This window comes from Puma concolor, chromosome B3 (genome assembly GCF_028749965.1).
Source record: "Puma concolor isolate L17-30 chromosome B3, mPumCon1.1.hap2, whole genome shotgun sequence".
In the NCBI taxonomy this organism is placed as follows: domain Eukaryota; kingdom Metazoa; phylum Chordata; class Mammalia; order Carnivora; family Felidae; genus Puma; species Puma concolor.
This window is the reverse complement of record NC_141672.1, coordinates 144,626,189-144,906,655: the sequence shown is the minus strand read 5'-3', so window position 1 is coordinate 144,906,655 and position 280,467 is coordinate 144,626,189. Positions and strand designations below refer to the sequence as shown.

At 49.6% G+C, this 280,467-nt stretch overlaps 7 protein-coding genes and 5 long non-coding RNA genes across 30 annotated transcripts in view; 8 read left to right on the top strand and 4 right to left on the bottom strand.

Moving 5' to 3' along the window:
• SLC28A1 (solute carrier family 28 member 1) overlaps positions 1 to 31,378 on the bottom strand; it is a 52,803-nt gene extending 21,425 nt beyond the window's left edge. For 3 of the 5 annotated variants that reach the window (XM_086711649.1, XM_086711652.1, XM_086711653.1), the window contains exons 1-10: positions 31,060 to 31,378; positions 30,622 to 30,737; positions 29,695 to 29,806; positions 28,730 to 28,818; positions 27,453 to 27,544; positions 23,592 to 23,775; positions 14,477 to 14,618; positions 13,717 to 13,830; positions 12,453 to 12,530; positions 122 to 202 (exon numbers count right to left, since the gene is read on the bottom strand). In XM_086711649.1, coding sequence (XP_086567775.1) covers positions 122 to 202; positions 12,453 to 12,530; positions 13,717 to 13,830; positions 14,477 to 14,618; positions 23,592 to 23,775; positions 27,453 to 27,544; positions 28,730 to 28,818; positions 29,695 to 29,790 — 876 coding nt within the window. In that variant the 5' untranslated portion in view covers positions 29,791 to 29,806; positions 30,622 to 30,737; positions 31,060 to 31,378. Of the gene's footprint in view, positions 1 to 121; positions 203 to 12,452; positions 12,531 to 13,716; positions 13,831 to 14,476; positions 14,619 to 23,591; positions 23,776 to 27,452; positions 27,545 to 28,729; positions 28,819 to 29,694; positions 29,807 to 30,621; positions 30,738 to 31,014 lie in introns of all 5 variants that reach the window. The other 2 variants (XM_086711650.1, XM_086711651.1) reach the window with 2 other exon arrangements.
• LOC147580476 (uncharacterized) lies at positions 2,590 to 4,278 on the top strand. Its single transcript, XR_015252962.1, has 2 exons — positions 2,590 to 2,747; positions 3,068 to 4,278. It is a non-coding gene; the product is annotated as an uncharacterized LOC147580476 (long non-coding RNA).
• Positions 6,201 to 8,136, top strand: LOC147580475 (uncharacterized). The gene is made up of 2 exons (XR_015252961.1): positions 6,201 to 6,432; positions 7,981 to 8,136. It is a non-coding gene; the product is annotated as an uncharacterized LOC147580475 (long non-coding RNA).
• Positions 31,379 to 39,198: 7,820 nt separating the features above from the next.
• On the bottom strand, positions 39,199 to 94,863 carry ALPK3 (alpha kinase 3). 3 transcript variants are annotated; one of them, XM_086711647.1, is made up of 14 exons: positions 94,644 to 94,815; positions 89,592 to 89,630; positions 86,079 to 86,200; positions 75,420 to 75,537; positions 73,609 to 74,821; positions 55,250 to 57,269; positions 53,543 to 53,690; positions 53,004 to 53,131; positions 52,843 to 52,878; positions 50,186 to 50,466; positions 49,511 to 49,599; positions 48,487 to 48,722; positions 45,907 to 45,955; positions 39,199 to 45,087 (listed from the first exon to the last, which is right to left on the bottom strand). In XM_086711647.1, the coding sequence occupies exons 1-14, from the start codon at positions 94,784 to 94,786 to the stop codon at positions 44,742 to 44,744; spliced, it is 4,968 nt and encodes a 1,655-aa protein (XP_086567773.1). In that variant the 5' UTR covers positions 94,787 to 94,815; the 3' UTR covers positions 39,199 to 44,741. The 3 variants fall into 3 exon arrangements, with proteins under 3 accessions (XP_086567773.1, XP_086567772.1, XP_086567774.1); XM_086711646.1 differs by lacking the exon at positions 89,592 to 89,630 and having other exon boundaries at positions 94,644 to 94,863; XM_086711648.1 differs by lacking the exons at positions 75,420 to 75,537; positions 86,079 to 86,200; positions 89,592 to 89,630; positions 94,644 to 94,815 and adding an exon at positions 74,988 to 75,293.
• A 1,396-nt stretch (positions 94,864 to 96,259) lies between these two features.
• Positions 96,260 to 155,489, bottom strand: ZNF592 (zinc finger protein 592). 6 transcript variants are annotated; one of them, XM_086711643.1, is made up of 12 exons: positions 155,368 to 155,417; positions 137,769 to 137,852; positions 124,459 to 126,730; positions 117,526 to 117,704; positions 111,827 to 112,003; positions 111,394 to 111,553; positions 110,992 to 111,279; positions 110,648 to 110,760; positions 109,952 to 110,087; positions 108,093 to 108,350; positions 97,485 to 97,581; positions 96,260 to 96,791 (listed from the first exon to the last, which is right to left on the bottom strand). In XM_086711643.1, exons 3-11 carry the CDS (start codon positions 126,709 to 126,711, stop codon positions 97,495 to 97,497), a joined length of 3,651 nt encoding a protein of 1,216 aa, XP_086567769.1. In that variant the 5' UTR covers positions 126,712 to 126,730; positions 137,769 to 137,852; positions 155,368 to 155,417; the 3' UTR covers positions 96,260 to 96,791; positions 97,485 to 97,494. The 6 variants fall into 6 exon arrangements, with proteins under 6 accessions (XP_086567769.1, XP_086567770.1, XP_086567766.1 ...); XM_086711644.1 differs by lacking the exons at positions 96,260 to 96,791; positions 97,485 to 97,581 and adding an exon at positions 104,356 to 105,014; XM_086711640.1 differs by lacking the exons at positions 96,260 to 96,791; positions 97,485 to 97,581 and adding an exon at positions 142,705 to 142,808 and having other exon boundaries at positions 106,920 to 108,350; positions 155,368 to 155,439.
• A 315-nt stretch (positions 155,490 to 155,804) lies between these two features.
• On the top strand, positions 155,805 to 175,519 carry LOC112855249 (uncharacterized). The gene is made up of 4 exons (XR_015252958.1): positions 155,805 to 156,268; positions 159,114 to 159,287; positions 161,710 to 161,850; positions 171,812 to 175,519. It is a non-coding gene; the product is annotated as an uncharacterized LOC112855249 (long non-coding RNA).
• A 6,436-nt stretch (positions 175,520 to 181,955) lies between these two features.
• LOC147580474 (uncharacterized) lies at positions 181,956 to 183,354 on the top strand. The gene is made up of 2 exons (XR_015252959.1): positions 181,956 to 182,043; positions 182,790 to 183,354. It is a non-coding gene; the product is annotated as an uncharacterized LOC147580474 (long non-coding RNA).
• A 1,453-nt stretch (positions 183,355 to 184,807) lies between these two features.
• Positions 184,808 to 226,745, top strand: SEC11A (SEC11 homolog A, signal peptidase complex subunit). Of its 2 annotated transcripts, XM_086711639.1 has the most exons (7): positions 184,808 to 184,994; positions 206,842 to 206,951; positions 212,702 to 212,851; positions 219,379 to 219,498; positions 220,015 to 220,052; positions 225,754 to 225,811; positions 226,221 to 226,745. In XM_086711639.1, exons 1-6 carry the CDS (start codon positions 184,944 to 184,946, stop codon positions 225,777 to 225,779), a joined length of 495 nt encoding a protein of 164 aa, XP_086567765.1. In that variant the 5' UTR covers positions 184,808 to 184,943; the 3' UTR covers positions 225,780 to 225,811; positions 226,221 to 226,745. The 2 variants fall into 2 exon arrangements, with proteins under 2 accessions (XP_086567765.1, XP_025775436.1); XM_025919651.2 differs by lacking the exon at positions 220,015 to 220,052 and having other exon boundaries at positions 184,811 to 184,994.
• On the top strand, positions 207,456 to 209,170 carry LOC147580473 (uncharacterized). Its single transcript, XR_015252957.1, has 2 exons — positions 207,456 to 208,860; positions 209,086 to 209,170. It is a non-coding gene; the product is annotated as an uncharacterized LOC147580473 (long non-coding RNA).
• Positions 226,746 to 235,508: 8,763 nt separating the features above from the next.
• On the top strand, positions 235,509 to 238,387 carry NMB (neuromedin B). Its single transcript, XM_025919662.2, has 3 exons — positions 235,509 to 235,726; positions 236,337 to 236,509; positions 238,115 to 238,387. Exons 1-3 carry the CDS (start codon positions 235,570 to 235,572, stop codon positions 238,277 to 238,279), a joined length of 495 nt encoding a protein of 164 aa, XP_025775447.1. The 5' UTR covers positions 235,509 to 235,569; the 3' UTR covers positions 238,280 to 238,387.
• An 823-nt stretch (positions 238,388 to 239,210) lies between these two features.
• Positions 239,211 to 267,247, top strand: WDR73 (WD repeat domain 73). 5 transcript variants are annotated; one of them, XR_015252953.1, is made up of 9 exons: positions 239,211 to 239,359; positions 239,913 to 239,980; positions 240,299 to 240,387; positions 241,873 to 241,961; positions 242,538 to 242,602; positions 248,765 to 248,929; positions 249,231 to 249,596; positions 251,079 to 251,371; positions 267,050 to 267,247. XR_015252953.1 is itself a non-coding variant. In XM_086711637.1 (8 exons), the coding sequence occupies exons 1-8, from the start codon at positions 239,319 to 239,321 to the stop codon at positions 251,312 to 251,314; spliced, it is 1,119 nt and encodes a 372-aa protein (XP_086567763.1). In that variant the 5' UTR covers positions 239,211 to 239,318; the 3' UTR covers positions 251,315 to 251,533. The 5 variants fall into 5 exon arrangements, 1 of the variants encoding a protein (XP_086567763.1); XR_015252955.1 differs by lacking the exon at positions 267,050 to 267,247 and adding an exon at positions 254,179 to 254,434; XR_015252956.1 differs by lacking the exon at positions 267,050 to 267,247 and adding an exon at positions 253,500 to 253,563.
• Positions 253,480 to 272,824, bottom strand: LOC112855175 (zinc finger and SCAN domain-containing protein 20-like). 3 transcript variants are annotated; one of them, XM_086711633.1, is made up of 8 exons: positions 272,208 to 272,824; positions 271,370 to 271,454; positions 270,738 to 270,814; positions 269,932 to 270,055; positions 268,693 to 269,460; positions 267,841 to 268,293; positions 267,042 to 267,140; positions 253,480 to 254,340 (listed from the first exon to the last, which is right to left on the bottom strand). In XM_086711633.1, the coding sequence occupies exons 1-8, from the start codon at positions 272,604 to 272,606 to the stop codon at positions 253,910 to 253,912; spliced, it is 2,436 nt and encodes an 811-aa protein (XP_086567759.1). In that variant the 5' UTR covers positions 272,607 to 272,824; the 3' UTR covers positions 253,480 to 253,909. The 3 variants fall into 3 exon arrangements, with proteins under 3 accessions (XP_086567759.1, XP_086567758.1, XP_086567760.1); XM_086711632.1 differs by lacking the exon at positions 253,480 to 254,340 and adding an exon at positions 262,778 to 265,492; XM_086711634.1 differs by lacking the exon at positions 253,480 to 254,340 and adding an exon at positions 265,997 to 266,182.
• Between the last annotated feature and the right edge of the window lie 7,643 nt (positions 272,825 to 280,467).

Here is a 280,467-nt window from a genome sequence, read left to right as displayed (position 1 = left end):
CCTCAGAGAAGGGGAGTTGGGGGGTTTGGGGGTTGGGTTTGGAAGCAAGGCATTCCGGGAGAGCATGAGCCCAGTGAGTAGGCAGCCGTGGGAGAGCCCGGCCGTGGCATTGGGAACTCACCTTCTGGATCACCCACTGCATGAGGCCCACATAGTAGAGAACCGACATGACACAGCTGAAGAAGATAACGATGGGCAAAACCTGCCAGACAAGAGCACAGGCCCCAGGGTTAGAGGCAGGTAGACCCCAGACAACCGACTTCGTCCAGGGCTGTGCCGCTCAGGGGCCTGACAGGGTCCGGGAGGAAGCTCTGAATTCACTGCCTGAGGTCACACACGGGGCCTCCTTGGAGGCACTTTGTGTCCTCTCTGTTCCGCTCTGAACATCCCCCCGGCCCCCTCCCCCCCACAGACGAGGCCTGTGCCATGGAGGAGAAGCAGGACTCGAGTTCACCCCTTTTATTACCTCCTCGTCTGTAAGGTGGGGACAAATGCCTGTTTCTCAGGTTCTCGCGAGGGTTAGAGGAGCTGGCTCAGGGCCTAGCACCTTGCACAGCGTGCACCCCCTTCACGAGCGCAGTCCCTGGCCCACGAGGACCCCTCCGGTGCTTTGGGCCCGAGTGACAGGCTCGTCGTCTCTCTGGCACAGCACTTCCACTCAGGACTGACGAGCTCAGAGCCAGACCCACGTGGGCCCGGCAGCCGGTCCCTCACGCTGTCACCACCTCTCTGCCAACTCCAGGCCTCGTCAACTCTTCCTTCGAAACTTCCCTCGCAGTCCTTCCCTCCTCGCCAGGGCCCCGGCCCCCACCCCGGCGCCTCTGCCCTGCGGCCTGATTTATCCCAGCGAGGCCTACGACCACTCAGATGTCTCTCGGTGGAGGACGGGTTTCAGGACCACGGGATGACCACGAAGCAGCACACGGAAAGTCTGGAAACGAGACTGAGGGGCTCTCCGTGGGCAGTTATGGAGTGATTTCCGAGCGAGAAGAGGGAAGGCGTGACCAGGTGTGTGCTGTGCTATCCGGTGTGCAGGGGAGCGTGGGGATGGCATTGTGCGTGGGCCCGTGTGGGCACGGAGTGTCACTAAAAGGGTATGCAAGGGAGGCAGTGGCCTTGGGGCGGGAACTAGGTGACTGTCGGTGTGGAAGGGAGACTTACTTTTTACCGCCTCCCCTTTGTGCTGTTGGGATGTGTTCTCTGTTCCAAACGGTTCTAAAATAGGTTATGCAGAAGGGCGCCTGGGTGGCTCAGTCAGCTGAGTGACTGACTCTTCATTTCGGCTCGGGTCGTGATCTCGTGGTTCGTGAGATCGAGCCCCACGTCTGGCTATGCGCTGACAGCGTGGGGCCTGCTTGGGATTCTCTCTCTCTCCCTCTCTCTCTCTCTCTCTCTCTCTGCCTCCCTCCTGTTGGCACTCTCTCTCAGAATAAATAAATAAGCATTAAAACAATGAGTTACGTAGAATTGGTAATGGTGGGCGCATCCCTACGCCGAAATGTTAGGTGGGGAAGCTAGAACATCGAAAGCGTAGAAAGGCTGGGAGACGGCGTGCCCGAAAAGCTGTTCTGTGTGCTGGGACTGCGGAAGGTTGGGTTCTTCCTTCCGTATTTCCCGTTTCTCTTCTACTCCTGTAATTTTCTGTGATAGGTGGCCTGTTCTCGAGGAGGGGAGCCTGGGCGGAGGGGGGGTCTGGGCCAGCTCAGCAGCGGGGTTTGGGACTTGCTGGGTGTGAGATGCCTATGGGGCAGCCACGGGGTGGGGTGGGGGGACAGCTGGATAAAAGGGTCAGGAGCTCAGGGGGGAAGGTCTGGGCCAGGGATGGATTGGGATGCATCTGCACGGAAGTGTAGGTTGAGGCCACGGGATAGATGCGATTCACCGAGGAAACGTCCCTGAGTGAGGAGAGCAGTGAGGACAGAAGACAGGGCCTGGGGTCAGCATGGGAGGGGGGAAGGGTAAGAGGGGGCGCAGGGAGGGGACCGAGAAGAAACAGAGAGGTTGGAGGACCTCCAGGCGAGGCGTGTGTTGGAAACCGAGGACGGCTGATCAAGAAGGGTGGTCGATCAGCCGTGCCAGACGTGTCAGAGAATTCCAGAAAGGTGAGGCGCGCGACGGACCATTGGCACCTAGCAATTCAGGGGTCGTGGTGGAGATAGTGAGTACAGGCAGCTGTTTCTAGAAGCTTAGCCGTGCCGGAAGGAAAGGTGCCCTCGGGAGAGGTGAGGGTGCAGGGAGAGTTGTTTTTGTTTTTAATACGGAAAGTCTCGTGTGATCACATTCAGGCTCTAGCTCAAAATGAATCAGGAGTGCGGGATGGCCCCCGAAGAAGGCAGAGCCTCCACCCCGAGCAGCCCCCCTAGAGACGAGAACAGGCCCCAAGGTGTCCCCCCTCCCTTCCCAGATGGAGGCTGCGGCTGGATGTGGACCAGCTCCCCTCCGTGGGCCTCACCGCGGTGGGGGCTGTCACCTGACAGGGAACGCAGGCTCTGGAGGTCCTCCTGTCCCGTGACTCGTGCTGACTGCCCGGTGCCGGGCACACCCCCAACACGAGGCTGCTGACGTCATCCGCCCTCCCTCACGGGGAGACACAGAGACAGTCACGTACTGTCTAGACTGCTTGTCCAATTTATCATGAGGGACTGCTCGGCAGCCTGGCAGGGCGGCGGCCGTGGCTCAAACCAGGAAGGACCTGACTGCAGAATTGGGACTTTCTCCGGGCAGCCGCCAAGAGACATTGCCTACCCGTGAGATGCGGGTCTTTGGTGGAAGGGAAGCTGGGTTTTGCATGAGGTAGCGGCTCTCCGGGGAGGGAAGATAAAATAGGAGAGAAGAGAGGTGGCCTCCCAATTTTCTAAGGTGGCGCATTTTGTCCTAAATAAGGTCCCCGGGACCCATCCGATCTCCCAGCCTGGGAGATGACTGTGGGGCCTGTAGCCTGCGAGGAGGGGGAAGGCAGAATGGGCAGCTGAAGACGGCGATGCCGCGGTCGGGTGGAGGCGGGGGGGGGGGGGGGAGTGTCATCGGGTCCTACTACATGTCCACACGCGGTCCTACTCTGCGGCAGGTGCAGTGCCCAGCGCGTGGTGATTCGTCGATCCTCAAACCAACTGAGGTACTTGTAAATCCGCTTCACCAAAGGGGACACCGAGACCGTGAGATGTTGGCAGCCCGCCCAAGGTCACACGCCTGCAAAAACAGCGCTGCCCGGCCGCTGAGCAGGTTGCCAAGGCCCTGCCATGAGCCTGTGGACGTCTGCCCTGTTGCCTATTCTGGAAGCCCCACTTCTCTGTCTCAGGAGAGGCATTCATCTCCGGGAGCGAGGGTGTAGCAGCCATACACATGTCCTCACCGCCACACGGTGGAACCCAGAGCCGGCTGGTCCCTCTAGTGTGACCGCTCACCCATAACCGAAGGAAGAAGGGGCCTCCAGTTTGCCGAGGCCAGTGGTTCTCAAAGTGCGGTCCCTGGACCAGTAGCATCACCCGAGAATTGGCAAGAGATGCAAATTTCGAGCCCCACATCTGGAGTTTCAGTTTCAGCAGGTCGGGGGTGGGCCTGAGAATTTGGGCCTGAGTGTTTCCAGAAGCTGTTGGTGATGGAGGTACCACTCTGAGAACCACTGGTCTAGAGTTTAGACCATAACGCTCGGAGCAAATGTCAACTTGTTATCAGGAAACGGGGTTCGAAGGCAGGACCAGACCCACTGAGGACACGGCCCTGATGCTTCCTCTTCCTGGAGGAAGCTGAGCCAGGCTTTCGATGACTTCCTGATAATGAACCCTCACAGTCCAAGCTCCAAAGGCCTAAGCACTGCAGACAGGGTCCTGTCGCCAACCCCACGAAACCCCACAAAAATCCCGAACCACAAAATCTAAAGTCGGTCAACAATGCATTAAAAGGATCACATACCATCAGGGTGCCTGGGTGGCTCAGTCGGTTGAGTGACTTCAGCTCAGGTCATGATCTTGTGATTCATGAGTTAGAACCCCACATCGGGCTCGCTGCTGTCAGCACAGAGCCCGCTTCAGATCCTCTGTCCTCTCCTCTGCACGCCCCCCGGCCCCCACCTCTCAAAAATAAATGGCTCAGTCAGTTAAGCGTCTGACTTTGGCTCAGGTCATGATCTCACGGCTCGTGGGTTTGAGTCCCTTGTTGGGCTGACAGCTCAGAGCCTGGATTCTGTGTCTCCCTCTCTCTGCTCCTCCCCCAGCTCAGGCTCTGTCTCTCTCTCTCAGGAAATGAATAAAACCATTAAAACAATAAAAAAAAAATAAACATTTTAGAAGGATCATACACCATCATCATTTGGGATTTATTCTAGAGAAGGAAGGATGGTTCAGCATCCACAAGTCCATCAACATGATAATACGCCACATTAACAAGACCAAGGATAAAAATTCCCCGATCATCTCAGTAGGTGCAGGAAAAGCATTTGACAAAATCCAACATCCATTCATGACAAAGCTCTCAGCCAAGTGGATGTAGAAGGAATGTACCTCAACATAATAAAGGCCACATATGACAAACCCACAGTTAACCTCATCCTCAATGGTGAAAGGCTGAAAGCTTTTCCTCTAAGACCAGGAGCAGGATAAGGATGTCCTCTCTTACCACTTCTATTCAACATAGTATTGGAAGTCTTAGCCAGAGCAATGAGTCAAGAAAAAAAGAAATCAAAGTTATCCAAATTGGAAAGGAAGAAGTAAAACTGTCCCTATTTGCAGATGACATGATACTACATATAGAAAAACCCTAAAGGCTCCACCAGACAACCATTAGAAGTGACAAATGAATCAGTAAAGTTGCAAGATACAAAATTAACACACACAAATCAGTTGTGTTTCTGTATACTGATAATGAGCTATCAGCAAGGGGAATTTTTAAAAATCCCATTTACAACTACATCAAAAAGAATAAAATACCTAGGAACAAACTTAACCAAGGAGGTCACCTGTACGATGAAAATTATAAGACGCTGGTGAAAGAAACTAAAGATGACGCAAATAAATGGAAAGATAGTCCATGCACATGGCCTGGAAGAATTGATACTCTTAAAATGTCCATGCTACCCAAAGCAATCTACAAACCCGATGCAGTCTCCACCAAAATACCAGTGGCATTTTTCACAGAACTAGAACAAATCATCCTAAAACTTGTGTAGAACCACAAAAGACCCCGAATAGCCAAAGCAGTCCTGAGAAAGAACAAAGCTGGAGATCACAGGCTCCCTTATTTCAAACTATACTGCAAACCGGAGTAATCCAAACAGTATGGTACAGATGCCCATGCCACCACCGTTACAGAAAGGCAGAGGGGACTTCCTCCAAGGCCACGTAAAGCGGACATGCCTCCTGATTTCCTACTCCCTTGGTCCCTTGCCCAGAGGCCCTCACCACTCTGCCCCTCGTGGTCATGGCCAACTGGCTGTCAAAGTGTCATTCAGAGACCTTTGCAGATACCGGATTCTCCTAAGATCTCTCCTGGTCCCCTCGTCCCATCTCTTTCCTTCTCCCTCCTTCCAGCACCCCGCCCCAGCTTTCACCTACTCACATATTTCCCACTCCCTTTCCTGCTGATCATAATCACTGAGCTCACGAGTGACCCCTTAATTACTAACTCCAATGGCACCTCTCCCTCCTTGTCTTTTTTTTTTTTTTAACGTTTACTTATTTTTGAGAGAGACAGGGCATGAGCGGGGGAAATGCAGAGAAAGAGGGAGACACAGAATTCAAAGCAGGCCCCAGGCTCTGAGCTGTCAGCACAGAGCCCAATGTGGGCCTCGAACCCACGAACCAAGGGATCATGACCTGAGCCACAGTCGGACGCTTAACTGACTGAGCCACCCAGGCGCCCCCGTCCTTTTCTTATTTGATTTTTTGGGGCCAAACTTGGCATTGTTGACCATTGCGGATGGCCGAGGCTGCGTCAGGCAGACACCCCAAAACCTTGGGAGATGGGAGCATTGTCTTTCACCCAGATGTTCCTCAGGGAGAACATGTGAGCAGCACTCCTGGGCGCAGTATGTGGGTGCCCGTTCCAGAGGCCGGAACAGTGGTGAAGGAACAAGTAAACACAAGCTACTGGGTCAGCCAGACCCAGGAAGGATGCAGGAGCCTCAGGGGAGGCGGCTGTGTGGGTGGGATGTTACCAGAAGGGAGGCGGAGCCAAGGCAGAATGACTAATCAAGACGATGCAGCCAAGAGGTGGCTGCCGCGTCCAGTCCATGGCGCTGGACTCCAGGCCAGGGGAGGGGGGCGGCCAAGAAGCCCCAGGCAGAGGCTTGACTTCCTGGACAAGGGACGGGCTGGACCGTGGCCCAGCAGGAAGCAGCTTGGACTCTGAAAATCTGAGTGAGCTCAGAGAAGACTTCCCCGGGGCCAGCATGAACCAAAGGCCTTGGACTAGGTCCACATGATCCAGGGAAAGAAGGTGAGGAAGGCTCCTGCGTCTTCCGCTCGACTTAGCACCAGCAAATCCACCCCACCTTGAGGACCCGTCCTAAGCTTAGGAAGTGCTGTGCTTATGTGTGTGTGTGTACATGTGAGTGTGCATGTGTGTGAGCATGTGTGTGCACATGAGTGTGCGAGTGTGAGTGTGTGCACGAGCTGGTGTGTGTGTGCTTGAGTGGGCTGTGTGCACGTGTGTGCATGTGTGTGCACGTGTGAGTACATGTGAGTGAGCGTGTGTGCATGTGTGAGCATGTGTGCGTGTGTGTGCATAAGTGTGCATGTGTGCATGAGCGTTTGTGGGCATGTGTGTGTGCATGTGACTGTGTATTGTGAGCACATGTGTGCTTGGGAGTGTGAGTACATGAACATTTGTGTGCATGTGTGTGTGTGCGTGTAAGTGTGCATGCGTGTGCATGTATGTGAGCATGCACGTGTGTGCATGTGTGTGTCTAAACATGTGTGTGCATGTGGGTGTGCATGTGTGAATGTGAGCGTGCATGTGTGTAAGCATGTGCATGTGTGTGTGTGCGTGCGCATGATGCAGGGAGGGAGTGGGGAAGCTAAGTAAATTTTGTGACTAATGAATCTTGTGAAGAGGGCAGTTCCATGGCCATGGAGCGTGTAAGTCCTCCCTGATCTGGTCTGTCTTCGCCAAGGAAGCCACTGCCTAATGCACTAACGCTGAGGTTGGCCCGAGGACAGGGCCTCCCAGGGTCCCAACGACGGTTAGCGTGTGACTGGGAAATGCTGGGGCTGCCTACTGATAAACCCACCTCTCTTGTTTTTTCTTTCTTGACGGGATATCCAAACTCAAAGTCTTTAGCAGCCACTTAATGTTTTAAATTTAACATTATCGTTATTAGGGCTCCTTTCTGTATTTGGAAGGGAGACGGGATGTCACTGACTTCAACTTACAGGATGAGGCTGAAAACGCCAGTGTCCAGTCAACCTGTTCCAGCCCCGGCTCTGCCCTTACTCACCGGGTGACTGTGCCCATGTCACTGCTCCTCTCTGGGGTGTGGCCTGACCATCCGTAGGGACCCAAAGTTCAGTCAGCTCCCTTCCAGCCCGACAGTCTACGAAAGCGTGGTTGTAAAGGGTGATGTGGGGAGAGAGACGGGCAGCAGGTGCGCCCACATTCCTCTGGAAAGGGAGAGAAGGTGGAGGACACACAGCCGACTCTGGCGGGAAGACGGGCAGAGCAGCAAGGAAGGTGACCGTTTCGGCGCTAGTCTGCGGGACAGGCAGGGCGGGGACGCCGGCGGACAGCGGCTGTCTGGTCTGCCTCGTGCCCCTTCCTCCGCTCCTTCTGGTGACAAAGATTCAGCATCCCTTTGGGAAACCACCCCCTCCTCCACTCTCCCCCGACGGGCTTCAGGTTTGGCAGATCAAAGCCAATTACTCTCCCTGGTTACAGTTCAGAGATGGCATCTACTCCAAGCCCGGCCAAGAAGGGCCCCCTCGCGGGTTTCCTGCTAGAGCTAGTGGAAATCGGGCTGTCTCTCTCTTTCTCTCTCTCTCTCCTCAGGTTGGTTGGATGTAAGCCACCCCCTCGAGGGAGCCTACCCATGACTAAGACTAACACCAGTACCCAGAACACAGAGCCAGGATACAGGCCAGGTGGATCCCAGCTGATGTTCGGTACCCTGGACTTTTCAGTTACAGAAATTAATCTTGATTTCTGCAGGTTCTGTTTCATTTCCGTGTTGGCTTAAGACAAATTTGAGTTGTGTTTCTGTCACTTACCACTGACTAAGTCAGGAGCTAAGCACCCAGGTCAGGAAGTACAGCCGAGACTCCCAAATGCGGCCCCAGTTATGGCTGGGAGGGACCGTCGATGGAAGGATCTGTGCCATCACTTTTTCTCCTGGGGAGGTATGCCAGCTGTCACCTGGGCCCTGCTCCTCTACCAGACCACAAACGCTCGCTTGGAAAACGACAGCCCCCTGAAAATGTAGCTAATCACAGGGAGCTGCCTGCCTTGTTTGCTATAACGGAGGTTAGCAGAACCACTCTCCTGGGCAATGCCTCTTGGAACGATGGCCTTCTGAGGGTGGCTCGCACTCAATCAGGCCACCTGACCCCCTGGCTGCGGGTGGGAACGCAAGACCCCCGGCGTTCCAATGGCAGGCTCCCATGGCCCGGCCTCGGTGATTGGTCCCAGGATGGTCACATGACTGAGGCTGACCAATCTGAAGACCGCTCCGGGATTTTCTAACTCAGGCTGGCAGAGAAGAGTTCCCTTCACTTGGGGGGGAGGGGGGGCGGGGACCATGCTGTAAGCCTGAGCATCTGTTACTGCTGGGGGCCAGGGGAAGATGGGGTGCTCAAGAGTGAAGCTGACGCCCTGGCGTCTCTGGGGCCCGGGGTCCAGCTTGCACCAGCTCAACCTTGCCTTCTAGTGTGTAAGCCAAGAAACAGCTTCCCTCTCTCCTCCCTTTAAAGCAATATTTTTTTCAAGTTTATTTTGAGAGAGAGAGAGAATACATGCACACACGAGGGAGGGACACAGAGAGAGAGAGGGAGGGAGGGAGGGAGGGAGAAAGAGAGAGAGAGAGAGAGAGAATCCCAAGCAGACTCCTGTCAGCACAGAACCTGATGGGGGGCAGAGGAGGAGGCTAGAACTCACATACCAGTGAGATCATGACCTGAGCCGAGATCAAGAGTCAGACACTGACTAAGGGGGTGTCTGGGTGGCTCAGTTGGCTAAGCATCCGACTCTTGATTTTGGTTCAGGTCATGATCCCACATCAAGCCCCACATCGGGCTCTGCGCTGACAGCATGGAGTCTGCTTGGGATTCTCCCCCTCTCTCTGCCCTTCCCTTGCTTGCACTCTCCCTCTCCCTCTCTTAAAATAAATAAACTTAAAAAAAAATAGACACTCAACCAACTGAGCCACCAGTCACCACCCCCCCCCCCTTTAAAGCAAGTTTTAAATGGGTTTCTGTTACTTGCAACCAAAGAGTCCCAAAGAATACTCTTTTCTTCTAAGCCAGGGGGCAAACAAACATCTAAGGCCCCTTTGTCACCACTGCCTACTAAGGTAAGTGCTCTGATATCAAGGCACAGAAGCCAATAAGCAAGAGCTTCGGTCCTGGGTTCCGGTCTTGATCCCAGCCCTCCCTAGCTTTGACACTTCGCAAGCAACGACCGCTCCGAACCTCAGTGTCCCCATCTGTGAAAAGGGGGTAATGATAGCACTTCCACCACGGGTGGTCGTGAGGGTGAAGCGAGGGCCAGGTACACGTGCTGGCTGCGTACCTAGTGGCCATTATTATGATTTCCTTCTCCCTGCGCTTTTCTTCTCTGTTCCCCCGAGACCTCGGGTCTAGAGGGCAACAAAATGGTTTCCGGTGGCCCTGGGGCTTGCTGCAAAGCTTGTGTGTAGCTCTTGGCTTCCCTCTGGTTGGGAAGGTCCGGGCCCTGCCGGGGAGGTTTGGAGAAAAAGGAGTTCAGCTGTGGTCTCGGGCCACCGGGAAAGCTGCTCAGGACCACGGTCATGGGAACGGTGGCCCAGCCGGGGACAGGGGCCTGGACTTCCCAGCAGGCACAGAGGGACTCCGGAGAGCGGTGTCCGGGCACTGGGCGGGGCTCTGTAGGGCTCAGGGTCAGTTCAGGGACACAGGATGAGTAAGACCCAGGCCTCTCCTCCTGCAGGTCCCCTCAGCCTCCGTTCCCCACGGTGACCTCTCTCCTGCCCTGTGACAGCCTGGTGGCCCCGGGTCATCATGTGGGTATGAGGCAGCCTCCTCAGGTCCTCTATTCCAAGCCTCCTGGCTACAACCCTTCCTACCCACTATTTTCTTTAAAATGTTTATTTACTTGACATAGAGACGGAGAGAGCGTGAGCAGGGAAGCGGCTGAGAGAGAGGGAGACACAGAATCCAAAGCAGCTCCAGGTTCTGAGCTGTCAGCACAGAGCCCGACGCGGGGCTCGAACCCACGAACTGTGAGATGGTGACCGGAGCCGAAGTCGGACGCTCAGCCCACTGAGCCCCCCAGGCGCCCCTCTTCCTGCCCACTATTGGCATGACGACCATCCCAAATCTCCAAAAAATCCCTGCCTGCTCAAAACTCTTTGATAGCTCTGTTTCCTGGGGACCAAACCCCGGTGCCTCCTCCTGGCATTTAGGGCCCTTCAAGCTTCAGCCCCACCATGCTAGCCGTTCGTGCCCCCACCTGTGCCCCCTGCCGGCAAAGGGAGCTTCGCCCTGTAGATGACACGCCCGCACTTTCTCCCCTTGGTGCTCCTCCCAGGGGCTCCTTCTTCTTGCCTATCTGCGCGTCCAAAACTCCCGTCCTGCGTGTCCCGTGGTTCCACATCAAACACCACCTCCCCGGGGGAGTCCTCCTCACTGTCCCTAGTTTAAACAACCCCCCCCACCCCAAATGGACGCTTTCGTTTGTGCCAACTGCACTTGAACCTGGCCGCCCGGGGAGGTCGGACTGCAGAGTGTCGTATGCTTGTCCCTGCAGGGTGACAAGATGCTGGCTGCTGTCTGTCTATCTGGTGAACGTAAGACGTCATGCCGGAGCCAGTCTTCACGACTCCTCCCTGAAACCTGGGAGGCCCCTACTTGGAAATAGGACTGGGAGGGAGCAGCCCTCCCCAGCCCTACAGGATGGTGTCGGGGGCCTCTGGAGGGCCCCCCCACCCCGTCCCCCAGTAAAACTGCTCTCAGAGCAATGTGATGGACAAGTTCGTCCCAGGACACACAAGACTCCCAAGAGGACAGGAACCCGGTCCCCTCGCTCCTTCCTCCCATAACTGACATTATTTGAACCACTTGGATAAAGTGGACGCTTCCCCGAGGGTTGCTGACACCAACGGACACTGTGCGGACCCTCACCACAAGCTGGTGGTGGGGACAGAGGGGCTGGAGACGACTAGACTCACAGCCTGGCCCAACGTCAGCCCAGAAGTGCATCGCCGAGCCCGTGGCTCAGGCTGGAAGCCTCCGGGGGCCCCAACAGCCCCCACAGGGTGGGAATGCTCTGGAAACAATGGTCAGAGGCATGAAAGGCAGAAACCTCCAGGAGCTACACATGGGCCCCTGCACAGCAGCCCTGGGGGCCGGGGCGGGGGGGGGGGGGGGTCGGGGCGGGGGGGGCGGGGCCAGGCAGGGAAGGCGCCCTGGAGGAGGCAGCATGGATTCCCGTGGCAGTGCCGTGGCAACGGTGGCAGGAAATCACCCCCCTCCGCCTAGCACTGGAAGTGGAGCTGAAGCCCAGAGAGGGTCTTTTGACAGCTTGGGCGTGAGGCCAGCAGAGGGGAGCCCCCGAAGGAAGCGCGTGGGTCCCCATTTCCAAACTCAGAATGGTGACGTGGCCACACCACGGCAGACCCGGCACGGGCTGCGCCGTCTAAACTCAGGGTTGGGGCTCTACTGTACACAGTAAGGCCTTTGAGTCTCTAGGTCGGTTTCCTCTGCAGCAGGGATGCAATAAACTGTCCGAGGACGGAAGGAAGGAAAGAGGGAGGGAGGGAGGGGCTGTAGGTCCAGAAAAGTCCAGAGAAGGGAGTCACAGTGTACGGCTGGGCGACAAGGGCCGGCCTCCTGCAGAGGTGACCCTCGAGGGCCTCGATGCAGAAGCAGCCTGAGAGGGTCCTGTGGGCTTAAGAGTTCCCGGGAAGTGTCCCTCAGAGGCCTCGGGGCCTCTGCGGCACGTCGGGGGCTGAGGTGAAGGCAGGCGCCGTCCCCGTGCCCCTGCGCTCTCTTCTTGTCTCACGGCAATTCTATCACTCGGGGATTCGTTTTTAAGGAAAAGAATACAGATACCTCTTACTTGGCAAATGTTACAAAGCACACTGACGACATGCTGGCGGGTGAACGGTGTCGGGGCCCCTCTCGGCACCCCGAGCCCGGAGCTTCGTGGACCTCAAGCACACGGCCCTCCCCCGACCCGGACCCGGCCCACGCAGCTTGCCCAGACGTGCCCCGGCCACAGGTACTGGGCAGCCGCTGCTAAGGCCCTCTCGGGCCAGGAGTTGGGCTGACCTGAAAGGCAAAGACTCCCTTGACCATGGCCTCCCCAAACACGAAGCTGGAGCCCACGTCCGTGTAGCTCAGGAAGATCTGAAAGCAAAAGACAAAACAATGCAAAAACCCGGAGTGAGGCCAGGAGGGGAAGGGGCACAAACAGTGGCCAGAAAGCCAGGCCGGGTGAGCCGGAGGGACGTCGCCTGCCGTGGGCCCATCCAGCAGCCCGTCCAGCAGCCCAGTGTGGGGGAGAGAGGGTCACCGGGCCTCCCGGGCCTTGCGGGGGTCGGGCACCACCCAGCAGTGCACTTCGTGAACACACGTTCACAGGGGTTTGCTCCCCTGAGCACATTCTCCCCGGGAGACACCTTTTCTGTACACTTTAAGGGAGCACCCTCAGGGGCGCCTGGGTGGCTCAGTCGGTTAGGTGTCCGACTTCGGCTCAGCCCATGATCTCATGGTTCGTGAGTTCGAGCCCCGCGTCGGGCTCTGTGCGGACAGCTCAGAACCTGGAGTCTGCTTTGGATTCTGTGTCTCCCTCTCTCTCTCTCTCTCTGCTCGTTCCCGCTCACACTCTCTCTTTCAAAAATAAATAAACATTAAAAAAAATAGGTGCAAATGATCAGTTTTGTGGTATGTGTATTTACTACAACAAACAACGGAATGAGAAAACAACTTCAAGAGGCACCTGGGTGGCTCAGTCGGTTGAGTGACCGACCTCGGCTCAGGTCATGATCTCATGGTCCGTGAGTTCGAGCCGCGCGTCAGGCTCAGAGCCCGGAGCCTGCTTCAGATTCTGTGTTCTCCCTCTCTCTCTGCCCCTCCCCAATCACACTCTGTCTGTCTGTCTCTCTCTCTCTCAAAGATAAACATTAAAAACTTAAAAAAAAAACATAACTTCAAGAAACTGAACATTATTTTTAAATGCACACATACGACAAAGTAAATCAGTTGTAATTTTTTTTAGCACTTTTAACTGTCACGTGTTCCACATCACTCATGACTGCTGAGGGCCACATGCCTTGCGCCCTCAGTACCCAAGAACCCTCCTGTGCTGAGATTCTTTTCCGCATCAGACCAGCCGCTGGAAGGACAGCTGTCTGCAGGTGGCCCCGGGCCTAGGGGAAGGAGTGGCCACACAGCCCAGCCCCTGCTGCTCACGTGGCCTGGGGCCCAGCGCACCCCCACCGTCCCGATCCCAAGCCCCTCCTTACGGTCCCACCCTCCCCTTCCCCCAGTACAGCGGCTTTTCCCTGGCAACCCGGGTTCCCCTTGTACGCACCTGGATCTGGTTGCCCATCCACTGGAATGCAATAAATCCTGGCTCTGTTCTGATGACGAAGAGTCCAAGTGCAAACTGTAGTCCGAGGCCCCAGGACACAGTCCTCCAGGATACCTGGCACCCGAGAGAAAGGTCCTGGTGAGCTCAGCTCCTGGGGGGATCCACGGGGAACGGCAGGCGGAAAGGGCAGAGAGCACAGTTCTGCTGAGGGGCTTGGGAGTCTTGGCCTCGTCTGCAGGATAGGACTGGACCCAGCCACGACCCTGGGCCTGTTGCCGACGGTCCCATCCACCCTGCGGTCAGAATAGGCCACACTCTTGGCAGTAATGGGCCTGGGGCAGTGGGCAGGGGTGGGGCACGGTCTAAGGACCCATTGCAAGACTCGAGCCGCCTCGAGCAGGCCATAGCCCTCGGTCCCGGTCCTCACCGGGCGGCTGTGGCCTCTGATTCCAGTGTCAGTGTAGCCTCTGTCTGCCTGGACCTCCCCCCATCTCTCCTCCCCAGGCAGGGCTCCCAGCTGCCCTGACCCCCCGCGCCCTGGACGCCCCCACCCCCGGCAGAGGACCGCTTCTGCCTCTCCGCATTTAAGGACTCCTCAGCGGTGACCTTCGAATGCAGGTGCGTGAGGATCTCTGGGAGGCCTGGCTGGAGCCTGCGGGGAGATGTCGGCCACACCACGAAGCGGGGAGGGATCCCGGTTTCGGGAGGCAGGGAGGGAAGGGGCTGCGGCGCACTCTGGGCCTGACGACTGAGGACTCACTGTGCGGTGATGCTTTGAGCAGGCGAAGAGGAGGCAGATGAACACGCAGATTCCTGCAAAGGACACTAGCTGCTCGGGTCGCTGGGAGGTGTCCAGAACCAGCCACGAGACCAGGCCCAGGAAAGCAGCGAGGGCCAGAGTCCTGCGGGGGAGAGGCAGAAAGCCATCACCCTCAGCGTCTCCCCCGGCCCTACACAAGGGCACCCAGGGCTCCAGGGGAAGGGTGCTCAGGGCTGGGGGGAGGAGAGAGCTGTGTGGCCTCACACGGACCACCTAGCCTCTCTGGGTCTGGCGTCCTCGTTGGGCAAATGAAGCCGAAGCCCCACGCTTCTCCTGGTTGCCAGGAGGACTAAAGAAGAGAATGTGTGTGCTGAGCTTTGCACGGTGCCGAGCACGTGGCTCCCTCAAGGGCAGGGATTCTCACAGATGCAGCGATGCTCAGCCCAGCCTCTGACCTTGCCAGGGTGAGGTGGGGCCTGTGGGGCCCAGGGCTCTGCTTCCCAGAAGCAGTAATGTCAGTCCGGGCAGGTGAGCCGAGCTCCTGGGACCAAGGCTGGGAAGCGACGATTTGTTTTTTATTTATTTTTTTTAATGTTCATTCATTTTCAAGAGAGAAAGAGACAGCATGAGCGGGGGAGGGGCAGGGAGAGAGGGAGACACAGAATCCGAAACGGGTTCCAGGCCCTGAGCTGTCAGCACCGAGCCTGACGTGGGGCTCAAACCCAGCAACCACGAGATCATGACCTGAGCTGAAATCGGACGCTTAACCGACTGAGCCACCCAGGCACCCCTGGAAGCAACATTTACAGCCCTGCTTCCCTCCCTGGGGCTGGAGTTGGCTCGCCTGGTTGGGGGGAGGGTCTGGGCCTTGGGTGCTCGAGGTCCACCCCCGACCCAGTCACTGACTCACCTGGTCCTACTAATAACCGCGAATGTTCACTGAGCACCTATTATGTGCCAGGAACTACACCCAGTGCTGGGAGACATACCGTCCCTGCCCTCATTGTACACACGAAGAAACTGAGGCACAGCAAGGTGAAATGACTTGCCCACGGCCACCCATCCAACAAGTAGCAGATTTGAGACTTTAAGCCAGGCACCCGGCAGAAGTTTATTCTCTTCACTAGCTCTGTGCACGACCACTGGTGAGGGGTGGACCCAGGACCAGAACTCACACAGGCCAAGCCCAGAGTTCACTGCTCACTTCTGCCCGTGTTTCTAAGCAGCTAACACCACTGGTCCGCTGCACAGTTTCTGCCCGTCTCTGTGCCACTTGCCTTACTTACTTACTATTTCTCTTTATAAAACTTTATAAAACCTTAAGTGCAGGGGCACCTGGCTGGCTCCTTCAGCAGAGCGTGCAGCTCTTCGTCTCAGGGTCGCGAGTTCAAGCCCTACGCTGGGTGTGGAGACTACTTAAAATAAAATAAATTAAATTAAAAAAAAAAGTCAGTGCATGTTTTGGGTTGGGTTTCTGTTGTCATTTCTTTTTTTTTTTTTTTTAAGTTTATTTATTTATCCTGAGAGAGAGAGAAAGCGCAAGTAGGGAAGGGGCATAGAGAGAGAGAGAGAAAGAATCCAAAGCAGGCTCCTCACTGCCAGTGCAAAGCCTGATGCGGGGCTCGATCTCATGAATCATGAGATCATGACCTGAGCCGAAACCAAGAGTTGGACGCTCAACTGACTGAGCCACCCGGGTGCCCCTGTCATTTGTTTCTTAATGCCTTTATAGAGGTACGACTGGCATGTAATAAATAGATGTTGAAAGTGAACAATTTGGTAAGTCTTGATGTATGTATGTACGTACCTTGAGACCGTCACCACAGTTAAGACACCCAAAACATTCTTCGTGCCCCTCTGTAATTCCTGGCCCCCCTCCTCGTCCCCAGGCAACAACTGATCTGTTCTCTGTCGCTAGATTAGTTTGCATTTTCTAGGATTTTATATAAATGGGATCATAGAGCACATATCCTTTTTTTATCTGACTGCTCTCACTCGACATAACTATTTTGAGATTCATCCATATTTTTTCATGTATCAGGAACTGGTCTCTTTTTATTGCTGTGCAGTATTCCAGTGTGTGGATGGACCATGCTTGGCTTATCTGTTCCCCTGCTGATGGACATTTCGGTAGTTTCCAGCCTTTGGCTATGACAGACAAAGCTGCTAAGAACATTCAAATAGTTACGTGCAGGTCTTTGTACAGATTTATGCTTTCATTTTCCTTGGGTCAATACTACTTGGGTGATGCTTTGGTAAGTGGAATGGGTGAATCATATGGTAGGTCTAACTCTTTAGGAGACCGCCAAACTATTTCCCAAAATTATTGCACAATTTTACACATCCCCGAGCAGGATGTTGGAGTTCCGTTTCCTTTACATCTTTGCCAACACTTCGTAACGTCTATCTTCCAAATTCTAGTCATTTCCAACAGACATAGAGCAGTACCTCTTTGTGATTTTAATTTGCAATTCTCTAATAACTGATGTTGAGCATCTTTCCATGTGCTTATTCACCACTTACGTATCTTCTTGAAAGAATTGTCTGCTCACATCTTGAGCCCATTCTTAAATTGGGTTGTTTTTCTTATTATCGAGCTTTGAGAGTGCTTAATATATTCTGGATACAAGTCCTTGGTCAGATGTGTGATTTGTAAAACTTTTCTCGGAGTCGTGCCTTGTCTTTTTTCTTCTCTTAAGCATGTCTTTTGAAGAGAAGTTCTTAATTCTGATGAAATTCACTTTGTCAAAAATTTTAATAGATTGTGATTTTGGTTTTGTTTCTAAGAAATTTACTTAACTCAAGGGTCACAAAGATTTTCTCCTACATCTCCTTATATTCATTTTATAGTTTTAGGCTTTCAATTTAGGTTTATGATTTCCCGTTGTTAGTTAATTTCCCATGTACTGTGAGGCATGGATTATTATGTCATTATTTTGTTTTTCCTCTTCTTCCTTCCGCCTATGAATATACCATGGTTTTAGCATAATTTGTCAGTATGATTATGTCTCCTTTGAATTGCCTTAGCACCCTTGTCATGAGTCAATTGGCCATATACATGTGGATCTATTTCTGGACTGTCTATTCTATTCCTATTTGGTCTCTCTTGTCTGTTTTGATTCAGATACCATATTGTCTTGATTACTGTAGCTTTACAGTAAGTCTTAAAGACACATAGTAGAAATTCATCAAACTTATTCGTCTTTTTTACAGTTGGTTTGGCTATTCTAGGTTCTTTGCATTTCTATATGAATTTTTAAATCACCTTACCAATTTCTACCCCAAAAGCCCATGATAATTTTGATTGGGATATTAATAAGAATTTATAGATTAATTTGAGAAGAACTGATATGCTGACAATACTGAGTCTTTTCATCCATGAACCTGGTATATTGCCCCATTCTTTAAGTTTTCTTTAATTTCTCTCAGCAGTGTTTTGTAGGTTTCAATGTACAAGTCTGCACATCTTTTTCAGATTTTTCCTTAAGTAATTTACGTTTCATGCTATTCTAAACGGCATTTATAATTTAATTCATTATTGTTTATTGTTGGCCCCTCAAAATACGATTTTTTTTGTATGTTGATCTTGTATCCTGCAACCTTGTTAAACTGACCTGTTAGTTCTATTAGCTTTTTTGCTAGATTCCATAGGATTTTCCGTGTAAACGATGTTGTCTGTGAACAAAGACAGATTTACTTCTTCTTTTTCAATCTGTATGTCTTTCATTTCTTTTTCTTACCTTATCACACAGGCTAGAACCTCTAGTACAATGTTGAATAAAAGTGCCAAGAAGGAACATTCTTATATTCTTGATCTCGGTGGAAAATCGTTCAGTCTTTCCCAGTTAAGTATGATGCCAGCTATAGATTTTTGTTATTTTGTTAATCCTACTTTGCTCAGAATTCATATCAGGAATGGACGCTGAATTATGTCAAATGCTTTCTCTGAATCTATTGGCATGATCATATGTTTATTTTCTTTTTAATCTATTAATGTGACCTATGATAATTTTTTAGTGTTAACCCAACCTTGGATTCCTGGGATAAACCCCATTCATTCATGTATTATTCCTTTTATATTTTGTCACACTTGGTTTTACAAAATTTTGTTAATAATTTTTTACCTCTTTATTCATGAGGGATACTGGCCTGTGCATTTACTGCAATTATTGGTTTGGGAGGAAGGTTTCATCTACCATCTTGCTATTTATTTTCTATTTGTGCCATCTGTTCTTTGTCCCCTTTTCCAATTTTTCTACCTCCTTGCAGATTGACTATTTTAAAATGAGTCTCTTTTACCTCTCTCACTCTCTTTTTTACCTTGTTAGCTATAACTCCTTGTCATGTTATTTTAGTGGTTGCTTTAGCATTATAGGATATCTTTAACTTATCACAATCTACCCTTAAGTCATATTACGCTACTTCACGTGCAGTATAAAAACTGCCCAGGGGCGCCTGGGTGGCGCAGTCGGTTAAGCATCCGACTTCAGCCAGGTCACGATCTCGCGGTCCGTGAGTTCAAGCCCCGCGTCAGGCTCTGGGCTGATGGCTCAGAGCCTGGAGCCTGTTTCCGATTCTGTGTCTCCCTCTCTCTCTGCCCCTCCCCCGTTCATGCTCTGTCTCTCTCTGTCCCAAAAAATAAATAAATGTTGAAAAAAAAAATTAAAAACTGCCCAGCAATAGAATTTCACTTCTTCCCTCCTAGCCCTTGTGCTATTGGTGTTTACTTCTACATATCATATAAACTCCACAATACATTATTCTTATTCTTGGTTTATAAGTTGACTACCTTTGAAAGAGATTTAAATAATAATAAAAATAGCCATTATTTTTACCTATGTAGTTGCCATTTCAATGCTCTTCACTCTTTTGCGTCAATCTAGATTTCCCTCTGATATCGTTTTCCTTCTTTTTGAAGAATTTCCTTTAGCATTTCCTGTAGTGCAGGTCTACTTTTTTATGTCTGAAAACTTCTCTCAGCTTTTACATATATAAAAAAAGTCCTATTTCTCCGTTTTTGAATGGTGTTTCACTGGTAAATGATTCTAGATTGACACACATTTGTCATTTGACTGTTTCATTGCTTTTTCATTTGTATTGCTTTCGAGAAGGAATCTGCTGCCATCCACATCTTTGCACATATTTTCTTCTCTAGCTGTTTTTAGAATTTCTTCTTTTATCACCAGTTTTAAGCAATTTGAGAAAAATTTTTTCATGTTTATTTACTTTTGAGAGAGAGAGAAAAAGAGACAGAGCATGAGCAGGGAAGGGGCAGAGAGAGAGAGGGAGACACAGAATCTGAAGCAGGTTCCAGGCTCTGAGCTGTCAGCACAGAGCCTGACGTGGGGCTCGATCTCACGGACCGCAAGATCATGACCTGAGCCGAAGTCGGACGTTAAGCAATTTGATTATGATTTCTTGTTTCATGCACTGAAGATTTGTGCAGCTTCTTGGATCTAAGGGCTTATAATGTTTATCAGATTGGGAATTTTTTGGACATGATTTCTCCGAGTATTTTTTTTCTTCCCTCTTTCTCCTCTGGAGACTTCAATTACATGTTTCCACTTAATGTGGTGCCATGGTTTACTGACATTGTGTTTGACTCTTTCAAGTTTTGTTTTTAAGATTTGTTAGAGAGCCTGAGCAGGGTTTATTCTATGGTTAATTTTTCTGTACTACTGTTCCAAGATCTTTAGTACTGTAAACAATGCCCCGTGAAATTATGAAGTTTCCACTCTGACTGTTGAAAATAAACACTATTTCTGGCCCTGTGTGGTTTCCAGGCATCCTTCCTCTAATCCTTGTGGATGGGTCTTTCCCAGGCCTTGGATAGTTTTCTCATATGCATTCACTGACCGGAACTCAAAGAAATTCTCAGGGAAGACCCTCTGTAGATTTCTGGAGCTTTCTCTCTGTGCCATTGTCTTCACTGGTATTCTGCATTACCAACTCTGACCACCTTCGCTTCCCTGGATTCCCAGCTCTGTATCCTCAACCCAGAACATACGCTAGCCCACCTTCATTTCCTTTCCCTGCACTGTGGCCTGGAAACTCTCTCTGTGCAGTAAGGTGTGGGCTTACTCATAGGGCTCATCTCCTCTGTTCCCTGTTTCTCCAGGATCACTGTCTTCTGGTGCCTGATGTTGAGTTTCTTAAGAGCTATTGTTTCATATATACCTGTCCCAGTTTTTCAGTTGTTTCAAGTGGAAGGATAAACATGGTCTCTGGTATTCCATCTTGACTGGAAGCCAATATCAAATACATGTATTTTTTAAGTTGAAACAAAATTCACATATCACACAATTTGCCCATTTAAAGTACACAGTTTAATGGCCCTCAGTATATTCACAGAGTTGTATGACCATTATAACCATCAACTTTAGAATATTTTCGTCATCCCAGAGAATAACCTGGCACCTCTAGCCATCACCCCCCAATCTTTCCATCCATCCCCCCAACCTTAGTCAAGGTTTAGATTTGTCACTTTGGACATTTCATGTAAATGGAATCCTATGATACGTTGTCCTTTGTGACTGGTTTCTTTCACTTAGTATAATATTTTCAAGCTTCATCATTATTGTAGTATGTAGCTTTCCTTTCTGTGCCAAATAATAATCCATTATATGGATATACATATTTGACTTACCCACTTATCTGTTGATGGACATTTGGGTTGTTTCCACCTTTTGGCTATTATAAACAATGTTACGGGCTGCCTGGGTGGCTCAGTCGGTTGAGCATCCAACTCCAGATTTTGGCTCAGGTCATGATCCCAGGGTCATGGGATTGAGCCCCAATGTCAGGCTCCATGCCTACGATTCTCTCTCTCTCCCCACCCCCCCCCTCCCCTGCTTGCGCTCTCTCTTCCTCTCGCCTCCAAAATAAAATTAAAATAAAAATAGATAAATAAATAATGTTGCCATGAACATTTGTGTACAAGTTTTTGTACAGACATATGTTTTCATTTCTCTTAGGTATATACCTAGGAGTGGAATTGCTGTGGATGCCAACTCCAGTTCCCACATGATAACTGAATGTATAGTATTTTGAGGAACTAATTAATTTCTAACGCAGCAACAGTATTTTACATTTCTATCAGCAGTGGATGAGGGTTCCAAGGCTTCAACATCTGGACCAACACTTGTTATTATCTGTCTTTTTTGTTATCATCCCAGTAAATGTGAAGTGATATCTCATTGCGGTTTTTATTTGCATTTTTATGACGGCTAATGATGTGGAGCATGTTTTCATGTATTTACTGGCTATTTGTATATCTTTGGAGAAATCTCCATTCAAGTCTTTTTCCCAGCCTTCAATTGGGTTATTTGCCTTTTTATCGTTGGGTTGTAATTCTAGATACACATCCCTTATCAGATACATAATTTGCAAATATTTTCCTCTGTACTGTGGGTTGTCTTTTTACTTCCTTGATGGTGTCCTTTGAATCCAAGTTTTTACTTTTCATGAAGTCTAATTAATCTAATTAATTATTGATTAATAAGAATGTGTATTTTAAAATATTTATTTATTTACTTACTTATTTATTTTTAAGTAATCTCTATACCCAACATGGGGCTTGAACTCACAACCCCAAGTAGCATGCTCTACTGACTGAGCCAGCCAGGTACCCCTAAAGGAAATTTTATATCAAAACTTCAAAAGGAAAACCAGTATCAATGATTTGTCACAAATAGATGATTGTAAAAATAAATCCTCTTATAAATCTATTTATAAATTTAATTATTAAAAAGGATAAATTTTTGGGGCGCCTGGGTGGCGCAGTCGGTTAAGCGTCCGACTTCAGCCAGGTCACGATCTCGCGGTCCGTGAGTTCGAGCCCCGCGTCGGGCTCTGGGCTGATGGCTCAGAGCCTGGAGCCTGTTTCCGATTCTGTGTCTCCCTCTCTCTCTGCCCCTCCCCCGTTCATGCTCTGTCTCTCTCTGTCCCAAAAATAAATAAACGTTGAAAAAAAAAAAATTAAAAAAAAAAAGGATAAATTTTTTATTTTATTTTTTTAAGATTTATTTATTTTTGACAGAGAGACTATAACACGGGGAGGGGCAGAGGATCTGAAGCAGGCTCTGTGCTGACAGCAGAGAGCCCAATGAAGGGCTCAAACTCACAAAGCGTGAGATCATGACCTGAGCCCAACTTGGACACTCAACCAACTGAGCCACCCAGGTACCCCAATGATACATTTTAAAAATTTTACTCACATTTTATTTAATTTATTCATCTTTAAATTTTATTTAATTTATTTAAAGTGATACTATTATAAAGAATAATGATTATTTATTACTATATATTTATTGATAAATAAAATGAAAAAATGTGTTCATCCATAGGCTGGCTCAAATCATTAGTCTGTGGTACCTCCATAGCTTAGTCACTGGAGATCTTTGAATACCAGTTTCTTTATCAACAAAACGGAGTCCTGATATAGACTGGGGGGTCTTCAGATTTTTTTTAAGCCATAGAAACATTTTTTTCCAGCTTCCCCCACCCCCCAAACCTTAGTTTATAAAACAGGTGAAATAGGGTTTCCTGGTTGAAATGGGCATTTGGGGAGGGAGGTCTGATATTACCATCTCCAATTTCTCTCTCCTGCCCTACGGCACCTCCCAGGTCTCCAGAACCCTAAGGAACCCAGTTTGAAAATGAGGAGATCCCAAACTGTCCGGGAACATGGCTGGCTACAGGAGAACCCTCTGGGGGCTGCCCAAATTCACTGCCACCCGGCCCCCAATCCTGCCTGCTGAGTCTGACCCCAGGCATGGCCCCAGCAGCTGTCTCACACATGCCCCAAAGCATCTGATAGAGGCCCTGCCTCTCTGGATGGGCTGGAATCCCTGAATTTAGGAAACTGTCGAGTCCTGTTCTCAGTTCTGTCACTGGACAGAGAACCAGGCGGAAATGGCAAACCATCACAGAGAGGGCTGCGGCCGTTGAAGCCACCCAGCCACACCTGCCCGGGCCCCCCCCCCCCCCGGTGGAATGTCCCCCATTGCCCAGGAACTGTCTGGGGCAGATCAGGACTGAGGCCCTGATCACCCAGGCCTGGTGCCGAGCCGGAGCTGACTCAGAGGCGTCAGCCGGCGGCCATGAGCTCACTCACCTCTCAAACCAGACGTTCAGGCGGCAATGCCCCAGAGGCTTGAAACACCTCAGCAGTTTGGGCCCCAGCAGCCTCTTCAGCAGGCTGTGGGCCAGGAAGGCGAGGACCACACCGGTGAGGACGAACAGTGCCAGGGCCCTCTGGAAATCCAGGAGGCCGGCGACCAGCAGGAAGGCAGCGAACGCTGGGTGGGAGTGAAACAGAGAGAGGTCACTGACGACGACGAGGGCCTGCCGCCGTGCCCTCCAGCTCCACCTTGCGCCACCCAGGGCACAGAGGGCAGGGGAGTCGCCCCACCTCTCTGAGTTAGGTTAGGGTTAGGGTTAGGGTGGGCGCGAGACAACGTGCGTCTCTGAGCACCTGCGGAGGGCCTGCTGCGTCCCAGACTACACTCCGTTCCATGGCGGGCAGAGGTGGGCACATCAGTCACTCCAGGAAGGAGTTTGCTCGTGTGTCCAGCATCCTGCTCTGAAAATACGGGCCATTTTCTTCCTAGACTCGCCTTTTCCCTGCCTGCTCCTCGCCTCTTGTGCAGTTAAGCCAGTGTGTGCTCTGCCTCAAGATAAGGGATGTGATCGTGGAGAGCAGAGGGGGAGAGTCTCTCCCCGGCTCATGAATTTCAGAAGCCGGGGCCCTCGAAGAATGGAAAGGACTTAGAGATTTTCCACCGGGTAAAACATGCGAGCTGCAACCTCATGCCTAAGTGTAGGTCCTACGCTGGCCACCCTGCCGCCAGACTGGTTAGAAGACACTGGCTGGAAGACAGACGTTTCGGGGACGGACTAGCTGGAGGACGCTGGCGGACCCAGGGGGAAGGGATCCGGCCTGGGGACAGAGGAGCCCTGCCCCCGGGGGAGGCCGCAAGATTCCAAAGAGGGGGCACCCGGGCAGTGTGTGGGCAGGCAGATCAGAGAAAGCTTCTGAGGTTCTGCACCCCAAGGCAGGTGCCAAGGCCGCGGGAGTCATCTCTGAGTAGCCCGGAAGCAGAGAGGGGAGAGGAGTCCAGGAGAGGCCACCGATGGAGACTGGAGACGGGGACGTCTCCATGGCTACCTGCAAGGACGGAGAACCTGGGAGCAGTTGCAGGAGTGGCAGGTCCGTCCACACCTGAGGACAGACAAGCCCCACTGGGGCCTCCCGGGGAAAAGGCGGAAGGGCTGTTTCACACTGACAGAAGGTAGGTTCATATTGCTCGGTTGGGATGTTGAAATTGGAGCAGAGTTCTGAGAAATGAAGCTACCTTGCTCTCACACAGACGATCGTGGGCTGGGCCTCCGACCTGCACGGGTGTCACTGAGAGGCACGCAGGCGTGGCCCTGCAGGGGTGCCAGGGACGCGTGCATAGGGCCGCGGGAGGCCGAGGCAGGGGCCAGGGGCGCGCACTCGGCCCTTCCTGGGCCTCCCAGGGCTACAGCTCGTAACCACCGACAGCTGGGTCTGCGCTGATCCCATTTAGAGACGGGGCACCCGAGGATTCACACCGGGAGGAAACTGGGCTAAAATTCCTGCCCAGGTCTGTCTGTCTTGGGGTCTGTGATTCGGGGGACTGGCACACTGTGCAGGACAGGAGGCAGTGTAGACGAGTCCCCCAGACAGGGCATGGAGAAACGTGTCTTAGGAGTTGTTTGTATTCTTCTAAGATCTGTTCACCCCTCTGGTGACAGGACTTGTCTGTTCCTTTTGGGCACGTCCCCACTCTAAGCCCATGTTTTCCAGTGGAGTCTGGGCTACATTAGCAGTGGGAGACCAGAACGGGCACAGGACCCCCGCCAGGCCAGGCACCTCTGGCGACTTGGCCGGAAATGTGGGCAAGAGGCACACCATTCTTCCGAGACTGGGAACACCAAGGCCCTCCATGGCGGCCAGCGGCCAGGGCTGTCTGGGCACCTATGGAGAAAGCCCACCTAACATGGGGACACCATAGCTGTGGCCCAGGCCCAGAGCGCTGAGAACGTGGGCTTCCTTTCTCTACCGTACCTACTCTCAGAAGGTGCGTGAAGGGCCCCACTGAAGACATGATACAATAATATTATCAAAGAGCCGGAGGAAATCAAAACCATGCAAACATGGAGGAAATGGAGAGTGGCCATTGTAAAGGATAACTGACCGACTGACAGCCACCACAAAGGCAGAGACAGGATGAGATAAGTGATTTTCATCATCTCCTAGGAGGAGTTCAATCATTTCTACAAACGAAACCAATGTGGGTCTGAGTGAGTGTGGAAGCGAGGGGAACGGAGAAGGCCCAGGCTCAGATCCAGCCAAAGGAAGACTTCACTGTCTCAGACATCTCTAGAAGGAAGCTGCAGGGACCATGAGCCAGCCCATCTCAGCCTACAGCCCTGCTTTCGCTTTCGAACATGAAGACCGGGGCCATTGCCGTCATGGTTCTCGGTGTCCTCTCCCGCCTGGCCCCCTGGATGGGGGGGGGGGGGGGGCTTCTGCAGCTACACCCCACTCCATGTCCCACCTGCAGGAGGACCTGCGGTGACCCTCCTTCCCTGGGCTTAGGGGTCCCCCCCTGCACCTGCCATCTGTCCCCATGTCCTTCCCCTCCTCTACCACCTCCCCACCCCACTCACAAACACAGTCCAAGTGTCTCCTGTCACAAACACACCCCTTCCTCGACACTGTCACACCCTCCCTGTTAATATTCCCACCTGTCCTCATAAAAAATCCTTCCAAAGAGCTGTCTACACTTGCTGTCTACACTGCCTCTCCTCCCATCCATTCCAATCCAGCTTTTCACCCGTGCCCTAAGTTACTAGTGACTTCCTTGGCTCTAAATCCCCCGGGACGCTGCTCAGTCCCTGTTCCGCTGCTCCCCTTACCACAGAGAGGCTGCTGTTCACCTCTCCCTCCTCCTTGAACTGGTGCTCCCTCGTCTCCGCCCCTCCCCCCCATCTCCATGCCCCCTCGGGCTCTCTCTGCCCCTTCCTCTGCCAGCTCCCTTAGTGTGGCTGGTCCCAGGATGCTGTCACTGACCTACTTCTCGATTTATTCTCCAGGCGTCCCTGGAGAGGCCCCTGCCCTTCTCGATGGCCTGACAGACGTACCTCCAGCATCCCGTCCCAGACAACTGGCCATCCCTCTCCCCTCCAAGCCTTCCTCCTCCCGCGCTCCCTAGCCACGGAGGCACCATCATGCACCCCGTTGCCTGAACAGAGCCCCAAGGCACCCCAGATTCCAGGGTGTCCTTCGTCCTGCACACTCGGTCGGCTCCCAAGTTTGGTTGGTGATGCTTCCCGAGGGTCACTCTAAGCCGCTCCTGTCCGTCCCCTACACTTCGCCTTCTCACACATATACTGCCACCCTGCCTGCCTCTTCCAGGCTCCCACAGTGCGAATCTGGCCTCGAGGCTTGCCTGTTAATTCCTTCAATGGCTCTCTCTGGCTTTGAGGGCAAAATTCAAGTCCCTGAGCTGCCTGCCCACACCATGCCGGGTTTCACCTTTGCTCCCGTGGTTCCTACCTAGAAGTGCCTTCTCACTCCGTCCTGTCCTTCGGATCCAGCTGGCTACCTCCTGCTCGACCTGGGAGGCCTGAATGTCACCTCCTCCCGGAAGTCCTCCCTGATCACTTCCATCCCTCCTTGGTGTTCCCAGATGGCTCACTGCCTTACGTGAAAATATCGTTCCCCTCTCCCTTACTGATCAGAGACTGCTTTGAGAAGAAGATCTGGTCTGACTTTATTCTGATGTCCCAGCTTCCTCCATGGAGCTGGCTCTGAGATGACTGTTGGATTATTGGATAAGTGAATGCCCTGGGACATGGATGGCCGGGGCTGAGGTGGCTGAAACCCGGGTGGTGGTAGCTGGGGTGGGAACGGCGGTCTCCCAGTGGGGCTGGGCCCCAGGCTCACCAGTACAGAGCAGGCCCGTGCAGATCCATCGAAACAGCTGTGTGTGCTCCCGGCAGAAGCGTCTGGCCCTCAGAGCAGGCTGCAGGCTCCTCCTGGGGAGAGTGCCAGTGGGGTCCGCGAGTCAACTCCCACCATCAACAGCTCCAGGTAGAAGCTACTCGGGTACCCCCCCCGCCCCAGGGCACTGGCCTCGGCATCACAGGACTAGGGCAACCCCAGCCCAGAACAAACTAAGGGTCGGCTCAGGCCACCCCGCCTTCCAGCATCACCACTGCCCTTGAGTCCATTCTGCCCTTGGGCTTGGGAAGGACTTAACTGAGATGATGAGTAAGAACCCAACCAAATGCAGAAATGCACGAACCATGATGGCTGCCTCCCTCCCCTGTCCCAGTGTCCCCCCTGTCTGTGGGGCCGGATGGAGAGCTCCTAGCTCTGCCTTGTTCCCCGGGGACCCGGAGACTTATCCTCCAAGTCAGCAGCTCCCCCTGCAAGAGAGCCTGTACACAGCCCACCCCCTGCCCGGCGGTCACCACCTGCCCCCCACCTTCCCGCTGGTGCCAATGCCATTCTTGCCTGGTCTTTTGGTCGCTTGTCTATCCCTGGAGAAAAGGCTGGCACTTGGCCTCTGGGGACCCACAGGCCACACTTGTAGGAGCTTCTGTTTCAAGGAATGCCTCTGCCCCTCTCTGGCCCCAACACCTGCCCCCCTAAGGGAGGCTCTTCCCCAATCTCCCATCCAGAGAGACAGATGGACTCCCTCCCCTCCACCACCCCTCCTCTCCTTGCCATCCTCGGCTCAGGATCTGGCCAGCGGGGACCCCCAGTGAGCCTGGGCATCAGCTCTGGGTCACCAGCCTCCCCGTGGGAAACAAGGGGACTGGACCGCTCTAGGGGTTTTCAAACTAAGCCTCGAGGATCCCTGAGGTGCCCCCAGGGACTGACTGGGGTAGAAGGCAGATGGGGAGGTGGAGAGGGGGGGTCAGGCTGGTTCAGGACCCCCTCCATCCAGCTTTAGTCAGAACAGGCCCCCTGTACACATTGGGGCTCCTGATGCGGTTGCCTTCTGGCTGCTTCAGAGCAGGCTGGCCGCCCCTGGCCCGGCTCACCCCGAGGCAGAGGCCAGCAGAGCTCCCTTGTCGGCTAACGCGTTTGTTCCTTTCTTCGACCAAGGTTCCGGGAGCCCCTTCTCTGTTGTCAGGGGCCCAGCTTCCCTGTCCCTGCTCCCCACGGTGGCCTCCTCCCCGGGCCAACGCACGTCCCTCCTGGAGAGCACCTACCGTCCTGACAGGGGCTCCGGGCTGGCCTCGGTCCAGATGTCCCCACCCTCCGCACGGCTTGAGTCGTTGCCAGGGGTCCGGCCTTCCTCCTAGAGCGACCAGAGAGTGACCAGAGGGTGCCTGCGGCCCCAAGTGAGAGCGGAGGGAGACCCTGGCTGCCGCCAGTGTGCCCACGGGCATCTCGGGAGTGGGCTGGGGTGGGAGGGCGGGGCTTTTGCCCAGGAAATAATTAGAGGGCGACTTAGTTAAGTTCCGCAAACCACACACCGAGCACCCACAGTGTGCTGGACTCAGTGCTGGATACGCCCTGCCCTCGGGGTCCTCCTGGCCTGCATTGGGAAGGGAAGGGAAGCCTCAGCTGTGGCTGGTTGGAGAAGGCCCAGGCGGGACCACCTTGTCGCATTTGCCCTCCGTTGGTCTATGCAGTCGTGTTTGGGTGGGCAGGGGGTTATTCTTGCAGATCACAGAGTGAAAGGCGCACCCTGGGGCTGTGCAGTGTGGTGAAGGGGCAGGGGCTTTGTCGGGGGAGGCTGGGCGGGAAAAGGGGGTCACATTAGGCTCCAGAGTTCTGGGTGGAGGGCCTCTCCTTGAGCCGTTCCAGAGCAAGGACAAGAACGCCAGCCCCTTGAAGGCTGAGACCTCACCAGAGATCCAGCCCTCCCCTCCTCCAGTCATGTGGTTCCTCCTTCTTATTTTTTAAGTCGCAGCTCAAACGTCACTTCCGGGTTGAGCCTTTTTTCCCTGACCCCTCAGACTAGTGCGGGCTATGCCGGCACATCACAGGTGTGCACAGCAAACGGTTGCTGAGCCAAATAAAGGGGCTGCTCTGTGTCGAGGAGGCCAACACGTTTAGGAGGGGGGGGTCCCTAATTTTTCAAGCAAAGAGGTAGAGGGGGTGAAGGAAGGAGGCGAACAAAGGGCCCTCCCACCAGGGGGCCAAAATGAGGATGGGGAAGGGGACAGACCAGACTTTCCAAGAGCTCGGCCCCCATGTTCTCCAGACCATTGGCCACAGGTGTGAGAGAGATGAACTCTCTTCCTTTCGGGCTGTTGCCCTCCATGTGCCGGACCCTGCGGCTGAAAGACAAAATCAGGGCCCACAGCTGAAAGCAGAGGCGGCACAGGACCCAGGAGAGGTGCCTGGAGAAGGGGGGAGGATGGGAGAGGGCCGGAAGGGGGGAGCCTGGCCCAGCTTTTCCCATCCCGGAGCTCAACCCTCCTTGAACTCGGCTGCCTCAGAGCAAGGCGCCCCTTCCTGCACTCACCAGTGCTCGGCCTGGTAAGTCTGCGAGGCCCAGGCAGGCACAGGGCAAATTCTGTCCGCCTCGCAGGGAAGGCAAGGCAGGAACTACGTACCACACGTGTAGATACCTGGTCCCGGAGTTTTCCTGAAAAGAGGCCCTAGCTTTTGTCACTCCTACAGCAAATGAAAGCCAGTGCCGTTGACTGATATCTTCGTGGCATTATACTCTCCCACCTCCAAAAGATGGGAAACTAATCTCCTGAAGACTCTTCTAGTCCCTGGATCCACCTGGACCTAAAACCAGTCCTGCCACTGGAGTTTTCAATTCTAAGAGCCAATATAGTCCTTTTTTTTTTTTCTTTCTTTTGCTGAAGTCCATAGGCCTAAGTCCTCTGAATAAGAACCCCATCCCTCCCCACTCCTGTTTCCTGTTTCTTCCCCCGTGGAGCGCCCTAGGGGGGTGCTTTCCAAACCCCGGCCTGATTAAGCTCACGCGTTCAGAGGCACATACACACGTGTGCACACATGAGCGAGGAGACAGGTGGAAACACACACACAGGGGAGGAGGCCGGGAACGCCCGTTACCTGTGCACACACATCCACAGACACGCGGCTGCACGGAGAGAGGCAGGACCCCCTTCCTACTCACATATTTGTGGTCAACAAGTCGCTCTCGAGGGTGGGCAGAGGCACGTATTTCCACAGGGACAAAATGAATTCGACCCGCTTGCCCTTTGGCCAGTCTTCTCCTTTCAGTGCAAATTCCTGGGCAGAGTCCAAGTTGGGATAGGTTGGGCCTCCCACCCAGCTGTGTCCGGCACCCTTGCCAGAGGGCCACGGCCGGGACAGGGACCCCAGCCCCTCTCAGGGAAGAAGGCTCCTGCCTTCTAACTTAATCGGCCTTCCTTGTCTAAGATGCCCTTCTCTCTACTCTCCCCTGCTCCTAGATGAGCCCACCCCTTCCAGGAAGCCTGCCTTTAGTATTCTCACCCCCTCCCCGTCCCCTCCTGTGCCTTCCCTTTCCATCTGCCATCAAGGTTACCCAGTCTCTAGGATCCTGCACATTAGCTTTCGATTTGCATCTTACCGGTCTTCTTCCCTCACGGAATCAGGAGTTATTACAGCAACGTCTCTTCCCGAGTTCGAAGGTTAAGGAAACCAGTACAGCTGTCACACGTGGCCAAGGTGTTTCACGCCTGAGCCTCAGTAGTCAGGACAACAGAGCAAAACCGCAGTTTGTCCCTTTGTTGCTGCTTCTTCTTCTTCTTTTTAACATATAAGTAATTTACCTTTTATTTTTTTCTTTTGTCAAGTTTTTATTTAAATTCCGGTCAGTTTCTTCTTTTTTTTAACCCACACCTGAGCATCGGTGTGCAGAGTCAAGGGACAAACACTTTCGTGTTTCAGTCCTCCAACTAAACATTAAACTACTCTGACAGGGTGGACAACATCTCTTTAATAATTAATAATGTGCACTCCGGACAGGACCCCATATGAAGCATAAACATTTCCTGGTAACACAGGCTGTGGGGTTACCTACACACGCTGGTTGTTCTGGAAGTTTGGAGAGGATGATGGATAGAGGGTGTGGGGCTTCCCTTCTCTTTAAAATCATTTTTTTTTTGTCTGTCAGAATACCAAAGCATTACACATGCTTCATGAAACATTTAAACATTATACAAATAGAACACAGCGAGTTAAAAACCCCTCTAAGCTGAGCCCCCCGGAGACAACCACCACTGACTTTGTGGAATTGTTCTCCAGACTTTGGCTTTTTTTTAAATGTTTATTCATTTTTGAGTTGCGGGGGGGGGGGGGGTGGTGGTGCAGAGAGAGAGGGAGACCCAGAATCCAAAGCAGGCTCCAGGCTCTGAGCCGTCGGCACAGAACCCGACACGGGCCTCGAACCCACAGACCGCGAGATGGTGACCTGAGCCGAAGTTGGACTTTCAACCGACCGAGGCACGCAGGTGCCCCAAGACCTTGCCTTTACGTGATTCCTTTTACAAAGGGGCTCACCCTACACCCGCTCTGCTTTTGCAATTTGGGGCAGAGATCCACACCCTGCCTCACTCACGCCATCGGGGACCCCTGTGCTGCCTTGACTGTAAACTCAATGTCCACGGTGTCACCTGTTTTATCCTGAAAGGACCCCCGCCTCCGTGTGCGGCCCCTACAGGGATGGGCTTGGAGCCACCCTGGCAGAGGACCCGTCAGGCCCCAGTGAGGCCTCCTCCACCTCCCCTCCCTCTCCCCCCTCCCCCTCCCCGCTGCCTGCCCCTTCCCCTTCCCTCCTCCCGTCTCCCCTCCTCCCTCAGTTTCTCCTGGAGCCCAGAGGGAGGCCAGGGGGCATAACACATCCAGTGGCAGCCAGGCGTGTTTCAAAACATTCACTGTGTTCACCTTAAACCCTTGACGGCCTTGTGGGCCCTGATCTAAACCACGGGTTTAATAGGCTGTGTGCCACTGAACCCTGAGCTAGCGCCTAAAGGTCTGAATTTAGTTCTGACTCTGAAAGTTAACTTGTTTCCTTCAAGTTAACCGGGTGGGGGTGGGGGTAACAGTGCCTACCTCGTAAATAAATATCTATGGGGATTAAAGGCGCTAACGCAGGTAAGGCGTTCGGCAGACAGCCGGGCACCATCGGGCTGGCAGGCGTTACCGCTGTCACGAGTTCCAACTCAGGGATGTCTTCATACTGCTCTCCTCCTCCAGGCCGGGAAAGCCTGTGTTCCTCCCCTGCTCCTCCCCTCGGAGTGACCCCGGATCCCCTCAAGTGCTCCTGCACCCCAGGAGCCAAATGCTCTTTTAGGTGGAGTTTGGTTGAGAGCCACAGGCTGGTGGTTGGGAGGCTGGGTGGGTGAGGACGAGCCCCCCCAGGGAAAGGCCCGGAGCTGGGGGACCTCGGGGGTCCTGGCTGTGTGAGCTCAGTTGTCACCCGAGACTCTGTGGCCCGTTTCCTGAGGAGATGGTCTCTGAGGCCTGTCCCACCCACGTGGGGAGCAGGGGGAGGCCCAAGACTGAGCAGGGGGTTTGGGAGGGGCGTGCTGGGCCCAGAGCGGAGGCAAGGACCACATCAATCTCTATCTTATGTCTATATGTCTGTGTCTATATCTATATCTATATAACTATCTGCATCTATAACTATATCTATATCTATAACTATATATCTATGTCTATAAATATATCTATATCTACAACTATATCTATATCTATAACTGTATCTCTATCTATGTCTCTAACTATATCTATATCTATATCTATATCTATATCTATATCTATATCTATATCTATATCTATCTATATCATTTCCCTTCCCTTCAAAACAAAATAGCACCTAGAAGGATTTCTATGCGGAGGCTACCCCTCCCCTCCTACCTATCCCCGTCCCGTTCCTCAGGGGAACCACGCACCTGTTTCTGGCTTCAGGTCTCTGGGGCCACTTCCGGTCTCAGGGGAGTTCTTGGCCGGAGGGAAGAGAATCCCTTCTCCCTGCTGGGCTCTGATGGAAGAAAGAAGACGCTTGTACAGGTGGTGAGCGAACCACTGGGCGCTGCCAGCGGCAGGAATTATCAGAAAGGGTGTTCAACCATCTCTTTATTTTCCTCCCACAATTTTGCCCACACACATTCTCAGCTCTTCGCCGACGAGGCTCTTCCGTGGCGTGGATTCCCGTGTCCGAGCAGCAGACGGAAAGCGAGGCTCTCGCTGTCAGATTCCACAAACAGGAGCCTCGTTCTTCAATCCTAAACCTGCTTCTGTTTCTTAAACGCCGGTCGGTTGGCAGAAAGGGCATCTGACGATCTGATGTGAAGTCTGCTTTCTTACTCGGGGCATTAAAAAAAAGAGGCGCCTCCTACGGTCATGGTAGAAATATTGGAAACGAGACAGCGTAGATAAGTTCTGATGACGGAGAGCAAAATACAAAGGCTGAAGAAAGACTCTGGGCTTTTCCATCCTCTAGTGTAACATTTTCTAAATAGGGGGAATGGACTCTCCCAAGACTTGGATCACGGTGTTCTTCCTAAAACCTGTGTAGCAAGTCCAGGTGCTCCCCAGGGAAGGAAGGAATCCAACGCCGGAAAGACCAAAGCCCCACGTCCCACCACCCTGGCCGGCTTGGCGTGACTCTCCACGTGCCCCCTGATAGAGTCCACCCCTCGCTCTTTGCCATTCATCGGGAACAGACGGACACGTATGGCCACGACCCAGTGGAAAGTGAAAGGTTGGCCCTGGGGCTCATCTACCTCAGCAACAATAAAGGGCTGGTCGGGGCGCCTGGGTGGCTCAGTCGGTTGAGCGTCCGACTTCGGCTCAGGTCATGATCTCATGGTCTGTGAGTTCCAGCTCCGCATCGGGCTCGCTCTGTGCTGATGGCTCAGAGCCTGGAGCCTGTTTCAGATTCTGTGTCTCCCTCTCTCTCTGACCCTCCCCCGTTCATGCTCTGTCTCTCTCTGTCTCAAAAATAAATAAATGTTAAAAAAAAAAAAAGGGGGGGGCTGGTCAAGTATGGACACCTGGTCCCACACCCAGGCGGGGCCAAGGCCACAGGCAGGGGGAGCTTTCCCTAAACAGTTGAGCGATCACTCTCTCCGAATATTTCACCGGTTGCTGCTTTGCGAAGTCTGTCCCCCTCGTTGTTTTACCTTCTACCTCTCTTGCCCTTCCATCTCATATCAGCGTCTTATATAATGAGACGTTGAAACGTTTCCTTTTCAGTTTGACCCGCGTTAAGGTGTTCTACACACCAAGCTAGGTGTCAATTCACGTCATCCTGTTGGGTTCAAGGATGATGCCCCTGGCTTTGGCGGGTTTGATACCAAAGGCGATATCCTTCCTCTGAGGTGTCCCGTCTTCCACCAGCCATCGGCAGGGGCTGTGGGGACCTATTGATTGGGGTCTCCATTCCCTTGGGCCGACACCAATCACAGTTGAGAGGCTGGTTAATCACGGAGGCAAAAAGAAGTCCTTCGCTGTTCCAACCTCTCCCTCTGTCAGAGAAGTGGCCTGGTGTGGCACACACCGAGCCTTAGAGCAGAGCCTGATATTTCCACGGAAGTTTCCATGAAGAAGACTTTATGCCTCGTGGGAGCAGCCAACACAGCGAATCTCCCACAGACCAGTCGCGTCCGTAGGAAAGGTACGGACAAGGGGGGCGTCACAAATGATACGCAGTTGTTAGGAAGAACATAAATGAACGCCGCTGAGCGTCACGTCTGGACGCTGAAACTTTCCAGGCATATCTTGCCTCCCTCCACCCGGATGGAAATCCACCGATAGCGCCGTGCCTGAGAATGAAAGGCATAGCCTCGTCTCTGACTCTCCCCTGACGGCCACCGACCGTTCTTCCCGGGTGGACCTGCCGGTTTTATACACCACGACTCACTCGGAAACATTTCCTTTCCATCTCACTGTGCCCGCAGGAGCAAGTTTCATTATTCCAAAGGCTGCGTCCAATTCGCTTCACTCGGTGGCCGTGCGGTTTTGTGGAGGGCCTGACCCACCCCAGGGGCTAAACATCGGCCAGCTTGTGGGCCGGGAGGCGGTGCTGACTATCTCCCACAGGAGAGTTGGAAAGATGCTCGTAAGGGTGGGGACTTTTGTCAGCCACCCCACCTCGAGGGAAGGGAGAAACACCAGGGTCTCCCACCTCGGAGGAGAAGAGCGGCGAGCGAGCGGACCCAGGGACAGATCCTATAATTCCGAGAGATGGTGACGACAATGGCACCGGCTGAGGGCTTCACGTCCGGGAGCGTGGCATGTGCCAGCCTGTGCTAAGAGTGCTACCTGCGCTGTCTCCGTTAACCCTTACAATAACCCAGCGAGATACTGGTCACCGTTGCCCCCTCCCTGTCCTCCATGGGGTGTGTGAGGAGGGAGCCAGCACCATAAATGGAACAACCATCGAGAAGCTGAATAGCCCGAGGTAGAACCGGGGGCCACTGTGCTACGTGTTCGAATTTGGGAGCTCCGAGCTGGCCCTCGAGGTGCCCACCCGGTGTCTCCACCTCACCGACTGCTTGGCCGACAGGATGGATCAGAGTCTATGCAGCGGGACACCTGAATGCCTTCGGTACATTCCTTAGTTTGAGATGGGGATTCTCGTCTGAGGGAGTTATGAGGGGGAAGGGTGGTCTTGGCAGAGGGGAGGGAGGAAGGGATACAGAATAAGGCAGGGGTGAAAAAGCAAAGAGGGTGGTCTTGACTAGAGTCTGGCTTTAGTTTGATCCCACAGCGAAACTCTGGAACACGAACTTGCCCATAGGTTAGTCACACCTTGAGGCCAGGCCTGGCCAGGCCAGTCAGTCATGGACCAAGGACCGGGGAAGGGATTAGGAGGGATTTTGCCTCCCAGCTGAGGCGACTTCCTTTCGACTCAGAGCACTTCTTCGGACACGGGGCAGCGGTGAGCTAACTAACCCACAGCCCCTGGGAGATAGGTCCCCACAGAAAAGGGGGCCTGGGCAGGGCCCCAGAAGCATCCACTGCAGGTGAGACACGATTGGCCCTGTGGCACCCCTCACGCCCAGGCTGCTGGAAGCAGGGTGCTGGCCGCTGTGGAATGCCCCAGGCATTGGTCCATGCCAAAACGGAGTCTCCTTTCCATAGGTACTCTGCCTGCCTCAGGGGGGGGTCTCAGGACCCTGGGTTTGTCCACAGCCTTGTCACAATGAGAGTTCTCATGGCAGCGGGGCGGGGTTGGTGGGACCAAAGAGGTTTAGTGTGAAACCAGGGTGTTTAACCTGGTCAGAAATGATAGCCAGTTGAATCCTCAGGGATCCATCCCATACTGGACCCGGATGTTCTGCTCAAGTCATTAAACAGCCAGTGGCCAGAGGAGTTGACTAGACCACTGCCTCAGGCCAGGAACACAGACACTCATCTCCTATTGTGACTCTACCATTTGGGCATGCATGGCAAAGGCCAGGAGTGTCCTTCATCTACATGGGTGGCGTCTCCTGAGGCTGAGTGTGTGGTATAGCTACTATTCCTCAAGGAGGGAGCCATTTGTGACCCACATCAGTTCTGAGGTCAGAGGACAGTGCCTCTGGTGTCATTGGGGGCAGGGGGGAGCGCCTCCTACCCTGAGCAACTCCAGCTAGGCAACCACGCCTCCTGCACACAGATCCCCCCGGGGGCTGATTTCCACCAATGTCATGTTTAGCATCGTAATCCAACAGTGGAAATCAAAGTTGCCCGGCTGGATGGGATATGATCCAATTCCTGATAGGCGGTTCCTGAGGCAGAAGGAGTTGGGGTCCCTCTGCAGGCACTTTTGTGTCAGGTAAGAGCCGCATTAATGACCAACAGAGTTCATTTAAAGGAAGGTCACCACCGGACAGTCTCAGGGAGACCAGTGCCACCCCACCCCCACCCCAGACAACTGCAGACAGACCGTCCTTGTCTATTCACATCTGGTAGCAACGTCTACGAATAAAATGGGTGAATGATAGATAAATGAATGGGTAGATGGATAGATAGATGATTGACAGATAAAAGTATATAGATGCTATTTTTTTATTTTCGACTTCAGACAGTCTCTGTTGACTCCGCTATAGAAAACCCAGATTCGGCTCTCCGATGCTTGACGGCTGCGTTACCATTTTGATTCTTCCATTCATGCCGTTGCACTTGGGGTCAATTACTACTGCTTGAGTTAGCAGGGCAGAGAGCTGGAGGAGCCTTGGCTTTGACATCATCCTACAGCTTCCATGCCAGCCCCAGGTGGACCGTGTCCAGATCTCCTAATGCCCACGGCCTTCTTCCTGAGGAAGAAGTTGTCTTGCTTAGGACTGCTGTCACACGAGGCCTTCTCTGTTGTGTCCATAACAGCGGATCCTAACTGATGTACCGCTGCTCTCGGCATCCAGTGCAAATGTCCCTCCCTGGCTTAGCCCTGCCCCTCTCGGAGCCTCATATCGCAATACCACAGTCCTCTTTACCAGGCACTAGCCACATGAGCTTTCACTCCACGCCTCTGATACGCGCCGACGAGGAACTACCAAGCCACTCAGAGTGGCTCCGGAGAGCCCCAGTCTCATTTGGGTCCCACATCCTGCTGGCATTCTCTTCCATTCTTCTGCTTGGTAGTTCTCCACACATATATTCGCCATTATACATTTATTGGTGGGTTTGTTGAAGGTTTGCCTCCCCCACTAGACCGTAAGCTCTCTCGGGGAGGAGTCTAGGTATGTTTTGTTCACTACGATGTACCCAGAACATAGAATTGTCGCATACAATTGGCAGTCTCTAAACACTAGTAAAAGGACTCAAACAACAATGAGGAGCTCAGTTCAGAGAATTTAAGCAAGAACCTCCAACCCCTATGGCTAGGAAAGCTGGATTTGAACTGAACTTTGTCTTACTTGTTTGTTCTAAGCCTGTCAAACAACTTCTGGGAATCTGGTTTCCCTTGAGCGACTTTTCCTTTCAGAAGAAGGGAAGAATTCGCTTTTCAGCTTACCACAAGTGTCCCGTCTCCCGGATGGTTAAATTTCTCATTAAAAATTAGCGAGGGGCACCTGGGTGGCTCAGTTGGTTAAAGTGTCAGGCTCTTGGTTTCAGCTCAGGGCATGATCTCATAGTTCATGCATTTGAGCCCCGCGGGGGACTTTGTGCTGACAGCGGGAGCCTGCTTGGGATTCTCTCTCTCTCCCTCTGTCTGCCCCTCTCCCTGCTCATGCACGCTCTCTCTCAAAAATTAATAAACTTTAAAAAAGTTAGTGAGATGGGTTTTCAGTGTGCAAATCTCCTTTTCCCATAAATGAGACAGCCTCCCTGAGTTTTATCTCAAGTCACTGAGACCCAAACCCTGCCTCACATTACACTGTCGATCTGCCAATAACCAGAATGCACGCTCAACATAGCTTCGGGGACGCGCAGCAGAGTCCGGTCGGGAAAAAGAAGAGATACCCCCAGAAGAAACTGTATGAACTAGCTAATATGTCTTGTCAAGAACCATAGGGAAAATCTATGGGGACTTGTAAAAGGCTTTTGGACCAAGAGGGGTGGAATATAATTGTGGTTCAGGTGATATTTATTGATACATTTGCTCACCGGAGATTCTACATTGCAAGTAGGAGCCCACACAGCTTGATACGGTTTTTATCCTTGGGGGGTGGTGGAGGTGGGGGGTGAATAATCCAAGTCTGGACCAAATGTTGAGCCATGCTGAATTATATTTTTTAAAAGACCAAATATCCGAGAAAGCAGGAAATCACAGATGTCAGGAAACAAGAATGCTTTATTGGGTCCCTTGCATGCGTCCAGCCCATCCACCCTCTCACTGTCCCCTGACAGGCCCCAGAAGATGGTCTCGCTCCTTGCCATGAGAAATACATGTGTGAGGCGCTCCTGGCTTTCCTCTCTAGTCTGGAAGGCTGGTTGGAAGAGATGCTGTGAAAACGAGCTTCCTGATCTCAGCAGCAGAGATAGATACAAGGAACAAAGTAGATGAGTCATCAAAATGGTCATGGGCATGGAAGCCAGACCCCTGGCTGTGGCTAATCGATCACCGGGTCCCAGGAATGAAAAAGACCAGACAGTCCTTGAGATATCACCTAGTTGTTACCGTAACCAAAGACTTCTGGTTGGGCAGACAGGTCTGTCTCAAGCTGCCAAGGTCACGTCAAAACCTCCTACTAATTTCCAGACCTTCAGTGGAGAGCAAGTCAAACATCTTGGAAGGGAAACCTTACTTTGACACTTAGATATATATTGCAAACCTTCTTTGGCCTTCCCCAAAGGGATCTGTGTCCATTTATCTGGGAACTAGGCAAGGAAAGGGAAAATATCCAAACGTGGGGAGAGGGGTTCTGTAAGACACTGGCTCCAAGCCATGGCCATTTTCTGGGGACAACAGAAAAGTACGCAACCTGTCAACCAATGGGGATGATTACTAAACCAAATTTGCACCAGAGTAAACACACTGGAACCTCAAAGGCAACCAAGGATTATTTTGAGTGAAGAGCTGAAATGGATATGTTTTTGAAATAGGCATCGCTCCCACACTGGCGCTCTGATGTGTGGGGTGAGAGCAACAGAATAGGACAGGACAAGTACAAGCCATTGGAATCCCCCTCTCTACCGAAACGGTAAATCGAAAGCAGGACCGCATTCCTAGGGGCAATGTAGAAATTAGTGTAGCTATCAAAACCTTGAGGGGGAAGTCATAGCAATGCCTACCACAGGTCAGCTGGGCCAGTGCAAAACACCGAGAGGTCTCCGGATTGCCTCAAGTTTTAAAAAGTGACGTCTCCAATGGCAGGTGCTGTTCCAGAGACGGTCTTCCTGCTAAAGCAAGTTCATCCAGCACTTGGTATGAATCCTTTGATCTAGTGAATTCATGTTTTTCTTCTACTTTGATGAACAAAGAACGTCAGAAACGATTCATCTTCACTTGGCCTGGGGTATATTGCTCTGCTGTCCTGGCTTAAAGGCACAGAACATCTCAGCCGTCCAGCTCTGTGGCTCAGCCGGCTCACAGGGACGCTGCCCTCACCGCCACCACATTCCCTCACACTGATGGCATCACGCCGATAGAGCCTGGAGGTCAGCAGTGTCCCTACGTGCCTTGAGAAGACATATGTGAGTCACAGGTGGAGACAAATCACGTGAAAAAAAAAAAAAAGGTCTTGATAAAGTTCCTGGGGGTGAAGGGGTCTGATTAGGCCAGAATATTTTCCCCCATAGTGTAGAACAAGTGACTGCGTTTCGAATCCCTTACCACGAAGACCCAATTCCAGGCAAAAATGCCATGTTAGGGCATCTTGCTCCAACCCACGTGCTCACTGACCCAGAAGGCCACCAGCTTTGGGGTGGGCCCCGAGCAGGTTCTCTGGCAGGGAGAGCCTTTAGTACAAATGCTTCTCCTACCAGGCCACGTGACAGGACAAATGTCGTGCCTGAGGTATCTGTCCGTCTGTGGTGTATTGGGGAACCATGTGGGGCCTGTGGCCCAGCACAGCATAATGATGCTTCTGGCAAGTCCTAACAAGCGTGGCAGGGAACCCAGGGTTCAGAACCAAGTGTTGCTCTGGCCAATAAGTAACTCTTATCCTTTTGAGACAGGGTCCTCCGGCTTGCCACCGGGCTGTGGGGCAGCCTAAATGCTCAGCTACAGCATAGCAAGTGGCCTCCCGAACCGGGTTATCCGAAGCACCCAGCCGTAGCGAGCCATGTCCAGAAGCACTCCATCATTAAGGGGATGCTCTGAAGGCACAAGTGTGGCCGCGTGTGTGAGTGCCTCACTCATCCTTCCACGATGCCCCCTCCTGCCCTGCTCCTCAGCCCCCCCCCCCCCCCGGTCTATACCTATCACCTCAAGGGGGCAGGGTTTGTCTTGACCACTATGGGTCCTTCATATCCGGCTTTGCATTGACTTTCCTTCTCCAACATGCCTCTCCCACTGTCATCACCCATGGAATTCTCGAATGCTGTAAACGTCACTGTGGTATCCCCACACAGTGCATTCAACCCAAGGATGCACTTTACAGCAAAAGTAAAGTAATGGGTTGATGCCTGTGGCATTCCCTCATCTTGTCGGGGTCCCCACAGTCCAGAAGCAGTCAGCTTCATGATATGGTGAGATAGTTTGCCGAAAACTCAGTGATGGCCCGGGTTGAGAAACGATACCTTGAAAGGTTGGGCCAGACCCGCAGGATGTCGCATAGGCTCTGAACTGGCAACCGAGTCATGGTATTAGGTCGCTCTCACAGGCTGGGAAGCAGGGTGGAGATGTGCTGTCACCACATCTCATTACTCTTCACATACCTGAGCTTTGGGATGAGGCTTTAGTCTCCAAGGAGACACATCCTCAAAATGTCATAATAATAAGCTGAATTAGAAGCTAAGGCACCTGATCGTTTCAGGCTCCTTAAACCTCTGAGAACACATAACAAGAGGTCGTGGGAGTCGTAAGATGGTTAATGTTATCGAGGGAAAATATTGTCGCTACATAAAAGGAGGCGGGGGCACAGGTGGATGTGGGGTGAGTCCTAGGGTGCCCCCCCCTACTGCCAGGTCCTATGGTAAATAAACGCTCACCACGCAGGCAGGACCACAGAGGAGCTGGACTTCTGAAGTTTTGGGTCACGCCGACGGGCAAAGCATCCCTCGTCATGAACACTAGTTCTCATGACCTATTCTGGAAATGGACTGCAGCCTTTACCCATGCTTCCTTTCTTGCTGGGTCCAAGGACTTGGGTTGAATACAGTTACTTTCACCACTTAATCCACAGGTCGCAGAATTTCAAAATGGAATTATATAAAAGAGAGAAGAGTGTCACTAGTGATGCTGGACTTGGGACAATGGTAGCCCTGGTCACTACCCCTTGGACTTAGTCATCGGATGTGACCTTGAATGGTCTCCCCAAGCAGAGAGGAACTTGTTCTTGGTTGTATGTGAGAGAGTCGTGATACATCGGGTGGGGAAGAACAGTGTGTGTGTGTGTGTGTGTGTGTGTGTGTCTTTGTTGCTGCCACCAAGCCTTTCCTACCGTTCCATTCTCCACCATCCTTCTGGTAAGTATCCCTATGCTTTGGGAAACTGCCGCTGCCCTGCTCCATGATGCCCTGAGCTCTAGGACAGGAATCTGAATCTTGCGTGAAGGGAATCCCATTGGAACCAATGGGTGGTTGGTGAATAGAGTAGCTCTGAAGCTACTCCTCAAAGCCAATCATCAGCTATTCCTTTGGTTCTTGGAGCTGCCCCAACACCTTTCCCACAAACCCCTTCTCCTTGCTTAAGTTGGTCAGAGTCCATTTCTGTGGCGCAAAATCCAAGAAACCTAACGCAAAGAGGCTCCTTTGATACCCCTTCATGTATCTTTGCCTCCAACAGCGGTCAACTCAGGGTTTGGCACAAAGCAGGTGCTCAGTGTACGTCTGTTGAATGAATGGATGAATGAATAATATTCCAACTCTCAGTTCACCAAGGCGGTCTGGATATGCAGACTGGGAGGGTTGGGGGCACACTGGGACAAGAGGAAAAGGTGGGGAGAGTCACCTGAGCACAAGACGAGGTAGAGAGGTCAGAAATGTCAAAACGGAGGGGCACAAATGACAGGCAAGAAAAGGCCTGGGTGGTGGCATGGGGTTGTTTGAGAACAAGAAGTCTCTGCACCTGGGGAAGCAGGAAACGGTCAGCGAGCGGCTGAGAGGCGGATGCTGGTTGTGCCCTGAGCTGGCCTCGTTGCCGTGGAGAGAGCCAGACACACTGGGCATCTCCCCAAGGCCTCCAGCTCTGTTCTTCCTTCCTGGGTTCCTTCCTTTGTGTTCCTCTTCCAAAGGAAGGAACAATTCCAAAGGCCTCAGTCCCCAGGACCCTGTTCAGGGACACAGCCATCAGCCTCGTCGTGCAAGAAGCACAGATTGTCTAGCCGTGGCCACAAAAGGCTGAACGTCAATCCAGGAGCCAAAACCTTGGTTCATCATTCCAGAGGGCCCAGGGGCTGCAGGATCCCCTCAGAGCACCTGCCTGGGGAGAGGGGACCCTGACTCCGTATACCCACAACCACACCAGATAAGGGCAAGCGGGGTACACAGTTGCTGCCTTTATTGCATTCCAAGGGGAGCAGACTAGCACCAGACCCATCCCGCCCCAGGCCTCAAGGAGGGGCCCTCGGGAAGGACCCAGGGTGCTGGGCCGAGCACAGCAGTTCCTCGGGGGCCCCTATGTGAAGCCCAGAGCTGGAGCCCCAGGATCGAGAGCTAATGGCTGGGGGCACACGTCCTGGTTCCCAGGCACAGAGACTCCCCTCCACCCCAGCACGCGGGTGGGCTTCGCCCTTCCTACAACTCCCAAGGGCTTTCCCCCCACCCCACCCCCCGGAGAAGAGCCTAGCCCTCCGGCCCCGGTCTAGAGGGGATGTGAAATTCACTGTGACTGCATCTCCTTTCTGTATGGAGCACAAGGTCCCTCCAAGTCAACACCTTCCCTCTGGCCACAGCCGATGACACAACCCTCATGCCACTTCTCGCCTCACAGGCAAGGGGTCTGGGAGAGGCTGGGGAGGAATCTGGTTGGTGGAGCCCCTGGGCGTGGGGACGCGCAGGGAGGCAGCGGAGGCAGGACGGCGGGCTGTGACAGGGCTCAAAGCTGGGGATGGAGATCGGGGTGCGGGAGCAGAGGATTCAGGGGAGTGAGTGTCTGCGTGCTGGGAGAAGGAAGGGCATGAACACACGTCACCAAAGACCACGGCACAGGAACACGACAGGCTCTGGAAGGGCACTGAGCCCCACGTGGGCTCAGTGACCGGTTAGTTGTAGGACAAGCTGGGAAGAATGAAGCCACGTAGCTGGAAAGAGAGTCACCAGGCCAGACACGGCTGGGGCAGTCTGGAGCCCCGAGGACAGATCGGGGCCAAGCAAAGGAGAAGGGTAAAGGCTGGCCTGCGTGCCCCCAGGGTACAACATTCACCGCAGGGTCCGGCAGGGCGGGGGGGCTGGGTGCGGAGCTCATGCAGAGGACTCGGGAGCCTCCGGCAGTGGCCAGTGTAAACTTCAAGAAGGGCCTGGGCCGCCAGACACTTGGGGCTGCGGTCTGGGAGCCCCGGGTGACGCTGGCACCAGGAGAGGCCACTGGGTGCCACGCACAAAAGCCGTCTGCTGAGGAGCGGATCGAGGAGAGGCTGCCCGGAGAGGCCCCCGAGTGGTGCCTCCCCGGTGCATCTTCCCTGGTTAGTTCCGTATTGGGCAAGTCTCCATCAGTTCAAGCTGCTTCCTTGTTGGTCTGCTGCTGGGCGGAGGCCCCGAGCCTCCCGTGGGGGGCTACCGCATGCCCTGGGCCTTGAGGCCGCCCTCTTGGATGGGAGGCTGTCCCAGTAACTGGGCGGTGAGTGCCTCTGAGGCCTGAGGGGTGGCCTTGGAGCTTGGAGTATTCTTCCGGGTGCCCTGGGGACTGGGGGGGCCTTTCCTCTGGGGCTGAGGACTCAGCTGGGTGCCCTTCCTGCCAGTAGATGGACTCTTGGAGCCTTTGGCCTTGGCTTGAGGGTGGGCGGCCTCGGGGCCCTTGAGGGGTTTTAGCCCCAGCATCTCACAGAAGGTGTTGCACTGGTGGGAAGAGGCAAACTGGTCCAGCAGGGCCGGGAAGCAGCTCTCCTTGAGGCCTTGGTATCTGCAGCCAAACAGGAAGAGCTGAGTGGGAGCTCCCCCCAGAGTGAGAGCCCTTGGGGGGCCTACTCTGGGGTGGCCAGGGCCAGGGTCATGCCCTACCCTTTCAGGGGGGCTGGGAGTCCAGCTGGGCACTACCTCACGGGGCAGCATCCCAAACCTCAATTTTAAACTGAGGCCTCCTTACGCCACGGCACAGGAACTCATCACGTCCATGCTAATCGGTGTGCGGATGACCTACCTTTTCAGTATTAAGTAGAGCAGACTCCACATCACCACTTTCCTCCCAGGGCCCTGCTCATCTGCTCCCCGATGAGCTTTCTCAAGCGAGAAGAAAGAGGAGCCCAGGGCTGCAGGTGAGCAGGTGAGCCTGTGTGCGGGCGTCAATACTGCTGGTCCAGGGGCGCCTGGGGGGCTCAGTCGGTTAAAGTGTCCGACTTCAGCTCAGGTCATGAGCCCCACATCGGGCTCTGTGCTGACAGCTCAGAGCCTGGAGCCTGCTTCTGTCTCCCTTCTCTCTGTCCCCCCCCCCCCACTCATGCTCTATCTCTCTCTCTCTCTCTCTCTCAAAAATAAAATAAACATTAAAAATAAGTTAAAAAAAAATAAATTTAAAAAATGCTTCTGGTCCAGACCTGGGGTCAGGGGCATGGGGGTGGGGGACGGTCAGCAGTCCCTGGGACATTACTATACGGCCGCCAGGGCAGCTAGGACCATTAGGCCACAGGCCCCGTACCTCAGGGATGGAGAACCAGAAGACCTTTGACAATTTCACACCCCGAGAAGATTCTCAGAGGGCCTCCTGTCCTCAAGAACCACTCACCCTCGTAGTTTGGTAGCAATCTGCACATCAGTCATCTTCCAATCAACCCCTGGAAAGAGAGAGAGCTGGGACTTGAGCAGCCCGGGCTGGTTCCAGGGCCCCCACCTCTCCAAGATGGGTATCATTCAGCAGGAACTTGCCAGGGTTCAGGGCACGCCATCACCTCTGACCTGTATCACAGGTGGTGTGGGCAACTCTATGTTGTTAGTGGCAATAATATCCCATTCTCACGGGTGAGGAGATAGGCTCAGAGGTAAGGGACCGAAGCAAGGTCACATTCATTCATTCATTTGATAACTGAGCACTGACCATGGGCCTTGGCCACTGAGTCAAAGTAAAAGTTCAGTTTTTCTTACTCCTAGATCCCAAACTCTTCCAGCTGTTCAATCCTGCCTCTGTTGGATCACACTAGGCCACAAACTGGGCTGGCCTCTGGCTTTGAGCTAACCTTTGCTCCTTCCTCTTACCAGATTAGCCTATCTGGGCAAGAGCGAGGAGGCGGAACATGAAAGTCAGTCAGGCTGGACCAGCAGAAAAGTAACACTGGATGAGACTGGGTTCCACGTACTCACACAGACAGCAGGCGAGCATCCACACAGGACTAGAGGAAGGCAGTGTTGGGAGAACAGACACGGAGGAACGGTCCCCACCCTGGCCAGTCCTCCCAGCATCCCAGCGTCCAACGTTAGAGTAGGAACCTCTCCCCACTTTCCAACTGTCTGGTCACACCCTTGCGGGAACCCGCCTGTCACTAGCAGGGCTCAGTGCTGCATGTGACAGAGGGACACACGCGTGGGCCTGAGAGGCGGGCACACCCAGACTGATTTCAGCCCCATCCCTTCCAAGCTGCGAGAACTACCTCCAACCCTCATCTGTAAGAGTGGGGCAACGCTGCCCACCTCGCTGGGGTATTGAGAGCATCATGGGGTGTGCAGGGCTCTGATTTAATGTCTGAAACACAGAGGTCATACAGGAGGCGTTAATCTGTCTGTCATTTCTCTCTCAGGGCCATCGCCTTGCACTCTGCCCCACACTAGCCATGATCCCTTACGTTGGCACAGAATTTCAGTTTGCAGAAGGTGCCCATGGACACCGCCTCACTCAGGCCTCGCAGCCAGTCTGGGAGGCAAGGAGGATACTGTCACCCCTTGGGGGGGAAAGGGTGGTGAAACTCGGGGAGATTAAGGGGCCCACTCTGTCTGTGCTTTGGCTTTCCCTTGGGTTTACAGAGACCAGCAGAAAAGCCATGAGATGTAGACTAAAGCCTAATTTCTCCGACCCCCAGCTCTTCCTACTACATTGCATGATCATCTCGTACTAGAAACTGGTATACTTATCACAGCTTCCTGAGGACAGTAACGATTCCCCATTCGCCTTTTTAGCTTCCCGATGTTGGGTAGATGTTGGATGGATGGAAGGAAGCATGGATGGAGTCAACAGACAGAATGAATGACAATAGCTTAATGTGCTACCAGTCCCCCCCCCCAATATACAGAATTATATATACCACATTTGCAGTGCAGTTCAATCCCAACGAAAAGCACACTTGAGCCGGTTTTCTGTCTCCGGCCCTTGGTTTTCTCACTAATGCACACTGGGGACTAGATGAGGTCATGTGTGATAGTCCCAGCATCCCTCTCCTCCCACTGTAGAGAAAATCTCTTTTCCTCCCCCCTGCCTGGTTCTGGTTAGAGAGTAAGTAGGCCTGGGAAGGACTGATCAGGAAAAGGAGGAGGATTTGTGCTTTGCTGGCCTTTGTTGGAGGGGGATGTCTGAGTAATGGGAGAGATAGAAATAAAAGGAAGCCAGAGAGACTAAGTTGGTTCACGTAATACAGAGCTAACAAAGTAGAGGAGGAAGAGGAGGAGGAGGAAAGGAAGAGAGAAAGGAGGAGGATAGGATGAGGGGAGGAGGGAGAGGGAAAGGAAGGGGAAGAGAGGAAAGGAAAGAGGAGGGGGAGGAGGAGGGGAAGAGGAGGAGGGGAAGGAGGAGGAAGAGAGAAGAGGAAGAAAGGAGAGGAAGGAGGAGTAGGGGGAGGAGGAGGAGGGGAGGAAGAGGAAGAGGAAGAGGAAGAGGAAGAGGAAGAGGAAGAGAGGAGGGGAAGGAAGAGGAAGAGATGAGAGGGAAGAGGCGGGGGAGGAGGGGGCAAGGGGAGGAGGGGAAGGAAGGAGAGGAGGGAGAAGGGGCAGTAAGCTAGTGAGCGAGGATGGAGGGGAGAGTTTGGGAAGTAGGAAGAGGGGGAAAGTCCAGAGCAAAGCTGGAGGGAAAGGAGGACGGGAGATTCTGAAAAGGTGGTTGTGGCGTTTTAATTAGCCCCCACGTAACGTTCTTTGAAATCCATTCCTTTTTCATTTTAACGGGAGCCTGGAGCCTGCTCCTTTATGCCCCTGCCGTTACAGAGCAGGCTGCGCGAGGCCCACCGGGTGTCAGGGCCGCCCACAACACAACACGGCGCCTGTCGCCTACTCCACGAGGTCGCGGTGAAAAGCAAAGGCGAAGAAATAGGAGAGCGCATGCGCCGGCCCCGCCCCCCTGCCGCCCCCATGCACCCGCGCAGGCACACCCACTACGCTCTCCTACCTGCTAGATCCGTGACGAGGAAGCTGCCGTTCGTCCACAGGTAGAGCCAGTGCTGGAAGGTCTGGCATTTCTGCCTGACCTCAGAGCTGCTAGGTGCCTCCGGAGCCGCGGCCGGAGCCGCGGCGCAGCCCCATTCCCGCGAGCAGTAGGGCTGCAGGGGCTTGCCCAGATCCTCCTCCAGGGTGGCATACGGGATATTGTTTGCGGGCCGGTAGATGAGATACAGTGGGAGGATCCTAAACATAGTTCCACTGTGCTGTGAGCAGGAAGTATGGCCCGAGAGACTCCTCCCTCCATCTCAGCTATCTTTACCCTTGGATCGCAAAGGAGGGCCCTTCTGAGAAGGGAATTCTCAGCCCTGACGCCAAAGGACAGAAAGAGAGCGGAGCTCCGCCGAGTTCAGGAAAGGAAATGGGGGCCGTTGGCTTCAGAGTCCTGTCCGTTCTCCGAGGTCAGTGGGGTTAGAACCCAAAGGTGCCATGGCCCCGGGAGGACGGGCTTGGGTGAGGGACCAAGACCAGTATGTGTCAAACGGAAAGGATCACCTCCAGAGAGGATTCGGCCAGACTGCTCAGCGCCAACCAGACCCCGGTATTCGAGTCAAGAGTTCAGGCCTCAGCATGGAAACGATGACCATTTCTAGCTGACTCCTACGAGGCCCTGCACTGACGCTGTCTGCCCACCCAACGGCCCTGGCCAGGGTGCCTGGAAGTCTGGCCTACCCTCTCCCCTTCAGAGAGTCCCAGAATCTGCTGTGCGGAATTCTGCAACCCAGCCAACACTGAGCTAAGGGGTGGAGAGTTCCGCAGAAGAGCAAGCAGAGGCTTTTCTAAAGTGGGCAGTTAATCTGGAGGTGTTTATTTCTAGATTTCGTGGGACCATTGAGCAGAAAGTGGGGTTAGCTGGGGGCCCATTTGCACAAGCCCCCCCACCCCCACCCCCCAGGGGCTGTGAAGTCACTGTTCTGGGCCGAAGCTCCAGTCAACGGGTCTGAGACTGCATGACCCCCTCTCTGTGCACTTACTCGGGCACCTCCCCAAAGCCGGGTGCTGCCTGGGCTTCGGCCGCAAAGATCTTGCAGTACTCCCGACTCATGTTCTGGATCTTGCATCCCTGTGGGTTGAGGAGAACCAAATCTGGTCAGCAAGGAAGCTCTCCTGTTCTCCATCATGTCCGGCTCTAAGTGGGAGGGCCGCCCACCAGAGGACTGCAGGGAGGATTCCAGGCCTGGGGAGGGGGGTGGTTCATGCCCCCCCTGCTCCCTACTCTGCAGCTCATTGTTCTCATTTGCAAAACAAGAGGCCTCAGTCTTGTTTTCAAAGTGGTTTCCAAACTGCGTTTCCTGGAGCCCCAGCCAAAGGTGGCAGGGCCCCATAGGCCACGCTTTGGGGAGTGAGGGAGACCTAGACTGTCCACCCCACCCGGTCACTCTCCTTTCACCTCACACACAGGCTCCCATGCAAGATATGTGTGAGGGTAACAGGAAAGGTTTCTGCTCCAAAAATATGGTTTGAAAACAATGGCCCCAAACACAGAGCCTGGGCTAAGTCTCAGGCTCTCCTCAAGACCCATCCCAGGAGCCTCGTGAGGTTGACACTGAGATGGTCTGTGCCCCACACTGGGCCTCCCAACAGGACCTGAGCCGGGAGGGGGAGGAGGGGAAAGAGCGGAAGGAGGGAAGGGGGATGGGGTGCAGTACCTGGATGGTGACGTCGTAGTTTCTGCCCAGGAGAGAAGTCTCGCTGCTGGGCCCAAACACAAGCAGGCTGGACACCTTGATGATGCACGTGCGGCCTGACTCGAAGATGGGCTCCAGCCCATAGATGACCTTGGCCTGGGAGGCCTTCCGAAGGCCATACCCGTGTCCACCCCCTCGTAGCTCCTCACTCACCAGGCGCCCAAAGAGTTTGTCCCCCCAGCAGCCCGAGTCAGCCAGACCCTTCGCAAACACCATGGGGGTCATCTCAATCTCCTCTCCAACTGAAGGGGAACAGGAAACGTGGAAAACTGGAAGTTCCTGCCCAACTGAGGTTGCCCTCTTCTGCAGGGCAGGAAGAGGCCAGAACCATCTCCTGCCCACCACGCTGGCGCGCCCACTCTCCATGCATTCCTGCTCTTGGGGTGTATGCACACCATGGGTCCCAAACCGGACCATGAACCCCCGAGGGCAGGACTGTGTCTGACACAACCCCCATTGTGTAACAGTGTGTGAGTGTACCCACACATCACAAGGACTCTGTCAGTGTCTGGAGGGGAGGGGGGGTTCCGTGGACATCACAATTGGTACGCGATACCAGAATTCCTTTATTTTGGAATTAGGTGTTTTGCTCAAATGAAGAAATGTCTCCATCTCAAGCAACATGTTTGACTGGAACAGAAAGTCTGCAGGACCAATCCAGCCCTGGCGCTCAAACTGTGATCCCTAAAAACCATTTCCCTCTAAAAGGAACCAGAGCTCCCTAAAGAAACAGTTGATTCCAGGTCTGTCTGTGGCAGGAAGTATACTCGACGGACCTGACCTACCTTGTCCGACCAGAGAGCAAAGAAGCTACAAAAATGACTGGAGGCCAACCTCCAAGAAGGACACAGGAGCCAACCTCCCAAAGGGGCTTCCATCGGCCCAAATCAGACAATCTTACCAACTAAACACAATGGTTTGTACAATGTGGTGAACGTACCAAATATGTTTTAAAAATATTCATAATTGTAGTTTAAGAAATATTCATTCCTCCCTCAAAAAACCCCTCGATCTCACTGGTGACCTTTGGGGAATGCTAGGACACCGTCTCAGGGCAACCAAATAGCAGAAGAAATCAACTGATGAATGAAGAAGTGACAGAATTAAGATACTCTAGCTGTAAATCCTAATGAAATAATGGATTTAGGTAATAATTGGTAATTGCAAAAACCCCTAGGTAACAAGTATCCGGTACAGTTTTTAAACTCTTCCAAAGGACAGATCAGGCAGAAACAACTGAATGAAGGCAGGAATCAATCTTAATGTTACTAAAGTATGACAAGCTTTCTGTGCCTCCAGAGAGGATGCAAAAAGAAAGACACGGCACGTCTGTGAAGTGTTCTTACCCCCTCTCCCCAAAAGTGCACGTGAATCTGATCAAGCTCTTGCTCTAATTACAAGTTGTTGTTGTTTTTTTTTTAATGTTTATTTTTGAGAGAGAGACAGAGTATGAGGGGGGGAGGGGCAAAGGGAGGAAGACACAGAATCTGAAGCAGCTCCGGGCTCTGAGCTGTTAGCACAGAGCCCGATGCGGGGCTCGAACCCACAAACCAAGAGATCATGACCTGAGCCAAAGTCGGGACGCTTAACCGACTGAGCCATCCAGGCGTCCTGATCTAATTATAAGTTTAAGGGAAGCACATGAGTAGAAGAATGTGTGAAATGGTGTTAAATCAACAAAATCTAGAGCGTAAGCAACTCTACACATCAAGCAACTTCAACAAATAAATGGCAAAAAAAAGGGGAACGATGAAGAACAGTCATATATTAGAGACTTAACATAGATCAGCCCAAAGTGGTGAGTGGTTCCTAATCCAAGTAAACCAACACCTGGGAGACAACTGGGGAAACGCATTCGGATGTTTGAGGACATTAAAGAACTACTATGAAGCTTTTAGGTGTGGGGTTATATTTGGTATCGAATAAACTTGACAACTGAACAGAGGCACTAGTTCAGTCACTGGCTGATCAAATGAGTGAATGAATGAATGAATGAATGAATGCACTCGTTGGCAGTGAAGCTCTAAACATCTACCATCAGCTGCCTTCGCAGTCCTGACCCTTAGTGCGTCTCGGACAGAAGCCTCACAGACTCTTCCCCTCATGTTTGGGGAAATGCCTTATAACTTGGGGACGTCACAATCACCAGAGAGCCTACTGAAAATGCAGTTTTCCTGGGTCCTTCCCTAGACGTTACGATTAAGGGTATCTGCGGCAGGGCCCAAGAAACTGCATTGTTAGCAGCCGTGCAGTGTGCATCTGATGCAGGAACCCACAGAGCACCGTGAGAAGCTCTGGGAAGGGAGCAAGCAGGGTAAAGTGTGTCCTAGCGGCCAGTCCTGCCCTTGATCAAGGGCTCCGACGTGGGCCAAGGGCACAAGGCTGGATTAATTTCCTGTGCAAGGGCCTCTTAGCCACTCCTCCTCCCCACCCCATCTTCCCCAACCCCCCCTCCTGAGCCCTATCCTAAACTAGGAGGCAAAGGGCAGCTGGTGTGGAGGTAAACTTGGCATTTGGAATGGATCCCGTGTCCTTAAAAGAAGGCCCTCCCTGTGGACCGCAGGGGTAGGGGTGAAGGCCCACCCGCTCCTCCCCTGGGGTGGGGGGGGGCACCATACCTTCGCCTTCTTCTCTGGAGACGAATCCTGACAACACTGTGGAGAAAAAGAAGAGGAAGCAGCCACCCTTAGGCTGGCTGCCTGCACCGTCTCTACAGAGATGCCCGTCGCCCTCCCGCAGGGGACGCACCGGGCCGGGAGCCCGGGAGGGGTGCGCTTACCCTCGGGGCTGAGGCAGAAGTCCGTAGAGGCCGAGCCGTGCTCATTGTGGATGGTGCATCGGTACACGCCGCAGTCCACGGGGGACGCCTGCACGATGGCCAAGGCCGCCGGGCCCTCGTCCCCTGCACTGCAGGGAGGGAGACCCTCCCCGTGAGGACCATGGCCACGCGCAGCCCAGGGCCAGACTGTGGTCCCCAGGACCCTCCCACCCTGCCCTCAGACGCTGCCGGGGACCCCGGCACTGAGAGCTCGAGCGGGCAGCCGGACATGCTGCGGTTAAGAGCTGGGCCTGGGTCACACAGGTCTGGTCCGCAGTCCTGATCCTCGCTAGCTGCGTGACTATGGGCAAGTGACTTAATACTTCTGAGCCTCAATTTTCTCCTCTCTGCTAAGGAAATACTAGAAACCACCCCCCCCCCACTGGGTTACTGTGAGCAGAAGATGGGGGTCACAGACCCAAAGTGTGAGGACGATGCCCCACTCTGTTAGCGCCATAACCAGGGAGTTGGTCAGTGGAGGCACTACCCAGCCGGCTCACCTCCTGCCCACCTCGCCCACTGGGCGCTGATCCTTGGCCCAAGTCAAGACGGAGTCACTCAGGATGTTGAAAAACTGACACCAGAGCTTCAGGCTGCCGGAGGCATCAGGAAACTGCTCTACCCGAATCTTCCGGATCACCTGTGGGGCTGAGAGCAGGGGCCCAGTTGAGAGAGACAAGCCACTTCCCCTCGGTCTTGTGCCCTCGCTGGCCCTACGCCAGCTTCCCTGGTTGTTCCTGGTGGGACAGGTGAGGGAAAACAGGATTCAGGCTTCCACACAAACACACTGCTTCCTGGTCCCCAGCTGCGTCCCTCCCCTCCTCCCCCCCCCCCCCCCCGCCCTCATATTGCTCTGACTCCGAATCACACAGCTGAGCTGGAAAGTTCCCACTTCTGTGCTCCTCCCCCAGGCCTGGGGGAGCCTCAGAGCGGAGGACACACACAGCAGTTAGGAGAGGACCCCGCCCTCGTGGGGAGCACAGCATAATGTGCATTCTTGAATCACTGCGTCATATACCTGAAACTCATGTATCGGCGTGTGTCAACTAAAATTACAAAAAAATTTTGTTTAAGTTTATTTATTTTGAGAGAGACAGCGTGAGCTGTAGTGGGGAGGGGCAAGAGAAAGAATTCCAAGCAGGCTCCACGGTGTCAGCGTGCAGCCCGATGTGGGGCTTGAACCCACGAACTGGGAGACGGCGGCCTGAGCCGAAACCACGAGTCGGACACTGAACCAACCGGGCCACCCAGGCGCCCCAGGTGTCAACTAAAATTTTAAAAAATGAAAAAACAGAAAACAAAATCCATGAGAGATTAAACAGATGAATGGAAAGCAGAAACAGAGAACCCAGATTACCAGAATCGGCAACTGTCATACCAGAATCATGTCTGTACAGAGCCATCAGACGGTAAACGTATTGTGGAGGACGCTATGGCAACTGTCTGTCTGACAGGTGAAAAGGGAGAATTCACTGGAGGGACACTAGCTGGGAAAGCCCACTCAAGAAGAAACAGATTTTACACGAATGGCCTTGATATCTCTTAGAGGAACTGAGTTCACTAAAAATAGCAAAGAAACAAAACAAAACACAAAGTTTTTTTCTCAAAAGGCTCTTGTGGCATTAAAAAAAGAGAGAGGGGGGCACCTGGGTGGCTCAGATGGCCCAGCGTCCAACTCCTGATTTCAGCTCAGGTCACGATCTCACGGTTCATGAGTTCGAGCTCCGAGTTGGGCTCCGTGCTGACAGCATGGAGCCTGCTTGGGATTCCCTCTCTCCCTCTCTCTCTCTGCCCCTCCCCCACTTGTGCTCTCTCTCTTAAAATAAATAAACTTTTTTAAAAAGAGAGAGAGAGAGAAGAACTTCAGTGTGGGCTCTAGGCCCGCCTCTGAGTCCCAGCCCCTCCTGTTCAGGACTCATGTGACAATTCTGCACAGAGGGGACGGTGGGGATGTTGGCGCTCCACCTAGAGCACTGTGGGAGCCAGGCCCCATCTGAGGACCTGATTTCTTCTATCCCACTTCCCTCTCGATGGTGCACAGCTGGTGCTATTCCCAATCCCGAGGGGCAGAGCCAGGACAAGAACGAGGCCTCTAGGACTCCACGATGGTGGGGTCATTACAGGAGAATGCCCTCAGTAACCCCTCTCGGGCTCGTGTCCCCCCCCCCGCAGGGCGCTCTCCCCGCATCACCCTCCCCACTGCTCACCTTTTAGCAGCTCTTTGGCTTTCCTGGCTTTGGCCGGGGTGTCCTGCTTGCCTTCCTCCGGGACCAGCTCTGCGTCCAGGCCGCTGGCCTCCTCAGGCCGCGGCACCTCCAGCATGCCTGCCTTCCTGCCCTGGGTAGGGGAGCGTTTCTCCCGCCCGGGAGTCCCCGGGGACCCGGGCGCGAGGCCCTTCCTGAGCCCCCGGGGGGAGACTGTGGGGCTCTCCCTTTCTTCAGGTTTGGCCGCCTCCCCATCTCCTACCGCTCTGACCTTGGGGAGAAATCTCTTCCTCCGGGCCCCCAGAGCTAGTTCCTCGGGTGTGGCTGCAGGGAGACCTGTCAGAGCCTCCCCTGGGGCCTCCTCCTCTCGGAAGGCTTCCTGGGCCCCTCTGTCTGCTGAGAGTGGTCCCTGACCAGAGGCCGCGTGCCCACCTGCCTCCCCCAGCGGCCCCCCCATGCTGCTCTCCTGGGACGTCCCCAGGAGCCCAGGCCCCTCGAGGGAAACCTCTCCCTCGCCCTCACTGGATCCTTCTGAGGCCAGCCCAGGGCCCTCCTCCTCGCCCACCACGATGGCAGGGACGGTGAGGGTGCTGGGCGCAGGGCCCCGGGCTGCGGCCAGGGCCTGGCGGCCGGCCTGCACCTCACGGTCCAGGAGGCTGGTGAGGCGGCGGGAGGTGCAGGGGCTCAGCAGCAGGGTCTGCGCGCTCTGCACGAGATGGTTGTTCTCCACGCGCTCCAGGATGCGCCTGGACGTCCTGGGGCTCAGACCAGCCACTTCCACGTTGGGGACCAGCGTGGGTGAGGGCACCAGAGCCCCGCTGGCAGCCCCCTCCTGGGACTCTGCGCCCCCGTCCCCCGTCTCTGTGCTGGATAGCTTCAGCAGCAGGAGCAAATAGTTTTTCAGGGAGTCTATGAGGCCAGGGTCGCAGCCGCGGGGGCCTGGGGGCCTCCCCTCCACATCTGGCCCCTGGGCGCAGGCCCCCTCGCTGTCGGCTGCCGCGGTTGCTTGTGGGTGACTCTGGGCGGGGGTCCCTGGCCCCAGGTGCAGTGGCGGGGCTGACCTCAGCAAGGCCTGGTCCCCAGAGGGCGGGAAGGCAGTGGCACTTATGTGCTGAGAGGTCGGAGGGCCAGGCCGTGCCTCCTGAGAGCTCTGGGTCAGGCCCGGCCCCGGGAGAGAGGGCAGAGTGGGCGCCTCTGGGCTCCTGCCAGCCGGAGGACAGCCACCCACATCCACTGCCCCCGGCTGCTCCTCCTTGGGGCACGGGATGAGACCATCCTCTGGCTTGCCCTTGACCGGGCCCGACCACTCAGGCCCTTGGCATCTCACCCCTCCCCGCGGCTCCAAACCCCCCTGGGGAGGCTGCTGTGCTGGGAGCTTGGGGCCACCTGCTGGGGCACCCGGCACAGCCATCTCCTCAGATCTGAGCACAAGACCAGGTTCTTCTGGGACAGAGGACCCTTCTGGGGTCTGTTCAAAACACTCAATAATCTGGGGAGACTGCGGACCCTCTGAAGGTGGGCGTTCAGGGGCTCTGGACTGTGGGCTGAGGCTGGTCACGGATCCCTTCTCTGACTGACCTTTTATGGCTGCGGACATGCTCCCCTCTGACCGTGTCCCCTTGTCTTCCTGGATCCTTCTCTTCTCCTGCGTCCTCTCGTCTGCCTGCGTCCTTTCCGCCTGCGTTCCTTCCCTTCCCTGTGCCACCACATCCTCCTGGGAACCCCTGGCTGACGCCGTCCTCTCACTGTCTCGTGGCTCAGTGTCCACCTGTGGCTCCCTATCTGCCTGTGTCCTCTGGGTCGTTTGTGTTCTGTCTCCCTGGGTCCTCCTAGCCACCTGCCTCTTCCCGTCCGCCTCTGTAGTCTTCCTGCCTCCGGCTTGCTGGTCAGCCGAGGTCATCCTCTGATCCGCCCGGGTCTCTGTGTCCATGGGCTCGATGACGCCCTGGCTTCTGGAGGAGACCGTACTGGCGCTGTTACTGGCCAGCACGGTAGGAGCCGGGTTTGCCTGGGATTCCGGGACCTGAGCGACACGGACAAAAGCAAGAACTTGGCTACATGTGCCTTAGGATCCCTTTCACCCTGGCCTCCCAGCCTGCTCTGACCTCATCCAGAAGTGCCCTGACGGGCATCCCGCCACCTGCTTCCTCAGGCCTGCTAAGCACACGTGATCAAAGTCCCAAGCCCGCCCACCCCGATCCCTGACGCCAAGAGTCTGGACCAAGGAGTATCCAGAATCCAGGTGTCGCTCCGGCCCTTCCCACCTCTCCCCAAAGAAACCCTGCCTTTCCCGAAAGACCTTGCTCGTGTGTCATCCCACCCCTCACCCCTGCCATTTGGAGGAGGGGATCCTCTCTCCAGGGCTTCTGAGCAATCGATCTGCCCCTCTTTTTTGGCACTAACGGCCAGCGAATAGAACTATGGGAAAAATGGGAGAGAGCCAAAGGGTCTCCCCATAGTGGCCTCAGTGACAGCATCCACCATTAACGCTGAGCGAGTGACATCCAGACAGAGAAGGTGAAAGTAATTATGAATGCCACCTGTGGCGGAAAAGTCAGTGAAATATTGTGCTATTGCCCTTTTGAACACCCACTATTCGCAAAGCACTCTGCTAGGTCCCTACTTATTATATACATATTGCCTCACTCCTCACAATAGGAAACTGTTGTGAGCATTATTTCCATTTTAGAGATAAGAATACTAATGGCTGAGGGAGAAAGTGATCGTCCACTGTCAGAGAGTGAGCAGGACAGGTTAGCTGAGAAGGCGTGTCTAGCTTCAAATCCCACATTCTCTGCGGCGAGACTAGAATGGTGCCCAAATATAATTGAAGGGTTTCTGGTCTAAACATGGTGGCATCAGACAGTAATTTGCCTCTTTGCCTCCTGATTACGATCAAAATCAACAACGTGAACAAGAAAATAAAAGCAAACTTCATGCTGATTCATAGGGGGCACATGTACCCCAATGTCTCTAGCAGCACTTTCAACAATAGCCAAATTATGGAAAGAGCCTAAATGTCCATCAACTGACGAACGGATAAAGAAGATGTGGTTTATATACACGATGGGATACTACTTGGCAATGAGAAAGAATGAAATCCTGCCATTTGCAACAACGTGGATGGAACTGAAGGATATTATGCTGAGTGAGATAAGTCAGGCAGAGAAGGACAGATATCATATGTTTTCACTCATATGTGGAACTTGAGAAACTTAACAGAAGACCATGGGGGAAGGGACGGGGAAAAAAATAGTTTCAAACAGAGAGGGAGGCAAACCATAAGAGACTCTTAAATACAGAGAACAAACGGAGGGTTTATGGGGGGGCGAGGGAGAGAGGAAAACGGGTCATGGGCATTAAGGAGGGCACTTGTTGGGATGAGCACCGGGTGTTGTATGTAAGCGATGAATCACGAGAATCTACCCCCAAAACCAAGAGCACACTGTATACACAGGGAAAGGAGAGTAGAACACCCCATAGCAGCAATCTCAGACAACACCAGCAAAAACACGCTGCTGAAGCAGAATCCTGAACATCTCTAAGCTCGGAGAATGGCTTTTGCACATACAGGGATTTAAGGAATATCGTTCCCATGAGCCCCGCTGGAGGAAACTACCGGAGAACACACTGCAAACCAAAAGGTGATTAGGGAAAGAACTGGCGGGAAGCATCAAATACTTATTAACCATAGAACCGAGACGAAAACCGGAGGGGCTTAGCGTAACAGAGCAAAATGTGGGTGCTGTATGCCCAGACCCGGCAGAAATTATATAACGAGTACAAAAATGGAAGGAGGAAGAAGGTGAGTGGATAAGCTCCTTGACTGTATCACCTACACAAACCAGGAGCCAAAGGTTTGCTCAGAGCTGAAAAACCAGGTGATAGAAATAGAGGATTTTTAACTAAACAGAGATAATCACCACAATAAAATGTGGGGGCTAATACAAGATAGAAAATGACAGGGGGAAAGGGTAATGGAAACACTTTATCATAGCTCATCATAAAAAAATTAAGACACCGGGGAATGCCTGGGTGGCTCAGTCAGTTAAGCGTCCAACTTGGGCTCAGGTCATGATCTCGTGGTCCATGGGTTTGAGCCCCGCATCGGGCTCTGTGCTGACAGCTCAGAGCCTGGAGCCTGCTTCTGAGTCTGTGTCTCCCTCTTTCTCTGCCCCTCCCCTGCTCACGCTGTCTCTCTCTGTCTCTCAAAAATAAATAAATGTAAAAATAAGAAAGAAAGAAAGAAAGAAAGAAAGAAAGAAAGAAAGAAAGAAAGAAAGAAAGAAAGAAAGAAAGAAAAAGAAAGAAAGGACCTTCAGTTAATTCCTGGTGTTCCAGGAATTAGGAACCACTAACATGAACATGAAAACTATAAAGAAAATGCTAACTTTTCACACAAGACTGATGAGAACAGAGCTTTCATGTTTTTTAGTACAGATTTTATTTTTTGGTAATCTCTACACCCAACATGGGGCCCGAACTCACAACCCCAAGCCCAAAAATCGCACACTCCACCAGCTGAGCCAGCCAGGTACCCCCAGAGGTTTTGATTAAAGTTATCTTCACTCCCCCATCCCCAAGCCTGATCAGTCCCTGAGTCCCAGTGAACCTACTTCCTCGGTGTCTCAATATCCATCACCTTCTCTGTCTCCACTGCTGACTGCCTAAACCATGCTGCCAACAATTCTGTCTTGCCTAGACACCTGCAAAGCCTCCTGACTGGCATTCGTGACCCTCGCCTTTGCCTCTGCTCAACACCTACCCTCAATGCAGCCCAAGTGATCTTACCAAAATACAAATCTGATTGTGACACTCCCCTGCTTAAACACCTCTCAAGGGCTTATCATCATTTACAGGATAAAGCCTAAAAGCCCGAGCCTCAAAGAGCAAAAAGTTTAAGAACATTCTGTTGGCCAGGGTATGGGGAAACAGGTGTCAGCACAGCCTCTATGGACAGTGATTTGGCATCGTCGAATAAAACTAAAAACGCTTATACTCTTTTAAATTGCTTTTTGATCTTTATTTGTTTTTGAGAGAGAGAGACAGAGAGCGAGTGGGGGAAGACATAGAATCTAAAGCAGGCTCCAGGCTCTGAGGTGTCAGCACAGAGCCTGACACGGGGCTTGAACTCACGAACCGTGAGATCATGACCTGAGCTGAAGTCGGATGCTTAACCGACTGAGCCACCCAGGTGCCCCGAAACACTTATACTCTTTGACCCAACAGTTCCATTATGAGGAATTTATCCTATAGCTATACAAGATAGATACATAAATGCAGACGGACTTATATACAAGGATATTCACTGCAGCACAGTTTATAACAGCAAAAGACTAGAAATTACCCAAATTCCATCCACACAGAACAGATCCAGTGAATGATGGTACATCCATATTCCAAATAAATAAATATCCAAGTAGAGGGGTGCCTGGGTGGCTCAGACAGTTGAGTGTCTGACTTCTCGTTTCAGCTCAAGTCATGATCTGGCAGTTCATGAGTTCAAGCCCCACACGGGGCCCTATGCTGTCAGTGCGGAGCCTGCTTTGGACCCTCAGTCCCCCTCTCTCTGCCCCTCCCCTGCTTGTGCCATCTCAAAAATAAATAAACATTTTTTAAAAAACAAAAAAATATGGGCATCTGGATGGCTCAGTCAGTTAAGCATCTGACTCTTGGTTTCAGCTCAGGTCATGATCTCACGGTTTGTGAGTCTGAGTCCCACATTGGGCTCTGTGCTGACAGTGCAGAACTTGCTTGGGATTCTCTCTCTCTGCCCCTTCCCTGCTATGCTCTCTCTCTCTCTCTCTCTCTCTCTCTTTCCCTTTCCCATTCCCTCTCTCTCTCTCTCTCTTTCCCTTTCCCTTTCCCTCTCTCTCTCCCCCTCTCCCTCTCTCGAAATAAACTTAAATAAATAAATATCCAAATAGGAAAGCAAGGTGTGGACAGAAGGTACAATATGCAATCATTTTGCAGCAAATATACAGACACACACATATTTTTAAATGCATAGAAAATAGTTCTGGAAGGATGCCCAAGAAACCAGTTCTGGCAACTAACTTCGGGAAGAGGAACAGGTGGGGGGTGGGGTGGCGAGGCTGGGAATTGAGGAAGACCATATTCTCCATATACCTTTCCTACTTTTAAAATTTTATACCATGTGCACATGACACATATTTCAGCAATTTTCAATTTAAAGCCAAAATAAGTAAATAAAACCTCGCGTGATCAACGATGCCCCTCCTTCCGCAAGGATCCCATCTCTCTCTCTGGGTTCATCTCTTGGGTCTCTCTGCCCAACACCAAGTTACTGTACTGACTACAGGGTGGTTTTGTAACTACTTTGTGTATTTTCTCTCTAGGGGACAGTCTCAGCCTTCTCCTCACTCACCTGAAGGACTTCTCATCCTTGAAGACTGCGCTCAAGTTTCTTCTCTTCTTTGAAGACTGCGAGTTCCCTCCTCCACCTCACCCCACCCTCCAAAAAGTTAGTGGCTTCCTACCCTAAGCACCCATGGCAAATGTACCAGTATGCCCTCATTCTGCGTCGCAGTTATTTGTTTCATGCATGTGTCACCTGCTAATGTGTAAACTCTTCCCCTCTGAAGAGGTGGACCCAGCAGTGTCTCAGAGTTAGAGACTTGGTGCTCAGTAACTATATGATGAATGATCAGTTGGATACTTTCTGGACACTTCTGCAAAAGCTGACCTCTCTAAACACTGTGGGGTGTGTGTGTGTGTGTCTACATTTGAAACTATGTGGAGATACAAGAAGGACTGTTGTGTATTCCTTTGAAATAACCACTGTGTGAGCAGTGGCGAACCCAGCTGGTTCTGTGTGAGCTTCTGCACCACAAAGAACATCCGTAGGTTTAATTTTCCATCCCTACCGTCTTCCTCATAAATTCTCAGAGATTAAGGACTCAGTCTGATTCACCTTTGCATCCTGCACAGACTCAAGCACATTGGAGGATCCAGGAATCAACTACTGACTGAGAAGTACTATAGATTCTAACCCTCAAGAAGGGGCGTGGCCCTGGAGCGATGGTTTGGGGAAGCCAAGGGCGGGGGGGGGGGGGGGGGGGGGGGGGGGAGGCGCAGAGCAAAACCAGAAGGTTAACAGGAATGGTGAGGGCAGTGCCTAGGATTTGGAATCTCCTTCTCCTGAAACCCAGACCCAGAGCTGATACTGAGGTTTCATCATTTTTAAACGTTTGGTAGAATTGCCAGTAAAACTATCTGGCCCTAACAATTTCTTTTTTGGAAGATTTTTGACTACAAATTTTATTTCTGTAACAGTTGTAGGGTTATTCAAGTTGTCTCATTGTTTGCATGAGTTTTGGTAGTTTGTGGTTTTTAAAGAACTGGTCTATTGCATCTAAGTTTTTGAACTATGTGCACAGTTTTTCATAGTAGCCCTTTATTATCTTTTTAATAGCCACAGGGTCTCTCGTGTTACCACCTGTCATTCTTTTATTATTATTATTATTATTATTATTATTATTATTATTATTATCATTATCATTATTAGAGAGAGAGCGAACACAAGCAAGCCCGGGAGAGGTGCAGACGGAAAGAGAGAGAGAACCTCAAGCAGGCTCCAAGCTCAGTATAGAGCATGCCACAGGGCTCAATCCCACATCCCTGGGATCATGACCTGAGCCGAAATCAAGAATCGGACTCTCAACCCGACTGAGCCACCCAGGCATCCTGACCTTTCATTCTTTTTTTTTTTTTTAATCTTTATTGAGGTATTAATTGACAAAAATGCTATAATTTAAGGTGTACAGCTTATTGTTTTGATACACCTACATACAGCGAAAGGATCACCAGTCAATCAAGCCTTTCTTTCATTCTTGGTGCTGGTCATTTGTATCTTCTCCCATTTTTTTTCTTTGTGAGTCTTGCTAGAAGTTTATCAATATTACGTATTTTTTTTTCAAATAACCAGATTTTGGTTTATTGTCTCCACAGCTTTTCTGTTTTCAATGCCATCATTTTTCTGCTCTTTTCTTTATTATCTCTTTCCTTCTTGTTTCGGGTTTACTTTAATCTTCTCTTTCTAGTTTCTCAACATGGGAGTTTAGATTTTGACTTTAGACCTTTCTTCTTTTCTAATATAAATATTTAATGCTATAAATTTTCCTCAAAACACTGATTTAGTGGCATTCAAAATTTTGATGTGTTGTATTTTCATTTTGGTTCAGTTAAAAATATTTTCCAGGGTGCCTGGGTGGCTTAGTCAGTTAAGTTTCCGACTCTGACTCAGGTCATGAGCTCACAGTTTGTGGGTTCAAGCCTTTAATTGGGGTCTGTGCTGACAGCTCAGAGCCTGGAGCCTGCTTTGGATTCTGTGTCTCCCTCTCTCTCTGTCCCTCCCCAGCTCAGGCACATGCTCTCTCTCTCTCTCTCAAAAATAAATAAACATTTAAAAAAATGTTTGATATTTTCCAATTGTCCTTAAGACTTTCCGCTTTGCTGTGAGAGTGTATCGTAAATATTTTAAAGTGTTTGGAGACTTTCCTATTATCTTTCTGTCCTTGACTTGTAACTTAATTCCATTTTGGTCAGAGAACATACTTTGTATGATTTCAATTATTTTATATTTGTTAAGGTTTGTTTATGATCCAGAATATGATCTACTTTGGTAAATGTTTTACATTCACTTGAAAAGCATGAGTATTCTGTTGTCACATGGAGTATTCTAGGAGTCTGTTAAACCCAGTTGGTTGATAACGCTGTTCAGCTTCTTTTTTGTTCTTATTCTTACGGATTTTCTGTCTACTGTGATTACTGAGAGAATGTTTAAGTTTCCAACTGTAATGGCTGATTTGTTTGTTTTTCCTTCCAGTTCTTCATATATTTGGAAGCTCTGTTGTTAGAGGCAAACACATTTTTTTTTAATTATGTTTTCTTGAATGGACCTTTTTCTCATTATGAAATTCACTATTTTGCCCCAGTAATTTTCTTTGCTCTGGAGTCTATTTTGTCTGAAATTAATATGGTCACTCCAGTTTTCAACTGATTACTGTTTGTGTAGTGTATATTTTCTATTATTTTACTTTTGACTTACCTATATCATTATAATTGAAGTCAATTTCTCATAAAAAGCATAGAGCTGGGAATGTTTTCGACCCGTTCTCCCAATGTCTTTGTGTGTTTAGACCACTTATATTTAATATAATTATTTATATGTTTGCATTTAGGTCAACTATGTTATTATTTGTTTTCTATTTGTTTCCTCTGTTCTTTCCTTCCTCTGTTTCCCCCTTCCTATCTTCTTTTAGATTATTTGAACATTTTTAGCATTCCACTTTAATTTATATACTGTGAATTTTTTTTTTTTTTTTTTTTTTTTTTTTAAGTAGGATCCATGCCCAGCATGGAGCCCAATACAGGGCATGAACTCACAACCCTGAGATCAAGACCCGAGCTGAGATCGAGAGTCAGATGCTCAACCAACTGAGCCAGTCAGGCACCTCTATTGTGGTTTTTACTATATTTCTTTGTACAGTACTTTAATTGTTGCCCTAGGGCTAACAATATATATACTTAACTTCTCAGAGGCTAGAGTCAGTATTTTACCTCTTCAAGTGAGATGTAGTGATTTTGCCACCATATAGGTCCCTTACGTCTCCTGTTTCTGTTGTATGTCTACCCAGACATTTAGCATTTCTGTCATTCTTCTTTCCTTCCTGATGATACACGTTCCCTTCTGGTATCATTTCCCTTCCATAAGAAAAATGTACTTTAGCAATTCTTTTAGAACAGGTCTGTCAGTGAGTTAATCTTGTAGCTTTCTCTTATCTGGTACTCTTTACTTCACCTCCAATACTGAAAGACATTTTGACTGAATGGAGACTTATAGAATGAAAGTCTTCTCATTCAGCAGGTCTATTATTCCACTTCCTTTTGACCTCCATGGTTCCTGATGAGAAATCTGTAGTCATTTCAATCATTGTTCCCCTATAAATAATGTGTTTTCATTGATTACTTTCAAGATTTTTGCATTGTCTTCACTTCTCAGCACTCTGATTACTGTTTCTTAGCAGGGAATTCTGTGGGCATATCTTTTTTTTTTAATGTTTATTTATTTTTGAAGGGAAGAGAGACAGAGTGTGAGTGGGGGAGGGGCAGAGAGAGAGGGAGACACATAATCCGAAGCAGGCTCCAGGCTCTGAGCTGTCAGCACAGAGCCCAACATGGGGCTTGAACTCACAAACCACAAGATCATGGTCTGAACCAAAGTTGGACGCTCAACCAACTGAGCCACCCAGGCGCCCCTGCGGGCATACCTTATTTGGGATTAGCTGAACTTCTTGTCTGTAGATTTGTGTCTTTTGCCAAATTTGGGAAGTTCTCAACCATTTTTTTTTTTTTTTTATGTACCACACTTTCTTCTCTCCTTGGTTTCCAATGACACAAACATTAGATGTTTTGATATTGTACCACAGGTCCCTGAAGCTCTATTTATTTCTTTTTCCTATCTTTTCCCCCGCTCTGTTATTCACATTAAATAATTTCTGTTGATGTATCTTCAAGGTCACTAACCTTTTCCTGTCATCTTCACTCTGCTATTATGCCCAGCCAGGAAGTGTCTTCATTTCAGTTATTGCACTTTTCTGCTCTGAAATCAAAATTTGGTTCTTTGTACCCTGTATTTCTTTGCAGAGACTTTCTATGTTTCCGTTTATTTCCAGAGTATTTACCCTTACATTTTGTCACATTTTTTATAGTAGCTGATTTTAAGTCAGATAATTCCAACCGTGCTGCCATCTTGACATTGGCATTCTGTAACTGTCTTTTCCCAGGCAAGGTGAGATTTCCAGGCTTTTCATAGGCCAAGTAATTTTCATTGTATCCTAGACATTTTGAATATCATGAGATGCTGGTTCTTATATAAACCCTATGGATAATGTTAATATTTGTGTCTTATCAGATGATCAATCTACTTGGTTGTGTTCAGGCTGCAAGTTCCATTCAGCCTTTTGAAGTTCTAGCGTCAATGCCAGTTCCATTTATCAAAGCCTTTGCAGGGCTATTCAGATCTATCTGGTGGGTATGCCACCCAGTGGCCAGTCTGGGATTTGAATGATAGTTTTTTAGTTCCACTGTCAAAGTTTTTGATACACGGGCCAAAACTAGATCCATGCATGCACGAATAGCTTGGGAATAAGCCCAGGAACTTATAAACAGCTTAAGAAGTCACTTCCCAAATGCTCCTTCTCCATGATTTCCCCTGTACTTTCTGGGTCCATAGGGCCTCCTTTTTCAGTCTTCTGGCCAGATAGCTAGGGCTTCATTTTCTCCTCTCTGTCACATATTTGCACAAAGGAACCTGTGTCCTAGGCCAGGAAGAGACTCAAAAGAGAGCAAGAGGGAGAGCGAGAGAGAAAGCAACAGAAATTCATCCTACCCTCTTGGGGACCACAGCTTCTCTGAATAAAGGAAAGATTCCCCTCCCTCAAAGTTTGACACCTATGTCCTCTTACTGTCACTACCAGCAGATTCCTTTCCTATTCCTCAAGCCTGATCTAGAGTAGAGGGCTTCTCCTAAAGTAAAGCTGATGCTTACTTCTGAGCTTCTGATTGCATTAAGACCAGGCCAGAGAATAGTCGATTTAAGAAACAAACAATCAAACCAAACAGTAAACACTGCTGGTTCTGGGGTACTTTGAATTCTGGTCTTCTTCCCCAATCTACCTGTTCCTGTTTGCTTATCAAAGTCATCAAATGGTCCCACCATGCATTCTGTCCAAGTTGTTAGCTGTATTCAAGGGGAGACACGGGGTGAGCGTGTTTGCTCCGTCTCATTCAGAACTGGAAGTGCTATACCCATAACAACTAGCTTCATACTAGTCATTGTATTTTTCAGTTCTGGATTTCTAGTTGGTTGGTTTTTAAGTCTATGCCACTTTTTAAAGTTTCCAGTTCTCTGAAATTTTCAATCTTGTTTTTTTTTTTTTTTACCTTCTTTGAATACAGGAAAAAGAGTTTTAGTTTTATAGTTCATGTCTAATAATTCCAAACGTTAGAAAATTTGGAACCCCCATGGACACATTATATTATCTGCTGGTTTTGCTACTTCTTTTTCACATTTTCCTCTCTTGGTGTGCCTGCTTATCTTCATTTGGATGCCAAGTGTTAATTTTTTTTAACATGTATTCATTTTTGAGAGTGAGAGAGACAATGCATGAGCAGGGGAGGGGCAGACAGCAAGGGAGACACAGAATCAGAAACAGGCTCCAGGCTCCGAGCTGTCAGCACAGAGCCCGACGCGGGGCTCGAACTCACAGACCACGAGATCATGGCCTGAGCTGAAGTCGGACTCTTAACCGACTGAGCCACCAGGCACCCCAGATGCCAAATATTATATTTGAAGTGCTTTTTAAAAATAGTTAGAGGCCAGGGGCGCCTGGATGGCTCAGCCAGTTAAGCATCTGACTCTTGATTTTGGCTTAGATCATGCTCTCACAGCTTGTGGGATTGAGCCCCGTGTAGGGCTACACACTGATGGCACAGAGCCTGCTTGGGATTCTCTCTCCTTCTCTCTCTGCCCCTCCCCTGCTTGTGCTCGCTCTCTCTCAAAATAAATAAATGAACTTTAAAAAATAATTTGAGTCTTAAAGTGATACTATCGTCCTCCAGATGATTTTCGCTTCTTCCAGGTGCTTGAAGGCACCAGGTGTCTTGAATCACCTTAACCTAACTTCAGGGATTGGGATATGTGTTTGTCACCTGGGTAACTTAGAGCTAAACCTCAATCCCTGTGTGGGTAATTTACTTCTGGCTCACTATTCCTTCAGGGTCCCAACCCAAAGACCAGGGGGTTGACCAGGGTTACTACTCTTGAGACCACAGATGCCAACCTTTGTGTCCCTAGTCCCATAAGACTGTGTCTAAAACACTTCTGAGTCTCTCTTTCTCCTCTCCTGGAGTGGCAAACAGCTGCTATGACAAACACTGGGTTTGTCACCATTCTGGATTTCCATTTTGTCCCATATCCCGGGCTGCTAACCCTTCACTTTGTCCTTTACTTGCTGTCCTCTGTAGGGAAATTGGTCTGAACTATCTAACCTAGCACTACTGGAAGCTGATAGTCAATAAATGTTAGTTCCCCCTCCTTTCCGTCTCATGCTCGAGCCTAGGTGATGTTACAGTTCATGCTAAACCAACCACAGCAGAATACAAGACATAGAAGAGAAGAAAAAGTGTTGAGACGCTTTGAAAGCATCTGGGCATTAAGACTAGGACAGGCAGGGTTGCATTCCTGGGCTAGCCCACCATCTTACTTTTGCTTCATGCTCCCTGTCCTTCCCAGAATGGCTTCCTTCCTCTCTCCCACCTATCTGAACTCTTTCAACCTGGGGATATCATGGACACTCTTCCAGATCAGAAAAATTCGAGCTGATGCTTTTCTATTACGGTATTTCCAGCAATGAATCCTGTACATGCTGCCAACCAGCCTGGCCACGTCCCAGATGCCTTCCCTGGTCACTGTGGACTACTTCACCCTCGTTCCCTGGAAACCTACTGCAGTAACCATTCACCACACCCTCTGTCCTTGTGGTTTGGTGTAAGTCTAATGCCCTCGATTCACCAGAGAATTCCTTGAGGCAAGGATCATGCCCCTCCTCAAGTCCCCCCTCTCAGAAAATACTTGTATTCACGTATTCTCTGAAAACCAAAGATGCCTGATTATGGGAGGGGAGTTTCCAAATCTCGGTATGATCATCCCCAAGTCTGAGATCGCAAGGCATTCAGCAGCGCTCTCCCATGTCTACACTGTCCCCTCCAAAGACCTGGGAAGATGGGGCATTCCACCATGTCCCCACACTCCAGTACCTCAGCTCCAGAGATCTAAGCCAGTCTCAGAGAAGAGCTCAGGTTAGGGCACTAACAAGCAGCCTTTGAGGATCCTGGAGGCCAGTTCCCACTCATTAAGTACCTTCAGGGAAGATTGCTTCTGCCTGGGGAAAGAGCTGTCTACACAGCATTACTGGGCTTAGGGGCAGGGGAGCATGATGTCTAGACATTCTTAACAACCCAAGAGGCCTCAGTCCCAGCACCTGCTCCTCATCCATATCTAATATGGAAGCCTCATCTAAACCGTCAGAGATGTCCCCTATCTCCAGGAAAGGAAATCAAGACAAAGAAGGGAGCAGCGGCATCAGAGCCCTGAGTCAAGATCCTTCAAGTACTAACCCTAACAAGAGACATGCTGAGCCCGTATGAAGGAAGCATCAGAACTTAAAAAGAGGTATGAAAGAGGCTTGAATAGTGGAAAGGAATACCATGCCGTCAGGTGAGAAAGCTAAATATTAAGACATGGATTTTTCCAAATTAATTCTTATACTTACTGTAATCCCAATCAGAATACCAATGATATAGAGACAGAAAGCACGTTAGTGGTTGCCTGGGTCTGGGGGTGGGGACACGGGTAAGCTGCAAAAAGGAACAGGGATCTTTTTGGGCTGATGGAAATGTTCGAAAATGGGATTGTGGTAATGCCTGCATAACTGTAAGTTGTGTATATTAAATTGCACATTTGAACTAGGTGAATGTTATAGTATATATATGACATCCCAATAATGCAGATTAAAATATATATCTAGCGAGTTTTACTAAAAGATCGTTCCAAATGCAAATTGCACTTGTTTTCCAAGATTTAATAGGCTTTTGATCTTGTTAAAAACAGCTTACCACTTTTTTTTTTTTAATTTTCTTTTTTCAACGTTTTTTTTATTTATTTTTGGGACAGAGAGAGACACAGCATGAACGGAGGAGGGGCAGAGAGAGAGGGAGACACAGAATCGGAAACGGGCTCCAGGCTCTGAGCCATCAGCCCAGAGCCCGATGTGGGGCTCGAACTCACGGACCGCGAGATCGTGACCTGGCTGAAGTCGGACGCTTAACCGACTGCGCCACCCAGGCGCCCCTACTTTTTTAAATGTGATTTAAAAAAAAAAAAAAAGGTAAATATAGAGGTACCAAAAAACTAGTATGTGGGAATTTAAAGAATTTCAAATAGTGATTGTATAGTTTTCCTAGAGGAATAAACAAGAGAGAATAGCTAAGAAAATTTTAAAAGAAGTCTAAGAGGGTTGCTTTGCCAGAAATTAAAGCTACGATCATTCAAACAAGGTCATTCTGTTGTAAGAATCAACAAACACATTAACAGATTAAGATGAGTATATATACAGGAACCAAAATCGGCCTTAATGTGTATAAAAATTAGTATGTCAAGAAAGAATCACAAACATTAATAGCTAAGAATTAAATATTCCACAAATGATACTAGGGGAATTACCTACTTGCTAACTAAAAGTCGAGCTGGAAACTGATGCTATGTTATATACTCAAATCAATTCCGGGTTAATTTAAAAGTCAAATGAAGACATTCAAAAAACAAAAAATTACTTAAAATGTAGACGAATACTTAATGAACCTTAGAACAGGGAAGGAATGCATAACCTATGAAAGAAATTGTTAAAATATCCATATTGTGGCACATTATTGCAACCATTAAAGTTTTCTGGATAATTTTTAGAAACCATGAGAAGATGCTCATGAAATACTGAGAAGTGAAGAAACCAGGTTATAAAACTGACTCAGAAGAACAGCACACATTACATTTTAAAAACAATAAAACTACATATACAGAAAGGTTGGTACATACACCAAGAGGCTTCTGGGTGGTAGAACTATAGGTGAATTGTTACTTTCTCCATCAAACTTGTAGGGCTCCCCCCTCCCCATATTTTTCACCATGACCGTGGGTTTCTTTCATAATCAGAAAAATAAGGGTTTTTTTTTTCAGACTTGGGAGAATAAGAATATGAAAAAACATGGGGCGCCTGGGTGGCTCAGTCGGTTAAGCAACCGACTTTGGCTCAGGTCACGATCTTGCAGTTCATGGATTTGAGCCCCGCATGGGGTTCTGTGCAGACAGCTTGGAGCCTGGAGCCTGCTTGGGATTCTGTGTCTCCCTCTCTCTCTCTCTCTGCCCCTCCCCAGCTCATGCTCTCTCTCTCTCTCAAAAATAAACACACATAAAAACAAACAAAAAGAATATGAAAAAACAATCAAATTTGGCCACTAAAAAGCAGCAGCTTCAACATGCACATAGATGTTAAATGTGTTTCTCACATGTGTGATCTATTTCACAAATTTTTAAAGCACAGAAGAATGAAAGACACACAAGCATTTTGTGGGAACAGTGGGACTGGTGCACCTGTCCCTCCTGAGAGGCAAGGAGGGCCCTGCCAGGAGGTGCAGCCGGCCCGGCTGTGGCGTCCCCACCCCTGTGGGCAGGGAGGCCACCTTCACTCAGACTTGGCTGCGGGCCTGGTCACTTCCCAAATGAGCTCCCTCGGGGCCCATGAGGGCCATCCCTGCGGCAAGGCCCTCCTGTCCAGCCTGAGGACTGTCAGGCACACAGAGTAGCCCTGGCTGGGCCACTAGGAAGTCACCACACCGGCTGCCAACATCTCCAGAGACCAAGCGTGAGGGGTGAGTCATGAACAGACTGAGTCTGGTTTGAGGTTCACTCCACCCCCAAACCCTCTGAACTACTGTCCCCACAGACTCACTCAGCACCACTGGAAGAAAACCAGTTCCCCTGATCACCCTTAAAACTGATCTCTCCCTGGGGTGCCTCGGTGGTTCAGTCTGTTGGGCATCTGACTCTCGATTTCAGCTCAGGTCATGATCTCACGCTTCATGAGTTCGAGCCCGAGTCAGGCTCTGCGCTGACAGCATAGAGCCTGCTTGAGATTCTCTCTCTCCCTCTCTCTCTCTGCCCCTCCCATGCACTCTCTCTCTCTCAAAATAAATAAATAACTTTAAAAAAAACAAACCTGTCTCTCCCTCCTTTCCCGATGGAAGTTCTCTCCATGGGAAAGGCAGCCCCCCCCAACCCCGTTGTCCGTGAAGCACCCCTTCCCTGTGCCCTCCATGAGGTCTGGGGGCAGGTGGCTTGTCCCTTCTGTCGTCTGCCCTGGCTTTTGAAACGCCCTTCCTTTCTGCCACTCAGAAGGAATACTGTCCACTGTAAAACCGCCTGCCGAAACTCCTGTGAAATAGCAACTGCCCTCTGCTCCCAGAAACAAGATTAGCACGGACCAAATGGGAGAGTTTCTTCTGTCGCGCCTCTCAACCCTGTCCCTCCCCGGTCCCCAAACTCCTTAATGTTGTCGCCCCCCTGCCTCTCTCTTTGAAGAGTGGATACCCCCATCCCTACCTCCACACAAAACATCACCTTCCCTCTCTCTGCTGGCTACCCGACCCCTGAAAATGATGGCACTCCTGTTCCCACATGGAAGAGTTAGCATCTATATCCCTCGTAGTAGTTATCTTTTGTCTCCTGCCATTTATTTAGTTCTTAATATGCATCCAGCCCTGTGCTGAGCACAGACTCTCAGTAGCCTTATGAAGCAGGTAGTATTTTTATTCTGATTTTACAACGTGCCCAAATTACAAAATGTTAAGCATATAGTCAGCTTAAACCAGAATTTCCTGGACAGTTGCTATATGTTTTTTAAGTTTATTTACTTATTTTGAGAGACAGCAAGCAGGGGGAGGGGCAGAGAGAGGGAGAGAGAGAATCCCAAGCAGGCTCTGCCCTGTCAGCACAGAGCCCAGTGTGGGGCTTGAACTCACCAACTGTGAGATCGTGACCTGAGCCGAAGTAGGACATTTAACCGACTAAGCCACCCAGGCGCCTCTGATATATATTTTTTTAATGTTTTTTTTTTTAAGTTTATTTATTTATTTTTGAGAGAGACAGATACAGTGCAAGTGGGGGAGGAGCTGAGGGAGAGAGGGGGAGGGAGAGAGAGAAAGAGACAGAGACAGAGACAGAGAGAGAGAATCCCAAGCAGGCTCCGAGCTGCCGGCACCTATGCAGGGCTCGAACCCACCAACAGTTGATATTTTTAAAAATCTTCTGCTAAGCGTCCAGGTCGAGACCCCCTGCACACTACAGTGCGCTCCTGTTCCTCAGTCTCCCCACGAAACGCTGCTGCCTCAGTATAGCCCACGGAAAACTCTCCACAGGCTCTTACCCCACCGAAGAACATCATTTTCCTCTCCCTCCCTCTGGGACACGGTCCCTTGGCCGTGAGCCCCATGCTGTCAGAGGAGGGGGTCAGACTCAAGCTGTGCTGCCCTCAGGCCTGGCATCTGGAGATTGGCTGGAGTGAGGGCCAGGCCTGTGGTCCCCTGCTCCTGGCGGGCACTCCATCACCACCTCACCCCCTTCTATAAATAGCCCACTGCTCGCTGGCCGCCGAGCTGCTGGAGCAGGAGTTTCCATGAGGTCAGCTTCCCAGAGCAGCCTCTAGGCACCCAACACCCACACTTACCTCTCCTGGAGTCCTGTGGCCTCCTTGCCCCTGCAGGGGGCTGTCCCGGGTGCCATGTCTCCGCCGGGCAGGGGGTGTGGGCACTTGGGCAGAGGCCTGAGGTGAGGCCTTGCCTAAGGGTTCTGGAGCCTGGCCCAGCGAAGAATCGGGCATGCTGTCGGTGGCAGGCTCCTCTTTGGGCTTTGGCGGAGCAAATCTCCTCCTGTTGAAAGGCCTATTCGGCCGGGGGGCTGAGGATGGGGGCTGGCCAGGGGCAGCAGGCCCCCTTTCACCCCCGGCCTCGCTGGGTACCTTCCCCGAGGACGTCTCTCCGGGTGCCCGGCCACTTGGGGTCTGGGGCCCCTCCTTCCCCTGAGTGCCCCCCCGGGTGCTCTCCAGATACATGTCCTTCAGGGAGAAATACGCTTCCCGGTCTGCGCCTGGGGTGGGGGCCTTCTGGGCCCGGTCTGGAGTGCCCACAGCCGCGTCTGGCTTCCTGGGGCCATCCACTCCCGAGGACGCAGGCCCCCGTGCAGCCCTGCCTCCGGGCCGGGTCTGAACCTGCTCCACATTCACGGGCCCCTGTGTCCCCGGGGGCTCAGGCTTGTCTGAACTCGGGGCACGGTTTTCAGAAGAACGGTGGCTTCGAGCTGCCCTCTCTAACTCTGGCTTCCGCAGACCTTGCTTAGGTTCCTCGTCTTTCTTTTTCTTCTTGGCCCCAGACTCCTTCTGGGGGGCTCTCTGAGGCGCCAGCTCCATGGCCTCATAGATGTACGTCAACAGGCCGTGCTCCCCATCCTCCCCGTTCTCCGGGACAGCCTCCCCGTTGGTGGTCACCTCTCCGGGCACAAAGCTGTTGATCAGCCCCAAACCGGGGTGCCCACCAGGCTCGGTCTCTTCCACCTGCCACGCCGCCGGGGTCCCGTCCTCAGCCTCCTCGGTCGGGCCCGGGGGCACAGGCACCTCAGCCCCGCTCAGCCGCCGCTTCCGCTGGAAGCGGTCGGGGCTGAGCTTCCGCAGGGTGTCGGCATCTCCCGCCACCTCCTTCCTGGGCTTCCAGCTCTGCTCGATCTCCCGCAACTTTGCCGCAGCCTTGCGCTTCAGCTTGGCGAACCAGCGCTGGTGGATCTTGTACTCGGTCATGGTGCCAACCTCCAGGACCCCCGAGCAGGACACGATGCCCTTGGTGTTCCGGGCAGACGCCTGGTAGATGGCCGCATCTTCTTCTTGACACCTAGACGTAGGAACAGGAGATGCCGACCTGGCCCTCCTGCCAGGCGAGAGGCCCCACGCCCCACAGCCAGCGCCTCCCGGAGCTGAGCACACTGCCCCGCCCCCCACGGGTCCCACCCTGAGCGCCACCCGCCCCCACCCAGACATCACCGTGTCATCCAACGTACAGATGGGGAAACCGAGGCCGGCACCAGGGAGGGAGCTGGCCCAGGTCATGCTGTTCCGGGAGGGGATTAGACTTGGGGCCTAGGAGAGCTCCCTTCAGAAGCAGGTGACCCGCATAGCCCCCTTGTGAAGTAAGGATGACACAGGAGCCTTTTTTTGGCAGCTGACCTCATGGAAAATGTTTCTACGGGGCAGGACCTCCTCTGGTTGTGCTCCACTCTCGGGCTGTCAGAAACGCTCCCACCCCGGCCAGAGGGGATCCCAGGCACCGGCGGGCAGACACGCCTCGCCAGCAGCGGGTTCGACTCCGCAGCAGAAACCACCCCCACCCTCCTCCACCCCTGGACCCCACCTGGGCATCTGCGTCCCGGTGGGCCCACTTCTGACGGGGCCACGGGACCCTCAGGCGACCAGAGAGGCCGCTTTCCCCTCACCTGTAGAGCTGCAGCGTGTGACGGTTGCCCTGATGCATGATCTCGTATTTCGGCAAGCCACAGTAGCGGTCTAGCTGGACATCATCCTTGTACCAGGTCACCTCCGGCTCTGGGTATCCTACGAAGGGGGCAGGAGACCGGGTTGCGGGAAGACCAGCTCCAAAGCAGCGGAAGGGGAGCGCAGAATGCCCCGGCTTCCCCGGACCACCGGAAGCGCCTGGGCTGGCCCGCCTGCCCCACCCGCCGGAAGAGCAGGGCTATCATTTGGCTCAACTCATTTGCAGAAGCCAGGCCACGTCAGGGCTGAAAACTGTGCCCCCTTCAGCAGCTGGAAGGCAGAGAGGGAGGAGAAACTTCCTCGCTTCCTGGTAAGAAGGGAAGCAAGAAGTTTCCAGAAAGCCTTGGCTGGTAGAAATAAGCCTCCTTCCTTCAGCGTCCTGTTCCACATCCTCAACCGTGGTCACAGTTCTATCCTCAGAGACGCCCCCGCCAGTACCCCAACACCAAGAGCCCTCCTACTTCCTGCCCAGGTTGCCGAGCTGCTGGTATTATTTGATGACATGGCTAAAACACACCCATCCACCCATCCATCCACTCATCTATCATCCATCCATCCCTAACTCCCTACCCGCTCCCACTGCCGTGAGGCCGACCAAGGTGTCTCCCCAGCCCCTCTCCCGGGGGGTGCTTCTGGGAGAGCTTCCAACCGTCAGAGTCACGGTCCCTGCCTCCATCCCCACGTGGCTGAGGGGTCCGGTGATGGACACCAATCAGCTAATCCAATCCAGTTACTTGACCTAGGTTTTAGGAATCAAGACCTCGAGACACTCTACCCTTGGGTCTGGAACTGTAACCTCAAAGGAGGGGGCAGCCCTGTTGTCCTCACGGACCAGCCTAGAGCAAGACGGAAAGATGAAGCTCGTATTCAGAACAGAATAAGAGATCAGAGACAGACAGACAGTCTCAACACCCTTCCACATATTGAGCCCACGCCTCGCGTGGACACAGCTGCACTCCTCAGTCCCACAAGAAGCCCATCTAGCCTTCCCGTGAACTCGGCTTCATTTTTTTTTTTTTTTTAATTTTCTTTAAAGAGACAGAGTGTGAGTGGGGAAGGGGCAGAGAGAGAGAGGGAGACACAGAATCTGAAACAGACTCCAGGCTCCAAGCTGTCAGCACAGAGCCTGAGACGGGGCTTGAACCCACGAACCGAGAGATCATGACCTGAGCCAAAGTCAGACGCTTAAAAAACTGAGCCACCAGGCGCCCCGCCTGCTTCATTTCTTAAGCTGACGCCAAGTGATTTCCACTATCTATGAGAACTCAGAGACCCCTAACACACACGCCCTCCAACATATGTATTCTGTGTGTGCTGACTGCCAAGCAAGGATTATAAAGATATAGAACGTCACCACCAGGGTCTCTGCTCTCCGGGAACCCACCGAACAGTAGAAAAGATCACACGGGGCTCCCCTGCTCTGTCTGCCCTGCCGTCTCCGGGTAAACTGCCCACACTCCTACCTCCAGCCGACCCCACTGGATCCCATCTCCTCCTGCCTCGTCAAGGACATCTCTCCAACAGTCGCTCCTGCCCCCTCCCGTGTCATCGAACCATTCCCCTCCACTACATGACTCCCGGAGGCATGCAAGCCTGCTGTATGGGTTTCACAGAAAAGTGCTTCGGAAGTGCCATCCGCACTCTGTCTCCTCTCCCTCCCCACCCAGTTGGGCTTCTGTGCTCCCAGGCAGCAGCAGAACTGTTCCTGTCGAGGTCGCTCACGACTCACACATTGGCCAAATCTACGGGCAATTCTTTTTTTTTTTTTTTTAATGTTTATTTATTTTTGAGAGAGAGAGAGCAGGGGAGGGGTAGAGAGGGAGACACAGAATCCGAAGCAGGGTCCAGGCTCTGAGCTGTCGGCACAGAGCCCAAAGCGGGGCTTGAACTCATGAACCGTGAGATGGCGACCTGAGCCGAAGTCGGACGCTGAACCGACTGAGCCTCCCAGCCGCCCCCAACTGGCAATTCTCGTGCCTCATCTACCGAATCTGTCAGCATTGCACCCCACCCCCCACCCCGCTCCATTTCCTGAAAACTTTTCCTCACTCTTATAGAGTGCTCTTCCTCTTTCCTCGTCTGTCTCTTCTCCTAGACCCATGTCCCATGAGGGCAGGAATCCTATCCTCTTTACTGCTATATCACCGCCACCTAAGATCGTGCCTGGCACGTAGTAGTTACTTAATAAAACCCTGCTGGATGAGTGAGTAAAGGAGTGAGTAAGGACACGAGCAAACAAACAAGCAAGGGACAGATGGGGAGGGTGTGCCTGACGTAGGAACCGTAACAGTACGGTGTGGGGGTGGAAAGCAGAGGACACGCCGGGGAACGTACAGGAACAGGGAGCAAGGGAGGCGAGGCGGCAGCTGAGGCGGCCAGGAACAAACTCTGGGCAACCCTGACTGTAAAGTGAACCCCATGTTTCCACTGTGAGCTAAAGTCCCTGGTTACATCACCGCGTGTGGCCGGGGCCAGCACAGGTGTCCTCACCATCCTGTGTGATGATCTCATCCCTCCGAGAGCCCGGCTCAGAGCCTCCCTGCCCCATGATCTGCCCAGTAGGGCCTCAGAGTCCAGGGCACCTGAGTCCAGTCAAGCTGGGGCAAGGAGGGAGATACTGAATGGGACTCACAGCCCGAAGGCGGAGGCCTCAGCCCCCGTGCCATCCTCGGGGTGCCTCTTCGAAACACGGGGGCCAACCTGACAGCTTAGGGCTCCGTGGCAACAACGGGTTTGGACGGAAAACATCTCCTTGTCCCCTGGATGATACGAACTGTGTTCCAAAACACACAAAGGCAGGAAAGGTCCTTCCTTCCGAGCGGCACACGCGTGTGCCCACGGGCAGGCATGCGCACACGGATACAAGCTGTAGCCAGGGACACGCCCTCCCCACCCCCGCCCCCCTCCCCGTGGTGCTGCAGGCCGGGACCTCTGCCTCACAGCCGGCAGGCCCGAGTCTGGAACACCAGCCCAGGGACTTGCAACCTTGTCCCCACCATCCCCAGTTTGAGAAGCTCAGATTGAAGAGAGAAATAACGACAGATGTCAATGTAGAGTTTTCAAAGAGCTTTCAAATGTAGTTTCGTTTGGCCCTCCCGTGAAAACAACTGCCAAGCATTTATTGAGGACTTTCTCTGTGCCAGCTACTGAGCTGAACGTTCTTCATGCGTCATCTCGTCGGATCCTACACAGATCCTACGGGAACGTACTGTTATTAATCCCAGGTGTAAAAGATGAGGAAATCCAGGCCCACGAAATTAAGGCTTCTGCCCCAAACCATCCAGCTGATACGCAGAAGACCCAAATTCAAATCCCTCTTTTCTACAAAACAGGCAGGTCAGGTGTTTCAACCCCTGTTTTCCACAAGAGGAAGGTGAGGCTCTGGGAAGCAAAGGAACTTAGCCAGGGTCACAAAGTTGGCACATGACAAGGCACATGGCTTTTCCATTTCCTTCTACCAGTGCCCTTTCCAGTGAGGACTGCGGGACCAATATGTAAGTGTTTATCCCCGTTAGTCATTACACCGGACTCATTTCTCTACGAAAGGGCCTTTTTTCAGGAACGTGGTTCTGTCTAAAGGCTCGGTCTTCTTCCTCCTCCTGCCCCAACGTCTGTGCATGCACACACACACACACACACACCAACATAAAATCCACAGAGTCGGGGCGCCTGGGTGGCTCAGTTGGTTAAGCACCTGACTTCGGCTCAGGTCAAGATCTCACGGTCAGTGAGTTCGAGCCCCGTGTGGGGCTCTGTGCTGACAGCTCAGACGACGATGGACAACCTCAAGGACACCAGCATTCTGGCCAGAGGGGTCCTGGGGGAGACAGCAGCCAGAAGGCCGAGTCAAGGTGAGCTAACCCCCCATACGCCCACTCTGAGGGGGAAGAGCCTCAGGGCTGTCCATCCCTTCTCCAGGACCCCGAGGGCTTCCCTCAGAGCTCCACAAGCAGAACAACCGGCACAGACCCCTCTCCCTCGCGTGCTGTTAGGTTCGGACCCACCGGAAAGTATCACCTGTCCCTGGCAGGGCACTGGTGGGACTGACTCATCACCACCTAGCTCAGGGGATGCTAGCAGCAGGCTGGGAGGCAGACAAGCACGTGTGGTCACTCCTTCCCCACACACACCAGCCAGGAGCACCACACGAGTCCCACAGGGAGGCCAGTCTCAACCATAGGTCTATCCACCATCTACCTCTCCAGGTTGGGAGACCCAGCCCCTGTCTCCTTTGTTCTCTGATTTTTCTGCATCCCCCTTTGCCCTCCCCCTTTCTTCCCCATACAGTCCACATTTTCTCCTTGCTCACTGGAAATGGCTTACTTACTACGGTGATCGCAGAGACCCCTTCCCTAATCTGCTACATAAAACTCAGGTGACCTGAGATTGCTTGGGGCGGGGGGGGGGGGGGGGGGGGGAAGGGGCAACAGCGGGGAGGAGGAAGTTAGTTACAATAGAGGACTGAGGCATGGATGTTAGACACAGCTAGAGCCCTGGAAATCCCACAGCCCCAAGTGGGAGTCCTGTAGACCCGAGCATGGCAGGGGCTCCCGAGCAGAAAGGAGACCACGGTCATCTGGTGGTCTCGTGAGACATGGATGTTGTCTCAACTGAGGGGATAAAAGTTTGCTCCTTTGCGTGGGGCTTAAAACAGGGCAAAGCCCCATGATGACATCGGAGGCACTTAATAAAATGCCCCAGGAGTCTGTAAGTCAGGATCCTGTCTGGCTTCTCCACTTTGCTCTCAGAGTCCATGGCTCCGAAGGGCAGAATGGAAGAGGGAGAGGAGGGAGAGCCGTCCCTGGTGCCAGCCCCTCTCCGGTGGCCCAAGGCCCCTGCAGCAGCTGCGGTGCAAAGGAATAGGCATCCGGGCTTGCTCCAGAGAGACCCGGTGTGCTAGCTTTGTGCTCTACCCTCTCAGATCTCACAGGCTTCTTGGAGGGAGAGATGTGCGAGCAGGAAAACAGATATCGCGAGAGCTCTCCGTGGACGTGCTGGAGATGATGTCCTAGAGGATAAGCCTTTTGGGCTGGACTTGGAAAGATGAGAAGGAATTTTCCAGGCAAAGGAGTAGGCTTCTAGGTAAAAAGACAGAGTGAAAACTCTGTCTACAAAACCCACTACAAGTACTCTAAAGAGATTTTGTATTAAAAGATGTGAGACCACAGGGACGGGGAGAACAGGTGAGGCGAGCAGAAGGAGGAACAATAGTTTGAAGGTCGGAAAGCAGATGGACAAGCAGAAACTGACTCCGCAGACCCGGGACAGCTGGCCTCTTAGGCAGCAGCGGGGCAACTGATAGCTACCCTTTGAACACAGGCGCATAAATGCTGGCAACCACTTGCGGGGAAGGGGAAGGAGGAGAAATTATAAGTTGCTTGAAAAGCGATCAGACCTCTGGATCCCCTCACCCCGTCCATACCACCAGGTAATGGCTCCTCCCCCCTATGCATGGCCAAAGGTGAGGTTGATTATCTGGAAAGGTAAAACTTTAGCCTGAGGGTAAGCCAGCACTGCTGAGGCATGACTACTCCAGGGAAAACAGAAAAATGTGATGACTGTGCATAAAATAAATGCTCTCTGGTGAGAGCCCACCCAACCCTCTAATCTGAATCCGCACAGTTCCCGGAACATCTTTACCCTCCGGGCAAGATACGGGAAGAGCATTCACTAGGGACTCTAGCCAGTCCACGATGAAGGAATTAAAGAAACTTACTTTGTCAGTTCCAATGCTGCCAGATCACCCACCCTACAACGAAGCCCCAAGTTTTCAGGCCCCTCCCACTTGCTCAGAACTAGAAGGACCAAAACCATTAAGTTAAATTTTAAAAAAGCAAATTGGAAGAAACCCAAGCTATGCAGGGAGAAGGAAATTTTAGAAAGCCATCATTACTAGTCTCAGAGATCTAAAAGAAGACATTACATTCATAAAGAAAATAGGATACCACAGTAAGAAAATTTTTAAGGAGCTCTTAGAAATTAAAAACCCAGTGAAAGGGGTGCCTGGGTGGCTCAGTCAGTTGACCGTCAACTTTGGCTCAGGTCATGATCTGGTGGTTCTTGAGTTCGAGCCCCACGTCGGGCTCTGTGGTGACAGCTCAGAGACTGGAACCTGCTTCAGACTCTGTGTCTCTCTCTCTCTCTCTGCCCCTCCCCTGTTTGCATTCTTTCTCTCTCTCTCTCTCTCTCTCTCTCTCTCACTCAAAAATAAATTCAAATAAGTAAACATTAAAAAATTGTAAACATTAAAAAAAAAACAGTGGAAAAGTTGAAAGATAACACTGAGGCAATCTGGAAAGTGGAGCAAAAAAGACAAATCAATAAAAGGGGGAAGAAAGAATAAGAAAATAAGAGAATGAGTCTAGGGAAGCAGATATTCACATAACAAGAGTTCCAGAAAGAAAGAACAGAGAAAACAGGAGGAAGAAACCAACATCACAGTAATCTCAAATTTCCCAGAACTAGAGGCCATTGGTTACCAAAATGAAAGTGTCCAAGCACGCTCCAGGATGAAAAGACACCCATATCAAGATACATCATTATGAAATACCAGAACATTCTTACAAGCCTCCAGAGAGGAAAAATAAGTTTCCTGCAAAGAGTGAGGAATAAGAACCGTCTTCCTGCTCTGAATGCTAACACTGGGGGCAAGAAGGCAATGCAGCAATGTCTTCAAAATTCTGAAGGACAATTATTTTCAACTTAGAATCTAGACCCAGCCTGTTAAGTTTCTCAGGACCCATGATGGGGGGTGGGAGGGAGGGGTGGGTGGGTGATGGGCATTGAGGAGGGCACCTGTTGGGATGAGCACTGGGTGTTGTATGGAAACCAATTTGACAATAAATCTCATATATTAAAAAATAATAATAATAAAAATAAATTGAGAGTTTAGACCATAAAAAAAAAAAAGAAAAAAAGAATCTAGACCCAGCCAAACTCCCCATCAAAAGTAAAATAAAAGAGGGGCGCCATGGTGGCTCAGTCAGCTAAGCGTCCGACTTCAGCTCAGGTCATGATCTCATAGTCTGTGAGTTCCAGCCCCACATCAGGCTCTGTGCTGATGGCTCAGAGCCTGGAGCCTGCTTCCGATTCTGTGTCTCCCCCTCTCTCTGCCCCTCCCCCACTCACATTCTGTCTCTCTCTGCCTCTCAAAAAATAAATGTTGAAAAAAATTTTATTTAAAAAGAGTAAAATAGGGGCGCCTGGGTGGCACAGTCGGTTAAGCGTCCGACTTCAGCCAGGTCACGATCTTGCGGTCCGTGAGTTCGAGCCCCGCGTCGGGCTCTGGGCTGATGGCTCAGAGCCTGGAGCCTGTTTCCGATTCTGTGTCTCCCTCTCTCTCTGCCCCTCGCCCGTTCATGCTCTGTCTCTCTCTGTCCCAAAAATAAATAAACGTTGAAAAAAAAAATTAAAAAGAGTAAAATATAAAGAGGGAAAAAAAAAACATCCTCAGACAGAAGTTGTCTAACATTTACTTCCCACATACTCTGCCTAGGAAGCTACCAAAACAAGAATGCAAATCAAGAAAAAGAAAAACATGGAATATAGAAAACGGGAAACCCATCACAGGAGAGAGGTAAAGGGAATGTGTGGGATGATGGTAAAGGGAGATCCCAGGATGCCAACTGCGTCAGACGCCCGGAACAACTGTATCACCCTGGAACAGAATGGCTCAAACGAGAGGCAGGTGGAGGGCTCGCCATCACCATGCCTCCTGCTGTCGTGCCACCTGGGGTAGAATGGCTTTTTCACCTGATGAATCTACTGGAGGATGTAGGTCAGTAAAGCCGGAGAGTAAACCCAGAAAAAAGGATGACATGGGATCCAGGAACCTGACTCAAACCCAGGAGAAAGGCCAAGGGAAACCCCGGGATAACAGCTGGGTATGGGACCCAAAAGGCCGCCAGTTCAGATGGAAGAACGGTGATCTCCAAAAAGGGGTGTCCCCAAGGAAAGCAGCTAACAAGAGTACCGATGGCACTGACCTTGCAGAAAAGTGTTTTGTTTTGTTTTCTTTTTTGGCAGAAAAGTGTTTTAAGAGGTTATCGGATGGGATAAGAAAAAGTAGCAATACACAGCAGAAAACCAATCCGGTGAAAAATTAAAGAAAGTACTAACTTGAGTAAAGACAAAAGAAAGTAACATAGTATACTACAACGTTGGTATGAATAATATCTCATAGAAACAAGATAAACAGTAAATATTCACTCAAACAAAAATCATGATACAACCATACTGAGAAGGTAAGTGAAGAGAAACAGAAGAAATGAAGATGGAGAGAGCCAACTCGCTATCTACCATAACAGGAAGACCAGACAGCAGGAAACTCCGAAGTCCCCGAAGTAAGCCGTGGTCACATACTATTCAGCATCATGGAAATGCAGACACCAGAAGAAACAGCTGAAAGGTGAAAACGGTTGCTTCTGGGAAGACAAGTTAGGGCGGGGGGGTGGGGGGTGGGGGGTGGGATCTTCTGTATTTTGATACGTGCCTTTTAGAATAACGCAAACACTTAAACTATGTGCTTGTATTAATTTGATCAAATAAAAATTAATTTCCTTTGAAAGGAAGGATTAAGGACTTTCTGGAGGGGGAAAACAGCGCATGTAAAAGCACGGATCTGTGAAAGAGTCGGGTTTTTCAGAACACCGTCAGGATCACGGTCACGTAGCAGGCATCAGTCAGATGCCTTAGAGAGCAGTAGTTACCTCCTCCTCGCACGTCACCTAACCTACTTTGGCTTCCTTCTCCGTAAAACTTGACTAATAATAGCACTTACTTCACCAGGTTTTGTCAGAATCCAATGACAATGGAAACAGATGAATGTTGCAAAATGTGTTACGCTGTACAAAGGTAAGGAATAGATGCACACCTCTGTGTCCCCTGGAACAGACAGTGTTCTCAGCCTGGCGCTCGGAGGGTTCTGGGTAAGGGTGGGAACTGCCCAGGAGAAGCCGATCCCAGAGAAGCTGTTTAGCTGCTGGCTGGGCCAGACAGGTGCCCCGGAATCAGGGCACGTCACAGTTGGAAACCACCAATGCCCTTGATTTACTGGAAAAAAAAAAAAATGGGCTCTCGGAGGGAACCTTGACCTGGGCCCGTTGGCAGACGGCTGCACAGCTGGGAGGGGTAGTCCTGCAGGCCCGCCAGCAGGTCAAGGTGGTGCAACAGGAGACCCTGCTGGGAGGTCTGGAGGAGAGGCACTCCTCAGAGCCGGCTTTCCAGTACTATCACTCCACCAGCCTCCTCTTCCAAGGAGTATCACTCTACTCACTGTTCTGCCAAGTCCCACCATGGAGCTCAGAGAAACGCAAATAATAATAGGCTTAATTTCCAACACTTGTATGGTACTAACTGTAGCCAGGCGCCATTCCAAAGATCTCGCAGGTCTTGACGCATCCGGCCCCACAATAACCCTAGGAGGTTCGCGCTGTGGTCATCCCTGCCTCACAGATGAGGCGCTGAGAGGTCACGCAAGGTTAGGCAACCTCTTCGGTATCACATAACTGGAAAGGGGATGAGCCAGCATCCCAGCCAGCCGGTCCCTCTCCAGGGTCTGCAGTCAGTATCATGATACATCACCGTCTCTCAGGCTTGAGATTCACAAGCCTCAGACCACTCAGCTTAAAATGGGGATCTTTGGGAAGATGGCCTCCAAAACCTCTTTCGGGGCATCTGGGTGGCTCCGTCGGTTGAGCGTCCCTCTCTTGATTTTGGCTCAGGTCATGATCTCACAGTTTGTGGGGTCGAGCCTCACATTGGGCTCTGTGTTGGCAGTGCGGAGCCTGCTTGGGATTCTCTCTCTCTCTCTCTCTCTCTCTCTCTCTCTGCCCTCCCCTTCTCTCACTCTCTAAATAAATAAATAAATAAATAACCTCAGGGCACCCTGGTGGCTCAGTTGGTTAAGCATCCCAGTTCGGCTCAGGTCATGATCTTGCAGTTCTTGAGTTCGAGCCCCACATCAGGCTCCCTCGCTCACACACTCACTCACTCTCTCTTTCTCTTAAAAATAAACATTTTTTGGGGCGTCTGGGTGGTTCAGTCGGTTAAGCGACCGACTTCGGTCGAGATCAGGTCATGATCTCATGGTCCATGAGTTCGAGCCCCATGTCGGGCTCTGTGCGGACAGCTCAGAGCCTGGATCCTGTTTCGGATTCTGTGTCTCCCTCTCTCTGACCCTCCCCCGTTCACGCTCTGTCTCTCTCTGTCTCAAAAATAAATAAATGTTAAAAAAAATTTTTTAAAAAAACGAAAAAATAAAAATAAACATTTTTTAAACATTAAAAAAAAAAAAAACTCTTTCAATTGGACAGCTTCTTTCCTTGGAGCTAAGACTCATTAATCGTATGTCTAAGGGTAACGAACTACACTGAAGGTAGGCTTTTGAAGAGAAGCAGGCTGTAGATGTGGCTCCAGAATGGGAGGAAAAAGGGACCCCAGCCCACGCAGGGAGACTAAGCTGGAGAGAAAGCTAAGAAACAAATGTCAACTTGCACAGTTTTGTGCACACAGCCAACCCCCTCCATGCCTGTCCCCACAGCCCCTTTGGACCCTCTTGTGTGCTGTGACCCTGGTGTGGCTCGTACGGATGGCCTCATTACCTGTGACGATGCAGGTGAACCTGACGTCGCTGTCCTCAGACACAGCCCGGGACTTGAGCGTGGTCTCGAACAGCGGCTGGGTCTCCTCTGTTAGCTGCGCGATGATGGAGCAGAAGGTGCTCCTACGAAAGGCAAAGAACGATTCAGAGCGGCTCTCCCCCCGCCAGCATCTCCGCTGGTGTCCAATCTGGACCGGTGTTGTCCAAAGCAGCTTAAATCTTACCACGTCCATCCACCATCCTGTGGCCACGGCCACAGGATGAGCAAGTCTTTCTTCAAGGGAGCCAGATCTCTTGGCCACACTGGGGGCAGGGGTGGTACCAAGGGGCTGAACAGAATCCCGATACAGACCCATTCCAATAGGCAGGCTTCTGACCATGGGCCAGGATCCTAAGCATGCCAAACCACCAGCCCTGCCGTCCCCTTCCCATCCTTATCGGAAGGCCTTGCTTCACCCTCGACCATCTATCTCCAGGAAAGCTCGCACACGGGGGAGGCACACATATGGATAGGTCCGGCCTCAGAGACGGAGACCCCAGCACAGCAGAGCTTCCACTCATGCTAAAGAGGGAAAAGCCAGTCAACTCTCAAGGACACACGGCTCAGGGGCCTCTCCTAAAGGTTGCGCTCAGAAGAAAAGGCCCTGAATTTATCAGCAAAGACCGGAGTAGAGGAAGAAGAAGCCAGCCAATTCCAAGGGTCTAGACCCAAAGGTAGACTCTAATTCACAGGGGTGTCAGGAAAGAGAGTCTGCTCTTGGGGTCCATCCCCGGACACCACGTGCTCAGGTGAATACATGGCGGCCAGCTCCAAGACCGACCAGCACGACCGCCAAACCATCAACAGATCCGTTCCTGCAAAAGCCAGGACTTGTAGTTCCACAGGGACAATCCGCCTCCCAAAATTCAAGGGCATTTGCGGGCTCGCTGAGTCCAGCACAGACTCACCGACGCTGCTCAGCATGTACAGTCCTCTCCTTCCTGGGCACGGGAAGCAAACCACCATGCCAAACCCTTTCACGGGCCAGCAGAGACACAACGCGTCCCAAGGCGTGAAGCGTAACCACACGGCCGGGTTGTGTGATGCACAAGCCGTGCCCAGGCCCCCTCCCCCTCCCCACTCACACACCCCGTGGTGAGCAGCAGTGAGGACCAGGAGGGGAGAAGTGAAGAGAAGCAGGGGGAACTGGAGACAGACAGACAAAACATTCAAAGCTGCCTTTCTCTGTGCCTCGGAGGAGGGGCGGCCACCTGGGCAATGCGTCTGCCCGTGACCTCTCCGCCAGGGGCAGGGGAGTGTCCGTGGGAACACGGCAAAGAGGACTTTTGCGGGGAGGGCGTCCACATTCAACTCATCATTTCTGTGGGTGGCATTCTGGACTAGAGTTTGAGGAGAAAGGTGATATCCCAGGAAGAGCGTCCGGGATCAGGTAAGATTCTGGACCAACAAGGGGTCCAGCCGTGGTGTCTCCAGGGGAATGCAGACACCTGGGCCTCCGGGGAACTGACGGGAGCCCTCGCCCACAAAGACTGCCCAGAAAGGGGACCCTAAGCTCTCACGCACCTGAACGCTTGAACTGGGCGTGCGGTCGGGGTTCCATAACACCCGCTGTGATACTCTCATCTGGACCTCCTCTATCGTGCTCTGCCTTTGCCTTTACCCCACTCAGATACAGAGGGCCCTTCAACTCCCTGACACTCAGGAGACACAACATCTCAACACGTTTCTTGCTGTTCTCATACCGACCGCATATTTCTGGCTGGGGAATACCAAATCGCAACCAACCGTTTCCAGAGGAAAGTGCCGTGCCAAAAGGCATCGGGCTTCCAGGCTTCTGCAGCTAATTCAGAACATCCCTAATTACGTCCTCCCTGCAAAACCAGAATCCTATCTTACTCAGAAGCACGAGCCTGGATCTAATACTCAGCTTAGGCTCTTAAGGATGAAGCTACTTGGGCAAGTCTAAGGAAATAAGCTACTGGAAAGAGAAAAGGAGGAAATTATGCTTCAAGGAAATTTTCTTCGGGTGTTCATGCTAGATATTCAGTAGCAGGTAGTTATTTGATTTCATTACTTCTCTTGAATGGGAAAGTACACTCATCTTCCCAAAGCCACTAGGTTCTAAGTTATATTATAGAAAATGCTTGCATTGGAAACTCATGCATAACTGCCAAAAGGCATGACTAGATGAACACCCTCTGCGGGGTGGGGCTGGGGTGCGTTAGGGCAGGGAGAGCCACTGCATATGCGGTCAAGGTCCACCCGCTTTCTGTCCCCATCCTCCAGACCACTTGAATAGACTCTGAGCAGGGCTGCTTCCAGTCTCCTGGAAAGCCAGAAGTCCACACATCTGGAAACAGTCTGGTCCCACCCTGACACCTCCAAGTCCTTCCAACTCTGTGACTTCATAAGGATAGCACAGCCTAACTAATCGCGTGTTTCTAAAGAACACCAGAACCGTGGGCTTATCACAATGCGCAAAGGACCCTAACTGTGCCCTTAGACTTGGTTCTTTACCTTGCTTTAAAGAAACTTCCAAGATCCTTTCTCTGTTAGCACTCACCGCTCCCCTCTGAGTTGGCTGTGATCCCCTCCCCTCCACCCCCTCCAGATCATCAACCAACCCAGAACAAAGGCTCTTTGATGTTCTCCTATATCAAAGGAAACGTACAGGGTAGGCGCTAATCATGTCAGTAGACATGATTAGCTACTCAGAGACCAGTTGCCTTCTCAGAAACCTTTCTAGGCGACTCTCCCCAGACCTACCAGAGTCTGGGATGGGGCCCAAGGGGTGGGAGATATCCAGGAAATGTTCCGACTTTTATGATAGAAGTCAGTTCAGCCCGCGGGAGAAAGCTGTCCCCAGCTCGGGATGCAAGAGAACAGGCATTCGATGGGCGAACCCCGACTGTGAGCCTGATGCTCAGGTCCTGCCTGGCTCTGGAGCAGATTCCGAGACCATGCGAAGGCAGGCATACGCTAACGTGGTATTCCCGGACCTCAAAGAGTTCATAGTTTCGCAGGGATGGAGAGAGCCCAAAGGGAGGGAAATTGGAGAAAGAGGTGGTAGAAAGAGAAGAGACTGAGAAGGAAACGCTGAAGTCATTAACCTTGCGTCAGAAGATAGACAATGAGGTGTCAAATCTAGACGGGATCACAAACACCGCAGACACCTAGGATGGGTCAGTGGGTCACATGGCTGGTGGCTCTCTGTCCTGGCCCCATGGTGCCTCTCCAGGGGGCACAGACACACAGTAACAGGCATCTGGGGAAGCCTTGCCTATTTCTGGGTCCCAGGAAGCCTTTCAGCGGTCCATGCAGGCGTCAACTCTGGCCCCTGTGAGACCCACGCTCACGTGAGTGCCCTCTCCCACCTCCCCCCCTTCCCGCCCTCCGGCCCTCCCCTCACCCCATGCAGCCCCATTAGTGCACAAGCAGTCACCCGGAGGCCCTTCAGTGCCCAGACCCGAGAGAAAAAGGCAGTCAGAGAAATGTAATGCAATGTGCGTTTACCTTCCAGAGCTGGGGTGAGACAACCGGTTGCTTGATAAGCTAAGCGAAAACAGCAAATGGAATCATTAGGCCAGAAGAGCAAGGAGAGGAGGCAAAACCAACAACAGTTTGCAGGGTATTAATTGGCCACCATCTGGGGCCTGGAGGCCTTTCTATTAAAAGGGACCAGCTGTCTTAGTTGGCCTGCTCCAGTTAGCAAGTGGCCTCACCACCAGGCACACCGGTGTATCTGAAACGGAGAGCTCGTTAAATGCGGCAGAGTCCAGGGGAATGGTTAGGCAGGAAGGAAGGCCCCGTGGGGCTGCGCTTGGAGAAAAATGTGTCCCAGGCCACTTGGGTCACTGCCCCCAAGAGAGGGGCTCACGGCTGCCTGGCGCGTGTCCCCACCCCACAGCACACCAGCCTGGGGGCAGCTCCCACTTTGGCTTTTGGGGGGAGCAGAGCCCCCATTCCTAGAAATCCCCTAACGGGCTAGGAAGCAGACAGGTGGCTTGGAGGACGCCCATTAATAGGTTAAAGTACAGTTAAAGGGGCCACACAAGGCAAACCAGCTGGAAGAGAGAAGAGGAGAAAAACAAAGCGGTTAATTCAGCAGGAGCCAGGAGGCACCCAGCTCGGTCAGACCAGCACAAGGGCCCATTATGTCTAGGGGCCCTGATCACCCCTCCTGCCCCGGGTGGCTGAAGGGGGACACTAGCTGGGGGCTGCGGATCCACCCAGGGAGACCACCCCACCCGCCCCTCCCTCCACCTTTCTTCACACAGACACCTCCAGGCGAGGCCACCCCCTCCACTGTTACTCCCTTCAGCTGCCCCTATGAGGACAGGGATGGTCTGTCCCTTTATAACCCAAAACCCAACCTCAACCTCTACCCCAAAACATGGCTTCCTCTCAGGGGTTCCTGGGTGTGTGGCCACCTCCAGCATCCTCCCAAACGCCAAACCGTAAATGTGCCATTTTGGACCCCTCCCTCTCCTCCAGGTCCCAAATCCAGCCGGTCAACCATTCTCGGCCCTGCTTTCTTCCTTTCGCTCTAGCCCTGCTGTCGTGTTCTGATCAAGACCCCCACGGCTCCAAATCCGATGACCACCTCAGCCCCCTTCTCCTTCGCCCCGCATATCACACCACTTCCCTGAAAAAAATGTGACAGTCCCCGCCCCCCCATTGTACATTACACTGAGTCTCAACTCCTTAACCGGGCGTGCAAGGCCCTCCCTGATCTGCTCACACAACCCCTATGACTATCGTTCTCTCCTTCCCAATACCATGTTCCACTGGAATCAGACCTGTCCCTAACTGCCATGGACATGTCCACGCCCGGCCTCTGAGCCCATCCTTCTGGCCTCCTTGCTTGGAAAGCCCTCCCTCCTTCCTGCTGCCCACCCAGCCTTCAGACCTAGCTCTTTTTGTAGCTTCCATACTCCTAGCACAGTGCTCAGCTGACTGCAGCCATTCAACAGCTGTTTTGTGGAACAGAGTGAGAGAGAGGGAAAGAAGGTGGAGAGAGGGAAGGCAAATGCATCTCTCAAAAAGGAAGGGTGCCGCCCCCCAGAGGGAGCTGCTGCTCCAGAAAAGATGGAAAGAGCGAGAACGCAGCTGCCTCTGCTCAGAGCTTTACAAATCCTCTGGAGGCCGCGTGGGCAGAACCTCTCATGGTTCCCAGACACTGGCCAAGTCCATCCTTTCCTGACCATGAACTTCCTTTGCCTTTCACCTCGTAATTGAGAGATTTGTCCTCTGGTGGGTCTGGATTTCTTCCCTGGGAAGGAGAGGGAGAGAATCAGCTCTCTAACTCCAAGAGGAGAATGACAGGTGCCACCTGCAAGGAGATAAGGGACTGAGCTGCGATGGTGACCCCCTCCCTGGCTCTCTCTAGGGCTGCTCTGTTCCCTGTCCTGCGCTCTCCGGGCTTCACCCCTACACTGTCAGCCAGATCCGGCAGGAGGAATCCTGTGCCACGGAGGCAGCTTATCTTCAGAAAGTGGGAGCGCTGCCCGTGCCCTGCCAACTGGGCCACAGCTAGGCTTAGGGCCCCATCCAGGCAGGAAACTCTCCCTTTACCGCCTGTGAGGAGGTCAGAATCAGGGGCACCAAACGCTGGTGCAGAAAGCCCTGGAACAGTTCTTAGTGCCACCTTCATTTTACAGGATGGGAATTCAGGGCCCAAGAAAGGCCTCTTGGTAAAGAAGGAAAAGTGAGCCTGGAGGGAGCCAGGACTGGCTGTGGAACCCGGGGCCTCCCATTCTTCTTGGCTTTCACATATTCTGGGATGTAAAAGGCCCTTGGAAAGTCCTAGCCTGATGCCTCAGTTTCCCTGAAAGCCTGAGACAACCTGCCTGACCTAAGCGGGACAGAAGAGGTGTTCCAAAGCTGTCTGTAGCAAACACCATAGCTTCTGCTGTTCCTCTGAGCCCCCTTGGGCCAGGGTCTCCAAGAAACGGGGGGACAGAGACTCCTAAAGCTTCCGAGTGTCCCTCGGAAGGTAGTTAGTCATAACTAGACCCACCCGACTATACCTCCTTAACCTGCTCCAGCCTACCCCTGCCCCGTCTTCTACAGGGATGAGGCCCTAGGGGCTGGACGCCCTAGGAGGCTGGGCCTATAGTTTGCTGGGACCGTCCACATGCTGGAACTCTGCCCCCAACGGGTGTTACAAATATCCTTGAGCTGACTACTGACTGGAAACCACTTCAGGGCTGTGGATTCAGGGGAGGGGAGGTATGCACAGGGATCCAGGCTCTAGACCTGGACCAAAGCTTCCCGTGGCCCAGGCCCCAGCCCAGCTGTCCATCGGTCCCCAAGGGGCAGCCCGTCCTCACAAGGGCCCTTGAGAACAACGCCTCGTGAGCTCCATGCATAGAGGGAGACCCAGAAAATGGTGGAGCCAAGAGTGAGTGGAACAGAACTTGCCTCTCAGTCAGGACTCTGGGATAGTCAGGGTTCATCTGGGCTGGAGCCAAGGACAGCTGGCAAAGTCCTCAAGGGACCCTCTTTCTCCTTCATGTCTTGGGCCCTCTTCCCATCCCCACAGGCAGTCAGGCTGTTCTGAGGGACAGAAGACCGCATGGCTGCCTGCTCTAACGCAAGAGTCAGGCCTCGCTAGACAAGTGGGAACTGCCGCCCCTCCTCTCCCCAACACAGCCCCATTCACATCCACACTCTCCCCTCTTTGGCCAGAGGCTTTTCCGGAGGTGAGATCAGTCTGGCCCTCCTTGTCCCTCAGGACCTGTCGGGGTCTGTAGCCAGCTGGCAGGGGCAAAACCGGGTCCACAGGCCCGGACTGGAAAACCCTCTCTCACACTGCCCCAGCCCTGCCTCCTCCAAATGCTTGATGCAAAGAGTATCCTTTTAAGAGCATTCTCATTTAGGTTCAGGGGGCTTGAACCAGTCACTCCCATCCCACCTGCAGTTCTCAGACCGGCCCACTGCTTTGTGCTCATGGGTTAGGCAATTAAAATGTATCTACCATCAAGGTAGGTGTCCACTCTCCAGCTTTTTCTCTAACAGTCCAGATCCACTGTCTTCCCCATTCTGCCTGGTTTTCAGGCCGCCCCTGCTTCCCTCCCTCCATCACTGCCTCTCTTCTATTTGTTCTGCCGTATTGACAAAGGCCAGATGCAGGAGGCACAGCCCAGGCAAGTCACTGTGACAAGTGGGAGACAAGAGTGACGCTCCTACAAGCAAGTCAGCTTCCCCCCACAGGCTGGAGTAAATGTCCCAGGTTCATTCCAGCTTTTCCGTGGAGTCAATGGTTAGGAGGAAGGGGCATTCTTTCCTGGCAGCCAGGGGCCTTGTCCAGTCTGACTCAGTCACCGATGCCAGCCCTCAGCCCTGCCCCAGACATGTGACACCATTTGACGAGTTTTATGCAGAAACCGGTTCCGGTTACATTTGAACTTTTCCAACTCCAAGGTCAACAGAACTCAGCCAATTCACGAGGAAGTGCCTGGGACTTTTCCTGAACGTCCTTGATGCCTGTTTTGGTGCTGTTTTAGGAACGGAGGACAAGAGGTCCCCAGACAGCTTCTCAGAGGAGTGGCTGTTTTCTGCATAACCTACAACAAGCCAAGTTCTGGGGCTGTGACACAGCCACTGTCCCAACAGCCAACCATCACGGTTCGCTTTGGAAAACAGGCTCCAGAGTTAGAGGGAAACTGACCTGCCCAGAGGGGGCAGGAAATGTCCCTCTCCACGGCAGTACATGTGTCCCTGGGTGTCCACCTGCCATGTAGTGTTCGTATGCCTCTCTACTGACCGACCGTGTGTCTTTGTCTGTGGGTAGTCTAGCTCCTAAAACAAAGAGAGCAGCCACACCTCTCACTCTTGACAGAGGAGCAAAGGGCTCATGGCCGGACCCCTCCCTTGGCATCCCGCTCCCCCAACCTGGGCAGGGCAACTGGCTCCCCTGGGAACCCCAAGCTCTGACTCTTCAGACAGGGCCAACCTCACCCCACCTCATCCCCCCGCCCCCCTTCACCTCACCAGCCCCACAGAGATCCTGGGGAAGACCACAGCCCCGGGCCCAGAGGAAGAACCCATCTGCCCAGAAAGAAGAACCTTAATTTTTTCCTGGTGAACACCACCCCCAACACCACCACCCCGAGCTAAGTATCCCCCACTGCGGGGGTCCCCCTAGCGCCCCCCTCCCATCTCTCCGGTCCCCCCACCCCCTGAATACTCTCCCCTCCCTTCTAGCCAGGGAGGAATTTCAGCCACTCCGGTCCCTTATCCCCTTATCGCTCACTGTGGAATCCGAGGCCAGGGAGGAGCCGCTGCGGGGTGAGGGTGCGGTGGGATCGTGGGCCCCGAGGGAGGAAGGGAGGGGACAGAAGGGAGGCCTTCAGGGCCCCGCGAGACCTCCCCCTGAGTGGGGCCCTGCTCCTCTCTCTGCCCGAGGCCCGTGGGCCCTGAGGGGTCAGGACAAGAGGAGCCGCGAGGGGCCTCAGGGCCACTGCGCCTGGACCCGAGAGGCGGGCGCCCGGGTGCCATCGAGGGTCCCGCCGCCGGCCCCCCACCAACCACCCCACCCCCACCCCCCGGCGCGCCGCTCACCTGGTCTCGGGCCTCACGCTGAGTAGGTAGCTGCGGCTGGCCGGGCTGGGGATCCACACCGGCCCGTCGTCTTCGCCGTCGCCGCCCGCCCCGGAGCGCCAGCCCGCGCCCCAGCCGTGGCCGGGGTCCCTGCGCGACCCCATCTCGCCGCCGGCCCCTGCCGCGCCCCGCTCGCCAGGCCCCTGCCCCGCCGGCCGCCGCTCCCGCCCGCGGCTGACGCGCGCCCCTATTTATAGCCCCGCGGCCCGGCCGTCGTCACCTGCTGCTGTCCCTCCCCCGGCCCCGGGCCGGCGAGCACGGCCTCCGAGGCGCAGGGGGGCGCCGGGCCTCGCCCGAGGGCCCGACGCCTCCCCGCCCGTCCGCTCCCCGGGCCCCGGCCCCGCGCGCGCCCCCGAGCCGCCCCGGTGTCGTCGGGGCCCGGCCCCGGGAGGCCTCCCGCTGTGCCCCCGCTCCCACGCCCCGGGACCCCGGCTTCCCGCCAACCTTCCTTCCCCGCCCCCCCACCCCTTCGCAACCCTGCAAGCGCGGGCTCCGCCGAAGGTGCGGACGCCCCCGGGGAGCTGCGGGCCCCCCCCCCCCCCGGGGAGCTGCGGGCCCGGCAAGCGGCGTGGGCGCCCAGGGGGTCCGGGACCGGCCCCCTTCTCCTTGCTGACAGCCCGGCTGCCCCTCGCCTCGCCGGGGACTGCAGTCCCCCCCCCCCCTTAGGCAGACCCACCTGTCTCCGTCGTCGAGTAACCCCGGGAGGTCAGAGCTCCCCCGGGTGCGTCTTGTGTTCCCGTCCATTATCCAGCATGGACGAAGGGCTCAAAACCCACTGGCAGAATAATTGCAGCTCCTTCTCCACCCAGCCTCGGTTTCCCAGCCCCCGTGGGGGGAATGGCTGCGTCCTGACGCCCAGAACACAATTCAACCGGGCGGCGATTCCCAGAGCAAGGTTGTAAGCACTGCCTAAATCTGGTTCTAAATGTTGGGAGTGACCAACATTTATCCATCCTTCTTTCTCCTTTTTCCATGAAAGCACTTTATGGAGGAAGTGCCTGGAGCTGGATGGCTACGGTCATTAGGAACTTAGAGCAAAGGAGGGGGGCCCCTGGGTGGCTCATTCTGTCAAGCGTCAGGCTTCCGCTCAGGTCATGACCTGATGGTTCATACTTCAGCTCAGGTCATGACCTGACCGTTCATACTTCAGTTCAGGTCATGACCTCACTGAGTTCGAGCCCCACGTAGGGCTCTGTGCTGATAGCTCAGAGCCTGGAGCCTGCTTTGATTTCTGTGTCTCCCTCTCTCTCTCTACCCCTCCCCTCCCCCAGTTGTGCGCACGCTCTCTCTCTCTCTCTCTCTCTCTGTCTCTCAAAAATAAACACTTAAAAAATTAAAATAAATTTTAAAAAGAAGTTTGGAACAAAGGAGTACAACCCCTCTGTCCTAGAAGCTGCATCCATGTATCTTCCCAGTCCTTTTGGAAATGGCCCTTCCCCCACTCTCACTGTGTGATTCCGAGGTGAACCCATCCCTGGCCTCAATCGGCTGACTCAAGCCACCCTATTCATGGTACTATCTATCTCCCTGACCACAAAGGGAAGCATCACACCCAAGCCAAGTCAAGCCAATCAGAGTTCTTCACGAAAATGTTTTTAACTGGAATTGGGAGAGAAAAGCAGTCTCTCTGTGCTGGAAAGCTGGGAGCTGGGAGGTCTCTGACAGAGAGAAGCAAAGCAAGGGGCTCAGAGTCCTGGCGACTTCCAGGTACGTTGTGTTTCTGAGATCCGGCTTTGTCTCTGACCTTCTTGTGGGTTGGCAGTTCAAACATTTCACGGAATCGGGGTACCCAGAAAGTTCTTCCTTTGCTCACGCCCCTTCAAATGAGGCTTCTGTTGGTGGAATGTGAGTCCTGACCAATACTAAGGCAGTTTCTCCTCGTGAGCCCAAATCCACCTCCCAGCCACATGTCCCCATTTATCCTTGTTGTTGGCTCTCTCTGCAGGTGCACATATCAGAATCTCTTCAGGCAGCTACGGGACGCTCCTCCAAGTCTTTGGAAGCTTGCTGGAAGTTTTGGGTCATTTGTTTAAGCTGTGTGAACACCCATGGATCAGGCTAGGGCAGTGTGATGCAGGCAGAAGCCACAGGATCCGTGATTCCAGGAACCTTTTGTCAAATAGGAAAGACTGGCATATGAACAAAATGCGGTGAAGGTGAAATGCACAATTATAAAGCTAGGTAGAGGGGGAGCATAAAAATATAGAGCAAAGGATGGGCTGCCAGGGGTTTTGGTTGGGACAGTTTACGAGGCAGTAAGCTTGAGGCTTTTGAAAACTGCATCGGTGCTCACCAAGTCAACTGGAGGACGGGAAAAGGATAGACAGACTAGTCCAGATGGAGGGACTAGTGTGGACAAAGATAGGGAGGTGCACAATAACCCGGTGGGCATGTTGCTCAAGTGTAAAGGAGATGGGGGAAATGGACAATTAGGCAGGGCCAGTTCCAGAAGGTTTCGTCTGGTACACTGAGGAACCTAGACTTCCCTTCGAGCCCATCTCTCACAGGACCACGGATGTGGTCCCACTAGTCACCCTAGTGGCCCTCCAATTTATCAATTTCCTTTTGAAGATGTGACCCACACAGAGGTCACCCCGCAGCAGCCTAGAATTGAATTAGCACCTCTCTGGGTGTGTGCCCCACGCCCTAGCAACGGCTTTGCCGCAGCCAAATGATTTCATTGATCCTGAGCCCGTGCATGTTCAGCGTGAACCACCGCTCACCTAAGTCCTTCCCATTCCTGCTTGTAAAGTCTTTTTTACCCTAAGGGCAAACTTGTACCTTTTTCCAGTTAAAGCTCACCTTCTTATTCTTAATCTCGCACTCCCTCTCCTCCTTGTCTGAACCGTTTCGGGTTCTGTTCCTGCCATCTGGTGTCCTTCCAGCTTCTTGTGGCTGTCTGCCAATTTAATAAGCAAGACTTTCATGAGGATGGGGGCAGAGCCGAGGAAGGGGCGCTGAGACACCCAGGGATGGAGGGGTCAGAAAGGCACAACCTCTTTCCTCTCTAAGCTTACAGTCTAGCCGGAGAGAGAAAGGGCACGTCGAGCGGTGTCAACCAAGTCCGAGGCTGGGAGTCCAGCCTCTCTCTAGCCGGGAGGCTGGAGACTCAGGTTCTGATTCTCCTCTGCCGCTGAGTGTGAACTTGGGCAATGGCTCCCCATCCCTGAGTGTGAGCTTGTGAGCTTTCCCCTTTGGAAAGAGGAGTGAGGCGTTCCCTTTATGATCCTGGAGGTCGTAGGTGTTCATTCAGCAAGTGTTCGCTAAGTACATGCTGACTCCTGCACTCCAGGCATCGTGCCAGGCGCTGAGGGTACAGGGATGAATGTTCTAGTCTGGACCCTGGAGAACCTCTCCAGCGGAAGAAAGATAGAACCTCTGATAGAAGTTTGCACTTGGTGCTGAAAGAGCACAGAGAAGCTCATGCCGTGGTTTTGCATTTGGAAATAACTGTCATCCAAGGTTTGCTATTGGATGCGCCCTGATGAAGTGTTGTAGGAATCTGTTAGTGGTGCCAGGATCCTCTCACCCGGTTGTTTTGAACTTCCCGGGGCCCTAGAGTAACCGGGTGCTTACAGTAGGAAAATCTTGGGCTACTGCTTTTTTTGTTTGTTTTTTTAAAGTTTTGTTTTTGTTTTTTTTGTTTTTTTTTTTTCATTTTGAGAAAGAGAGAATGCAAGTGAGGAAGAGGCAGAGAGAGAGGGAGAGAGAATCCCGAGCAAGCTCCACAGTGACAGCGCAGAGCCCGACGCGGGGCTTGATCTCACAAGCCACGAGATCATAACCTGAGCCGAAGTCGAGAGTCGGGTGCTTAACCGACTGAGCCACCCAGGCGCCCCTTGGGCTACTGATAATTAACGTATTTAGCTCAGCAATGACGGGGGAAGTTGTTCCCTGTCCAAGAATGGCAGGGTCTCCCAGGACACTCTGACCCAATTACATTAGCCCCTCTCATCGAGGCGTAGAAGAGTTTGAACACACCTTTTGTTCCGACTTAGTTCCACTTCTTCCCCTTCTTACTCAGCTCTCTTTCTTCCAACACTGACAAAAGTCAGAGAGAACGATCCACTCTCCTTTGAAGCACTGGCCAAAAGCACACATCACCCAACATTTATTAGCTATCAGGACACCATTCCACACTCCTCACCATCTTCCCCCTGAACTTACTGAGCTCGGGCCACCGCACGTTGAGCGTCACTGTGTACCAGGCTCCGGTCCCCTGCCATCATCCCTGCCTTTCTAATAACTCAGCCAACACACTGGCAGCAGGTCTGCCTAGCTCATCCCCTCAGAGACCTTCACCCTCACTTCCTGTAGCAACCCAATCAAATGCCATCCCTTGAACCCAGTCAGAGGAATTTCTCCAGCTCTAAAATGCCATTTTGTTAGCATCTTTCCACCTACGAAGCCTGCCCTCTGCCTTAGGGCGACTCCAGACTCCCAGCCCCCCCGACTTCTCCACTCATGAGTTTCTTCTTGGCTTCTTTATCCTCCTCACCCCATCCCCGTCGACACACAGGCACAGCGTGGGGTAGACAATAACTTCAACTACAACCACACTCTCCTCAGGGATCCCCTTTCCCTTGCCCCTTGACCTTCTACTCACTCTCCCTTGCTGGTTCCTAACCTGGGATCTGGCCGCGGCTTCTTGCTCCCAGTCTGGCCAAACTTTCTGGTTTCCAACCTGAGTCTGATCTCAGACAACTTGGCAATCCCTTCCCAATTCCCCAAGCTGACCTTCTGCTTTCCCCACAGCCACGGTTCCAAACAAGCTCCAACCTCCCCATCCCCCTCCTCGCTTGCAATGGTCAGCAGGGAAAAGTGGGAGCAATGGACAAGAACTTCAGCTTTGAAGGAGGACAGGCTACCTCCATCATCTCTGAGTCATACTAACCTCTGCCTCAAAACGTCTATTGTTCTTTCCAGGGCTCTCGAACTTCTGCTCCGTCAGCTCTCCCTGCCCTCCCCCTGCCCGGCCTCCTTCCTCACCACCCACGAGGGCGACAAAATGTTTGCTTTTCCTGGACATGTTCACCCCAACTCTCCCTTCCCTCCCTGCCTCCGCATCTCAAAAGAGCTCGAAGGAAATCAGGCGCATCATCAAGCAGTAATGAGTTGCCAGAATTGGGTTAGAAAGTGCAAGCTTTGGCCTTCTGGAGCGGACACAGACCAATGGCCGGAGCCAGGCCCGCCCAGCAAGAGTGGCCAGATGCCAGTCCCTGAGTGCGACAGTGGTGCTCCTGGGGGCCAGAGCCGGCTCCCTGGCCTGGAGCAGGGACACGTCTGAGTGGCAGAACATGTGGCCCCAGCCATGTGGAGGGGAGGAAACGAGGGAGTGGGGGCAGGGGGTGGGGCGGGGATTACCCAGAGTCGGCAGGAAGGGGACCGGGTCATCCTATAGTAACCCCTCCACCTCTCACTGGGAATAAATACGCTACTTCCCAGGCAGCCCGTTTCATTTTCAAGAGGATTTTCCTTTTATCGAGTCTAATTCTGTTCTGCCCTCTGAGGCCACACAGAGGAAGTGTGACTGGTCACGGAACACTTCTTTTCTTGACGAGATTTCGAGTTCCTTCAATAGCTCCTTGAATGAGATGGCACCGAGGGCCCTACACCAGACTGGATGCTCCACGCTGCGAACACGTCCGCTTTGCCAGTGTCCGCCTTAAGCTACTGTGCCGTTAACCTTACGCCGCACACGTGAGCTCTTCAGGGCTCCGTACCACCATCACCAATGTCATTCTGCTCCATAGACTGTCAAGATCTTATTTTGCTGTGTGGACTCAGGCTGAAGTAGCCTTTTCCACAAGCCATGGCACAGGGATTGAGTTCAGAGGTCAGTGAGACCTTCCTTATGAAGCCACGTCAGCTTCCACACCGTGCTTCTGAGCCCCCCCAGGCCTGTGGCCCCTCTTCAGGGCAAGTCGTTAATAGCACGGTAAGTTAATCGAACACATGTCCACCCCTCCAGTTTCTTCTTTCTGTTTTTCCTTCCTTTGATTCCATTCATTTTAAAGGTCTTAGCCCTGAGCTCAACAAAGCCCTGGATTGTGGCTGGTCCTGCCCTCCCATGAGGCCCTACCGCTGAAGCTGTCCTTCCGGCAAGCCAATCTGCAGTGCTCTGGATGGCTTGTCTGGCCTTCCCCCAAGGGCCCTCAGAGCTCCCATCTCAGGCAGCTGAGCCTCTGACCCTGGAGGGTGGAGATCCTGGGCCCTCCCTTCCTGGGTGAGCTGGCCACTCTGGCTGGCACTCCAGGGACTAGAGAAGTGGCCACATCTGCGCTGGAGTAAGTGGACACCAATTAGAGGATTACTGGCTACAAGAAGCCACTCCTGATTCTGGTTTGATTGGAAGGGGAATTTGGGACCTGGGTAGAGCTGCCCCAGCTGGGTGCCCTCCCCAATGCACCTACTCCCATTCCACAGCAGCTCTGTCCAGGATAAGGCAATCACGAGATGAGAGGGTGACTCTGTGGTCAGGGGGCAGGTCACTCAGGCCCAGGACACAAATGCCGCACCCTCAGAGAGACCAGGAGAGCCACCGCGTTTCCCCCCCCCCCCCCCCCACCTCCAGCCCAGGCCTGTCCTGGTCTTCTTACAGCAGGAGCAGGTAGGTCCTTCTCCTCCCCTTCAAGTCTTTCTCTAAGGAACCTCGTGTGTCTCAGCCAGCCCTCCATTCCACAGCAGCCACATCTCACCGTCCATTCACAACTCTCAGCAACAGCAGCCGCCAGGACCGCTCACCCACGGGACACCACCGATCATTTTTAAGATCATTTTCCAGCTTGCTGGCACCCACCATGTTTGCCTGTAATGGACCACTCCTAGTGTGTGAGCCCATCACCACCACCACCCTTGCCCACCCGCAAAGTCAAGTGCCATCTCCAGGCTCTAAACCCTCCAGCTGCCCAAACTCTCCTGCCTGACCTCCACAACTTTCTGCCCTTTCCTTGCCAGCCCCTCCCCCTTCCCCTCCTCAGCTGCCACTCCCCACCCCTACTAACCCCACTTGGAAATCATATTCAAAGCCCTCTTCCATAGACAATAGAGCTTCTCAGGAAGCAAAATCTACCCTCCTCCTCAGATACAAAAAATATTCAGCCCTGTCTATGCACCATGGGTCCTAGGGAGAAATTCCAAGCAAATTGGTCTAAGGACCAGAAAGTCCCAGAGGAAAATGGGAATTGTATACACAGTGTGCCGTGGGCTATAACTGAAAGAGGGGGGCTGAGAAACAGTGGAGCTTCTCAGTTTCATAAATGAATGTCCCATCAAGGAGCAGCTGAACCACTCTGCAAGCATCAAAGGCATGAACTATCCCCATCTTCACAGAAAATAGAGGCAAAAGACACACACACACACACGTGTATATATGTACATAAACACACATATATACACTACACACATACACACGTGTGTATATACATACACACGCGTGTATATGAATACATATATACACACACGCATACACACATGTATATATACACACGCATACACGTGTGTATATGTACATATTCACACGTGCGTATGAATACATATATACACATGTGTATATGAATACATATATACACACGTGTATATACACGCATGCATGCACACACGTATACATATACACGCGCGCACACGTGTATATATACACGTGTATACACATACATATATACACACACGTGTATATACGTACGTATACACACACGTGTGTGTGTATATATGTATACACACACAAATACCACGCCCACCTATGAAACGATGGTGCTGCCGGACCTCTGTCATGTGAGCACATGCCAGGATGGGGGCTTTTCCCAATCAGAACTAACCTAAATGGCTTTATCATCCCTTTGCCCCATTCTCCATACAATCAGTCATATAGATATTGACTTTTTTAGTATTCATGCACTAAAAACTCAATTTCAATTTGCAATAATAAATATAAAAATAAGAGCATTTTCAAAGGCCAATGCACTATACAATGAACTAGCTCAAGAACTCATCTGCACCTAGGTCCCTAATGAAAAGACACCTAGGGAACAGAGGGATCTGAAGATGCTTCTGAATTATCACGTGAATGGTTCAAACTTGGAAAGGCCTGACAAAAGCCCAAAGAAAGATACTTAGAGAAGAGCCAGACTCTGTCTGAAAAAGCATAAATCTGATGGAAATGATAATCGAAACAAATGCAAACAAGTGATACTGCCTTTGAGGGGAGGGGGTGGAGAGGGATCATTTCCATTTTTTGTGTGTGACTAAGGACCAAAAGTCAATAAATAAATAAAACAATTGAAAAGGAGAAGAAATGCAGTTAAGAGTTCTTGCCTTTAGGGAGGTCTCCTCTCTTTGATATAAACCTATAAGGAACAAGAAGGTAAAATCTAGCCCAGCTCAGGATCCTCAGAGATTTAAGCCACCACACCCCCACCCCGACCCCGGCATTTGACAGATGGGAGTATTGAGGCCAAGAAAGATCAAACAACTTAGTTATAGAGCTTCTGGTTTCTAGTCACTGGCTTTCTTCATTCTAGCACATTGCCAGGGGGTTCAGTCAAGGAAGTAGGGGTAACCCCCTGAGGAAATAATTCTGCAGAAGCAAAAGTCTGTATGCCCGGGACTCTTCCTTGCACTGACGAAGAGGGAGATTTATTAAATGTTAAACAGGAAACGGGTTAAGTAAATTATGTTGATTTGAAAATGATTACAATGATTGAAAATGAGGATTTAAGGGCTATGTAGAAACACGGAAAATGCCCAGATACAATGTTAAGTAGAAAAAAGTAGGGTACAGAATCAGAGGCAATGTGGTGCTCCTCGCACCTGAGTGAATCCCAGCATTGCCCGCAACGAGCTCTGTGGCCTTAGGGAAATTACTCAACCATTCTGAACCTCCAAAGAATCCTAGTGTTTTGAGTTTTGAGCCTACATAAGAGAATGAATGGAAGAATAACGTCTGTCATATGGAAATTTTCAATTTCCGGTTGTGACCATAATCATATCATATTCAGCTATGAGCTGAACAAGAGTCCGTTGGAAAAGCGGTTGGAAAGAACTGGAAACTGATAAGGCAGTAGTAAAAACAAATGCAAAAGTAAGATGGGATTATAAATACACATGTTTTTTATTTTCTCTAACAATGTGATGTCATTTTCCAATAAGAAAAATGCATTTAAAAAAAAGAAATAAAGAAAAGATAAAAGCATTTTAAATAGGGACCTCAAAAAAAAAAAAAAAATCCTATTCTTGGGACCTGGCTCCTGGTTTGCTCCTTCCTCCAGAGGGGCCCAAGGTTCCCAGCACCTGGTTCCTAAAGCTGCTGTGGCATCTGTTCATGGAAAAGGTCAAGAATGGCCTGGATCCCTTGGAAAACACGGCCGGGGAAGGGGGGCGGGTAATTGAAGGGGTGATGACACGGCACATCCTAGAATCTAGAACATTCTGTCTTGCTCAGAGTAGACCCTGAGACAACTCTGTAGCGACCAGTTGAATCAGACTCTTTCATTCCCACGTGCATACGTGCGTGCACTCACTCACTCACTCACTCGAACACTCTTGGGACCGCTACGGTTTGCAAGGAACCGTGTGAGGAGCTTTCAAAGAATTAGACTGACCCACTGGATGAATTTGAAACAATCTCCATTGCGGAAGTGGAAAAAAAAAAAAAAAAAGCAAGCTTCAGAACACTGCATAGAATGCTACCATTTGTATTAAAAATAGATATATAAATATACATATTTATAAACTGGTAAATGCATAGAATTGCTCAGAAAGGGTACACAGGATCTAGGTAACAGTGATTAGTTCTGGAGGCGGGCTGGGGAACTGAAGGCTGACCTCCGATAGGAAGCTTACTTTCCATTGTATACTCACTCTTTTGTATCGTTTGGATGTCTTACCGTGTAAATGTATTAATTTTTCAAAACAACAACAAAAAATTTAAAAACGAGTTAAAGAAAGTGCGCCCAGAGCGGAATATACAGTGGTGAACAGGGCAAGCAGGGGTTCCTCTGTCTCAGGGAAGGCAGAGTGTGTCGAGAACTCGCTAAGCCACAACTGTGAAGTTTTCAAAACCAGACTGTTTACATAAGTTAAGGGAACAGTTCTTTCTACACCAATTATAGTAATTCAGCACATCATTTTACAGAGATAAAGCAGTTGGAAAATAAATACGAGTCATTTGTCAAGCCTTAGAGTGTATTAAGTTGTAGTTTCTACAAGGGTGGGGATCTTATCTGTTTAACTTGATCAGCAGAGTGTTCACTCCGGCTAATGTGCAGATAAGTGCTTGTTACAGCAAGCGTTTTCTGATGATAACAAACGATATGATAGCACACCCATTAAAAACATCTGAAAAAAAGAAAAGATCGGAAGATATTGGACCCTGAGGGAACCATGTTTTCTGGGATGGTCCCCCCCGCCCCCGCCCCGAAAAACAGTCTTCAAATGCAAGATATACCCCAATGTGAATGGAAGGTCAGGGAAACACTGCCCGGGCTGCAGAGCGTCACGCACGGAAGTTTCGCGCAGGGCTCTCCTTGGGGTGACTTGGCACAGACTGACTGCAAAGAGAACCTGGCGCTCCGTGGGCTACCCGACCACAGGGGAGGTAGGAAGGCAGGTGTGTGGGTGGCTGCGGAGTGCCACTGAGCTGGTGGCCAGCCAAAGCAGCCGGGGCACTGAGGAGGCACAGGGATTGACACCGTGGACTTGAGGATCCCGCGGGCTTGACTCGGCACCAGCACTTACAGGCGGCCCAGCGGGTTATTTGACCTCTCGGAGCCTCGGTTTTCTTTCTGTGAGATCCTCGTGAGGACTAAATGGAAACCACCGGAAAGTATTTGGCAAGATGCGGGGCGCGCTAGCAGGGTCTGAAGTGCCATCGCCGTCACCGTTGCTACATGATGGATACGTGTCCCGCGCAAGTTATCGCTGACCGTCCGCATCCAAGCCTGAACAGCAGGTGGGGTGCGCCCCACCCTCCATGCCCTAAAGGCAAGAATCCCTTACGTTCATATAGTGTTTCACAAACTTAGAAAAGGTCCCACACTCCTCATCCCACAAAGGCCTGTGAAGCGAGATGGAGGGGAGTCACCAGGACTATTTGGAAGGGGGGTGGGTTTGCTAAGAGCCGATTAGGGGCGGAACCCAGGCTGTGGCCCAGGCTTCCCGGCGAGGAGGTCGGTCTTTTCACCCCACACCGCTCCCGGGAAAGAGAGCTGGATGTGGGTCAGGACAGGTGGTCGTCGAGGCTGCGAGGTCACTACCCCCTCCCCCACTCCACCCACCGCTATTTCTGAGCGGGAAGAGAGGCAACAATCCATGTCAAACCCTTCTCAGGGCCTCCTCTGTGATCCGTCCCTGCGAATGGACCATGGGGGGCAGGGCGGGCCCCGCAGCGGAACCAGGAAAGGGATGACAGCCCACGTGGGGTGGCCTCAGCGTCTGCAGGTGGCCGGATCGGGCCCAGCTTGCCTCACTGCCTGCCTGGGAAGCAGGGACGGCAGGGTCTGAAACGGAGGCGGGCTCTTAGCGGTGCCCCGTGCCGTTCGCATTTCCACTGGGATCTGACAGAAAATGTACTTTTTTTCAATTGTGAAAAGGTCAGGCGTATTTATCCGACAACTGATAGTGCCTCCCTTGAAAGAGCACCTGTAAGAACTCAGCCAGCACCCGCCTCCCTCTGCTGCAATGGACGCCGCCGGACCAGCCCCACACCCCGGCCATGCAGGGCTGCAGCCATGGGATGGGTGAGAGCTCAGAGGTCACCTCCACAGGGCCCCGACTCTGCCAGCAGTGAAGACGGCCCAGCCTCCCGTCTGATCCCAAATCTCCACACCAGAGAGGTCCCTGTGGCAGCAGCAACAGCAAGGCCTCCCGAACACAAGATAACTACAGAACATCTCCCCCCCCCACCCCGCCCCGCCCCACAGCCACCGGTTTGTAGGAAAGAGAGAGGCGCCCAGAACATTTCAGTGGGCCCTAATGCCAAGGCTGCTGACCCCGGGGAGGCCTTGCAGGTGACGCTTGACCAGTACAAAGACCCTCCCCTCACGCCCTTGCAAGGTTTCTAGAGGACCAAGTTCCGAGCCGCTGCTTTCCTAACCACGGCTCCAAGAATCTGGGGAGGACCTTCCTGGGACGGCAGGACACTGCTCTCCCCTAGAGATGGGACAGTGACAGAAGTGTGGGAGAGACTCTTACACGCAGCAGGGTAGGGCCAGGCTCACCTGAAGAGGAATACAAGAGCCCACCTGCATGGTAAGAAGAGTTTTTATTTGAAATATAGTCTGAGCAACATGAGTATAGCCAGGAGGAGGAGGGGCCGGCCTGCCCGGAGCGGCGGCCTCTCTAATGGCACAGGAGCGAGAGTACAAAGATCCCAGTGTCCGTGTGCCCCCAAGCCCACTTGTCAGGAAAGGCGGAACAGCAGCAGAACAGGGGCACACGGCTCCTTCTGAAGGGGGTGTGCCTCTCGGTGCCTGCCTGCCTGGACCGCGGCGCCTGCCCTCCCGGGATCCAAACACCAGTGTGCTGCACAACCTTCTCCCACCCGCACAGACAGGAGGGGCCCGGGTGACAATTCTCCAGGACCGTTTTTGGGGGAAAAGAATCCGAGAAGACAGGAAGGAAGGGCAGGGTGATTGAGGGCCCTCCGCAGGCCAGCCCGGGCGGAGCTCCCCAGGAAGGACCGCGCCGGCAGCCTCACCCCCTTCTCCGGCTCCGCTGGCAGGAAGCAGAGCGGCCCGTCTGCAGCCCGCGAGAGCTCCCAGGAGAGCCCTGGCTGCAGGCAGCGGGCGGGGACCTCCCGGAAGAGCACAGCGCCCAGGGGTTTCAGGCCAAGACGACGGCGCTGGGGCCGGGCCACGTACGCGGCCTGGGGTTGGAAGGACACAGACAAGAGCTGGGGTACCAAGAAGCAGCACAAAGCCATAAATAACAGAAGCAAATTCAGAGCTGTCAGGGTCCCGGGTGACCGCACACTGCCCGGGGCTGGGGGACACCCAGACCCCACAGCTCAGGGCGGGCACTGCTCCAGGGCACACCGGGGCAGAGCCTCGTATCTCCCACCGTCCCCATGGCACACGGAGGACGCCCGGGGCACCCCTCCGGCCACGCACGCTGCCACACCTCCGGTCACACCTGAGGGGACGGAGCGTGGCTGTCCTGGTCCTGAGAGGCCTGTGGTTGACTCTGAGCGTCCTGGGCTCCGTCCTCCTCAGAAGCCGGGCCTGGCGACCTCGCCTCTGTGTCGCCCAACAAAGGCTCTCCGGCACCTTCTTCCAGTCCGTTCTCCCTGGTCTCCATGGACACTTCCTCCCCGGAGCCCTCCTCTGGCTCCGCGGCCTCCGCAGCCTCCGCCACCGCCTCCACGTCGTCGTCGTCGTCCTCCTCCTCCTCCTCCTCCTCCTCCTCCTGGTCTCTCACCTTGTGGACGATGTAGAGGTGGCGGCTGAGGGAGCTGGCAGAGGTGTAGCACAGGCCGCAGAGAAGACACTGGGCCGTGGAGCTGTCCGCCTGGTGCTGAGGTATGTGGCTCTGAAACTCGAGCCCCGAGTCTGTGGCAAAGCTACATTTCGCACACTGGAACAGGGACTTGTGCCTTTTGGTGGAAGAGACGGCCGCGCCATTGCTGGTGCCCGGAGCGTCCCCGGCTCCGCTGCCCGGTCTTTTCAGATGGCTCACCTGGAGGGGGAGGCAGGGTGAGTGGGGTCCCAGCCCAGCCCGGGCCCCAGAGCTGAGCCGCACACCTGAACGGCTCAGCCCCCGCACTCGCAGAATCACCCCGCGCCCCCCCAACACGTCCCCCCCCAGGCCAGGCTCGCCCTGGCCCCGAACCGGGTTTAGATCTGGTTTCTTTCAGGTTTTTCTGTTGGCTGGTGCTTTGTCTAATGTAACGTATGTGTGCGGCCCCACATTCCAAAGACACGGGAGGGGCATGTTCTCTGCTCTCCACAGAACACCCTGCCACCTGGCTTCTGAGGCCCCTCTAAGAGAGAGTCTCTGTGTGCACAAAGATAAAACTGTCATCTTTGGGGCACCTGGGTGGCTCAGTCAGCTAAGCATCAACTCTTGGTTTCTGCTCAGGCCATGATCTAAAGATTCATGAGATGGAGCCCCACGTCGATCTCTCCCTCTCTGTCCCCTCCCCCCCCCCACGTGCTCTCTGTCTCTCTCTCTCTCTCCCTCTCTTTCAAAACAAATGAACATTACAAAAAGTTTTTTAAAAAAAACTGTTGTTTTCTACAAAATGATAGCACTACATGCACACTCTTCCTCCCCCTTTTTCTACTTAATCACATGCGTTGGCCATCATCTGCATGAGGGCATACACAGAGGCTTCCTTCCTCTAACACTGGCAATGACAAAGCGTCCCCGCTGGCAGACATTCGGTTGTGTCCCGTCATTATCACTGCACACAGCCCCGCAGCGAATATCCTTGCACACACCTCCTCAGGCACGAGGCCGAAGCTACAGGGCGGACAAACCCTAGGGACGGAATGATGGCTCCAAGGGCACGTGCATTTGGAGGGGGGTGTGCGTTTTAATCACAGGCAGATGTTGCCAGAATGTCAACTGACACCCCACCTGCTCTGTGCGGAAGGGCCTGCCGACCAACGCCCTCCCTGAGTGGCCGAGAAGGAACGCCCTGGAAGTCCAGGCGGCTCTCAAATTCCCCCCGACATGCCTGACCCTCTGAGAAGCAGCCCTCCCCACCATGGAGCAGGAAGGGCCTACAGTGGAGGGGAACCAAGCGGTTCTAGAAGTTCAGAAGAAATAATGGGAATAGGGCACGAAATGGGGGCAAGGTCACGGGACGAGGGCCCAGGCTAGCAGGGGTCTGCACCCAGCCCCTCCCACAACGACTGTGTGTGTGTGTGTGTGTGTGTGTGTGTGTGTGTGTGTGTGTGTGTAAGAGAGACACTCACTGCCATCCTCGCCTGACAGGCAGCCCTGCCCTTCCCCCTGACCCAGGACTAGTGGGGCAGAAACAGGACAGTGAGTGTGAACGCACTCCAGTGTCCACACAACATGACACACAGCTGAGGAAAGCATCCCAGTGACAGGGAAACCACGGGAACAAAAGGCTGATGGGCGGTCTCACAGATCTTTGTCCCTGTCCTTTACCTGCATGCAGTCCCCAGGTGGGTCACGCATGACTAGAGAATGGCCTACATTGAGGGAAGCTGTGGCTGCTGGTTGCTCCCCGGAGCCCTCCTGCTGGCCCTGCAGCTCAGGGGGCTCACTGAGCAGGCGCCTCCAGGGGCAGGGGCCCCCGCACTCACCTGAGGGGAATGTCCACCCGGAGGTCTGACTTTGGACGTCTGGCTCAAATCAGGGTTTCTGATACCATGCATAAGGCTGATGTGGCTCTCCAGAAGGGAGGGCCGAGGAAAGCTGGGGCTGTCCTCTGTGCAGTACCTGCAGCCGAAGAGACTGTGTAAGAGGACAGGCTCCGAGCACCCCTGGCAGGAGCTGAAGCTGCTCCTGGCTCCAGGGGACAGTCTGGAGCAGGCAGAGAGCTGGCTGGGTGGTCATCGGGCTGGCTGGGCGGTGCTGGGCTCCCAGAGAAGGTCAGCTGACGAGCCGGCCAAGGTGGCAGACAACAACAGCAGGTCTCACAATATATGTGCTGGCCCTAAGCCAGGTCAGCAAGGAAGAGGCCAGGCTATGTCCCGAAGCACAGACACGATGCGGAAGCCTCTCGGCCAGACGGGGCACAGTGACACCACCAGCCCTCCGTCAGAGCAGCGGGCAGTGCAGCCCAGGGTCAGGGAGGTACGAAGGGGGAGGGCTCAGGGGCCAGTAGGTTCTAGAAGCTGGTTCCCTACCAGCCCTGCCTTCTAACTTAGCCACAGCGTTTTCCCATTAGAAACCCGCTCGTATCATCTTGCTTCCGACCCCTGATCTCACAGCAGAGAAAAGCCCTGGACAGACTTTTTGAATTTCGGGCCTCCCGGCTCCCACCTCCAGGGACTCACCCGCAAGTGTAGACTTTCTTCACGGTGTCGTGGTTGTTGCGGATGTGTTTGCGCAGGCTGTTGGGGGTGTGGAAGGACTGCTCACACTGCCGACACGGGTACCGCTTCAACGTCTACGGGAGATGACGGGATGCAAAGCATCAGAACCGTAAGACGGTTTTGGGTATATCTTTCTACTCGGGTGATGCAGGCAGAAAGGGGGTGCCCCAAAGACCTCGGGATCTGTGGTACCCACCCTGCCCCAAGCACCAGGAACCCTAAGGGGTCAGCCACACAAGGGGGCTCTGAGCCCACAGACGTCCAGAGAGTCTGGCACTGCATTGTGACGATGTGACGACACTGACCCGACCGTGGCTCTTCTTCATGTGGGACACGTAGTTCTCCCGATCAGGAACCCACTCCTGACACTCCTGGCAGGTCCAGCCAGTGTTCCTCAGCCGGGGCCTGGCCTCGGTCCTGCGATGGGCCTCGGGCCTGCCCCAGCGGCCGGAGGGCAGGGAGCTGCCCCGAGCGGCCACGCTGGCGGCCGGGGGCTCGGTGGGAACTCGAGAGCCAGGCCGGCTCGAAGCCGTGTCCGATGAAGACTGGAGGCTGGACAGCTCGTCCACGTTTCGGGGAACACCGTGGGTGCTCTGGGGATGGGGAGAGCGATTACTAACTGGGCGAGGGGAAAGGTGCACAGAATCAGACCCCCCGGCCTGAGGCGCGCGTCCTCCTCCCCAGCCTCCTTCCCTAGGGCACCCCACCTTGACGTGCTGCATCAACTCCGGCTTCTGCAGGAACAGCAGTGGGCACTCAGGGCACTTGAAGACGCCCACCTGCGTCTTGCTGGCATTCTGATAAAAATGCTGCTGAATGTGTCTCTTCTTGTTGAAGACCATTTCACAGGAGCACTTATAAATGAGCCTGACGAGACAAGCCCCGGGGCGTGAGGTGGCCAGGCTCTTGTGGACACAACCTCCACCCCCACTGTGCTCTCTCTGAAATGGGGTCCACTCCGGGGAAACACTACTCTGAGCCGATGTGGATACTCCCCTGCCTCAGGATGTCTTCAGTGACCTCCAGGCGCCTCTCCCGCCAGCCCCGGCTCCCTGGTCCGTCCCGGAACCTCCCCCCGCCGTAGCACCTAGGCCACTGAGCTCCACCCCACGGGCCTGCTGACCCTGGAGCTGCACTCACTGGGAGGGTCTGTGGGGCTGGGTGGGGTGCTGAGAGGCGCTGTGGTCCGCGGTGCTGCTGGCAGTCTTGAAGGCCATGGGGCAGAATGCACATTTGTGGAAAACCTGGCAGTGTCGCTCCTGGATGTGGCTTTTCAGCAAGGCCAAGGTCAGGTGGACGACCCCGCAGTGGATGCACCTGGATGACAGGAGGGGGCGGGGGTGTCAGACCCAGAAGCAGCGCTGGTAAGGGAGGGATGGAGAGCAGGGACAGAGCCATCTCCGGGACTCTCTGTGTCCCCCTCCCTTGGGCACTGTCTTCCATCCTCCACACCTATGTCCTGAGAGCCTGCCTGCTGCCATGTGGCACAGTGCGGTCACCCAGGACACCCAAGCCCAAGGCTATGCCTGGTAGAGAAGGGGGGAGAAACCCGCCCCTCCCCTCACTGGCCACAGGCTATGCTTCTGCAAACCAAACATCTGAGCCCAGCTGAGAGAAGCTGGCGGGAACGGAGAGGGAGAGGAATGGTTCCAAAATGACATAAACAGCATCCTTTGAAGTGTGACACGACGGCAGGGGTCCAAGGGAAACTTCGGGAGGAGGCTACAGGAAGCCTGTGCCTTCCCACAGGCTGGTACCCAACGTGCAGGGACGGCCACTTAATAAAAAGTGCAGCTAGAAATGCGGCGCTCAGCATGGCAACAAGCACATTCAAACACACAGCCCTCAAAGCCCAGGACAGAACCCTCCAGAGCCTGTCCGGGGAGCTTCAGTGGCGGCGGGAACGCTCTACGCTGTACTGGCCACATGGCAAGCGGATCTAAATAAAATAAAATAAGACACAGTGGCCAATCACGCTGGCCACACGTCAAGGGCTCCACAGCCAGATGTAGCTGGTACCATTCTGCACTGTGGGACTCATGACTGTCACAGTGTCTCCTGGGTGGCACAGTGGATAACTTTTTACTTCTTCTCCCAGGCTGTATTTCCTGAGCTTTGTTGGGTGAATATATCACTTTTATAATGTATGAACAGTCTTAGGCCATTTTTTCTGAAATGGAGGCTTTCTGAAACTTCCAACTTCAGAACCTCTCTCTATAAACACCGCCTTTTCTTTTCTCGGGATCACGGGACCATGTGACCTCCATGGCATCCTGCATTCATTCCAGTCCCTAGACACACACCCAGGTCTCCCCTCCATGAGAAAACATCTTCCCTGCTCCTAGCCACTCCTCTCAAGGTAACTTCTTTCCTCCTTTCGTTGCAGTATTACCTGACCCCATAACCCTGACATCCCAGTAAGCACTAGAAGAGAGGCTATTGCTTTACTGAAAAAAAGGACATGGCTTCACTTAAAAATTCTTTGGCTCCCAAATATAACCCCTCAATCCAGTACGTGAGCCCATTTTCACAGTCCACATAAATCATCACAGAATCCTTTTGTGTGCGTTTAGGGGGGTGGGCGGGAGATGGGACCACCTTTGCGAGCTTAATCAGTTACGAGAAGCAACCCAAAGAACCAGAAAGCTGTTGGCAGTGATCTCTGAGGTGCACTCACTAGTAAATCTGTACATTCTTTAAATTAAGTGTTTCTAATGCAAACTACTTAATTATATTTTCTTTTCTCTCCTGCTAAACAAAATAGTGACCAACTTCTAGCACACAGAAGTACTTCCATACCATAAGGCATCATAAGGAGGAAAAAAGTCCACACATTTCCAAATTCATCCAAAGTGGCCGAGTATACCTGACATGTGGAAAGAATCTTAAGTAACCATATTTGTGCAGTTTGACCAAACTTCAGCAGGGGGAATATACTCTTCAAAAATGCAAGGGAAAATCCATTCTATTTACCTTACAGACATTCTTCAAAGAAACCTCAATGAAAGTAAAAACATGAAGGTTTAAAGGGACATACATCAGCTTCAGTGAAAGACTGAATCAAGTAGGGTTTACAAATTGATGAAAAAGCACTCAGAAGACAAATCTGACCCCACAACACAGCTCTTCACCAATTTTTTAAGAGAACATAGATAATTATGGAATCATATGTTGCGAAATATGTAAAATTTTAGAAAAAACAAAGAGTAGTAAAATACTTAATTGTCCTAATAATCACAAATAAGAAAATGACATATCATTAAGAACAATCTAAATTTGCTCCTTTATGACATCATTGGTCGCTCTCCAAATTTTCAACAAAGAGCAGAATAATTTATATAATTCTAAAATATGTATATAATGTATATATCCCTTTTACATAAAATACATACACATAAAACACATACAAAATGTACAGGACTTTGACAATGTCTTCAAGAAAAAGCAAAAATAATACAAAACAAAGTAATATTGTAAAACCCAATGAAATGGAACATAGGTACGTTTTCAGAATTTACTAAAAAATATAATACCCACACGATGGGAGAAAATATTTGCAAATCATGTATCTGACAAGGGACTTTTACCCAGAGTATACAAAGAACTCTTATAACTCAACAGTAAGACAATTAATAATCCAATTTAAAAATGTGAAAAACAACATTTCTCCAAAGAAGATACACAAATACCAAACAGAAAAGATGCTCAACACCACGAGCCATTAGGAAAATGCAAGTCAAAACCATAACGAGACACCACTTTATACCCACAGGGATGGCCATCAGAAGTCAGACCATAACAAATGCTGGTGAGGATGCAGAGAAACCAAAAATCTCCTACCCTGCTGGCAGGAAGATAAAAATGGTGCAACCATTTTTTAAAACAGTCTGGCAGCTCCTCAAAAAGTTAAACGTAGAGTTAGCAGTTGACCCAAGTATTCTAGTCCTAGGTATATACCCAAAAGAACTGAAAACATATGTCCACACAATAACTTACAAGTGAATGTTCATCAGCGGCATTATTCGTAACAGCCAAAAGGTGGAAACCCAAGTACCCATCAACTGGTAAACGGATGAACAAACTGTGGTGTATATACATATACAATGGAACACCATTCAGCCACAAAAAAAGAATGAAATGCTGATATATTACAATATGCATGAATCTTGGCTAAGACTTCATATTATATGATTCCATTTCTATGAAATGTCCCAAAGAAGCAAATATAGGAGGCAGAAAATAAAGTAGTGTTAGGGGTGGGGGAATGGAAGGGTTATGAATATAGAGTTTCTTTTTGGATGATAAAAATGTTCTAAAATCTGTGGTGGTGACTATACAGCTCTGTAAATATACTAAAAACCATTGAGTTGCACCCTTTAAAATGGGTGAATTGTATGGTGTGTGAATTATGTCTAAATAAAGATAATACAAAAAATATATGTGAATAGTTGAAGATCTTAAGTGCCACGAATACTATGTTAGCATACACATCTTCTGAGTTCAACCACGGATCACCGAAGATTTTACTGTCAAAACCGTCAGTAAGCCCTGGCTGAATCGCATTACATTTGTGTCTGATGTTCCTTACAAGAAGGCTTGATAAACTGAATTGCTTTTGAGATACTATGTTTCCTTTTAGTCTTACAGAAGAAAGTAAAACAAAACATTGAATTAAGAGACAAAAAAAAAAAAAAAAAAGCCATGAATCCATATGCTATTAGAAATGCCTTGGATTTAAGATTCAAGGACAAAAACCCAAGCATTGCTTGCATTTTTATTGGGCTGGATTTGATCTTGGAGCAAGCAGCACACGCTTAAGTCAAAGTTGGAAAGGTGTTTTCAAATGTTACACCACACTGTAAAAACACACATTCAGGTGTTTAGTTTAACAATGTGGCCCGGGGGGCGCCTGCCTGGCTGGCTCATTGTGTGGAGCACACAACTCTTGATCTTGGGGTCGCGAGTTGGAGCCCCACTTTGGGAGCAGAGATTACTTATAAGAACAAAAATGGGCTGGGAGCTGCCGAGCACTGCTCCTCTGCAGCATGGTGGTGAGGGCTGTGTGACCCCCTGCTCTGTCTGCTCCGGCACAGCAGCTTCTCCACTTCCCTAACGTGCACGAGAAACTAGTCCACATTTCAACATGCTTCCACCAAGACAGAAGCCTGAGAGTCGCCACTCGCCCCTCCCCACTCTCAGCCCGGTCTACCAGCTCCCATCAAGCTCTAATGCTTTACTCCCTAAAGCCTTCCCAGACCCATCTTCTCTCTGTCCCCACAGCCGGAGTGCTCGGTGCTTCATCTGGACTATCACACTCGCCCCTCAGCCAGCCTCCGGGCTCTCCCCTCTCGAGCACACACGTCAGCTCCCCAGAGTGATCTTCCTGAAGCACAGGCCTGCAGGGACCACCGCCCTGCTACAAATCTATCTGTAGCCCCTCACTGTCCCCTGGAGAAAGTCTAAACGTCTGCCAAGGAATACAAGGTCTTGCCTGGGCCTGGCCCTTCCAATGCCCTAGTCTCTTTTCTCTCCCCCTCCCCCGCCCAGTTCATCTCCACCGCCCCCCCCTACAGAAATGCCCTCTACAGGGCACATGGTCCCTGTAACCTTCTCTGTGCTGGATAACACACGGAGACACTCTCCCCTTTTCTTTGGCCTGAAAACCTCCTAATATCTCCACTCTGAGGCTGTCCTGACCGCTCCTCTCCTGGGGCACTTCCCGTTCTGAGTTATAGTCACCTGGGCAGCTTTGTGACCCATCAGACAGAAGCCCCTGGGTCCTGAGTGTCTGGCATGCTAGTAAAGGCAATAATAAGTACTCAGAAAGAAAGTTACTAAATTAACTAAATCAATATTTTTTTACTACCAAAGAGAAGAAAACCTTGCTAAATTGGTGCCGAATTAACTTTCAGATGTGAAAGTTATTAAGTAAACACATCAGAAGATGTAGAAACTCTCAAATGCAATAAATCAGTAAAGGGGGCCCGACTGAGCTGATGTAGAAGTTACAGACCGATGAGTCTGGGAGGGAGTGTTCTTCCCCATTTTGATCTTTTTCCTGAAAATGACTTCTTGCCTACATTTATTTGACACATGGCGGGGAGATTCAGTTTAAAATAGAGTTTTCTTGGTTTTACTTTGAGACTGATCACTTTTTCCATCATCAGGTTTTGCTGGTTTCTAACAAACTGACAAAAACTAGTCAACATAAAGACACCAGAGCTCTTTGGGTTTGGTGTCTTGCAGTTCCATTTGGTAATGGAAACTGAGAACATCTGAAGTACGACAATTAGAAAATGTATTATCATGATGGTACTGTAAATTTAATATGCCAAACACAGAAGCTTTATCAGCAAATCAACTTTATATACTTTTAAAAAGCAAACGAGGGGCGCCTGGGTGGCTCAGTCAGTTGGGCGTCCAACTTCCGCTCAGGTCATGATCTCGCGGTTCTTGAGTTCGAGCCCCGTGTCGGGCTCTGTGCTGACAGCTCGGAGCCTGGAGCCTGCTTCGGATTCTGGGTGTCCCTCTCTCTCTCTGCCCCTCCCCTGCTCACTCTCTCTCTCTCTCTCTCCCTCGAAAAATAAACATTAAAAAATAAATAAAAGTGAAACTAATCTCGCCAAAACTTCTCCTTTAAAGCTACATTTTAATGTTTAATTTTAGCTCTTTATTCTTGTCCCCCTTTCTCTTCTTGTTCTCTACCACATGAAAATGCCTGTCTCTATTCCAATCAACATCACTGTCTGATGAGGTGGGATCCCAGGCCCCTGAAGACCGAAGGTCATGCTGGAGCACGCTCTGGCCCAGGAGCAGGAGCAGCGCGGGGCAGCACCCACCTGTAGCCCACCTTGCGGGCGTAGTGCAAGCAGTTCTCCTTCACGTGGGTCTGGAAGTAGGCCGAGCGACAGAGGGCCCCGCACTCCGGGCAGCAGTAGGGGGACTTGTGGGCGTGGATCCGCTGGTGGGCACAGAAGCTGCACTGGTTGGGCAGCAGCATCTGGCACACCTGGCAAGTCTAAGAGAAAACACCAAGAAAGCCGTTCACGCAGGTGCCGCAGGCTCACGGCTCTCCAAGCACCGCGGTCTGGCTCCCCTGCAGCGTGGGTCAGAACAGCCCCCTCCTCCCTCCAGGCTCTCCTCCCACCCTCCTAGGACACTCGGGGCCCCTGGGCCTCGTGACAGGTGTCGACCTGTCGCCCAAGCAAGCTTCGCCTCTCACCTTATTCGTCAGAGACAGGACTGACGCTACATTCCCACAGACCAGTCCCGCTTCTAGGACTGCGAGTGTTTCTTCCCTCAGGCTGAGCAGAAGACCAGCTTTTCCCCTCCAGAGGCCAAAGGCGCTTCCCAAAGCCTCAGACCCCACTACGCTCCCAGAAACGCCAGGGCCTCCGCCCTTGCTCAGCAGAGGCAGTTCCTGCGTGACACCGCTAGCCCATTCAGGGACTTCCAGAGCAGACCTGATTGGCTCTCGGAAGCCCCCGGGCCAGGCGGCCGAGTGGCCTTGCCAGCGCCCACTCCCTCGGTCGGGTTTGCCCGCTCAGGGGTGTCCTGAGCCACAGCCGACCACACACACCTGCAGGAAAGGGCAGGACGGGCGACGGCTCCTTTGCTCCCAGACTCGGGAGAGAACCTGGGGGGAGAAAAGTCCTGCGGCCGCCCCCTGACGCCCTCGTGGGCACAGCCCCTCTAGTGGGCACAGCCCGGGGGAAGCAGCAGACTGAGCTGGCGCCCGAGGCAGGGGCCCTTCTGGGTCGGAAGGAAGGCGCAGCACTCGCTCCTTGCTGAGGCGGCCACTGACCTGGGCCCAGAGCTGTTCAGAGGGCCAGGTCGTTGGGGAAGACAGGAAAAGCAAAATCCAGAATGTGGAGCCTCGAAAGGACATACCACCCAGTTTTTTCAACAAATAGATTTCAAGGGAAAAACAGAGAGAGAAAGGGAAGTTACAGATTAAAAGAAGTTTAAGAGAAATTTTCAAATCGCAATGTAGAGCACTTATTTGGATCCTGATTCAAGCAAGCCAACTGTAAAAGAAATGAGACAATCAGAGATACTTGAACACTAACTCGGTGATAATATTGGGAAGTTTGACATTTAATATTAAAGTCTGATAATAAGAAGAAATTATCATTATGATTAATTTTGAGATGTGATGATATCATGTCTATGGTTTGGGGGGAGGAACCTCATATTTTATAGATACATACTGAACTATTATAGATATGGTGATGCTGGCATTTGTTTAAAAATAATCCGGGGGGGGGGGGGGTTAGAAAATACATAAAACAAGATGGACCAGGAATTGATAATTGTTAATACAGGGTTCGTTATGCCATTCTGTCCACTTTTATATGTGTTTGGGACATTCCATAATAAAAAGGCTTTAAAAAATTTTTTTAAGTATTACTTTAGATGTAGAACAGTAAATAAGTAAGCTGCACCCTTCTGTGTAAGAGACGGAGGAAGATGACCTCCCACACACACACACACACGCACGCACGCACATGCACACGCACAGACCTACTGATATGTATTTGTAAAACAGAGCCATGGAGAGATAAACCAAAAGTGAACAGAAATGGTTACATATGGGGCAGGAGGGAACAGAGTGAAAGGGACAGAGACAGAAGCAAGACTTCAGGGTGGACTCTGTCATACAGTTTTTAAGTTTGGAATCACAAAAATGTTTTACATAGTTTTAAAATAATAAAAAATTAAACTAAGTAAACAAAAGCATTCCCTAAAAATTGAAAATCAGAAACTAAATAATCTAACAATGTATCAAGCTGGTGACATAACCACATAGAAAAAAATAACTGTTCCCAGTGTGACCTTTAAAACACAGCATTGGGGCGCTTGGGTGGCTCAGTGGGGTAAGCATCCAACTTCGGCTCAGGCCGTGATCTCACAGTTCGTGAGTCTGAGCCCCGCGTCAGGCTCTGCACTGATAGTTCGGAGCCTGGAGCCCGCTTCAGATTCTGTGTCTCCCGCTCTCTCTGCCCCTCCCCCCCCCCAAAAACAAACGTCCAAAAAATTTTAAACACAGCATATTGACTTATACATCTTAATGTGATCTAAGAGCAAAAAGAACTGGAAACACATCTTCAATTTTATTCAGTTGTTCTGACATTAGAAATAATATTGGTATTGATATTTTGAAATTTATGTGTATGTGTGTGTAGTAGGAAAATCAGAGGAATCAAGATTTTCCGTATAAAATCAGTTACGTAAAAACTCTAATTTGGGGCACCTGGCCAGCTCAGTTGGTAGAGCACACGACTCAATCTCGGGGTCATGACTTCAAGTCCCACGTGGAGTGTAGAGACTACTTAAAGAAATAAAACTTTAAAAATACATACATACTAACAACCATACAATAAAAAAAACATACACTTCTTAGCTCAGGCCACAGCAAAAGCCTAGTAGCAGATGTACCCAGCGAGCACCTCTGGCGTCCAGAAGGGGACTCCTAAGCACCATTCCTCACTTCAAGAACCCTGGTTCCTCAGAAGGATGGCCGACTCCTAGTTTAGCACAAGAAACGTGCCCAGTACATCTTTTGGGGGCTGAAAGTAAGGAAACTTCTCAGGCTTTACGAGTTCACGTCCAGAGGGTGCAGGAACCAGCCTGACGGGGCCCCACAACCAAAGACGTGGAAAAGTGACTGACCCCAACATACCAAACATGTGAAAACCACTGCTTCCATGACAACAGCAGGGGAGGCCACCTCACACCCACTAGGATGCCTCCCGTCAAAGGCAAAGAGACACACAAACAAAACAGAAAAAGGTGTTGGTGAGGATGTGGAGAAACTGGAACCCTCGTGCTCTGTTGACGGGAACGTGAAATGATGCAGCCGCCATGGAAAATGGCATTGGGGGGGGGAGGGGGCGGGGATCCGTAAAAATTCTGAAAGAGGGTTTGCCCCTGGTCTAGCCATTCTACTTGTTTTTTTTTTATTTTTATTTTTAATGTTTATTTTTGAGAGACAGAGAGAGACAGAGAATGAGTGAGGGAGGAGTAGAGAGAGAGGGAGACAAAGAATCTGAAGCAGGCTCCAGGCTGGAGCTGTCAGCATACAGCCTGATGTGGGGCTTGAACTCATGAGCTGTGAGATCACAACCTGAGCCGAGGTCGGATGTCCAACTGACTGAGCCACCCAGGTGCCCCCTAGCCATTCTACTTCTGTGTACACACCCAAAAGAACGGAAAGCAAGACCCCCGAAAGATGTGTGTGCACCATGTTCACGGCCGCGTTCTTGCCGATAGCCAAGAGGTGGAAGCGGCCCAAGCGGCCGTCAGGGGATGAACGGAGAGACAGAGGTGGTCTAAACACACAGTGGAGGGCCAGGCAGCCTCAAAAAGGAAGGAAACGCAGTCACGTGCTACAATACAGCCAAGCCTTGAGGACACCATGCTAAGCGCAGTAAGTCAGTTGGGTAACTGACAAAACCAGTACTGTGTGATTCCATTTGTACGAGGGACAGAGTAGTTGAATTCATAGAAACAGAAAATAGAAGGGTGGTTGCAAGGGGCAGGTGGGAGGGGGGAAGGTGGAGTTGTTTCATGGGTATAGAGTTTCAGTTTTGCAAGATGAAAAAAGTTCTGGAAATTGATTGCACAACAGTGTGAATGTACTTAATGCTACGGAACTGCACACTTAGAAAAGGGTGAAGATGGTAAACTTTAGGCTATGTGTGTTTTACCACAATTTTTTAAAATAACAGAAAATCGTGGGGCGCCTGGGTGGCTCAGTAGGCTGAGCATCTGACTTCAGCTCAAGTCATCATCTCACGGTTTGTGAGTTTGAGCCCCGTGTCGGGTTCTGTGCTGACAGCTCAGAGCCCGGAGCCTGCTTCACGTTCTGTGTCTCCCCCAACCTCTCTCCCTCTCTCTCTCTGCCCTTCCCCCGCTCACACTGTCTCTCCCCCCCCACTCAAAAATAAACAAACATTAAAAAAATAAAAAACAGAAAATCTTAACACACTACTTGAGATTGTTTGGGCAACAACTCACTACTGCAAATACTGTTAACTAAGGGAAACAAATTAAGTATATATCCCATTTTCCAACATAAACTATATTTCAAGGTAACCAAATAGCCCTCATCAAAGAGGAAAAGATACTTTACACAGAACTCCAGCTAACAACTGAGAAAGAAATAATAAAATTACAAAAACATCCTTACGCAACTCCTAATAAAATGACTGACTCAAGGAGCAGTTATTAATGGATACTAAAATAATTACACGAAGTATAGGGAACGTTACAACGAAGGGATCAGAACAGCACCACCTGGACTCACTGGTCATACTGAGCATCGTCAAAACAGAGACAGGCAAGGACTCTGTGCCTCCCTGAAGTCAAGAAGTACAAAAGGCGCGGCAGTCCCCCTCCTCAAAACTGCCAATTTCTAGTCTACCCCATAAGACACGGCATATTGAAGAACAAATTAATTGTATGAGGAAGCACCGGTCAAAGCCAGAATTGTCCTGGAAAATTCCCAGGGCCCAGGGACCTGTTTCTTCAGGAAATCAGGGACATGAAAAGTAAGTGGGGGAGGGGGTCTGGTGGGGTGGAGTGGGAAACGGTGCTGTTCTAGAGTGAGAAATGTAAAAGACATAAACGAATGTTAACACGTGGGTCCACGTTTGGATCCCCATTCAAAACGAGCCCGACTATAAAAAGATAGTTTTCGATACAAAAGGAAAATTCGCATATGGACTTGTATTAGACAACATGAAAGAACTGTCATTCATTTTGTTAGAGGTGACAATGATACCATAGCTGCATAAAAGCTTAAGACCAAGAAAAAATAGTCTGTCTGTGCTGACATCCTGCCCAACAAGGCCACGTGGAACACCAGAAGCCCTCTGGCCCCTGCAGAGGCCGGCACACCCAGGGAGAGCTCGCAAGGCCCTCCTGCTGCTCCTGCCCCAGAGTGAAGCCCGTCTCCCCCCTCCCCGCATGTGGCCGGAAGCCTGGCTACTGTCTCGGGAGACTCAAGTCCCCCAGCCAACAAGGCTAGGTTTGGATCCCAGACCTCAAACCTTACCCTTTGCCTAAGACTCGGAGACCACACTTAACGGCGGGACTCCCCGTGAGGGATTTGAGCTGGGCTGAGAGAAGCCCGACAGCCTTCCTGGGTACCCTCTCCCTTCTTTTCCGGGGGACCTCTGGTCCAGCTCCCACCAGAGGAGAGCGACACACAGAAGAAGCAGGATGGGAAGGGTGTCAGCCGGGGATCCTATACCCTGACGTCTTCCTGCACGGATTTTAGAAGGCGGGTGAAGAACAGTGTGGAAAAACACCAAGCATCAGAACTCTGCGGAAAATGGTTCTGATCACACGACCTAGAAGAAGAGGTCCTGGCCCGAGTCAGCCATGTGGGGACAGCCAGAAGACCAAAGCCCCAGGGGAAAGGGGCCGGGGTCGCCCCACTCCATCGGACTCACCAGAAGCAGAATGCAAACTGAGGGGAAAAGGCGCAGAGGAGAGACAACAGCCACCCCACAGCACCTCGCTGGCCCCGCCCCGGGCGCTGCAGAAGGTCCACAGGTCACCAAACTCCACCACTCCTCTCCTCCGGCCCCTGAGCTGAGCGCACTTTGCACTTTCCCGCACCTTTGTTCCCGGTACTCGGAACACCCCGGCCCCTCCCCCTCCTCCAGACTCTTCTCCAGGGTCCAACTCAATCATCCTGTCACTCCCCACGGCCCCCGCCCTCTGCCTGGCGCCTCCTCGCCGCGTCAGTCCCTCTCAGGCACTCTGTGCAACCTCGTCTACAAGCCTGTCAGCCCCAACCTCCGTCTGCCTCGGCCTCACATCGTAGCAGCGGTGAGCCCTGCCCCCGCTGAGCCGCGGGAAGCCCTGGAGGAGGGGTGTGACTCCCTCCCCACCCCCCACAGCACCCCTGTGCTCCGCGGGGGGCGGGGCGCACAGTGCGCACTGGGAACGCCCGTGGAGAGCTCGTGGGCCACCAAACAGGTGTGCGGCCCCTGCTGGGCTGAAGTAGAAAGAGCTGCTTTTTCTCCTCCCAGGCCTCGGTGGCCCTGGCTCAGGGAGGCTGGGTGAGGGGCTGGGCTTGGCTAGGTCGTGAAGGGAGTCACCTGGAGGAGGAAGGAGAGAGCCTTCTGGAGGCACGTCTGGAGGCCTGCTTTCACAGGGCCTCGTGAACACAGACAGCCACCGACACAGCCCAGACAAACACCACTCTCGTCAAGAGCTGGAACACGCACGTATGCGGGGCTGCTCTCCTGGACTGGGAGGACACAGAAGCGAGAGGCCCCAGGAGCTTCTGCCACGGCCTGCGTTCCGGGCCACTCTCCTTCCTCAGCCCGACCCTGGGGAACAGCTCAGGGGTGACGTGGGTCCGAGAGCACGGGCGTGGTACCGGGCGGCGAGGCCCCCCACTCGCGTCCCCAAGCCCTCCGGGCACGTGAGAACACTGTGTGGACCCCTCCCAGGGACCTGGGGGCCGCCAGCAGAGACCCACCCAGCGGAGGGGGGGGCTGAGTGGCCACAGATACAGCGGGCAAACCTTCAGAGTCTCCCCGGGGTGGGTGGGTGGGGGAGGGGGAGGACCCTTCCCCCAAGAAACACCAAGCACTATGCATTCAGGAGGGTCACTAACCATCAGGCCAGACGTCCTCTTCTAAGACTCCTAAGATGCCACCAGTGCCCCCGCATCAATGAGCTTTCCTCCATGCCCAATCATGGAGCTCGTGTAAACCAGGGGCCGACGGCCAGCGCAGGAAGGGTCTGCTTACCAGCCCCTCGGTCTCCTCCGTCGTTCTCTGGAAATGCGCAGCCATGGCCATGTAGTCGCGTATCTGCCTGTGACACTCGAGACACTTGATCCCGTGCCGGATGAGCCTCACGGGGTCCGGGTAGAGCGGCAGAGCCGGAAGGGCCGGGCCCGCACCGCCCGGAGCCGGGCCGTGTTTGGGGGAAGCGGGGGCGGCGGGGGCGGCGGGGGCGGCCGGGGCCGGGGAGTTCGCGGGGGCGGCCGCGAACATCTGGTCCACAGAGATGGGCTTCACGAGCAGCTGGGAGCACTGCATGACGAGCCCCTTGCTCTTGTGGTCGCGGGCGTGCCGGAGCAGGCTGCACTTGTTGAAGAAGAGAAGCGTCTGGGAGCACAGCGTGCACAGCACCTCGATGTGGACGCTCCGCCGGCCGTAGTGCTGGCTCAGGCTCTTCTCTAAGGCAAACGCGTCCCCACACTCCAGGCAGCAGTACCCGCTGGCCGGCACGTGGATCCTGCTGTCCGCGGGCGGGCTGAGATTGGGCGCGTAGAGGGGCACGGGGTTGGAGCTGTGGAGGACCTTGTTGAAGACCTCCACGGCCAGCGGGGCGGCCTTCTTCACCTGGTGGACCAGGGGCACGGACATCTGGGTGAGCTGCGGCTGGCTCCGCCGCTGCGCGGAGGACTTGGCCGTGACTGACGCGGCGACGCTGTGGGGGACCAGGTTCAGGTTGGCCAGGTGCACGGCCTTGGGCAGGAGGCTGGCGGGGGCCGGCGCGGACGCCTGAGGCGCCGCGCTCTGCTGCTGCTTCCTGCCCGTCTGCGGGCCGGGGGCAGCCCCCTTTGGGGCCCGAGACCCGGAGCTGCAGCAGGAAGACGAAGATTCGCTGGCCTTCGGCGCGCTCTCGTCCCCCTTCTTGTCACCCTGGGGGCTCCCAGCGTTTGCGCCCGCCTCAGGAGAGCGCTCCACCGCGGGCAAGGCCGTGACCTCATCCTCTGGCGCCTCGCTCGGGGCCTCGGCAACGGCACTCCCTAGAGGGGACCCAACGGGGGACTTACTGGGATCGTCAGGGTCCGGCAGGATCCTCGTGACGGTCCGTTTGATTTCCCCCGATGACGTCTTAATGGTTTTGATCCTGACTTTGGGAATTGCTGGTGGGGAGCTGGCAGCCACCGAAGGGGAGCCTTTGCTGCTGCTGTCACTGCAGATGCTCCGAGGGCTGTCCGAGGGCTTGATACTCTTTCTAGTGGCCTCCAGGGGGCTCCGGGGACTCTTTGGTGACTTGGGCATTTTGGGGCTGCCTTTGGAGCCCTCTTTAGTGGGCCCTGAGGGTTCCTTTGTGTGGCCAGGCTGATCCTCCTTGGTGACACTGGCCACTCTTTTGGCCTGCAGGGCCACCAAGGCTGCGACACAAGAGGACAGCTTGGAATGAGCTGGCTTCAGACGCTGCCTAGGGGGGACTGACGAGCAGGTGCCGAGCTCCAGGGCAAGCCCCTTAGGCTCTCCAATACTGTTGCTGGGGTGGCTGTTGAATTCCAAAGCTTCCCCAAAGAATCGACTGGCATCCAGCTCCTTGTGAGGCTCCCCCACCTTCTGCCCACCTCGCTCGTGTTCCTGCTGACTCCCCAAGGGCAGAGGTTCTGGCTTGGGCTCTTTCTTACAAAAGTGATCAAACATATGCAGCTCTGGGACCGGAAACTTTGCCAGAGCCTCCAGGACTGGGCCCCCCACAGGCCCACACCCAGGAGGGGGTGGAAAATAACCGTCAGAGTGCTTGGGCTTCATTCCAAACCCATTATCTTTGATGGCATCCTCAGGTTCTGGGCTGGAGATTGGACTGAACTGGTTAAAGGTCGGTAATGGCTCTGACTTGGAAGGTTCTAGCTTGCCGGGGAAACTCCTGGCACTGTCTCCATTCATGAAAGTTGAATCAAATTTCCCACAGTTGTGACCCAGGTTGTGGGGATCTGGAGGCAGGTCTGAGCCCCGGAATCCATTGTGGAGGAGGCTGGGAGCGATGTGGTCCTTCTCCGCTTCGAACGACTCCTGGCGGCTGGTGTTCTTGACGATGACACTCACGGCCGGCACATCTGAGGCAGATCCTGAGTGAGACAAGGACACGCTCTCATCCATACACATGCCTGCGGGTTTGAGAGGACTCTCATTGTCCTCACTGGGGGTCTGGATGGCCTCCTTGGCATCAAGGCTGGTGGGGTCTGGGATGTCAAAGGCAGCCAGAAGGTCATCAAAATCTGGAGTTTTCATATCCCCCATGGCTGGATGCTGGCAGGGGCTACAACAGAAGCAGAACAGGATCAGTGATCCCCGGGGTCCCCCTGGACTCTGTTCGGCATCATCTTCATCACACGCCCATCACACTAACACACACGCACACAGCCGGGGTGCACGCTCGTGAACCTCAGGCTGAGTTTTACCCCAACAGGTTTCCAAAATGCTGGGGACATTGGGGGACGGATGGAAAGAGAAGTTTACACGCAGTGACAAGGCCACCTGGCCGGCCCTAAACATCAATACCTGGAAATTCCTAGCTGGTTGCATAGCCAAAAGGAGAAAGCACTCGTATCGCGCCCCCTCAATTTCTCAGGGACCAGCATGACTCCCTAAGCACGTGCGCTAGTAAAAACCCAATCACCGAGACCTAAAAACAAACTAAAACAAAAAACAAGAAAACAAAGGTATGGCTCAGCGCCTCCTTTCTTCAGAAATCTTCCGATTCATATATGAGACTTGGCAAGGACTTCTGCTAATTTGCCTCCTACTATTTAATCATGAATTTTGTATAGCTTTGTGTTTTTTGTTGCACGAATTCAGTCAAATCTAAGATGATTTGCTACTGCCAGGATGTATGCTGTCTCATAAATAAACTCCAGCAAATTGTATCACCTCTCAGGCCCTTTTTTCTCTAGTTAGTGTCTGCTTGCCGTAATTTTCACCTAAAACTGTTATTGGCTGGTAAGTGGACCACTAAATGTGAGGTGCAGGATGACTCTCAAAACAGCAACCACATGGTCATCAGATGAGCTGGAGAACGGTCTTGGGGAAGCCCCAAATTTCATTTTAACTTAATACTCAAAGACAAGAAGATCCACCTGTCTCCTTCATGCTCTGGAAAAGGAGAACTATGGCACTGCTGTGACAGGAAACCCGGGGCCCTAGGAAAGAGGCCCTCTGTCAGGACATCACTGTGACACTCACACTCAGATGAAACAGAAGCTAGCTGGTTCCCACCTGCTGGAAAGAGGAAGGAAAACCCCACCGTCTCCCTTGTTCAGCCCACAACTCCCGCGTCTGCTTCGGCATCCCAGAGCCTCGCTTGCCTGCACATTTCTTACACGTTTATACTGAAAACCTGTCTGGATGAAGAAAGACATGACTCTTAGCAAGCAGGAGAGTAGCTGCACAGAACCAGTTACGTGACAAATCCTCGGGTCCAGGGACCCCAAGGCCCATGTTCTTATCCTAACAACAAAAATTCCCAAAAGCTGTATATGGAAATATGCAGTATGATTAAAACAACACAAAAGGGACAAACACGCACACAAGAATCTAAATGTCCGAGAACAGAGAATGATTAAATCATTGACAGACTACTATGGCAGCCAATAAAAATCCTAATTATGAAATTCATATAGGGGCCCCTGGGTGGCGCAGTCGGTTAAGCGTCCGACTTCAGCCAGGTCACGATCTCGCGGTCCGTGAGTTCGAGCCCCGCGTCGGGCTCTGGGCTGATGGCTCGGAGCCTGGAGCCTGTTTCCGATTCTGTGTCTCCCTCTCTCTCTGCCCCTCCCCCGTTCATGCTCTGTCTCTCTCTGTCCCAAAAATAAATAAATGTTGAAAAAAAAAATTAAAAAAAAAAAAAGAAATTCATATAGCAACATGGAAAACTAGTAATAGTGTTGGAGCCCCTGTCTGGCTCAGTCAGTGGAGAGTGCAACTCTTGATCTCAGAGTTGTGAGTTCAAGCTCCATGGTGGGTGTAGAGATTACTTAAAAAGAAAAAATCTTAAAAAAAATTACTTGGGGCGCCTGGGTGGCGCAGTCGGTTAAGCGTCCGACTTCAGCCAGGTCACAATCTCGCGGTCCGTGAGTTCGAGCCCCGCGTCAGGCTCTGGGCTGATGGCTCAGAGCCTGGAGCCTGTTTCCGATTCTGTGTCTCCCTCTCTCTCTGCTCCTCCCCCGTTCATGCTCTGTCTCTCTCTGTCCCAAAAATAAATAAACGTTGAAAAAAAAAAATTAAAAAAAAAAAAAAAATTACTTGGGGCACCTAGGTGGCTCGGTCAGTTCTAAGTGTCCAGCTCTTGATTTTGGCTCAGATCATGATCTCGCAGTTCATGAGTTCAAGCCCCACAATGGGCTCTGCGCTCACAGCAAGGAGCCTGCTTGGAATTCTCTCTCTCCCCTCTCTCTGCCTCTCTCTCCCTCCCTCCCTCCCCCAACTCTCTCTCAAAATAGATAAATATACTTTTAAAAAATTACTTACAGTGTTGTTAAAAAATTAATAGAAAATGCTATTAATACAAATTTAAAGTTAAGCTAAAAACTTAATACAAAAGTGCTGCTAGACTATAGCCATGTAAAACTAAGTATGCAGTTGAGCCAAGATTAAAAGAAAGAGAAAAATAATTTGTAGGGTGGTGGGATTACTGGCGGGTTATTTTTTCAAAACTCTTTTTTGTGCTGATAGATTGCTTTTATAATTTTAAAAGTGGGATATAAACAGGGCAGCGGGTGACGGGGGGGGGGGGGAGAATACTTAGAACCATGAGGGAGCAGGTGGCATAGCACAGGTGTATCTGTTCCCACCTCCTGGGACCCACAGGTTCGCAGCTTTGGTCTCTTGCCCCTCCCCCAACCCCCAACAAAACATATCTGCCTACTTGAGAGTTCTTGCAGAAAATGAAAAATACCTTCCGCTCTGGGAATATATCTAATTATGGTAGATAATAATAAAGTGAAATACCAATTATCTACACTAAATATGGGTTGGCAGAATATCTCTTTGAAATGTGATATAAAGTTCCTGGACACAAACGACTGTCTCCTGGAAATAGGAGCCCATAAGCAAGGGGAACGGACTGGGTACTGTGCAAAGCACTGGCACCCCAATACCAAGTCACCCACTATGCAGGATGGTGCTAACTGTAAGGAAACACCTCTGTGATGTCTGTGTGCGTTTATTTCCTTCCCCCTCCCCCTCCCACCCCCACTTTTTACAGTCTAGAGGGGGAAAAAAAAAAAAAAAAAGAGATGGAAGGAGAAGGGCAGAATAGACCAGTCTTTTTACGGAGCTGAGACCAGCACATGAGGGAGGAAAGGAAGTGGTTGGTGGTGTGTGTGAGGATAACGTGAGGTCACAGGAGCTTAAAGCAGAGAGAGATTACATCAGAAGAAAGCCAGGTCCTCCACATCGGGGAATCTCAGAGACAGGCTGAGATCGGTCAGGGGGAAGGTGAGGTAACTTTTGCAGGGAAATGGGGTGGCTGCTCGACAGTAGAAGCAGGAAAAACCTTTATAACCTCTGGACCTTAAACACCAAAGCTGACACTTTTAAAAGCCAAAGATCAAGTCCTGTTTTCTATTTACTTGTAGTAGGGAAACCAAAACCAGCAGCAATCAGTAACGGTGAATAAGGGTTACCTGTTTCCACTTCTCTAAACCTTGCTCTAAAGTAAGCATCACATTGCTTATAAGTAGAATATAGAAACTAATCAAAATGTAACCTATTATAAAAGCAAAGGAAGAAAAAGACTACCAACAAAAAGTTCTACTCGTCAAAAACCTGCCAGCACAAGGTTCAAAGACAAACAACAAACCAGCAGGAATATGTGCAACACAACAGTTACCATCATTAATGTCTTTACTACCGAAAAGGCTCTTACGAAGCAGTAAGAGATAAGCAGCCCACTTAGAAAATGAGCAAAGGTGGCGAGCACATAATGAAGAAAAACACAAGTGGACAGCTATTCCATAAAAAAAAGCTGCTACCTCCCAAGAAATTAGAGGAATACAAATTAAAATAATGAGAAGCCATTTTGGCTTACCAAATTGACCCAAGTTTTAAAAAATAATAATTCCCAATATTGGCAGAGATGTAGCAAAAGAGGCATTTTGAAGGAAGTATAAATTGATACAATTTGTCTTAGCAGCAAGTTAGCGATGCCTACATACGGCTCAATAGTTCCACTCCCAGGGGCGCCTGGGTGGCTCAGATGAGTGTCCGACTTCGGCTCAGGTCATTATCTCGCGGTTTGTGAGTTCGAGCCCCGCGTCGGGCCTGGAGCCTGGAGCCTGCTTCAGATTCTGTGTCTCCCTCTCTCTGCCCCTCCCCTGCTCATGCTCTGTCTCTCTCTCTCTCTCTCTGTCAAAAATAAATATTTTTAAAAATTAAAAAAAAAATAGTTCTACTCCCAGAAATGTGACATTTGCATGTCGCAAAGATAATCATTGCAGAATTTTTTATAACAAAAGTATTTCTTTTTTTTTAAATTTTTTTTTTCCAACGTTTTTATTTATTTTTGGGACAGAGAGAGACAGAGCATGAACAGGGGAGGGGCAGAGAGAGAGGGAGACACAGAATCGGAAACAGGCTCCAGGCTCCGAGCCATCGGCCCAGAGCCTGACGCGGGGCTCGAACTCACGGACTGCGAGATCGTGACCTGGCTGAAGCCGGACGCTTAACCGACTGCGCCACCCAGGCGCCCCATGACAAATGTATTTCATGACAAAAAATGAGACACAACCAAAGTTCCAACAATAGAAAGCTGGTTCAATAAATTATGGTATATTAACACAATTAAATACTAGACATCATAAGACAATATTTATGTCTATTAGAAATGCTCCTGATACAACGTGGAGGCAGGAGGACGCTGTAGTGTATACATGGTACAATCTCTACTTAAAACAAAAAATTTTAACGTACAGTTTTTATGAAAAGGGCTAGAGAAACACTCTAAAATCTTAAAAGTATCTCAATAGATGATGAGATTCTTTTCTTTCGTTTATCTGCATTTTCAAATTATTTATTCAAACTATTTCATGTTGTACTGCTTATGTAGTTTCATTAAATTATATTTTTTAATATAAAAAGAAGAAAAGGGACACCTGGGTGGCTCAGTAGGCTGACCGCCCAGCTCTTGACTTCGTCTCAGGTCATGATCCCAGGGTCGTGGGACTGAGCCCCGTGTGGGGCTCTGCGCTGAGTGTGGGGCCTGTTTGAGATTCCCTCTCCCTCCCTCTCCCCACTCACACATGCACTCTAAGCAAAAATAAAAAATAGGGGCGCCTGGGTGGCTCAGTCAGTTGAACGTCTGACTTCGGCTCAGGTCATGATCTCGCAGTTTGTGAGCTCGAGCCCCGCGTTGGGCTCTGTGCTGACAGCTCAGAGCCTGGAGCCTGCTTTAGGTTCTGTGTTCCCCTCTCTCTCTTCCCCTCCCTCGCTCATGCTCTGTCTCCCTCTGTCTCAAAAATAAGTAAACATTAAAAAAATTTTAAAGGAAAGATAAAAAATAAAGAAGAAGAAATTAGGGAGGCCAAAACACTTGAGAAGCTTCTTACAGAGGACTCCAAAAATCACTAATATAAAATTCTCGAAGCACATCTGGCATGACTCAGCAGGGGACTGCCAGCTAGAAAATTGGTGAAACAACTTAATTAAAATAAAAAGCGCGGTCAAGATGTAAAGCATCAGCGTGCTGGCGTCTGCAGCCCATCGCGGGCTGGGAGGCGCAAACCTCAGACCTGCTCTGCCGGGGGACAGCCTTTGGGACCGGAGCCTGGTTATGGCCTCTGCCCCGTGTCCACCAACACCAGCCCAGACACCTGGCGCAGCCCAGAGAGCACCGGCTGGGCTCACTGCGCAGCATCTGGACGGGCTAACGCCAGGCGTGGTGAGCCCACCAGTTCTCTGTGGCCTAGGCTAACCGTGCGACATTATGTGCAATCCCGTGCGGGTAAAGAGCAAGTCCAGGACTGTCAGACTGACACTATGTCCTCTCTAAAGAACTTTCTCCTCAGGAAAGTAAATATAAATCCCCATTTTTTTTTTTATTATAGGGTCTACTACTTGACCAAGAAATTTCATCAAACACTTAAATATGTCGGTGGATGACAGGGGGAACACCTTAACTCTGGAAGGGCCTCAGGAGGCCTGATCAGCCTATTAGAATTCTTTGAGGGGATGTAAACAATATGATTATGGCAGAACTAGTAGGCAGAACCCCTATAGACTTTAAACGCCATATTTCACCAAAAACAATTTTAGAAACTGAATGCCATAGAACTTGGGTGAATGAATGTTGTATGCGTGTGTGCTGTGTTTGTGATTGTCATTTATGAGGAACCATGAACAGTGGAGTTTCTAACCCACTGACCAGTTCAAGACAAGCTTAACGCTTTCATAAATTACCTAGAATGGTAGATCCCAACCCATAGGTAGTCCCAATGACCACCCATTAAAAACACCACTACGGATCGCCTGGGTGGCTCAGTCTGTTAAGCATCCAACTTCAGCTCAAATCATGATCTTGTGGTTCATGGGTTTGAGCCTCACATTAAGCTCTGTGCTGACAGCTCAGAGCCTGGAGTCTGCTTCAGATTCCGTGCCTCCCTCTCTCTCTCTGCCCTCCCCCGCTCACACTCTGTCTCTCTCTCTCTTTCTCAAAAATAAACATAAAAAAATAAAATAAAATAAAATAAAATAAAATAAAATAAAATAAACACCACTACTGAATGAGGGTCTGTAAAAAATTAATTTTTTTTAACTTCATTTATTTATTTTGAGAGAGAGAGAGAGAGAGAGAGAGAGAGAGAGAATCCCAAGCAGGCTCCACACTATCAGCACAGAGCTCAACATGGGCCTTGATCTCATGAACCATGAGCCAAAATCAAGAATCAGATGCTGAATTAAGCCACCAAGGAGCCCTGAAAAAATTAATTTAAAAAGGAGGTCTCAAATTAAAAATAGACCTACCCTATGACCCAGCAGTAGCACTGCTAGGAATTTACCCAAGGGATACAGGAGTGCTGATGCACAGGGGCACTTGTACCCTAGTGTTTATAGCAGCACTTTCAACAATAGCCAAATTACAGAAGGATCCTAGATGTCCATCAACTGACGAGTGGATAAAGAAATTGTGGTTTATATACACAATGGAATACTATGTGGCAATGAGAAAGAAATGAAATCTGGCTATTTGCAGCAATGTGGATGGAACTGGAAGGTATTATGCTGAGTGAAATAAGTCAGGCAGAGAAAGACAGACACCATATGTTTTCACTCATACGTGGATTCTGAAAAACTCAGCAGAGGACCAGCGGGGAGGGGAAGGGGGAAAGAAAAAGTTACAGAGAGGGAAGGAGGCAAACCATAAGAGACTCTTAAAAACTGAGAATAAACTGAGGGTCGGTAGGGGGTGGGAGGGAGGGGAAAGTGGGTGATGGCCATTGAGGAAGGTACCTGTTGGGATGAGCACTGGGTGTTGTATGGGAACCAATTTGACAATAAATTTCATGAAAAAAAGAAGAAGAAAAAGAAAAAGGACATCTCAGTGCAGCGCCTGGGGAGCTCAGTCAGTTAAGCATGCAACTCTTGATTCCAGTTCAGGTCATGAGCTCACAGTTCATGGGATCGAGCCCTCCATCAGGCTCTGCGCTGATAGCAAAGTGTGCTTGGGATTCTCTCTCTCTCTCCTTTCCCTCTGACCCTCCCCTGCTCATGCCCGCTCCCCCCCCCCACTCTCACTCTCTCTCTCTCTCTCTCAAAATAAATAAATAAATAAACATTTTTAAAAATTTCTAAACGAGGTCTTAGGGCACCTGGATGGCTCAGTTAAGCATCCAAGTCTTGATTTCAGCTCAGATCATGATCTCACAGTTTGTGAGTTCAAGCCCCAGCATCAGGCTCTGTACTGATGGTGTGGAGCCTGCTTAGGATTCTCTCTCTCCCTGTGCTCTGTCTCTCTCCCTCTCTCAAAATAAATAAATAAACTTAAAAGAAATAAAAAGGAGGTCTCATATTCAAAATGCTTTGGGAACCAATGATCTAGCAGAATATTAGGCTATAAGCTTCAGGAGGGAAGAGGCCTGTCTCATTAATCACTGCATTCTCCATTAGGTACTCAATAAATATATTGTGAAGCAATAAAGTGAAACCTTCAAGATTGTAAATAGCCTTAAAACTGTTCCAGAAATCAAAATCAAAATTAAAAGACAACAAGTTCTCAGGAGGCTGTATGAATGGGTGAAATTATGGCAAAGGAGCATCACTGGAGGCCAATTTGGTGAAGGGACATTTAGGAAAATGCAACCTTAATGACACTTTTAGAATAATGGGTTCTAAGCTAAGCAGTTCAATAAAGAGGCTTGGCCATCAGCTCAGACTATTCCCTGAAGACACCACGTTGCATGTTTTCTCACCAAATGCCCAGAAAACATGGGGCTTTATTAGAAAGAATACTGGGAACAACACACAACTTGTGATCTTGCACTTTTTCAGAACCGCCCGGTGTCCACAGCTACATGTGCTGTTCAGTTGTGGTTCCCTTTCTTAAGAAAGGCATACCAGAGTCGGAAAAGGTCCTAATAAACAAGAACGAAGTTATCAAGTAGATAGAAGAGCCTTCTAGTAAGAGCTTACAGATAGAACTCTTTAATTCTGGAGAGACAAAGGTTTGGGGGAAGGGGGAGGAGAAGTCACATACAGATTTGTTCATCAAACCTTAAGATACTACAGAGGAGAGGGGCACCTGGGTGGCTCAGTCAGTTAAGCATCTTTTTTCCGCTCAGGTCATGATCTCACAGTTCATGAGTTCGAGCCCCACTTCGGGGGAGCCCCACTTCTCTCTCTCTCTCTCTCTCTGCCCTTCACTCACTTGTGCCCTCTCTCTCTTTCACAAATAAAATACTAGAGAGAAGAGAGAAGCATTCTGAAGTTTGAAATAAAAGATATAGACAGACAAGAAATAACTTTGCCCACTAGTCAGAAACATACTGAAGTTGTTATAGGTAAAATATATAAATGTAGTAACATCCATACTTATTTGGATCTAGAAATTAAAAAAGAAAAGGCTCTGAGGAACTAAGAAGAAGGGATTGTCACTAAACCTATGAGCTTCCTTTCCCTCAGCACCAACACTTTTGAATTTCAAATTAACATTAAACTTGGTCATCTGTTTCTTTTAACAACACTAAGTTCAGTAATGGTAGATTAATAAAAGTTCAGAAACAGGACACCCAGGGGGCAGAGGCACTCCAAAAGCATTACGAAAAATTGGATCTCGGGACACCTGTGTGGCTCAGTCGGTTGGGCCTCCAACTCTTGGTTTCGGCTCAGATCATGATCTCACACTTCGTGAGATCTGTGCTGACAGAGAGGAGCCCTGCATGGGATTCTCTCTCTCCCTCTCTCTCTGCCCCTCCCCTACTGACACACACACACACACACACACACACACACACACTCTCTCTCTCTCTCTCTCTCTCTCTCTCTCTTTCTCTGTCTCTCTCAAAATAAACAAACTTAAAAAAAAAAAAGAAAAGAAAAATTGGATCTCTAGTCAGTATATTGTTTAATGAGCCAAGGAAGCAAATAACATGTTCCAGATTTATACAATGAAAGTTAAAGGCAGCAAGATTCAAGGAACATTGGACTGGGAACCACAAATTCCGTTTCCTCGAATTTGCCACCGCTTGTCGGATGATGTCTAGAGGGACGGATGTGTGTATGTTTCCCAACCTGTGGGTAAACTCTTTATCCTGCTCCCACATGACTGAATGTGGCTTACACGCTGATATAATTTGTGTTCAATCACTGTTATAATGGTTTAGAGTTTACAAAGGGGTAAGTGGAAGTTACCCTCAGCTTTCTACTTCAGAAGGAGTATTCCAGAGGAAACGGAGCAGAGACTAATCCAAGCTGTCTGATGCACAGAGAAAGTGCGTGCGCCCACGCTTACTCAGGACAGGCTGAGACCAGGAGGTACCTGAGCTGGTTGCCAGACGGGGGAAGTTCTGTCGCAGGAAAGGAAGCTGGGCAAGGGGAAAGAGAACGAGGGAGCGAGCGAGCGAGCAAGCTGCCGCTCCTGGGGTTGTCAGAAGCTTTAGTCTGGACTCAGGTGAAACGGTGATGAGAGAAAGACACTGAGCCCATGGGAGGTAGAGAAGGGAACTCAGTGAAATCTAATGAGCTGGGAAAGGTCCCACGTTCCTGGACCCAGAATGAAGCCCCAGGCCAGGAACAGGAGAGCTAAAAGAGGAACAAACTGGGAAGCATGAGAAGGGCTTTCACCCCTATCCCGTCACAGTCACCCAGGAGGAGATCTCAGGCAGGCTTCAGTTTATGATGTAAAATAAACTAACTCGAAGGATCTCTGAGTCCCCTACAACTATTGGATTTCTACACAAAACTTAGCTCCTAAAGTGGACCAGTGACTCTCTACCATAGACCTGTCACTGCCCTCCCGAACAGGGGTCTCAGCGATCCCAAGGCACAGATGTTCTGAGTCAGTCAGCAGCCAGTGTCTCATTTCACGAGACACCTGGTATTTGAATCATCGGCAAAGCACAGCCCAAAGAGATGCTCAGCAGTAAAAGAAAGCAGGTGCCAGCGGACGGTGGACCCAGGCGAAATGGCAAAGCTTTTCACTTGTCTTCTTCTTCATCTGGTCTTAGTCCCCTTCAATGCACACTCCACCACAGCGGTTGCTGTGAAACATCTATCTGATCACAGAGACGTCCTGCTCACAGTGCCGGTCACCTGCAGGAGAGAGCTCCAAGCCTCCGCCCAGAGGGAGAGCCCACTCCCATCCAGTCTGCGCCCACCTCTCCAGCCACTTCCCAGGGTGGTTCTCGCAGACTCCCTCCCGACGATAGAATACCTGATGGCCCACCGCACTGGCCCCAGACAGTGCCTGAGCACTACTCTGCCCCAGGAGCCCCTCCTCTGCCCGCCTCCTCTGAGAGCTGTGACTCCAGGCCTCTGCCCTCCTCCTCCTCCTCCTCCACCCCCCTTCCACCATGGCGGCACTTCCCGCAGCGGTATGGGGTCCTGGGTTTACTCATCAGTCTGTAAGCCTCTCCAGAGCTAGGGTCATGTCCTTCACCTCTATTTCTGAGACCCCAACGCAGCTGGTCCGCAGGGACAAGCAAGCTGTCACTGCTCACTCCGGCCCAGGACAGGTCCTCAGTGCCTCCCCAAACCCCACTGGCCCTGCCCCGAGGCAGCTTCCCCTCCCCCTCCAGGCCCTTCCGCCCAAGCAAAACTCCCACTTCCCAGGGAGAGAGTCATATCGCAAACATTCTAACAGGACTCACAGGATGTTAGAGCTGAAGGGGACCTCAGAAATGATCTGGTCCAGTGGCTTCCAAATACACGTCTGCAGATTGCTCCTGGACTGACTGCAAAAGAATAACATGGGGAGTGACTTTAACACAGAGTCCCAGGCTCCCACTAGGAGACTGCGACTCAGCAAGTCTGGGAGGGATCCCCGCGTGTTTGTGAAGCCTCCCGGTTGACTCCAGCGCCCTGGCCTCGTCCACCCTCTTCATCTTTACGTGGACAACCTGGGCTCCGAAAGGAAAAGCTCAGGGCGCCCAGCTGGCTCAGTGGAGCAGGCGACTCTCCACCTCAGGTCTGTGAGCTGAGCCCCAGGTTGGGTGTACGGATTGCTTAAAAATAAAATCTGAAGGAAGGAAGGAAGGAAGGAAGGAAGGAAGGAAGGAAGGAAGGAAGGAAGGAAGGAAGGAAGGGAGGGAGGGAGGGAGGGAGGGAGGGAGGGAGGGAGGGAGGGAGGGAGGGAGGGGAGAGAAAGAGAGGGAGGGAGGGAGGGAGGGAGGGAGGAGAGAAGGAGAAGTTCACGCACCAAACATTGACCCAATGCCAGGAATGGTGCCTGGCACTGAGGACACAAAGGGAAAGCCCAGACCCTGCTCTTGAGTGCCCCCACACACGACCCACTGGAAAGCCCGGCCGCCACGAAACTGGGGGTGCCACGGAAGGCCAACAAGGGCACTGCTTTCCCACAGGCAAGGAAGGGAGAGGGACTTTGAGTGGGGTCACCTCAGTGAGCTCCCCTGGGCTCCCTTCTGTGTCCCTTACTCCTTTGAGGGCACAATTTACTTTTGCTGTAGTTATTTCAGTAAATATTCCCTCTTCCGCTGTCTTATAAGCCCCCCAACAGGCACTCACTAAATTATTAAACCAATATCCCCTCAATTCAAGGTTTGGGTTTCTCCTTGGATAGGCATGTCAAAGATAATATGTCCAGAGTCTAACTCTCAATTTCCCGTGGCTTAGGCTGGGCATCCGTGAGTCCTCTCACCACCAGACCCTGCAACCAATCCAAGAGCAAATCCCGTCAAGTGTTCCTTCAAAACATCTCCAAATGCAACCGTTTCCTGCCTCCAGCCGTCACCACCTCTCCCTCCTGGGTCCCCGCAAAAGTCTGCTACCCTCGCCTCCAGTGCTCATTCCCAACACAGCAGCCAGATTGCTGCTCTAGAGACACCCACCAGGGGCGCCTGGGTGGCTCAGTCAGTGAAGCATCTGACTTCAGCTCAGGTCATGATCTCAGGGTTCATGAGTTCGAACCCCACATCAGGCTCACTGCTGTCAGCACAGAGCCCGCTTCAGATCCTCTGTCTCCCTCTCTCTCTGCCCCTCCCCTGCTGGCGCATGCACTCTCTCTCAAAAATAAACATCAAAAAAAAAAAAAACAAACAAACCACCCATCAGATCACACTCCTCCTGTCCTTGAACCCCTTCAACATGGTCCCATTTCACACAGAGCAAGCTCTGGCCATCACCGCAGCCTCCGTGGCCAGGAAGGTCTAAGTGCCCCATCTCCCACACCTGTCTCTGTCACCCAGTTGGCTCGGGCGCACACAGGCCTCTGCCCTGTTCCTCAAACACACCCCTGCTCAGAGCCTTTTAGTCTACTGTTCCCTCTGCTAGGACTGCCCTTCCCCTCAGATCTTGAGGGGCTCACTGCTCACTTCCATCCAGTCTTCACTCAAATGTCCTTTTGTCAGAAGCCTCCTGTGACCAGTGTATGTAACATCCCAGTCCCCACCCTCACGGTCACACCATCAATCTCTGTCCTTTACTTGTTTTTTCTTCAAAGCCCTTCCCACCACCTGACACATTGCATAATTGCTCATGTCTTCATTGTCTCTTTTTAAGCTCCAGTGTGTTTACTGGAAGGTAATCCACCATTAGAAAGGGGGAATGATTTGACAGGGTCATCCATCCAGAACTCAGATTGCTCAAGGACAGCCATGGAATCCTAAGCAGGTTTATTACTAGTCAAGCAGCTGGCAAGTTTGCAACGTTATTTGTGTTTCACTTTTTAAAATTCCTTCATAAACAGACAGACCTTGAGTGGTCGGTGGGGCCTTGCCAGTGGGAAGGGGTCTGCCCAGAGTAGCACGTGGCCATGAATCCTGGGCTCCTACATGGCTGATTAAGTGAAAATGCTGGATCGGTGGAAGGGGTCTACAGGCCAACATCCCAACAATAAGGTCACTCATCTTGAGGATGGAAACAGTGTGACATCAGTAGAAACGGAGGGCTACCTCTGAGCAGGGCACAGGGTAGACTTAAGTCTTAAGAAAAGGAGATACAGCTCTGTGAATATACTAAAAATCATTCAGTTGTGTGCTTTAAATGGGTGAATTGCATGCGGCGACTGGGTGGCTCAGTCAGTTGAGCATCCGACTTCGGCTCAGGTCATGATCTCGCGGTGTGTGAGTTCGAGCCCCGCGTCGGGCTCTGTGCTGACAGCTCGGAGCCTGGAGCCGGTTTCAGATTCTGTGTCTCCCTCTCTCTCTGCCCCTCCCCTGCTCATGCTCTGTCTCTGTCTCAAAAATAAATAGAAACATTAAAAAAAAATTTTTTAATACATAAATAAATAAATGGGTGAATTGCATGGCATATGAATCTTATCTCAAAAAAACTGTGTTTTGTTTTTGTTTTTTTTTTAAGATAAAAAGAGAGGATAAAACTGGAAGGAGTTGGGATTAGGCAGCACCCGACAGCTCACTGAGATGATAGAAATGGAAACTAGGTATAGACAAAAACAAAGTTTAAACGGAGCTGAGAACTGAGACAAAAACTGATACTCTGTAACCTGCACCCCCTTTCCCTTTCATTACTTGCAAACAGATCTCAGCACTAACTGGGCACTGCATTTTGTTAGAAAGGAACAGAACAGAGACTAAGAAGCAAGAGGGACAGGACTCTTCCTTGATCACACGGCCTCCTCCTCAAGGAGTCCCTCCCACTGAGTTTTGTAAAAGCATCATCTCCTAGTAGTAGGGACGCCCAAAATTAAACAAAGAGCTGGTAGCCTCAGACCTGTTGGGAACCAAGCCTCCACTCCCTGAACAAAAGGGCCCAGCCAAGAAAACGTGGCCATTCCGCAGAATTACTTTTTCCTCATTTCTGGCACCCTCGTGTTTGGGGGCTCTGTGTATATTCTGGGTCTCATCTACCACAAGCAAAGTGAGGTCCCAGAGATTCCAAAACCAAAAGGTTTTTGGGGGGAGCAGGGGTGAGGAGGTGGGAGCAAGGAACATGCTATTACTCTTGGGGTATCTCTGTGGTTCCCTTCTCTCTCTCTCTCTCTCTCTCTCACACACACACACACACACACACACACACACACACACACCCTTCTTCCTCCCTCTTCTCTCCTTCCCCTCTCAACAGAGACCAGGTGGGGGCGCCTGGGTGGCTCAGTCGGTTAAGCGGCCGACTTCGGCCCAGGTCATGATCTCACAGTTCATGGGTTCCAGCCCCGCATCGGGCTCTGTGCTGACAGCTCAGAGCCTGGAGCCTGCTCCAGATGCTGTGTCTCCCCCTCTCTCCCCCTTCTCTCTCCCCTCCCCTGCTCATTCTCTCTCTCAAAAATAAATAAAAACATTAATAAATAAACAAACAGAGACCGGGTGGGCTCTTTCACCATGGCTCCTCAGACCAAGGGCAGTCAGCCTTCTTCAGGAAAGCGAGGCACCAGCCAAGGCAGCTTTTTACCAACAAGGCAATATGGCAACAGATCCGACATCTGGGTGCCCAACGGTGTGCCTGCTGTATGTGCCCCTGACATTCCAAAGGGACAGGTATCTAAAGAAACACCTCTGTGTGCCTTTCTACCACCAGACAAAATGGAATATTAAAATTCCTTATCTTTTTAAGACACGTAATAAAATATTTACAGACAGAATGATGTGATATCTGGGATTTGTCTCGAAATGACACAGAGCAGGAGGAAAGGGCAGGGAGGGTTTTTATGAATGAAACAAGAGTTGCCACAAACAACTCCTGGACGTGGGCGAGGAGCACGTGGACGTTTATCCGTTATTGTCTCTATGTGTGTATACTTTTGCCCTCTCAGGACCAGACCCTTGCCTAGTGGACCCTGTGAGTCCAGCTAGATAACCACCAATGTCACACCCACTAGGATGGCCATTATTTTAAAAAAGAAGGAAAGAACACGGGTCGGCGAGGGCGTGGAGAAGTTAGAACCCTTGTGCGTTGCCGGTAGGAACAAAAAAAGGTGCAGCCACTATGGAAAACGATATGGTGGTTCCTAATGAAAATTAAACATAGAATTACCATGCGATTTATCAACTCCACCTCTGGGTATATACCCAAAAGAACTGAACGCAGGGTCTCAAGGAGTAATCTTTATACCCACGTTCACAGCAGCATTGTTCACAATACCCAGAAAATGAAAGCAACCGTGTCCATCAATAGATGAATGGATAAACCAAATGTGATATAAACAGGCAATGGAATATTATTCAGCCTTAAAAAGGCTTAAAGTTCTGACACATGCTACAGCATGGATGAACCCTGAGGACATCATGCTAAGTGAAAACAGCCAGGCGTAAAAGGACAAATAGTGTATGATTTTGCCTAGGAATCCAGGCTCCCTGGAGTAGTCAAGGTCATGAAGGCAGAAAGTACGCCAGTGCGTACCAGGGGTTGAGGGGAGAGAGGACAGGGAGTTAGTGTTTCATGGGTACAGGGTTTCATTCTGGGATGATGAAAGATTCTGGAGGGTGGTGATGGCTGTACCATCGTGAACGTACTGGAGGCTACCGAACAGTGCACTGAAAAATGGTTAAAATGGTCAGTGTCTTTACGTATATCTGGCCACAGTTTAAAAAGCAAAACACGACACCGAGGAACATAAAGACGTCACTTGTCTCTCTTCAAGGCCAGCTCAGGTCAGCCTAGACATCATACCTCAGAGAGGTTCTCAAAACAAGGGTGTGGTGAGCGTTGCTAGGAGTGTGGAGCTATGGAGAAAGGCATAACATCTGCCTAGGCACATGGTTTCCAAACACTACCTAAGGAAAGAAACAAAAGAAGATGTTTTTTAATAGGCCTGATGGCAATCGTCTAAGTTAAGGTACTAATCGCAATAATAAAAGTCTAGGTCAGACCCTGAGAAAACTCTCCAAACGTAAACTCAAAGCCCCATACTCAAAGATAAAGCTTCTGCGGGCCCCAGACCATCTGCCCTCCCCGGCCATGATGTGGTGGTTCAGAGCACAGACTCTGCCCGGGTTCCAACCTCAGCCACGCTCACTAGCCATTTGACCTACGGAGGTTTGCTCACATCTGTGTCTCAGTTTCCCCATATGTAAAACGGGAAACTGTTGTAGGGACTCAGTGAGTTAACATCTGTAAAGTTCTTACAACACTGCCTTCAACACAGCAAATGCATGTGTTTGTTAAGTATTATGCCACAACGTCAGAGTGCCCCAGCAGGCTGCTGGATCCCCAAATGTCAGGCTGCTTGGAAGCACACACAGGGGACAGAGACAAGGGAAGGGAAGGCCGGCTACCCCTCCACACAGCTCAGGAGGCCTGCTGGAGCGGAGGAAGAGGGCCCAGGAGTGGGCAGAGGGACCGCAGCAGATACGGGGGGGGGGGGGGGGGGGAGGGGGGGGCAGTCACAGGTGGGGAGGAGCAGGAAGGGCAAGCACTGGGCAGGGGGAAAGAATGACAGAAGATACCAAAAAGCTGGCAGAACCCATTCTTTTAAAACTCGGTGATCACGGTCACCGAGCATCAGAACCACCTCAGAACTTTAGAAACTCCTTCACGCTCGGCCACAACACCCTGAAACGTGGGTTTAATCGGCCAGTGGGGAGAAACTGGTACTGGCCCCTCGGCTCTGTGAGCCCACAAACGACAGAACGCAAAGTCACATTTCAAATTCTGCTCACGTGCACTCTTAATTCTGCATTCCCTCGCTTGACTTCATTTCTGTCTTAACTTTGAAAGGCTAGCATTTACTTGGGATTCTAAAGAGAGATAGAGACAATATTAATGGAAAAATTTAGAAGGGAAAGGAGGGAAACGCATGGTCTCAATTCTACAGAAGGGAAACAACTTTTTTCCCCCCTGAACTTTCTTTTTCTTATTGGAACATCACAGTTCAAAACGTAAACTGAGAAGCAAACACTGTGCTACCCCAATGAGGACAAAGGTCAGAGACCGGGGCGCCCCCGTCAACGTGCCCGGTCATTCACTCCAGGTTAACCTTAGCCTGCAGCCACTGGGTTCTGTCAGGTTACTCAAACTGTCCCCTGTAGCCAGGAACACAGTTGGCTACAGAGAGAGGCCAGCAAACCTCAGCATCAGGCTTCACTGATCCAGGCTGGCTGCCCCCTCCGCCCCACCCCAGTCACCCTACAACCCTTGGATTTACAGAAGCTTTACAGTTTATAAACCATGATTCCCACTTCACAAGGAACCCACCAGTGAGTGGCAGAGCCAAGAAAAACGCTCAGGCTCCCGTCCGCCCCCCAAGGACCAAGCTGTCCTTCCACCAGGAACTCTGAACTGGGAGGTCAGACTTCACATTTAAATTTTCCATCACCCGGGGCGCCTGGGTGGCGCAGTCGGTTAAGCGTCCGACTTCAGCCAGGTCACGGTCTCGCGGTCCGTGAGTTCGAGCCCCGCGTCAGGCTCTGGGCTGATGGCTCCGAGCCTGGAGCCTGTTTCCGATTCTGTGTCTCCCTCTCTCTCTGCCCCTCCCCCGTTCATGCTCTGTCTCTCTCTGTCCCAAAAATAAATAAACGTTGAAAAAAAAAATTTTTAATAAATAAATAAATAAATAAATAAATTTTCCATCACCCTCTCTTCCCAGGGTGCCACTGGAGATGGCGCACGTCTCCCTTCAATCTGCCATCGAGACATTCGCTACGACCCTTGCCGTAATTATGGCGCACCTGAGGGTGTTGTAAGACCCGGAACAGAAAACAGTGTCCTAGAACATCGTTCTCATTAGAGGGTCGTCCAACACCTGAAAGATTAGGAACTGCCAGAGCCAGAGAGACTCCAGAAAACCATTAAATTTAAGCCACTGACTCTACAAGCAAGGAAACCGAGGCCAGAGAGGTAAGGTAATGAAATGAGATAAAGTACATAAACCGAGGAGTTTTTATTACTGTGAAAGATTTTTGTTGTTCCTGGCAAGGGGACCGGCCCTCCGTCCTAGAGGGGCTCGAGTCTCTCACTCACAGTTACCCGTTCCAATGTCTCCATCAAGTGCCAGGGACAAGGCTTATTTAAATATCCTTAAAGGAGTGATTCTGGGCCTGGATGCACATTGGGCGCACTGCTAATACTAAAGCCCACATCAGGCCAATTCAATCAGAAGCTTTAGGGACGGGGCCAGGCATTTTTTAAAACAACCACAGGGTGACAGGTGTTTCTGGGGCTGAGAACCATGGTCTGTGGACCAAAGCATGGTCCAGACTTCTGGGCCTACCTGGAAATGGACTACTAGCAGTGGAGTGAGCCCAGGAACCTGAAGCTGTGACAGTTACCTGGTGGTTACAGAACAATGGCATCGGCCTCACATGAGTCCTAGAAATGGCACATGTGCTCCAGGTGACCCCAGAGTCCTAGATGGACTAGAAGCTGGCCCGAGAGAGGCTTCCAGATGATTCAGACCCCCAACACCCACTCTTAGCCACGAGCCACTGCAGAAGCCCCCCGGCCTCAATACTGGCAGCGAGGGTGACGCTTCCAGAAAGAAGGGGGAGTCCACCGTGGCTCTGCACAGCTACTCCAGGCCTCCCATCTCATTCGGGTCACCAGTAGGATTTACAAGCCCAGTAGGACCACTCAGGCCTCCTCTCCCATACTTTCCCCACCTCACTCCGGCCCCAGCCACCCTGCCCTCCTTGCTACGCATCCTGAAACCCCTCAAGCTTTCTGGGGCTTCAAGGACTTTGTCTCTTGTTCTTCTCTCTACCCTGCTTGCTCTTCCCTCAGATATCTCTGCATGGTCCTCTCTCCCACTCCTGCAGATCTCTAGTCAGGTGTCTTTTTATCAGTGAGACGTCCCTGACTTCTGTATTTAAAACAGAAAATCTGCCTCCACACCTAAACCGCCATCCCTGCTTTGTTTTTCTCCATAAGACTTTTCACCCTCTCTCATACTTTATTTTTACTTGTTATCTTTATTTTTACTTGCTACTTGTTTACACACACTAGAATATGAGCCCCATGAAGGTAAGATTTTTGTTTGTTTCCCAGGGCCTAAGATAGAGCCTGGCACATAGCAGGCACACTCAAATACTTATTCTAGGAATGAACACATCAGAAACGCCAATCTCAAAACATAACTTGTACCAAAAGATCACAGAGAAGCTGATGATACCAAAATCACTTCTCCACTGATCTCATCTTGGCAAAAGCCTTTTTAAAAACAGGCTGGAGGCCTAATGAAACAGAAACCATTTAGAAATAAGTATTTCCAGTCAATTAATTCAATCCAAATGGGTTTGTGAGTCAAAGACAATTTGTTTTGAGAAACAGATAAAACTATGGAGACAGAAAATGAACTTGAAAGAAGGTGATCGAACAAATGGATTTCAGATACTCCTCTGGTATGTGTGTAGTTTCGGAAGAAAAGCCAGGAGTACGGACAGCCGCTCTCAGACAGCAGAGCAGGAAGAGAAGAAAGGCTCCAGTCCCGGGTCACAGCCTCTGAGCGCAGGCCCGGTGCAGGATACGACCTCACACCACCAGGCCCATCGACCTCCTGAACCTAAGGAGGTCCCTTCCCTTCCCCTTTCTCCTACTTACACCCATCTGCTTCCAAAACTCATCTGAAGCCACGGACAATACTTTGAGCTCTACCAAGTCGGGAGTGCTGGACGCCCTTGTCAGGGCAGCCACACAGAAGCTGGGGAGCATCCTGCCATGGCCACGTCTCCCTGAGGTCATCTGCTCCACATCCTTACCCTTACACTTGTCGCCTCTTTCCTCACCCCCTCAGACTCTCCCAACGGTCGTCCCGCGTGTCTCCCGAAGACCAGTCTTCCCCAAACACCACTTTCCTCAGGTCACTCACTTTTCTCAACAGCCTCACGTGGTTTCCTCTAGCCTACCACAGCTCCAGCCTCGGGCCAGGCTTTTGACAACGTTCACATGCTAGGCCGAGGCCAAGTCGACTGACTTTATATTTCACCAGGTGCTTCTGCACCTGCCTCAAACCACCAAATCACGGCCTTCCCCTTCAACGCAGCAGTAAGAGAGAAGATTACAGAGACCAATCAACCTGAATCAAGTCTCTAATCAACGTCCCCGCCGAGAGCATCCCCACTCTCCACACCATCCACGCCCGTCCTTTCCCGCTCCATTTCCACAACACACACACACAACACACACACACACACACACACACACACACACACACTGGGCTCACGCATGCACATGTACTCATTCCGTAACAGTAACTGTGCACCTGCGATGTGCCAGGTCCCTGCCCATGAGGTGCTGACATTCCACAGGATGGAGACACACAGACACTGACAGGCAGATGCATGATGTCAAGGAGTCCTACAACCTTCCTCAACAGGAGCTCCTCAACTGAAATCAGAAATCGGAGTAACTGCTTTTTCAATTCTGAAAAAAGTGAGAGAGCAAGCCAGGTGAACAGTGGGGAGAAGAGGTTTGGGGCAGACAGAAGAGCAGGTGGAAAGGCCCTGAAGCAGGAAAGTGTCTGGCGCAGGCAAGGAGCCCACACCAGAGTAGAGGGAGCCAGAGGAGACGGGGGAGGAGGCAGACCACGGAGGGCCCACGGCAAGGGCTGACTCTTGCGCTTAGAAGGAAGGTTTCGGGAGGACGTGGGAAGAGGAAACACACTCTGACTTACACTGGAAAAGAATTACCCCCCCCCTCCCCGGCTACCTCTCATTTCAGCCATCTATCACGAGGAATGAAATTATGGCAGATTTGTTCTCCCCTTGAACGTTCCAAAATTTTCCAGTGAGTATTGTATTATTTTTTAAATGAAGGAAAAAACAATCTTCCCAACCCTTTAAGACTCGGCCCAAAGTCCACATCTGCCTCAAGGCCCCCCTGGCCCAGGGCTAGGACTGTGCCCATGCTGCCCCCTCGGCCCCAGGCAGCAGGACGACCGGGGTGACCCCATAGTTAGCGGGACCTGCGCGCGGCAACTCATGTGCATGGAAGTTTCCGGTGCTGCCCTCGCTGCTCTCCTGCCATGTGGGAGTCTGTCCCTTCGGACACTCTTGCCCCCAAGTGCCTGCCTGGGTCCCAGTCTTTCTCTCAGTTGACTTAATTAATTCTTGGTAATTAAAGCTACTATTTGGTGATGAACTGCTAAGAGTCTGACCTCTCCCAGGGGGGTGTAAATATTTTAAAAGGGGAGTCCAAGTGGAAATGCAAAAGCCTTAGACTCGGAGGCCTGGGGCTGTAATGATGGGACGACAGCACTGGGTGCATATTTTGTGGGTAGCTGGCTACCTTCTCCTGAAGGGTTCAGGTGCTTGGAGAAGCAGCAAAGGGAGACAAGGGAAGAAATGAAAGATGAGACTACATCATCGCCGCCACCTCCCTCCTCCCAGAGGGCCATCCAATCCATTTTGGGTGCCAGAGAATGTTCCCCAGAGGTAACCCCAGCCATCTCAGAGGGGTGGCCTGTGTGAAAGTAACCACCACCCTCAGAAAGAAAAGCCCCCTTAAGACACGTCTGGTCTGGAAGCAAAGTGTTCTCTAATTGCTTTCAGTGGGGGAACTCCTTGAGGGCAAAGTTCATCTCACATGAGTCTTTTATGTGCCACAGGGCGCCCAGCTCCGGGTTGGACCCAGGGTAGGCCTTTCATAAGCAACTGGAGATTACTGATCGATGATGGCCCAGTTGCAGAAAGACTCCACAGGATTTTAAATACAAGTAAACATTCTAATTAAGAATAATGGTAGAATTAATCACACATCTAATATTTTTAAGGGCCTGAAGATTTATAGCCTTAATGAAGTCTCAGACAGTGAAGTGGTTTTTACAACTCGGCCGGTTCAGCTCAGGTCTGCAGAGTCTGTGTAACAAGGCAGAGAGCAGCCCCTGCCCATGCAGACGAGAGCCTCGACTGGGCCAAGCCCCAGAAGCATCTGAACAGCTGCTCACTGCCCACCCCTGGGCTCCCGTCTCCTCTGAAAATGCCAAACCTCTGCCTCAGACGTGTTCTCAGGCCCTGGAATAACCCTGAGAGGCCTGCAGTTACAATGGACACCTGCCTTCAAAACCTCTCTCGGGTCTCACTCTGCCCTTTGGCTTGCTAAGAAACAACTTCAACTTTAGCAGGTGAATTGGCAGGGAGCAGGAGAACGCTGTAAACCGCAGCAAGCCGGGGAACACAGGTGGAGCCAGAACCCACTCCACCAGCTCACGTTCAACTCCAACCTGCCAAGGGCAGCGTCGGTAAGATGCTCCTATGCCCAAAGGCTGGATGAAAATGAGGAAGAAGAAGCCACCCCTCCCCCACGTCACACCCAGAATGACCTGACCGCCCAGAAGCAGGGAAATCCTAGGAATGCACGTGAGGCTCACACATGGGAACCCCTGTCTTTACAGTTCCATGACCCGCCCCCCCTCCGGCCCCGGTCGTAACACCAAGGCCTCGAGCATCCCCCCCCCCCCATGTAGACATGCGGGAGACTGAGCCTGTGGACCACGGAAGAAGGCCTGGGGGCCGCACCCGGAGGAGTGATTTCTTTAAAAGCATTCCTGAAGAGGGGATTCCCTCCTTTCCTTTCCGAATCTCCTGGACACTCACTCCGTCTGTTAATTGTGCTCTGTCTTCAATAAACTCTGCTTTCACCTCCAAAAAAATAAAAAATAAAAATAAGAAAATAAAAGCCCTCCTGAAGAAAACACCCAGCCAAGTCACCCCCCAATCACTCCTCCCAGATGGCGCAGCCCTGGCCCTCAGGGCTCAGGGCCCCTCCCAGTCAGAGGTCCCAGCCCAGTTCACCTCCCCTCTAACAGAGGCACCTGCCCCGACGTGAGCGGGGAGGGGGGGCTTGGAGGGACACAGCCCCGGGGAGTGTGAGTTTTTGCTTTAGGGCCTTCAACGTTTATCTCCCAAATGAAAATAGACTCACTGATTATTTGTTTTTGTAAAGATGATCTGTAAATCTGTAGAAAATTCAAGTGACAGGCAAAACTAGAAACAAAAGTAAAAAACCGCCAGACCCCACACCACTCAGAGGGAAGGAGATCTCACAGTAAACTCTGCTCTGCGGACAGGAGGGGGGTCCATTCTGAGGCAAACTAGAGGGTGGTAGGTCTTGATTCTCTGGAGAAGCCTGGAGATTTAGTTGTGCCCAAGGCCCTTAACGCCACCTCTGGACTTCTCAGAGCATTTTCCTGGGGCAGGTGGGGAGGGCGCCCTCCAATCACGGTAGAGCCCTCACAAAGAGAGGTAACCAAGTTATACAGACCTGAACCCCCCATCCCCACATGCTGACTGGAGGCCTGGAGTTAATCTGTTCAGCAGAGGTACTCCTTTCTCTCACTCAATATTGTGGCAGTCTCTCCACAATCAATCACCAGCATAGACAACATCAGCCTTCTCGTCCCCTGGAATGTGTTAATGAGAAAAGCGGCCACGATTCCTACTTGATACAACACCTTCAGAATCTAAAGCGGAGAGTGTAAAGGACTTACCCAAAGTCATACAGTGAACAGAGGACAGCCCAGAAGTGCTGATGGGTTTGAAGAATGACTCTGTGGTGACACCAAACTTGAAAGGTGTTCATTAACTTTTCTTTGAGTCATAAAAAGGATCAGATATGTCATTTCAACACACATACACACTTCCCACTTCAAATAAAAGTGAACGGTTGGCTGAGGCAGCACTCTCATCTCCTAAAACATTTCTTAAAAATTAATTAGCTAATGGATCTCACGCCCAACACTCCTAGAACATGAAGGGGGAGGACACTGGACCAGATGCCCAGAAATGGAAACAGACACAGATTTTCATGTACATGCAATCACTTCACCTCATGGATGTCAACACTCAGAATTCTCTCCTATTCAGGATGTTCCTAATTTTGTAGCCAAAGAAAAAGTCAAAACCAAGTTACATAGAAAGACAGAGTTGGAGACAAAGATCTAATACAAACACTAAATTATTCAAATGTTAACAGTGGTTCTAGGTTATAGGATTTATCAGTCAGTTCTGTTTCTTTTGTATACCTGCGGCCCCTAAATTTTCTACATGAAAGTGCTTGTGTAATTATTTTTAGAGTTTTAAAATAAAAATAATTAGTCCACAATCTAGGTTAGTCTATTTGGATTTTATTTTTCACTACAGAAAAGCACAAACTCAAAACTTCTAGGAGATCCACCACTCTTCCCAGTTTTGCTCAAGTAGAGACAAGTGTGAGGATGAAACCCAAACCCCGCGAAGACTCACTCCAGTCCAGTAGGAAAGCTCACCGTGACCAGGCTGAGTACAGGGCAGACATTACTACTTTCTTTTCCGTCTCCAACGTGTAGGGAAGATGAACATTCTAAACTAATCTCTCCTCAAGCGCAACCAAGAGTTCACAGACCTCTGCCCCCAGAACAATTTCCAATGCATCTGTCCACAACCACCCTTTAGCTTCAACACTACCCACACCACTTAGAATCTGTATACCGCTTCTAAGGAACCCCCTTTTCCAGTATTTTATTTCTAAAAAAGTTATTCCTCCTCTTCCTTAAGATTCACAAACATATGATCCAACCCACAGGATACAGAATCATCCATTCTATCAATGAATAATCATGGTTGGCCATGCTGTATGGAGCTTAAGTAAAGATTATGTTAACAAAAAGGATGGGTTTTCATGGGCCTGAGGAAAACAGACAGGAATTGAGGAGCAAGATTTTGTTAAAATGTCTCAGCCCTGGCCAGAGGGGGTGGGGTGCGGTGGGGAGGGAGATGGCCAGAGGACAGAACATCTGTCATTCTGCAGTTTCATTTCTCATGGCCAGTTAATACCCTGAGTTTATGCATCAGTCTCTTCCAAGTTTGGTTAGTGAGTCAGTCTGCCTGGATCCAATCAGCTCCAAGTGCCTTACAAAACTGAATTTCGGGTCTACAAAACTGAGAACCAGATCCTGAAACATAGTGATCCCACCAAAATAAAGCCACCCCCAGGATGACATCTGTCTCCACTCTCTAACTCCAACACCCGTCATGGTGTGTATTTGATGTGTCTAATACTCTCTGATGTATCTAATACTCATCTAATACCCGCCATGGCTTGTAGGATAAAATCCAAACTTGACCCGCCTTTCACAGCTCCAACTCAGCTTTCCAGCCTCCTACCCAAACAAGCCAAGCCTCTCAAGGCTCCATGCTTTCATATATAGCTCTCTCTACCTAGAATGTCCTTTGGCCAGTCTTACTTGCCTACAAAACTCCTTTGCTTCCTCCAAAGCCCAGTTCAAAATTCACTTCTGCCCTGAAGCCTTCCCTACTCCCCCAGGCATTTAGTTCTTACAGCTTATAACAGCTAACTACAGGTGCGTTAGAGAACTTAAGTACATTGTGCTTCATCTGTTTCAATATCTGACCTACCTCTGGATACCCTGAACTTCTGCAGAGAAGAAACTCACTTTGTATCCATAAGTCCTAGCACAGTGTCAAGAATGAAAGGTGAGATCAATGTTGAAAGGTTGATCAGGTGGAACACTGGCATTAAGTCGTTTGGAGGAAAAGGGAGGAGAAAAGAGTCTCACAAAATCTGAGAATTAAATTATCCATATATTGAATCTCATCCAAAGTGACCGCAATATGGTTAAGAGGCAACATGAAAGTTTTAGAAATTTAAGTAATAATAGCAACTAACATTCCAGGTGAGCGCTATGGCTTGGTTAATTTGATACACACAACAGTCCTGTGAGGTAGGTACTTTTATCTGCATTTAAGCTGGGTAAAGCTTGAGGCCTTTCCAAAAAGGAAACTGAGGCACACAAGAGATCAAACTCAAAATCATTCCCTTAGCAAGTGGCAGAAGCAACCGGTAGTCTGGTTCCAGAGCCACTGGGCTCTGGGATCAGGAAGACCTGGGTTTGAATTCAGATTATGTTACAAATGTGGTTTCTGGATAAGTCATCTAACCCCTCAGGACTTGTTTCCTATCCCTTCTGCGCTCGTGTCTGTAAAGGGGCAGACAAGCCCTTTCTCTCAAACTGCAGAGGAGTAAGTCAAATATGATGTTTGCCAAAGTCTCCCAAATTGTTTCTCCCGTCTAGCAGGCGCTCCATAAATGCTAACTCGTCTTCCTTTCCCTTCCTAAAAGCTGCACAAAGTAGACTCTGAGGGAAAAGCTCTCTCCTAAACTACTCTAAAGGCTTTTCGCTTTTCTGAGGCAGATCAAATAGTTAGGCCCTCAACACAGAAAGCCTCGCCTTACCTGCTTATCTCAAAGTCCATTCCCCAGACAGAGGCCAGAGACCTTTTAGAATGTAAATGTCATCATGTCAATCACTTAAAACCCTCCAAAGGTTCCTAATTTCACTGGAGATACAAACCAGAGTTAGAGGGGGGAGGCATTCTGTCCGCAGGGCCCCCTGTGATCTCCCTCACCTCTCTACAGACTTACCTCCCCTCTCCTTTTCCCCCTCCAGCCACACAGGCCTCTTTCGCTTCCTCCAACTTGCCAAGCTCCGTGCTGCTCCACACATGGTTAACTCTTAACCCTCCTTCGGGTCTCACCCCAGACGTCACTTCCTCAGGGAAGCCCTCCTTAAGCCCCCAAATCAAATCAAGGCCCATTACTCTTACCACTCTCTTCATCTTTCCTTCCTTGGGCTCATCACTGTTTGAAATGATTAGTTTACCACTTCCTTCAGAGTTGTATTCAAAAGACACCTTCTTAGAAGGCCTTCCCAGGCTACTTGAATGCAAATTCAACCCCCACCCAACATCTCATATCCTCCTTCCCTATTTTCTTTTTATCCTTTAGCATTTAGCCCCTTTTAACAGGCTTTTTTTTTTTTTTTTTTTGAACTATATCCTTTACTTTCCTGTCCTCCCTCCCCCTCTCCCCTCTCCGCCCTGAAATGAAAGCTCCAGAAGGGCAGTTATTTCTGCTTGCTTTCTTCACAGCATCGAAAACAATGCCCGGCACATGTTTGTTGACAAACATTTGGTGCTGGATGAAATTTCAGGATTACTTATTATTGGCCTTTCTCACTAGGCTACGAGCTCAAGCTACAACATATCTTTCTGCTTTACCACCATCCTCCCAACACCTAGTCCCGTGCCCGGCACGTAATAAGTGCTCAATAAAAATTTACTGAGTGACTCAAAGCCACGACCATTGGGGAAAAATGGGCAAAATACGTGTGCTAGCACCATTAGCTTCCTCCTCTCTTTCACTGTGTGATGTACCTGTGAGTTTGAGGAAACAGACCCATGAAATCCCAGCAGGCACCCACCAGGCCAGGCATCTGTCTGTCCACATCCTGTATGCTCAGCCACACTGTACACACAAGCAGATGCACCCTACAGGCCGTACGTGAACACAGAGCTGAAGGCAAGGGGGCCAACCCTAGGCCCAGCACCCATCTCACCCCCAAGTCCTATTCTAGGCTAGTCCTGGGTGCCAGACATGCTTCCCTGGGTGGGCCGGTGGATTTATTCCAATCCAGGACTTTTAATGCCACCTCTGGCCTACTCAAAAAAAAAAAAAAAAAAAAAGTTAAAAATCCCTGAGCAGCTCCAATAATCCTGGGGTTCTGAGGAACAGACATACCTAAGGTCGTATGGACCCCTCCCCCTCACACACGCTGATCCAAGGCCAGGAGGCCATCTGTCCAGCAGACGCTCCCCTGTCCTCCCTCGGGTCACATTGAGCCTCCCCCCCCACCCCCCCAAACGCGCGCGCACACACACACACACGCACACACACAGGTTGGCAGGAAGAGCCCCTGCAGAGAGATAATTTCCACCCTGATCAACAGGCCTGGTCGCCCCTGGAGGACCCCCAACTCTGGAGCAGGAATACCTGTCTGCTCCCGGAGAAGCCTCCCCCAGGGTCAGAACTTGGGCGGAGGTGGGGGGCAGGGGCTGCGGGGCGCCCCAGAGGGTCGGTCCCCGAAGTGTCCGCCCCAGGACGGCGCCAGCTCTCGGCGCGGCGGGGACGGAAGGGCTGACAGGGCGTCCCGGCGGGGCGAAGCGGCACCGTTATCCGCGCCCGGGCGGGGGGCCGCGGGCTGTGGCCGAGGGCGGCCGCCCGTCCCGCGCAGGGGAGGGCAGCGGCCGTGCCCGGGGCGGCGGCGCGGCGGCGGCGGCGGCGGCGGGTCGCGGCGGCAGGGGGCAGGCGGCCCCGTCGGCCGGGGGCGGGGTGGGGTGGCGGCCGCGGCCCGCCAGGCGGCGGTCGGGGGAAGTGGCTGCCTGCCTCGCCTCGGGCGGCGCGCAGGGTCCGCCCGGCTGCAGGGCCGCGGCGCGGGCGCGGGCTCGGCCCCGGCTCGGCGCGGCCCCGGGCGCGGGCTGGGGCGGCCTCGGCCTCGGCGGCGGCGGCGGCGGCGGCCCCGGCCCGCAGGCTCCCCGCCCGGCCCGGCCCGCGGGGGGCGCTTACCTGGCGGCGGCGGCGGCTGCAGGCCCCGGGCTCGGCCGCGCGCGTCGCCAGCGCCGGCTGCGGGAGCCACAACATGGCGACGGCGGTGGCGGGCGGGGCTGCGGCTCCGGGGGCGGAGCGGGGGCGGGAGCCGGCCTGGCGGCGGGACCCGGCTGGGGCCGCGGGCGGGGAGGGGGGTGGGGGGGGTTGGGGAGCGGGCGGAAGGCGGCTCGGACCTGGGCGCCGGCCCAGGGCGGCGCGGCTGAGGGGGCTGCCCGGGCCTGGGCCCGGCCTCCGGCCTCCCGCTCCCGCCCCGCGCTCCCGCCTGAGGCGGGCTGCGCGGCGCGGGCCCGACGGCGGCGGCGGCGGCGGCGGCGGCGGGGCGGGCGGGGCGGGGGCGGTGCCAAGCGGGGCCGGACCCCCGACCCCGCGCGCCCCGGCCGGGCCCCCGCCCCCGCCCGCCCGCCCGCCCAGCCGAGCACCGGGGAGGCCGCTCCCCGCGCCCTGGGCCTCTCGGCCTCCGCCGCGCCTCCCGGGCGGGGGCCTTGGGCAGGCGCCGCCGTCTCCCGCTAGAGGGACCCGGGCTGCCTCCGCGGCCGTGTCGCCCCAGCGGACGGCGAGCGCCTCCGGAGCCGGGACGGCGTCCTCGTCACTTGGGTCTGGCACGGAGTGGGGCCTAGCGAGGGGCTGCACACGGAGGGACGCCGCGGTGGCGCGGGCCAGGCGCTCAGCGGGTGCGCCCCAAGGGTCTGCGGGCCGCGGGGACTTGCTGGCGGGCCTGGAGGCGGGGGGCAGGCTGACGCGTCGCCTCTGGGAGAACCGGGAGACCCGCGGCGAGCAGAGTTGAGGACCGGCCAGCGGGGCGTCCCGGGGCTAGACCTGGGACATGTCCGAGTGACTGGGGGAGCCCCGGCCGTGCAAGGTGAGAACTCAGAGAAGCGGGCGGAAGGCCAGGCGGGTGGCCGGCCGGACCTTCCCAGAGCCCAGCGCACCTGGGAACAGGCGGCGTTGAGGTGGCGGCTGGGTCAGGGTGCCTCCGACCGCGGACACCCACTGCTGAGCACGGAGACATTCCTTCTGAAGAGCCAGGAAAGAGGTGCCAGTTTGCGAGAGGGGCGGAACTAACTTCCAGCCAGGGCCCGCTGTGCGCCAGGCACCGAGCTGAGCGCTCGGATAAGGAGTGCGCGGCGGCGAAGCGGTGAAGGCAGTAAAGAGTGATCTTTCCAGACGTTTGGCAGTGAGCCGGAGAGGCCTGTAGTTCAAGAGGTAGTAAGAGTAAAGGAGACAGGTGATTTCTTTCTCTTTCCCCCACCCCAGCCCCCTCACCCAGCATGAGGTGGAGCTCTCAAAAGAGCTGGGGGGGTGGGGGTGGGGGGGGATAAGAGATGGGGTAATTAACGGCGCAAGATCTCAGAAAAGGAAAATGAGGAAGGGGTGGTGGAGAGGGAGGAAGAAATCAGAGAAGGGACACACCTCTTCCTACAAGACTTCAAGGATGCGTGCATAAACAGAAATATTTTGAGATGGGGAGGAGGCCTACTGAGCCCTGCATGTTTCCATGCATCAGCTGCCTAGATGACCCTAAAGTCATCCATAGGCCTTCTGAGGTTACTGCCCTTTCAGACTTCAGCGCAACTGGCTCAGATCCCTATTCCTCTTAAAGTGGGAAACCCTGCCTACCTGCCAACATTTCCAATTCTCCTAATTATCCTATTGCTCCAATTATTTCTCCTAATTTACAGTTCTCGTAATTATCCTATTGGCCCCAATTTTCTATTCCTGGTATTCCACTGTGCGCTTTTAGGAAATTTGTCACTATAGCCTGGATACCACCCCATCTATATTCCCCCCAAATATAGCACCATATGTGAAAACAAAGCACCCAGTGTTATATGACTGTTAAATAAGTTATGGTTTATTTGTAACCATTAAAAATCATGTTGAAGAGGGGCGCCTGGGTGGCGCAGTCGGTTAAGCGTCCGACTTCAGCCAGGTCACGATCTCGCACTCCGTGGGTTCGAGCCCCGCGTCGGGCTCTGGGCTGATGGCTCAGAGCCTGGAGCCTGTTTCCGATTCTGTGTCTCCCTCTCTCTCTGCCCCTCCCCCGTTCATGCTCTGTCTCTCTCTGTCCCAAAAATAATAAACGTTTAAAAAAAAAAAATCATGTTGAAGAAAAAGATCGATGATACGGAAAATATCAGCAATTGAAAAGCACATCATAAGATAATACTAGCTTGTAATATATACACATACTATGCATATAGATATCATGCTAGATTAAAAAAATGGGATTTTTATTTTCTGTGATGTCTTCTTTTTCTTGTTTTTACAGTACATTACTATTTCTCTTTAAATCAGGAAAAATGATATTTTAAAGCATTTTTAAGAAAGTTTTTTTTTTTCTTTTTAAGATCTTTGCGGAGTTGAAAAGAGTTATTAGGAATCAAGAAAGGAGGGGAGCCTGGCTGGCTCAATCCATCTGAGGGTCATGAGTTCAAGCCCTACCTTGGGCATGGAGCCTACTTTTAAAAAAATGAAAAGAGGAATCAAGGAGATTGGAAAGGGATCTTTGAAGGATGGAAGGGACTTAGGTCAGCACAGATGGGCTAGTTGAGGAGGCTGCCTTAGGCAGGAGGGACACAAAATGAGAACTGGAGGGAATAGTCCAGTAACAGTAGCAGGTCAGTTTCGTTGAAGCATAGGATTCAAGGGAGAGAAAAGTAGGAGACCCAGTCTGGAAAAATAAGATGGGACCGTAGTCCTAAATGCCACGCTGAACCCTTTGTGATTTGTGGCTGGCAAGAACCACTGGCCCTTGAGCTGTGCAGGTGATAAATGTCAAAGTAAATTTTCCTGTAACCTCTTACTTAATGAGGTTCTGGATCTCAGCTCTTCTATCGTAATGATAGTTGGACATGTGATTGACTCAGAGCAGTGAGGCAGGGGCAACCGTATTTTGCATTCCAGCTGCTTACAGAATGAGAATTGGCCCTTGCTTCTCTGCCTGTTAATCACTACAATTTTTATTCACAAGGCACCAGATTTTCAGAGAGAACAGATTAGCAAAGAGCGAAGCTGAAAGGAAGAAATGTGCACCTTAAACCAGGGCTTTAAAAAAAAAAAAAAAGTTTTTTAGAACTTTCTGTGAGTTCCACAGATAAATGAGATCACACAGTATTTATCTTTTTCTCTGACTTATTTCACTTAGCATAATGCCCTCAAGGTCCATCCATGTTGTCACAAATGACAGTATTTCCTTCTCATGTTGCTGAATAATGTTCTTTGCCAACGTTTTTGACTCTGACCTTCTATACGCAATATATTGCACATCTCAACCCAGAATATACACACACACGTACACACCTCCGAGAAGTTTCATGAAGTATTACTGTTACTTTATGCACTGCTGGCTGAGACTTTCAACTTCATGATTTTTATTTCTTTTGAAATACCGGTCAGAACCTACTACATTGATTTTATAACCCACTATAGGGTTACAAAATGCTTCAAAGGATGTCGAAAAGAGGCTAGACTGTTCCCTGCTATGTTTGCAGTTCTCATTTAACTAGCCATACAGACTGTGACCTTAAGTTTGCCATGTTTACATGTCCCAGAAATCAACAGGACAGGTGAGACTCTCGGGATGTGGTGGGGGTGGGGATAGAAGGATTGGCACAAGCCATGTTTGTATTCCTCTTCCCTTCTTAGCAAATATTTCCTGACACCAGCATCTCTCAGCAGCTGTAAATGTGTTCTTCTTTGTCTAGCTTGAGATACAGTTTAAACTTCAGACAAGGCCGGACTACCCTGTAAACCAGAGACAACTTTTCATTTGAATGAACAGAATCACAGACTACAATGAAAGGGGGAAAAAATGTATCTTGACTGTGACAGTACATAGAAGCTGCCTTACTCACCACTGTTGGACTATCATAGAGACAGTAAGTAGCACCCCTTTTTTCAAAGTCCAGAACCAATGAGGACATGAAAATAACTCCATCACCAACAGAGCTGAACTGAAGAACGTGGCTTAGCTGATGACCCGTAGGCTTTTTAAGCTTCCCTGAATTAAAATTCTCTCCCCCAAAACTCCAACCTTCACCTTGAGGGGGCCTAGCCACTTTAACTGTGTCTGCTTAGAGAAGATTGCACTCTCTGAGGGCAGGCAGATCCAAATTCACCAATTAGGTAAGTCGCTCCTTCTGGAAGACCCAGGATACATTCTCTCCTACCTGACCTCCTATGAAAACAAACAAGCAAACAAAGTTGGGGAATAAAGATTTATCCCTGCCCAAACAAACTGGATCTGACTCATTAGTTTGGCAGTTGAATGGGAAAGTGTATTAACGCAGCGAATTATAAAAAATGGCAAATGCATGCCTTAAAATTTCATTTTCACTTAAAACCTATAAGGAACACCCATTTGCCAATCTTTTGATGCGAGCCAAACCTTTTCTTTGAGGAACAGTGCTAATCACAGTTTTCTTGAGCCCTATCTCACTTAAAACCTATCTGTGGTATATTTTCTGTGCTTTCCAATTTGTTTCTTTAATGTTGACTAAGGACTTGGGACGCCTGGGTGGCTCAATCTGTTAAGCGTCTGACTTCTGCTCAGGTCATGATCTCACAGTTCATGGGTTCGAGCCCTGCCTTGGGCTCTGTACTGACAGCTCAGAGCCTGGAGCCTGCTTCAGATTCTGTCTCTCCCTCTCTCTCTCTGTCCCTCCCCTGCCTCTCTCTCTCTCTCTCTCTCTCTCTCAAAAATAGATAAACATTGGGGCGCCTGGGTGGCGCAGTCGGTTAAGCGTCCGACTTCAGCCAGGTCACGATCTTGCAGTCCGTGAGTTCGAGCCCCGCGTCGGGCTCTGGGCTGATGGCTCAGAGCCTGGAGCCTGTTTCCGATTCTGTGTCTCCCTCTCTCTCTGCCCCTCCCCCATTCATGCTCTGTCTCTCTCTGTCCCAAAAATAAATAAACGTTGAAAAAAAAAATTAAAAAATAGATAAACATTAAGAAATAATTTAAAGTTGCCTAAGGACTTAAAACATCTTGAAAAGCAATATAAGTGGAGGCTTCTTCTTTAAAAAAAAAAAAAAAATCCTTTGTAATTGTCTCGCCCACACCTGGTTTGACAGTTTTCAACTGGTCATTAGCTAAACCTTCAACTGACATTTCATAGAAACAACTCTTTCTCTTTATACACATGCTTCATCAGTTTGTGTAACTTAAATTAATTACACTCTGGCATACAGTGGTCATAAGCAAGTTTGGGACCAAATACAACAGACTCCCGTTAGGCATCTAACTCAACTAGTAGGAAGAAGTGTGTTGGAATTGCACAGTTGAACTCATTAATCCAAAGCGTTCAGCAGGTCACAGGTAGTAGTCATTATGTTTAATCAGAGGGAATGGAACGTGTTGATTCCAGAGAGTCCATTAAGAGAGCCATTAATGCTCATAGACCAGTATGACCGACTCTGTATGCGTATATCTTAACATTCTTCTTCCGTCACGGATCCATTTTATAATCCCCTCAAAATCACTGTCCCTCCACTCCCATTTGGCTAAACATGGCTTTAAATGGTTTAAGATTGGAATGGCTATCAAAGAAATTCAAATGGTAACATCACATACTGCATTAGCAAACTATATGTATCTTAAACACTTTCCAGTGCTAATAAGATGGTGTGATTGTATTCAGAAAAAGCTGTTGCAATGTGAATTGGTATAATCCTTTTAAGAAGCAGTTGACGCTACTTCTGAAGAGCCTTAAAAGAGATATGGCTCCCTTTTGATTCATCAATACCACTCCTAGAAACTTTTCCTTGGGAAGTAATCCTCCCCCAAAGAGAACGTCCACACTCACAATATGTGCTACTGCCTTTTTGTGATAGTGAAAGTTGAAGTAATTTACGGTGTGTAACATTGTGTAACTTACCACTGAGTAAGCAGAAAGGGGTAACTTGGAAAACACTTAATGACATATTATTTGGAAAAAAGATACAATTTGTTCTACCATACTAAGAACCTGAAAGGGAATTGTATACTTTCCCCGGGTGAATTCTGTGAATCATATCTCAACTTTTTAAAAAAGATACAATTCTGTATTTTTGCTTTTGTATCAGCCAAGATCAGCAGGAAACAGATGGCCTACTCTGAAATGTGTAACTGAAGAGAGTTAATGAAGGGACAGTGTGCAAAGATGTGGGCACGTTTGAGGGAAGCCAACAAGGGGTAATGAAGGACCCCAGGGCTAGCAAAGAGAGGAAACCCAGGGCTAAGTGAAAACAATAGCTGATGGAAAGGGAAGGCCAATAGGAACGTACAGGAATACAGCCCTACCCCTGTCTCTCTCTTGCCCTCAGATCTCCTGTGCTGCCTCCCACTGGCTGAACCCAAGAGGAAGCCTAAGGGCAAGTGAGCCCTGATGACGTTGTCCTTCAAGGCCAGCCTCCGGAAAATGATGGAGGGTAGATCTGGAAGGACAAAAGCACAATATCTAGCAGGTATGTGATCCTATAACAACGTAAGAACTGTCTAAGCATGTGGCCAAGGATCTTAAGGGAACCCAGAAAACCAAGGATTCCAGAGATAAAAAGTGAAGGTAGCTAGAGAGCAGGGAGGGTAGGTGGAGGGAAGAGGAAAGGTTGTTAACTGAGGCTGAGACAAGGATGAGAGGCAAAAGCAGGCACATCTTATTTTTTTTTATTTATTTATTATTTATTTATTATTTTTTTTTTTTTGCCAAATACTTAGCTGGAGACTGAGCTCTGGAAGAGATTAAAAGGAGAGACAGGAGCTAAATTAGACTAGAGTGCTGGAAATTCTTCCCCTATTGGCTATTACCCTGTATTTCTCCTTCCTAGCTAAACTCCATGCCTTCAACAAATAATTGTTTAGTACCCATCATGTGCCGGGAACTGTTAGGCCCTGGGGATTGAGGAGGGAACAAAATTAACATCCTTGCTCTCCTGCAGTTTACATCCTGGTGGAGAGGAAAACAGACCATAGATAAGTAAATATGTCACGAGTGATAAGTGTTATAAAGAAAAACATGGGAGAGCAGGGAAATAAAATTCTGCCCATTCCACATCTTAAAAACCTCTTGGTTTAGACCACACACGCCCCTCCACACACACCAGAGCTCCTGAGTTTATTAAGCCGTGCACATCTCTCACCTGGACAAAGATCGTGACACCTTCCTGCCCCCAGCACCTTCCAAGCAGTCCTCCACTCTGCCATGAGAATCTTCCTGAAATGCATCACGTCAGTATCCTGCTTAAAACCCTCCAAGGCTCCTGTTTGCTTACAATGTGGGAAACCATCTCACCTCCTTACGACGACGGACCTTTTTGAACCTTCTCGGTCCTTCACGCGCCTCTCCCTCTCCCGCTCTCCTTTTCTACCCACACTAATTGTCTGTAGTTTACTGGCCATGCCCTCCACCTTCTCCCAAATTTGGCAACCCTGTCCTGATTCTTTTAACCCCATTAGCTGTCACATCTTTGGTCAAACTTCCCTGCCCTTCCCAGGTGTGAGGGAGCATCTCCTAGCTCCCTCCTTCATGTTATCAGTGTATCTTATAGGTGCCTATGAATATATTTATTATACCATATAATCTTATTTCTTAGACTTCAAGATGCTTTGGTTTAAATATAATCCATGGGTCGAACCCCTTCATTGGTTCATGCCTGACCCTCTTTTGTTACTGATCATCCACTGTAAAAGTTAGAATTGACAACTTACACATATCCCCCCCCCGAAACCCAACGGTTAATCTTGTGTTTATTATTTTCTTGCTCCTAAAAATAGTTTTATCTAGAAAATAAATATATTATCAAAAATTAATTTTAAAAATTACCCTGACTCTGATATCATGTCTGTGTGAAATCTAAAAAACAATAGATGAACAGGGGTGCCTGGGTGCCTCAGTCGGTTAAGCATCCAACTTCGGCTCAGGTCGTGATCTCACAGTTTGCGAGTTCGAGCCCCATGTCGGGCTCTGTGCTGACGGCTCAGAGCCTGGCGCCTGCTTCAGATTCTGTGTCTCCCCCTCTCTCTGCCCCTCCCCTGCTCATGCTCTGTGTCTCTCTGTCTCTCAAGAATAAATAAATGTTTAAAAAATTTATTTAAAAAAATAGATGAACAAACAAGAAGCAGAAACAGACCCCTAAATATAGAGAAGGAGCCAGTGGTTGTCAGTAGGGCGGGGGGAGGAAGATGGGCAAAATAGATGAAGGGGAGAGAGAGGGCCAGGCTTTCAGCTGCGGGATGAATAAGTCATGGGGACGAAAGGGACATAGTCAATGGCATTGTAATAGCCTTGTGTGGTGACAGATGGTAGCTACATATTTGTGCCGAGTGGAGTGAAGTATAGAGCTGTTGAATCACTATGTTGTCCACCTGAAATTAATTTAACACGGTGCACCAGCTACACTTCAATTTTATTTTTTTTTTTAATTTTTTTTTCAACGTTTTTATTTATTTTTGGGACAGAGAGAGACAGAGCATGAACGGGGGAGGGGCAGAGAGAGAGGAAGACACAGAATCAGAAACAGGCTGCAGGCTCCGAGCCATCAGCCCAGAGCCTGACGCGGGGCTCGAACTCACGGACCGCAAGATCGTGACCTGGCTGAAGTCGGACGCTTAACCGACTGCGCCACCCAGGCGCCCCTACACTTCAATTTTAAAAATTACCCCAGCTTTATAAAAATTTAAAGTTAAAAAGTCTTGCTTTTTACAAAGGTTGAAGGGCGCCTGGATGGCTCAGTCAGTTAAGCATCCAACTTCGGCTCAGGTCATGATCTTACGGCTCTTGCGTTCCAGCCCCTCCTCAGGCTCCCTCTTGTCAACATGGAGCCTGCTTCGGATCCTCTGTCTCCCCCTCTCTCTTTCAAAACTAAATAAACATTAAAAACATTTTTTAAAGTTGAGATTGAATGTGTTTATATATACTTTACAGCTATATATATTTCCTCTTGTGAAATATCTGTTCGTATCTTTCTGCTCATTTTCTTTTTTTTTTTTTTTTGTCCTTTTCTCATTAACTTTCCAGATTTCCTGATGTGCTCTTTTAATAATCCTTTGCAGTTTTTTTCCCCCTTAGAATTCAAGTACACAGAACAAGTTTAATTTCTAGAAATTTATGTCTATATATTTACATAAACACTTAAGTATATATTTTTGTGTATGCAAACCTGCATGCATATTCCCAAAACATGTATTTTAGTTATTTTCTTTACTTTTTTTAATTTTTAAAAATGTTTATTTATTTTGAGAGAGAGAGACAGAGACAGAGCGCAAGCGGGGGAGGGGCAGAGAGAGGGGGAGACACAGAATCCGAAGCAGGCCCCAGGCTCCAAGCTGTCAGCACAGAGCCCCATGCGGTGCTTGAACCCACAAACCCTGAGATCATGACCTGAGCCACCCTGGTGCCCCTAGTTGGTTTCTTCATTAAAGAGCATTGTTCCCTACATAATATCCTGGGACTTCTTTTTTACTTTCCGTGTTATTTTCTTAAGATTTATCTGGGCCTGCTGCATGTAACCGAGTTTATTTGCATTGTGGCCGCTGTAGATTGTTCTGGAGTGTGAATATACTAGTATGACTTTGCCTCTCGATGCAGAGGCTCTTGGCACCGTGTGTTCTTCCCCTTGGCCCGTCTCAGGTCTTAGGCAAACATGTGGTGGCCAGTTTCGTGAGCTCCCAACACTGACAATTCCCGATGCGAGCGTTAGGCCTTGGGTGTCTCTAGTTTCTGCTTCAGGCCCTTCTGTGCCACAAGAGCCTTCTCGGCAGCCCGGCAGGCACAGCCTGAAAGTGAGGAGAGCTAACCCTTGACCAAAGGGGGATGTGAGCCAAGAGATAAATGCCCCAGGCTCCCATCCTTCAGATGAACAATTCTGGGAGGCATTCTGTACACCTCTCAGAGGCGTCCGTGGACTCTCATGCCCCGTGTCAGCCTCCCTTCCTGCTCTGCCTCACCCTTCTCTCCTTCCCTCCCGAGGCCCGAGATCACTTCCCAGATAAACAACCTGCACCCGAGTCCTCGACCCCATCTTTGCTTTTGAGGAACTCAAGCTAATACAACCGATGTTCTGATCATGGACGTTCGCGTTGTTGCAGGTTTTTGCTTTCGCAAAAGTGCTGCCAAGAAGATGTGTGTAAAACCCACGGGTGCACAAGTGCAGGAACTTCTCTTGTGTATTTATGTAAAGTAGAAATGCTGGGTCAAAGGCTAAAGTCAACTTTCAACTCTGCAGTTTCAATTCCAAACTGTTTACCAAAGTGCTTTTACCAATTCACAGTTTCAGCGTCATCTATGGGAGCCCATTGTTCCCCCACATCCTCGCCAACACTTGGGATTGTCAGATTTCTTAATCTTCACCACCCGAGTGGATATCAAATGGAATCGCATTGCGGTCTCAATTTTTACTTCTTGACGATTCATGAGATTGAACCTGTCTTCATATATTTATTGACCATAAATGTTTCATCTTCCGGGAAATGTCTATTGTGCCCACTTTTCTACTGGTTGATTGTCCCTTCCTCCTTAATTTTACTAATTCTTTTTTTGTTTTGTTTGTTTTTTATCTGCTGACTTAATCTCTACCCCCAACGTGGGACTCGAACTCACAATCCTGAGATCAAGAGCCACACTTGCCACAGGCTGAGCCAGCCAGGTGCCCCTAATTTTACTAATTCTTGGACACAGCCCCCCCTTGGCACTCAGGTGCTCCTAATTGAATTAATCATAGTCTTTACCTGATAAGACCTTTTTCCTGGTTACAAAATTAAGGCATGCTTGTTGGAAAAGAAACATGTAAAGAATACAGACACGTTGAGCTTAGAGAAAGTCTGCTTTGTATTGGCTCCACCCCACCTCTAAGTGGGAATAACTCCCACAAATGTGTCATCCCTTATTTTGGGGACTTTGTTTTCACATATGTCTCCCAAACTAGACAGTTTCCCACAAGTAAGGACTCTGTTGTAGTCATCCCTGTATTCTCAGCCCCAGGCAAAGTCCTGGCTTAGCTCAGGAATGTAACACATCCTTGTCGGAGGAGCTGCCGAAAGGTGTGTTCGAACAGAAGTTTTAAAGGTACAAGACTTCAGCTTGGCTGGACAGATGATTCAAGTCGGAGAAAAATGGAAGGGAGGTACTGGTAAAGTGTCCTGGGGTTTGATTACTTAAAGTCTCAGCCGTTGGGCCGAAGTGTTTGATTCTTATCTTGGAGGCAGCCAGCTGAGGAAGCACTCAAGGCTTCTTCAGGTGCAGGGAAGTTATTTGTTCTTATGTTTTTATCAGCAGCAGAATTAAAACATTGACAATTGAGTCATCTAACGGCAGGGCACCAGACATAAGGGAGGAGTTTGGGGAAAATAAAACCAAAGACAGAGAAATGAATGAATCAAGAAGTTATGAACTTTTTTTTGGCGGGGGGGGGGGGGGGGGAAGACTCCTATGAAAAATTCACGAAAACTACACCTTCTTTCAGAAAAATAGACATAGACCTCAGCCCCTACCCTTTAAAAAAAAAAATAAGAGGGGCGCCTGGGTGGCTCGGTCGGTTAAGCATCCGACTTCGGCCCAGGTCATGATCTCACGGCCCATGGGTTCGAGCCCCGCGTCGGGCTCTGTGCTGACAGCTCAGAGCCTGGAGCCTGTTTCGGATTCTGTGTCTCCCTCCCTCTGTGACCCTCCCCCGTTCATGCTCTGTCTCTCTCTGTCTCAAAAATAAATAAATGTTAAAAAAAAATTTTTAAAAATAAGATTTTATTTTTAAGTAATCTCCACATCCAATGTGGGGCTTGAACTCACAACCCCAAGATCAAAAGTCGCACGCTTCACCAACTGAGCCAGCCGGGTGCCCCTGGCCCCTGCACTTTATAAGAACCTTTGATCAGTGGGTGATTTTTTTTTTAATGTTTATTTATTTTTGAGGGGGGAGGGGCCAGGGAGTGGGGAGAGAGAATCTGAAGCGGGTTCCACGAGGATAGCACCGAGCCCGAAGCGGGACTGGAACTCACGAACTGTGATACCATGACCTGAGCTGAAGTCGGATGCTTCACTGATGGAGCCACCCAGGCGCCCGATGATTAGTTGGTTATTCTCAGGCCGAGAGATTAAGAACCTGAACCATGGCGACAGTATGTGTCCATTCATTCAAACATGGTGGTCCGTCTCCTACTATATGCGAGGCACCGTAGTGTGCTGGGCACACGCACCATCCAGTTTGAGGCATGGAGTAGTGTGGCATGGGGGTCAGCAGCACAGACTCTGAGCCCCGCTGGCTGGTTTCAAACCCCTGCCGGGTGACCTTGGCTAATTTGCTAAATCCACCTGCACCCTGCAGGTGTTTCACAGAGATGGTACTGTCTTCACCCTCATCGTTAAGAGAATCCTACGTCCCAATAAAACACTTAGAATTCAAGGCATGGAGGGAGCCCTCGGCAGAGCCTTAAGGCAGAAACCGGAGCGGAGAGCAAAAGGAGGAAGCACAGAGCGTGGGCTCGAATTCAAGATCTTTGGCCAAAATGGAGGAAGGAAGAGAAAGCAGTAACTAGAGGGGGAAGTGAGGGCAAGGAAGAATTTTTTTTTTTTTTTTTTTTTTTAAGATGGGCGAGATCCTAAATGCTGCCGGGAGGAAATAGTGGAGTGGGAGAGGCTGAAGCCAAATCACTGATGATCTGTTCTTTCCCCTAAAGGTGCCCAGGTGGCAGAGAGGAAGGCTTCAGGGCAGAGGTGGAGGGTCTGGCTTTAGCTGGGAAGCCACTTCCGCTCATGCGCTGGAAGGGAGGAGTTTACTGCGGTGTGGCTGCAGGTGCAGGCTGGCCAGGGAGGAGGAGTGTCACCATACCACCTGTGGTGGGGGGGGGGGAAGGGGCTGGCAGGAGATCTGAGGACAGAGGACAAGTTGTGACTTTATTTTAAAGAGGGGACAGGCAGTGAGCAGAGCAGGTGACAAGATTGCCAGAGATCATTCAGGGCTCATGACTTTATAGGGATTCTGATCTGCCTGGTTGGGAAACTTCAGGAGGTCATCAGAGCTTCCGGGGCAAGAAATGCATCTAAAGAAGGGGCGGCGAGGGGCGCCTGGGTGGCTCGGTCGGTTAAGCGTCCGACTTGGGCTCAGGTCACGATCTCACAGCTCATGAGTTCAAGCCCCACATCAGGCTCAGCGCTGACAGCTCAGAGCTTGGAGCCTGCTTTGGATTCTGCGTCCCCCTGTCTCTTTCTGCCCCTCCCTCGTTCATGCTCTGTCTCTCAAAAACAAACATTTAAAAAAATATTAGAAAGAAAGAAAGAAGGGGTGGCGGGTGCTGAGTGAAGTCGGGAAGAACGGGACGGACAGGCGACCGCTGGATTTGCCAACCGACCGGTCGCTGCTCAAGCAGTGTCTTGAGGGTCACTATAGCGTCAGAGCACATGACACATGACAGAGAAGAAAAGAAAGAAGAGCAAGGCAGTAAACTACCCGCGATCCAAGAACTGACGCTGAAATGAAGGGGAAAGTAAGACATTAACCAGAGAAAGAGTCAAATGAGGCATATTTTTCTTTCTAAAAGTCAGGAAAGGTACACATGTTATATACATATATATACATATTTTATATACATATACATATATGTAATTTTTTAAGGCAGCTATTGTAGGTGCTGGCAGGAGAGGGAGGAACAAGGTCCCAGGTCCCAGAGGTATGATCAAGCATAATATGGTAATAAACAGCTCCTCTGGGCCAGGTGTTTTCCATAAGACCATGTTACCCCCCCCCCCCCCCCCCATACAGAGGCTCAGAGAAGTTAAAGGCTCCCCTTGGGTCGGGGAGAAACAGAGTCTCGAAGTTATTCACCCCAAATCACACTGCTAGCGTGTGACAGAGCCAGGATTTAAACCCAGGTCATATGACTCCAAAGTGCCAACGCTTACTGACCCTACACCACAGACAGGAAGAAAAGCTGAGACTCCTGAAGAGGAGGAGTTATTTCTGCCAGCGCCGAGGAAAGGAAAAGACTTGGAAGAGATGTGTGTGCTTGAGATTTGTGTTTATTTAGAATTCTTCTCCTTCCCACTCACATGGAGAAGCATAGAAGCATATGGACTTTTAAAGTTGGCACGATTGAAAAAGCCTCGCTTTATACATAGAGGAAAACTTGAGCCAGAGAACTGAGCCGACCTTTCTGTAGCGAGAGAATTCGTTGGCTGTGGCCAAGAAAGTTACAGTTGAAGATCCAGGACAGTTGTGTGACCAACTGATTCACCCAACCCTCTACCCAGGTGGTTGCTTCGTGGAAGAAGCGATCCTCCCTTAATTCGAGAGAACGGAGGGGGAAACAGTTTGCATATGTTGACAGGCTGTTTATTACAGTTACCGACTTGAGGCATTTTGTGGTGTCTTTTTCATCTATCAATATTTTCTGATAGGTGATTTCAAAGTAACTGCCTATAGGACAGACCTCGTTTCTTTTTGCCAAACTTCCACACGCGGGGAACACGGAGAAAACCAAAAACAAACCAGAGCCCAGAGGGAAGTGTGTAGAGTTATGTTCAGGTCGCAAGTCAGGGCCAGAGACAGAAACTGAGAGCTGTGGTAAGTATCTGGGCAAACAGGACCCAAGGTCAGGACACAGGGAGCAGACCCTGCTGCCTCACCACAGTGCTAGCCCCAGAGGTCACACCAAAGGCAGTGGAGAAAACGCCAGGGTTCAAAGGCATCTAGCAAACCAGAAAAGCACTGAAAAAAACAGCTCTGAGCAGAAAGGAGGTAGCTGCCCGACCCCGCTTGCAAACTAACCTCTCTATGCCCACAAATGCAATTTAACGAAAAAGGTTTTTTTAATGTTTATTTTTGAGACAGAGACAGAGCATGAGTGGGAGAGGGTAGAGAAAGAGGGAAACAAGCTCCAGGCTGAAGCAGGCTCCAGGCTCTGAGCTATCAGCACAGAGCCCGACACGGGGCTCGAACCCACAGACTGTGAGATCATGACCTGAGCCCAAGTCGGACGCTTAACCTACTGAGCTACCCAGGCACCCCCACAAATGCAATTTTAAGTCATCTAGAAGCCCTATTAAAACCAGTGAAAAGAAACAAGTGAAATCAAATTTAATATATTTTCTTTAACTTAATATATCAGAATTACTATTATTTCAACTTGTAATCAATATGACCAATAGTTTAAATTCCTTTTGTCATGCTAACTCCTCAAGATCCAGCATGTGCCTTGTACTAGTACATCTCAATCCAAACTAGCCCCCCTTTGAGTGCTCAGTGACCCATGTGGCTACTGGCCTTTGTGTCAATGAACACAGGGTTAGAGAAAACCGTACTTAACATTCTGGCATTGACATATTTTGCCTATATCGTGGTTTTTTTTTTTTTTTTATTTTACCTTTCTTTCTTTTAAAACATGTTGAATTTGGGAAGGGCTGGGTTTTTTCTAAGTCTATATAATTTGAGAGATAGAGAACATGCATAAGTTGGGGAGGGGCAGAGAGCGAGAGGGAGAGAGCGAGAATCCCAAGTAGGCTCTGCACCATCGGCAAGGAGCTAGATGTAGGGCTTAAACTCACGAACCATAAGGCTGTGACCAGAGCTGAAGTTAGATGTTTAGCCGCGTAACCGACTGAGCCACCCAGGCACCCCAGGGCTGGGTTTTTAAGGAAGTGGGAGAAAACTTAGATCCTGAGAGTCTCTAGTTTGAAAATTTTTTTTAATGTTTATTTTTGAGAGAGAGCCTGCATAAGCAGGGGAGAGACAGAGAAGGAGGGAGTCACAGAATCCGAAGCAGGCTCCAGGCTCTGAGCTGTCAGCACAAAGCTGGACACGGGGCTCAAGCTCACGAACCATGAGATGGTGACCTGAGCTGAAGTCAGACGCTTAACCGCCACCCAGGCGCCCCTCTAGTTTGAAATTTTAAATGTTCCCATTATGGCTCTCCTAATCCATTTCCATCCTATCCTTGAGAGATGACTTCTTTTTTTTTAAGCCCCATGGTGCAGTGAACTCCTTAGAAAGATAAAAAGACAGGAAATGTCATGCAGGTGGATACCTGCTACCAAGCATTCATTCCTTCTGTTCATTCACTAGTTCACATTCGTTCTTAACAGTTACTACACATCAACTATAGGTCAGGGACTGTGCCTGGGGTTAGTCTTCCAGGCATAGTCCCTGGCTTGTGAGAGAGACAGTTTAGCAGAAAACCCAGAGAAAACATTACAGTAAAATGTACTAAGTGTTGGGGCTCCTGGGTGGCTCAGTCGGTTTAGCATCCAACTTCGGCTCAGGTCACCATCTCGTAGTCTGTGAGTTCGAGCCCCGTGTCGGGCTCTGTGCTGACGGCTCGGAGCCTGGAGCCTGCTTCGGATTCTGTGTCTCCCTTTCTCTCTGCCCCTCCCCCACTCATGCTCTGTCTTTCTGTGTCTCAAAAATAAAGAAACATTAAAAAAAAATTTTTTTTTTGACGTAGTGAGCATTGTGATAGGGGAAGTATGAGGAGCTGAGTGGCCGCCTGGGAGAATAATGGGCTCCATCTCCGGAGATAAGGGAAGGCTTCAGGGGTGGAGGAAGGAAGGAAGATTGAAGGAACAACAGGTAAGCAACAGGGAGAAGGGAGGGCTGAAAAATGCTCGGGACTGAAAGAGCAGCTGTAGGGAAGGCCCAGAGGCCTTTTGTGGAACCCAAAGCGGTTCCCTGTGGCTGGGGCCTCTGGGGTGAGAGGGGACACTGGCATCAGGCATTACTCCTCAGGGCTGTGCGGTTAATGGTGGGAGCTACGAGGCAGGATGTTGACAAATTGGGAATAGGCCGGCCCAAGACAGGAAGTACTCCTCCCTGAAAATATTCCTTCACCAGTTCAGTTCAAGTTCACTGGTTACACACTCAAATGGGTTAATGAGCTGTTCTTTCTTTCTTCTTTTTTTTTTTACTCTTTGTTTTTTCAATTCCAGTATAGTTAACACACAGTGTGATATTAATTTCAGGTGTGCAATAGAGTGATTCAATACTTTCATCCATCACTCAGTGCTCATCATGATACGTGTACTCTTTTTTTTCTTTTAAGTTTATTTATTTACTTAGAGAGCGAGCGAACAGGGTAAGGGCAGAGAGAGGGAGAGAGAGAATCACAAGCAGACTCCACATGGACAGTGTGGAGCCCAATGCGAGGCTTGAACTCACGAACTGTGAGATTACAATCTGAGCCAAAACCCAGAGTTGAACGCTTAACCAACTGAGCCATCTAAGCACCCCTCTTTTTTTTTTAATGTTTATTTATTTATTTTGAGAGAGAGAGAGAAGGAGGGGGGAGGAGCAGAGAGAGAGAGAGAAAGAGAATCTTAAACAGGCTCTGTGCTGACAGTGCAGAGCCCGACACAGGACTCGATCTCACAAACCATGAGATCATGACCTGAACAGAAATCAAGAGTTGGATACCTAACTGAGCCACACGATACACGTACTCTTAATCTCCTTAACTATTTGCCCCACCACTGCCACCCCCCTCCCCTCTGGTGACCACCCGTTTATCCTCCACACAGTGAAGAGTCTGTTTTCTGGTGAGCTGTTCTTTATAAAAGCAAGAGTCTCTCGTACAGCGATTACTCTCTTTTCAGATTATGTCAGGCTATGAAGACTTCTTCGTGATTCAGAAAACTGAACACGGTTGAAGTTCCGTGTCATAGAAGTCATATAAAAGTGCATATAAAATACAGGCGTGGAACAATGAACGGGTGTTAGCTCTGCCCCGGGGAGGTCTGGCTAAGCTTCCCACAACAGATGACACTTAAACAGGGTCTGGAAGAAGAAGAAGCATAGTCAGGCCTCCAAATGGACGGACATTCTGATAATGACAATAGTATTTACTAAGTGTCAGGAACTATTTTTGTGGTTTACATTCTAAGCTTACTCTATCTCCATAATAATAATAATAATAATAATAATAATAATAATAATAATAATAAAACACTAGATACCACCATCCCTGTTTACAGGTGAAGAAACTGAGGCACAGAGACGTAAAGTGACTCTAACGTGACTTGTCTAGAGTCACACAGTTTGGAAGGGGTATAGTGTGGCTCCAGAGTTTACCTCATTAACCAACCCCCCCTCCCATCGTATTTGAACATGCCTGGATTATAGGGTGAGGGATTAGCAAGGAACGTCAGATCAAACCGGTGAGGGAAGCAGTGGCCGCATCAGGCAGAGTTTTCAGCAGAAGCCCCTTGAAGACAGGTTACATAGCAGCCTTTAGGTAAATTTTTTTTTTTTTTATGACTTGAGTGCATATATAAATGATTGCTAATGATCATATTTTTGAATGTGGTTGCATTAAGAAAACATTATATCCAAATCCAGATTTACACAAACCACATTTCCAGTGGTGAATCACTGCCTCAACAGATTCCCATAGGATCCTTTAAAACATCAAGAGGATGTAGGCAGGCCGGATCGAAGGACGCAGAGTGGGTCCCGCAGGACCAGCCAAGAGGGTCTCTGGCTTCGTGCAGGATAGAAAACAAACACAGGCCGGGAGGAAGTAAGAGCAGGGTTTACTGAAGAGCGTAAATGACAGAGTATAGCAGACGAAGGTCTGGGAGAGGCAAGAAGGAAAGGAGAGGGAGTCTCTTCCTTGCTTGGGTTTAGGGGTTTAGATTGGAAAGGGGTCCGGCGCACATGTTCCTTCAGGAATCCAGGGAAGGGACCGCTCGAAGCCAAGTGCAGGTGGACAATAGGTGTTATTTCATAAATAACTGGAGGTAGGGGGTGTGGATGCCACCATGGGCTGAGGTTTGTTCGAAGCTAATGTCCTGGAACGTGTTTGGGATCCAGGTTTTTAGATGTTATCAGGCGTTTGGGGGCCTAGGACAAAACTCAGAAAATGATTAACTTTCTTGCTTCCCTCTCCGAGTGGGAACACAGCTTCTTTGGTTGATTCGGACGCAAGGTGAGATATAGAACATGAATAACTAGGGGCTAGCAGAAAAACAGCAGAGGGAGAGCCTTTCTAAACATGGAGTCCCTCTGGTTTCCCCATGATTAACTGTAAAACTGCAGAAGCTCAAAAGGCAGCTCATCAGCGACGGAGGAGGTGTGAGCCCTCCTTAGACGAGAGGGGCTCAGGTCGTCCCCACACTCTCAAATCTTCACCCGCAGGACCTCCACAGTCACAACACACGCTCTCCTATCTGAGAACCAATAGAACAAACAGCAAGCTCCCTTTCCTCGTTTAGCCAGGGCACAATGGCCAAACAGGAAACTGGTGTCCCCCCACCCCCGCCCCCACAGCATATACACGCCTACCAACTCAGAAGGCGGGCATTTCCTTCTCCCAGCTGCCCCAGCAGCTGTCCAGGACTTTTTAAAGAGAGCTCTCCAAAAGCCTCCCAGGGAGATGTGACTGACTCTAGTAATCTCTCTGCATAGAAGGCACCTTTAATTGGGGGAATGAGATTTCTTCCCAACAGCCCATGTTGCACAGAACCGCTGCATCTTTTAAAACCAGGCTTTCTGATGTCCAGAGCCACCAAGCAGAAAGTCTCCTCTCTTTAGCCCCTGACTTGACCTAGAAGAGGCTGGCTGGGTGTGTCCTTCCAGCAAACCCAGAGAGATCCTTTCAGGAGGTGGCACCAGGGAAGAGCCAGGCCACACCGAAAAGTGTGGCCTGTGCACTGGTTTGTCTAGATACTCCCGGACCACTTCCTTTCCGGACAGGGCTATACAGGAACCTTCTCCTTCCACCCACCATTTCCTTCATTGGGAAGGTCGAGGAGAAACTGGTAAGATCATGGTTATTTTGGGTGGTGGCCTCAGGGCAGGGGGGGGGCTCAATCAGTTGAGCGTCCGACCTTGGCTCAGGTCACGATCTCACGGTTTGTGGGTCGGAGCCCCACGTCGGGCTCTGTGCTGACAGCTCGGAGCCTGGAGCCTGCTTCGGATTCTGTGTCTCCTGCTCTCTCTGTCTGCCCCTCCCTCACTCACGCTCTCTCTCTCTCTCTCTCTCTCTCTCTCTCAAAAATAAATACACATTAAAAAAAGAGAGAGAGTTAACTTGGGGCACATAGCTGGCTCAGATGGAAGACCATGAGACTCTTGATCTCAGGGTTGTGAGTTCGAGCCCCACTTTTGGTACAGAGATTACTTAAATAAATAAATACAAATAAACTTAAAAAAAAAAAAAGACTTAACTCATTGGCCCAAATCACACAGCTAGTGAGTGGTTGATCTGTGATTTAAAGCCAAGTGGGTCTAACTCAACTTCTATAAGAAGATGTTTCCTTCAGGCAGGCCGGCAGGCTATATATGAAAGAAAATACCGGCCATGCCCTTGTGATTAATGGGGTCTAAAAGACTTTTATGTTGAGAAGATGTGCAGCCCAGTGAGGAGCGAACATAGCATGTCAGAGTCCCTCATTTGGAAAATTTAATGGCTTAGGCTTTATGTCTTCATCTCCTCTGGAATCATGTGTCCTAAATATCTGAATCATTTTCATAAAACACACTGTTTCCACTGTAACACTGCAGGGAAATTTCATGAAGCGTTTCCATACCCACCCAGTTTATATTATTCTGTCTAGGTCCTGTTTCTCCTTACCAGATTCTTTTCATCCCAATTACTTGTTGCTCAGTCTGTCTGAGCAACAGACTCAAGACCATAGCTCCCAGGAAGAAAGCACCCCACACCTAACCCCATTTCTGGTTTGTGCTGGACATTATGTTTCCCCTTCCACGTGTGATGCCGGCCCAACTGTGGCCCAGTTGAAAGTCTCCTTTGACCAAAGCAGTGTCTGAAAGATCCTTTCTCCTCTCTGACTTTCTATAGAATGTATAGGCTGACCATTATGCCTTAACTTTTTGTTTAGGAAACTTTTGTTTCCTTTCTTTTTTTAAAAATCTTTATTTAGGGGCGCCTGGGTGGCGCAGTCGGTTAAGCGTCCGACTTCAGCTAGGTCACGATCTCGCGGTCTGTGAGTTCGAGCCCCGCGTCGGGCTCTGGGCTGATGGCTCAGAGCCTGGAGCCTGTTTCCAATTCTGTGTCTCCCTCTCTCTCTGCCCCTCGCCCGTTCATGCTCTGTCTCTCTCTGTCCCAAAAATAAATAAACGTTGAAAAAAAATTTTTTTTAATAAATAAATAAATAAATAAATAAATAAATAAAATCTTTATTTATTTTTGAGAGAGAGAGAGAGAGAGAGAGCATGCACACAAGCAGGGAAGGGGCAAAAAGACAGGCAGAAAGACACAGAATCCTAAGCAGGCTCCAGGCTCTGAGCTGTCAGCACAGAGCCCGACATGGGGCTCGGAACCACGACCCGTGAGATCATGACCTGAGCCAAAGTCAAACGCTTAACGGACTGAGCCACCCAGGGGCCCCTTGTTTCCTTTCTTAAAGATACCTTTTATTTTTACCTTTTTTTTTTTTTTCCTGCTGCAAATGATACTGAAAGTTCTTCAAGGACTAGGACTATGTCTTCTGCTTTTCACTTCGATAAACCCTCTTTCAGCCTTGAGCACACGTTGTGAGCCAACATCCCCATCTATCTGAGGGAAGGTGATCTTATCCTTAGAGTCTGGCTTGATCCACCTGTCTCTGGGTGAGCTGAGCCTCCCGGGCCTTAACATCTCCATTCATCATTTGACAATTCTTTTGTGTGTTTATTTCACGTAATATTCTGGGGGTAAAAAGATAGGTTAGAAGGCCCTTGCCCCCAGGAAACTCATAGTCTGGTGAGAGCAACAGGTACATAATTAGATGGTGAGTATGCAGGTAGAAGTGCCATGAAGGCTTCCGGGAGGACATGATGCACGAGCTCAACTTGAAAGGCGAGGAGGAATAAAAAGTGTCGGGTGAGATAGAAGACTTTTCAAGCGGAGGAAGCCGAGGACACAAAAGCAAGAGTATGCAGCATTCGGGGAAGTACATACTCTCAATTGTGAGGAGAGTGAGACCAGAGGGAAAGGTAGGCAGGGACCAGAACACAAAGTGCCCTTTGTAGCATGCTAAGGAATTTGACCATATCCTGAAAGTCAGGAAGATCTACTGAAAGGTTTTATGTGAGGAAGTAACATCATCAAACTTACGGTTTGAATAAAGGACCCTGGCTGCAGTGTGGAGAAGAGATCGGAGTGAGGCAAGACAGGGGGGCAAGACTTCAGGCTGAAAGACTGGTTAGGAGTTCATCGCAACCGTCAGGACAAGTAGAATGAACCAAGGCAGTGACAGTGGAGTCGGAGAAAGTGGATGAATAAGAGAGATATTCAGAAAGTAGAATAACAAGATTGGTGACTAACTGGATTTGGCAAGTGAGTGAGAAGGAAGAATCAAGGATGACAATTAGATTTCTTACTTTTGTGATTGGGTGGTGCCCAAGAACAGGTCTTTTTTTTTTTTTTTTAATGTTTATTTATTTTTGAGAGAGAGAGAGAGAGACAGAGAGCACGAGCTAGGGAGGGGCAGAGAGAGAGAGAGAGAGAGAGACACAGAATCTGCAGCACGCTTCAGCCTCTGAGCTGTCAGCACAGAGCCCAACGTGGGGCTCGAACTTATAAACTGCGAGATCATGACCTGAGCCGAAGCCGGATGCTTAACCGCCTGAGCCACCCAGGTGCCCCAAGAACAGGTCTTTTGTGGGAGAGTAGTGAGGATGGGAAGATGTGACATTTGGTACACAGTGGGTTTGAAGTGTATGTTGGACACCCAAGCGCAGATGTCCAGAAGCAGTTGACATAAAAAGTTGACATCCAGGAGGAGATCAGAGCTATGGATATTGGAGAAGTGAATGCATAGAGAAGGTAATTGGAGTCATGAGAACAGATAAAATCACCCAGAGGCGTCGTAGGCTGAGAAGTGGTGCAGGATTTCACCGTCGAAGGAGTAAGCTAAAGAGTCCATGAAGGAGACTGAGAACAACAAGCCAGAGGGGCAGGAGGCAAACTGAAAGGGGGACCCAACAGGCCGAAAGGCATCTTAAAAGGTTATTTTATGGCGTTCAGTCACAGGATGGAGGCAGAAACCAGGTTTCAGTGAATTGAAGAAGAATATAGATGATGAAAGGATATGTGTATCCTTTGAAATTCATTAAGCTGTATGCATATTATTTCACGTTTTACTATAGGTAAGTTATACCTCCATAAAGCATTCGGCCTAAAAGTCTTTTAAGATATATGTGAACATGATCATATACTAGGAAAATAGAAAGTTAAGGGGAAGAAATTGAGGGAGAGAAGGAGTGATTAAGGGGGAAAAGTTTTGAGGAGGTGGAAGAGATAAACTCTGGCCGGTGGAAAGATTAGCTTTAGACAGGAGGAGGGATGCCTCTTTCACTGACAGAGAAAAGAGGAGGAAGGGGTGTTTACGGAAGCAGAGAAGTTGGATAGGGAGTATGTTAGGAAGTCGAGTTTCTCTGTAATACTTTCTTTTCTGCATGAAACTGGACTCCAGATGTGATGGTTTAAAAAATATGCCCACAAATTCTTTGATACTCTTCCCTTCAAAAGTAGAACTTAATTCCCCTTACTTTGGGTCTGTACTGGACTCACTGAATAGGGAAGAAATGATGCTATGTCACTTCAGAGATTAGGCTACAAAAAACACTATGACTTTTGTCGTGATAGAACAACCAACCATCCTGCTTTACCTGGGACCAAAGATGCAGGAATTTCAATGCAAAATCAGGATGCGTTGGTGATCCTGGTCTTGAGCTGGTTCTTTCTCTCTTAGATCATTCGCTCTGATGGAAGCGAGCTGCCATGTTGCAAGCTGCCCTAAAGAGAGGTCCCCATGGCAAGAAGCTGAGGGAGATCTCGAGTCAACAGCCAGCTAGGAACTGGGGCTTCAATCCAATAACCCAAGAACAATTGAGACCTACCAACAGCCACAGGAGTGGAGCTTGGAAGCAGAACGTTCTTCAGTTAAGCCTTCAGATAAGACTGCAGTCCCTCTGGACGGTTTGACTATAACTTCATGAGAGACTTTGAGTCCAAACCACCCAACCATGATGGCCCCAAATTTCTGACCCATAGAAATTGTGAGATATTTGTTGTAATTTTCTTTTTTTTTTTAATTTTTTTTTTAACGTTTATTTATTTTTGAGACAGAGAGAGACAGAGCATGAACAGGGGAGGGTCAGAGAGAGGGAGACACAGAATCTGAAACAGGCTCCAGGTTCTGAGCTGTCAGCACAGAGCCCGACGCGGGGCTCGAACTCACAGACCAAGATCATGACCTGGGCCGAAGTCGGCCGCTTAACTGACTGAACCACCCAGGCGCCCCTGTTGTGTTAATTTTCTAAGTTTGGGGGGTAATTTGTTATGCAGAAATAGACAACTAATTCATCAGATCACTGAAAATGAGGGGGAAATAATGAGAAAGATTTCCAGGTCCTAGCATGGTTGGATGACTTTCTCCAGCAGCCCTCGACAACTCCACACAACGTGCTCATCCACTTTCTATACCATCGATATTATGCAATGTCCAACAGTATCTTTTTCCCCCAATGATATCTTTTGATAAAGGAATTTTGCCAAAAGCTTATTTAGCTTTCTTACCAAGCAAATTTATCATTATTAACATTATGACTGACTGTAAAAGCTTCTTAGCCAGAATGTGACTGTTTTGGCTTTAAAAAATACAACCTTACAGGATGCCTTTATAGTTTTGACCGCTTCTCCTTATGTTTACGGGTAAATGTTATCAATGTCATTAGGAAGCACTATTCTGTGAGCTCTTCTTCCAGAAAAATTTGTTTTGATTATCAGATTGGCCACTGAGGTTTTCTTAACAATGGCTCTACAGGGCACCTGGGTGGCTCAGTTGGTTGAGCGGCCGACTTCAGCTCAGGTCATGATCTCATAGCTCGTGGGTTCGAGCCCTGCTTCGGATTCTTTGTCTCCCTCTCTCTCTGCCCCTGTCCTGCTCATGCTCTGTCTCTGTCTCTCTGTCTCTCAAAAATAAATAAACATTAAGAAAAAATTTTTTAAAATAAGTAAGTAAATATTTTTTTAAAAAATTTTTAATGGCACTATGACTTCATTGGCTTTGTGCCACTATTTGACCAAGGTTTATAGCATAATATACTGGGAACCAGGGCAAAATAGATTACCAGTTTAATAAAACATATGTCTTAGAGGTTTATCATATTTCTTATTAGTAATTTTCCCATTCAGCTGCTCATCATAATTCATCATGCTTGTGGATTACCCAATCCCAGCATAGACAGAGTCACGCTGTGTATTTATTTGCACTGGATTCCTGGTTAATGTTTCACTTACAACGTTCTTTTCCCCCCCTGAGTTTAAAAGTATTCAGCATACTGATTTAATTAACTTTCAGCTAACTAATTGAATTCCTGAATTGTATTACTGATCTACTTTTGCAAACTTAAAATACAACAACACAATACATTTCAAATTTAACACGTAAACAATAACACATATTGTGAAACAACATGTCCACACCCTACTAATTGCACATTAGCTGAGACAAACTGTAGAGCTAACGCAACCTAAACCTTAAGAGCAAAATGATTATTGAGAGTATAACAGGATTTCTGAGAAAATCATACTTAACATGACATCTAAAGTTTGTGAAATAGGTGTGAATAAAGCTTCTCATCCCAATAAAATAGCCTGTAGACAACTTAATGGGTCCCTGGGTCCAGAGACCACATATTGGAAGAAGGCTGATAGATGGGGAAGAAAAAAAAAAAAATATATATATATATATACACACATTGCAGAGTCACGTGACCAGAGGACTCATTGAAATACAAAAAATGTAAATGGATGAAAAGGCGAAAAATTGAAAGGAAATGTACAGTGTGATCCCATTTATGTAAAAAAGTGAGTGTAAATTTTAAGTACATAGGAAGAAAGCACTGGAAGGAAAAATTGTTATCAGTGATCAGCCTAGGGAGGGGAGGGGCTAGGAGAGCAAAGGGAACCTTCATGTTCTACTCCCTATATGCGTATCTTTTTTTTAATGTTTATTATTTATTTTTGAGAGAGAGAGAGAGAGGAAGAATGCTCAGCAGGCCCTGCACTGTCAGCACAGAGCCTGCCACGGGGCTTGAACCCACGATCCATGAAATCATGACCTGAGCCAAAATCAGGAGTTGGACTTACAACCAGCTGAGCCACCCAGGTGCCCCATGTATGCCTCTTATTAATTTCAAATTGTGGTCAAATACACACAACACAAAATTTACTAAACTACCTTTAAGTATAGAGTTAACAGTGTTAAGTATATTCACATTGTTGTGCAACCAATCTCTAGAACTCTATCATCTGAAAAAATTGAAACTCTTTACCAATTAAATAGCAACTTCCAATTTCCTTCTTCCCCCAACCCCTGGTGACCATTTTTCCACTTTCTGTCTCTATGAATTTGACTATTCTAGCTCCCTCGTATAAGTGATATCATTTCAATATTTGTCCATTTGTATCTGGTTTATTTCACTTAACATAATGTCTTCAAGGTTCATTCATGTTGTAGCCTTTATCAGAAATTCATTTCTTTTTAAGCCTGAATGATATTCCATTGCATGTTTATTCCACATTTTGTTCATTCATTCAGTCATTCATTCATGGATGCATGGATGCATTCATGGATGCAACTTAGGTTGCTTCCACCTTTTGGGTGTTGTGAATAGTGCTCCTCTGAACACAGGCGTGCAAATACCTCTTCAAGACCCTTTCAGTTCTTTTCGGTATGTACCCAGAAGTGGGATGGCTGGAATTGCCTGTCTTGTTCTGATCTTTTATGATGAGAATGTACTCGTGTATTATTCATATAGTTCAAACATACAGAGAAATGAAAAAGAAGTCACCATCAGAGTGTGAGTTATGGGCATACAAGGTTTCAGAGGTAGAGTAGTACCTGAACATGGCCCAAGTACGAATTGTGTATATCCAACAAATGACGTCTTAGGCTTGCTCAAATTTCCTCTGTGGTAAGAGAGCACCTACAGAGCCAGCTAACCCAGTTCCTTAAGGTATGGGCAAAGTTGGAAAAACCCAACTGGATTATTCAAATGTATTTTTCAGTTTCCTGCCCCTACACCTTTATTGCCTCAATTCCCTCCACTGGGTATATCCTTCACCTGCCAACTTGACCCAAATGTCCTCTCCCTTCTGAGGCCCCTTTTAACCTCCCCAACGAAATTGACTCTTGCCACATCTGAAGCCCCACAGGGCTTTGTGCCTCTCTTAGGGCTCTTTTCTTCACAACACAAAGATTAAGTGAGGCTCATACCCATTAAAATGGTTATAGAGCCTCATCTTTCGACTTGAATTCAACATTCACAAGCGTAGGCCAAACACTGTATTAGCCAGAATTTAAGTTAGAACCCATAGTCAACATTTATTGACAAATACTTAATAAGTATTTGCTATGAGTTTGGCACTATTATGCAGTCCCTGCCCTCATGGGGTTTATGTGTATTTTCTTCCACAGGCCTTCCTATTTTGGAAAAATCAGAAATTCATTTTCAACTCAACAAGTATGGGTGCTAAGGGCAGCAGTTGGAGATGACACATGTACACATCCATACATTTTAAATTCAACAAATATTTACTGGGTATCTAATACGTGCCAGGTTGTACGTTCGCCACTGGGAATTTAACAATGAACAAATCATCAATGCTTTTTCTTTCTTTTTCTTTCTCATAACAGCTTTATTGTAGTATAACTCAGACACCATACAGCACCCCAATTGAAGTGTACAATTCAGTGGTTTTTAGTGTATTCACAAAGTAGTACAATTATCACCAGTATTTTCAACACCCTTCAAAAGAAACCCCCTAACCAGTAGCAATCACTCCCCGTTTCTCCCAACCCTCAGCAACCATTTCATTCTCTCTCTCTATTTTTGCCTATTCGGACATTTTGTATAAATGGAATCATACAGTTCACGGTCTTTTGTGACTTTTTTCACTAAGCCTAACATTATCAAGGTTCATCTGTGTTGCTGTATTTCTCTTTACTGACAAATAATATTCCATTTTATGGCTAGACCACATTTTGCTTATCCCTTCATTGGTTAACGCATATTTGGGTTATTTGCACTTTTTGGTTTTTATGAATAATGCTGTCACGAGCATTCGTGTACAAGTTTTTGTGTGGACATATGTTTTCAATTCTCTTGGATATATACCCAGGTGTGGACCTGCTGGTGAGTATGGTTAATGTAATAATTCTATAGTTCCTTTTTTTTTTTCCCCAACGTTTATTTATTTTTGGGACAGAGAGAGACAGAGCATGAACGGGGGAGGGGCAGAGAGAGAGGGAGACACAGAATCGGAAACAGGCTCCAGGCTCTGAGCCATCAGCCCAGAGCCCGATGCGGGGTTCGAACTCCCGGACCGCGAGATCGTGACCTGGCTGAAGTCCGCCTAACCGACTGCGCCACCCAGGCGCCCCTATAGTTCCTCCTTTTGAGGAACTACCAGTCTATCTTCCAAAATGGCTGTCCCATTTCACATTCCCACTAGCAGCCTATGAGGCTTCCATTCTCCCCTAAACTTGCTATTATCTTTTTCATTATAGCCATCCTCCAAAATATTTAACTTTTTATCGTGAGATCATCTTCGATGCATAGAATTGCAAAGATAGTGCAAAGTAGATCCTGCACTCAGGTTCCCCTAATGTGAGATCACCAATCTTTTGGAAAAGATAGAAATAATAGTTAAGAGGCCAGCTCTGCTCCTTCTCGTCCTAGGTGCATATTAGCAGCTTGGACAAGTCAAGGCAAACTTTGTACAGAGTCAGGGTCAGCGAGAAGAGGGTCACATTCAGGTACCCACGGTAACAAAAGCAGGAGGCAGAGTTTAAGGAGCCAGCAGATCCTGTTAACGGGGTCACGTTCAGGGCGGGGAGACCGGGAGCAAGGGGCTTCCTGACACCCCGCACGCCTGGTGGTCTCATCACACTGTAGCACGCTTTGGTTGTTTTCTCTTGCACCAAGTCTTTAGAACTCCGGAGAGCTTGAGGCCGTGCTTTGAAGGGCTCTCATATCCTCCGCCCTTACCCGTAAAACACTTAACGAAACCACCTCGGCCGCCACCTCCCGTAGCGCGGGAGACCAACCTCGCACCCCTCGCCCCAGAGATGGCAAAGCCTGGCCACAAGTCCAGTGCCACACCCAGACCCGGGGCCCGGCTGCAGCCGCCGGCCACTCAAGGGCCGCCGCTGCCCCCGGACGCCGGAGCCCGGCTCCCGATTGGCCAGGCGTGCACGAGAGCCCGCCCTCCGGAGGTTGCCGGGAGGCCTCTCGGCTCCCCCGGGTCGCCGCCTCCGCTAGGGGCCGGTAGCTAAGTGCGGGCACAGGGCTCCGGTAGGTTCTGTGCAGGCGAGGTCGGGCGTGGGAGCGCCCTGTTACCGCCACACCAGGCCGGGAGGCTACATTAGGAGAGACGAGAGTCCCTTTGTCTGCTCTCCGCAGCGACGCGCTGGGCGCGGGGAGGGAGCGCCGGTTCCCGCCCCGGAAGCGGAAGTGCGGACGCCGCGGGGTCCCGTCCAGTGCGAGCCCGGCTGGTGCGCCAGCCATTCCGCCCGCCGGTCACATCGCGCCCTCTCCGCTGCCCGTTTCCCCCGCTCGACGGCCTCGCCATGCTGTCTCTAGATTTTTTGGATGATGTGCGGCGAATGAACAAGCGGCAGGTGAGGATGGCCTCCCACTCTTTCCTGGGGCTCCCCTCTTCTCTCTGACGCTGCCACTGCGGGGCCGGGCGGACCTCTGGCCCCCAGTGAGAGGGCCTGAGGAGGTCTGACGCCTGGATCATTCCTTCTCTTGGTGGAGCGTGTGGCCAGAGGTCGCTTTGTCCGCCCCCTATTTTTAGCCCCTGGCTGCTTCTGGGCCTGCTAGGGGCGAAGCGGGAAGCCGGGGCTTCACGTTCCATTCCTGCTATCGAGGGAGGAGAGCGGGTGGAAACCGCAGGGCGCTAAGTGGGAGTTGGGGTTGCCTGTTATTTTAGACTTGGGAAGGCGGCAGACTCGTGTTTTCTGCGATCGCAGCGACTCCCGGTCAATTCCGGCGACTGGGTTTAGCAGTTCAGTGCTGCTCCTGGCTTCTGGAATGCTCGGGAGGGCGGCTGTAGGCCCCCCAAGAGCCGTTTGGCTGCTCTCAGCCCGAGGCAACCCTCCTGCTGCAGCCGGACCCCAGCGGGCTGCAGGGCCTTTCCCTGGAGCGCCTCTGAGCTCAGAGTTGGAGCAACAGTAATACTTGCCCTTGAGTCCTCTTAGCAGTAAGGTGGCAGCTCTCAGAATCCTCGGATTTGCTGCCCAATAGTAGTGGCACAGGGATCTTGAAATTGAGATTTTGTGATTTTTGTCCCTTAAACCTTACTCCATCTTGAACTTCTAGACCTTTTGCCAGATGGTCCTGGCAACACTCTTGTAATTATTTAGTCATTAGGAAAGGTCGCTCCTTTTTGTCTTCTGCACGAAGTGTGTTTGTAGAGCCTAGTTTTGCTTGCCTTGGACCTTTTTTTAAATGGTATTTCGCTTTTCAGAATTTAACGTGTCACTATTTTTTTTTAACTTTTAAGAAATGTTTATTTATTTATTTATTTATTTATTTATTTATTTATTTATTTATTTATTTTGAAAGAGAGCGGGGTGGGGGTGGGGCAGAGAGAGAGGGAGAGAGAGAATCCCAAGCAGGCTCCGTGCCGTCAGCGCAGAGCGGAATGTGGGGCTCGAACCCACAGACGGGGAGATCCTGACCCCAGCCGAAATCAAGAGTTGGTCCCTTAACGGACTGAACCACCCAGGCGCCCCTAACGTGTCACTGTTAAAGATGCTCTTTTGGACTTGTATTCTACAGTATTCATAGTTACCGTCTAAGGAAGTGGATATGTACCCTTCGCTTAGTCCGCTTCAGACTTTTCCTAGCTCAGTGTCACCTCTTAAACACGTGTCCTAATTCCCTCAGTCATAATTGATCATTCTTTTCAAGTTGCACGAAGTGCTGGTCTTTATGGTAACAATTCAGTGTCTCACTTGTACAGTGCTGTCTTCTTCATATCTGGATTTCTAGGTGCCATAGACATTTCTCCGGAGAAATACTTAGTTTGGACCTACTGGTTTTTGTTTTGTTTTGTTTTTGTTTTTGTTTTGACTTATGCCAGGAATCAGACGCAAAGGTCAATGAGACAGACAATGGCTTCGAGGAACATAAGTGTGTAGAAAATGACTAAGGCAAATAATAACTATTTTGCACTCTTGCTGTGTGTGTGATGTGTTTATTTACCTGAGAGGTAGGTAACGTCACTCCCATACTGCAGATGAAGAAAATGAGCAAACTCCCAGAGGTTGTTGGGGGGATGTGGCAAGGACTGAATAGCATGGCAGTGGGGCGAGGGCAAGTAATGAAATGAGGCTTTACCCGTACATGATATCTGGGGAAAAAAGTTGACAGTGACTCTAGATACTGAGAGCTAATCGGACGAAAAGGGTAACTCGAAGTTTGGTTCTTCTCTTCTAAAATTGCTGTCATTTGCATAACTTTTCCACTTATCCTTAAATATCATCAAATGTCTGGTTAATTTGTTTGAGTTGTCATTGTTCTTTTTTCTTATCAGGTTCATAGAGGAATACTTAGTGCAATAAATTTCATCCATTTAATTTTTTTTTTACATTTATTTATTTTTAAATTTTTTTTTTAACGTTTATTTATTTTTGAGACAGAGAGAGACAGAGCATGAACGGGGGAGGGGCAGAGAGAGAGGGAGACACAGAATCAGAAGCATGCTCCAGGCTCTGAGCCATCAGCCCAGAGCCCGACGCGGGGCTTGAACTCATGGACCGTGAGATCGTGACCTGAGCTGAAGTCAGACGCCCAACCGACTGAGCCACCCAGGCGCCCCACATTTATTTATTTTTGAGAGACAGAGAGAGATAGCATGAGCAGGGGAGGGGCAGAGAGAGAGGGAGACACAGAATGAGAAGCAGGCTCCAGGCTCCGAGCTGTCCGCACAGAGCCTGATGCGGGGATCGATCCCACGAACCGTGAGATCATGACCTGAGCTGAAGTCAGACGCTTAGCCAACTGAGCCACCCAGGCACCCCAAATTTCATCCATTTAAAGTGTACCGTTTGATAAACTTCCAGTTAACTACGCCCACCACAGTCAAGATAACTGAACATTTCTATCACCCGCAAGATCCCTTGTGCCCCTTTCTGTTTCGTCTGTTAGCAGCTGGCAACTACTGATTTGCTTTTTGTTAGTATAGATGGACTTGCATTGTATTTTTATTTTATTTTTATTTTTAATTTTGGACTTGCAGTTTATATTCTTTTGAGCTTTGAGTTTTGATTTTTTAACACCTTACTCAAGACTTTTGTTTGTTATATGTAATGCAGTTTTTTTGGTCAGCCTCACAGTTGCCGGAAGTAAAGTGTTTACCTTCCCTGACTCCTGTACATTGTTGCCAGATTAAAGGCCTCTCTCCTGCCCTCAGACCTTCAGCTCCTCATTGCCTTGTAGGTAGTGGCCTAGACCCTTAGAATGGCATTTGCAGTAAGCCACAGTCGTGTTACAGTCACCGTTTCTCACCGCTTCAGTTTACTTTTTCTACCTGTCTCGTCATTGTCTCTGAACATTGTTCCATTCAAACCTTATGTACTCTGCTGCCTTAAAACTCCTCTTGTATTCTTTCCGAGTCTTTGTGGACTGGCTCAGAACATTCAGTGATCTCTACAGCCCTGTTAGCAGTTATATACTATTTTATTTGTCTTCTTCCCTTTGGAGTATGGCTCCTTTACTGAAGTATCAGATCGCTGTTTTCCTGCAGCTTTTCTTACTCCATGAAGACCTGATCAATAGAGTTTGACTGTTTCTGCGGTGTAAATACACCCAACATGGCTGATTTCATGCTACCAACATGACATCTCTCAATGTGGAATTAAGAAGAGCTGTGGTAGCAGGCACCTGTTATTTCCACTTTACAGATAAAATAGAACAACGTAATCTCAAGAACACAGATAACGAGGGGAAGAACAAACATAGATAACGAGAGGATGCCTGGGTGGTTCAGTAAGTAGGTTGAGCTTCATGCTCTCGGTTTCAGCTCAGATCATGATCTCACAGTTCATGGGTTCGTCGGGCTCTGTGCTGATAGCATGAAGCCTGCTGGGGATTCTCTCTTTCCCTCTCTCTCCGCCCATCCCCTGCTTGCTCTCTAGCTCTTTAAATAAATAAATAAATAAATAAATAAATAAAACATACATACATACATACATACATACATACATACATACATTTTAAAAAAGGACATAGATAATGATAAAATGTAGTAAAATAGTCGGGAACTGATGAATTTAGATTATTTCTTTGTTGTTGTTTTTTTAAAATTGAATTTAAGGGGCGCCTGGGTGGCACAGTCGGTTAAGCGTCCGACTTCAGCCAGGTCACGATCTCGTGGTCCGGGAGTTCGAGCCCCGTGTCAGGCTCTGGGCTGATGGCTCAGAGCCTGGAGCCTGTTTCCGATTCTGTGTCTCCCTCTCTCTCTCTGCCCCTTCCCCGTTCATGCTCTGTCTCTCTCTGTCCCAAAAATAAATAAACGTTGAAAAAAAAAATTAAAAAAATAAATAAATAAAATTGAATTTAATTGTACTGATTTTCAATAACACTGTGCTTGACACCCAGCTTGCAAAACTCCTGAAAAGTTAGCAAATTGGCTCCAGCACACTGCTGGTATAGGTTAGGTTTTTTATTTTAGTTTTTAGTTTTTAAATTTTTATTTAGTTTTGAGAGTGTGGGTGAGTGGGGGAGGGGCAGAGAGAAAGGGAGACAGAGGATCTGAAGGGAGCTCCAGGATGACAGCAGAGAGCCCGATGTGAGGTTTGAACCCACAGACCATTAGATCATGACCTGAGCTGAAGTCTGACACTTAACTGACTGAGCCACCCAGGTGCCCCAGTTTTTTTTTTTTTGTTTCTTAAATGATTTTATCTTTAAGTAATCACACCCATTGTGGGGCTCAGATAAGTTTGAATGCTGTATCAACTGAGCCAGCCAGGTGACCCTGGATATAGGTTCGTTTTTTGATGCCCATTGATATGGCCTTTATGTCCAGAAAGGCCTCTTTAAAATTATCTTTTATTTTAAAAAATAATGTTCAGCTTGTAAAAGCTAAAACTTTAAAACTGAGTTCTTAAGCTTCTAGAATGAGTGTACAAATCTTATTTAAAGGCTAGGAAATTAAAAAAAAATAAATTCTAGGAAATTTTAACAGACATTTTTAAGGCCCTTTGAATATTTGGGCTAATTTACAAACAAACACCTTAAAAATATTATAAATTTAAAAATTTCTTTTGTAAAGGGTGCCTGAATGGCTCAGTTGGTTGAGCATTCGAGTCTTGGTTTCAGGTCAGGCCCTTATCTCATGGGTTGTGGGTTCAAGCCCCACATCGGGCTCTGTGCTGCCAGTGTGGAGCCTTCTTGGGACTCTCTCCCTCTCTCTCTGCCCCTTCCTCTCTTATGCTTCTGCACGCATGCTCTCTCCCAAAATAAGTAAGTAAACTTTAAAATTTTCCTTTTTAAGAACATCATTCAGCAAACATCACTGCATATTTATATCATTTGTATATGTCTGGGACTACTTAAGTTCTCTGAAATGTTTCAACACTGTGTAAATAGTAAGCTTTCTGCTTAAAATCATAAATCTGCAACAATTGATTATATATTACAAATTGAAACTACAAACCTGACCTATTACTTTAATGGGCCAAATTCTTTTAAATTTTATTAAATACTTAAAATACCAAATATGCACAGAGTTTTTAACATAAAAATATTAACACTATACATAATTTCTTTTAAGAATTTTTGTTCTTAATTATAAATTTTACTGGGGTCAAAAGTTGTTTACCCACTAAGAAAAGAAGTGTCATGCCAAGTAGTTTTCATGCTACTTTCACATGTAAAATTTGAGATTGTCCCTGTTTGCCAAGAATTCTTAATGACCAGAGGGTATTGGCCAGGATGTGACTAGATCCATATTTGAGCCCTGATGGGATTGGTCCAACTTCCACAGCATTTGCTTATTAGCTCCTCCTTAGGCCTCTTACATTACTCGGTTTGAGTTTTGCATTTCTTTGGGTTTTAATTATCTGTATGTCTTCTTGCCTAAATTTAAAGATCTTAGGACTTGGCAGAATCCTTGTTTTTTTATTTCTTCTTATCTCTTAGGATCACTCAGCTCCTAATGGCTGTGGTAAGGATATCGATTGAACTCTAGATACCTGTGATGATTTTTGTTTAAATGAATTGGTCCCCCAGTGAGGCACACAGAAGCCAAGGAGATTTTTCTTAGTCTTCGACCTAATATCAGTAAGTGTGCAGCAAATAGGAGGTACATATAGCACAGAGAACGGATCTATCCAGATTTTTGAAAACTCATATAGTCTTGTTTAGGATGAGGAAAATGTTACTGACAAGGTGTTCACATTCAGTAGTTAGTTGCCAAGTTTCAGTGTAGAAATACTAACATCAGGGGCACCTGGGTGATTTAGTCGGTTAAGCACCCGTCTTCGGCTCAGGTTGTATGTAATCTTGTTCGTGGGTTTGAGCCCCATGTCGGGCTCTGGGCCGACAGCTCAGAGCCTGGAGCCTGCTTCGGATTCTGTGTCTCCCTCTCTGCCCCTCCCCTGCTTGTGCTCTGTCCCTCTCTCTCTCAAAAACAAATACTAAAAAAAAATTAAAACAGACATGGTGAATCAGCGAGATGTCACTAGCCAGCACTGTTATGGGTGGACAAATCCAAGCTTTCCATGGCATCCGCGGCCGGAGTCCACATCTGGTTGATGGATTGGGACCACACCAAAGGAGAGGAGATGCAGTGTGTGGACAGCTGTTGCTTCTCCAGCTAGGCTCTGTTGGTCAGCCAGAAGGGCTAGACATGGAACAGAAGAGAGCAAGGACAGACCGCATCCAGCCAGGCCCTTGATTTCTCGCCGCCTCTAACCACAGAGACCTCCAGCATCATAGCAGGTCCTTCCTTTTGACCTTCTAGATCTTGGGCACATTTCTCTTTTTGGCCAACTTTAACCCAGAACCCTAGAGAGAGGGGATTTGGGGATGCCTAGTTGTAGCTTATCCATGTTGGCAAAGTGCAAAATGACTGTAGTCAACTCGGCAACTATACACACATCTTCTAATTGTATTTAATTTTTTTTAATGTTTATTGATTTTAGGGCAGGGGGGAGGTGGGAGGGGTAGAAAGAGAAAGCGAGACAGAGGATCCAAAGGGGGCTCTGCACTGACAGCAGAGAGTCTGCTGTGGGGCTCTGACTCATGAGCTGTGAGATCATGACCTGAGCCGAAGTTGGACATTTAACCCACTGAGCCATCCAGGCACCCTTGTATTTAATTTTTCAAATAAAACAAAACTATGCTTCTGTCTACTATGTAGCTATCCTTTGTTTTTGTAATTGTTCGTGTGGTTGTAGCTGTATTCTTTCTTCCATTAGCCATTCCATAGTCCTTCTGCTCTCAGCCACAACCCAAGTTGGTCATAGTTTCTTGCCTGGTGGAGTGACCCAAACTTCATTACTAAAGGGTTAATGTCAAGAGTAGTCCTGCCTGAATTGGACTGTCGTGGTTTTCACTAACTTTTATCACAGAGCATAAGAGAACTTAGAGAACTTCTTTGTATAGTCCAGGATTCTATATATAGTCCAATAGTCCAATTATACTCACTTCCCTCATTATGTAGAAACAACCCTATCTTCTTCTGAACGTCAGGATCAGTCACCCTTGCCAATAAGTAACCCTCTGTTCTTTGCATTTTGGTTCACTGGCATGAGGAGCCCAAAGTGGCCAGGTAGTGCTCTCAACTTCCGGTTTCATGGAATCATCATGTCCCCTGATGGAAGGATATCTCCTGTGGAAATGAAAATGTCTTAGCCAGCAGAATCCAGAGTTGTGAGAATGGAAAGCAGAAATTTCACTAGCAGATCGTTAGGGGTAGTAGTGAGAGCTCACTCCCATTCTCGTGCTTTTATTCTGGACAAATGAGTAGTACCTATAGAAGAAATAATCTCATATATTGGTTGCTGATTCAGAGCACGTACCACATGCCGGAAGGCAGTAGACATTATCCCAGCCCCACAGAGTGTTGCTGGTGACTAACTGGTGCGCTAAGGCCGTCTGTGTCACTCGGAAGATAGAAACCATACCAGTAACTGAACAGGGAAAAGTTTAATATGAAGAATTGTTAACCAGTAAAAGATGTTCAACTACTAAAAATGGGTAAAAGAGCACTCAGAAGTTCAGAAATGCCATATGCAGAAAACAGCTACACCCTCTAGGATGAGGGAGTGAACAAGGAAAGAACCGCCCTCCCAAGCCTGAGATTCAAGACCTCCTTTGAGAGGGTGTGGCTCCACAGGAACATGCGGTCTGCCATGGCAGTGACATTTGCCAGAGCGGTGAGCTGGGGCTGCTCCATAGAACTGGCCTGCTGGGTGGCTGAGAAGTTTGCCAGAGATCATGTGGGCAGGAGCCAGTCTGTGATGGCCAGTGACGAACACTACCAGACCTGCACACAGATCCGCTCACTGCCACGTGAAATAAAAACATGGAACGGAGGAGAGAAGCCCCTTCCTCCCTCACTTTGCAGTGGCCCTCTCGTGCCTTTTATTAATAAATCCAAACATGGCTGAGCCAGTTGGAAAAGGAGAATTTGTGTAGGTAACACAAGAATGGATTTGGAGCTCGGAGGCAATACATTGATAACTGGCCTACTGTTCCACTGTTATTTCCGGCCAGCCACTTCCAGACGAGGGGAGACCTAGTAAGACCAGTGGATTCCATGACCTGTATGGCCACTGCTGTACTTTAATTATCCATGAAATGAGTTCCCTCATCACAATGTTGTATGGAATACCATGATGAGGAACTAAGGCATTCTGTAAGTCCACGGATGGTGGTTTTGACAGAAATACCAAGGAGAGGGAAGACATCCCTATCTAGAATATAGTCTAGTAAGGAGAAATTGCTGTCCGTCCCATGACAGAAGTAAACCAGTATCAGGAATGTTATCATTGTTGATTTTTTTGCTGTTGGCAGAGTAGACACTCATCATTGGCCAGAAGCAAATTGGTTTTGGTGAGTGAAAATCCACATTGCTAACCATCAGCTTGGCTGCTTACGGACAGCCACTTTGACCATGAGCCCGTTGGGCAAGACGAGGGTAGCTGGATGTCTGACTGACATCCAGAGAGTAGGCAATTTTATTTAACTGACTGTTTTAGTATGTGCTGCCGAAACGAGCTCTGCTTAACTGATTATTAAGATAACTCCTCTGCTGGGACACCTGGATGGCTCCGTTGGTTAAGCGTCCAGCTCTTGATCTCAGCTCAGGTCATGATCTCACAGTTGGTGAGAGGGAGCGCTGTGTTGGGCTCTGTGCCAACTTGCGGATCATGCTTGGGATTCTCTCTCCCCCTCTCTGCCTACTTCTCTCTCTCTCTCCCCCTCCCTCCCTCCCTCAAAAAAAAAAAAAAGACTTCTCTGATGATATAATTCTTTGGTGAACATTTATATGGGACACAGACATATCTTCACATTCTAAATACCTGCTTGGAGAGTTCCCTCAACATACCACTGGCCCAAATGCCTTGTCTCCGGCTTTTCGATAATGTCCCTTCCAGTCCCAGGCCAGCCAGCCAGCCAAACTGCCATTCACTTTCGAATCAGTGTAAATCCACACCTGTGGCCACCTCTCCCTCCAGGCGAAAGGAACCACTTCTATCACTCAAAGTTCTGCCCAATGGGGAGATTTCCCTTAATCACGGTCCCTCGTGGTCAACCCTGAATGGGCATGCAGTGCAACAGCCGTCTGTTTTCAGCTGGTGCTAGGTGGTTGGTGTAGAACCGTCTAAAAACCGGGCCCGACGTCGTCCTTAGTCAGCCGGTCAAAGGGAGCTCCCGTGAGGCAGTAGGTATGAGAGAAGTGAAGCAGTTTAACCTGAGTAGAAGCCATGAATATCTGAGTCACTTGCTCGTACAGCTGTGTCTTCAGACCTGCCCGAGCCCGGTCTTAAGTAGCCCGCTTCTGCTTGATGGTGGAGTACTTCCGCGAGCTGACGCACAGCTTTGTGGCTTGGTGTATCTGGCAGTTCAAGCTGGGGAGTTCAGGTCACGTGGTAATTTGGTGACCCCCCCCCCCCCCCCCCGGTCAAGTGTTTGGTCTCTGCCAGAACCCAATAGACGCCAGAAGCTGTTACTTCAGAGAACAGTTCTCCAAAGTATAGCATAGTTTTGCCCCCAGATCCACAGGTGTGTGCTGTCATTCACCCCTAGAGAATGGCCAGAGGCTCCCCATCTGTCACAGACACTTCAGTCACCGTCTGGGTCTGATGGCCCAATTGCTAGAACAGCTTTCATGGCAGCTTGGACCTGTTGTGGAGCCTTGCTCAAGACTGGCTCAAAATGGGTTTACTAGATACGGAGATTGGACTAGCTCACCCACATGAGGTATATGTTGCCTCCAAAATCCCAGGAGGCCCGCTAGGCTTCAAGTTTCTTAGTGGTGTTGGGAACCAGATGCAGCAAGTTCCTCTTCGTCTTGGAGGAGATGTTTTAGCAGGGACCGCTGGACACCAAGAGTTTTCATCAGGATGGGGATTTTTGTGGGATTTAGTTCCCACACTCTGGCCACTTGTGTATTTTTCCTTTTATGTTTATTCTTGGAACGAGAGAGAGAGGAAGACACAGAATCCAAAGCAGGCTCTAGGCTCCCAGCTGTCAGCCCAGAGCCCGACACAGGACTTGAACTCACGACCCGTGAGATCATGATCTGAGCCGAAGTCAGACGCTTAACCGACTGAGCCACCCTTGGTATTTTACCAAGGGGTCTAGGTCACAAGGTTCAACTACCAAGTGCAGTCAGCACTATATTGATGTCATCAACATAGTAAACAAGTTTACTCTGGAATGGAGGGCCAATCAAGGTCCCTGTGGCTAGATTACGATCGAAAGCTCTAGAATTGATGTAGCCCTCAAGTAGACCCTGTCACCAAAAGCATACCTAGTGGTCTTATTTCTCTTGCTGCAGGGGTCCTCAGAGACAGGAAATTGTCAGGAAAACATGCAACGAGCCTCTTTTAAGTTGATGTTGGCTAGAAACTGATGATTGTCTTGCTAAGACAGGGTACTCAACCCCTGATTTTCATCATTCAGACTCATTAAGGATGTGTACCTTTTAGTTCTGATTATGGCTACGTGTAACATTGTTAAGGGACTGTGACATACAGCATTTTTTTATGGTTATGGGCCTGGAATATCACTTGTAGCAAGAAATAAGATTGGAGAGGTCAGCAGGGCCCAAATCATGGAAGGCCTTGTATACGGAGGAGTTCAGACGTGGTAAGTCGTGAGAAAAAATTTGGAGCAGACAGTACAGTAATTTCACTTTCACTTTATAAAAGTAATATACAGGCAGATGAGTTACATGGATGCAAATCTAGAGGTAGAACTGTCAGATTATTTTCATAGTCTTGGTGAGAGGAAACGAGACCTGAATTCAGGCAGTGGCCGCAGGAGTAAAGCCAACAGGCTGGATGTTAGAGATGTTGGGGAGGTGAACTCTAGAGGCCCCATGGCGGATGTTGGGACCACACTGGAGAGTGTGGAAAGAGGAAGCAATTTGAGGAAAAGGGTTGAGTTCAGCTTTGGACATGGGTGATTTTCAGAAGGTAACTGAATATATTTACCTAGAGGATATAAATGGTGTGATACAAAGAGATTTCAGTGTCATCAGCGTAGAAGTTATAATTGAAGCCATGAAGAGACAAGATTGCGTGCAGAATGGGGAAGGACAGGGGCAAAGACGATCCTAGAACACCTGTCTTTCAGGGTCTGGCGTAACAAACCAAGGGATGAGTGGGTTATAAGAAAGTTAATCGAGTGCTAAATGCCTCAGAAAGACAAGTAAGGTGGTTGAAATCAGTTTATGGGCTCACTCCCCCCCCCCATAATGAAACAATGAATAGTTTAAATAGGTGTTGTATTTACATTGCTCAAAAATTAAAAAAGGGAAAGGGACTTTCCTATAGCTTTGCCAGCATTGTATGTTTCCAGACTTTTAGATTTTTGTCATTCTAGTAAGTGAAGACTGGTATCCCAGAATAGTTTTACTTTATATGTCCGTTATTATGAGTTTGGTCGAGCATATTTTCATGTGATTTTGGAGTTGTTTTTACTTCATTTTCCAAGAACTGGCAGTTCATAATCCTTTGCCTATTTTCTTTTTTGGGTTATTTTCTTATTGATTGCCAGGAGCTGTTTCTAGGAAGATGAGTCTTTTGAATGTATAAATGGTAAATACTCTCTCATAGTTTATCATTTGTCTTTTGACTTATAATTTGCCATGCATAGTTGTGGGATTTTTTTAGTTATTGTTTGCTTTTTTGTTTTGTTTTGGTAGTTACCTTTACCTAGATTTGCTCCATAGCTTCTGGATTTCAGGTCAATTAAATAAGACTGTCTTTACTCTGAGGCCTTTCCTACTCTGTTTGCTTCTATTTTGTATGCTTGTGCTTAAAAAAAAAAAAAAAAAAAAACTTTATTGACATATAATTTATAAAATTCACCCATTTGAAGTGTACAATTCATGTTTTTCAGTAAATTTATCCTTAGCTGGATAGTTTATATAAATGTAATCATCCAAAATGTAGTCTTTTGCAGCTGGCTACTTTCATTTAGCATATAATTTTTTAATTGTAAAATACCCATAAAATTTATTGACTCATCCATTTTTTTATGTTTATTTATTTTTGAGAGAGAGAGCGCGCGCACATGAGCAAGGGAGGGGCAGAGGGGGGGAAGAGAGAGAATCCCGAGCAGACTCCACGCTGTCAGCACACAGCCTGATGCGGGGCTCGAACTCAGGAACCATGAGATCTGTGAGAACTGTGAGACCAACCATTTTTTAAGTGTAGAATTCAGTCAGGGTGCCTGGGCGGCTCAGTTGGTTAAGCAGCTGACTCTTAATCTCACCTCAGGTCTTGATCTTAGGGTCGTGAGTTCAAGCGCTGCATTGTAGGTGTGGAGCCTACTTAAAAAAAAAAAAAAAAAAGTGTAGAGTTCAGTAGTGTTAAGTACATTAACACTAATGTACAACAATCTCCAGGACTCTTTTCACCTTGTAAAATTAAAATTCTGTGCTCATTAAAAACTCCCCATCTCCCCTCAGCCCATCCTCTGGCAACCACCCTTCTACTTTCTATCTCTATGAATTTGACTTTTATTGATTTTTTTGTTTGTTTATATATTTTCTGTCTTATCGATTTGTGCCCTAAACTGTATTTCCTTCCTCAGTTGCTTTGTGTTTAGTTTGCTATTTTTGTCTGGTTTCTTGAAGTGGAATCTTGGGTTATTGATTCAAGATCTTTTCTGCGGCGCCTGGGTGGCTCAGTCAGTTAAGCACTCGACTGTCAATTTCTGCTCAGGTCATGATCCCACAGTTAGTGAGTTCGAGCCCCATGTTCGGCTCTGCACTGACAGCGTGGAACCTGCTTGGGATTCTCTCACTGTCCCCCTCTCTCTGCTCCTCCCGTTTGCACACACGCGCTCTGTCTCTCTCTCTCTCTGAAAATATTTAAAAAAATTTTTTTAAATCTTTTCTAATATATGTATTTAAAGCTATAAATTTCCTTCCAAGCAGTGCTTTAGCTACACTCCATAAATTTTGATATACTGTGGTTTCGTTTACACTCAGTTCTCACAATATTTTATGATTTCCTTCTGACCCGTGGGTTATTTATAAAAATGTTTAATTTCCAGATATCTGTGGATTTTCTAAATTTCTTTCAGTGCTGATTTCTAATTGAATTCCATTGTGGTTGGAGAGCATAGTTTGTGTGATTATAGTCTTTTAAAACCTGAGGCTCTTTTTTATTTGCCAAGGGCTGGATCTCTGGAGAATGTTTCATGTGTGTTTGAAAAGAATATGTATTCTGCTGTATTGGGTGGAGTGCCCTATAGATGTTTAGTTGGTTGATGGTATTCAATTTTTTATACCGTTGATGATTGTCTGTGTCATTCTATCAACTATTGAGAAGGGGATATTGAAGTCTCAAACTTTTTATCTTGGAATAAATCCTACGTGGGTATGCAGTGTAAGTATTTTTGGATCTGATTCGCTAAAATGTTGCACATAATTTTTATATCAGTATCAACGATCTGTTCAGTGGTTTACTTAAAAACAACAGCAACAACAACAATTATTTTTTTTTGGAGAGGGGTGGCTGCATGGCTTATTCGGTTGAATATCCTTATTTCTTCTCAGGTCATGATTTCGTGGTTGGTGAGTTTGAGCCTCACTTGGGGCTTGATGGCTGCTCTCCACACGAGCCTGCTTCGGATCCTCTGTGGCCCTCTCTCTGGCCCTCCCCATGCCCTCTGTCTCTCTTTCAAAATAAATAAGTAAACATTAAAAAAAATTTTTAAAGCTAGTTTTTTTTTAAGTTTATTTATTTATTTTGAGAGAGAGAGAGAGTACGCTTGCATTGGGGAGGGGCTGAGAGAGGGAGAGAGAGAATCCTAAACAGACTCTGTGCTGTCAGTGTGGAGCCCAACACAGGGCTTGAGTTCACGAACTGAGAAATCATGACAGCCAAGATCAAGAGTTGGTCTCTTAAGCAACTGAGCCACACAGGCGCCCTTGTTAATAGTTTTCTCAAACCGTGTTTGGTCTGGTTTGGTAATGCTGGTCTCATAGAATGAATTGGAGAGTATTCCCTCTTCTGCGATTTTCTGGAAGAGTTGGCATAGAATTGTTAATGATTTTTTCATTAAGTGCTTGGTAGAATTCACCAGTGCATGCCATTTAAGCCTGGAGTTTTTCTTTTTGGAATGTTTTTAAACCATAAATCCAATTTCTTTAATAGATATTGATCCATTCAAGTTATCTTTCTTCAGTGAACATTGGTAACTGTCTTTCAAGGAATTGGAAATATATTAGCATAAAGGTTTTCATAATACTTATTATCCCTATAATGTTTGTATATTAATACAAATGAATAGATATTACTCTAGTGATGTCATCCTTCCTGATACTAGTAATCCATATCCTCCCTCCCTCTCTCTCTCCCTCTCTCTCTTTTTCCTGATTAGTCTGGCTAATCGATCTTCTTGAGGAACCAACTTTTGATTTGATTGATTTTCCTTATTGTTTTCCTGTCTTCTGTTTCATTTATTTCTCCTCTTATTTTTAGTATTTACTTTCTGTGAGTTACTTTGGGTTTCATTTGCTTTTCCTAGTGTTTTAAGGTAGAAGCTTAATTTAGGAAATTCACAAATATTTGGAAATTAAACAATTTCTAAATAACCCATGGGTCAAAGGAGAATCAGGAGAGAAATTACGAAATATTTTGAACTGTGTAAGCAAAAATACAACATATAATTTGAGACTTTTCTGTTTTAATTTTACTGCTATAAAATTCTTCTTTGTAGTATTTTAAATGCATCCCACAGATTTTGATGTATTTCCATTTTTATCCAGTTCAAAATACTTTCAATTTCTTTTTTGAGTTCTTCTTTTACCATGGGTTATTTAGAAGCCTGTTATTTGATTTTGAAATATTGGAGGGAGTTTTCAGATACCTTTCTGTTACTGATTTCTATTTTCATAACATTGTGATTGGAGAATGCAATTGGCATAATTCAAATCCTTTTCTATTTACTAAGACTTGTTCTGTGGTCCTGAATATGGTCTATCTTGGTAAACTTTCTATGTATACTTAAAAGGAATGTGTATCTGTTGTTGGGCAGAATGTTCTGTAAATATTAAGTCCAAGTGGTTGGAAGTGCTGTTCAAATTTTCTCTAATCTTACTAATTTTCTACTTTCTTCCTGTATCAATTATTGATAGAAGGATTTAAAAATTAGTAACTTAACAGCTTTGGATTTGTCTGTGTCTCTTGTAGTTCTGTCAGTATTTGCTTCCTGTATTTTGAAGCTAAGTTATTAGTTGCATAAATGTTTAGGATTATGTCCTCATAGTGAACTCACTTGTTTATCATTATGAAATGACCCTCATATCCCTTGTAATATTATTTGCTATAAAATCTGCTTTGTGTGATATTAACATAGCCACTCCATCCATCCATCCCTCCATCTGTCTTATCTTCAATTTTCTTTTGAGCACGATTAGCATGATATGTTTTCCTGTCTTTTTACTTTTAACAACATTTGTATCTATATTTAGAGTACATTTTTTGTAGGCAACATATAATCGGGCGTTTTTTTTTTTTTCAAATTCAATTGGTATAGTATATAGGTAGTTTACATTTTATGTGATTATTATGGTTGTGTTCAGGAATCTCCATCTTAATTTTTTTATTTCTCCCATTTGTTTATTATTTGTCATTCCTCTTTTCATCTTATTTTGGATTAGTTGAGTTGTGTTTTTTAGGTCTTTTTGGATTTTTTTTAAGTTTCCATTTTATTCCTTTGTTAGCTTGTGAGGCATACCTTATTTGTTTGTTTGCTTTAAGGTTTATCATGTGTTTTTTTTTAACTCATCTCAGTCTATCTTCAACTTATATTTTATGACTTCATGTATAGTATGAGAGCATTCCAATAATACATTTCCATTTCCCCTCCTCTGCCTTTGGGTTCTTGTTATATATTTTACTTCTGTATATTTTGCCACAATACTTTATTGTTATTTTTGCTTTAAATAGTCTATTAATAGTCTTTAAAAATTTTATTTGAAGGGGCACCTGGGTGGCTCAGTCGGTTAAGCATCCAACTCTTGATTTCGGCTCAAGTCATGATCTCATAGTTCGTGAGTTTGAGCCCTGTGTCCAGCTCTGCACTGGCAGCTCAGAGCCTGCTTGGGATTCTGTCTCTCTCTCTCTCTCTCTCTCTCTCTCTCTCTCTCTCTCTCTCTGCCCCTTCCCCCACTTGTGCACACACGCTCTCAAAATAAATAAAGTTTAAAAATATTGAAATAAAAATTGTTTTAAAAAGAAAAGGTGTATATGTATTTACTGACATCTGCTGTTATTCCTTTGTGTTGATCTAGATTTTATTTGGTACTTCTCCTGGAGGACTTTTTTTTTTCTTTTACTTTTTAATTTACATCCAAGTTAGTTAGCATATAGTGCAATAGTGATTTCAGGAGTAGAATCCAGTGATTCATTCCCTACATGTAACACCCAGTGCTCATCCCAACAAGTGTCCTCCTTAATGCCCCTTGCCCATTTAGCCCATCCCCCCTCCCAGGACCCCTCCAGCAACCCTCAGTTTGTTCTCTATATTTAAGAGTCTCTTGTGATTTGTCCCCCTCCCTATTTTTATATTGTTTTTGTTTCCCTTCCCTTATGTTCATCTGTTTCATATCTTAACTTCCACAAATGAGTGAAGTCATATGATATTTGTCTTTTTCTGACTAATGTAGCTCAGCATAATACACTCTAGTTCCATCCATGTTGTTGCAAATGGCAAGATTTCATTCTTTTTGATCGCCCAGTAATACTCCCTTGTATATATATACACATCTTCTTTGTCCATTCATTTGTCGATGGACATTTGGGCTCTCTTTCCATACCTTGGCTATTGTTGATAGTGCTAGTATAAACATTGGGGTGCATGTGCCCCTTCGAAACAGCACATCTGTATCCTTTGGATAAATACCTAGCAGTGCATTTGCTGTGTCATAGGGTAGTTCTGTTTTTAATTTTTTGAGGGACTGGTATTTTTGCGTGGAGGACTTTTTAAAACATTTTTTGTGGTGTAGGTCTGCTCACGATGAAGAAGTATTTTTTAGGGGTGCTTGGGTGGTTCAGTCGGTTAAGTGCCCAACTCTTGGTTTTGGCTTAGTTCATGATCTCATGGCTTCGTGGGTTCGAGCCCCTCATTGAGCTCTGTGCTGGCAGTGTGGAGGTTGCTTGGGATTTTCTCTCTCTCTCTCTCTCTCTCTCTCTCTCTCTGCCCTTCCCCCACTCGTGCTGTCTCTGTCTCTCTGAAATAAATAAACTTGAAAAAGTTTTAAAGAAGAAGTATTTTTTAATTTTTGTATGTTTGGAAGGCTTTATTTTGCCTTCATTTTTGAAAGAAGTTTCTCAGGTAGAATTTTAGGTTGATAATTTTCCTTTTAGTACTTTTAAGATGTTGCTTCAGTGACTTCTGGCATGTGTTATTTTCTTTTTTTTTTTTTTTTTTTTATTTTTTTTTTTTTAAATTTTTTTTTTTTCCACGTTTTTATTTATTTTTGGGACAGAGAGAGACAGAGCATGAATGGGGGAGGGGCAGAGAGAGAGGGAGACACAGAATCGGAAACAGGCTCCAGGCTCTGAGCCGTCAGCCCAGAGCCTGACGCGGGGCTCGAACTCACGGACCGCGAGATCGTGACCTGGCTGAAGTCGGACGCTTAACCGACTGCGCCACCCAGGCGCCCCTGGCATGTGTTATTTTCAAAGAGAAGTCTGCTGTGATCTTTGTTCCTCTTTACATAATGTCTTTTTAAAATCTGGCTGCTTTTACAGTTTTCTCTTTCTCATTGGTTTTAAGCAGTTTGATGATTATTTTAATTTTCTTGTAGTTTTCTTCAAGTTTCTTTTGCTTGGAGTTTGTTCTGGTTCTTGGATATACAAGTTTATAGATTTTATCAAATTTGGAAAAATTTTGGCCATTATTCAGGTTTTTCCTGTCTTCCCCTTCCTCCTGACAAATCCCATTACTTGTATGCTAGATTGCTTGATGTTATTCCTCTTCTGCAATTTTTCTAGAAGAGTTGTCATTGAATTGTTAGGATTTTTCATTAAATGCTTGGTAAAATTCACTAGTGAATGCCATTTGAAACTGGAGTTTTTCCTTGTTGGAAGGCTTTAAACTATAAATTCAATTTCTTTAACAGACATCGATCTGTTCACATTATCTGTTTCATGTTCAGTGAGCTTTGGTAGCTTATGTCTTTCAGTGATGAGAAGATAATGTATATCGGTATAAAGGTATATTTGTAAAGATATGTTTTCTGTGTCAGATTTTTTATCTTTTTTTTAAGTTGTATTTATTTAAGTAATCTCTACATCCAACATGGGGCTCAAACTCATGACCCCAAGATCAAGAGTCGCTTGCTCTTCTGACTGAGCCAGCTAAGTGTCCCATGTATCAGATTTTTAAAAGATATAATGGGTTTGTCTTAAATGAAACTTACCTTACTGTTATTAATATTATGCCTGTTTAGACTATTCCAGATCTTTTGTTATCATCATTTAAGGTCATCAGTGGGACTGTCAGTGACTTTACTGGACCATAATAACAGCATCTATTCTGAACACGTTCAATTTTTCTGGCACCATCTGTATGACTTCTAGCTGCCGTCAGGATATTTGCCTCTAATACCCCAGCTTCTAAGCACATCCTCTTTCGTGAGTTAGACAGCAGGAGAATTGTGGTTATGGACTGATGAGTCTCTTAGTTTGAGGTCTTAAGAGGAATTGAAGACTTAGGCCAACTGTAATTTTGTAGCCCTGAGACACATTTTGCTTCCATGGTCACTTCTGTCTTTGCTGGAGATTGCTAGAAGTGTGACTTCTATGAAAATACCCTATGTGTTGAACTTTCAAATCTCTTTTGGAAGAATAAGAAATACACTGTGTCTTTGATAACAGATAAATGCACACACTATCTAAACGCACTATCTGTCTTCCAGATAGATTATGGCTGTTAAAAAATTTACCAGCTTTTATTTTGCTGAATTTTCTTGAACTCTTGTTATGTACTACTTACAGCGTATTTTATTTTGTTTGTTTATTTAAGTTTATTTCTTTTTGAGAGAGTGCTCATGTGCGTGCCCACAAGTGACACCGTTTACCCACTGAGCCACCCAGGCGCCTCCAAGTGTCTTTTTGTTAATGAAAATCTTTCCATTGTCATCTTTGCATTTTCAGAAGGGCACCAGTGCAGCATTGTCAGAACAGGTGCGGGGTATCTAATAAAGTATTCTTTAAAAGAAACATGAAAGACAAAAATTACAATTTCCTTTGTCCCTGCAAGGTCACTGTTCCAGCCATAACCACCCTTCCCTTTGTCCTCAGACTTGTAATACTGCCTTTCACCATAGAGTCATTGTTGGGAAATTTATCTAATCACCAAAGTCACCCCCATCGTTCTTATTAAGGAGGAAAAGGTTAAAAGTCCCCCGCTGTGTATAACTGGTATGTCCCTTAAAAGGCTCGTATACAGCTAAGTCAGTCTGAGGCCGAAACCTAGGCAGCAGCACACTATCTGAGCAAAAATTTGAAAACTGTCATGTTCTTCTCCCTTTCTTTTCTCGCCTCTTTTTCCTACCAACAGCCTTACTCAAAAGAGTAAAATAAAAGAGTCTCCCTAGCTCCTGCTTGGGATTTGCTGTCTCTCCCTCTCTTTTTCTGCCCTTACGTGCGTGCACTCACGTGCTCTCTCTCAAAATAAGTAAACGTTAAAAAAAAAAAAAAACTCATTAAAAAAGATACTTGAACTGATAGACGTGGCTGTTTTTAGATTTTATTTGTTTCAGTGTGAATTGTTTAAGTTTTGCCACAGAAATATTAACATGCTTGATCTGGGGATATTGCCATAGACCCTGCTAGGGGTGTTATGTAAATGTATGGTTCTCGCAAGGATTACCTTTTCAAAATTTGGCCGATTTTGAAATATGACACCTTTCTGACTCCTGAATAAGGGATAATGGAACCGTATTTTACATTTGGTAGTTTGTGTGGAATCTCACAGAAAATCGGGATTGGGGCGTAGAATCTATTGTTCTAAGCAGTACTGTAAGTGATTTTTCTAGTATCAAAAATTTGGAAAATACAGCCTTTAGCTGGATTCCTGACTGTTTACCCACTGGTTGACGATAATCCCTTCTTAGAAACTAGTTTTCCTACTTCTAGCCTCTCCTCCATTTCCTCAATTCTGTTTTCTGAATCAAAGGACCATTTTTTTGGTCTTTTCAGAAGCTACCCTCTCAAAGAGGTAGAGTTTAGGAGACCTGAGTTGTAGTTACTACTCTGCCTGCCAACAGCTGTACAGCCATGAGCACATCACATAACCTCTCTGTGCCTCAGTTTCCCTACCTGTAAATGGGAGTGTCAAACTAGGTGTCAGGTTGTACCTGTATGCTCGTATTACGCCAGTACTCAAAGAATAGCAAATATTTGTGTCCGTTAGAAAATGTTCATATTTTCTTCTTTGAGGATGATGTTAATGGTATCCACAGAGCACATCATATTTCATAGGGGTGCCAGAATTTAAGTCATATTTGAGTTTCCCCAACTGATCCCAAAATGCCTTTTTAAATTTTTTTTTTTTCAATGTTTATTTATTTTTGGGACAGAGAGAGACAGAGCATGAACGGGGGAGGGGCAGAGAGAGAGGGAGACAGAGAATCGGAAACAGGCTCCAGGCTCTGAGCCATCAGCCCAGAGCCTGACGCGGGGCTCGAACTCACGGACCGCGAGATCGTGACCTGGCTGAAGTCGGACGCTTAACCGACTGAGCCACCCAGGCGCCCCCAAAATGCCTTTTTAAAATCATCTCTACGTCTAGTGTGGGGCTCAAAGTCACGACCCCAAGATCAAGTGTCACATGCTATACCGACTAAGCCAGCCAGGCACCCCCCAAAATGTCTTGAATAGTTGGGATTTTTTCTTACAAGCATGTTTTTTGTTTTGAACAAAGATCCAGTCAGAATGCATTGAATGCATTTGGTTGTGTCTCCTTAGTCCTTTTTAATCTAGAACAGTCTCCCACCTTTATTTTCATGATGTTGAGTTTTTGAAGACTAGACCCGTTGTCTTGCAGCATGTCCACACGCACATATATGTTTTTAAGGAACAAAAATGAGTCAATCATCCTCTCTGCTTTTACCCATTATCCAGTCTCAGTCTGACACAGCTCCCATTATTTCCCTCACATGAAGCGCCTTTTTGGTGTTGTATCTGCTTCTTCAAGTCCTAGAATTTGACGATTTGTCCAGTAGTGGCCTAACACTTCGAGTCCTAACTGTGTGACTGACGAGCTGCATGACTTTGGCGAAGTCATTTCCTCCCTCTGAGACTAGGTTTCCTCAACCATAAAATGAGGAGTGCAGTCACATGCCATCAAATAGCCCACGGTTGTCAAGAGATAAGTGTTGTGGGGAAGTACTTCCTGAAGGAGTTCAGGAGCACTGGTATGTTACTATCGGCTGGTGTGTATCATGGATGAAATTGAACTTGAGGGGAACTGTCCTGTAGCCTAAATGAAATAACGTCTGTTGAAAGTTCTGAACATAAGTTTCCTGTAAGGGTAGCGTGTTTAGCAAACGGAAAGGAGAAAGGTGGTTGGGTGGTAGGAGGGCTGTTCCGGGATGCTGATGTATAATCATGACAGTATTTTAAAGAATGTTTCAGAACTTCGGCTGCCCTGATGGTACTGCGTGAAATGTTGTAAATGGATACTACTCTCGGTCGCTTTCTTGAGCGGGGATAATTATGGATCTGATTTTCCTCTCTTTTGTTTTTACAGCTGTATTATCAAGTCCTAAATTTTGGAATGATAGTTTCCTCGGCACTAATGATCTGGAAGGGGTTAATGGTCATAACCGGAAGTGAAAGTCCGATCGTAGTGGTGCTCAGGTAACAACTTCTTTTCACGGCATAGGGTTGCACGGCATTACTTGAGAGAAAAATGGACTAACTGAATAACCGTTGTATTATTGTTCTAGAAACTACATTTTCCCGGAAGAGGGCCTGAAAGAGAGTTAGTTCCTATTTTTCAACTGTGAGAAATGCACAGCCTTGTTAGGCACTTACCATTCAGACCCCAAAGGGCTCATGACTTTTCTATAAAACAATTATTCTGTTGTGAGTTTTCTTTTGGGCACATCTCTTAAGAAAGTGTTTCAATGTGGAGCGCCTGGGTGGCACAGTCGGTTAAGCGTCCGACTTCAGCCAGGTCACGATCTCGCGGTCCGTGAGTTCGAGCCCCGCGTCGGGCTCTGGGCTGATGGCTCAGAGCCTGGAGCCTGTTTCCGATTCTGTGTCTCCCTCTCTCTCTGCCCCTCCCCCGTTCATGCTCTGTCTCTCTCTGTCCCAAAAATAAATAAACGTTGAAAAAAAAATAAAAAAAAAAAAAAAGAAAGTGTTTCAATGTACTGTGTTTTCCTGAAATTCTTCTGTCTTGGTGAGCTCTTCATTTTGATACGTCAAGACTGATACTTAGTTGTTAGTTTACTAGATTCTGTATCCTCTCCACGAATTAAGAGTTTTTCTGCGGCACTCAGTGTCAGTACAGAAACATCACTGATTATTTCCGTGTTTCCTGCTGACCTTTAAATATCACTTCTAAATAGACTTCAGGAATTTTGAAGATACCAATGCTGTCTCTTAAAGTGACAGATAGTACTGATTTTTTTTCCACCGTTCCTCCTTCTCTACCCTCGTATTCATACTCTAGTGCTTTAAAAAAAAAAAACTAATTTAGTAACTAACTCCTTCTGGGAGAATTACCACTTGGTTGTTGACTTGAATCATTATAGTTCTGTCTTATTTGGGGTTTAATTATGTAAGCTGTTTTCAAGTCATTTCTGGAGATAATGGTGTGTTAATATAAAATAAATCACTAATGTGTAAATTCTAGGTACTAGTACATTACTGTTAACAAGATCAATTTGATTCCTTCATTGTCATATTAGGATATATGAATTTCAGGGGCGCCTGGGTGGCTCAGTCAGTTAAGTGTCCGACTTCGGCTCAGGTCATTATCTTGCGGTCCGTGAGTTTGAGCCCCACATTGGGCTCTGTGCTGATAGCTCAGAGCCTGGAGCCTGCTTCAGATTCTGTGCCTCCTTCTCTCCCTGCATTTCCCCCACTTGCGTGCGCTCTCTCTCTCTCTCCCAAAAATAAATAAACATTAAAGAAAAATTTAAAAGAAAGAAAAGGATGTACAAATTTCAGCAACAAGTGGTTCCAGCACCAGGGCGCTGGGTCTCCAGTGTCTCACTCTTACCTTACTTGCTCTTACGCATACCTTTGTTCTGTGTTTCTTAACAGTCACGCGGAACTGCAATTCTAGAGATCCAAAGGCATGGATTTTATTAGCTGGGAAAGCATTTAATGTACTAGTCTGGGAGTATAGAGACTTCGCCCCAAGTTCCCAGACAGTTTTAGACTCAGTGGAGAGCTTCAGTTTCAAACACTGACAGGAGAAACCACACTAATTGGCGCTGTGGGGAAAAGGTGTAGAGAGAGAGCCCGGGGAGGCTTCTTTTCGAGAGTCTTCTGGGATTTTTTCATATTGAGTTCCCTTCAGTGGAGCTGCTTAAGGACAGTCTCATGACCCTTGAAATGGAGATGTTGGAGTGAACAGGGGATTCATCTAAGGCCCTGCTCGACACAGTGGTGGTCCTGCAGCTAGAAAATTTGTAATATCATTTGGGGCTTAAAAGTGGCATTGGGATAAGTTATTTTGCAGCGAGGTTTTTTTATACATTAAGCTTTTCCTATTACCAGTGTGAAATAAGGAAAGGAAATTAAAAGAGACCAGGTCTTGGGGCGCCTGGGTGGCTCAGTCGGTTAAGCGGCCGACTTCAGCTCAGGTCACGATCTCACGGTCCGTGAGTTCGAGCCCCGCGTCGGGCTCTGGGCTGATGGCTCAGAGCCTGGAGCCTGTTTCCGATTCTGTGTCTCCCTCTCTCTCTGCCCCTTCCCCGTTCATGCTCTGTCTCTCTCTGTCTCAAAAATTAAAAAAAAAAAAAAAAAGAGAGACCAGGTCCTATTGGAAGAGAATTTGATCAAGGCTGGAAGGAGCAGTCACTAGAGAAAGGTCATGTATGTGATTGGGTGGCCACGTAAAAGCAGGTGGCCCAGGTTTCATGTAACTTCGAGGAATATAATTTTTACATGGAACCAAATATGCCTCAAAGGGCTCAGGCTAACTGAGAACCCGCCTTTAAGACTTTTGTGAAGTAATTGGGGATAAAGACAAGTAACTTTTCTTTGTTAATAATTTTTCATTTATTTTTTAAATTCCAATATAATTAACACGCAGTGTTATGTTAGTTTCAGGTGAAGACAAATACTTTCATTAACTGAGTTTCAGGGAACTTTCAAAACTTTTTTTCCCCTTTAATAGAGCTGAAGTCAGTTTTAAAATATTTCAGTGGTTTATATATAACTTTTTATAAAGCTTATGATTGATGTATTAAATTTTTTTTAATGTTTATTTCTGAGACAGAGAGAGACAGAGCACAAGTGGGGGAGGGGCAGAGAGAGGGGGTGACACAGAATCCGAAGCAGGCTCCAGGCTCTGAGTTGTCAGCACAGAGCCCGACGCGGGGCTCGAACCCATGAGCTGTGAGATCGTGACCTGAGCTGAAGTCTAGATTTCTAGATTTTTCTCTCTGAAATCGAGACTCTTGTTTTCACCCTACCCTGGACATTTCCATCTGAATGTTGACCGGGCACTTGAAACTCCATGTAATAAAAGTAAAATTCATCTCCTTTCCCACACACCTGTTCTTCTTCCCCCTGTTTCTGTGACCGTCACTGCCGTCTGCTCTATTGCCATTGTTGAAAACCCCAGAGTCATCCTTGCTCACCCCTTTCTGTCATATCCGATTGGCCATCAAATTTGTTGTTTTCCCTCTCGCTTCTACTCTTTTATAATTGTCTCCCCTGCTGTTGTTCTATTTCAGGCCCTCAGCATTTCCTGCCTGGGCTGTTGTAGTGACCTTTAAAAATATGCTTTTATAATCAGAAAAAGTTAATATATTTTCATTGTATGAAACATTGAAAACACAAAGAATCTAGATGAAGTGAAGTCACCCGTAGTTTGGGATATAATGAATATACCATTTTGGTCTCTTTTTTCATGTATATTACTTCCTACATAATTGAAGTAATTCTGTATGTTCATCCTTTTCTTTATTTGTCCCCTTGTGATTCTCCCGTGTCCATATTTTTAATAACACTTTTAATGGTTGCCAAGTAATAGTTTGGACACCTGGTCTCCCAGTCTACCTTCTGGTCTTTTCTAGTTTACTCATTATTTCAGTAAATATTTGAATGTCCTGGGGCGCCTGGATGGCTCAGTTGGTTAGGCATCCGACTTCGGCTCAGGTTATGATCTCACCATTCGTGGGTTCAAGCCCTACATCAGGCTCTGTGCTGACAGCTCAGAGCCTGCAGCCTGCTTCCGATTCTGTGTCTCCCTTTCTCTAACCCTCCCCCACTCACATTCTGTCTCTTTGTCTCTCTCAAAAATAAACATTAAAAAAATTAATATTTAAATATCCTTTACTCTGTAGCTTCTGAAGTGATGTTTCTTTTTTTTTTTTTTAATGTTTATTTATTTTTGAGACAGAGAGAGACAGAGCATGAGCAGGGAAGGGGCAGAGAGAGAGGGAGACACAGAATATGAAGCAGGCTCCAGGCGCCGAGCTGTCAGCACAGAGCCCGACGCAGGGCTCAAACTCACGAACTGTGAGATCATGACCTGAGCCAAAGTCAGACACTTAACCGACTGAGCCACCCAGGTGCCCCAGAAGTGACGTTTCTTAAATGCAGTATGATTATAATACTCCCTAAAATCTAGTGTGGTTCAGAGGCAGTTTAGCACAGTGAGAGTAGATTCTGTTGGACTCCCTGTTCAAATCTCCTCTTTATAATTTTTTTGGTTGATAACTTTCTACCTTTCTTAGCCTCAATCTCCTTATCTATAAAGTTGGGGTACTAATAATATCTAAATCAGGGGCGCCTGGGTGGCTCCATCGGTTGAGCATCCAGCTTTGGCTCAGGTCATGATCTCACAGTTCGTGGGGTCAAGACCACATTGGGCTCTGTGCTGACAGCTCAGAGCCTGGAGCCTGCTTCAGATTCTGTGTCTCCCTCTCTCTTTGCCCCTCCCCCACTCATTCTCTCTCTCTCTCTCTCTCTCTCTCTGTGTCTCTCTCTCAAAAAAATAAGTGTTAAAAAAATTAAAAAATAATATCTACATCATAGAGTTGTTCTGAAGATTGTTTAAAAGAAACAGAATAGCACTTTGTATACAGTAAATGCTCAATAAAAATGAACTATTAAACCATAGCAACTCAGCTTTATTCTGTTTTATTTATATAATTTTCAAGCAAGGTTTTATTTGAACAAAGGATGTCATTGATTTTAAAAAGCAATCAGTAAAACCTTGTAAACTACATGTCTAGAATACTTTCTCTAACGTTTTCACCAAACACCTGTCCTGTCTTCTGCCTGAACATCTGAAAAAGGGAACACTCATTGTCCCCTGAGGAACCTTAACAAAAGTGTTGAGAATAAACATGTCCTGGAAAATCCATGTACGTAGCGGTTCCCAGATTTTACTATACGTTGGAATCACCTGGGGTCTTTACAGAATTGGCCAGAGATACAACCTAGAGTGTGGAATTTTTTTAAAAGTTCCCCGGGTGATTCTAATATGCAGCAAAGTTTGGGAACCACTGCTATATTCTCTTATGAGGTCCCAGAATCTCCATAAAGACATGTTTGGACTTTGTCATTATTCTTATATTAGATTTTAATCCTTATCTATTTTTCTCTTACTAAATCTATTGTTACTGAGCACTGGAGTTCAAGTTTCAGAAAATAATACTGATGAGCTATTTCTTCATAGCAAGAAAAGGTTCGTTAATTAGTACAAATATCATAGGACCTTTGAAGAACTTGGTACAGGGTGGACCAGAGGAGAGGTGAGAAGACGCTCTAGAAGTTTGTCTTCACTAATCACCATGGCATTGAATCCTTTACTCGTTTCTGAAATTCTTAAACAAAAATCCCTGCTCTTGTTCTTGGTTTTCTTTCTTGTGTCTCTTTTTAAAATAAATAAGTGGAGAACAGAAGCATTATCTTTGTAGCTGACTGTTCTTTGACTTGATGGGCTGTTTTTCCTTCTAAATGGGTCGAAACCGTAAGGTCATCTTGGTCTATATCTTTATAAATGGCAGAAGATGACCCAGTTCTCATTTGAATGTATTTTGAATAATGTTTAGCGTTTTCAGATGAGGTGGGAATAAGGGCAGTGTTTATAAAGTTCATTCTTTTATATTCCATTTGTCACTTGAAATTTTAAAAGGTTAAGGAATTAGTAACATTGCCCTTTTCAAGATTCAAGCTCCTTTGAATAGTAATGCTTGAAATGGATCTAGTTAGTAAAGGCTAAAAACTGAAGAAAGCTTTGTGTAACTCATTAGTCCATGGAAACCATATTTTGAGAGTATACATTGATGTTGATATATTTGTTAAGGTATTGAGTATATCCCAAGGGTGGTACTTTTGATTGTTTTGTTGAGTATCTAATTTTGAAAGTAATTTTAATCTCACACTTTCTTTTTACTAACTTCTTTCCCTCATAGTGGCAGCATGGAACCTGCATTTCATAGAGGAGATCTTCTCTTTTTAACAAACCGAGTTGAAGATCCCATCCGAGTGGGAGAAATTGTTGTTTTTAGGATAGAAGGAAGAGAGATTCCTATAGTTCATCGAGTCTTGAAGATTCATGAAAAGTATGTGCAAACTATATTTTCTCTGTTTTAAAATGTTTTCATGTTTTAGTGTTTTCAGTATTTAATTTTGATGGCCTGAAGATTAAGAAGTGTGGGGAGCACCTACACACTTCTTCCACTCCATTTTTATGAACACCTGAAGGTTTGGTAGACGTTTGGAAAACTAAGTAATTTATTAATTCATTTATCTCTCTGAAGTTTTTTCTGGAAGTTTTTCTTGGTTGCCTTTTACTTCACAATCAGATCCATAGCCCTGTATATCATCCCCCAGAGCACATGACATAACAGATGGTCCCAAATAGAATCTTCTTTTTTTTTTTAATGTTTATTTTCGAGAGAGAGAGAGCACGCAAGCACAGGAAGGGCAGAGAGAGAGGACGACACAGAATCCGAAGCAGGCTCCAGACTCTGAGCTGTCAGCACAGAGCCCGACACGGGACTTGTACTCACAAACCGCGAGATCATGACCTGAGCCGAAGTCGGATGCTTAACCCACTGAGCCACCCAGGCACCCCCCCCAAAATAGAATTTTCTAATGTAATTGATGAAGTAGCCCTCCTTAATCTTTTGAAAAAAAATCTTTAAGGCAATCTAATAGATAATGTCAAACAAGAATAAATTTATCAACTTTGTCAAATTCCAAAGAAACTTCCTGAAATACAATTACTCTTTTAAACATAGACCCTTCTTGCATTTCAGAATTAGAACGGGGTGGGGTGGGGGGCACCTGGGTGGCTCAGTCGGTTAAGCATTGACTTGAGCTTAGGTCATGATCTCACAGTTCGTGAGTTCAAGCCCTGCGTCTGTGCTGACAGCTCCGAGCCTGGAGCCCGCTTCAGATTTTGTGTCTTCCTCTCTGTCTGACCCTCTCCCACCCTCACTCTGTCTCTCTCTCTCTCTCTCTCTCTCTCTCTCTCTCTGTCTCTCAAAAATAAATAAACATTAAAATTTTTAAAAAATTTTTTTAAAGATTTAGAATTAGAAACGACATATGTAAAACCTTTAGAATCACCTGGAGGTAGATAGAGGTGGGGCATAACAATGAGCAAAAAACTTTACCTCTCTTGGTGGGCTTCTTTATCTGTAACATTAAGAGGTTTTGGAAGATGAATTACAAGATCTGTGAGTTCTGAGCCTGTGCTTCCCTGTCCAGCTCTGTATTCCTCACCCCCTCCCTTCTAAATCTATGGTACTTCTAGCTTAGGAATCATTCAGGAGGGAAGGAAAGAAAAAAATGAAGGAAAAAGTAGGTGTCCTGGAGGACACACAGAGGACAAGTAGAACGGTGAGCAGGTGATTTAGGCTCTTGGGAATGAAGGGGAGCCCTAAATAAATATTATCTTATTCTTACCCCGCCCTCTAGGGTAGTTTTTTCTCCACTTAAAGAAGAAGGACCTGTCAACTGTTGCTTTTCGACAATCCCCTAAACATTCTAGTTTAAGAGAATTCCTTCTTCACTGATGAAATGAAGATCTGACTGCTCTTTTTTTTCAAACTTCAGTCTGTATTTTGAAAGATTATAATTTTAAAACAGCATTCTGCTATTGACTAGAAAGGAATGACTGAATTTTTTTAGAAATTTAGTTTGGGGACGCCTGGGTGGCTCAGTCACTTAAGCGTCCGACTTCGGCTCAGGTCGTGATCTCACGGCTCATGGGTTCAAGCCTGTGTCAGGTTCACGCTGATAGTGCAGAACCTGCTTGGGGTCTGTCTCTCTCTCTCTGCTCCTCCCCCTCTTGCGTTTTCTCTCTCTCAAAATAAATTTTAAAAATTAAAAAAATAACTTTAGTGTGGAATTATGAAGGTTTATTCCGTACAGGTAGTGTTTTCCAGAGTCTCAGAGTTAATTTGCAGCGTTTGTTCTTAGCGTTGCCTTTTGTAAGCAAAGCAGAACCAACTGAACTTAGCAGAGAAAATCAAATTAAACTCAGGCCCTGCTTTGGGTAGAGCAAAAGTTGTCCATTTTCATATGCAGTCCCTCAAAATTGATTGAGTTTTTTATTTTAAACAGTTCATCTTGTTTTAGGACAGGTTCATTGACAGATATTACATCAATTACAGTCCTTAAAGTTTAAAAATAATTTTAACAGAATGCTGAATATTTTAAGATTGGTGATTCATTTTGGATTCTGGAGATGCCTCCAAGTTGAAGTCCTGTTTAGATAACAGATCCAGCTAATATTCTGAAGCTTCCAATTTCGTTTTTTCTTTTGGGGAGACTAAAATACTGATTGTGATAATCATTTAAATTTTTTTCTTAAATGTTTTTTTTTTGAGAGAGAGACAGAGCGGGAGTGACAGAGGGGCAGAGAGAGAGAGGGAGACACAGAATCCAAGGCAGGCTGTAGGCTCTGAGCTGATGGCACAGAGCCCAACGTGGGGCTCAAACTCCCGAACTGGCAGATCATGACCTGAGCCAAAGTTGGATGCTCAACCGATTGAGCCACCTGGGCACCCTGATAATCATTTGATTTAATAGTGTTAATACTGTTATTAAATGTGGGACTAAATGACACCAGAATGGATTGTTTGTGGTAAATGTGCCCTGAACCTTTTCAGGCTGATTTTTGTACTGTTACTCATTTCTTTCATCCCAACATTATTTTAAGAAATAAAATCCTGGGGCACCTGGGTGGTTCAGTCGGTTAAGCGTCCGACTTCAGCTCAGGTCATGATCTCGCGGTCCGTGAGTTCGAGCCCCGCGTTGGTCTCTGTGCTGACAGCTCAGAGCCTGGAGCCTGTTTCCGATTCTGTGTCTCCCTCTCTCTCTGACCCTCCCCGTTCACGCTCTGTCTCTCTCTGTCTCAAAAATAAATAAAAACGTAAAAAAAATAAATAAATAAAATAAAATCCTGAGCTTTGAGAAGGATAGAGGTGGGAATTGTTCAGCTGACCTCTTTCTTTTATCTCATTCCTCCTTCTCCACCTGCTCCTTGTGTGCTGTGCCTTTGTAAATTTGTAAATATCATATAAAGCTGTTTTTTTTCATATATTGACTCTCCGTCTTGTGAACACTCTTATTACATGTATACACACGATCCTGTATAAATTTAGGAAAGACAGCAAACAAAATCACCTGTAACCCTATCACCCGGAGAGAATGTCAAATTTGGAGTCATCTTCTCTTTGTGTTATAAACACACATTTTCTCCCCCGTACAGCACTGGGATCTACTCTACTATCTTTTGTAACGTGATGATCTCATGAACATATGGTGGAATATACTGGTGTTACCCCGTATGCAAAGAATCCCTAAACTAAAAGACCAGCTGGCCAAGTACCGCTTAATATGTTGGTATTGGGTCCATGAATTTGAATCTGTTCTTTGTGCCCTGCGTAGTCATTCCCTAGCCCTACCTGTTCTCGGGATGACACTAACCAAGTGCGCTGAGCTGTGTGACCGGGCAGTGGGAAAGCACACATAATCCAGTGCACCGCTGAGCTCAGGCAGAAACTCTTGTAAAAAACGTTAAGAAACTTCCAGTATTTATAATAGAAGGTTGCTTGGAAAATAGTGTATTGCGAAAAGGTGGTCAGTGGTGGTCTTTAAAGACTCCGCCACCTCCCGCGTTGACTGTGATTACTGTGTTTTAATTAAGTAAAACGAGGGGAGTTCTCACGCCTCACTCCTGCACGAGAGCTAGGAGATATGCTTGCTGAGGCAAACGGTGCCACAGCTCTTCTTTGAATACTCCTCTCTCCCTCTACTCTTCTCTTGTTCTCCATTTTCTTCCAGGTTAAATGAGTCACGAAAGAGCTAGCTCGTAATGATGGTTGTGTTTCCATGTAAAGAGGTGACATTGCTTTTAATTATCATCAGTCGACTTAATTCTCTTGAACAGTTCCTCATGTTAGCCTGTTAGTCGCTCTGAATGCTTATGTTTTTCTCACATATAAATTCCCACTCTGTCTTATTTCGTAGCGTACTCTCATGCGCATTTAGCGAGTGTAGCCTATTACAGAAGGTATAATTTGATGATGTTGAATACCGGCATGTGGTCAGGTGTTCGGAAGGAGAAATTTTTGCAGTTGGGACGACGAGCTTTGCTTTTTCTGTGCAGAGAGATTGTTTTGCACCCCTTTGGCTTCTGGGGTCTTTTTCTTATCTAGAAAGTGATTCAGTCCCCCGCCCCAGCATCACGGTATTATGCTGGTTGAATTCAGCCGCACACACACCGAGCTCCTCGGAGAGACAGCATGCTAACTATTCGGTCCGTGTGCTAGTGAGGGACAAGCCTACGCGACTGTGTCTCCGGTCAGTGTTTGGGCCCGTGAGCCGTGAGGCGCTGGAGTGAGTCTTGACGGCCAGTGGGTCAGGAGCCGGCCGCCACCACTCCCATCAGGTCGAAGGGGACCCCTGCTTTTCAAGACCCCTCCAGCAGTCCCTGCGGACGGCACCTTGGACCCGGGAGCTCGGGTCTGTTTGTGTGTTTTGTTGGTAAGTTGGGTCTTTCAGAAGAGCCCGGATCTGCTGTAGCATCCCTTTCCTTTCCTGGGGAGCTTTCCCGTTCCGCCGTTCTCCTTTCCTCGAACTTGACTTTACTCCTCTGCCTCTGTGGGCTTGCTGCTGTTTTCGTGGTTGAGTGGACTCTTCCTTTCTGCGCTCCCGACTTTGACTCTTGCGACGGCCCCTCTCAGCACCTGCCTTCTTTCACTTTCCAGATTGTTTCAGACATTCTTGCGCTCACCGACTTGTCAGCTACACATTATTTTTTTTCTCTGTATATATTTGCATTTTTTCTAACCAGAATCTCATTTTTAGCATGTCTGTTTGCACTTAACTAGTTTTGGTGTTTTGCAGCACCTTCCAATTTAGTTTCATCTGCACATTTAGTGTCTAGTAAGCTAGTTTTTGGCTTAGCATCTAAGTGGCTCTCAGTCAATAGGAGGCTGAGGCTAATTTTCTTCTTTCTAATACAGTAGTTAACCCAAACTCACTTGAATTAATTTTAAGATAGTCTTTATCAAACTGTGAAATGTACTTTGCTTTCAATTAAATTTTAAAATTATTGGCAACCTCCTGTTCTTTAGCAGAATTAAACTAATAATTCCCTGATCAAGTAAAATGCTTTTCCTATAAACCCTGACATGTAAAAGCAATGTATGTTTGTTGGAGAAAGAAATAGAAGAAAAAGGTAAGCTAAAGAAAGCCATAGATGGCCACTGCTTTTACCTTGGGTATATCACTTCAGATCTCTTTTATATCATTTTTTTTTTCCTTTCGTTTTATTTTTTAATTTTTTTTTTTCAACGTTTTTTATTTATTTTTGGGACAGAGAGAGACAGAGCATGAACGGGGGAGGGGCAGAGAGAGAGGGAGACACAGAATCGGAAACAGGCTCCAGGCTCTGAGCCATCAGCCCAGAGCCTGACGTGGGGCTCGAACTCACAGACCGCGAGATCGTGACCTGGCTGAAGTCGGACGCTTAACCGACTGCACCACCCAGGCGCCCCTCGTTTTATTTTTTAAATGTGGAGCATTTCTGGGGCGCCCGGCTGGCTCAGTCAGTGAATCCAAGGGTCGTGAATCCAAGCCCCACATTGAGTGTGGAGCCTACTTAAAACTAAAATTAAAATTAATTAATTAATTATGGAGACTGTCTAATGTGCACAGAAGTATACAACACTGTATAATGAACTCCCATGTACCTGTCAGCCAGTCCCAGTAATTACTAATCTGTGGTCAGTTCGGCCCCACCTACACTACCTCTTCCCACTGTCCTGCCTGTGTGACTTAAATCAGATCCTAATGTCATGTCGTGTCATATGTACATATTTTAGCAAGTGTCTATAAAGCATAAGCAATGAGCTTTTAAAAAACGTAACTACAGTCAGCATGGTTATACCCCAAAAAGGAACAACTGTATGTTTGCATCATTATGTGTCCAGTCTTTGTTCAGATTCCCAATTGTGTCATAACTTTTTTTTTTTTAGCAGTTTGTTTGACTTTTTGATTCAAATAAGGTCCTCGGTTGCAGTTGGCTTATATGATATGGCTTTATAGTCTCTTACATTTAACCTGTAAATTCTTTCTCCTGCTTCCTTTGTCCCTCACAGCTTGTTGAAGAAAGTCGGTTATTCTGTAGTTTCCCCTACTGGTTACTGCCGATTATGTCCTGTGAGGTAGTTTAATGTGTTCCTTTGCTCTTTGTGTTTACAGAAAATTGGTGGCTTGTGTTTATTTTAATATTTTTATGAGACTATACTGTCGATGCTATTATGTAATCTTTTCTTCATGTAATAAAATTTGTATGATCTTCCATTGTCATTAACTGTCCTTCTATAACGTCGTTCTCAATGCTTGCTTATTTCAACTCCTGAATGTTAGACTTTAGCCTGTTTCCAGTTTTTCCCTCTCATAAACACAGTTGTGAACATCCTTTTAGCTACATAGGTAATTATTTTGATATTAGGAATGACGGTCAAATACCACAGCTCCATTGGAGTTTTAGTTAACAAAAGCAGATTTGGTGCTTGCAAATGGCATAAAGGTATTTGATAATTTGGGTCTCCCGTACTCTTTTAAGGCAAAATGGACATATCAAGTTTTTGACCAAAGGAGATAATAATGCGGTTGATGACCGAGGCCTCTATAAACAAGGACAACACTGGCTGGAGAAGAAGGATGTCGTGGGGAGAGCAAGGGGGTGAGTACAGAGGGAGGCGTTTATTGAGATATCCGTGTCACATGAGACGTGGCCCTCTTTCCAGTCGTCTGATCACACACAATTGAGTATAATGTTTTGATGCTGGTTCTACCAAATCACCCTGTGTCCTTTGAAAAAGTATTCTTAGACTACATCTAAAACTTGAGGTACATTGCTCCAGAGGGGAGGAAATGGGGTCCAGTGAAAGAATATTAGTGATGAGATGATGATTGGGGTGACAGTTTTAAAAATTCATCTTTTATTTAATTTGTTCAAGAAACATTACTGGACAGCTTCCATGTACTCTGATGTCTACACTGTCCAGTCTCTGGGGGTCCAGAGCAGTGTTCATCCTGCTTCATGAAACGTATTTCTTAAGTAGTTTCTTAAGTCAGCAACTTAAAGTATCCATCTAGACTAATTTTGTCATGTTTATTTCATGCTGTTTTATTTCTAGTCTTAAAACCATTGAGGTCAACTGAAATTAAAAAGTTATATGAAGCCTGTTTATTTCAGATTTTATCAGGAGAACAGATCAGTGGAGGACAGGAATTGTAAGTTGTTGATGTGAGGACATACGGAATTGTTACTACCCTCATGTTATTAATAGTATTAACGATAACTCACATTTACCAGGGCTTACTATGTGCCAGAGACTCATTCTAAAATCTTTACAAGTATTACCTCATTTTAACCTCAGAACAACCCTAATATTTCCATTCTACAGATGAGGAAACACAGACACGTTAGGCTGCTTATCCAAGGCCACACTGACGATGGGAGGCGTCTGGCCAACTCTGGAACCCACCCTCTGGACCATCCCACCAAAAGTCCTGGCATAATGCTTCTGAAGTGGATAGCTGCCGGTTCTCACTATTTAGATGCCCCATGGGGCTCTGACCCCTGTCAGAATGTCCCCTCCTTCTATAGACACTGGGTTCACAGTGATTCCGCTGGAGATCAGCCACCACACTGAGGAGTTCCCTTCCCACAGAGAATGCAGCGTGAGAGAGCTGCCTCAGCTGTAGCATGAGAGGTGTTGGTTTGGGGCCAGAGAGATTGGAGCAGCACAAGCACTGGTGTGTTTTGTCTCTTGTAAAGCTGTTTGTGTGCATGCCTCCAGTTCGAGGGAACTCCTTTTCCTATGTTGGAGCTAAGTATACCTTTTTTTAAAAAAGATTTTATTTACTTTTAAGTGATCTCTACACCCGAGGCGCCTGGGTGGCTCAGTCGGTTAAGCGGCTGACTTCGGCTCAGGTCATGATCTCACGGTTCGTGGGTTCGAGCCCCGCATCAGGCTCTGTGCTGACGGCTCGGAGCCTGGAGCCTGCTTCGAATTCTGTGTCTCCCTCTCTCTTTCTCTGCCCCTCCCTCACTCACTCTCTCTCTCTCTCTCTCTCTCTCTCAAAAAATAAATAAACATTTTAAAACATGCTTTAATTAATCTCTACACCAACATAGGGCTTGAACTCACAACTCTGAGATCAAGAATCGCCTGCTTCACCGACTGAACCAATCAGGTACCCCTGCACATGCTTAAAGTATGTCTTTCTGAAGAATTTTTTAAAAATCTTTATCTATATACAGTGTTATTTCCTTTTTTTTTTTTTTTTTTTTTTTAAATTTTTTTTTTCAACGTTTATTTATTTTTGGGACAGAGAGAGACAGAGCATGAACGGGGGAGGGGCAGAGAGAGAGGGAGACACAGAATCGGAAACAGGCTCCAGGCTCTGAGCCATCAGCCCAGAGCCTGACGCGGGGCTCGAACTCCCAGACCGCGAGATCATGACCTGGCTGAAGTCGGACGCTTAACCGACTACGCCACCCAGGTGCCCCTATACAGTGTTATTTCTAAAATCCCAACATTGAGGGGCACCTGGCTAGTTCGGAGATTACTTAAAAGAGATTAAAGAGATTACTTAAAAATAAAATCTTTTTTTAATTTTACTTATTTATTTTTTAAGTAGGCTCTGTGCTCAGCATGAGCCCAACACAAGGCTTGAACTTGTGACACTGAAATCCAGATCCAGACGCTCAACTGATTGAGCCACCCAGGCACCCCCCAAAAAATACAATCTTTAAAAAAATAAAATAAAATCCCAACATTGAAAATACAGACCTTTTTGTAGCTTTTAATTAAGAAAAGTAATAGCCTGGCAATTTCTGAACTAAATAACTTTCCACCAAGTATAAACATCTGGGACACAGCAGGCGCACAGACCCTTAGCTGTACAGATTTACTTGGCGTTGATTATACTGACACCTTGACACAGTGGGCAGAGCACCATCTTTTGTGGAAATTTGTTTATAAAACACTAAACTGATAATTCAAAGTCAGACTGTACCCAGACCTTGAGGATAACTTTTTTTCAGGTCAGTCAGTGACTGGTGCAAATGTCTTTATGCAATTAAAAAAAAAAAAAAAAAAAAAAAACTTTTTTTTTTTTTTCAAATAGTTGCCCAGTAAAAAGTTGTACACTGAGGCCTAAGGCCCTAAATAAAAAGGTAAATCTCTTTTATTGAGATAGAATTCACATATATTAGAAAATAAAGTTCACCCTGTAGAAGTGCGCAGTTCAGTGGGTTTTATTATATCCACAAAGTTACACAGCCGTCACCACTGTCTAATCTGAGAGCACAGCCACACTCCCAAAAGAAAACTCCATACTCCTCGGCAGCCAGTCCCTGTCCCCTTTCCCCGCAGCCCCTGGCAACCGCTAATCTACTTTATGTCTCAATGCATCGCCTGTTCTGAATGTTTTACATAAACCGAATCTTACAATATGTGGTCTTCGTTTATGTCTGGCTTCTCTCACCTAGCAGAATGTTTTCAAGCCTTATTCATGTTATAACATGTAATAAAGACAACCCGTAGAAAGTGAAACTAATACTGAACCAACCAAGTATCTAGTAGGAGTGATTTCTGCCTAAATTCAGGATGTTGAAAAACACAAGAGGACCTTAGCCATAAGAGTAGAGAAAGACAAAAGACAGGCAGAGGCTGAGCAGTGGGATGTAGTGACAATGAAGAGAGACATAAACAGAAAGGAGCAGAGTGATTTAGCTCCTCTGTTCACTAAAGTCAGTTTTAAGGACGAGGCTTTTCAAATGTACTTTTTCCTTAACTCGAAACGTCATTCTGGGGTAGAAACAATGACCCTTTTAAAGTCAGCTCCCAGACAGAGACCTCCCTTTTGACAGCTGACAAAACCATTTTCTCCCGAGTGTGAGCAGCTAGTTCGTCCCTCCCCAGCACCTCTGGTCCCAAGAACCCCAGGGACATGTGTTTATCCGTCGTCTACCTCCTGGTTGTTAACCTGGCACCGGCCGCTCTTGGAGATGGCTTTCTGGGTGGCACTTGTCTCACTTCTTTTAAACCTTCCTCTGCTTCTTATCAACTCAGCTTTAGCAGAGTTTCTCTGAGCAGAGTAGGGAAACGTGCGCCTGATGTGAATTTAAGACGACCGATAATGGTAGCGTTGTGCACTTGATTTGCACCTTTGGTGCCTCTGTCCATGGAGGGAACCAGTGAGACAAAGAATTAAATCTTTTGTTTGACTTTGGGCTGCCTGACATATTATTTGCTTCCATTGCTCCTAAAGTCCAAGGTGCTGCCATTTCACTTGTGTTGGGGCAAGGAAAAAACCAGCCTTAGGGGGGAAAGACACTTCCACGGGTAACCCATAAACAGGCTGTATGATCACTGGGAGCCGAAAGCTCTTGGAGCATGGATAATGCGTGGAGGGAACAGCAAAAGTCTTGTCTGTGAGAATGGCTGCTGATTAATCATCAGACCAGAATAAGCAGCCTGGTCCTGGTTTAGTAGAAATCACAGGTGCTTTTATTGCATTTAGTCTGCATTTGACTGTGAGGCATCTGTCTTTACATCCTTTTTTTTTGTAAGCTTATTTATTTATTCTGAGAGATACAGAGACAGTGTGAGTGGAGGAGGGGCAGAGAGAGAGGGAGAGCGAGAATCCCAACCAGGTTTCCTGCTGCCAGCATAGAGCCCAACGTGAGACCCAAGCTCACGAAAACATGAGATCGTGGCCTGAGCCGAAACCAAGTCAGATGCTTAACCGACTGAGCCACCAGGCACCCCTGTCTTCACATTCTTAAATTAGATGATTCACCCCACAGAAAGCTATTGCTTCTATGAAGATGCTATAAATGAGACAAAATAATAACAGTTAAAACATTAAAAAGAAAAAATACGTATTAAAACTATAGAAAACCTGAATCTACCCTCCTGGAACTTAGCTCTGCCATCCTAGAGGGACTGTGAATTTTCAGCTCTTAGAGGTCCCAGGGGTTGAAACTAAAGCCTGGGCCCTAGGAGGGGTATTATTTGCCTCCACATGCCAGGTCCAGGCATCTCACTAGCTAGAACTGAGTCTCTGCTACCCGAGAGTGCAGAAGCACTCTCTGGGCCCCACCCTCCATCGATGCTCTGACTCCACAAATCTGGGGAAGATCCACCACGTTTTAACAGGCTATCCATGTGATTCTGACAAAGGAGGCCTAGGTCTTAGGAAACACCAACTTATGGAATGAGAGTTTGGGAATGGGGAGAGAGAGGGATGGGTCTGGTAATGCTGCCAGGACGGGGTGAGGACCGGAGACAGGAAGTAAGAGGAGTTCTTCAAAGGAGGTGAAGTGCACCAAAGACACAACTTCTGCTTTTCAAGCTTGCCTTAAGGCTTCGAAAGGGAGGGGTGATGTCAGAGGTCGTTGCCCATTGTGCACCTTTGGCATGGTGCACAGCCCTGAATAGTAGAAGCATCTGGGCTGTTTTAAAGTATGCAGAGTTCAGTCTCCACCTCAGTCCAGCCTCCCTTCTCTAGGACAGGCTCTGGGTCAGTATCATGGAGCCCACCCTGGAGTAAAAGTGGAGGCGGTAAAACAGGAGGAGAAAGAAGAAAGTTGTTCATTTGCTAACTGCCATCTCCTTCCACGTTGACGGCCCCTGCTGACCTTTTCTTTCTCCCCTGAATTCTTAGGAAGTTGAGTATTTTGCATCGAGGGGAGAAGTGAAGTCCTGGAGCAAATGCGGTCTCCAAGGGAAAGGGGAAAAAAGAGGCCTGGACATGCAAACATTCAGTCAGGCGGTATTTACTAGATGCCTACGCCCGGTGCAGGGTGTTATGTTTGGCCTTGAGGATACACTGGGGAGCAAGACTGGCATCGTTTTTGCGCTTGCAGAGCTTAGAGTCTAGTAGGAGAGACACGCTATATAGCTAGTTGTGCAGCTAGTTACATAATAAAAAAAAACTGGGGGGCTCAGTCTGTTAAGCGTTCGACTCTTGATGTCAGCTCAGATCGTGATCACGTGGTTCATGGGTTCGAGCCCCATGTTGGGCTCAGCGCTGACAGTGCAGAGCCTGCTTGAGATTCTCTCTCACTCTGCCCGCCCCCCAAATAAATAAATAAATTTTAAAAATATTGTGGTAAAGACTTCAAAGGAAATATATCAGGTCTATGAGGTTATTTAACGGTGGTTTTATCTAGTTTTCAGGGGATAAACTTTAGGGGCGAGGGGAAAGAAAGACTAGTGAAAAAACACCAAAGGGATAGCAGCCGAGAGGTAGGTAGAGAAATAGATTTGTGGTGTGTTAGAGAAACCACGGAGGAAGGGGTTTCAGGGAAAGTTTGTGGTCCTCAAAGTCCGCTTCTGCAGACGTGTGAAGGAAGATGGTTGGTGAGACTGGTCTGCTGCATATGGTGATTTGAACTGTTCTGGAAAAAGGTTCAGGATTAAGAGAGCCAGCGTGCAGGTGGCGAACAAATGAGAGGGTGCTGAAATCTTCAGTACTGTAATGGGAGCTCTTTCGCTCTCTTTTTGGACATTTACTGTGAAGTACCTTGTAACCATCTGGCAGTGTTTGCCTTGTCTCCCCAGAGATATTGACCACTCCCTGAAGGTTATGACCACAAACCCAGCCCCTAGCACTGAGTCCGCATGTGGCCTGAGAGCCACCACGTAGAGGCCCGAGACCTTAGATCTGGTTCTGGTTCTTGGCCACAGGAGCCATGGACCTCAAGCACGAGCATCTGTTTCCTCATCTATAAAATGGTGATATTCCTAACTTCCCGGTCACATGAGTTGTTGAAAAGATCTTCTAGGACAGTCTGTGCAAATGGACTTTGTGAACTGAAAAATTAGTTTTCTGTGGAAGATAACTGAGAATATTTGGTTAATGAGAATGGCTGCTCGGGGAGTTCTGTGATGATCAGTTTTTTTGTTTGTTTGTTTAGATTTGTTCCTTATATTGGGATTGTGACGATCCTCATGAATGACTACCCTAAATTTAAGGTAAGAGCCTACACTGTTTGTTTCATTAAAAATGGGATCTTTTGGGGCTCCTGGGTGGCTCAGTTGGTTGAGCGTCTGACTCCTGATTTCGGCTCAGCTCATGATCCCAGAGTAGTGGGATCGAGCCCCGCGTTGGGCTCTGTGCTGAGCATAGAGCCTACTTGAGATTTTCTCTGTCTCTGTCCCTCTGCCCCTCTCCCCACTCACACTCTCTCTCTTTTTTGCCCTCTAATAAATATGTATATATGATCTTTTGTTTAATTTTGGAAAACTGTTAAATGGATTACCAGCTAGTTGGATAATTTAGTAATTTATCATGGCCACAAAGACCCGCTTATTCATGAACTCTGAGGACCTGTAAACTTTTAAAAGCTCCTCTGACTTGTGACGTTCTGTGTTTATTTTCCAGTACGCGGTACTCTTTTTGCTGGGTTTATTTGTGCTGGTCCATCGTGAGTAAGAAGTCTGCCTTGCTGTTCCCGGAAGATGCCGTACTTTTCGTTACTGAATGTTCGGAGTAGATACTGGTCTGTGATTGGTGGAGTGGAGAACGCTCGTGTTGGCGCTTCTTGGTAGCAATGGTTTGCATTAGCTTCTGTTTCCACGCCAGGGTATGTGTGGGCGGGTGCACGGGCACCATGGCGCGCTCCCGAGGGGACTCTCAATCACAGGATTTCATATGTTGTCATTGTCACACTTTCACATTTTTGTACATCAGTGAATTTTTTATATTAAAAGGTTGAGCCAAAGCCCCCAGTGTTTGTATTTTGAAGCCAAGCTTCACTTCTAAAGTGCCTACAGAGTTCTGTAAATTCATGCAGCTCTGCACGAGTCTGAACCCGTCATTCCTCCCTATGAGGTGGGAATGGTGTAGACTGAGGTGGTCGTAAGTCTTAACTTTTCAAATTTTAAATAAAAGACTTTGCATATCGAACCCCTTATCCCTGACTTGTGTTTGTCGGGAAAGCTTTGCCTTCCTCTGCCGGTTCTTAGCACCCTTGGGGAGATACAGACTTTGATGTGAACAGTCCTTCAGCTAAGAAGGTTGTCCTGATACCAACAACTGTTTCTTGTTTGTGTGTGTGTTTTGTTTTTGTTTTTGTGGAGCAGCAATGCCCGTTGACATTCGTAGGAAATCTCTTAGCCATGAAATTGATTCTTCACTGGGGTGTGACCCAGATGGGTAGAGACGCGGTTTGCGTTGCTGGAAGGTTCAGAAAACCCTCACTGTGCTGTAAAGGCTCCTGCCCTTTTCTTCACTTGAGACTCTCAGCCCTTTCTACACGGTGGCAGTGTGTTTCGGCATCTGGAGGAAGCCAGAGGAAGGTGCTGGAGGCCAGGCATGCTCCTTGCTTTTTAAAAACTACTTTGCCTGAACCTGTTCTCTTAAGTGCCTGGCTTCGCTTTTCTCTGATGCAGACTTCAGGAAGGCAGGGTTTTAAAGCGGTGAATGCCAGGCCCGGTTGTGTTCTTCTTCTTCTAATATGGAGGCAGTTCGGGAAATGGCTAGCGTAGGGTAAGCCAGTGTGTTTTTAAGTACAAAGTACTCTTGATTCTTTTTGTTCTGTTCTTGTATTAATGTGAAACCTGAAAGTAAGCAGATTTTCTCTGTGGGGCTAAATGAGCAGGTTCCATTATTTGCTCAGCTGAAGTAGGAATCAGTCCACACTTTGCTGATGGAATTACCATTAAAAAACAGAGACAGTTTAAAAATCAGAACAGTTAATCTTCTGAAGCTCCCCCGTATAGGGAGTAGTGCCATCCTAAATCCATTATCTAGGCTTTAGCCTTGAGACTTTGGACGTGGGCTCTTAATGATCTCAGCCGAGTATGAAACTTGGCAAATCCCTGCTAACAAGTGCTTCTTTGAATCTGCCCGTGAGGCTTATATCGTACTTAGGTTTTCTCCCGCGCCACGAGAATGTGGCAGCAGTCTCCTGTGTGCAGAATGGTAGAAAATTGCCATTCGCTCCATTTCTTCCCTCCTGATCGCCCGCAGAGGACGGGGGTTAACTGCTTGGCCTGATTGCCCAGGCTCTGTTTCTGTAGCGTCCTCTTGGGGACTGCCCTGGAGAAGCAGTGTGCTTCGCTGCCCCCGGGGTGCCTTGTGATCCTAGCCTGCCTGAGTGTAAGCATTCTTGTACTTGTATCCTCAGCTGTCCGGATATCTTCTCCGTACACGCTTTACGCAGTTAAGACAGTAATATTTTCCTCATTTGCATATTTTCACACCCCGTTTTGTTTTTGCTCCTGTGCTGGATGCTCTTGTTGGAGGCAACAGCTGAATTTGTCTGTGAAGCAATCAAATCATTCAGGAATATTTGAATTACTCTACCAGCCAAAAATAAAGATTATTCTGGGAGAGAGGTTTTATGTTATCCGTTTGTATGTTGTCTAGTTTAGTGCTAACACCTAAGACTGACTTAAAGCTGGGCAATTGTATTATCAGTCAGCATAATGTGTTCTAAAAGCTCTTCGAGAATGGCTGACACACCAGAGATGTTCATTTTGGTGTTTTATGGAATTGTAAGCTCTTTGAGATTTGGCTAGGCTAGCGGGCAGTTCGGAGGGCTTGCCCGTTGTGAGTGTCGGGGATCCAAGAGCCATCAAGATCAATAAAACTTCAAGTGAGAATTTGATCTTGGGGTTGCCTCTCGGCTGTGACTCACCCAACTGTCACCAGCCCAGCGAGGAATTCTCTACAAGTTATTCGCAAATACCTGTCCTCACTTCTGGCCCATGTCTCTTTGTTCCCTCTGGATGCTTCCACTTGATTGTCCCCTCTTTAAACTTAAGCTCATAGCTATTCCTGCAAACTCCCCCTCCAGATTTCACCTTTTCTTCGCAGGAGTGGTCACATAGATTTTTCATTTTCCCACCATATTTATTAGTCACTTAAAAGCCCTACATTTACCCCTGTCATTCCACTTCTCATTGCCATCACCTGAATCCAGAAACACAGTCAGTGGTTCCCTTTGCTTGGTGACTTTATGTCTCAGTTTCCCTGCCGCGTGCCAGTCTGTGCCTGTTCAAGATTATTTCCACTTGTTAATTAATTTTAGTTTTCCGTTTAAAAAGTGTCTCTTTTTGGACCATAAATGATGTGTAAGTTTGTGGACATGGCTGCAAGTTCCCCCATCAAATTGCAGGCTCCTCTAATACAGGGGCGCTGTTTTACAGATGCTGTACTGTGCTGTCCCAGTAACATCTAGTAGCTTGTTCTAAATGTTCAGCGTAACCATGCATTGGAGCCAGAGGCGGTAACTTAGGGCAGCATTATTGTTGAGCTGTTATTCTGAGGCAGAGCATATGAATCATTAAAGTGATTTGCACTTTCCTGTTATTTAGTAAGTACATTATCTTGTTCTTGCCAGATTTGAATCTGAAAACTTTCTCTCCCCGTGGTTCCATTTAAACAGCATGTTCTCTTTCTAGAATTTTTTATGTTAATCCTGTTTTCTTCCCTTTTGTGTTCGTCCTTGGACTCTTCCTGCATTTTCTTTCTCCGCGGGAGAAGCATTGGTGTTTGTCACCTTTCTTAAGGAGTCCGAGGCTTCTCCGAGAGCCTAGGCTGAGAGTAAAGGCTCTGTGACCTTTAAGTGCATGTTTTGGTCATTTGTTCTCGTGTGTTACCAAGTCCATACAACCTCTAAGGACAATGTGTAGGGCTATCTCAGCATCTGAGGGCACCCTTCTTATGACAGTTATCACTGTTGAGCTTCTGGAATGATCCAGCTGATTCTAGCCAGTTAAATGGATTGTCCACCTTCCTCAAGATGCCCCTGTCTGTCAGGACGGCCTATTCAGACTATTTTCTGGCAAAGTATATCTTTGTTAGCATTCTCCCTTACTAGAACTATAAGGAATACCAGATAGACTTTTAGAAATAAACAACAAATATGAGCCTTAACACACAAGTGTTGAGTCTGGGCATAGAAGGAATTCTCTGTAACTAAGAAATGTTCATTTAAAGACTAGAATATGCAGGAATTATTAAAAAAAAAAATAGTGAAGGGGGTGCCTGGATGGCTCGGTCGGTTAGGCGTCCGACTTCGGCTCAGGTCATGATCTCACAGTTCGTGGGTTCGAGCCCCACATCCAGCTCTGTGCTAACAGCCTGGAGCCTGCTTCGGATTCTGTGTCTCCCTCTCTCTCTGTCCCTCCCCTGCTGGCACTCTGTCTCACTTTGTCTCTCTGTCTCTCTGTCTCTCTCTCTCAAATAAACACTAAAAAAAAAATTTTTTTTAATAGTGAAGACATTGCCTTCCGAGTGTCATATAGGACTTTTTCTCAGCTCTTCTACCCTTGACATTGGTCTCAGTGGATAGACATCTAGCCTTTGCTTATGCTGGTCGCTCCGCCTAGAGCACCTGCTCACTTCTCCACCTGCTAACAGCTTTTGCACTCGGCAGACACTTACTGAGCATCTAGTCTGTGCCAGGTCTGGTCCTGCCCCTGGGGGTACAAAGTTGAGTAAGGCAGGGAACTGCTAGGAACTCCGTGCCTTAACCGGAGCCACATGTGAACAGTTTTCCCACAGGGCGCCCATAAGTGGGGTTACAGACGCGGAGGGAGCTCAGGGGAGGAGTGTGTTTCATTCTCTGCTAGTGCTTCTTGCTCGGTGCCGTCAGGACTTGATTTGAGCCCTCTTTTTTTCTTTTCTTTTTTTCTTGTTTTCCCAGCCCGCCCCTCCCCGTTGTCCACGTCCTCCTAAACAGCGCGCTCAGAGTGGTGCGTCATGTGTGTGTCCCACATCCCGACGGGTTCCTGAGAGGCGTGGAGACAAGGCCAGCCTCTGGCTCATCCTTGTGTACCCTCTTTTCCCTGTCACAGTGCTTTGCACGTTTTAGATTTATTGATTGATAAATAAATTGTTCCAGAAGGATTTGTTCCAGGAAGGGCTTGGAACAGCTTATCAAGATACGCGTGGTACCCACCATGTGATTAGATATAACATAACTGAAGAGTCCAGGGTGGGACCAAGTGTGGGAGAGGAAAGGATGAAATGAGAGGTGGGTTAGTGCTCACGAGACACGTCAGACATTCCGCCGTCTGCCAGAGGAGATCCGTAGACTTGGTTCGCAACTCCTTCCGGCTCATGTAAACAGGGAGGCAGTCGTTCCTGTGCCTTATGGAATGGACATAAAATGGAACCACCAACAACGCCAAAAAACCTTGTAATGGTACACGAGGACCAAGACATCTCTCTTCTGGGACCCCACCGCAAGGGCACTGGGTGATGTTCTGCAGTAATCTCTACATTGAGTAGCCTCATGATTTCCGTGTAACTGTTCCAGAGAACGTTCTGTAGTACAGGTATGGTCGGCCGCTTCCGCACAGAGCCACCTCGCCAAACACCAGCTACCCGTCTAACCAGCCAGGAGCCCCCGGCACCTTTCCTGTAGAACGGTGTTCCTTAACCTTTTAAAACTCATGGCCTCTTTTAAGAAACATAAAATCTCTTCCCTCTTCTCCATTCTGGCCAACTCCCCCCTCAGGTCTGGTATATGCAACCTCCATCCTCTCCAGCAAAGAATATTTTCTCTTGCTTTTTCTCGTTTTTGTTGTAAAAACAAGACTGACTTCCTTCTCATATGCTGTTACATTATATTGAATATGACTCTCATATACAGTTATATTATATTGAATATGTATATATATCATATGTGGAGGGAGAGAATATGATTTTTAAACTGTAAATCCCTATTCTACGAATCTTAGGAGTTTCTGGAATGGTACCTACTCTTGGTTAAGAGTCATTTCCCTTTCCTTTGATTGGCCAGTTGATTTAGATTGATAAGCTGGATTCCAGCTTTAAATCAAGGAGTCTAGTTAAAAGAGTTCGTACTCTGGATTTGTGTCAGGCTGGCATGAGACTTAGCCTGACAACTTATTTAAGCGAAAAAAGAGAAATCGCTCTAGAACTTGTCTCTTGGAATGGGCCAAAAGCTGAGGTCAGTATGCTAGCCTTTTTAGTCTACCAGACAGCTTGCAGTGTAACAGGCATTTTGCTGACTGTGGTGTCAACACACTTTTAAAGGCTACCCAGGGACCCCTCCCTCCCCTGTAATGGGCTTCAGATGTGAGGCAGGCTCTGCTTTTCCCAGGACCCAGCTAATAAGACAGGGTACTTAGAGTCTGCCATGTGCTCGGCTAAGTGCTTTTGAATCTGTGACAGATTTTTATTTTCTCCCATTCAGTCTTCAGAATAAACTTGCATTTTACATAAGAGAAACCGGAAGTTAAGAGACCTGCCTGTTGCCGTTTTCATGTCACGCTGTTAGGGGTCATCACCCTGTCCTTGTACCTCTGTCATATCTGATGAGACCCTTTCATTTGGAACAGATCCCACGCCTACAGGGCTCTTGGGAATTCTTCAGAGGCTCTAGGCTGTCCTGTGGGCTTGCTCAGATGAGCGAATCGCTTAGAAATAGTGAGGCGCTCTGGACCTTAAGGGGTATTTATTTCAGTTACTGAAATGTCCCCTGAAGTACATGGTGGTTCCACCCAGGTAACATGAGCGCTGGGCCTGGGGGCCGCCCCCTCTCTCGGGTTTTCGGGACGTCCCTGAGCAGCAGCTGCTTTGCCCCCTTAGCCACCGTTGGGATTGCCCTCACTTTGTCAGACGGAGGGATTTTCTCTTTTTCTGAATATTGCCTTTAAAAACCACTTTGTGTTTTGGCAGTTTCGGTTTCTGCAGTATTTCCTTACTAACGGTTAGTGTTCTGATTTTCTAGCTAATCTTTATGTGCTCCCTCTGGCTGAGAAATTGTATCCTCCATCCCTGAGTCTCCTCTCCTCTCTTAAGGATTCTGCTGTTTTCCTGATTCTACACTGCTTTCCTGAGCAGGACCTGAGATACAGCTCAGCATGCTTCTCTTCAGCCTCCCGGCCCACACGGGCACAGATCTGTGCTCAAGGGTGTGCCACCAGTGCTCCTACAGCGTCCTTTTCTGAGCAGCTCTGGGTTTACCGTCCTTCCTCTTCACCAGACTCGTGTGTGTCTAAGTTTCTGCTTTTCCCTTCCTCCGTTGTCCTCTGCACCTTTCACGTGTGTGAAGTCCACTCTGGTTTTCTCCATTTGTTTATTAGTTTCTGTGTGACTAACTCGCTTTGTCCTTGCGTTAACCCATCTATAAAATGGGCATCATACCAGTCTTTACTACGTCAAAATAGTGTCGATGATCAAAGGAACGTGCGTGTAAGTACCTTTGGAAAACAACAACAGAAAAGATGCAGTTGTGAAAAGATGTAACTTGTAATTGATCCTAATTTAATGAAAATATAGCAAAGAGTAATACATGTGTCCTTTATTCAAAGCCATCTTTGATTAAAAACCATGGTGCAGTTTAAATGTTTCGTCGGCATTGGTTATAACAGGATTTGCCGTGTATCTTTCACCCCTCAATCATCTTTTGGATTGTCCTATGAATCTTCTCTGCGCCTTCGGATATCCTTGAATGTTGTAGAAACCTGGGAAGGGCCAAGTGTGAGCACTGAAGAGCTTCTCCACGAGCCTCCAGATGATTCACTGTCCGTCTTCCCAGTGGGATGGCAGCCCTTAGACTTCCCTTGCCGTCACAGTAGACTTGGGGAACAGGCAGCGGGCACTTGAGGTCCTCGTTCTAAACTCAGAGCCTAGCACACTCACTGGGGCATCGAGCTTGGAATTGTGGTCTTGGGCAAGCCACCCCCTCTGCTTGCCTAGTGCTGCTCATCCCTGGGACAGTGTTTTATGGCTGGCGGTGGGACTGCTACCCTGCTTCTTTCTGCAGGGTTCTCAGGCCCCTGTGCTTGCTGTGCTAGCCTGACAGATAAAATGATCCCCCTGGGGGCACCTGGGGACAGTCTTGTAGCTGTGGACCCATGCTTTGACAGAGGAGGCTTGTCTGGAGTGTAAACGAACCTGTCAGAGCAGAACCCACGGTCCCAGGGTCACCTTTAGAAGCGAGGGCAAACTAAATTCAGTGCCTGCTCCCTTTCTCCCCTGAGAAATCCAAACCAGCTTTGAGATGGTTACACTTTGATGGTAAAATGGGAGTGGGTGTGGTTTAGGGAAATAGCATCTGCCCCGCATGACTTTGGGGGCCTGACAGAGTGATCCAAGCGGACCCGAAGTCTGATTCTGGTGTGACGTCTGGGCGAGTGACTCAACCTCTGAGCCTGTTTCCAGTTATAAAACGAGAGATAAACCTACCAAGTAAGGTTCCAAATAAGGTTCCTCGTGTGTGTTCCCACTAATTTCTACATCCGTGGGCCAGAGGAGAGGGAGGGGGTCACAGAGGGAGTTGTGATGGGAAGGTGATAAGAGCTATATCTGTACACCACAGCTAAACAGTGACAAGAATGCAGAGAGGTGTAAATGCCAGGGTGGGGGGTGAGAAGCAAGGAGATTGGGGGGAAAAGCCAGGGCCAGAAATGGAGTGTCCCTGTCCTGTATGTCATGCTCCTGGGAATTCAGCATGACAACCAGCCTCTCATATACACTTCCCTGTTTAGGATGGTGATCCATAGAGTTAGCAGCCCGTGCTGCGCTGGATACGTGTGAGATTAATAATATGAAGCAGCATTACTGAGCCACACTGGGGCATAGGTTCTGTCACAGCCACACTGTGCAGTGTTTCAGGGAAGAGCCCAGAACCCCGGGTTGGTCTGCACTCACGCTCCCCCATCATTCACTCCTTTGGTGCTCTGTTTCTCCAATGAGACGGTAAACTCCCTTGGCAGCTGGGAATTACCCTCTGTCTCCCTACTGTGCCTACCTTGATGCTCCCGAACATTGGTGTTTAGTGAACCTTTAAGCAAAAATAAAAGTATTATTCTGGAGCACAGTGTCTTACTCATTAAGTGATGCCACTGACCCAAAAGTTCTTTCCAAGACAGGTGTGGACTTGGGAGGAGGAGAGTGCTGGCTGTGAGAGGGCCGGCTGCAGGACTGCTGCTTCCTGCCACAACGTGACTGTGCTAAGAAATGTAAAATTATTAAAAACGGGGCAACGTGGTTATTACTATTTTACAGCCGAGGAAAGTGAGCTTCAACGAGGTCACACTGTTTGCATATGAACTCTTGGTCTGGTGCTCTTTCTACTTCCCTGACCCAGAGATCCGCTTTCGGCCGAAGTGATAGGCTGGTCGCCCCCCAAGTAGAGCGTCCGTTCCTGGGGCGAGGGGTGTTCACTATTCCCCCATCCATTGTTCTGCATTGCCCACCCCAGCACCTGCTGTGGTTTCGACATCACCTCTGGTGAGCTGGTGGTGAGAGGGCCGAGAGTAGGGTGAACACGGGTCGTATTCCCGAAGAGGGAAGGGCTGGCAGGCATTTTATGGCTCGCCTGGTGCCCGGGACTTTGCTGGGCACTGCAGCGCCAGTGTCCTCGCCCCCACTTCTACCCTTATAAATGAGAGACTCCAAGAAGTAACCACTCGTGGCCCGAAAGCCAGTGGGAGCGGCGAGGGGGCGGCCAGGGGAACGGGCTTCGCCCCGCCCGCCCCCCCCCCCCGTACTGGGGGGTCCTCTGCCTGAAGATAGTGGGCTTGGGCGCCCGCCCTGCGGACGCGGTACCCAGGCGGTGGCCGAAGCGACGGGCGCGGCGCCTCGCATCTTGCGGGGGCGGAGCGGCCGCGAGCGCGCCAGGGGCGGGTTCCTCGGAGCAGGCTCCGCCCCCCCAGGAGCGCGGGTTTAAAAGGAGGGAAGGCTGGGGCCCCGGCCGTAGTGGCTGCGAAGCGCGCCGGGGCGGAGGCTCGGTGAGGGCACAGCCATGACCCTGCGGGCGGGGGGCGCTCGGCTGCTAGGCGGCCTCCTGCTCTTCGCTCTGCTCGCTGCGGGCGCCGCGCCGCTCAGCTGGGATTCTCCGGAGCCCCGCAGCAGGGCCAGTAAGATCCGAGTGCACCCGCGGGGCAACCTCTGGGCCACCGGTAAGTCTTCGGGACCCGCGCAAGCACCCTTCTCCGTGCTCTGATCCCATTTCCCTTCTCAGGCCGTTCCTCAGCCACGGACTCTGGTGTCTGCGCGGATGAGGACCCTGGAACCCGTCTAATTTAATAGATGGAAAACTTGAGACCCAGACAGTTCAGTGACTTGGCTGAGATCGCTCAGCCAGTTAAAGCAGAACTGGGGCTGGATCCTAGATCTGCCTGCCAGCCGGTGCCCCTGGCCTTAGGCAAGAGTCTACTGAATCCTCTTGTGTCCTCTGGTGTGTCTTCTCTGCCCCTGCACCTGGCAGACACTTCTTCCTTCTCCACTTTCCTCCTTGCCCTCGCCCGGCCCCTGGAAAGCAGGCAGCACAGCTGGCAGAGTTTCCCTCCTTCCAGCTGTGCCATCCTCTCCTGTTCGGGAAAAGCGGAGGTGGGCTTTGCTACCAACCCCGGGGTGCTTGTGGCTCCTTGGTGAGGAGGAGAGGGAGGAGGAAGGTTGCCCGTGGGTCTTCCTGCCATGAGACTGAAAGTTGGGAGAGGTGGGGAACTTTCCCACTGAGATGGGATCCTCTCTCCCCACCTTCCTTGTGCCTTGGCACCTCCTTTCTAGGTCACTTCATGGGCAAGAAGAGTCTGGAAACCCCCAGCCCATTCCTCTTGGGAACAGCTCCCCACATCTCCCTGAGGGACCAGAGACGGCAGCTGAGTCACGATCTGCCCAGGATCCTCCTGCTAAAGAAAGTTCTGGGCGTGAGCCTTAGCAGCCCAGCACCTCACCCCCAGGTGAGCCAGGCTCCCACCTCAGGACCAGGAGAGACCCAGCTGCTCCTGGTTCCAGCACGGGGCTTAGGGTGTGACTTCTCCCCAAGGTATGATGGGCCCCAGAAAGCCAGGGATTCCAGGCTCTCCCCATGATCCAGAGTTCAAAGGGAGAAGCCAGCCTCTTGCAGCAGGACGTGCCCTCCACCCCCAGGCCTGCCCCACCCCAGCTGCCCACGTTTGCCGTGCCTCGGGGATACTTACGGCTACAGTTGGGACCCTGAGGCCCAGAGAGGAGGAGAGTCAGCATCCAAGACGGAGTCCAGACCTTGTTCGCCCTGACCAGTGCTCTTCCCAGTCACTCGTCTGCCTCAGTGACCCTCAGTGCAGGGTTTCTCAACCTCAGGACTCTTGACATCCTGGGCTGCATAATTCTTTGTTGTGGGGGCTGTCCTGTGCATTGTAGGAAGTTTGTAGTATCCCTTGTCTCTATCCACTAGAGCATCCTCCCCCTGCCCAGTTGTGACAACAGAAAAACATGCCTCCAGACATTGCCGGAGGCCTTCTTTGTGAGGGGGTCGGGGGAGGGAGCCAGATTACCTTTGGTCATAAACCACTGACCTATGAGATCCAAGGCCCCAAAGTAGAGCCAAGCCAGCTTTGGTCTCTGGCCTGGTAGAAGGGCAGCTCTTCATTCCCTGCTCCTGAGGCGGCCCCCACCCCACACAACCTTCCCGGTACTTTGTTACTGTGGGCAGAAGGCAGTGTAATGTGGTAGAATGTGGGTTCTGGGGACAGCGTGCTAGGCTCCTAGCCTAACTAGTAGCTGTGTGACCTTAAAAATGTCACTTAACCCCTCTAAGCCTCATCTCCCTCATTTATAAAATGGGATTGATAGCGCCCATCTCATATTAAACAAGACCGTTCGTGTCACATGCTCAGCATGACGCCTGGCACATAGAAAGCACTTCGTAAACAGGAGCTATCAGCAGCACCTGTTACAGACTCACCTTCATACCTCCACTGTGCCCAGCATATAGTGCACACTTTTTGAAGGAAGGGAGGGGGCATTCCCTAGAGAAGGTCTAACTCCAGCCCCAGTCAGCATGCCTGGTCTTCCTCATGCACAGAATTGCCAGCCCCTGGGGACCTCAGATGTAAGAGCCAGGAGCTTGGGCTGGCTGAGTCTGAATGGAGATGATGTCACCTCTGGCTGGGGCTGCTGGTCTTGAAGGCCTAAAGCATGCAGACCAACCAGCAAGTCTCAGAGGAAGCAGTACCTAGCACTAGAGGATGGGGCTTCAGAAGTGAGGTCTGGGGCAGAGCTGAGGGCGGGGGAGGGAAAACGTTGACACTGGCCCAGGGCCAGGCACGCACATGGACTTCACTTCTGTGATCTCCTTGACTGTCATGATCACTCTGAGGTTGGGCTGTCACCCTGGGAAAACCACCACCCCGACCCCTCCCACCTCTTCTTCTGGGAGAAAGGTGCTAGGGGGAGGCTGCCTAGACTAAGAGCCTGCCCCTGCCTGCCTCTGTGGACGCCTAGCACTTAGGAATGGCAGGATGCCCCTGTCATTTCCCCCCTCCACCCAGGTCAGTTCTTCTGTGTGTTCCCCTTCGGTACAGGAGGCTGCTGGTGCAAGTGGTGCAGAAGTGACACCATTAATGAGGAAGATACGACGACGTGGCTTGGACCGTGCCCTACCAGGGGAGGAGCTGAACGGGACCCTGGCAGTGGCCCCATCTGGACGTAAAACCTGGCCTCAAATCTCTGTGACTCCATTAGTGTGATTTCTGGTTGTGTCGCCAGGAATATTGCCAATGCAGACACAAATTATGTCCCTGCTGTATTTCTTGCTTCCCTGTTGAAGTTGTGAATAAAACCCAGCTCTTTATGAAGCATGTCTGATCCTCTCCTTCCAGCTATGTTTGAGGGCATGGGAGGGAAAGGGGGGCCGAAAGACTGGAGGACAGGATGCTCAGTAAGATGGAGCTGGCTCCAAAAAGCCAAGAAAACTTCACGACACCAGCCTCCTGAGGACTTCGAAGTCAGTCGCTCATTCAGCAAGCAGGTACTCAGGGCCTGTTATATATGCCTGGTCCTGTGCCAGGCGCTGGGTTCTTACTCACCTCTGCCACCTGCTGGCACAGGCAAGTCTCATGTTTCCTCTCCCGTAGAAGGGAGCTGCCTACACTGCAAGATGGGGTTTTGCTCACCGCATTTCATTTCATTCCCACGCCAAGCTTCGAGGGGAGTGCTCAGAGCATGCAAGAGAGTGAGCCGAGCTAGGATCCAGCCCTCGCTGTCTGCTTACTCTCTTCTCTGGCCTTTGGTAGAGTTGCCAGAGGTACCAAATAAAAATAGAGGACACCCAGTTAAATTCTGATTTCATTTAAATAATCAATAGTTTTTTCGTATGAGATGTCCTAAAGACTGCATGGACATACTTATAAGAAAAAAAACTTGTTTATCTAAAATTCGAATTTAACCGGGCATCCTGTATTTTCTCTGGCCTTGACCCTTTGCTCTGCAAATATCCTGTCGTAAAACGGGCGGGTATTAGGTCCCTGAGGCCCCGCCCGGAACTGACATCCTGGGAACCCCGGATTTTACGTCATTTTCCCCGGAGCTTTTGCCGGGAGAACCCCGGACCCAGCCGGTCAAGGGCACCGCGCGCTGGTGCCGGCGGTCGGACACCTCTCGGCCCCGCCCCGCTGGCGTGAGCCACGCCCCCAGCCCGAGCCGGCCGCGCCCACTTCTCGCGAGAGTTTCGCGCCTGCCCGGGAAGGTTCTCAGAGGCGGAAGTGGGGTAGCGGAAGCGGCGTTGCCATGGAGTCAGCGGAGGACTGGCTGGTGGAATCCTTGCGCTTGTAAATCCTGTGGGCCTGGGACGTGGGACCCGGGCCTGCAGCTGGCCGCGCGGGGGGACGGGTGCGGGCTGGAGCGCGTGAGGAACCCTGGGGTGGGCGGGGGGGGGGGGGGGGGCGACACCGAGGACTCCGCCTGGAAGTCGGCTCCCGCGTCTGGGAAGCGGCACCCGCCTATGTGCGCCGTTGTGTGGGGTACTAGGAAGCGCAGTGCTTGCGGAGGAGAATTAATCACACGAGCCACCAATTATTTTGCGCCAGCCGGAGTGGATCTCTGATCAGATTATCTGTCTCTCTGCTTCCTCACATCAACCTTGGGAAGGAAGTCTGGGTACTCTGGGAATCCCATTTTATAGATGAGGACCGAGGCTCAGGGATATTGTGACTGGCCTGGGCCCAGTCACACGGGGGTTAAAATGTGCAACAAGACCTGCTCCCAGGTCTGCCTCACTCCAGAGCCTGGGTCCCTTACCCACCGGATCACACCGCCCTCTCAGAGTTCTTGAACAGCTGTAGAGTGGTGCGCTCCATGTGACATTGTGTCTTTATCATGCAGGTACCAAGATTTCCATGCATTCGACCTTTCCGAAGCCACACGAGTCCTTGAATGGATTGATGACAAAGGTGATGTGCCCTACCTGGCCCTGAAGGAGATGGAATCTTCCTTCTCAGTCTGGGACTCTGAAGCTCAGCCCAGAGGGACCCAACCCACACTTCTGGGAATCTGAGGCCTCTTCTTGGTCTCGTAGCAATGTTCACACTCCGTCAGCGCTTATATTCCTCTTATTAAGGTCTAAGTCTCTTCCATTCCCCAGTACAAGGCTGCATACCAATGGCAGAGGAATTTGTCTTTGCTTTGGGGGATTTGCCGGAATTTCTAGACCCCAGCCATGGTCCAGAATCTTCCTAGCAGTTTGTCACAGCTCCTTCTTCTTTTTCCAGGAGTCTGTGTTGCTGGCTATGAAAGCCTGAAAAAAAATGAGATTCTTCATCTGTTACTACCTCTCAGACTTTCTGTAAAAGAAAACCAGGTAACTAGAAATATAAATGCTGAGCATGTGTGTCTCCTTTTGTTAAACCTTTAGGGAGTTCCTGTTGTCTACTAGGTATTGCGCTGGACACCAGAAAGAGAGAGGGACAAACACTGGTTCTCCCCTTCTAGTCTAATAGAGGGAGGCAAGTACCCACAGAGAGGAGTGCTACAGAATGTCTGAAATTTACGGGGGCTCCTAGAGGAAGAGGGCAGTTTAACGTCATCAAAAAGAGATCCAGGGGCACCTGGGTGGCTCAGTCAGTTGGCAGTGTGACTTCGGCTCGGGTCATGATCTCACAGTTCGTGGGTTTGGGCCCCACATCGGGCTTTGCACTGACAGCATGGAGCCTGCTTCCAATTCTGTCTCCCACTCTCCCTGCCCCTCCCCTGCTCACACATTCAAAAATAAACATGAAAAGAAAATTTCTTTTTTTTTTTAAATAGATCTAGAGAGCCATTAGGGTATAGAGGGTGGTGGAAGCCCTTAGAATGGTTGAGATCACCTAGGATGACTGTAGTGTCTCAGGAATAAAAGCAGAAGATGTCCAAAGATAAAACTTCAGGGAATACACGCAAGGAACGGTTAGAGGAAGACAAACCCACAACACCTACTCAGAAGGAATAATAGTCTTCGAAGTAGGAGGGGTGTCAGAAAAGGTCAGTGTTTCAGAAGCGAAGAGAAGAGAACATGTGAAGAAGAAAAGAGGTAATACCTGCCCAGGGTTGCTGTGGAATCTCTCAGACCCATCTCATAGGGCAGCCTGACCTTTGTTTCCCTGGGGGGAAGCTTCCTGCCTAGTGCTCTTGATGCCCCACCCCCCCCCCCCATCCCCACCACTCAAGCTTGAGCCGGGAGCTCGCTCACCCATCCTGAGCCTTGATGAGAGGCCTTATTTACCTCCTACCTCACCCCTGGCTTCTTTTGCTTGTGGCCACCTCCCTTCCCTCTGCTTCCGGTTGCTCACGTGGAGATAGTGGAGATAGTGGCGTCTGGTGGCCGAGAGCATGAACTTTGGTCAGACAGATTTGGGTGCAGATTCACAGCGTAATCCCTGTGTGACCTTAGAAAAGTTGCTCAAGTGCCCTGTGCCCAAGTGTTGTCATTTTCGAATCGGAGTGATTACAAGAACCTACGTGACGGGGTGGTTGTAAGAATTCAATGTGATGATGTAGAAAAAGCACTAAACACAGTGCCTGACACAGCGAACACTGGACAATTGGTGGCTGTTGCATTTTTATCGTTAGAAGAACCGGGGCGCCTGGATGGCTCTGGTGGCTAAGGTGCCCCACTGGCTCAGGTCACGATCTCACGGTTTGTGGGTTTGAGCCCTGAGTTGGACTGCCAGCACAGAGCCTGCTTGGGATTCTCTCTCTCTTTACCTCTCTCTCTCTCTCTCTCTCTGTTCCCCCCCCCACCCAGAGTTCGTCTGAAACGTTCCTTGGGAAAGCAGGCTCTCTGACCAGCCACCCCTTTGTATTTCAGGGCTTATTCCCAGAAAGAGATTTCAAGGTACGCCACGGAGGATTTTCAGACACGTCTGTCTTTGATCTGAAGCACGTGCTGGACACAAGGTATGGTTAGCTCCGTGACCCAGCCCTTCCATTTGGGGTGGAGCGGCTAGAAACGTCCGGGGCGTCCTGCCTCTTGATCGCCACCTCTGGCCCTACCCTCTCGGCACACAGGCGCGCCCACACATCCGAATTCACAGTATTAAAAAACCATTGTTCCGGTAGCTTCATGTCCCTCGCAGACCTGGGGACGAATGTTCCCCACAGAGCACCAGAGCTGTTCCAGGGAGTGCAGTTTGTCAAAGAGCTGGTGCTGGGTAGCGGGGACTAATAGCCCCAGTCGGTGGGGGCGGAGAGTCTCTGGGTCAGGGCTGCGTGTTCCGGCTCCGTGCTGGTGTTCTGTGAGGACCCACCAGGCCACGTAGAAGCCTGGGCTCAGTCCCGTGACTCCCTTGAGCTCTGGGGCTGTCCCTCATCTGTTACATGGGGGTGACTGGTCTTGATGACCCCTTCCTGCAGGAAGCTCTCCCGGTGTGGGGAATGTAGGGATCCCAAGCTGAGGGTGCGTGTGGGGGGTGGGGAGGTAGGCGGGGGAGCGCCCCACCGTCTGGACTGATACTTCCTATCTGGTTTGAATAGGTTGCTGGTAACCAGTGGTCTTCCAGGTTGTCACCTGCATGTGTGGCAGGTGACAGAGGACAGTGGTGAGTGAATTTGACGTGGTGGGGGCTGGGCTGTAAGAAAGCCTGATACTCCTACACCCTGCCCCCAATGTAAGCCAGTTAAGAAGAGCCTCAGGGGAGCCTGGGCGGTTCAGTCGGTTGAGCACCCAACTTCGGCCATGATCTCACAGTTCGTGAGTTTGAGCCCCGCGTCAGGCTCTGTGCTGACAGCGCGCCTCAGGTCCTCCATCCGCCTCTCTCTGCCCCTGCCCCGCTTGCGTTCTATCAAAAATAAATAAACGCTAAAAAAGAAAAACAGCATTCTCGGAGCCAGGCGGGAATGAAAATGCAGTATCTACTTGGTCGTGGGCAAAGATGCATTAGCTACCAGAGTCCGGCTTACAGCTCCCAAATGGAGCTTCCTGTAGCTCGCTCCAGGAACTGAGTTTGCCGACCCAGTCGTGAGCAGAGCACCTAGTGAAGCGGCGCCTCTGCCCCCGGCAGGGGCGGCTGCGAGGGCAGAGCTGGGGCCGCTCAGGTGAGCTCGCCTCTTGCAGGAGGTGGCGGCGGGGGCAAAGAGGTCCCCTTTCTTCGTGGCCATGGAAACTTAAGGAGCGAGCAGGAGGCGAGGCGGGGCTGACCAGTCTCCCTCTTAGGTCACTCTGCTCCCTGGCGGGAACAGGAAAAGGAGCTGGGAGTGCTGATCCCGTTCCCTCACGCGGAATAGGGCTCCTTCCGGCAGTGGCTTTGCGGGTTCCCATCCGGGAGGCGCCAAGAGCTTGCAGCCCTGATCCAGCCCCTTCCATCCTCCCACCGTCGGCCAGAATGGAGACGAGCCTCGGGGGCTCAGGACCACTGTTGGAACCGACCCTTTGCTTGTGTGACCCTCTGTCCCCGGCCCCATGCCGTCTCACTTAGACGCTTCCCAGAAACTGGCTGGCAGCTGTTGGCTTCTCCCCAAGTTTCACTGGTACAGAATGGCCGCTCTTGTGCTCATTTGCTTTTCGAAGTCGCTGACTCAGAGGGCTTTTCCCTCGTTGTTTGTCACTTGTCACTTGTCTAATGTTGTAGCTGCCAGTTTGTATCGTTTCCTTGTACCTATGATGATTTTTTTACAATTTTATTGAAATTCACACATTGTAAGTGGACGGTTCTGTGATTTGTAGTACATTTAAGAGCTGTGCAGCCATCACTATAAATCAGTTTTAGGACATTTTCATAACCCCAGTAACATCTCTTGTGCCGTTTACTGCTAATCCCCATGCCCACACCTGCCCCAGGCAACCACTAACCTACTTCCTGTCTCTATAGTTGGTTCGCCTTTTCTGAACATGTCCTGTCAGTGGAATCGTACAGTATGCAGTCTGTTGTATGTGGCCTCTTTCGCTTCGCACAGTGCTTTGAGGTCTTCTGTGTCACACCTGGTGGCACCTGGTGCCCCAGACACTGTCAGGACGAACGGCAGTGATACATTGTGAATCAGTGGTTCCTTTTTGTGGCCGATTAGTATTCCACTGCGTGGATCTATTCTATTGGGCCAGCCTTCACCAGTTGATGGATCTGATTTTTGGCTATTATGAAGAATGCCGCCAAGAACATTCATCTACGGGTCTCCGTGTGGACATAAGTTTTCATTTCCCTTCGATAGACAGGAGTGGAATTGCTGGGTCAGGTGGTAAATTTATGTTTGATTTTTTAAAGAAACTTCCAAAGTGTTTTCCAAAATGGCTTCATTGTTTACATTCCCCTCAACAATGTGTGAGGGTTTCTATTTTTCCATGTCCCCATTAACATTTGTTTTTGTCTTTTTTGTTAAAGCCATCCTATTGAGCGTGAAATTGTTTCTGCTTGTGGCTTTCATTTACATCTTTTTAATGACTAATAATATTGAGCATCTTTTCATGGGCTTATCAGCCATTCATATATCTTCTTTGGTGAAATGCCTATTCAGATCTTCATGAGGCAGTTTTGTTGTTTTTTTCCCCCACCCCCAGCAGGCTGAGATGGCATGCTGTCCCAGGCCCTTTGATGTTCTGGTTTCACTATACGTTTAATAGATACTTGCTCAAATTAACCAATAATCTGTACAAGGTGACAGTAATATTAATAAGCGTATTATACTCCAGGCACTGTACCAAGTACTTTCCATGCATGATATCATTATATTCTCAGAAGTCTGAGAACAGAGTCTGTCCCAGAGAAGCTAACTTGTTGAAAGTTACAAAGATAGTAACACGACCTGGTCATGGGTCTAGTGTAACTTCAGGGTCTGCTCAGAACCGTGTCAGGGTCTAAGTATAGTTAGATGATAATAATTGATCTCAGTACAGGTGTACGGGCTCTGAAAAAAAGTGGTAGGGTACTTACTGAGCAGCAATGTGGTCCTTGCCTCCATTTTGCTTTGAGCTGGTTCCTGGAGGCAGATTTGTCAATGAAAGGGAACATTTACGGGGGTACCAGCTGCCTCAGTTTGTGGAGTCTGTGACTCTTGATCTTGGGGTGATGAGTTTGAGCCCCAGGTTGAGCGTAGAGATCACTTTGAAAAAAAGAAAGAAAGAAAGGGGCATCTGGGTGGCTCAGTCGGTTAAGCGTCCAACTCTTGGTTTCAGCTCAGGTCACGATCTCACAGTTTATGAGTTTGAGCCCCATGTCAAGCTCTGTGCTGGCAGCACGGAGCCTGCTTGGGATTCTCTGTCTCCCTCTCTCTCTCTCTGCCCCTATCTCATCTCTCACTCTCAGAATAAATAAACTTTTTATTTAAAAAAAATTTTTTTTTTAAATGTTTTTATTTATTTTTGCGACAGAGAGAGACAGAACATGAGCAGGGGAGGGCCAGAGAGAGGGAGACACAGAATCGGAAGCAGGCTCCAGGCTCTGAGCTGTCAGCACAGAGCCCGATGCGGGGCTCGAACCCACAGACTGTGAGATCATGACCTGAGCCGAAGTCGGACGCTTAACCGACGAGCCACCCAGGCACCCCTAAATAAACTTTTTAAAGGGGAACAGTTATGATAATTACTGTTACTATTATTTGTAGCAGTAACTAACATCTCATTCAGTCAACAGTTCCTCTTTGTGCTCTTTGGATGTGTCCAGCTGGGGATACAACAGCAAAGCAAAAACATAGATGCTGCTTCTTTTCTTGGTGCTCATATTTGGTCACATATTTTGCCCAGTTTTTGATTTACCTTTTTGTCTTCAATGAGTTGTAAGAGTCCTCTGTACATCCCACATACAAATTATTCGCCCAGTACGTGTTTTGCTAATATTTTCGCCCAGTCTGTAGCTTGTTTTTTCACGTTCTTAAGAGTGTTTTGAAGCATAAGAGGTCTACATTTTAATGAGGTCCAGTTTGTCAGTGTTTTCTCTTAAGGACTGTACTCTTAGGGTCCTATTTAGGAAATCTTTACCTAACCCACAGATCGTCCCCTCTGCTTTGTTTTATTTTTCTCCCAGAGTTTGTTTTAGCACCAGCATTTAAGCCTGTGATCTCTTTAGTGTTCCCTTTCGTGTATGGCTTGAAGTAACAGTCGAAGTTCATCTTTTTGCATGGAAATATCCAGTTGTCTCTTCCCTGTTTGTCAAAAAGCCTTACCTTTCTCCGCTGATTTGTCTTGATGCCTTTGTTGGAGTTGCCTAACCATAAATACGAGGATTTATTTCTGGACTCTCAGTTCTGTTCCACTGATCTTTCTGTCTGTCCATAATTATGCCAGTAACTTTTAGTTGTTTCTTTATCTTTGCCTAAAAATAGGCCATGTGGGGTGGCAGTTGTTTAGAGATGAGTGGGAGAGGAGTCTCACCGTGTGGAGGCGCCTGTTTGGTACCAGGTGCCAAATAGGACCTAAAGCCCCAGGCCCAGGAGAGCTACTGGCCGAAGGGGGCTTGCTTTGACATTCATGTGGGAATGGGAGATCAGATCAAGACTTACCTTCCCCTAGATATTAGAGCAGAATATTCCAGAGCCTAGGGAAGATTGGCCAGCTGTTTGCCTAGAAGCCTAAAAGCGTAGCATTACCTAGGTGAATGTTCCAAGGTCCAGGTTTTGACCCACAGCTTTGTTGTCTCAAAAACTTGACATTGTTACCACGTCCTAAACTAATCTGTTTATAGAGGCAGACGTACTCAGCAGACTCAAAAGACTGCCATGAGTATCCCTAAACGTGGAATATTCCAGGTCCTTATTCTTTGCCTATAGAAGATGGAATGTAATCAAAGACTGCGTGCTAAATGAAACCGTAACAAGAGGAATCAGCTGAGAAGTTTCCAGATTGTGTTTCTGCACGTTGTCTTAGGCAGAAAGTATAAAACTTGAGAAGGCTCTGCTGGCCAGTCCTCACTGCCGTCCGTGCCCCTGGTGAGCGCCCAAGGCCTCTTCTTTCACTAGGGCTGGGGAAACCATTGAGCTGGATGAATACATTTCGAAAGGTCTCAGCTGAATTTCACCTGCTGTATCCACTCTGAAGTTCAATATTCAGTCTGGCGTGGCCCCTCCTGCCCTGGACAGACCCCAGTGTTTTCTTTGTTCCCATGGCTGGACAGCCCCCTCTCAGGGACACCACCGTCCTTTAGATCACCGTTCATCCATTTGCTCGGTGTTGCAGATGAGGGCGCCATTCTGACTCCTTAGGAGTGTGCCTACCTCTAGCTCTGACCTACTCTGTGTTGGGTTAATCCTCAGCCACAACCTTCTTTTATTGCCAAGTTCTTGGAGGTGCCTCACTGTCTTTTGCTTTGATTTTCTAGTCATTTCTCTTTTCCGTTTGGGGCTGGTTTGCTAAATGTGGTGTGGATTCCCTGGAGGAGAGCATTTTACCACTGACTAGAGAGAGGAGGAGAAGGAGGAGGCCTGCACTTCTTTCTGAAAAGCTATGAAGTGATTCTCCAGTCAGGAAGCTCCAAAGCCTTGTTACCCACCCCATCTTTGAAATAGGTCTCTGACGGCTCTCCCGTGGCCGCCTCCTCTCCCCCATCAGAGGACAGATCACATCTGAGCAGCAGGTCCTGGGGAATCTGTTCCAGGCTCCTCAGAGGGTGTGGAAAGGAAAGAGGGGCTCACACGTGGCCCAGGAGAGTCAGGAAGGCTCTCCTGGGGCTGGTTTGAATCCCAGCCCCATCGGTGCTCCCCAGAGACCAACGCTGGTCCTGAGGCTCAGCTGTTGTGTCTGCGTCTGCTCCTAGCCTGCGTAGCTCCTGTGGAAGGAGCGATTACGTTCAATAAGTCTGGGGCAAGGCCACCCGGAGCCCGTGGGCTTGAGGAGCAACACGCAAGGGCCGTCTGCATTCTAGCCCGGCCCGGACACGGCCGTGCACCCCTGGGATGGGAACGCTCTCAGGGGGACTTGCTGCCATGTGCTCGCTTGACAAGCCACGTCAGCGTTCCTTCTTACCCGTTCCTTCCTCATGCTGGCTTTTACCTAGCCTGCGGAATTTAAAGAATAGATAGGTCTCCGTTTTCTTCAGAGAATGCGGAGACCAAATAATGAGCCTGTCTTGGAGCAAGAAAACATAAAGTGGAAAATATGCGTCCCCCACTGCAGCAAACTCATTGTTCTCAGCCGAGTCCAAAATGGCTGCCATTAAGAGAAGCAGCAACCGTAGCAGGTGGCGGTGAGAACCAAGCAGGCTGAGACAAACACAACTGAAATTTCCTTCAACTTGAGGTCCGGCGACTCTTCTGTTCACAACGTCGTGGGCCTTCCCGCCCCGTCTGTGTCTGAAGACGACATCTGTGTTGTAACCATTACTTGTTGGGCTTCAGCAGATCGCTGGAGGTCGTGGAACGTGCGTCTGAAAACATACTATTGGTTCGTGGCCTCTGTACCGTTATTTTCACCTACGATGTAAATGACATCATCAGGGTGCTCTCTGCTTTCTTCTATCTTTATTTGTTCTTTGCAAAACTATAAAAAGCCCCAACTGCTCTTGGGGTTCTGAGGTGGCTACTATGGCTCATTATCTCCCCTCCGCAGAACCGTGTGTAGGACAGATTGGAAAGAGACGAAAGCACCTGTGACCGTTTCAGAAATGGGAGCGGAACCCAGTGCTCGTGTCTCACATCCTCCCTTTTGCCACCTGTCAGCTCCCTTTCTCTTCCTTGACCTCCTAAAGGCACGAGGGAAGACTGCTGGCCGGCCCTCACTTTGTGAGGTCCGGAGACTTCCTCACCGTCCCGGGCTTCAGCCTCTCCTCCTTTCCCCCCAGACGTCATTCAGGCTGTCGGCACCATTGCCGTGCAGGAGGAGGAGGGGAATCTCTGGCCTCGGGTGGCCATCTTCTCTTCGCTGGCCCCCGGAGTTCTGCACGGGGCGAGGCTCCGCGGTCTGAAGGTTGTGGATCTGGAAACTCAGAAGACCACGTACTCCTCAGGTACCGCAGCAGCTCGGCCCTTGCCGGCCTCTCCTGGCGGCCCCCCTTAGCCGTGTGAAGAAGAGAGTTCAGCCGCGTGTGCCAGGTGCTGGGGAGACCAGGTGGAGGCGAGGCGGGCCCTGGCCTCGAGGGGCTCCCGCACCGGGGCTGGAGGAGGCAGGCCCGGGACCGGCACCGACCCAGCCGGGCGGAGCGTGGCGAGGTGCCTGGGGCCAGAGGGAAGCTTCCGGAGGACGGGGCTCGGACCCGGCCGGACTCCTGTGACTCCAGCAGCTTTTCTGTGTCGCCGTGTGTCTTTCAGGGGTCGGCGACAGTGAGGAGCTGAGCAGCCTGCAGGTCCTGGACGCAGACACCTTTGCCTTCTGCTGTGCCTCGGGCCGGCTGGGGCTCGTTGACATCCGCCAGAAGTGGGCGCCGTCAGAGAATGCCGGCCCCGGCCCCGGGGCCGCTGCAAGGAGGTGGTGTGCTGAAGTTGGGGGCCGACGCCGGGGCCCTGGGCCCAGCATTGCCAGCCTTGGCTCAGACGGGCAGCTCCGTCTCCTTGATCCCCGGGATCTCTGCCACCCTGTGAGCTCGGGGCGGTGCCCCGTGTCCGCACCGAGCCCCGCCCCAGAGCTGCTGCGAGTGACCTGGGCTCCAGGCCTGGACGACTGCCTGGCTATTTCAGGTACCGCCGGGCATCCTTTTGTGTCTGTTACTTGATCCCTCTCTTCCAGAGGACTGTATGGTGCTCAGGAAGGAGCCCGCAGCCCCGTAATACATCTGGCCCGGAGCTGAAAGTTTGAGGTCAGCTTTCCAGGTGCTTCTCTGGCAGGCCCTTCCCCATTCTGGCTACTAAACTTCCACGTCGGTAGCAGGCCTTTCCTACCTGGGCGGGAGCTCGGAGCCGACGTTGGCCGAGAGGCCTGCAGAGAACGAGGCAGCAGGGTGGCCCCGGGACGGCTCCAGGAAGAGCTGAGGGTATGGCAAAGTGCTTCCCAGCCTGCTTGCTTTTCGAATGATAGCAGGCCACCGGGTCCGTAGGCTCCTGGGTCTGGCCTGGCAGTTTCTAGCCGAATAAGGGTGTTAATGAGCATCTCTAAAAGCCAGTGGGAAGGATCCATTGAAGGGAGAGGTTGAGAGAATAGTCGAGAGATTAAGAAAAGATCGTTGATAATGGCAGGATCCAGAAAGAGCAGAAGGAAAGAACCGAGCTTGGTGGAGGAATTGGCTTTTTGGTAGCAAGTAGACAGTGGGCTGGAGTGAGTGTGGGTAGAGCTAAGTCATGGGGGACAGGAGGGTGCTTCTCTCTAAAGCCTTCCGTATCCCTGCCAAGCAGGAGGCAAGGCCATCTGCTGAGAGGGTTCACATGTGGCAGGACTGGAATTGGAGGCAAGACTCAAAAGACTCTGAGGCCTCAGTTCCCTGGTTCCCCAGGGAATAAGAGTACCGATTTCATACAGTTCTGAGGATTAAAAGAATTCATGTCTAGGATTGGCCTCACACCTGGCACATAATAGATGAACAACAGAAATACACCATCACATGCCCTGTGGAGCCGACATTGAGGGCAGAGGATATGTGCCCTTCGGTTGGCTTCAGGCATCTTTTCTTTTTTTAAAGTAATTTCCACTCAGTGTGGGACTCAGAGTCATGACCTTGAGATCGAAGAGTTGGATGCCATACCGACTGAGCCAGCCAGGCGCCCCTGGCCTTAAGCATCTTGTTATTTGACTTTTCATCCTATAGCCTGTTTTAGTACCACAGAGCAAACTATAAAATTACTTTAGGGGTGGGGCGCCCGGGTGGCTCAGTCGGTTAAGCAGCCGGCTCTTGGTTTCTGCTCAGGTCAGATCTCATGGTTCGTGAGTTCGAGCCCCACATTGGAGTCAGCACTGACCGTGTGGAGCCTGCTTGGGATTCTCTCTCTCCCCCTCTTTCTCTGCCCCTCCCACACACTCACGTTCTAAATAAATAAATAAATAAACAAACAAACTTTAAAAATTACTTTAGGGGTGCTTGGCTGATTCAGTCAGTAGAGCATGCGACTCTTGATCGCAGAGTCGTGAGTTCAAGCCCCACGTTGGGCATAGAGATAACTTTTTTCAAAAAAATGAAAAATTACCTTAGAGTTTCAGTGTCAATCCTCTCTTTTCTTGTTCTTCCTCAGGTTTTGATGGGACAGTCCAGGTCTATGATGCCACATCTTGGGACGGAACGGGGGGCCAAGTAGAACCTGTCTTCACTCACAGAGGTCACATCTTCCTGGAAGACCATCAGACAGATACTGCGCCACTGGTCACTACCCACACCTGGCACCCCCACAAGCCGAGGACCTTGTTATCGGCAGCAAGCGACGCCTCTCTGCACGTGTGGGACTGGGTGGACCACCGTGCGGCCTGCTGACTCCAGCCTCTCCCTGCCCAGGCCTCTAAGAAGAGAAGGAGCTACCGGAAAGCCAAGGTACTGCCTTAGGACTCAAGTGACCACAGGTCCCCATTCCCAGCCCAGTGGCCTCGGGCTAATTAACCAGCTTCTCTTAGCCCCAGTTTTAGTGATAACCGCCTACCAGGGTTGTTGGGAAAGTCAGAAGTAATGTAATGTATTAAAAAATAATTGGCAAGATGCGTGGCGCAATAAACACTTGGCAGCGACCGTTTTGCCCTCACCCCACCCCCCGTGTAGAACGGCAGTGTTTCCTCCCTGTCTGTATTCACAGTATCAGAGTGAGAACCAAAACAACAGCAAATGTTGTAAACCAGTTTTGTGAACTTTTTTACAGAGCTCAAAATGTATATGGGCCAGTAAACATGAAAAAAGCAAAAGAGTCAACCCCAGGGGCGCCTGGGTGGCTCAGTAGGTTGGGCGTCAGGTCAATGATCAGGTCACGATCTCACGGTTCATGGGTTTGAGCCCCATGTTGGACTCTGTACCGACAGCTCAGAGCCTGGAGCCTGCTTTGGATTCTGTGTCTCTCCTCTCTCTGCCCCCCCTCTGCTTGCACTCTTTCTCCCAAAAATAAATAAAACATTTAAAAAATTTTAAAAAAATGGGAGGCAAATAGTTCTCAGGGTGCTGAGAGCCAGGGTGGGGAGACAGGCCTTGTCCCCGGTACCCCCTGCGGCCCCCGAGTTCAGGCAGAGGCTGGGACCCCACCCCCACCCCCCGGTCCACCATGGAACACAGCCTTCACCAGGGTGGCACCTTGCCAGACCAGCCCCCGCCCTCCCAGAGGAGTAGGCCCAAGGGACGTTTCTTTTTGGCAGTCCGGTCTGTAGCAGATATTAAAGTGCCTCTGCATCCCCATCACATATAATTTCTCACTGTCCCACTTGTTAAAGAATGTTCAGCCATTTTGGTTTTGAAATTAGTTGATTACTAGTCACTGTTTGGACTCTGAGTTCTTAGAAAATAGCTTTATTGACATGTAATTCACACACCGTAGGTACAGTTCACACACCATACAATTCACCCATTGAAAGTGTACGACTCAGTGGTTTGGTATATTGTCAATTCTTAAAGATTGTGGGGAGCATCTGGGTGGCTCAGTTAAGCATATGACTTCGGCTCGGGTCATGATGTCACGGTTCGTGAGTTCAAGCTCCACATTGGGTAAGCTTGAGCCCTGCTTTGGGTGAGCCTCCTCCTTCTCCCTCAGTCCGCTTCTCCTCTCTGCCCCTTGCTCACTTGGGCGCTGTCGCGCGCACGCTCTCTCTCTCAAAAAATAAAAAGGAGAAATGATTGTGGTAAAATACATATAACAATCTGTGGTCTTTTTTAGTTTGAAGCATACAATTGCACAGAATGAAGTACACCCACAGCATTGCACAAGCATCACCGCATCCAGTTCCAGAACTTTCATCACCCCGAACAAACGGTGACCATCACGGCTCTGGTTTTCTGGCTGTGGGGAGGGCATACTTGTATTCCTCAGCTCGGGCCGCCGTAACAGAACCCCACAGACTGGGGGGCTCAAGCAGCAGAAACTCAGTACTCACAGTCTGGAGGCTGGACGTCCAAGATCTGGGTGGCGGCAACTTTCATCGTGAGGCCTCTTCTCTTGGCTTGTGGGAGCCACCATCTCTGTGTGCTCACATGGCCTCTTTGTGTCCCTGTAGAGAGGGCTCTGGTCTCTTTCCTCTTGGAAGGACAAGAGTCCTTCAGTCCTTTCAGATTAGGGCCCCAACATTATGACCTCATTTAACTTTATTTACCTCTCCTGTTTTTTTCATGTTTATTATTTATTTTTGAGACAGCATGCACACAGGACGGGCAGAGAGGGAGAGAAAGAATCCCAAGCAGGCTCTGCACTGTCAGCCCAGAGCCCCACGTGGGGCTCGATCTCACAAACCTTGAGATCATGACCCGAGTCAAAACCAAGGGTCACGTGCTCACCTGATTGAGCCACCCAGGCGCCCCCTCCTTATTTATCTTTTAAAGGCTTCATCTCCAAATACAGTCACATTGGTGGTGAGGATTGCAACGTAGAAATTTGGGTTGAGGGCACAACTCAATTCATAGCACTTAGGAATTATTTTGAAGTGAGAAAAACCTAATTTTCAAATGAAATGTTTTGTTTTGTTTTTTTCAGTTTAACAGTGAAGTCGAGGGAACATTACATTTTGGAGTTTAAAATACACAGTTTCAAGATGTGATCATTTTTACCATTTTGTGAAGTCTTCTACTCCTTTCCCCCACGCCCCCTCGAGAGCTGATTCTGTTCTCTTCTCAGCCCTGTTCAGTTATGTCACATCAGCAGTTTGAAAATGGCCAAAATGGAAATATTTAACCCCACAGAAATTGGCCAATACTGCAGCATACCACTGTCTAAGCTATATTATGTCACCAAGTAAAAGCAGAAATGAGTTATTTTAGAAAATAGTAGAGTTAATGCATGAATTGAAAAGCTGTTTTGCTGAAAAATCCTGATAAAATGCATATCAATCAGTCATCGTCCAGCCAGAGAGCCAAACACCGAATAATTCAGTCGTGGGGATTTAGTTACGAGGCATCTGAAAGCGGCTGCGAGGGAAGGTGGGGCCCTCGACGTGAGCCACAGCAGGAAGTTACACGGAGGGTTACAGAGGGGTGGGGGGGACGGGTGACCGGAGCTGAACCCTCGGGCCTCCCAGTGGGGAGGGGAGCGCAGTAATCCTGCTGGTGGGGGCTGGAGCCACGGGGCAGGAGCGGGGACCGCCGAGGCGACCACGGGAGAGTGCAGGAAGTACAGACGGGCCGAGTCCCCTGGCTCCTCTCCTTCCGCCGCCCAGCATCCTGCCTGTGCCCAGGACCAGAGGACCAGACGTGACAGGAGCTCGTCCGTAGGGGAGCGCAGAGGGGCAGCCAGCAGGAGTCTGCACCTGCAGCATAAAGCAGAGGGGACGGAACCAGGACGGATCTGAAGACCGAAGGCTGGCGCCACATCGAAACCTCTATGAATTAAGCAAGAAAAAGGAAAGAAAGAAAATAGGACAAAGACTATAAAAGACTACTGTGTACAATTACATGTTAATTTGAAAATCTCAAGATACTGTTAATTTTCTTTTTTTATGTTTATGTTTTGAGAGAGCATAAGTGGGGGAGGGGCATACAGAGGGGGAAAGAGGACCCGAAGTGGGCTCCATGCTAACAGCGGTGAGCCCGATGTGGGGCTCGAACTCACAAATCATGAGATCGTGACCTGAGCCGAAGTCAGACTCTCGACCGACTGAGCCACCCAGGTGCCCCGATAACTGTTAATTTTCTTAAAAACATAGATATTTATAAACTACTAGTTTAGTAGAAAATTTGAAATTACCCAATACTCAAGAAGGAAAAACTGGGATGCCTGGGTGGCTCAGTTGGTTAAGTGTCCAACTCTTGATCTTGGCATAGGTCATGGTCTCACGGCTCATGAGATCAAGCCCCACATAGGACTCTACACTGACAGCACGGAGCCTGCTTGGGATTCTCTCTGTCCCTTTCCCACTGTCTTTCTCTCTCTCAATAAATAATTTTTTTTTAGGGGCACCTGGGTGGCTCAGTTGGTTGAGCGTCCGACTTCAGCTTGGGTCATGATCTCACAGTCTGTGAGTTCGAGCCCCGCATCAGGCTCTGTGCTGACAGCTCAGAGCCTGGGGCCTGTTTCAGATTCTGTGTCTCCCTCTCTCTCTGACCCTCCCCTGTTCATGCTCTGTCTCTCTCTGTCTCAAAAATAAACGTTAAAAAATTTTAAAAAATAAAAAAATAAAATAAAAATAATAATTTTTTTTTAAGTTTAAATAAACATTTAAAAAATAAAATGTTTAAAAAAAAAACTTCAAGGAGTAGCACCAAAAAGAATGTTGGGGGTAGGGCAATTTTGTGGGTACATTTTTTTTAACTATTTTTTTTAATATTTATTTCTGAGAGAGTGAGCATGAGTGGGAGAGGGGCAGAGAGAGAGGGAGAGAGAATCCGAAGCCAGCTCCAGGCTCCAACCTGTCAGCACAGAGCCTGACGCGGGGCTCAAACCCGTGGACCGTGAGATCATGACCTGAGCTGAAGTCCGAGGCTTAACTGACTAAGCCACCCAGGCACCCCCATTATTTTAAACTTCTAAAGAACAGCAAGTTTCCATGCCATAGAGACAGTTTCATTAAAAAACAAAAAAAAAACTGGAGAACTAGCCGATTCCTCTTTACAAAGGTGCTATAATCGTATGATACCATATATAATCGTATAATACCAACACATGGCCCAGAAACCGGGTGTGCTCACAGACATGCGCACACACACACACCCTTGCTCAAGCTCGGTCATTAACACTAGACGGTGGCCCTCAACACTGCCAGCCCCAGCATGCCTTCTGTGAGTACCCCTTTTCTGCCCTGAAATAAAAGTTTACAGGGCAAATGGATTACTTACAATTTCAGAACCAGTGTGAATACAAAAGAATATGTGTTTCAATACATAAATGTTCATACGTGTGTAAAATCATCGAGAACAGGACCGCTCCAAGTACGGACCAGTACAGGTGTGTGCCATATCTGTGACTCACGCACCAAGGAGTTGAGGACGTGACTCTTCGGAACTGGCGAAAACCTTGGAAAGTTCTGAACAAAAGAATGTGCCATTTTCCCTAATTTATTTTTTAAGTTTATTTTGAGAGAGAGGGAGTGCGCACGTACAGGGGAGGAACAGAGAGAGAGAGAGAGAGAGAGAATCCCGAGCAGGCTCCGCGCTGTCCGCGCGACGCAGGGCTCAATCCCGCGAGCCACGAGATCATGATCTGAGCTGCAATCAAGAGTCAGACGCTTAACCAACCGAGCCACCCAGGTGCCCCTATTTTCCCTCGTTTTCTTTTTTTTTTTTTTTTTTTCAACGTTTATTTATTTTTGGGACAGAGAGAGACAGAGCATGAACGGGGGAGGGGCAGAGAGAGAGGGAGACACAGAATCGGAAACAGGCTCCAGGCTCTGAGCCATCAGCCCAGAGCCTGACGCGGGGCTCGACCTCACGGACCGCGAGATCGTGACCTGGCTGAAGTCGGACGCTTAACCGACTGCGCCACCCAGGCGCCCCTTCCCTCGTTTTCTATAGGAGTCGAGTTTCCGGGAAATTCGGATCTATTAAAACCGTGCAAAGCTGTCCTCCCGTAGATGTAAAAAGTTAGGGTCTAGGCCCACGTAAAAAAGGCTCCCCTCCATCAACTTTCTCCAACTTTCACATATGTCAGAAGCACCTAGAGACCTGGTTCAGGTTGCTGGGCTCCGCTCCTGGAGTTTGTGACCAGTAAGAGTACCAGCCAGGGGTTAGAGAGGCAGGCCAGCCGGGGCTACTTCACACGCACGCGCACACAGACCTGACCTTACGGACCTGGGGGAGCTGGGCCTGGGGCCCGCGGGCAGGCAGCTGGGAAGGGAAGGTGGGTGTAGGAGGGCAGAGCCGGGACCACCTGGAGCGGGTCAGTTCTCGCTGTCTCCAGTGTTGACGACGTGGGTCTCCTGCGGGAGGAGCTGGCACCCTTCACCACGGAGCTAAGCCCACCCGTGGCTGAGGAGTGGGAGACGTTGGAGACAGAGCGGCCGCATGCAGACAGGCGCCGGGGTGAGCTGCAAAGGCACCGGCCCCACGGCCCAGGCATCAAAGCAAAATGGCAGCCACTTAACTTCCTCCAGGTCTCATCCCACAGTGACCCTTGTGGCTCTCTCTACCTGGAAACATATAGGGAAGGGAATTCTGGGGGGATGTGGTTCTACCTGGCCGAGTTACCACATTATAAAGCCACCTCAAGTTTGGGGGTGCGGCTGGAGAATTTGCACTTCTAGGAGGTTCCCAGGTGATGCCCTTGCTGCACGTATGTGAGCCACCGCGAGTCCCTGCACGTCCAGCAGCACGTGCGTTGGTCAGGACTGTCTCAACAATCGCATTTTGTCTGTGTGGCCCCGGCCACCAAATGCCAGTTGAGCTTCCGATTTGTGGGACAACTACACGTCCTCACCACCGGTTTCCAGAATGCTCCTGTGGGAACCTACACAGTCCCCTGGGAAGGAACTCCTGGGGTTCTCTCAGCAATTCTAGGAGGATGCCCGAGAGAATCCCTAGAGGGACCTGCAGATACCCAGTCATTTCACACTGACATCAGCACAGGACCCACTCCAGCTCTGGGCAAGGAGAGCGGAGATTCAGCAGCACGGAAGGGAGAGAATGTTCAGGAACTGTTTTGGCCTCATAAAAATTCAAGAACTAAGAGAAAGACTAAGCAGCAAAACGGAGAGAAACAAAGAAATACAGCAAATGGCACTGCAGCTAAGGTGAGTAATTCAGTTCAGGACCGCTGTGGCTCCTGCGTGAGGCTGGGTCTCGGGGGAACAAGGATGCGAGCCTGTGGAAGGAGCCCTGGCCCGGAGCATGGACACCTGTGCAGAGAAGAGCAGGGGCGAGAAGGAAACCGCAGCCTGAGACAGATGGACAGGGAGGGCAAGGAAAGGGAGACAGAGACAGGGCACGGTAAGGTTTGCATGAAGGCAGGAGGCATGAACGGTCCCTCCCGTGTGTCGTTGCCGTGACCGGTTATTATGAACGGGTCCGGTCAGCGGGGCTCGCAGGTGCCCGCAGCTGTGGAAGGTGGAGGTGACGCCACAGGTTCCGGTCCTCGCCACCGCGTTTACTGAGCATCGCACCGCGATGGCCGCTGGGATAGGAGATACAGAGATGTGCCAACCTGGCCCCGCTGGCGGGGGACTTGAAGGACCCACGTGTAGGGGGAAGCAGTCGTGTGTTCTGAGGGCACAGAGGGCCGAGTATCCACCCCTGCTTGGTGAGAGACCAGGTGTGATCAGGAAAGAGGATATTTGAGTTGTATCCTTCCTTCAGGCCAAGGAGACGGTGGGGTGTTCCAGGCCGAGGGAACCACGTGGGAAGAGACAGAAGTGTGAAAAGCCACAGGCCCAGCCTGGGAGGCAAAGCAAGTTGGAAATACGACTGAGAAAATGGGCTGTGGCCAGTCAGTAAGGGCCCCGCGTGCCGGGCCGGAGAGCCGAGCCCGGAGGCTTTTGAGTGAGCAGATGCGGGCGGGGACCACGCGGCTGTCTGGACGAGGGACGTAGGCCTCCTCCAGGCCAGGAGAGCAAGGATGTGTGACAGATGCCCACCTGTGCGGCAGCCCGTCTTTATATGCTCGTTCATCGTTTGCGATACATTTCCTCTGGGAAGTATAACCAGTCAGTGGGCGGTTTAGGTTTCCTCTGCCCAGCACCACCCCGTGGACTCGGGCAGAGTGGGCGCCGGGAGGGAAGCCAGACACGAAGGACGAATGTGTGAATCTGCTTAACATGAGGGACCTGACAGGCCAATTCACGGGGACAGAAAGTAGAACTGTGGTTGCCAGGGCCTGGGGGGAGGGGAAATGGGGAGTTGGCGGTGAACGGATATACTTTGAGTTTGGGCTGATGAAAAAGTTTTGGTCTTGGATGGTGGTGATCATTGCACAGAAATGCAAATGTCTTTGATGCCCTGAATTGTACCCTTAAACATGGGAAAATGGTAAATTTAATGTTGTGTATGTTCTACTACAGTTTTTTTTTTCAACTTGAGTTTTAAAAATTAATTTATTTTATTTTTTGAGAGAGAGAGAGAGGGCACAAGTGAGCAAGGGGCAGAGAGATAGAGAGAATCCCAGAACAGGCAGAGGGAAAGAGAGAGAAAAGTGGGGCTCACCCAAAGCGGGGCTTGAACTCATGAACTGTGAGATCGCGACCTGAGCCGAAGTCAGGTGCTTGCCACCCAGGCGCCTCCCCCAAAAAGTTTTTTGAATGTTTATTTATTTTGAGAAAGAGACACAGAGCACGAGTAGGGGAGGGGCGGGGAGGGAGGGAGACAGAGAATCCGAAGCAGCCTCCAGGCTATCAGCGCAGAGCACGACATGGGGCTCGAGCCCAGGAACCATGAGATCGTGACCTGATCTGAAGTAAGAGTTGGACACTTAACTGACTGAGCCAGCCAGGCACCCCTGTTTGACCACAGTTTTCAAATGTGGGTGCCAGGGCCCAGTGCTTTAGAGGGCCCAGCCCCATCCAGCCCTCCTCTAGCTGTGTCCTTCTCCGTGGCCGGGAAGTCCGCATGGCCAAGGCAGTGCGCCCACAGATCCCACGTTCCTCCTCCAGGCCATCTTCCGGGAACCCGGGACCCAGAACGTCCTGTCTGAATGGCCTCTTGTCCATTCCATCCTCTCACGGACAAGCTAGGCAGTCGGCGTGTGCACGCTGGGCCTGAGAGGTGGCCAGAGCAGCTGCTGGCGGGAGCACGGACAGAGAGGAGCACGGACAGAGAGGAGCACGGACAGAGCCCACATGCACAGAGCAGGGCACCCGAACACTTGCAGGGGAGGCCTCACAGCGCAGAGCGGGCGGGGCAGGGGCGGCTCCTCCCACACCGCCAGGTTCCATCCTGGGCCTTGCAGGAGTCCGCAGTTCTTTCTTTTTTTTCTCTTTTAACATATTTATTTTTTGGGAGAGCACAAGCAGGGAGGGGCAGAGACAGGGGGCAGAGGATCTGAAGCAGGCTTTGCGCTGACAGGCTGACAGCAGCGAGCCTGATATGGGGCTTGAACTCCTGAACTGGGAGGTCATGACCTGAGCCAAAGTCAGGCCCTCAACCAACCGAGCTACCCAGGTGCCCCAGGAGTCCCCGGTTCTAAATTCGAAGCCTGGCTTCATCGCCTCACAGCCTCCAGGATGGCTAGAATCAAAAAGACAGAACAGGGATGCCTGGCTGCTCCGTCGGTAGAGCATGCAACTCTTGAGCTCGGGGTTGTGAGTTCGAGCCCCACGTTTGGGTCTAGAGATTACTTAAAAATAAAATCTTAAAAAAAAAAAAAAAAAAAAAGAACCAACTATACCCAGTTTGGGGGGAGGGGGATGTGGAGCAATGAGAACCCTCATATACTGCCAGTGTCACTGTAAAACAGTGCAGCCTCTTTGGAAAGTAAGTCTCGCAATTTCTCCAAAGGTTGAACATCGAGTTACTAGAGGACCCGGCGATTCCACTCCTAATTGGAAACGCATCCACACAAAACGTGAAAACGTGCACATGAATGTTCACGGCAACATGATTCCCAACAGCCAAAGGTGCGACGAGCCAATGTCCACCCGCTGACGCAGGGCTAACAAAACCCGGGCTGTATCCAGACGACGGGACGCTTCCAGGCTGGACAGGGGAGTGAAGCACTCACACCTGGTCCACGTGGATGAGCCCGGAAAACACGAAGCTGAGGGAAAGAAGCCAGTCACAAAAGGCCACTTTTTGTAGGATTCCATTTATGTGAAATGTTCACGCAGGCAAATCCGCAGAGACAGAAAGTGGATGAGTGGCTGCGAGCGGACGTGGGGCGGAGGGACTGGGGCGACTGCTAATGGATACGGGCTTTCCTGGGGTGATGAACATGTTCTAAAATTAGATAGTGGTGACACTTGCAGAATTTTCTGAATATCCTGAAAATAGCTGCATTTTAAACTTAAAAAAAACCCACACACTAATCTGATGTTCCACGTCATACTGAAGTATACTTGTTGAGGGGAGACGCTAAGAATATCAGTCTGTTACCTTGACTTGGAACCCTCAATATTTAGACGACTGTCACGGCCTGTACTCTGGCCAGCGTCTCACAATGTCGGGGTCCGGCCCCGGGGCTGAGCTACAGTTATGTGTTTTAAATGATGGTAGGGTGTTTGGGGCATCGGACCCCAGGGTCAGGAGTGAGTTTTGCAGATGAGAATACAGGGCACAGAGAGGGGATGTGGCCTGGACAGGAGGGCGGTCATTAGTTAAAGGGACCAGCTGTCCGGAGCGGTTTTGGGAGACGGGGTCCCGCCGCTACTTCCCGCAGGTTTTGCCCCCCACCCCCGTGGGCCTTCAGCACATCAGCATCTCACAGGCCTGACAGAGACGCTGTCCTTGCTAAGGGGCTGTGGCAGGGACTCTCAAGAGTCATTCTGGGCACACACAATCGTTCCCTTACGTGCCGACGTTACAGCCCAACCCCCACAGAAGCCGTGGCTCCCAGGAGTGCGCATCTGGGGACTGATACGACAGGATCATCGAGACCCCCCCCCCCCATGGCGGAGGCAGACAGATCAGGGCCGCAGTCCCAGCTCTGTGCGTCTCCCCACACCTTGGAGTGGCGGAAATGGTCGACACCCTGCAATAAAGTGCTTAGCGTGGGGCCTGCCTCGCCAAATACGCAGGGAACCAGGGAACAGGGGCTGGTGTTGATTCGTTCTGCCTTCCACTAGAGGAGTGGCGGAGCTGTGCAGAAGGCCTGGGGAGCCGGGGTCCTGGAGAGAAGTAAAGGGAGAGGGTGTTGTTCTCTGCAAGCCGAACAGTCAGAGCCAGTGAGTGGGTCCCGCATGCTGGGCTGAACAGAGGGGAGGCCGGGGTCACACGCACCTCAGCGGGGTTTGGTGCTTGTGGCTGTTAGAGTCTCTTGGACTCTCCGCCCTAGTGCCAAGTCTGTGATCACTTGATGAAAATGGCTCACCCTTTGGCCATCGCACTCACAGGATTCGCTTGGAATTCGCTTATTTAATGGGTTAATATACTTGCATCAGCTTCGGCTACTAGGATTAGTGCCCCGAAACCCAACTCCTGTGTTTCTTGCTCTCTGTGCGTGAGAATAAGAACCGGTATTTCTGCTATGCGCCTCTTCAGTTAAAATTTTGCAATGCATAATCTGATTGTCATCTATTGCAACTTTTATAATAGAGGTGAATTTCATGCATTTCCCGCTATCACTTCATTATTTTTCTCTTGAGGGGATTTCCAAGTGAACAGCTTCCAAAAGCCACCCTGCTTGCCTGGTTCAGAAACTCTGAAGCCGTGATTATGAGCTGGAGCTGGAGGTGAGCTAAAAACTAAAGCCCACAGAGCTTTGCTCATGCCGCGTCCCGAGGCAGGCGAAAAGGCAAATCAGAACACTTTGGAGCAAGGGAATGGATAACTAGTTTCAAATCAAAATCCAGGCACTGTAAAAAGTACATATTACGTTGGGTTCACTGGGAAACCTCTCCACGTGATAGTCAACTGGTGAGACTCAGTGCTAGTCTTCCACTGAGAACTATGCCAACATCACTTAGGAGAGCCATCTCACGTGTCCCAGTGCTTCACGGACTGTAAAATCCGTATGAAATATCTACAGTCTCCAGCTCAGTTTTCCCCTTGCTTTGCTAAGGGGAAAATACACGTGAGATGGCATGGTAATGGATATTACATCTGAATCTCCGTGTTCCATTCCAGAAGTTTCCAAAAGGGAATGTGGTTATTTCCAAACTCTTTTTATAACGCACAGCTATGTTAATTTTAGTATCGTGAATTTCCACCCAAGTAAAGATTTTCTCATTCAAAAGAGTAAAATGATTTAAAAGAATACATTATCAGATTTATTTCCTGGCCGTATAAAAAAAATTCTGAACTCAGATTTCTGGGATACCTCTTTGAAAACGATCTCCAAAAACAGGCTCTCCGAAGTGTCCTCAGTGGCAGCAAACTGACATCCTTCGAAGGACTTCTGGTTCCAGATAGCAGATACTGGGCAGAGACAAGTCTCACAGATAAGAGAGGTGACCGGGCCAGATAATAAACACGCTGTTCGTTCTGCCAGTGTTTATTAAGCCTTTCTTCCATGCCGGACACTACTCTGTGCTAGAACTACATCGATAGGAGGCCTTCTAAGGTGGTCTGAAGACAATTCTCAGAGGAAAACTCAATGTTTTCAGTAATGGCAACAACAAACAGAGTTCACAGCCCGTCAGAACGGCTGCTTTTGACGGACACTTACTTGAATAGGTTCTTTTACGTTCGTTAGAAAAGACTCCTTACTTAATCGTATTCTGTAAATCTAACGATATGAAACCGTGACATGTGTAGACTGTGCTTTGTTTTATAACTGGTGGGTTTCTGGAAGGTTGGGGGAAAATATTTGCAAGCCAAATGCACGAAGGAGAAACTAGAGCAAGAAACCGTATTCCATCTCTTTCTAAGCACCATTTTCTGCGTGTGTCAGAGTCCCTCCAGGGGCTGTGCTCTGCTCACTCAGAGACACCCCAGATCTCCAGGACCTGTGCGCCTGCACGCGGCCTCCCCTGAGGCCGGGGATGGAGCGGCGGCTCCTCCAACCCGGCCTCCTTCTTAACCGCTGCCAAGGTTAGTGGTCGTTGCTCCGGACGTACTTGCAAACGGAAAAGGCTTTCCCCATTTCATCATCCTGTTCGTGATCTCCTAGACACAGTGTTATATTTTTAGGGCACCACATGGGCTGTAGGGCTCGCCGGCAGCACTGCTGGCAATTTGGAGCGGTTCTACCCTGCGAGACGTCTGCTTAGGTCGAGTCCTATTAATTGCTGGTTCTATACCTCAAAGATGCCAGTCTCCTATGGCTCAACCTAACATGTCGAGAGGAAGAGTAGGTCATGGTTTAGAAAGCCAACCTGGAGCATTGACCTTTCCTCCTCCAAATGACACGACACAGTGCTCTCCTCTTGGGTAAGAAGCACGTAGAGAAATGGAGACGGTTCGCGGGCCCCACCCTCCACGGGGAGAACCGTGGAAGACCTTGAAAAATGTGCTCAGTTAATAAATCCCCATCTACCTGCCCAGTGCTGAGAAGAAAGAGCTCAGCCACTACCGGCCCTGTGGCGGAGCCGGCCACCGTTAATGCCATGAGCACCGCGGGGCGGACCTCCTCTGTCCTTGAAGGGGGGTCTTGGGGACAAGAGTCTCACCCTCATATTACCAAGCTGTGGAAGTTAAGGCACAGAATCCTAATGGAGACCTATCGTGACGGTGGTACAGTCCAATTCAGAATGAGTCTCTGAATTCTCTGGAAATTAGCTTCCATTTCAATAGCGCGGATAAGCAAGCCCTGAGTAGTATTCCGTAAGCCAGCTGAGTTTTCAGTGAGAGAAACACAATGACCTCTACCGAACTGGGACCTAAATCCCTGGTCTCCCATCTCCTGTGGGGGTCGTGGTATAGAATCAAGGACCATACAGACCTTTCTTAGAACAGATTCTGTGGTGCTTCTAGATTTGATGCTTCTTAAAGACATTTAGAGCCTCTCGCCCACATGGGTTCTCCGATGCGCGCTAAAATGCGAACTGTTGTTAAATCGCCTCCCACAGGCACCGCATTCGTAGGGCTTCTCTCCCGTGTGGGTCCTCTGGTGTATGATGAGACTTGAGCTCTGATTAAAGCTCTTCCCACATTCGCCACACTTGTAGGGCCTCTCTCCAGTGTGAATTCGCCGGTGGGTAATGAGGTTTGAGCGGTCACTGAAACTTTTGCCACACTCGAGACACTCATAGGGCTTCTCTCCTGTGTGGATCCTCTGGTGGCTGGTGAGCGTGGAACTCTTACTGAACTTCTTCCCGCACTCAGGGCACTGGTAGGGCTTTTCGCCAGTGTGCGTTCGCCAGTGCGCACTGAAGTGCGAGCTATTGGTGAAACTCTTTCCACACTCACTGCACTTGTGGGGTTTCTCTCCTGTATGGACTCTCTGGTGCATCAGGAGGCTGGAGCTCTGGTTGAAGCTTTTCCAGCACTCTCCACATTTATAGGGCTTTTCTCCAGTGTGGATTCTCTGGTGTGCTGTGAGGTTAGAATGATCACTGAAGCCTTTCCCACATTCGGGACATTTGTAGGGCTTCTCCCCGGTGTGGGTTCTCTGGTGGCAGACCAGGTGTGAGCTTCGGCCAAAGCTTTTCCCACAACGGCCACACCTAAAAGGTTTCTTTTCTCCGATGTGGGCTAACCGGTGGACAGCTAAGTGGGAGCTCTGGCTGAAATTTTCCCCATATTCACAGCATGGATAGGATTTTTCTCCTACGTAGGTTCCCTGAGGACCTATGAATTTCCCTGCATCTCTTTCTGGAGGGGAGAGTGACCCTCGTCCATCTTCTAAGGGTACCTCCCATTGCTTTTCTGCCCCATATTTGCCTTCCCAGTCTCTCCTCCAGGCAAGGTACTGGGAAACATCCACTTCGGGTCTTTCTAATAATGCCCCCGGCAGTTCTGCTTCCTCTGAAATGTTCTGGCTTGAATTCTCCTCATTCTCTGTCCTTGTTTCAAGATCTGAAAGAATGAGGTGAAACTGCAAATGTAGCGTGTTTTCTGAGCTCAGAAGAACAGAACCGATGAGAAAGCGGCCCTACCAGACGGTCGGAAACAAACTCTTGCCGGTGACACATAGAACACAGTCAGTTTGCCATTAACCAGAAACCAATCATCTGGAACAGGGCTGAACCTCGTTCAAGACAGCAGACTTCCAGATCTCACTCCCTCCCCCAGCTTCTGAACAAGAAGGTGGTGGGGAGGAAGGCTGAGGAAAGGGAGGAGGGCAGGACCCAGGCCCATTTCTTCCTCTCCCCGCCAATCAGATGCTCTGCCCCCAGGCATGGCCCCTCTTCTCCCCACCCACCTGTGTGCTGGCAATCGGTACTAAAAGGCTACCTTTCTCTTCCAGGCAGAGGGACAAGCCTGAGAGTGATTCTGGCCTCTCTCTGTCCCCTTCCTTGCAATTGGGAGGGAGGACTTCTTTGATGAACGAGGAGCTGGGCCCCGTGGCTCAGAACCAGCAGTGAAGCCTCTACCCTGCGGGGGGAGGCTGTGGCCGTCCCCTGCTGCCTGTGGCTCCAACTGGGGTTCAGTAAGGAAGCCCACCGTGGCCACCCATCTGAGCCACACTGCCCAACGGCTCTACAGTTAGAAAGCTGTCATTTGATCTCAGCGTCTTACTCTTACGTTTCTTGGTTGGTCTGGAATCTGAGCGGGGGAAGAGCAGTACTATTTATCAGATCTCCTAAACTTCCAACAAAATGACTGAGCCCAACCAAGGAGGGAAGCTCATCTTAACCATGAGAAATTCACCCCTGCAATAAGCTAAGGCTGACTGTTGTTTAATTTGGGGTTGCCAGGGCTCACTTTTTCTATTAATCTAGTTAAGTGATAGTCAATTATAGTTAAAACTCTGATAGAAACTTAAGAGGGAGGGGAGCCTGGCTGGCTCAGTCGGTAGAGCATGTGACTCTTTATCTTGGGGTCATTAATTCGAGCCCCACATTGGGGGTAGATGTTTACTTAATAAATAAAGGGGGCATTAAAAAAAAAGAAATTTAGAGGTGCCTGGGTGGCTCAGTCGGTTAAGCCTCCAACTTTGGCTCAGGTCACGATCTCACGGTTCATGGGTTTGAGCCCCGCCTGGGGTTCTGTGCTGCCAGCTCAGAGCCTGGAGCCTGCTTCGGATTCTGTGTCTCCCTCTCTCTCTTTCTGCCCCTCCCCGGCTCGCTTCTGTCTCTCTGTCTCTGTTTCTCTCTCTCTCTCTCTCAAAAATAAACATTAAAAAAAGAAATTTAGGAAGGAAATCATCAACACTAAGGATTTGTTTATATCTATCTAGAAGCCACGGTAACTCAGGAGAGTAGGCTTTCCTGGCTGCCACCTGCTTTTCTGTTCTCCCACATCCTGTGGCTTCAGCACCCCTGCATAATAAACCGGGAAGGCCAAGTGAGTGGGTTCCTCTCCCAGCCCTCGCCCAGTGCTGCCTTGTCCATGTTCGGAATTCCAGATCTGACTTCCTTGTTGGTGCGATACTAGCTTTTGCTCGTTTTCATTCATTTCCCACCTGCACAGGAAGTTTTCCGGAAGTCCCGGGGATCGTCATTCCAAAGCTCTTCACTTCTCTCTGGCCTCGAGACCCCGTCTGGCTGGCGGACTGGAAGTCCTACTCGAGGAAAATCAAGAAGGGACATGGAGTTCTTATGCAATCTGCCTTCTGTTCTTATATCTGGACGTGGTGGGTGAAATGAGAATGGAAACACCTACCAGAAAGATCTGGTTTTCAGAAGAAATCGTTTAGTGAAAGACTCAGGAAATGTGCCCCCTTAAGTGAGGAGTACAGGGCAAGGTGTTCATCTATCTTAACAGTAAGTACAATGATGGCGACAATGAAAAGGAACATTTGCTGAGGGCCAGCAATGTACCAGGATCCTCATAACAGCCCAGTGAGCTAGATACTCTGTCCATTTTACAGATGAGACAGTGGAGGCCTAGGTGTTTAACCAGTTTGCCCAAGAACAGAGAAGTCTTTCAGTGGCAGACTGTTGTATGTAATACGCACAGGGTATGTTAGATGGAAACAGACGACTGGAACTTTACATCACTCGGACCTCTCTTTCCTCCTATAATGGTTACTGATATTATTTCTAGGATGTTGTTGCTAAAAGCAGACTGGGAGCAGGCAAGACCCTCAACGTTGTCTTTGTGAGTCACCCTGCACTACTGGCTAAGAAATCGGTCTTAACCTGAGGAGGTCACTCCAGAGTGACAGACAAGAAGCATCTCTCCCGCTTCACAGTCCCTAATGCTTCCCTCGGGCCCTCGTCTCTCCCACTGTCTGTGGCCGCTGTGGGAGGAGAGCTTACCACTGGGATTCCCCCTCAGAGCCTGGGGGCCACGGCTCTTGGGCTCCTCTCGGGGCTTCTCTGCCGGGTCGCTACCGTCTCCCATCACACCTTCCAGCACGGCCTTCCGGTTCTCTTGGGAGCCCCCTCTATTCCGCAGGAGGCCTCCTGCCACGTCGAAGGCATCAAAGGTGCTGGCGAGGGTCCAGGGGCTCATCAGGGCGTCCATCTCACGATAGAAGGGGCAGGTGCCCGGGGCGTGCGTGCTCCTGGCTTTGCGGTAGTGGGTCTGGAGGTTTTTGAACCGGTAGCGACACTGTTCCAGGGTCCGCGGGAAGCCGCGCTCCCGCAGCCGCTCGGCCACCAGCCGGTACACCTGGCGGTTCCGATGGCAGGTGCGCAGTTTCTCGTGAATGTAGGGCTCACCGAGAATCCCCAGGAAAATTTTGGTTTCTTCGTAGCCCCAGTGCACACCTGGAGGAGAGGTACAGAGGTGAGCTGAGATGGTGCTGCTGGTTGTGCAGAGGACAGCAGGAGACCCCCCACTCCTACCACAGCATCTCGGTGATTTCCGGAGAAACAGTCAAGCGGGTTTTCCTCTGTGATGGGACTCGATCCGACAATATGCACACGTTTATTTTTACACTCATACACATGACTCTTACATAATGGTTCTTCCTTTTTCTCGACTGCACACAGGAACAAAGGGCTGTCCCATTTGTACATAAAAATAGCCTTTCCTTGCCCTTTGCAGACGACTACAGTGTGCCCTGAATCCCCACGGCACCCCCGAAATGACCGGTCGCGGCGAGCTTTTCTCCAAACCCCGCTGACAGCGAGGACCCTCCCAGCTTGCTCATGACAAGGACTTACCAGCCGGACTCCGAAACAGGGCTGGGATTCCAGGGCTTCCAGACACTTCTTCGACCCCCAGTTCTTCCCCCTCAGAATCCTCTGTGACGGCTCCTAAATGCCCTTCTTCTACAGATGCTGTTGTGTGGCCGGGGTCCGGCCCCTGCTTCTCTGCCCCGCCTTCCAACACAGCCTCAGCCAGCACTGCCTCCTCCTGTCCCCAGCGGCGCCCCTGAAGCTCTGCATGCTCCACATCACAGGCCCTGTGCCCAAGAAGAGCCCCTGCCACCTCTGGAAGGGGGGTGGCGGCCCGTGGGCACATCAGGGCGTCCATCTCACGATAGAAGGGGCAGGTGCCCGGGGCGTGCGTGCTCCTGGCTTTGCGGTAGTGGGTCTGGAGGTTTTTGAACCGGTAGCGACACTGTTCCAGGGTCCGCGGGAAGCCGCGCTCCCGCAGCCGCTCGGCCACCAGCCGGTACACCTGGCGGTTCCGATGGCAGGTGCGCAGTTTCTCGTGGATCCAAGACTCACTGAGAATTCCCAAAAAAGTCTTGGTTTCCTCGTAGCCCCAGTGCACCCCTGCCACCTTCTCATCCTCCAGGCCCTGCAACTCCAGCTCGTCCCACATCTTGGCTTTTCTCAGGACGGGCACGTGGCCAGGCTGGCCTCTCCCCCCGCCCGCTGCGGAGTCGCTGGCGTTCTCCTCTCCGGGACACTGAAGATCACGCCTCCGTGGGTCCTCCTCCTGCTCCACGTGGGAGCTGACACTGGGTAGGGGGGTTGGCAAATCTGTTTGCAGAGGGAGACACACAGAAGATACAGTGGTTTGGTGACTCTCATCCCAACCACCTTATATGCCAGGGAGGGGAGATACTATTCATTTTTTTTTTAAGTCTGAAGGGATTCTCGGGAAGCCTCGGTAAAAGTAGTATTCAGGCTGCGAGGGAACAGTAAGAAAAAAATCCAGGCCCAAATCTAGACCTACACATGCACGTACATCTGTCCTGAAACAAATAAAATTCAGGCTCCCACCAGAGGCTTTACTGACCGTCTTCCTAAGATGGTCAGTAAATGTCAACACAATATTCTCTCTGGGTTCTAGAAACTCATCCTTGAGAGCACTGACTTTGGTATTAGATTACGGGTCTCTCTTCAAGCAGAATTGAGGGCTTTGAACAATATGATCCCAAAAAGGTCTGGGGTAGTGAACACTACAGATAACGCCACGGCTAACTTTGTACAGGAAAACGGCGCTCTTACCCGGCGAGACCTCACTTGCAGATTTCTCCCAACTTCTTTCCAGGTGGTTCCTCCATCCAGGTCCTGGCTGCCTCCGCACCTCCTGGGAGATGTACACGGCCACATCGCCGAATGTCACCAACTCCTGGGAAAACATAACACCCTGTTCAAAAGGTGCCGCCTTGGGACAAAATGCCTCCCTATACGGCCTTCATCAGAGGGCAGGTGACGAAAAAGGCTGAGGAGAAACTAAAAAGTGAGTTTTCTTTGACTTTTAAAGGCAATAAAGGACGGGGAGGGAGCGGGGGAGAGAAAGAAAAGCCAGAAAGAAGCTAACATTTACGGAACACCAGGTGTGCTGTGCCAGATAGTTTCACACTTGCTCAGTTATACAGTCAGTATGTGGCAGAGCCAGGATTTGAACGCAGGACTCTCTGACCCTGAGGCTTTTGTTCCCTCCACGCCTCCACAGTCCTGCACACCATGTGGGCAAGACTCGGATATGGAAAGAAGGAAGTAACTATTCCTTTTAAGGCAAACGTGCCAATCAGCATGATCTTACAATCTCGGGCTCAAGGAAAAGAATGACTTAATACCATTCCTCACCACCTCAGCTGTGGTGCTGCCTTCCAGACGGAGGGGGGGGTTCAGCAACATTTTTCTGGCTGGTGAAATTCTGGAGCCTAATCTACAAAGTTACTGAGAACCCCCTCCACCACCGCTGGGTAAAACTCTCTTGGCATTTCTGGTGAGCAAAAGAGTTGGCGGCAAAGGGCCCCCACTTGGATTGTGAAAGGCGTCCTAAGTAAGAGAAAGATCTGGCTCACCTGGGGGCTGTGCATCATCCCCTGGTCACTGCCGCCCTCCTCCACAGAAAGACCCAGAGTTCCAGGACCAGGCAGGGCTGTGGGGAAGAGAAAGGAGCTATGAGGAGACCACGTTTCTCAACTCCTCCTGAGGACGGGCCCAACTTAGTTCTGAAACAGAAGAGTCTTCCCCCTTCTCTTGGTGTCTGCTCTGTCCCAGCAAAGAAAGTTGGTGAAAAACCAGAATGAGGAGAGCTCCCAATTTTCCCCTTCCATATCCATCCAGGTTACTGATGCAGTTTCATGATTTTCTTCGTCAGTTTTGATAACACATCTGCCTCATCCAAATTGGTCTGGGACACATGTACCTGTCCTGAGATTTTCTGTGCTTGGATTTGACCCCACTTTGTGCTTTCTCCACCAGCCAGACCTAAAATCTGTGCCCAACCTACGGGGACAGTAACCTCACTCACACAAGGAGAGGTACCACAGGCTCCGCTGGGTACTTTTACAAAACATGCCAACCAAGGCCCTTCCTCCCTTCGGAGGTACCTGCCGAGGATCCCCCAAGCCTCATTTCACCTGCCCCATCCTCCCACCTTCGGCACTCTGAGGGAACTGACCCACCCTCTCCCCAGACTGCTGCTTCCTACCGCTCCTGTGCAAGGCTGGGAGTTCCTCTTCGGGACTGTGATGCCACTGTTCTTCCGGTTCTGGCTGTGAGTTCTTCACCACTGCCTGTAACAGACACATGAATCCTGTCTGTGCTTGCTTGAGATGGGTGTCTTGGGAAGCTAGTACTGATCCTCAGTGTTCCTTCTCCTCTGAGCATACCTCCTGTCCCTGTTCAAGGACTAGAGGGGTCGAAATTCTGTAGGCACTAAAACTTAACTATCCCAAGATGCAAAGAAGCAAAGGAGGAAATCAGTCTCCTGCAAATCACTGCAGTCCAGTAAGGAGTGTGGATGTGCAAAAGACTAACAGATAAGGTCTGGATCCCAGGCTCACTGCAATCTGCCCACCAGCTCTCCTGAGGCAAGACTAAGCCAACCAAAAATATAGCTGTTTTTCAATAGGACCCAAAGGTGCAATACTGGCCATAAAGACCAGTGAAGCCACTTGCGTCAGGCTGGCTGCTGACGAATGAGAGCTGTTCTCCAAAAAGAAACCAAAAATCAACCCACCCACCCACAAACCCTAGCTTTTCTGTCCTTCTGTGTGCACCTCCTCGCCCGGAGTGGTGTTCAAGCCGTTTTAAGCAATTCTCTTACTTAACGGCAGGGCCCCACGCTCAGAGCAAGCGCTGTTACGCATTCTGTGAAGAGTCCGTCTGAGCGTGGAAGGAAAGCCGTAGCCACCAGGCCCAGGGAATGAGCAAATGCCACTTTGCCACGAACAGCAAAGTACGGCACATCACCCACACTGCTGGCAAACCAAGGGCACTCTCCCACTTCCTCCTGCTTTACCCAGAACAAGGTTCTCGCTTCTCACCTGGAGCCCCCGTCTCCCGGGCTCTTTCTGCAAGTCTTCCACCAGGGCCACGGCCTCCTCTCCACTCTCTGGATGCTTCTGTCTAACCCAGAACTGGATCTCCCGAGGAAGGACAGCCAGGAACTGTTCTAGCACTAGCAATTCCAGGATCTGCTCTTTCGTACACTTCTCTGGCCTCAGCCACTGATGACAGAGCTTCCGGAGTTGGATGAGAGCCTCCCGGGGTCCTGATGCTTGTTGATAGCAGAAATGCCAAAACCGCCGGCAGGAGGTCTCTGGTCCAGGGTCGCTCCTTTGGGAAATTTCCTGCTCCCAGTGGGAATCGTCTTCCAGCTTCACTCTTTGAAGCTCTTCTCGCTCTCGAGGAGTCTGGACTTGTGGGTCCCCAGCTACAGCCATCGTTCAGCTCACGGAAGAACCTTGCCACTGGGCTCTGAAGCTCAAAGCTCTTCCTTTACCTCAACGGGGAGCTACCATCAGATAGGAGTCACTAAGTAGAACTCGAAAATCTAGAGCCACAGATAATACATTACAGAGCGAATGCTAGTGACCATCACAAGTGTCAGCCCAGCAGGACTGAGGTGAAGAAAAGAGCCTTCGTGTCCTCCCCTCCCCATGTCCTGGTGCCCGTGGAGTCTGGCCCTGTGTCACTGGGGAAGCAGCTCCAGAAGTTTAAGAGGAGGGTCAAGAGCGGGTGATCTGATTGGAAAGTAGGGGGGCTTGAGGCTGTGTTTGCACAGCAATTTACTTGAGGCCGAGATGTCACTCATCCACACTGACGAGTGAGGATAGACTGGAGAAGACAATGGGGACAATAAGCCGCCCACCCTCCCAAGCCACTGGTCTTCGGAACTAGAGTGTGACAAAGTCAATGTGGCAGGACAAGTACGAGAGGGCGCACAAGGTAGCAGCACCTTGGAGAGCAGCAGCTGGGTGGAGCTGGCTCTAACCTTTCAGAGATTCAAAGGGTCCAACCTCTAAACTGCCCTCACCTCTGGCTGGTCACCCCACTCGGGATTCCTCAGCCCTGGAATAACTCTCTCCCAAACAGGAAGATTTACCCTGGTTAGGATTACAAGCTTTAAGAGTAGAGATACTAAAAACAGACCCATACGGGATGTCAGGGCTGGCAGGAAAGTTAAGAAATACTTGGACTTCAACTCCCTCAAAGCTGGGCAATCGTGGCTCAGAGACCCCCAGAGACTTGCCCAAGGTCACATGGCTGGTGTTTGGCAGGAAATAAACAGGGGCTCAGCCCCTTGACCGTGGACTGGGGGACTGGCCCGCAGAGCGTGACTTACACCGGAAGGCTACTCTGCTCCGCGGGCGACCTTCTCTGGAAGCCTTATGGGGTAAATGCGGGCCCTGGGGACGGGGTCGCCTCGGCGGCTACAAGGCCAGGGTCCTCCCCGCCGAGTCCGGTGGGCGGCGCGAAGGAGGGCGCCGCCAGCACGAGGGCCGCATCTCGCCCGGGGGCCGCTCGCGGGGCGACGGGGCCTGGGCCTGAGACGGCGGGACCCTGGGTTTCGGTCCGGCCACGCCCACCCGGCGAGGGCGGCTAGGGCCCGAGGTGACAGCGGCGCGCACCAGCCGAGGCCCTGCGACGCCGGGGGGCCGCGGCCCGTGGCACCTTCTCCGCGGCCGCGCAACGTCCCCAAACGACCCTCGAACCCCCACCCCGGACCCGGAGTCCTGGCGTTCGGACGTCCCCTAAACACCGGAAGCGGAAACGCGATCCCCAGAAGGACTGGGTTTTGCCAGACTCCATTTCCCATAGGCCTCCGTGCCCGCAGACTGATAACAGCACTAGCCAATAAAATTTGAGAACGGCCTAGACGTCTGTGTTTCAGACGAATCACTGATGAGGGGTGGGACTTTACTGCACGCGGGATCTGGGAGTTCAGAGCCACAGCCTGGAGTAGACCCAGCGGAGGTGGTGTGATCCCACCCGCTTCCCGACTGCCGGGGGCCCTGAGTGAGAGAGAGGGAGAGCCTTTGGCGGCCCGGGGTCTGCTAGTGCGCCGCCGAGACTCCAATTCAGATTTTTGGCCACTTAAGAAAGTACTTTTCCGGCATGTTTGTCCACTGTGGCAATGCTTTACCACCACCACCACCACCACCCCTCCACACACACACACGTCCACCACACACCCTCATATCCTGCGTGCCCAGCCCTGGGAGATTTAAGGTGAATACTTTGACCAGATGAATACTATTGACGCTTATTCATTCCAACAATCAGCCGTGGAACATTAACTTTGGCCCAAGCCAAACACTCCCTCCTCCTAAGGAATGCAGGCCAGCAGAGGATGCATTTTTATGAATTTATTTTTTGTATCTCTAGGTCCAACTTGGGGCTCAAACTCATGACCCGAGATCAAGAGTGGCATGCTCCAATGACTGAGCCAGCCAGGCGCCTCTGGCGGATGCAATTTTAAAATGCTGCCCTGAACAACCCACATATCTCCAATGCAGTGTGGTAAGTGCTAAAAGGTGCCTTCAAAGAATGTGGCTGGAAAGAAATACTGGAGAGCGACTGGGAGAGCCCAAGAGGGTAGAAGGTGCGGCCTCAGGGGAAGGGGGCAGGAAACTGCATTTTATTGAGCACTTACATTGCATATTTTCTCTGGTTTGGATCTGATAATGAATCCTGCATAGTAGGCCTCACTCCCTCTTTAACAGATGAAAGGTCCAAAATTCAATTAAAGGTGGGTGAAGCTGTGATTATTCCCACAGAAGGGGCAGCCTTGGGGGTGGGGAGGGGCAGGCAAGGGAAACACAGGATGGCAAGAGGGGCTTTCCAGAAAGCCCTAAGTCCAATTGTGAGTCTGGGCCAGGAGAAGGCTTTGGGTTCCCACCATCAAGTCACAGAGAAGCTTTGCTTTTAGCATTTTCTATTAGTTTAAGATTTCCCTTGAAAAGAGGTTCCTCTGTTGTTGTTGGTTTTTTTTAACGTTTATTTATTTTTTGAGACAGAGAGAGACAGAGCATGAATGGGGGAGGGTCAGAGAGAGGGAGACACAGAATCTGAAACAGGCTCCAGGCTCTGAGCTGTCAGCACAGAGCCCGACGCGGAGCTCAAACTCACGGACCGCGAGATCATGACCTGAGCCGAAGTCGGCTGCTTAACCGAGTGAGCCACCCAGGCGCCCCTCCTCTGTTTAAAAAAAAGGGAAGAAAATTTTAAATTACTAATCCACGTCCCTGCCCTATTACCTTAACTCAGGGAGCTCCTGAGCACGTGGAACTTCCACTGGAAGCAAAATCAAGCAGGGAGAGTGTAGCCCCAAACACAAGTCATATCGACCATCAACACCACATCCAGTACTTGAAGGGAGAAGACACGCATACTTGTCCTCAAGCTATGGGCCACGCCCCTCAAAGAAAGGGACTAAAGGACCCCCAAAAGTCTACACACATGAGATACTTTCCCACTTGTGGCCTCCTGGTCCCTCAGAGGACAGTTGTCCTCAGAAACCTAGACAGGTGCATTTTTTGGTGAAAGCAGGCTACGTCTAGGTCAGAGTTAGCAATACTACCACAGATAGGGTTTTAGTGTTCTCTGCCGTACAGAGTGATCGACCTCCTCCGAGCAGCCTTCTGGAGTGGGCACAGCAAGCACTGTCATCAGTTTTGCAGATGTGGAAAATGAGGCTTCCGGAAGTGATTTGCCTCATCATAATGCTGGTTAGTGGCAGAGGTGTGTCTAGAACCAGGTCTGGCAGGTCTCTAGGTTTTTTAAGTTTATTTTGAGAGAGAGAAAGAGCATGCTTTGGGGGGAGGGGCAGAGAGAGGGGGAGAGAGAGAGAGAACCCCAAGCAGGCTCCACACTGTCCGTGCAGAACCAGAAGCGAGGCCTGATCCCGAGAACGGCGAGATCACAGCCTGAGCCAAAATCAAGAGTCCGTCATTTGACCAGCTGAGCCACCCAGACGCCCAACAGGTCTCTTTGGCTCGCAACCCACCATCCACTATGTCACAGATGCCAGGACACGAGTGGGAGGGAGACACAGGAGCCAGTAACTCTGAAGGCAGCGCCATTTGGGACAGCTAGGAGTGGCAAATGTCTGTACATCAGTTTCAGCAAGCGTTTGGTTTCTGGATCCCTGATGTATTTAGAAAAACATTGCACAGAGGTGTTTAGAAGCAGTGCATAAGGGGACAAGGATTTCCAGGTGAAGGAGATAAAAGCTTATCCTCCAGGAATTCGACAGATGACAGCCACATATAATGAGTGGAGACTATGTTCCCTAGGCCCACTGGACCATCCATCCAACTCATTTAACCAGTGATACTAACTTACCTGCGCAAGGAGACCTGTCCAACAGGGAAACCTGGCAGAGTTAACAAGGCCATCTTGGGCACTGAGCAGACAGCATGGGGGGACACGGATAACAAGTGGTTTTGAAGCCCAGCATCTGTCCCCAGAGGGGCTTGTGGCTGGCGTCTGCCTGTCCCTCACATGACCGCTTCCTTTCATGTCCGGCTGCTCAAGCACTCTCTAATCACAAAGCCACCATTGCAGTCACTCAAGACCAGGAATGATGGGTGCTCTGAAGGAGGCTTGTGATAGGAGATCCCCCACCATAAATTAATAATTTGAATTCTAGATTCTCTTGGTCTCTTGGAAATTGAGTTAGCAGGAGCCTGCCACCCAGGGTCCGGTCACCTCTGGGTAACTGGGGAAATCCAGTCTCTGCACCAGAAAGGCTGGGGACCAGAACTCTGCGGTCAGTTGGCCAAAGGTGCCCCCGCTGAGGCCTCCTGGCAGGCACGCCTGCCCTCAGACGCCAACAGTGTAAACAGGCAGTGGAGACGCTGTGTCTGCCAGGGCCTGGGAGCTCCAGGGGCCCGGGTGGTGTTTCCTTGGAGCCGGACTCCCCACCCCACAGCCGTTCCACAGCTGGCTCGGGCCTGCGAAGGGATGGAAAGTTATCAGAGCTGGGACACTGGGAAGAGCCAGCAGGAGAGGGGGAACCGGGGGCAGGTAGGCCCTAGAGCCACAGCCCCTGCTGACACCAGAGGCATGAGCTCAGTTGCACCGATGACTGGGTGGAGAGCCAAAGGGGATTCGCCACCAGCCGTCACCCCCCACCAGGCGAGGAAATCCTCCATCTCAAAATCTGACCATTGTCCATACAATCCTACTTCCACTTCCTCTGGGGCCTGGGGCTATGTTATCAAATCATGAGAGTAGAAAAAGGAAGGGCCCTAATATTCTGTCCAGAAATTTGAAATAGCTTAACAGGGCCCGCCCGGGCAACAGGAGAGGTTAAAATGGCCGTGCGTGTGAAAAAACTCCAGGACTGTCCGGGAGGGACTGTGAGTGCGAGCCCAGCACCCTGGGTCCCTGCTGAGCTCCCTGTGAGGAGACGGGACTGCAAAGTCAGGGATAAGGGGCTGGGAAGAGCCACCACCGGTCACGTGGCCCCGTGCAAGGCAGGACCAATTCCAGTTGTGGGATCTTCTTGCTACCAGCTACAGGGAAGCCTCGTAGCCAGTGTTGTTTGCATTTCAGTGTTTGGTTCTTTTCTCCATTTTTTCCCATGGGTACTTCTCAGGGCTTTAATAACACAGTGAAATAAAGCAGCAGGTGCCGGGCAGGTTACGCACCGGATTCCCCTCTGAGCCTCCACTCCCCCAGCCCCGAAGCGGGGATACGGACCTACCTCACAGGGTTGTCAAGATCAAGTGAGGCGTACGTGTAGAACGTAGCACAGAGCCTGTGCACAGCAGCTGCTCCCTGGGTTGTTACTGTAGGCTAGTGTGGCTTATCATAAAGTATAAAAATGCAACCCAAAGGGAAGAAAAATTCCATGAAAAAAGAAGTCTCTTTATGACTTGCCTCATACTGTAAAATGTCTACTAAAAGTCAAGTGGGGGGGGGGTGTGACTGGTGGCCCAAGTGTCTAGAACCAGGTCTGTCCAGCTCCCAACACTCCCTCTACTGTGCCAAACATGAGAACAGGGACAGGGTGACAAAGTACTGCTGGGCGTGGACCTGAGGGGCCTCTGGGATGTGGCGGTGCTGTTTCTTGGTCTGGGTGCTGGTTACATGGGTGTGTCCAGTTTGTAAGAGTGCCATGAGCTTACACTTTTGTGCACTTACCTGTGTTTTGTATTTTAAAATGTATATATTAGGGGCACCTGGGCGGCTCAGTCGGTTAAGCGTCCAACTTCATCTCAGGTCATGATCTCACGGTTCATGGATTTGAGCCCCGAGTCGGGCTCTGCACTGACAGCTCGGAGCCTGGAGCCTGCTTTGGATTCTGTGTCTCCCTCTCTCTCTGCCCCTCCCCTGCTCACATTCTGTGTCTCTCTCAAAAATAAATGAACATTAAAAAAAAAAAAAACAATTTTAAAATGTATATATTAAAACAAGGGGGGGTTCCTCAGGATATGTCATATGAACGCACTAGGATCAAAGGGTAAGAGTGAGATAAGATACAGTCTCCAAGTCCCATTGCTTGTCCAGACAAGAGAAACATTGTGTACTAGACTCAGCTACAGGAAAGAACATGCCTAGTTTCCCACTGCCTTCTGACATCAGTACAGGTGTGATCATAACACATAGAAGGCAGAGGGGCAGAATCATGTCTGAGGCTCTGAGGTTGGACAGTCCTTGGGTGCAGGACGCAGGGTGAGGTCTGCCAGAGAAGAGCAGGGAAGGCCTCATGAAGGAGACGGTACCCAGACTGAGTTTTCAGAAATGTGCAGGTGTGCCCTCGGGAGGCCAGGCATCCCAGAACAGGAGACAGCGGGAGGACAAGGCAGGGCCTGTGGAGCACATTCAAGGGGAGCGGCCAGGGGGCGAGGATGGTCAGGGTACAGAGGTTCCTCAGAGGCCCATCAGGAAGACTTCATCTGTGCTCCAAGGAACACAGCCTTTCTGTAGGATGGGGAGCCCTGGGGGGGTTAAACCGGGTTGTGAGGGGCTCACACTCAGGCTGGCTACAGTTGAGGATGAAGAAGGAGGCAGGGAGGGAGCCTGTGGGCTACTGCAAGCATAGGGGTATGAACTATGCCCTGGGGTGGGGTGAGGCGGGAGCCGGGAGAGAGGTTAAAAAGGCAGAACTTGCAGGGTTTGGGTCCTGAAGGGCTCTGAGGGAGGGAGGGAGGAAGGAGTCTTGGGTGACTCCCAGGTTTGGGTTTGAGTGGGGCCATGCGATGGCAGTGCTACTCACAGAGCAAACACAAGGGAGGCCGGCAGGGAGGGGGCCTCCTGGACATGCTGAGTCTGAGGCTCTAGGAGACTGGAAAGCAGGGGTCGGGGAGTGACTGAGGGGGCGAGGCCCTGACCAGGAGAGAAGCGGCCGCTGGCGCAGGTGGAGATGGCTTACTGCTACCCTGAACGGTGGCTCTCGGCTGAGCCTGGAGGAAGTGAGCCTGGAGGAAGTGAGGGTGCCACGGACAAGCTTGTTGCTCTGGGGCCGGGACGCTGAGGGAGGCCACACCGGACAGGTTCGGGGTTCTCAGGGAAGGTGAGCCAAGCTGGGTCTGGGAACGGCTGAAGGGTGCAAGGAGGCCCCTGAGGGCCCAGGAGAGGGGAGTGAGCAAGTCATGGAGAGGACCTGCTGAGTTGGACATGGGGGACTCCCCGAGGGTGAAGCAATCGCTTTTTTTTTTTCACCATTTATTCTAAATTTGAAATTTGTCCCTAAATTTGTAACTGTCCCGAGGCTGTTCCCATGAAACAAACATGATAAAACCTCAATCCCTAAATGCATGTACATTTAGGGGAAATAGCCTTTGTTACAGAGGTGTGACTGAATCACAGGCAAAGACATGGCCGAAGGAAATCTGCTGGGGGGCCGAAGTAGTCCCCCCCAAGGGGCCTGGGGCTTCCTGACGTCTTCCAGGGAAGAAGGCTGTGCCCTTGCATCCCGCACAGAGCCGCACGAAGGCCAGTGCATGCTGAGCCCCCCCCTGCCTCCACAGATCCGCTCCAGGGGCAGGCAGGACAGGAAGTGACGGACTCTCAACCTTTCTAGGACCACAGACTGTCATCTCCCAACCTGATCTTCTGTCCCTTTTTTTCCTAAGATATTTTGTGTCCCTACTAGGTAGAGAGGAGTAAAAAAAAAAAAAAAAAAAAGTTTTGCAAAGCTTAATATCAGCTCTTTTCTTGAGACTTAGAGGAAGAGAGCGCTAGTATCTTCTATGACCCAAATCCCAGAATTTGGTATCAGCTGGAAAACCACTGTATCCATCCAGACAGGTGGGATTATTCCTCCTACGAAAACTTCACGGAGTTTTCCTA

Excerpts from the sequence above, each read along its gene's own strand:
- LOC112855175 (XM_086711632.1), bottom strand. The coding sequence starts at position 272,606 with ATGGCTGTAGCTGGGGACCCACAAGTCCAGACTCCTCGAGAGCGAGAA. Across the intron at positions 268,294-268,692 it reads CCTGTTTCGGAGTCCGGCTG|GTGTGCACTGGGGCTACGAA; the intron begins GTAAGTCCTTGT and ends CCTCTCCTCCAG. Across the intron at positions 267,141-267,840 it reads TCTGAGGGGGAATCCCAGTG|GACTTCCAGTCCGCCAGCCA; the intron begins GTAAGCTCTCCT and ends TTCCTCGAGTAG.
- ALPK3 (XM_086711647.1), bottom strand. The coding sequence starts at position 94,786 with ATGGGGTCGCGCAGGGACCCCGGCCACGGCTGGGGCGCGGGCTGGCGC. Across the intron at positions 57,270-73,608 it reads GCCACAGGACTCCAGGAGAG|GTCCCGGAATCCCAGGCAAA; the intron begins GTAAGTGTGGGT and ends CGTGTCGCTCAG. Across the intron at positions 52,879-53,003 it reads CTTCTGCCTCAGCCCCGAGG|TGTTGTCAGGATTCGTCTCC; the intron begins GTAAGCGCACCC and ends TTTTCTCCACAG.
- ZNF592 (XM_086711642.1), bottom strand. The coding sequence starts at position 126,711 with ATGGGGGATATGAAAACTCCAGATTTTGATGACCTTCTGGCTGCCTTT. Across the intron at positions 111,554-111,826 it reads CAGCCCCACAGACCCTCCCA|GCTCATTTATAAGTGCTCCT; the intron begins GTGAGTGCAGCT and ends TTGTCTCGTCAG. Across the intron at positions 110,761-110,991 it reads TGAAGAAGAGCCACGGTCGG|ACGTTGAAGCGGTACCCGTG; the intron begins GTCAGTGTCGTC and ends CATCTCCCGTAG.
- SEC11A (XM_025919651.2), top strand. The coding sequence starts at position 184,944 with ATGCTGTCTCTAGATTTTTTGGATGATGTGCGGCGAATGAACAAGCGG. Across the intron at positions 184,995-206,841 it reads GGCGAATGAACAAGCGGCAG|CTGTATTATCAAGTCCTAAA; the intron begins GTGAGGATGGCC and ends TTGTTTTTACAG. Across the intron at positions 225,812-226,220 it reads ATGACTACCCTAAATTTAAG|TACGCGGTACTCTTTTTGCT; the intron begins GTAAGAGCCTAC and ends TTTATTTTCCAG.
- NMB (XM_025919662.2), top strand. The coding sequence starts at position 235,570 with ATGACCCTGCGGGCGGGGGGCGCTCGGCTGCTAGGCGGCCTCCTGCTC. Across the intron at positions 235,727-236,336 it reads GGGCAACCTCTGGGCCACCG|GTCACTTCATGGGCAAGAAG; the intron begins GTAAGTCTTCGG and ends CCTCCTTTCTAG. Across the intron at positions 236,510-238,114 it reads GCCCAGCACCTCACCCCCAG|GAGGCTGCTGGTGCAAGTGG; the intron begins GTGAGCCAGGCT and ends CCTTCGGTACAG.
- WDR73 (XM_086711637.1), top strand. The coding sequence starts at position 239,319 with ATGGAGTCAGCGGAGGACTGGCTGGTGGAATCCTTGCGCTT. Across the intron at positions 241,962-242,537 it reads AAGCACGTGCTGGACACAAG|GTTGCTGGTAACCAGTGGTC; the intron begins GTATGGTTAGCT and ends TGGTTTGAATAG. Across the intron at positions 249,597-251,078 it reads CGACTGCCTGGCTATTTCAG|GTTTTGATGGGACAGTCCAG; the intron begins GTACCGCCGGGC and ends GTTCTTCCTCAG.